The sequence below is a fragment of the Oncorhynchus mykiss genome, chromosome 12 (genome assembly GCF_057628025.1).
Source record: "Oncorhynchus mykiss isolate SJ-2025 chromosome 12, ASM5762802v1, whole genome shotgun sequence".
NCBI lineage: Eukaryota > Metazoa > Chordata > Actinopteri > Salmoniformes > Salmonidae > Oncorhynchus > Oncorhynchus mykiss.
In genome coordinates, this window is record NC_143033.1 from 80,429,596 (window position 1) to 80,717,953 (window position 288,358).

At 42.5% G+C, this 288,358-nt stretch overlaps 12 protein-coding genes and 2 long non-coding RNA genes across 35 annotated transcripts; 6 read left to right on the plus strand and 8 right to left on the minus strand.

Moving 5' to 3' along the window:
- Nucleotides 1-17,359: 17,359 nt before the first annotated feature.
- LOC110538295 (ral guanine nucleotide dissociation stimulator-like 1) lies at nt 17,360-33,014 on the minus strand. The gene is made up of 17 exons (XM_021625022.3): nt 32,675-33,014; nt 27,404-27,687; nt 26,707-26,751; nt 26,451-26,620; nt 26,185-26,342; nt 25,840-26,076; nt 25,568-25,671; nt 25,100-25,184; nt 24,143-24,214; nt 23,153-23,239; nt 22,964-22,996; nt 22,484-22,605; nt 21,988-22,077; nt 21,638-21,764; nt 20,908-21,168; nt 20,398-20,512; nt 17,360-20,205 (listed from the first exon to the last, which is right to left on the minus strand). The coding sequence occupies exons 1-17, from the start codon at nt 32,696-32,698 to the stop codon at nt 20,066-20,068; spliced, it is 2,154 nt and encodes a 717-aa protein (XP_021480697.3). The 5' UTR covers nt 32,699-33,014; the 3' UTR covers nt 17,360-20,065.
- A 13,030-nt stretch (nt 33,015-46,044) lies between these two features.
- Nucleotides 46,045-71,704, minus strand: LOC110538294 (choline transporter-like protein 2). 4 transcript variants are annotated; one of them, XM_021625020.3, is made up of 22 exons: nt 71,351-71,704; nt 53,820-53,868; nt 53,637-53,710; nt 53,369-53,453; nt 53,121-53,205; nt 52,899-53,009; nt 52,618-52,678; nt 52,298-52,424; nt 52,117-52,200; nt 51,880-51,992; nt 51,587-51,718; nt 51,219-51,318; nt 50,965-51,057; nt 50,746-50,830; nt 50,327-50,589; nt 50,094-50,188; nt 49,820-49,923; nt 49,568-49,641; nt 49,399-49,469; nt 49,159-49,247; nt 48,951-49,035; nt 46,045-47,004 (listed from the first exon to the last, which is right to left on the minus strand). In XM_021625020.3, exons 1-22 carry the CDS (start codon nt 71,382-71,384, stop codon nt 46,898-46,900), a joined length of 2,121 nt encoding a protein of 706 aa, XP_021480695.1. In that variant the 5' UTR covers nt 71,385-71,704; the 3' UTR covers nt 46,045-46,897. The 4 variants fall into 4 exon arrangements, with proteins under 4 accessions (XP_021480695.1, XP_021480693.1, XP_021480696.1 ...); XM_021625018.3 differs by having other exon boundaries at nt 46,045-48,292; nt 71,351-71,633; XM_021625021.3 differs by lacking the exon at nt 71,351-71,704 and adding an exon at nt 56,131-56,572.
- LOC110538293 (glutaryl-CoA dehydrogenase, mitochondrial) lies at nt 71,629-82,710 on the plus strand. Its single transcript, XM_021625017.3, has 12 exons — nt 71,629-74,190; nt 74,822-74,941; nt 75,070-75,105; nt 75,229-75,369; nt 75,544-75,606; nt 78,595-78,765; nt 78,870-78,999; nt 80,378-80,594; nt 80,714-80,817; nt 80,970-81,095; nt 81,255-81,415; nt 81,694-82,710. Exons 2-12 carry the CDS (start codon nt 74,839-74,841, stop codon nt 81,765-81,767), a joined length of 1,326 nt encoding a protein of 441 aa, XP_021480692.1. The 5' UTR covers nt 71,629-74,190; nt 74,822-74,838; the 3' UTR covers nt 81,768-82,710.
- A 736-nt stretch (nt 82,711-83,446) lies between these two features.
- syce2 (synaptonemal complex central element protein 2) lies at nt 83,447-84,376 on the minus strand. Of its 2 annotated transcripts, XM_021625015.3 has the most exons (3): nt 84,262-84,376; nt 83,967-84,183; nt 83,447-83,828 (listed from the first exon to the last, which is right to left on the minus strand). In XM_021625015.3, the coding sequence occupies exons 2-3, from the start codon at nt 84,012-84,014 to the stop codon at nt 83,634-83,636; spliced, it is 243 nt and encodes an 80-aa protein (XP_021480690.3). In that variant the 5' UTR covers nt 84,015-84,183; nt 84,262-84,376; the 3' UTR covers nt 83,447-83,633. The 2 variants fall into 2 exon arrangements, with proteins under 2 accessions (XP_021480690.3, XP_090049740.1); XM_090193614.1 differs by lacking the exon at nt 84,262-84,376 and having other exon boundaries at nt 83,967-84,227.
- A 4,489-nt stretch (nt 84,377-88,865) lies between these two features.
- On the plus strand, nt 88,866-92,272 carry LOC149979395 (uncharacterized). The gene is made up of 3 exons (XM_090193616.1): nt 88,866-89,113; nt 89,244-89,661; nt 89,904-92,272. Exons 2-3 carry the CDS (start codon nt 89,415-89,417, stop codon nt 90,200-90,202), a joined length of 546 nt encoding a protein of 181 aa, XP_090049742.1. The 5' UTR covers nt 88,866-89,113; nt 89,244-89,414; the 3' UTR covers nt 90,203-92,272.
- An 898-nt stretch (nt 92,273-93,170) lies between these two features.
- Nucleotides 93,171-104,202, minus strand: LOC110538291 (phenylalanine--tRNA ligase alpha subunit). 2 transcript variants are annotated; one of them, XR_016485318.1, is made up of 13 exons: nt 103,984-104,187; nt 100,118-100,255; nt 99,810-99,908; nt 99,588-99,706; nt 98,616-98,708; nt 97,911-98,039; nt 97,675-97,790; nt 97,377-97,461; nt 96,752-97,223; nt 96,439-96,607; nt 95,756-95,833; nt 95,482-95,596; nt 93,171-93,880 (listed from the first exon to the last, which is right to left on the minus strand). XR_016485318.1 is itself a non-coding variant. In XM_021625014.3 (13 exons), exons 1-13 carry the CDS (start codon nt 104,128-104,130, stop codon nt 93,775-93,777), a joined length of 1,494 nt encoding a protein of 497 aa, XP_021480689.3. In that variant the 5' UTR covers nt 104,131-104,202; the 3' UTR covers nt 93,171-93,774. The 2 variants fall into 2 exon arrangements, 1 of the variants encoding a protein (XP_021480689.3); XM_021625014.3 differs by having other exon boundaries at nt 96,752-96,851; nt 103,984-104,202.
- A 7,616-nt stretch (nt 104,203-111,818) lies between these two features.
- Nucleotides 111,819-131,271, minus strand: LOC110538289 (interleukin enhancer-binding factor 3 homolog). Of its 8 annotated transcripts, none has more exons than XR_016485320.1 (19): nt 130,857-131,264; nt 125,513-125,603; nt 124,769-124,989; nt 124,421-124,601; nt 124,016-124,163; nt 121,945-122,036; nt 119,445-119,540; nt 119,083-119,194; nt 118,871-118,968; nt 118,260-118,371; nt 118,064-118,177; nt 117,728-117,933; nt 117,423-117,593; nt 117,169-117,306; nt 116,517-116,657; nt 116,272-116,392; nt 114,763-114,813; nt 112,744-114,115; nt 111,819-112,651 (listed from the first exon to the last, which is right to left on the minus strand). XR_016485320.1 is itself a non-coding variant. In XM_021625013.3 (19 exons), exons 2-19 carry the CDS (start codon nt 125,513-125,515, stop codon nt 112,521-112,523), a joined length of 2,535 nt encoding a protein of 844 aa, XP_021480688.1. In that variant the 5' UTR covers nt 125,516-125,606; nt 130,857-131,271; the 3' UTR covers nt 111,819-112,520. The 8 variants fall into 8 exon arrangements, 4 of the variants coding, with proteins under 4 accessions (XP_021480688.1, XP_036794436.1, XP_090049743.1 ...); XR_016485319.1 differs by having other exon boundaries at nt 125,513-125,606; XM_021625013.3 differs by having other exon boundaries at nt 112,744-113,142; nt 125,513-125,606; nt 130,857-131,271.
- A 722-nt stretch (nt 131,272-131,993) lies between these two features.
- LOC149979396 (uncharacterized) lies at nt 131,994-136,777 on the plus strand. Its single transcript, XR_016485323.1, has 2 exons — nt 131,994-132,119; nt 135,416-136,777. It is a non-coding gene; the product is annotated as an uncharacterized LOC149979396 (long non-coding RNA).
- On the minus strand, nt 134,453-159,021 carry LOC110538288 (prostaglandin E2 receptor EP1 subtype). The gene is made up of 3 exons (XM_021625012.3): nt 158,571-159,021; nt 138,824-139,740; nt 134,453-135,656 (listed from the first exon to the last, which is right to left on the minus strand). Exons 2-3 carry the CDS (start codon nt 139,694-139,696, stop codon nt 135,384-135,386), a joined length of 1,146 nt encoding a protein of 381 aa, XP_021480687.1. The 5' UTR covers nt 139,697-139,740; nt 158,571-159,021; the 3' UTR covers nt 134,453-135,383.
- Nucleotides 159,022-166,535: 7,514 nt separating this feature from the next.
- Nucleotides 166,536-168,070, plus strand: LOC149979397 (uncharacterized). Its single transcript, XR_016485324.1, has 2 exons — nt 166,536-166,932; nt 167,130-168,070. It is a non-coding gene; the product is annotated as an uncharacterized LOC149979397 (long non-coding RNA).
- A 68,661-nt stretch (nt 168,071-236,731) lies between these two features.
- Nucleotides 236,732-255,795, minus strand: wizb (WIZ zinc finger b). 4 transcript variants are annotated; one of them, XM_036938547.2, is made up of 17 exons: nt 255,499-255,795; nt 254,717-254,914; nt 254,381-254,564; nt 253,972-254,047; nt 253,604-253,752; nt 251,889-253,505; nt 250,062-250,520; nt 249,517-249,879; nt 246,452-246,571; nt 243,996-244,502; nt 243,437-243,880; nt 242,807-243,298; nt 242,130-242,672; nt 241,701-241,915; nt 240,647-240,938; nt 240,390-240,555; nt 236,732-240,097 (listed from the first exon to the last, which is right to left on the minus strand). In XM_036938547.2, exons 2-17 carry the CDS (start codon nt 254,840-254,842, stop codon nt 239,722-239,724), a joined length of 6,129 nt encoding a protein of 2,042 aa, XP_036794442.2. In that variant the 5' UTR covers nt 254,843-254,914; nt 255,499-255,795; the 3' UTR covers nt 236,732-239,721. The 4 variants fall into 4 exon arrangements, with proteins under 4 accessions (XP_036794442.2, XP_036794440.2, XP_036794441.2 ...); XM_036938545.2 differs by having other exon boundaries at nt 249,505-249,879; XM_036938546.2 differs by having other exon boundaries at nt 249,505-249,879; nt 255,546-255,738.
- Nucleotides 255,796-256,568: 773 nt separating this feature from the next.
- Nucleotides 256,569-268,168, minus strand: pglyrp6 (peptidoglycan recognition protein 6). Of its 2 annotated transcripts, XM_021625007.3 has the most exons (6): nt 268,069-268,168; nt 263,770-263,904; nt 260,944-261,789; nt 260,508-260,718; nt 257,048-257,342; nt 256,569-256,650 (listed from the first exon to the last, which is right to left on the minus strand). In XM_021625007.3, the coding sequence occupies exons 2-6, from the start codon at nt 263,879-263,881 to the stop codon at nt 256,636-256,638; spliced, it is 1,479 nt and encodes a 492-aa protein (XP_021480682.2). In that variant the 5' UTR covers nt 263,882-263,904; nt 268,069-268,168; the 3' UTR covers nt 256,569-256,635. The 2 variants fall into 2 exon arrangements, with proteins under 2 accessions (XP_021480682.2, XP_090049748.1); XM_090193622.1 differs by lacking the exon at nt 268,069-268,168 and having other exon boundaries at nt 263,770-263,910.
- On the plus strand, nt 264,288-267,031 carry LOC110538287 (trafficking protein particle complex subunit 5). 5 transcript variants are annotated; one of them, XM_021625011.3, is made up of 4 exons: nt 264,523-264,605; nt 264,902-265,054; nt 265,530-265,802; nt 265,924-267,031. In XM_021625011.3, exons 3-4 carry the CDS (start codon nt 265,533-265,535, stop codon nt 266,218-266,220), a joined length of 567 nt encoding a protein of 188 aa, XP_021480686.1. In that variant the 5' UTR covers nt 264,523-264,605; nt 264,902-265,054; nt 265,530-265,532; the 3' UTR covers nt 266,221-267,031. The 5 variants fall into 5 exon arrangements, with proteins under 5 accessions (XP_021480684.1, XP_021480686.1, XP_021480683.1 ...); XM_090193623.1 differs by having other exon boundaries at nt 264,531-264,605; nt 265,515-265,802; XM_021625009.3 differs by lacking the exon at nt 264,902-265,054 and having other exon boundaries at nt 264,288-264,605.
- Nucleotides 267,413-281,627, plus strand: LOC110538285 (mucolipin-1). 2 transcript variants are annotated; one of them, XR_016485325.1, is made up of 14 exons: nt 267,413-267,533; nt 273,575-273,813; nt 273,911-274,072; nt 274,283-274,439; nt 275,464-275,545; nt 275,805-275,901; nt 276,449-276,548; nt 276,724-276,830; nt 278,547-278,696; nt 278,803-278,908; nt 279,039-279,161; nt 279,296-279,502; nt 279,732-279,870; nt 279,954-281,627. XR_016485325.1 is itself a non-coding variant. In XM_021625006.3 (14 exons), the coding sequence occupies exons 1-13, from the start codon at nt 267,419-267,421 to the stop codon at nt 279,861-279,863; spliced, it is 1,773 nt and encodes a 590-aa protein (XP_021480681.3). In that variant the 5' UTR covers nt 267,413-267,418; the 3' UTR covers nt 279,864-279,870; nt 279,954-281,627. The 2 variants fall into 2 exon arrangements, 1 of the variants encoding a protein (XP_021480681.3); XM_021625006.3 differs by having other exon boundaries at nt 278,803-278,904.
- Nucleotides 281,628-288,358: the final 6,731 nt, after the last annotated feature.

The window sequence follows — 288,358 nt, forward strand, 5'->3', positions numbered from 1 at the left end:
GGATGTCGATTGAGGCAGCACCCCCACCTCGCTGATTCAGTGGGGTTGGGTTAAATGCAGAAGACACATTTCAGTTGAATGTGTGCAGTTGTGCAACTGACTAGGTATCCCCTTTCCCAGTCTCCACACATGCCAACATTCCTGTGGTTCTATGCAGTAAACATTCTCTTCCATATAGAGAACCAGCCACACTATTCTGAGAAGAGAAAGCTTGGGGTTTTAGAGAATAGCCAGACATGCACTGACCCAAGCATGCATACATGAGCCTAACAGTTGGCTATAAACAAGTCAATGCTATGTAAGTCACAGAGAAGGTTTATTTTCAGGGGCCAAGAGAAAGGTAGAGGCACACTGCCGCACTCTCTGACAACCTCACGTCATGTGTTATAATTCCCTATCAAATAATCAGCCCTCTGTGGCTCCTCAAAAACCCAGGTAAGGCCCATGACTTAAAACCTCTTAAGTCTACAGAGCCTGATTTTGGGCACAAAAATTACTGACAATATGCTTACATTACTTATGTTATTAATTTCACACCGTTTTATAAGTCAGAACACAAAACACTAGACAGTTCTAGGACACTCAGGATTCTCTGTCGAATGAATGTGTCTCTGGCTCCATCTAGTGGTCGGCTAAATCTTTACAATGCATTTTGTCAGCTATTTTCCACGTCACGTCAAAGGGGCGATCCGGAGAAAAGCTGCTCTCCTGGTCGACACGCAAGCAAACTTGTGGCAGATCATCACTCGCGTACATAGTACATGAAAGTGTATAAGCCGCATCGTGTTTCTCCTCCAGATCTGCTGACCAGAGCAGTTCATTTAGCCGCTGCTTCCTTCCTCTACTTAACACCCCATAGTATAAAGTAGAGCCCTGAAGCCCACCCCAGCACTGTGACGATTTAACCAATTAATCTACCCAATATCACTCTGAGTTTGGGAGAGGACTCGATAACCATGGATTTTCCTTTTTTGTTTCCCTCAAGCTAAATCCTTCACTAGACAGTAATCCTTAACTAGACAGTCACCTGACAAAGTTCACCAACTACATACATACAGTATCAATGGAGTGTGTGTGTGCCAATGAGGGGATTATATTAATTCCCCAGATTAATTAACCCGGGTGAACAGGATTCGGTCGTGAGCTGAATCAAATCAAATGTTATTTGTCACATGCCCCCGAATACAACTGGTGTAGACTTTACCGTGAAATGCATGCGTACGAGCCCGTCCCAACGATATAGAGTTACAAATTATAATAAAAAGAAAAATAGTAACACAAGAGGAATAAAATACACAAGAATGGAGCTATATACAGGGAGTCCCAGTACCAGATCAATGTGCAGGGGTACAAGGTATTTGATGTAGATATGTACGTGCAGGGTAAAGTGACTAGACATCAGCATAGGTAATAAATAATACACTGCTCAAAAAAATAAAGAGAACACTTAAACAACACAATGTAACTCCAAGTCAATCACACTTCTGTGAAATCAAACTGTCCACTTAGGAAGCAACACTGATTGACAATAAATTTCACATGCTGTTGTGCAAATGGAATAGACAACAGGTGGAAATTATAGGCAATTAGCAAGACACGGAGTGGTTCTGCAGGTGGTGACCACAGACCACTTCTCAGTTCCTATGCTTCCTGGCTGATGTTTTGGTCACTTTTGAATGCTGGCGGTGCTTTCACTCTAGTGGTAGCATGAGACGGAGTCTACAACCCACACAAGTGGCTCAGGTAGTGCAGCTCATCTAGGATGGCACATCAATGCGAGCTGTGGCAAGAAGGTTTGCTGTGTCTGTCAGCGTAGTGTCCAGAGCATGGAGGCGCTACCAGGAGACAGGCCAGTACATCAGGAGACGTGGAGGAGGCCGTAGGAGGGCAACAACCCAGCAGCAGGACCGCTACCTCCGCCTTTGTGCAAGGAGGAGCAGGAGGAGCACTGCCAGAGCCCTGCAAAATGATCTCCAGCAGGCCACAAATGTGCATGTGTCTGCTCAAACGGTCAGTTTGGCATTTGCCAGAGAACACCAGATTGGCAAATTCGCCACTGGCGCCCTGTGCTCCTCACAGTTGAAAGCAGGTTCACACTGAGCACATGTGACAGACGTGACAGAGTCTGGAGAATCCGTGGAGAACGTTCTGCTGCCTGCAACATCCTCCAGCATGACCGGTTTGGCGGTGGGTCAGTCATGGTGTGGGGTGACCTCCATGTTTCTTTGGGGGGCCTCTATGTGCTCGCCAGAGGTAGCATGACTGCCATTAGGTACCGAGATGAGATCCTCAGACCCCTTGTGAGACCATATGCTGGTGCGGTTGGCCCTGGGTTCCTCCTAATGCAAGACAATGCTAGACCTCGTGTGGCTGGAGTGTGTCAGTAGTTCCTGCAAGAGGAAGGCATTGATGCTATGGACTGACCCGCCCGTTCCCCAGACCTGAATCCAACTGAGCACATCTGGGACATCATGTCTCGCTCCATCCACCAACGCCACGTTACACCACAGACTGTCCAGGAGTTGGCGGATGCTTTAGTCCAGGTCTGGGCGGAGATCCCTCAGGAGACCATCCGCCACCTCATCAGGAGCATGCCCAGGCGTTGTAGGGAGGTCATACAGGCACGTGGAGGCCACACACACTACTGAGCCTCATTTTGACTTGTTTTAAGGACATTACATCAAAGTTGGATCAGCCTGTAGTGTGGTTTTCCACTTTAATTTTGAGTGACTCCAAATCCAGAACTCCATGGGTTGATACATTTGATTTCCATTGATAATTTTTGTGTGATTTTGTTGTCAGCACATTCAACAATGTAAAGAAAAAGTATTTAATAAGAATATTTCATTCATTCAGATCTAGGATGTGTTATTTTAGTGTTCCCTTTATTTTTTTGAGCAGTGTATAAGAGTAAAATAAAGAACTGAGTAGCCTCGCTCTGTCGGCTCAAAACACAAGTGATGTAGGTTCAGCACGTGGAGTAATGAGTAGGATTCCGTGTTTTCACATGCGAAATTTGTTTTTTTTTAAATAAAAACGCTTAATCTGCATTCCCAATGAAAACAGGTTTTTAAAATTCAAATATATATTTTATAGAAATTGTTGCATTATTTACAATATGGCTGAGTGGCGCAGATTACCATTTAATTTAAGCAGGGCTCGCATCCCTCACCGGCTTTGCCTGGTCACGTGATGGGACATAGCCCGGTTCAACCCAGGGCACCTTAATCGAATCCCCTCCTTCACATGGCGAGTACTCAAACATCCTATCCAACAGAGAATGAGTCGCAGCACTCAGTGGCATCCTACTGCTTCCATGTAGTATATGGTTGTAAATGCACTTTTCCATTTGAATCAACAAGCTCCGGAGCATGCAATGAAGCACAAAGGTGTCAATTGCCCATCTACTGGCTCCATTTAGCAATGGTTTGCCTATGCATGAACAAATAGAAAGAATCAAGTCTAGATTCACCATGGCTCAAACTACATGTTCAAAGGACTAATAAACACTTTTCTATCTTGTCAAGTTGTATTGTTTTTTCTAAAATAATAAGAGTATTTATTATCCCCCGGGGCATTCATTAATGATAGGCCACCTTCTCTCATACTAAAACTAACTGAAGTGAAGAGACAGACTTCAGCAACTCTTGGAGGACAGTGGAAGTTGATAAAGTGATTATTTATTGTTAACAGTAAAACCAATGGGCTTATACCCTTCGTCAGGGTTTACAGAAGGATACTGTAATGGCTTCAAGTAATTCCTATCATCAACTTGAAATCGAAGATGTAGCAATTTGTTTGCTACATGGTGACATTCAACCACACGTTTCATACTAAAAGTAGAAGAGTTTTTACAATCAGATCTATTGTATCTCGATTGTAAAACCTCTTCTCTTTAAAGTCGTAGATATGGCTACTAAACAGCAAGCTTTAACGTTACAACCAGCCACCTAAAGCTAGGTTAACCAGCCAACATTAGCATGACTGGAGTTGGTTAGCTAGTTAGCCTGGCACCGGCTAACTTGTCACTATGCACCAGGCCTCCCGTTTGTAACTTTTTAGCAAATGTGTAACATCAGCAACTGTACATAGTTTTACTAGCTAGCTATGTAACATAATTGACATTGGTTATGATTATGACCATGGATACATTTAAAAATCGTAGGAATTTATTTCGATTTTTTTTATTTCGCCTTCGTTTAACCAGGTAGCCCAGTTGATAAGTTCTCATTTACAACTGTGACCTGGCCAAGATAAAACAAAGTAGTGCGACAAAAACAACAACTCAGAGTTACACATAAACAAACGTATAGGCAATAACACAATAGAAAAATCTATGTACAGTGTGTGCAAATATAGAAGAGCAGGGAGGTAGGCAATAAATAGGCCATAGAGGCAAAAAAATTACAATTTAGCATTAACACTGGAGTGATAGATGTGCAGATGATGATGTGCAAGTAGAGATACTGGAGTGCAAAAGAGCAAGAGGGTAAGTAACAATATGGGGATGAGGTAGTTGGGTGTGCTATTTACAGATTGGCTGTGTATAGGTAGAGTGATCGGTAAGCTGCTCTGACAGCTGATGCTTAAAGTTAGAGAGGGAGATATAAGACTCCAGCTTCAGGGATTTTTGCAATTCATTCCAGTCATTGGCAGCAGAGAACTGGAAGGAAAGGCGGCTAAAGGAAGTGTTGGCTTTGGGGATGACCAGTGAAATATGACCTGAAATATACCTGTAGCACGCACTATATATATAGTGCGTGCTACAGTGAGCTGAGATAAGGCTGGGCTTTACCTAGCAAAGACTTATTAATGACCTGGAGCCGGTGGGTTTGGTGACGAATATGTAGTTAGGGCCAGCCAACGAGAGCATACAGGTCGCAGTGGTCGGTAGTATATGGGGCTTTGGTGACAAAACAGATGGCACTGTGATAGACTACATCCAGTTTGCTGAGTAGAGGGTTGGAGGCTATTTTGTAAATTACATCGCAAAAGTCAAGGATCGGTAGGATGGTCAGGTTTACGAGGGTATGTTTGGCAGCATGAGTGAAGGAGGCTTTGTTGAGAAATAGGAAGCCGATTCTAGATTTAATTTTGGATTGGAGATGCTTAATCTGAGTCTGGAAGCAGAGTTTACAGTCTAACCAGACACCTCGGTATTTGTAGTTGTCCACATATTCTAAGTCAGAACTGTCCAGAGTGATGATGCTAGTCGGGAGGGAGGGTGCGGGCAGCAATCGGTTGAAGAGCATGCACTTAGTTTTACTAGCACTTAAAAGCAGTTGGAGGCCACGGAAGGAGTGTTGTATGGCGTTGAAGTTCGTTTGGAGGGTTGTTAGCACAGTGTCCAAAGAAGGGCCAGATGTATACAGAATTGTGTCGTCTGCATAGAGGTGGATCAAAGAATCATCAGCAGCAAGAGCGACATCATTGATATATACAGAGAAAAGAGTCGGTCCGAGACTTGAACCCTGTGGCACCCGCATAGAGACTGCCAGAGGTCCGGACAACAGGCCCTCGATTTGACACACTGAACTTTATTTGAGAAGTAGTTGGTGAACCAGGCGAGGAAGTCATTTGAGAAGCCAAGGCTATTGAGTCTGCCGATAAGAATGTGGTGATTAACAGAGTCGATAGCCTTGGCCAGGTCGATGAAGACTGCTGCACAGTACAGTCTTTTATCGATGGCGGTTACAATATCCTCTAGAACCTTGAGCGTGACTGAGGTGCACCCATGACCAGCTCGGAAACCAGATTGCATAGTGGAGAAGATACGGTGAGGTTCAAAATGGTCGGTGATCTGTTTGTTAACTTGGCTTTCGAAGATTGTAGAAAGGCGTGATGCTAGATAATATTCCAAACAGATGTAAATAACAATTATTGGCTATCCAGCAAGCTAAATTGACTAAGAGTGAGGAGAAACAATACAACCATTTAACTGTTGTAAATCTCTACAACTGATAAACTGGTTTTACTATAAAAAGTATTTGCCTAAGCATGCAGTTAGACATGGCTGTAGCTAGATACTGTCTGCCTACCTATGTACATTTGTACAGTCTGGTCACTGTGCAAATGTTGAGGGTTATGCCATATTTATATTAGGCTAGATATTGTTCTAAATGTAATCTATGTGCCTATGCACATGTACGCATGTTCAACTAGTCTGTCCTAATGGGGTTACGCTGACACAGTTCAACTGTCATTCAAACTGTGGAGTATAATTTATTATATATTTTTTGCCTTACAGATAACACTGTGTGGTGCCTGGGCTTCTTTCTGGATTGTATTCTTGGAGAGAGACAGAATTCCTTTGCCAGCGTGTGTCATTGTAGCAGAAGTGTATCCCGTGAACTGTATCCCTCTCGATGGATTGAACAAGCAGAAGATTACTCAAGAGGAGATGAATAGCAGTTGGAATGACAATTTCATCATGACCACCTCTCCCATCATCTGCTGATAACCAGTGCTCTTAGCTACAGATTTTTACACCACATAATGTAATTTATCCAAAGATTTTTGGTATCCATTACTGGGAGTTCCAGGAAAGGTACTGTTTGGTGTAGAACCGAATTTTCCACCAACCTTGGCGATGCTGTCATCCTCAATTTGTGGAAAAAGGAGTCTCATAAAATGTCTGTGTCCAGTTGCAAGGGGGTCTGTTTGAATTTAGAAAACACTCAGTTACTTTTTTTGCTCCATTAAGTAATCCAACAATTTGTACGCTGCCATCTTGTCTATTTCAAGTCTTCTCTCATTGATCAAGACAGGTGTCTGTCATCATGACATGTGGCATAGACACCTTTCAATGGTCTGACAAACACAGCTGTAGCTGGGCCACCTTCCACCACAGATGCGGAAGGCTAACATAGGCGGATGCGGTGGATTGAGACGCAGCCCGTGCAAAAAAACATCTCTAGTTTAAATTAAATGCACGAGTCAAGACTCTTAAAGTATTAAAAACAAAGTAGCCAAACACTTACAGGTTAATTTAGAATGTGCTCCAAAAAAGTTACTAACTTGTGGTAACACGATACAGCCCTGATTATGTACTGTAAGTCCAAACCTTCAAAAGCTAACATTACATGGAACCCAATTACATTGTGAATACATGGCATTCAATTACATCAGGTTCAGCAGCGGGACGATTTTTGTTGTTGAGTGGATGGTCAGGGGGCTGGAACATAATGACAAATCATTTGTAGTCTGCAAATTGACCGTAAACAGATACTATTTCACATAAACAATCATTTCAAACCTTGCTTACATTTGTATACGATCACAAACACTGAGTGTAGCTACAATACATTAGGAACACCTTCCTAATATTAAGTTGCATCCTCCTTTGCTGTCAGAACAGCCTCAATTCGTTGGGCTATACAAGATGTTGAAAGCTTTTCACAGGGATGCTGGCCCATGTTGACTCCAATGCTTCCCACAGTTGTGTCAAGTTGGCTGGATGTCTTTTGGGTGGTGGACCATTGTTGATACACACGGGAAACTGTTGAGCATGAAAAACTAGTGATGTTACGTTTAATGCCAGAGCTTCCGAGGCATGCATCGAAATTGCTAAGCAGTGTTCTTCGAAGCAGTGTGCCGATGCCTGTTTCGCTTTGTCCGAAACGCGTGATCTATGATATCCAAAGCTTTGTTTTCATTTAACAACCACCCGATTGATTTGTTTGGTAGAAGACAAAAAGGCTATGCTGCGCACATGCTACGGGGTGTGTAATTTTGCTGGTCTAAATTATTTTGACCAGCAGGTGCCACTAGTGTACACGGTGTTGATCAAAGCCTCAAATAATGAACCTATTTTCGACACAATTGGTTGGAAAATCTCAATATGTATATATTATCATTATTTTTTACTGTTGCATTCACTTCTCCCCCCTGCTGCTCCCCCTATGGAGATTCCCAAACAGACTTTTCTCCTACCCCCACCACCCAAATCAAATCAAACTTTGTCACATGCGGCAAATACAACAAGTGTAGACTTTACCGTGAAATGCTTACTTACAAGCCCTTAACCAACAGTGCAGTTCAAGAAGAAAAAAATATTTACCAAGTAGACTAAAATAAAATGTAATAATAAAAAGTAACACAATAAGAATAACAATAAGGAGGCTATATAAAGGGGGCACCAGTACAGAGTCAGTGTGCGTGGTACAGGCTAGTTGAGGTAATCTGTACATGTAGGTGGGGTCAAAGTGGCTATGCATAGGTAACAAACGAACAGTGAGTAGCAGTAGTGTATGTCGTGGAAATTTCCTGTATTACCAAATCATGAGAGAACAAACCACACACAAGTCAGAGTTATCATAAAGTCCATCTTTAATTATATGAGCTTCATCACAACCCTGTGACTCTCAGATCAATTCAGTGTCATAAATGAATTCTCTGAGAGTCCTTACAAACAGTCCTTAGTATCATTTATAGCCAAGACACACCCATCAAAAGTCACATGACGAATAACAGATCTTAGGAACATTATACAAATAACCTTTTACCAGAAAAAGGAGAATCCCATAATTTATAGCATTAGCTATAAATTATTGTTCAGTTTGGTCTCCTAAACCAAAGCTCTTATCTCGTTCTTGGTACCACTTAGGACCCAGAACATGACCTCATCCAATGGCATATCTCAAATACACACCCTCCTGGACAAGCTTACAGAGAGATGTGACTGGCACACAGACATTGTGGAGCCACCTAACTGGTTCCCCATTAATCACACCATCCCTTCACATGGTTTAGGAATAGTTTACAGGCACATTCACAGATAAGACTAACCCGACCTCTCCCCTCTCTGGGCCCAAGTATTTTTTACCCACATAAGCATGCTTATGAAAATTAATAAAACATATTTTTTATAAATGTTACCTAAAGAATTCTGATTCTGCCACGACATGTACAAAAGGGAGGGGGGGTCAATGTAAATTGTCCAGTGGCGATTATACTAATTGTTCAGCAGTCTTATGGCTTGGGGGTAGAAGCTGTTGGAGCCTTTTGGTCCTAGACTTGGTGCTCCGGTACCGCTTGCCTTGCAGGTAGCAGAGAAAACAGTCTATAACTTGGGTGACTGGAGTCTCTGACAATTTTATGGGCTTTCCTCGGAAAATGCCTATTACAGTTGAAGTCGGAAGTTTACATACACCTTAGCCAAATACATTTAGACTCAGTTTTTCACAATTCCTGACATTTGATCATAGTAAACATTTTGTGTCTTAGGTCAGTTAATTTTAAGAATGTGAAATGTCAGAATAATAGTTGAGAGTTGTTTATTTAATATTTTATTTATTCATCACATTCCCAGTGAGTCAGAAGTTTACATACACTCAATTAGTATTTGGTAGCATTGCCTTTCGATTGTTTAACTTGGATCAAACATTTTGGGTATCCTTCCACAAGCTTCCCACAATAAGTTGGGTGAATTTAGGCCCATTCCTCCTGACAGAGCTGGTGTAACTGAGTCAGGTTTGTAGGCATCCTTGCTCGCACACGCAAGGAGGTCAGGGCTTTGTGATGGCCACTTCAATACCTTGACTTTGTTGTCCTTAAGCCATTTCGCCACAACTTTGGAAGTATGCTTGGGGTCATTGTCCATTTGGAAGACCCATTTGCGACCAAGCTTTAACTTCCTGACTGATGTCTTGAGATGTTGCTTCATTATATCCAAATAAATTTCCTACCTCATGATACTATCTATTTTGTGAAGTGTACCAGTCCCTCCTGCAGCAAAGCACCCCCACAACATGATGCAGTCACTCCCGTGCTTCACGGTTGGGATGGTGTTCTTCGGCTTGCAAAAGCCTCCCCCTTTTTCCTCCAAACACAGCGATGGTCATTATGGCCAAACAGTTCTATTTTTGTTTCATCAGACCAGAGGACATTTGTCCAGAAAGTACGATCTTTGTCACCATGTGCAGTTGCAAACTGTAGTCTGGCTTTTTAATGGCGATTTTGGAGCAGGGGCTTCTTCCTTGCTGAGCGGCCTTTCAGGTTATGTCGATATAGGACTAGTTTTACTGTGGATATAGATACTTTTGTACCCGTTTCCCTCAGAAACTCGGTCTCAACCTTTAAGTCTTTACTGAAGACTCATCTCTTCAGTGGGTCATATGATTGAGTGTAGTCTGGCCCAGGAGTGTGAAGGTGAACGGAAAGGCTCTGGAGCAACGAACCGCCCTTGCTGTCTCTCCCTGGCCGGTTCCCCTCTTTCCACTGTGATTCTCTGCCTCTAACCCTATTGCAGGGGCTGAGTCACTGGCTTACTGGTGCTCTTTCATGCCGCCCCTAGGAGGGGTGCATCACTTGAGCGGGTTGAGTCACTGATGTGATCTTCCTGTCTTGGGCTGTGCCGTGGCGGAGATCTTTGTGGGCTATACTCGGCCTTGTCTCAGGATAGTAAGTTGGTGGTTGAAGATATCCCTCTCGTGGTGTGGGGGCTGTGCTTTGGCAAAGTGGGTGGGGTTATATCCTTCCTGTTTGGCCCTGTCTGGGGGTGTCATTGGATGGGGCCACAGTGTCTCCTGATCCCTCCTGTCTCAGCCTCCATTATTTATGCTGCAGTAGTTTGTGTCTGGGGGCTAGGTTCAGTTTGTTATATCTGGAGTACTTCTCCTGTCTTATCCGGTGTCCTGTGTGAATTTAAGTATGCTCTCTCTAATTCTCTCTTTCTCTCTTTCTTTCTCTCTCTCTTGGAGGACCTGAGCCCTAGGACCATGCCTCAGGACTACCTGGCCTGATGACTACTTGCTGTCCCCAGTCCACCTGGCCGTACTGCTGCTCCAGTTTCAACTGTTCTGCCTGTGATTATTACTATTTGACCATGCTGGTCATTTATGAACATTTGAACATCTTGGCCATGTTCTATTATAATCTCCGCCCGGCACAGCCAGAAGAGGACTGGCCACCCCTCATAGCCTGGTTCCTCTCTAGGTTTCTTCCTAGGTTTTGGCCTTTCTAGGGAGTTTTTCCTAGCCACCGTGCTTCTACACCTGCATTGCTTGCTGTTTGGGGTTTTAGGCTGGGTTTCTGTCCAGCACTTTGAGATATCAGCTGATGTACGAAGGGCTATATAAATACATTTGATTTGATATTAATTTCCACAAAGTTTGCTGCTTCAGTGTCTTTAGATATTTATGTCAGATGTTACTATGGAATACTGAATTATAAGTGTCAAAGGCTTTAATTGACAATTACATGAAGTTGATGCAAATAGTCAATATTTGCAGTGTTGACCCTTCTTTTTCAAGACCTCTGCAATCCGCCCTGGCTTGCTGTCAATTAACTTCTGGGCCACATCCTGACTGATGGCAGCCCATTATTGCATAATCAATGCTTGGAGTATGGCAGAATTTGTGGGTTTTTGTTTGTCCACCCACCTCTTGAGGATTGACTACAAGTTCTCAATGGGATTATGGTCTGGGAAGTTTCCTGGCCATGGACCCAAAATATTTATGTTTTGTTCCCCGAGCCACTCAGTTATCACTTTTGCCTTATGGCAAGGTGCTCCATCATGCTGGAAAAGGCATTGTTCGTCACCAAACTGTTCCTGGATGGTTGGGAGAAGTTGCTCTCGGAGGATGTGTTGGTACCATTCTTTATTCATACCTGTGTTCTTAGGCAAAATTGTGAGTGAGCCCACTCCCTTGGCTGAGAAGCAACCCCACACATGAATGGTTTCAGGATGCTTTAATGTTGGCATGACACAGGACTGATGGTAGCGCTCACCTTGTCTTCTCCGGACAATCTTTTTTCCGGATGCCCCAAACAATCGGAAAGGGGATTCATGAGAGTAAACGATTTTACCCCATACCTCAGCAGTCCAATCCCTGTACCTTTTGCGAAATGTCAGTCTGTCCCTGATGTTTTTCCTGGAGAGAAGTGGCTTCTTCTTGTGGCTGCCCTTCTTGACACCAGGCCATCCTCCAAAAGTCTTCGCCTCACTGTGCATGCAGATGCACTCACACCTGCCTGCTGCCATTCCTGAGTAAGCTCTGTACTGGTGGTGCCCCGATCCCGCAGCTGAATCAACTTTAGGAAACAGTCCTGACGCTTGCTAGACTTTGTTGGGCACTCTGAAGCATTCTTCACAACAATTGAACCGCTCTCCTTGAAGTTCTTGATGATCTGATAAATTATTGATTTAGGTGCAATCTTACTGGCAGCAATGTCCTTGCCTGTGAAGCCGTTTTTGTGCAAAGCAATGATGACGGCACGTGTTTCCTTGCAGGTAACCATGATTGACAGAGGAAGAACATTGATTCCAAGCACCACCCTCCTTTTGACGCTTCCAGTCTGTTATTCAAACTCAATCAGCATGACAGAGTGATCTCCAGCCTTGTCCTCATCAACACTCACACCTGTGTTAACGAGAGAATCACTGACATGATGTCAGCTGGTCCTTTTGTGGCAGGGCTGAAATGCAGTGGAAATGTTTTTTGGGATTCAGTTCATTTGCATGGCAAATTACTTTGGACTTTGCAATTCATCTGATCACTCTTTATAACATTCTGGAGTATATGCAAATTGCCATCATATAAAAACTGAGGCAGCAGACTTTGTGAAAATTAATATTTGTGTCATTCTCAAAACTTTTGGCCACGACTGTATACCTTCCTGGTGACAGTCCTTCTCATGGAGATAGTAAAGAAGAACTCCCTAAGTGAATAATTGAGCAGAGATCCTATGTTTGCAACTCCCTTCTTTGCCACCCTCTTTTCCCAAGACTGCTTCCTAGTTCTGTTGCTATGACTGCATTTCATCAACAACACTACTGCCATCCTAAATGACCCGTTATACAAAATAAGAAATGTCAACAGCTGGTAGTAAAGTGCCATGACAAACGAGACATCCATGTCCTCTCCACTGTCCATACAGCAACCATGTCGGCCACAGGGAAGGTGGACCACCTGACGGGAGAGAGAAACATCAAACCAGACTGCGTGCTTGACTATAACCTCAAAATGGGGGCAGTGGATAAGGCGGACATGATAAACAGCTTTGTGGAATGCACTCAGAAAACGACCAAGTGGTATAAGATATTTTTCAATTTTTCCAGGGTAGCTTCAAAATACAATAAGCCACTACTTCTGACGCAACTAGCATTGTTTTACAGAGCTAATATAAGAATGTAACTAGCTACATAAGCACGATTGAATATAACACCATAAAGGTTATGACATGAGTAACGTTATCTCGCGTGTCCGCGGTTATAAGGAATATACACAAATATATATATTTGCTCCATACACACAGTGAGCTACATTAGAAACGGTATAACATGACACAGAAACTATTATAATGGAATAAGGCACTTACTTTGATAGAAACGCATTCTGGATTTGAACATCGGTGTCTGTAGTGACACCTCTAGCACTGAGACGCTGTGCCACTTGGGAGTCATAAGGCCAGGGTAGCTTCAAAATACAACACATGCTAATACTTCTCTGACTCAATTAGCATTGTTTTCCAGGGCTAATAGAAGAATGTAGCTAGCTACCTAAGCATTGAGTATAACACCATAAAGGTTATGAAATGAGTAACGTTACATCGTGTGTCCATGGTTATAAGGAATATACACAAAAACATTATGCTACAGTAGAAACGACATAACGCGACATGCAGAAAGTATTACAACGTAATATGGCACTTACTTTGATAGAAACGCACACATTTCCAAAGTAATTATTTGTAACGAAAACAACTTTGATTGCGATGCAGGCAACAGACGGAAAATGTGAACACATGTATGCAGGACAGAAGATGAGCAAATGTCTGCAGACTTGAACTGTGTTTGGGGAATTCTGTCCGGGTCAGAAATGTCAACAAAAAGTAATTGGTCCGCAAAAGTAAAAATGACTACTTTTATGTGAATGAATGAGGCGGAACACACCTCAATTCAAACTGTTATTAGAAAATAAAAAACTTGTTAGAAAATAATTTAAAATTGAGCGTGGATTAAATGTACTGTTACGTAACAATCACATTCTGGAATGGAGAGAACGTTCTAACATCACGTGCATAAAAAAACTCACGCTGGGGCGACCGTTTGAGATATTTGGAACACATGAAAGGGTTAATCCTGTATTGACGCTTTGCTTGTTTGATGGTTCGTCTGAGTGCATAGTGGGATTTCTTGTCTGGATTAGTCTCCCACTCCTTGAAAGCGGCAGCTCTAGCCTTTAGCTCGATGTGGATGTTGCCTGTAATTCATGGCTTCTGGTTGAGATATATACGTACAGACACTGTGGGGACGACATCATCGATGCAATTATTGATGAAACAAATGACTGAGGTGGTGTATTCCTCAATGCCATTGGATGAATCGCGGAACATATTCCAGTCTGCGCTAGCAAAACAGTCCTGTAATGTAGCATCCCCGTTGTCTGACCACTTCCGTATTGAGAGAGTCACTGGGACTTCCTGCTTTAGTTTTTGCTTGTAAGCAGGAGCCAGGAGGATAGAATTATGGTCAGATTTGCCAAATGGAGGGCGGGGGAGAGCTTTGCATGCATCTCTGTGTGTGGAGTAAAGGTGGTCTAGGATTCCCCCCCCCCCTTGTTGCACATGTGACATGCTGGTAAAAATTTGGTAAAACTGGTTGAAGTTTGCCTGCATTAAAGTCCCCGGCAACTAGGAGAGCCGCTTCTGGGTGAGCATTTTCTTCTTTGCTTATGACCTTATAAAGTTGGTTGAGAATGGTCATCGTGCCAGCTTCGCTTTGTGGCGGTAAATAGACGGCTACGAATAATGCAGATGAGAACTCTCTTTGTAGATGGTGTGGTCTACAGCTTATCATAAGGTACTCTACCTCAAGCGAGCAATACCTTGACACTTCTTTAATATTAGACATCGCGCACCAGCTGTTATTAACAAAAAGACACACACCCCCAACCCCGCTCGTCCAGAGGTAGCGTGCGTCTCTGTTCTGCCGGTGCATGGAAAATCCCGCTAGCTCTATATTGTCCGCATCTTCGTTTAGCCACGTCTCGGTGAAACATAAGATGTTACCGTTTAATGTCCCGTTGGTATGATATTTATCCAGAGGTAATTTATCAGTGATACAGTTGTAAAAGTGTTCTATTGGTATTAATTATTATTATCCACATTTTGTCTCATTCACTTTTTACCTGCACTCTTGGATCCCGGAGCATAACATTTTCATTGTACCCTGCAATTACATCTGCTTCCTTGTACATGTGACATAACACAATCTAATCAAGAAGCTTTGTTTCCCTATCACTATGAAAAGGCTTAAAATCCTTCTTTAACCCATCTCCTCCCCTTCATCTATAATAACAGGTGACATCAATAAGGAATCATAGCTTTCACCTGGATTCACCTGGTCAGTCTATGTAATGGAAAGAGCAGGTGTTCCTAATGTTTTGAACAACCAGGTATATCACTATAATATGAGTGGGAATACTTTAGAACAGATTTCCCAAATTAAAATCACTAGGATCTGATTTGCTGGTGTTTGTAGTCTTTTATGTCCAACAACTAAAACAAATAAAAGTTTATTCTTGGCCCAGAAAACTTGGGGGGCCAAATAAAATCACCCGTGGGCCAAATTCATGGCACCAGTTGGGGAACACTGAATTACAGTGCCTTGCGAAAGTATTCGTCCCCCTTGAACTTTGCGACCTTTTGCCACATTTCAGGCTTCAAACATAAAGATATGAAACTGTATTTTTTTGTGAAGAATCAACAACAAGTGGGACACAATCATGAAGTGGAACGACATTTATTGGATATTTCAAACTTTTTTAACAAATCAAAAACTGAAAAATTGGGCGTGCAAAATTATTCAGCCCCTTTACTTTCAGTGCAGCAAACTCTCTCCAGAAGTTCAGTGAGGATCTCTGAATGATCCAATGTTGACCTAAATGACTAATGATGATAAATACAATCCACCTGTGTGTAATCAAGTCTCCGTATAAATGCACCTGCACTGTGATAGTCTCAGAGGTCCGTCAAAAGCGCAGAGAGCATCATGAAGAACAAGGAACACACCAGGCAGGTCCGAGATACTGTTGTGAACAAGTTTAAAGCCGGATATGGATACAAAAAGATTTCCCAAGCTTTAAACATCCCAAGGATCACTGTGCAAGCGATAATATTGAAATGGAAGGAGTATCAGACCACTGCAAATCTACCAAGACCTGGCCGTCCCTCTAAACTTTCAGCTCATACAAGGAGAAGACTGATCAGAGATGCAGCCAAGAGGCCCATGATCACTCTGGATGAACTGCAGAGATCTACAGCTGAGGTGGGAGACTCTGTCCATAGGACAACAATCAGTCATATATTGCACAAATCTGGCCTTTATGGAAGAGTGGCAAGAAGAAAGCCATTTCTTAAAGATATCCATAAAAAGTGTCGTTTAAAGTTTGCCACAAGCCACCTGGGAGACACACCAAACATGTGGAAGAAGGTGCTCTGGTCAGATGAAACCAAAATTGAACTTTTTGGCAACAATGCAAAACGTTATGTTTGGCGTAAAAGCAACACAGCTCATCACCCTGAACACACCATCACCACTGTCAAACATGGTGGTGGCAGCATCATGGTTTGGGCCTGCTTTTCTTCAACAGGGACAGGGAAGATGGCTAAAATTGATGGGAAGATGGATGGAGCCAAATACAGGACCATTCTGGAGGAAACCTGATGGAGTCTGCAAAAGACCTGAGACTGGGACGGAGATTTGTCTTCCAACAAGACAATGATCCAAAACATAAAGCAAAATCTACAATGGAATGGTTCAAAAATAAACATATCCAGGTGTTAGAATGGCCAAGTCAAAGTCCAGACCTGAATCCAATCGAGAATCTGTGGAAAGAACTGAAAACTGCTGTTCACAAATGCTCTCCGTCCAACCTCACTGAGCTCGAGCTGTTTTGCAAGGAGGAATGGGAAAAAATTTCAGTCTCTCGATGTGCAAAACTGATAGAGACATACCCCATGCGACTTACAGCTGTAATCGCAGCAAAAGGTGGCGCTACAAAGTATTAACTTAAGGGGGCTGAATAATTTTGCACACCCAATTTTTCAGTTTTTGATTTGTTAAAAAGTTTGAAATATCCAATAAATGTCGTTCCACTTCATGATTGTGTCCCACTTGTTGTTTATTCTTCACAAAAAAATACAGTTTTATATCTTTATGTTTGAAGCCTGAAATGTGGCAAAAGGTCGCAAAGTTCAAGGGGGCCGAATACTTTCGCAAGGCACTGTACATCATGAATATAAGTGCCAGTCCTACAGAATGGCATATGTTAGCCTATATATTCAGAGATATGGAAACCAATCATCTTAGAATGATAAAGGGAAATACAGTATAAGAAATGTTGACAAACACAGAGAAGGTGTAGAGAAACTTTATTTGGAGCACAGAGACAATGAAACTGGGCAGCTCAGTAAAAGTGCAGGCATTTCTGAGATGTCCTGTTGCTTGAATCAATCAGTTTTTTCATGTTTGCAGGATTTTCACATAGCATTGTACAAGCCATAGATATTTAACACAACGCTATTCATCTGAAAGAGACAACTAAGCAACCTCTGGGAATTCAGTTATGGCAGATTTGTAATATACATTGGATTTAAATCTGGGTTCAAATGACCCATTTGCAAGCCCTGGATGAAAGGGGTACGTCAATGCTCTGGCAGATGAAAGGCGCTATAAATAACTCGAGGTACTAAGTGTTTGAATTTCTTTTCACCTTTTTTCAGGATGTTGCATAACCAACTTGGTTCAATCATAGTGGAAAGTTTTAATATATCAAACACTTATTTGCATGATAGTCCTTCTAAACATCTAAATTAAGCTACTGTAGTGTCGTACACTGATATTTAAAAAAAACTATTTTGGAAATGCCTATCAATCGGTGATTCATCTGCAAGTTTTAAACAGTCAAGAAACCTGGAATGGTTTAGAATAAAAACCAAACAAAAATATAAATGCAACATGTAAAGTCTTGGTCCCATGATTTCATGAGCTGAAATAAAAGATCACAGAAATGTTTCCATATGCACAAAAAGCTTATTTCACTCAAATGTTGTGCACAAATTTGTTTACATCCCGGTTAGTGAGCATTTTTTCCTTTGCTAAGATAATCCATCCACCTGACAGGTGTGGCATATCAAGGAGCTGATTAAACAGCTTGATCATTACACAGGTACAGCTTGTGCTGCTGACAATAAAAGGCCAGTCTAAAATGTGCAGTTGTCACACAACACAATGCCACAGATGTTTTGAAGGAATGGGCAATTTGCATGCTGACTGCAGGAATGTCCACCAGAGCTGTTGCCAGAGAACTGCATGTTAATTTCTGTACCATAAGCCGTTGTTTTAGAGAATTTGACAGTACGGCCAACCGGCCTAAAGAACCGCAGACCACGTGTAACTATGCCAGTCCAGGACCTACACATCCAGCTTCTTCATCTGTGGGATCGTCTGATACCAGCCACCCCGACAGCTGATGAAACTGAGGAGTATTTCGGTCTGTAATAAAACCCTTTTGTGGGAAGAAAAACTCATTCTGATTGGCTGGGCCTTGCTCCCCAGTGTGTGGTCCTATGCCCTCCCAGGCCCACCGATGTCTGCGCCCCTGCCCAGTCATGTGAAATCCATAGATTAGGGCCTAATGTATTTATTTAATTTGACTGATTTCCTTACGTGAATTTTAACTGAGTAAAATTAGTGGAAATTGTTGCGCTTATATTTTCGTTCAGTATATTTTATATTCAATTGACAAGTGCACACAGCCTTGCCTGACGACTCAAACTGAATTCTTCCACTGCTCTATCTTTGGTAACAGACTTCAGTCTGAGAGTGTGATCATTGAAGTCGTTTGTGGCGACGTCATAATGAGGGGTGTTGTACAAAACAAGGCATCAGCGATTGATCATCTCTAACCCATCAGCATATCAAAGCCAATTACTAATTTTCAAAATGCCGATTTACCCATGTGTTCTGGCTCAACCCATTGGTTTCTGGAACCAATCAGACGGTCTAGATTGGATTTTCATTCTAGAAATCATCAGGGAGGTACTCAGATCCAGACTCATTGTGGAGTAGAAATTAATGTCCGTTGGCGTGGCATTCGGCCGGAACAAGGAGTTTGGGTAGCTAGGCAACACAGCCATAGAGGCCCACCTAATCATCAAGAGCATTATAGGAGAAAAATAGAAAACAATGTAAAAAAAAGTATTAACACTGAAATGCAACACAGAACCATTTCACACACACATTATCACCATCATTAAAACTTTGACAGTCTGAGTACATAAATGTTGTCAGTGTCCCCTCTACAGCAGCTGACTGTAGCGTATGTGGAATGCTATCCAGCCAGTGCAGCCCCTCCTTTCACACGCACAGCCCCAATCAGTATCGCCATGACGGCGGGCTGATACCCTGGGGAACATAGTGATCCGGGTGAGAACATTCCCATCCACTGCTCAGGTGGCAGGCCGTCTCCTGTGACCTCATTCCCTTAAGGCTCACAGGGTGTCTCTCCCTGTTGGGAAACGTCAGTCATGTCTCTCATTAAAACAAATAGGTGACTGGTTTTGCTCAGAGGAGAAGAGACAAGAGGAAACAACTATTACGTGTCTGTATATTGGTGTGTGACTGAGGGAGAGAGTCACTGCTGATGCTGTTCCAATGTGACTCCTTTCCACAAAGTAAAGCACCTCAGGGATGTCTAGGAGGAATGTTGAGTGTTGAATGGTGGAATTCATGTAGAGTTCGCTCCACCAATAAAAAAGGACATTCTGTTCAATGGGTTTCAAAATGTAGCCCCAAATCTGTTGTCTTCAGCCGTATATACACACAACACGTGTATTTTACATGACGTGCCATCATACTATCATCTTCCACTTGTTCCTCTCATGGCACCCACTTGACAACAAACCAAACAGGGGTCTGTCCATCATGGAACATTTAAACATGATTTTTGTCATAAAATAAAGTTATTAAAAACAAAACTACAACCAGGTAAATGTCTGTACAAAATCCTTTGAACTCAGTCCTGGTTTGCAGTTACTCATCATTGCCATAGAACGGTGTCTACTTTGAATAACGTCCAAGGCTGGAAGTAGCGCACAGAGGTTTCTTTTGACCCAGTGGACACTGGTGCAGAACAAAGTCAAAGTTCGCTGACGTGCACATGGCGTAGAAGACGTTAGCTTTGTCCGGAATGAGTAACTCTGAAAAACAGAAGATGATGGGGTTGGTATGAGAAAGGAGAATATTACATACAGTATACGTACAATATTTCTACTATAGGTAGGTGTAGTTAATGCCAAACTATAACAACTCTTTGCTTGGCCAACACTAATCTGCACAGTGATGTGGCATCTTTGAGTGGGCATATAAGAGCACTGATTGTTTTAGCTCACCTCTTTCCTGGGAGATCAACTGTGTGAGGGTGAAGTCTTGACAGGTCAGGTGCTCCAGGTTGTGTTTTTCCAGGGCCCTCTGGATCACCTGGGCAGTTTTGTCCTGACTAGTCAGCTGAGAAGGACAAGTCAAACAAGCAGTTCATATGCTGTAATGAGGTAGCGAAAGCTTTGGCTGCAAAACCTCCCTTCAACCAACCAGAGTATGTTAAATAACACCCACCCCCCGACTTCGCTGATAACTGCTTTGAGGAAAAATGTACATACTACGACTGTGATATGTGGTTGTCTTACCTAGCTATCTTAAGATCAACGCAATAACTAAGTCACTCTGGATAAGAGCGTCTGCCAAATAACTAAAATGTAAATGTAACCAACACAGCAGTTCTTATCTTAGATTTCATCATAACCAAATGTACAGAGCTAGATTACTACACACATGATCCCTTTTACATTTCCATAACAGGACCCCAAGATAATCCCTACCGCCAGATCCCAACCCAAGCTCACCAGGATGCTCTTGTACATGTTGCCGTTGCCAGCCTCCACACTGACCCTCACTATACAGGAGTCAGCCACCTGTCTGTTGTAGAGGGGGAGGGAGGTCATGGACACAGAGCGCTTGTGATGAGAGGCCAGCATGGGTTTAAGGTGGGCACCCACTGGAGCAGAGAGGTCAGGCTGAGAACTGGAGGAACAACTGGAGGGAGTGGAGCCATCCAGGGAGGAGGGTAAGGCCTCTGCCACATTTTGACAGGAGCTGGACAGAGACTGGGACAAGGTAGAGAGACCGAACATGCATGAGTGCCTATGGAAATAATGAATTAGTCTTTCAGTTTGTCTGTCTGAGACATTGACCTCAGCACATTAGTGGACAACTGAAGTATTGAGCCATGCTTCACCAGCGAGGCATGTGCTAAGCAAACACCACTCCTGCTTGGCTTCGAGGACCTGGTCAATTGACATTCCAGTTCTCAAGGACATCAGTTTCGATGAGATGTCAATGGGGATCACTGTTATGAATGAGAGGTTATATAAAAAGACACATAATGGCTTTCATTACTTTTGAATTGCTTCATGGTGTAACTACTGGTATTAGTAAAGTGTAACTACAGGATGTTTTGTAGTACAGTGTGTTCTATTAAAACATTTGAAACAGCTTTAACCAGGGTGTGCAATGACTGACAGAAAGAGAGAGACAGTCAGAGGCATGTCTAAAGGTGATCGGCGAGAGCTGTACCTGCAGTCGGAGTGTGGAGGGAGGGGTGGAGAGATCCTCCATCTCAGAGCCACTGGACCCTGAAGACGACACACTGATCTGGTCTGCATGGGTTTTCCTGCTGGATCCCTCACTCACTTTCAGGAGTCTGCAAATACACACAGTTAGAACTTTCCACTAAATTAACAAATGTGGTCAACGTTCACTAGTAAAACCTTAAATACTGCATTTTGTCATTGTTCTTTTACAGTTCTTGTTTATTTGCAACAATGTTACAATAGTTGTATATGTTAGAGATGGGGTGAATACTACTGTCTTGAGTAGAATTAACAAGATGGCAACTGCTGTTAAGAGAAGTGTTCAGTACTCACGAGGACAGTTTCTTGCTGAGCAAACGGTGGCCCCAGGCGCTTGGGGAGCAGAGGTCTATTGGAGGCTCCAGGTTTCTGGACAGTTCATAGCTGTGGCAGAACACATAGAAAACACTTATGAGCCCCGAAGTCAGGGCGGACTTGTCTAAATGTATACAGACTTTTGTTCCAGCCCTGCACTAACACATCTGATTCTAAAAGCCTGAACACACTGCAGCCCTGTGTCAACCCCAGCTCTAGATGGGTTTTCTATTCATTTTCCTTAACAGGCAAAACCAGGGTAGGGATTTAGGGAATTGTGTTTTACATGTCATTTGAGTAGTACATTTGGGTATACAGCATATTAGAAAGAGACAATTCAGGTTGTATAAAGGGTTTATTGGCTATAAGGGGCATAATTGTAAGACATTATTAGGCCCCATCAATCCTACAAAGCTCACCAGCTCTTTATCTCCTCACTGATCTACAATAAAACCAGTGGGGGACAGGTTCTCACCTCTCCTGGTCAGTGAGCAACTTCTGGCCCTGCAACCAGGCAGTGATCCTGGTGTGATGGGGCAGGTTGTACTGAGAGCAGGAGGCTTGGAGCTGCCGGATCTGAGAGAGAATCTCAAACTCCTGCAGAGAGAGAGGGAGATCATGAGCCCATGTCAGCTATGTGGTTGTTAAGTAACGTGTCCTGAACTAGTAACACCTGACAACACTTTTAACAGTCATGGGGCTCCAATAAAGGCTAGGAGATAGTAATTTAGAGCAGTAAGCAAACATCCTTAAGCATAAAGGTGTGCACTTTTCCCTTCGGCATGTGAAAGTACCACTAAAATGTGGTGGTGAGTGTACCACCAATTCAATGCATGTCATATAACAAGGGGGAAATATTTATTAGACATGTTCGTACTGCATCTTTTGTTTTCTTTACATAAAATCCTATTCCCTACAGGCTTAGAGATCGAAGACAAAAACAGCAACAACTTACCCTCCTCCTCTTTTCAAAGTTTATGAGGTCCCCCTGTCAAAAATAGCACAACATGCTATTATACTTGACAATATGGAAGATGTATTATCAATATTAAACATTAAGATAGCAATCCGCTAAAGTAAATATAGAGTTAACTTAAAGTAGCTGCCATAACTGAGACGTCTGTTTCAATGGCTGTTTGCTTACCTCCACAGTATCTGGTAGAGCAGTGTCCAGCATTGTGAGGATAGTCAGGTATGTGCCCAGGTAAGGAACCACCCCACTGGAGGTGCTCTGAGGAGACAACAGTACAGAGACAGCATGTCAGCAGAGGATTCTAGTAACACAGCTTTAGAGAATGTGCATATGATGCTAGAAAAGGTATTGGTCTATGATTACTGTCCTTTCATAGCCTAGTAATCTGTGGCCATTTGAAACATCCGTGGCTAAGGATAGGATGGCTTCCTCTTGCCACACATGACACTCTCGGTCTTTGAATAGATTTCTCCTAGATTTTTCCTCTTGTGGGTTAAAAGCTGATGGGGATAGGGGGCTACATGTGACTTCAAGAAGCAGAAACTGCCACCGCAAAATACTGAGTAGACAGTACTAGGATGCTTCCTCCCCTTTCCACCCCCCATAATAGCTTATAATAAATGTATATGTATCTTTTTTTTAACTTTCAGACACAGAATTCTGCTTTCATTTCTATTTTTCTGCTTTCATTCCTTTTTCGTGATATCCAATAGCGATCTTGTCTCATCGCTGCAACTCCCCAATGGGCTTGGGAGAGGCGAAGGTCGACTCATGCGTCCTCCAAAACATGACCGACCCCCCCCCCCCAAGCCGCGCTTCTTAACGCCTGCTCAACCCGGAAGCCAGCTGTTCCAATGTGTCGGAGGAAACACAGTTCAACTGACGACCAGAGTCCATTTGCAGTTGCCCAGCCCACCACAAGGAGTCGCTAGTGTGCGATGAGCCAAGTAAAGCCCCCCTCCAGCCAAACCCTCCCTTAGACCACGTCGCCATTTGGGAGGCCTCTGCTATCATTTCTGTCCATTTAATGTTGCATGGAAAGAAGTGAAAGCTAAACTCAAACTTATTGACCCCCACTATATATAGATAGATATATATCTCATGTCTACATATCATGTCTGCAATGTCTCTTACTCAATCGCTCTCTGAAGTATTGCTTACCATCTGTCTGGCAATAGGACATCGCTTGGATATCTTGGGAGAAATGTTATCCATGGCTGTTTGGCTTCCATCCTGAAACGGGGTCAGATAGAAGCTAAATTCAGTCTGCATTTATGGCCTTCCATTGTCAACCTGTCCACTCATCTGCAATGACCTACAGCATATGCAAAGAGTCAGTCAAATATGTTCTAGGTCAGAACTTACTTTACCAGCTTATAGGGTCAACACCACATTGGTTGTTCTTAGAATAGACCCTCACACGCACACATTATGTAAACAATATATTGAGCTATTAAAATCCATGCAAACATGTGAACAAAAGCAGTTTTGTGCTAAGGAGCATTTTGATAAGAACATGTGTCAAAAGCACAAATCCTGTGAGGCTGTTAATGCAGACACAGGGAGCAACTGAAACTATTTTTCTGGAACTGTTCAATTGAACAAGGGGTGGACCAATACAGTAAAATTAAATAAAGACATGAGGCAAATGAAGGTGTTTCTCAAGGAACTGCTGGGGAAATTGTCATTAGTGTAGTGTTTGTTGACAATGATGCTAATATTAGCATGTTATTTGGAAATTCTGGACAATATGTAGAATTTTACTTTAGAGCCCGCTCACTGTAACCAGACCTAGTGAAGATTTGAGACAAACACCCAGAGCCGACAGAAAAATAGAACACCCTCTCTTTTGCTTTGGGACAATGGCTTACTATTAACACACTGTTACGCAATTTCACTAAACATTAACTTGACAGAAAGATGGGTTTTAATAAGTCGTAAAAATAAAATATCAAGGTGCTTGACGATGTAAGTAAAGGTCAACTGCTCTCAAAACAATAAAACACTCCATATTGTAAGTATTTCAACAGTGTCATGTCGTCTGCATTACATTTGTGCAGAGACTCAAGTAAAGAAAAATGAAGTCAAATCAATTTCCTTAAGGTACTTGATTCTTACCCCCACAACGATCTCTCTGTTGCTCAACACACAGTTCTCATCAGGGAACGTTTCACAGAGGTTATCAAAGATGGCCACGCTGTCCCTGAAGAAGAACAAACCAATTAAATCAATCCAAAAATAACACTCAGACAAGACACCACTAGCAACTTCATTACAAAATATATCCTTGAAACTTCAAAAGGATTTAGAGTTTTTAAGGCATGGCATGTTGACCTAAAATTATTGTTCAACTATTCTTGACTGACTCAATAAAAATAGCTTATTGCATAGTTATGGCATGAAGTACAAACTAAGGTTAGTTGAATAATGTAGGTAAATTACTAGTAAATAATTTCCTTACTAAGCCTTACATTCTCAGAGGATAAGGACACCCTTGTTTTTTTTTTTGCCATATTCAGTCAATGTTATTGGCCCTCTAGCTTCATGACTCAACTAACCCTTCCAGTATGACCCGACAGACCGTACCTACACACAGCAGCCCACGTCTTCCTCAGCCTGTAGACAGCATTGGACTGAAGGGCAGACAGGATGGCCCTCAAAGAGGAGAAATTCTTCAGCTGCCGACACTCCTGTTTCAGAAAACAGTCACAAGTTAGAGACTGACTTAGAACTTCCTACTTACTAAACGCACTGAGAACCAGGATGCAGGTTCACATTGTGTAAGAATGTGTAAGAAGGATGCACTTGGATTTGAAATTGTATCCCTCAAATGGTCCAAGTCCCTAGATGTGTCTGACCTGTCCTACTCTGATCCACTTCTCAATGACGCAGGCCCTCTGAGCTGGGCTGGAGGCCCTGAGGACAGAAGTGGGGCTGGAGGTGGGCCGGCAGAGCAGGGAGGTGATGACTCGGTTGGTGACTGCATTAAACTGGGCAATGGTGGCGCTAACAGTAGCAGACAGGTTCTCCTTCTTGTCTCTCTGGGACCACACACAGCCCAGACACTGGTAGGGAACCACCTTCCTAAACAGCCCCTGAGAGATGCACAGATAAGGAAGGTAAAATGGAAAAAGAGTGTTAGTGATCCACTCCTGAGGACGCATATTAAGAGTCAGAAATTATCTGCCATGATTGACACTTACAGCGTCCAGTCGGGTGAGCTGTTCTGCGATGCCTGTGACTGAGAAGTCCATGATGTCACCCTGATCCAGTGGGCTGTCCCATTCTAGGCCTTCCTCCCCTGAGCTCTCGTCTTCCTGATTAACCTCAGCCTGGGCAGAATGGCCACCAGTATCCATTTCTATTAAAGGAGAGAGGAATGACAGAAGGGGGTCAACAATGGTATAAAAAAATCAAAGGCAATTCACAGAAACGGTTAGGAAAAACAAGTAAATTGAGAATCCTGTACCTTCTCTCTGGAACTTATTAAGCAGAGTTTCAGAGCGCTGGGACAGTGAACAGAAGGAGGATAGGCAGTGCAGGTGGTCCAACAGCAGCCTTAGGGAGGGGTGCTGAGGAGGATCCCGGAAGTCCTCACTGTACTCCTCCAACCAAGTCTGGATCAGGGGCAACAGACGCCTGAGGAGACAACATGATGAAACAATGTCTTCCCTGTTTCAGAGTCAAGGAAATAAATGTGATCAAGGGAAAAGCAGCCAGCTCACCTCCTGTGACATTCACTGTTGTACACATCTGAAGCCCCATTGTCCCTGTGAGAACAATTAGGAAGAGTGTCAGACTCATCTAAACCGGGACTGGACCACTGTCCTGTTGGTCACATTCTTCTTCAGACTGTTTTTCTTTGGTCTGTCTCTATGCTCTGTTGTTATCCTGACACTGACCTCACTCCAAACTCAGTGAATAAATGTTGTTGTTGTAAAACCTGTAATGGCTAACTACCTGCTGGGTGCTTATTATCATTACATCAAAGATGTTGAGATAGTTTTTTCTTTCTTGCTTCCCTCACAAAATGACTATCTGACGAAATTAAGTGACCATACACAGCGAGAGGTGTTGTTCAAAAACAGCCACTCTCGACATACCCTCTCATCTGTGTCCAACATAACATTCTGAATCCAATTTGGCTAATCTTATTTGTTACTGTGGTAACTCTGAATGTGTCAAAAGAGAGAAGAGAGAGGGAGACATTTTTAGGTCATTTCACCAAACATTCATTTGATAGAAGATGGTAAAAGTACACCGTCAAGGCGTTTTCAAACTACAGAGATCATACAACTTGCTCACATAATTTTATACTGTCTAATTTTAACAGTGAAACAGCTTCTGCATTATGCTCTGAGACAATGGTCAGGTGAAACATGATAGCAGTTATGAGTGCTGTAACTTAATGACATGGCCCACCTCTGGAAGAGCAGCTCAATGAGTGCACTGGTAGTGGTGAACGTCTGGTAGGTGGACAGAAAGATCCATCTGTAGTCAGGCTCCTGACAGTCCAGGAGGTGGCTCACTAGCCGGTTCAGGGTGGCTGCCTTCAGCCTGCGCACCTTGCAGGTCCGGTACTGGATGAAGGCAACGCATGGCCGGGCCTCGGTGGGGCTGGCTGGTATCTGGACGGGCTCCCGACGCAGGGTGATTCCATACAACGCCCCCTCCTCAAACTCCTCACCCCACTCCTGCACTGGGTTCTGGGTGGGAAGGAGGAACTCACACAATGAGATGGGGAGACATGTAGACCACTGACAGGACAGATCCTAAAGACCATAATGACCAACTGTGAGACCAGATTGATGTTTATGGTCCATTACAGTAAGCCTATTCAGAGGCATGCCCGCCTTGTGAGCAAAATGTAGACACTTCACCCGGGAGGTCTGTGATACAGGGAGCGCGTTGGGTTTATCAGTTATTCAGCTGGGAGGTCTGTGATACAGGGAGCGCGTTGGGTTTATCAGTTATTCACCTGGGAGGTCTGTGATACAGGGAGCGCTTTGGGTTTATCAGTTATTCAGCTGGGAGGTCTGATACAGGGAGCGCGTTGGGTTTATCAGTTATTCAGCTGGGAGGTCTGTGATACAGGGAGCGCTTTGGGTTTATCAGTTATTCAGCTGGGAGGTCTGTGATACAGGGAGCGCTTTGGGTTTATCAGTTATTCAGCTGGGAGGTCTGATACAGGGAGCGCGTTGGGTTTATCAGTTATTCAGCTGGGAGGTCTGTGATACAGGGAGCGCTTTGGGTTTATCAGTTATTCAGCTGGGAGGTCTGATACAGGGAGTGCTTTGGGTTTATCAGTTATTCAGCTGGGAGGTCTGTGATACAGGGAGCGCTTTGGGTTTATCAGTTATTCAGCTGGGAGGTCTGTTACAGGGAGCGCTTTGGGTTTATCAGTTATTCAGCAGAGGTGAAAAGGCAAACTCATGTTTACATCTGCACACACACCATCACAGATTTGTCTCAGGATATTCACACGTTGGTTTAGCAAAGCTAGATTTAGATGAGATTTCTTCACTTTAAAAGGTTTAATTCAAATCTCTTAGAAACACTGTACTGTTTACATTAGAGAAAACACTGAGCAGAAATGGAAATATGAATTCAATCACTTTGACAGCATCCCTTTTTCCCACATACATGTTTGCTGATGGAAGAAGTGCTCAGCAAGTGACTCTTTGGACATGAATGGCAAAACATTCAGGAGATAGAGGTGCTCAAAGTTTCCCCATTTTGCATTCCCCGCCATACCATCAGACATCCATGTCTTGATCATTGGAAAAGATACATGGTTAAACAGGATTGTCAAACTCATTTAGAATTTCTTGAATAAAAGTTGATTATTTTTTTAACCTTTAACATAAATGATCATCCACCCTGTATTTAAGAGCATGTTGTGTCTCGACTGATGGCGGACACAACACAACCTCAGATTATGTCAAATAGGGTCGAAGCTACAACGTGCCAATTAGAACAAATATATTATTTTATGTTTAAGGTTAAATATTTTCCTGTGATGAAAACATGGGTCTCATGGTATGGTATGCAAGATATGCCAACTTTAAGCACCTTTCTCTGTTTTGGCATTCAGGTCCAAAATGTCACTTTCTGTGCACTTCTACAATGGGCAAATATGTATGAAAGGTTTTGTTTAAATCAAAAGAGGTGCTGTCAAAAAGTGACTGAATTCAAATGGAATTACCTAATTACAACATTTCATACAATAGTCTGCATATTTAGCAGGACAAGGAACATAACTAATGTTTTCCAAAGAACAACATGAAAAAGGTACACAGCTTGCCTATTGAGGACAAGAGCAATGTGGTACAAAGAGACGGGCACCTGGGTCAAATAATTGAAACGACATGATCAAAGAAACTGTAAATAAATCAGCATAATCCCCTTTAAAATATGCAACCTATTAAATCTACAGTGGCAAGAAAAAGTACGTAAACCCTTTGGAATTACCTGGCTTACCTAAATTGGTTAACCAGACTGTCTATTGTTGTGACCTAGATGAAGATCAGATCAAACGTTATGACCAATTTATGCAGAAATCCAGGTATTTCCAAATAGTTCACATACTTTTTCTTGCCACTGTATCCCTCCACCCACTCCCCCAACTCAGTCCTCCATACAAGTCTGTCGCTAGCCCCCAATCAACCTCTCTGTTCTGATACACGCCCCTCATATCTGTCCACCGCTTCCTGATATAATTTAGGCTTTCCCCCCTATGTCCCTGTCAAAACTAAACAGTCTGGTTTTAACATTGGCACTTATATTATCCATGTATGATCAAAGCAAATCAGAGCATTTGAAGTCATATGCCATCTGACAGACATGCAGATGCGTATAGTGGGCAGAGCACTCAAGGCACATTATAATCATTACCCAGCTCCTAAATTACAGAGGGTTACTGAGGTTCAAGGCAGGCAGACGTGTGTCACAATCTAATTATACACACTTGATAAAAGACCAGGCCAAGAAAGAGAGACACTATTATCGGTGTCGTGAGGGGACCAATATCACACCATTGTCCTTTATGGAATACTGCATTACATTATCTGTAGGCCTACATGAGGCCAAGGCAAAGATATCCTAATTCTATGGGCAAGGATACAATACAGTAACATCTTTATCTTAGGTGTACCAAACTAAATTCAAAACAGACAAGAATTGTCCAATATTGAGACTAAACATAATGACACAAATGATATCAGGATAGCTCTCGAAAACACTTCTTCCCCATATGTGAACTACAATTTCAATGCTTTATTTTTTATGTTTAGAAACATAAATCATAGCTTTCAAACCGGTTTTTGAAACACATTCCGATATGCACTTTATCTTTCATATCAGCGAGAAAAAATGTTCAAATAAGATAACTTACTGTAGTAGCTTTGCACAAACTGTGTGCCTCCAGTGACGAACTACACTTCCTCCCCAGTTTGTCTTTTTTGAGAGAGATCAAATCTCTCTTCTTTTTTTTTTTATTAACAACAAATCAATACAGGAAATACATAGGGGAACACAAGTGTATATATAAATAATATACAAAGGACATTTAGGCTAGGGGGTACAATATCACATTACACAAGGACATTAAGGGACATACAGAACCTTATTATTCTAACAGCTTTTTTGTTAGTAGAGTATTTGTCTTAAAATAGTTAATTTTCTTTTTGTAAGGTAAGACAATGTGGTGTTTTGTTTATAAATTTACATTTGTGAATATGAAATTTGGCCAAAAGAATAATGAAATGAATTACATAAATGTTTCAAGCTTATTTCTATCGTAGGCAAAGAATCCAAGCAGTACATCTCTCCACAATAGTGTGAAATCTTCATAAATGTGTTCAATTATAAATCTACTGATGTCTTGACACAGTTTTCTTACATGCATACAATGCCAAAAAAGATGCAACACTGTTTGAGTGGTCATCACAAAAGGAGCAATTTGAGTTTGTTTTCCTTAAACTTCTTCATATAGTGGTTAGCAGGACAATATACACTTCCTCCCCAGTTATGCTTACACACAGGTTAACGCTAGATAGCAAATTAGCACAGGTGGCAGCCTATGTCTTCAGTAAACATGCGATGTAACGTGGAGATATAGCCGTGTAGGAACACTAACCTTAAAAGGTCGGTAGTAATTTAATTCTAGCCGATATGAAACATGATCATTGTTTCCAATACCATACCGCAAGCGATGCGTTTTAACGTTTAGAACGAGTGTCGGGGATCTTTAACAAAACTGCCCCGACCAGAAAATACTATTGTCAATAGTTGCTAAAGCAGTTAACATTATGATATCACCATGTATTGTTGGAAACCAGCTATAGGTCTAATACTCGTTTTTCCATTCAGGCAGTTTTATCTAATTAATAAATAGACCATGAGGCTAAAATATTGTAACGACCCTGGGTTTATAAGCGCGGATATCGACTCTGCCGCAGGAGCATGCTTTTGCGGAACAGTTGATAGCGCGTTGGACTAGGTGGGCTAGGTCAAGGGTTCGAGACCTGCTCCCTGCCTGTTTCATTACAATATGCACCATCAGTCGTCACAGGACAATGATGCAAATAAAAGTCTCACTTGCAGACATTCATACACTAAATACAAGGATACCCTGGACATCCATGCAAGATGCATGCATTGGCAATATGTTGCAGTCTTATTCATTAGCTGCACATTAGCTGCACATTAGCTTATTCATAGACGCCTTCTGGCCAGGGAAGTTTTGTTAAGAACCCAGACGTTCGCTCTAAATGTTAACACGAAGGATACATACGGACAAGTGGAGGCTGGTGGGAAGAGCTATAGGAGGACAGGCTCATTGTAATGGTTGGAATAGACTCAAATCGTGTGGTTTCCATATGTTTGATCCAATTCAATGAATTCCATTCCAGCCTTTACAATGAGCCAGTCCTCTTATTGCTCTTCCGATAAGGACCGTTGTCTTCTCGGGTATATATTTCATATCAGCAAGAAATACGTTTTTGTTGTTTTTAAAAATTATTATACTACTACCCACCTTTGTGGGGTTAGGGTTCCCACACAAACATATTTCCATGTTACAGCGGACAGACAGAAGACAAAGTCCACTGCCTATGCTAATTAACTGCTTCTCCAAACACCTGTGTGTAAACAGAAGACTGATGCCACAAAGTGCTGTCACTGAAAAATACTGTCTGCTGCAACTGTTTTAAAACCGGTTTGAACCGTGTACAGTAAGTGTAGCTATTATTTTGCACTTGTGGAATGATTTGGGATGTGACATGAAAGAGTGCTTTATGTTCCTAAAAAGCATACCGCAATTATGAATCGATTCACGTTTAGATGGAGTATTTGGCTGCCATAACCAATTCACCTCGAAATAGAACATCCAAGGTCCTTAGATTATACGGAGTAACGTTAGGCTTATTTAGTCCATTATTGGGCTATAGCTACACATGACTATAACCCTATGACAAGACAACACTGTCTGATTTATGACCAACAGGTGTAAAAAGATAAATTAGGCTATTAACCGCATTTGACTCCGTTCAAAACAGTGCATACCCTATAATTCAAAAAGCCTACATTACATTATAGTTCTGAAAATACAGTAAAACTAATAAGATAGTTATCATTTCTAAATGAAACACGTCGTACAAATACAAAATTATTATGCATATCATTGGGAATTACCATTGATATCTCCCATTTTCCCATCTCGTCAGTCACCGCAGAACTTTTATGGTGTGATAACTTCCATCTTGTTCAAACTAAGTGTTGAAGCTGAAAATACACATCCACTTCGAAGGAGTTGAAGTTTACGGCTGCATGGTGATATTAATAAATATTTTACGAAACGTATTTCTTTAAACTACATATTTAAAATATATATCATGTATATATTTTTTTATATATCTGCGTACTATTCGTCACATTTTGCGGCCGCATACAAGTAACACGCTATCACTTGTCAAGCGCTTCCCATAGCTACCCAATGCCTCTATCGCTAAATTCTTTAAAGCGAAGCTTGTCGTTCTTGCTTGAATCTCCCAGCTTTTATGCAGTGGGTGGCGGCTATGGGAAGAACAGGCTTTTCATTTGAGGGCGGTCTTGATGAAAGGAGTGTGCTCTCTGTAAGTATTTGCATATTTCCTACAAAAACTACATAGGGGATAATCATCTGATCGAAACTCGAGCTCATTGCTTCTGCAAGTTCATCTTCTGGTTAGTTTTTTGGGATTATAAAGAAAAAACCTGGATGCTGAAAGTAAAATCTGTTGTAGGCGTGTTGGCAGCTCCACAACCTATGTATTCTATGGTAAACAAGGGTGGCAGAATGAGCACAATGATAATTATAGGTGAGTGGGGTAAGTTGAGCCTCTCTTGTTTCTAGGAACCATAGACAGAATTGATCATTTGACCAAATATTTAGGAAGAGGTCATTTCATGGAGTCTGTGAAGAAAGAAACCACATGGAAAAATTGTAAGCAAGTTAGGTCCAAAAGATTTTCAGCAAGTCAAATGCATTTGTGTTAGAGGTTTCATAACGCTTGTATCGTAACCAAAGTAGATCATTTTAAGAGTGTTCTGTACATCAGTTGGGGTCTCTATAAGCTTCAATATGAGGTCCTAAACCTAGCATGAAAGTGCATCGTTGTAGCTGTGTGGGCTAATATAGTTCAAATACTTGCCTTTGGGTACGTTGAGCCAGTGGTCATGGTGTAAGTTGAACCAATGGCAAGATGAACAAATGTAAGTGTTTTCTTCCCATGTGTTATGCAAGGTATTATTGTTGGGATATGAGGTAAGAACAGGGCCTGGCCTACGATAAAGGTGTTCTAAAAAAGTACAACGTCTTTGTTAGATGTTAAGCCTATGTTAAAGGATGCTTAAAATGATTATAATTCAAAAGTGATTGTGTTGAATTGTGTTTGGGAAATAGATGGACATGGTTTTAAAAAGGTTGTGTATTTCATTCAGTACATACATTTGTAGGTGGCTTAACTCACCCATTCCTGGGGTAAGTTGTGCCAAGAGATACATTTGTTTTGGACAAGCTGTGTTTTCCAAACTAATGTTTACATGAATTCTGATTATTTCCACGGATACACATCATCCTGAAATATATGTAGATATAATTATTAGAAAGAATACTAATTTCCCTTGACGGAATGACGCTGAATGTAAACAAATGGCTAAACTTACCCCACTATCCCCTATTGCAAATAAGGACAGAACACAAAAATGTTTTATTTCTCTCCCTGAACACACCCACACGGGCCCAGAGTCTGCTTCCTCCATTGGCTAGTGCCCCTTTTTCATTCTTCACAGCGAGTTGACAGTCTGGAAGACAGATGGAGAGACAGAGAGCATTGATTTGGTTGATTTGATAAAGCATGTGTTGGAAACAAATCCTGATTTCAAATTTCCTGAAAGAAAGGTCTATTTTTTGTAAATCTCAAATTAGTGAATTCAACTATCTATTCTGCATCTTCTAAAACTCGTTTTTGATTTATACTAAACAAAAATTTAAACGCAAAATGTAAAGTCTTGATCCCATGTTTCATGAGCTGAACTAAAAGATCCTTAACATTTTCAAAACATACAAAAAGTTTATTTCTCTCAAAATTTGTGCACAAATTTGTTTACATCCCTGTTAGTGAGCATTTCTCTTTTGCCAAGATAATCCATTCACCTGACAGGTGTGGCATATCAAGAAGTAGATTTAACAGCATGATCCTTACACAGGTGAACCTTGTGCTGGGGGCAATAAAAGGCCACTCTAAAATGTGCAGTTTTGTTACACAACATAATGCCACAGATGTCTCAAGTTTTGAGGGAGGGTGCAATTGGCATGCTGACTACAAGAATGTCCACCAGAGCTGTTGCCAGAGAATGTATTAATTTCTCTACCATAAGCCTCCAGAACCGCAGACCACGTGTATGGTGTTGTGGTGGGGGGGGGGGGGGGGGGGGGGTTGCTGCCGTCAACATTGTGAACAGAGTGCCCCATAGTGGCGGTGCGGTTATGGTATGGGCAGGCGTAAGCTATGGACAATGAACACAATTGCATTTTATCAATAACAATTTGACTGCACAGAGATACCGTGACGTGATCCTGAGGCCCATTGTCGTGACATTCATCTGCCGCCATCACCTCATGTTTCAGCATGATAATGCAAGGATCTGTATACAATTCCAGGAAGCTGAAAATGTCCCAGTTCTTCCATGGCCTGCATACTCACTAGACATGTCACCCATTGAGCATGTTTGGGATGCTCTGGATCGACGTGTACGACATCGTGTTCCAGTTCCCGCCAATATCCAGTAATTTCACACAGCCATTAAGAGGAGTAGGACAACATTCCACAGGCCACAATCAACAGCCTGATCAACTTTATGCGAAGAAGATGTGTCACGCTGCATGAGGTAAATGGTGGTCACACCAGATACTGACTGGTTTTCTGATCCACACCATTATTTATTTTTTTAAGGTATCTGTGATCAACAGATGCATATCTGTATTCCAAGTCATTTGAAATCCATAGATTAGGGCCTAATGGATGTATTTCAGTTGACTGATTTCCTTGTATGAACTGTAACTCATATTTTTGTTCAGTATAGTTACTGTATGTGTAGCCAATCTGGGTAATTTGGCAGAATTATGACCTAAATTTAGCATCATCTTTGTTAAAGGTCCTGTGCAGCCAAAAATGTGTTTTCCTGGGTTTTCTATATATTTCCACACTATGAGGTTGGATTAGTACTGTGAAAATTATGATAATGCCCTTTTAGTGTTAGAGCTGTTTGAAATGACCGCCTGAAATTTCAACCTGTTTTGGTGGGATGGGGTTTTGACCTGTCTGGTGATGTCCCTATGTGGTAAATTAGTTAGACCAATAAGAAAGTATGCTCCAAACCTCTCTGCCAATAACAGCTAGTTTTCTGTTTTCCCCTCTCCACTCAGACCACTCCCAGACAATCCTAGCAAAATTCTTGCTTGAGAAATTTATTTTTGCTAAGAAGCTATTTTTGTGTCTTTTTCTAACCATTTTAATTGCAAACAATCACAGTAAGGTAGTTGTTATCCACTCATATTATTTTTCTATTATATCTATTTTTTCTCTGCATGGTTGGGAATGGCCCGTAAAGTAGGCATTTCACTGTTAGTCTACATCTTTTGTTTACGAAGCATGTGACAAGTACCATTTTATTTGAAGTAGTTCTTTTGCGATTTCTTCCTCGGTCTGGGTGATATCAGTTCAGTACTTTATCAGAATGTTTTCTTTACACTGTGCTTTTGTTATTTTGAGAAGGTTACAGAGACTACCTTGTATTGTTGTTTATCTCCCTAATACAACTTTATTTGACCTCATCTGTGTAATTTGAACTGTATTTCCACCAGGGTAGTCCATCCGTCTTTCTGGATATGTACCCTCCTGTAGGTCTGCTAATTTGTTGTGAAATCCGTCAGGAGCATAGATATCCAGGAAAAGAGAACAGTTTAGTAAATCATTCTAAAACCATTTCAAAATTACAATAATGATGCCTATATGCTAGACAAAGATTGCACAAATATTGTTTCCCACACAGACTTCCCTTATTTACATATGATTTATGTTTGGTTGTACTCGACCCTCTTTCAACAGCATTTCTGAGTACTCTGTAGGTTTTCACACTTTCCCGGGAACCACCAAGTCTGACATAAGGGAAAGCTCCTTCTCCGCTCAAAGGTGTGCTAACTGCATCCTGTGTTGCGTGGTGACATCTCCTCAAAGTTGTAGCAGCTCAGCCATTGTTGGTGGTGGCACTTCAGGGAGTATTGGTTCATCTGATCTAAGGATCATTCTCCTTATTAGCACCAATTGAGAGTCAAGTCTTCTCAACACTGCTCTCTGAAGTTCTGGGATGTAGGTGCAGTTTTCTAAGCATAGAGACTCCACTTTAGAGACTTGTTATTAGTCTCCTGTAGCTGAAAGATACAATAATATTTGGTGAGTATTTTGTCTACATAATTTAATTACTATCAGTGCAGAACTGTAGTGTTGACATCTGCTGAAAATATAACAGTAAATGTATTATATTTGTAGTTCTAATAATGGATTTTTGGGGGTTTTACATCATACAAATATTTTTCACAACCAGGAGGATGACTAACACTTAGATCTTGTTGCCTTCCACATTCTCCAAGTTTGGACGATGGTTATAATGGTTACAAGTGCTGCCAGTGGGGTTCCTGCCTCATAGACTGGAGTAGGGAAAGCAAACCACGTACATGAGTATGTACACCAGCTCACATGTAGACCAAGATCAGGGATGACCAACTCCCGTCCTCTGGGTTCTGATTGGTGTCACACTTTCTCCCAGAACTTTTGCTATCACGCTTGATTAAACTAATTGCAAGACCATGATTAGTTGATAATTGAAGTCAGGTGTGTCAGCTGGGGATGGGGCAAAATTGTGTTCCCAATCAAGCCCGAGGACTGGAGTTTCCCATCCCTGACTTAGATAGACAACAAATCAAACATGCTCAATCAATCCCAATCCTAATCTGGAATTCGATTTTACAATTTGACAGCAATGACAGAATTGCCTTTGATGACCATCAGTCTTATATTTCCAGGGTAGATACTTCCTTTTTTTATTTAACTAGGCAAGCCAGTTAAGAACAAATTCTTATTTACAATGACGACCTACCCTGGCCAAACACTAACCCGGACGACGCTGGGCTAATTGTGTGACGCCCTATGGGACTCCCAATCACGGCTGGTTGTGATACAGCCTGGAATCGAACCAGGGTCTGTAGTGATGCCTTTAGCACTGACATGCAGTAGACCGCTGTGCCACTCGGGAGCCCAAGACTGTACATTCAGTTTAGGATGAAGGGAGTTAGTCTTTTTTCTATAATTGTAGAAACTATTAGAAAGAATGAATTCTTCCAGTCATTCAATATAATGTCATGTTACAATCTTATATTCAGTACAATATAATCTTATATTCAGTACATGTGTAGCTTTTGGGATGGGACTGTTTACATCTCATCCAGACAGCTCAAATGGGGAATAACACAGTAATATACTGAGTGTACAAAACATTATGAACAACTGTTCTTTCCATGACATAGACTGACCAAGTGAATCCAGGTGAAAGCTATGATCCTTTGTTGATGTCACCTGTGTTTGTGAACGGGAGGAGACAGGTTAAAGTATTTTTAACCCTTGAGACAATTGAGACATGGATTGTGTATGTGTGCCATTCAGAGAGTGAATGAGAGAGGCAAAAGATTGAAGTGTTTTGAACAGGGCATGGTTGTAGGTGCTGGGTTTTTCACGCTCAACAGTTTCCTGTGTGTATCAAGAATGGAACACCACCCAAGGACTTCCAGCCAACTTGACCCAACTGCGGGAAGCATTAGAGTCAGCATGGGCCAACATCCCTGTGGAACATTTTCGACACGTTGTAGAGTCCATGTCTTAGCTAATTGAGGCTGTTCTGAGGGCAAAAGGGGGTGCAACTCAATATTAGAAAGGTGTTCCTAATGTTTTGTACACTCAGTGAATAACAGCAAAAACAGGTTCAGTGGACAACATTTCTTCTCCACTAAATGTTCAAGTAAATCTGTTGGGTCTCTTTTTCCAAGGCTGTCGTGTTTGTGAAGACCAGAAGAGGCTGGTGGGAAGAGAAATGGGAGGACGGGCTCATTGTAATGATACCAAACACATGGAAACAATGTGTTTGACTCCGTTCCAGCTATTCCTTTCACACACAAGATCAGACACTCATCTCAGGAGTGGAAGACGAATTAGATTGACCCAACTAGTTCCTTCAACGGGCCTTTGAAGTCTGACTTCCAGTCTGAGTCTCCCTCCATGGATAGAATTGCGATTACACTGCATAGACATGGCACGTCAAATTGACACATTTTCTTTCAATGCTCATAAGCTAAAGAGCTGGTCACCCCAGAAAGACTATGCCAACAAATCCAACAATGTAGGGCTACTAGTGTAACATGTGTGTCATGGAATGGAAAGAGAGTATTTCTCAGTGAGTTGCTATAACAGATATTTGCACAGATGCTCACCTTTCCAGAGAACTTTCACAAAAAAACTTGTTACCCACCCAATCCATATCTGCCAAATAATGCTTTAAAATCAATGACGTTTGTTGGAGGGGTATTACATCCATACTGTATCTGATTAACCATTTAATATGTCACCATAAATCAGCCTAGGGCTCTAAACCTGTACCTGTTGTCGTCAGGACCTTCCATTTATCTGTTATTAATGTGTCATCTACAAATTAGGTTATGGGAAGTTAAAGAAATTACAACATTGTTCTCGGTAGGTATGGTTCTGTAACCTATCAAATAACTGTTCTGTCTGGAACAGACATCTAATAGTTTGTTTTGAAGGAAAAGTAAGAGATTATTCCAACTGATTGTATGGTTATTACACAGTAATAATTATTACTGATTGGATGTTATTATACAGTAATTATTATAACTGATTGTATATTACACAGTAATTGTTATTACTGATTGTATAGGTCATTACACAGTATGATACTTTAGATGTTGAGGTTTAGAGGTTGTACTATTGCTGCTGCTAATGTTGATCATTAGTATTGTTTATATTTATATTGATGGCTGTCAGCCCATGACTGATGCACTTGCATTGTATGTATTACCTCTGGGACAAATAAAGTGGAAACCTGAACTTGATTCTTCTCCTATTAATATACAAGTGCCTCACTAAGCTGGTTGTGTAAGGGTTGGGTAGTACTTTCTAAATGTAATCGTTACAGTTACTAGTTACCTGTCCTAAATCAGTAACGTAACTTTTGGATTACCCAAACTCAGTAATGTAATCTGATTACTCTGATTACTTACTTTTGGATGACTTTCCCTTTAAAGGTCAACTGCCCCTTAGAACCAACTTCTCTGGTTTTAAACATTCTATATGGCATCTATATGAGTCAGAAACAGTAACTCTAGTGTCAAAATTGACTTTAAAGTGTAAATAGGATAATTTGGTCATAAAGTCAGTCTTGTTCAAAACAGAGTTTGGTAAATGACTGTGTCATGATTTACTTGAGGTTTTGGTTTGGATTACAATTATGTCAACAATTCATTCTCCCTTTTGCCTATTAACACGTGGTGGCACCATGTTCTCTGGGAAAAGACTGGAGGAGTTCACTTGCACGACCCGGTGCCCCAGGCTGCAGGAATCCTCTCTTAAGGAGGACCAATGGAATGGTCAAAAATGCCTAAACCCCACCCACCCGGGGCACCGGGTCACACAAAATGAACTCGCCCACTGGAACCTCTTCCCGAGACAAGACGTGTGGTTAGTACTGGAACCTCTTCCCCAGACAAGACGTGTGGTTATTTCTTGCCCTTGCTTGGGAAATAGCTACTCTAGAGAAAATGGGCTTCCATAAAGTTGTTCATGGAATGGCCTGGATATTGATTACATCCAACTAGTTTCTACTTGGGCTGTCAACCGTCAAACCTGAATCTGGTTTATTGTTGCTAAGTACCTAATTTGTCATTATGTGATAGCCTAGTATAATAGCGGCATAGCCCATGATACTGTGATGTAACTAGCTAAACATACAGCCTCTCCCTAACGTGTAATGTGAGAGGAAGATTTGCATAGCTAACGTTGCACCTGAAGACAGGTTTGATCCCTCCTTGCTAACATTAGCTAGCTAGCTCATAATCAAGAAAACCTGATGACATGTTTGATGCAAGTATGTTGCCAGCTTGCTTTCAATAATGTTTCAATTCGAACTGGCTAACTAATGTCCTTGTTTGTTGTGATTGAATGGCAAAGACACACCCAAGACAACTCTCATTTGCCTTTAGTCATGACCGCTAGCATTTCTTAATAATAACGAGACCAAATCAGGAAGTGCAGCAGCCCTTTAAGAGACATTAGAAGAAAACAAAAATGATCCATCAAACGTGTCATCATCGTGGTCTCTGATTTGTGGTCAGACTCACTCAGGTCGAACAAACTTAAACTTGTCATCAATGTCATTAAGAAAACAAAGGTGTCACTGCATTTTCTTCTGCCAATATCCTTTCTGAATTTAAAAGTAATCCAAGAAGTAATTATCTAGTTATTCAAAGGTATCTGTAATCTGATTACAATATTTTTTCTGGTAAGTGATTACAGGTCGTTTTATTTGTAACCAGATTACATGTACCTGATGTAATCAGATTATATGTAACTGATGTAATCACACAAACCTGTTTGTAAAACACTTCAGCTCTCAGATTGTTTTCAATCGTCTCTGTTCTGCTGTTGAAATTACGATTAAGGGTTGTACTATTCACAGTGATGCACGCAATGATTAAGCAGGGGCGGAGCATTGATTACATTAGCCACTCCTACATCAAATCAAATTTTATTTGCCATATGCACCAAATACAACAGGTATAGGACCTTACTGTGAAATGCTTACTTACATGCCCTTTACCAACAGTGCTGTTCAAGAATTAGAGCTAAGAAAATATTTACTAAATAAAATAACATTTAAATAAAAAGTAACACAATCAAATAACAAGGCTATATACAGGGGGTACCAGTACCGAGTCAATGTGCGGGGTACAGGTTAGTGGAGGTCATTTGTACATGTAGGTAAGGGTAAAGTGACTATGCATAGATAATGAACAGCGAGTAGCAGCAGTGTAAAAACAAAGGGGGGGGGGGGGGGGGGATTAGATGAATTGTTCAGCAGTCTTATGGCTTGGGTGTAGAAGCTGTTAAGGAGCCATTTTGGGCCTTTCTCTGATACCGCCTAGTATATGGATGGCAGGAAGCTTGACCCCAGTGATGTACTGGGCCATACGTACTACCCTCTGTAGCGCCTTATGGTCAGATGCCGAGCAGTTGCCCTACCAGGCGGTGATGCAACCCGTCAGGATGTTCTTGTTGGTGCTGCTGTAGAACTTTTTGAGGATCTGGGGACCCATGCCATATCTTTTCAGTCTCCCAAGGGAGACTGTCTTGGCTCCATTACAATGTCTTCCTCTAAACCTTATTTGCAGTTTTAGCAGTCAGATGTTCGATGGGCATCTGACATCAGATGACGTCAATGCATTTTCTTAGAATGTAGGATGGTGTTTGTAGAGGGCTATAGACATAATTTTGACATTTGAAGTTAAGTGGAATGTGGTTGAGCGTTAGGTGGAGTTTACAGTCCACATTCCTACCTGTGGAGAGAAAGTGCTGCCACAGCTGAGGCTCATGAGTTGTGACTGAGGGTTGACCATTGTGGTTGACCTGTGTGGCTGAGAACACATTGCCCCTGCATACAGGGTGGCAGGTAGCCTAGTGGTTAGAGCGTTGTACTTGTAACCGAAAGGTTGCAAGATTGAATCCCCAAGCCGACAAGGTAAAAATCTGTTGTTTGTTTTTACTTACATCATGTAACAATCCAAAACAGTACAATTAGTAAAAAGAGGAATTTTAGGATTGTTCACTCTCCCTAAAATCAAGAGGTTTCAGATCTCTAAAGTGATCTAATGTAGAGATGAGTCCTTAACCCATAGTGCAGATGAAGCTCTACACGTGACAATGACAGCAAGTTGAGCGTGTCTTAGATAAATTCTTGCTGAATGAGGTCAACTTTGTTTTGCATGTAAACAGTGGCATGCCTGCTGGAGTCACACTGCGTGCTGAAAACCGGTCTGAACATTCCTCATGATTACACAGAAGGTGAATCCTTTCTCTTCTCACTGTTGGCATAAATCTCTTAGCATTTTGTATAAGGAAGTGCTGGTCAACAGTGGTATGTTTGCATGTAATAATCCTTCATTTATAATCCTAAATAGCATCATCAAGTACTTGACATTTCTGAAGCAGCCAGACCATGATGCCACCACATTCAGTGCATGCCAGACTGTCTCAAGGCCTGTACCTCTAATGAGAATGACTTGGTAGCCCTCTATGTCCACTGGGACAAGAATGAGAGGAATCCATAATACTGTGATTGACTCAGACCTCTGCAATGATGATGAACATCGCCACCAAGCCACCAGCATCCCTTCGCCATTGTTACCCTGTTTGATTCCAAACAAGATACACACTTAGTTGTTACATAAAAGCCACTGTGGTATGATCATGTGGTCCTGCCAGCCAATATAAACTGGACAACTTGATTACGTTTTCGCTAAAGGGTTTGAGAAAAAGAGTAGCACCACTTATATTACAATGGAGTTTTGTCCCTATTAAGCTGAGTTGCCTCTGGGGGAAGTATCCTCCTCTTACGCACTAAACACCCCATTATTGTGCTGTAGGACTTGCATGACGTACCAGAGCACCAGAGGGAAACAAAGTCTTGTGATTGTCACTTGAGACATACTCTATTGAAAAGCCTTTGTTTCCATGGTCAAAGAGCACAATGCATTTTGTTGAACTGATATGCCTTTAGGTATGTAAAGACTCAATGTGGGACTAAAGGGACTGAAAAGGGATGACCTTTCATAGTAGGTTACAAAATATTGTTACACAAAGACCTTTTCATGAAAGACTTCAATAGACGGCACAATAAATGGCCAACCTATTAGATTCAATTTTGCATTATTCAGGCATTTATGAATGCATATTTTAGGCTACACGTTTAGGGGGGAAAAAGGTGGTATCCAGAACCTAAAAGGTTCTAGGTATAACCATTTTGGGTCCCATGTAGAACCCTTACTACAGATGGTTCTACATGGAACCAGAAAGGGTTCTCCTATGAAGACAGCAGAAGAACCCTTTTGGAACCCTTCTTTCTAGAGTGGATAGGATCAAGTTATTTCCTGAATTGAGTGAGCTGAGAAGGTGCATTGGCTCTGTCAGCACCTCACAGAATCGTATTTGACCCAGGGCACATCCACAGTTCAATCATAGAGTCCCGTGAAGGAACCACAGACCTCCATAGGTTATGACCTAAATAATCACAAGCCTATTTGAGGTCACTGAACATATGCCCGAAAGCCTGATCGAGTCATCTCTAATATGTTATACAATGACTCAATTGTAGTGACTGTGAAAAATGTAGTCTATGGTGCTGCCAGTTTACGTTTTATGTAAAGTCCTGTTGGGACAATGCCAAGACAAAGTCAGTCATGCTGGTGCCAAGGACGATGGATGCTTCTTGGATCATAATGGTTCCTAGCCAGATGAGTAGGTGAATAAGCACCTGACGCAGAGCCAGCATTGGGACTGGGAGAGGTATGGAGATGCCTTAGAACTCCATCACCTTCTGCAGAATGAGCTATGCTGAGCTGTTCTTTCAATGATATACAGTTGAAGTCGGAAGTTTACATGCACTAGGTTGGAGTCATTAAAACTCATTTTTCAACCTCTCCACAAATTTCTTGTTAACAAACTATAGTTTTGGCAAGTCGGTTATAACATCTACTTTGTGCATGACACAAGTAATATTTCCAACAATTGTTTACAGATTATTTCATTTATAATTCACTGTATCACAATTCCAGTGGGTGAGAAGTTTCATACACTAAGTTGACTGTGCCTTTAAACAGCTTGGAAAATAACAGAAAATTATGTCATGACTTTAATATCTTCTGATAGGCTAATTGACATCATTTGAGTCAATTGGAGGTGTACCCGTGGATGTATTTCAAGGCTTACCTTCAAACTCAGTGCCTCTTTGCTTGACATCATGGGAAAATCAAAAGAAATCAGCCAAGACCTCAAATTGTAGACCGCAAGTCTGGTCCATTCTTGGGAGCAATTTCCAAACGCCTGAAGGTACCATATTCATATGTACAAACAATAGTACACAAATATAAACACCATGGGACCACGCAGCCGTCATACCGCTCAGGAAGTGGACGCGTTCTGTCTCCTAGAGATTAACATACTTTGGTGCGAAAAGTGCAAATCAATCCCAGAACAACAGCAAAGGACCTTGTGAAGATGCTGGAGGAAACTGGTACAAAATAATCTATATCCACAGTAAAACGAGTCCCATAATCGACATAATCTGAAAGGCCGCTTAGCAAGGAAGACGCCACTGCTCTAAAACCGGCATAAAAAATCCAGACGACAGTTTGCAACTGCACATGGTGACAAAGATCATACTTTTTGGATTAATGTCCTCTGGTCTGATGAAACAAAAATAGAACTGTTTGGCCATCGTTATGTTTGGAGGGAAAAGGGAGGCTTGCAAGCCGAAGAACACCATCCCAACCTTGAAGCACGAGGTGACAGCATCATGTTGTGGGGGTGCTTTGCTGCAGGAGCGACTGGTGCGCTTCACAAAATAGATGGCATCATGAGGCTGGAAAATTATGTGGATATATTGAAGTAACATCTCAAGACGTCAGTCTTTAAGCTTGGTCGTAAATGGGTCTTCCAAATGGACAATGACCCCAAGCATACTTCCAAAGTTGTGGCAAAATGGCTTAAGGACAACAAAGTAAAGGTATTGGAGTGGCCATTACAAAGCCCTGACCTCAATCCTATAGAAAATTTGTGGGCAGAACTGAAAAAGTGTGTGCGAGCAAGGAGGCCTACAAACCTGACTCAGTTACAACAGCTCTGTCAGGAGGAATGGGCCAAAATTCACCCAACTTATTGTGGGAAGCTTGTGGAAGGCTACCCTAAACATTTGACCCAAGTTAAACAATTTAAAGGCAACGCTACCAAATACTAATTGAGTGTATGTAAGCTTCTGACCCACTGGGAATGTGATGAAAGAAAAAAGCTTAAATAAATCACTCTATTATTCTGACATTTCACATTCTTAAAATAAAGTGGTGAATCTGACGGCCATAAGACAGGGAATGTTTACAATGATTAAATGTCAGGAATTGTGAAAAACTGAGTTTAAATGTATTTGGCTAAGGTGTATGTAAACTTCCGACTTCAACTGTATAATTGTCTGTCTGAAGAACAGTTCATTCTGTTTATAGATGCTTAATTACGCCATTCAGAGAGCCGTGAGGATCCACAGTTAGTCAGTTAAACTGTTTTAAATGGTCATCTGCCCTGACAGGCAGTCACACACACACACACACACACACACACACACACACACAGGACTAAATGTACAAAAACAACTTTTATTTTAGTTTCAGAACTCCACAGGCACTTAAACAGATCCACATACACAACCCATATTTTCCCCTGCTTTCAGCCTCACACCATCTTAATACATTTCTTTACCACTCATTCCCTGGCAATTATAACAGAGAGCAAAGCATTGACGTTTAACAGCGGGTTAAAAAGGGGCTACAGTACTGTAGTAATGGCTTTGGTAATGACAAAGCAGAGAAAGTATTGCAACAAATATAAAGTAGTTACACAATTTCAATCAAGTATAAAATGTATGTCTTAGTACTGCATGTATTAAACTAATTGCATAGGTTACATATAAAAGTGCAGCTTTATGTAAATGTATAAAATACTTCACTAAATAGATCAGTTCTGTGCTCACCTTCATGTAACACACTCCAAGTAGTATTCATAACAAAGCATGCTCATAACATACTGGTGTACAGCTGGCCTAATTACAGTAACATACAGCTATATTCAATAAGAACCACATTTGGTTGCTGGTTTTTGAAAATGAGGTCATCAAAATATACTTAAACAGACAAAAACTATGATTTCATCCAAACCAAATAACTGAATGAAAATGGGGGAAAAAACATCCTTGTAAGAAGCACTCTGCATGCAGCATTAAAATTCCATTTAGGATTTATACGCCTCACTCGACCACAGAGGACGGCAGCGATTGTTTGGACTTATGACAACAGATTGCCACATAGGTACAGGATGAGTGACAGCATGAGATCTTTTGCCAACCCAGTCTTTAAAGCATACTCCACTATATACAATTACACACCTGTACACACCAGAGCTTTTGCCCTTCTCCACACCACATGGGAGAGCTCTACTCTGCTGGTTCAGGCTTGTTCTTCTTATTCAGGACTTTGAGGAGGCGGTCAGACATCAGGTAGGGTCTCTCCGCACTGCCATCATTCCTCTCCAGGTCCTCCACTGAAGAATCAAGGAAAACATCATGAGACAAAAATGTGAAATGATTTCAAAAGGAAAAACTTGAACATTGTTACATTTCTAAGCAGGGGCCAGAACAGAACCAACTTGTGATGGATTAGCAAAGCTTCAAGGTTACGCCAAGTTAAACAGAAGTGCTTTAAGTCATTTAACATGTCATCCTACAAAACATATAATTGGCCTGCTTCTGACAGAATTGGTAAAGCTTGCCTAGTCAAACCCAAAAGGAAGTTTGTTACCTTAGCTTGTTCCCCATCAACACAATGCAGAAAGAGAATGAGGAGGAAGACAAATAACAGAAAGACTGGCAGCTTTAATCACTAGCAGACATACTACCAACATGCACAATAGCACAAGAAAGAGAGAAACTGCATTCAGTTAATGCTCATAGATCCTAGGAGTCTCCAGGGCAGTGCATCAAACAGACCTTGCTGACAGGCAAATATTTCAAGGCAATGAGGGATCTGATTGCATTGCTATACAGAACAAAAAATGGAGTCACTTCCCTCACAAGCGGAACTAAGAAATACATTTCAGTATATATAAAACTACATATGGCTTTTATAGATCATTGAAAAGATCACATTTTAATAATGCACTGATAGCAGTAATACTAAAGATGGAAGCATTGCAGAGATCTTTTGAATGCTTTAACTGTAAACAAATGTGATATCTGTAGGAGGTTCAATACATCAGACCAAAATGGATAGTTAGTCAATTAGGCACATTGTTTCCTATGGCTGACAGTGTTTTCCTTCTAGCAACAATGTCAGAACTGCAACATGTTCACTAAAACATCAGTGGAATTCCTAGCATTGTTTATGGGTCAGTGTCTTTTTTCCCAAATCAATGAAACAACTATCATTGAGCACAAATATATATATATATATATATATACACACACACACACACACACGTTTCTATAGGGAGAAGACACTGGTCAAGCAGTTGACTTGTCCAAATTCAGGCCTTGATGTCAATCTACCAATCATGAACAGTAGCATGCCCATTTCTACAAGACAGATCTGCAGGTGGAGATCTCGTCCACAGTGTCTTTGCTATGACTACCCCTAAACGTCCTGGTCTTTCCCCTGCATCGGAGGCTGCTATTGTTTCAGCTGGACGTGTTGGTCATCTGGCTGATGTGGCGAGGACTGGGTTGGCTCCTCGGTCTCCTCCACAGCCTTGTTCTCCGACAGAATGTCATGGAGCGAAGCTGACATGTAATACGGTCTTGCCAGAGAGCCATCATTTCTCTCCAGGTCTTCGCCTATGTGTGTGTGTGTGTGTGTGTGTGTGTGTGTGTGTGTGTGTGTGTGTGTGTGTGTGTGTGTGTGTGTGTGTGTGTGTTAAATGGGGTCAAGGGATGGTTGATTGGAAAACAGGATGATGAAGGTGAAGGGTGGCATTAGTAAGGGAGATGGAGGAAAACAATATGAATTGAGAAGGGAGAGAAAGAGAAAGTCTGTCAAAATTCCCAGCAAAAGCACCCATTCGCATTTTAAATGAATAGATCAACACCCAAACTTCCCCATTGTCTGCAACCAGCAAGTTAACACTAGTCCTAGATAGCTGGGTTAGGATCAATAACTTAGCAATAAAGCATTATGAAGAACACCAGAATATCATCATGCAATTCATCATTAGTGGCAGCCCAACACCATTAGCAGTGAAAGAGGTCATGAAGAAAGGGAGAGGAGGTCACCGTTTCAGGACAACATGAACTCTAGACACATTGGGACATCTTTACTTCAAAACATGCCATTTAGTAAAGCTTTGAGATGTAAAAGAGTTGCCAACACGAGGCAGCCATTTCCTGAGTATACTGTGTACACCATAATCCTTTACCTTCTCACCACTGGTACCTTGTGTTTGTGGGGGAAAGACGATGCGTAAAACAAGAGGGGGATGGTTCTACTGTTACTCACAGAAGCAGAGGAAGAGTGTGTCCACACACATGGCGTACACACTGAAGAAGCCGTGGGCAATAAGGTAGGAACCAACCACCACTGTCTGAGGAGAGAAACACACTCCAACCATTACAATACATAACACCATAGGTTACACTCAGCTACATTTAAATCATAGATTAAACTACATAACCCACCAGACCCGGAGCATGGCTATGCTACTCACCAGGATGGGAACCCAGTAGTAGTGAAGGTTGGGCGCTGTGTTCTCAAAGGCCTTCACCCTCCCAGAGAAGAAGAAGAACGCAAAGATTCCTAGGAAACAGGACTGAAGAGTTGTCATCCAATAGCACAACTGGTTGTCAACAATGAAACGTAATAAAACTAAATACAATCATTAGAAGACTGGCCGTACGGAGAGTGTGTTATTGTTCATCATGTTTCCTGTAGAAACAGCCTCACTTACCCACAAGCCCCACAATGAGGAGTTTGCCCAGGAACAAGAGGAAGTCTGTCACCTTGTCCAGGACAGCTACCCTACAAGGTCAAACAGTGATACGTTGTGATGATCATAGTCCATTTTATAAAGTACAATTAAGTCAACACAAACATTAAGAGACAGCACACTCGCTCACCTGATCATGTTCCTCATAAGGAGGAAGAAGGCATCTTTGGCAGACGTGCAGAAGTTCTTGCCATATATCGCCACCTAGAGGCAGCAGACTCAAATTCATAATCAAGCATAAACCAAACGTTCTCCCACAGTTAACATTTACAGATGATCCAGGTGACAAAGCTCCTCTGAAATTAATTCTATCCAATATGACATGTATTTAACTGGGTGACATTGGGCATAGTAGGTGCACACAAACAGGTAGTACACAAACCATAATGTAGGCATTTCTGTTGATGAACTTGATGAATTTCTCCAGGCACCAGAAGCAGCACTTGAGACAGCACAGTAGGAACTTTGTGCACTTATTTTGGGTTCCTTTAGGGGAGAATAACAGACAGTAGGGCAGAACCAAATCAGAGCCAACACAAGTACTAAAAAACCCAACATTCATACACAGCTAGTGTAAAGTATGGTGAGGGTATACAGTGACAGCTGTGTTAATATCAACATACCGTAGTACTGCTAATACAGGATCTATGGCTCACCTTGTAGCTTGTGGTCGATGTACTCCAGCAGAACCCTGATGATCTGGATGATGGAGAGGATGAGCGAGCCAAACGCCAGGGAACCTGTGTGATACCTGAGCAGGGGAGTGAGGAGATGTCACTAACCAACCTTATTAAATGGCGCCAAGATATCCATATATGCAACAGAGCATCATGTACATATCTGAACACCCAACTTGGTTAGGAACAGGAACGTAAACAGTCACACACACCTGAGTGATCTGCCAAGGGATGAGAAGATGGGGAAGGCAGGCATGTCGTCAGGCTTGACCAAGGCCCAGTAGTAGGAGGCAAAGGCCCCAGCCAGGGTCATCTGACCCAGCGCTGTCACAAAGTTGGCACACCAGAAAAACAGGAAGACATTGTAGAACTGCAGGCCAATCAGGTACTTGTGGTAGACCGTCTCTCCACCGTAGAAGGCAAACAGACACTTGGAGTCTGGGCACTCCGCCTTCATACTGGAGGTGCTGAAGTTCTGGAGGAGACAGGTAGAGAAGAACCAACAGTTGACATTCTATACATTGTATACACTTTTATCATGGAGGTGACCAATGGTTCAATGTCTCTCCAATTAAGATCAGGCTGTTAGATGGTGACATATTGCATGGGCTAACATAAAAGCAGGACTCACAGCTGGCTCGCAGATTTTCCTGGAGTGATCACAGGCCGTCTCATTGAACACCTTATAGATGGGCTGATTGGAGGTGGACAGGAACCTGGCCAGAGGCTGTCAAGGACTAGAATATGACCCAGAGAACTACAAATCCCAGCAAATACACATCAATCGTTCAGAAGAGCATGTTGAGTTACTCAAGCCTATGAGTCATTTTTCTCCAAACATGAAGGATACACAGCGGTGACAGCCCAGTAGGCGATGACAATGGATAAGAGGGCAAAGGTGAACAAGGGGTAAAACAGGGCTGACATCACATACCCAATGGCCCTGTAAACAAAACATCACAGTTTAGCACTAGAAAGGTCTTAGCCACCATCTATGTATTACGCCCCCATTTAAACCACAATGATCTAGCATTCAATGATCCATTTCCCATCCAATCCCATTAGAAAAGGCTGTAAGTGCAGAGATAACTCCCGTTTCCTGACCTGCTGGCTTCTTTGATGAGAGCGATAGCGATGAGGATTCTATTCCTGAGGAAGATGAGCAGCAAAATGATGATGACCTCCACAATGGCCAGAATAATAACTAAAGAGAACGGGAGAGAGAAAAGGCATAAAAACCAAATGGAGAATTCAGTCACGGCCATTTATACAGGAATCCTAGTAGTCCTTAGTATCAGTTTATGCTTGCAATAACACCGCAATGCATTATATCTAAGGGTTTATAAAAGTTACCTGGCTAACATTGATCCTGCTTCATGATATACAGTAGAACTCTAATGTATTGGCCCAGGTGTATACCTCCTGAGCCACACTAGCAGTAAGGTTGAGAGGAGGTTAGTGGGGAGACTTACTGAAGGCCAGCCAGGTCTGTCTGATATGCAGGTACACAGAGAAGTCTGTCTGGAAGCCCAGGTCCTTTAGAGTGACATTAGAGCCTGCCTCTGACTTCAGGCTAACATACTCCATGGAGCAGTGGAAGATGCCTGTGGTGCGATACAGAGCATGGCCACAAGAGGGAAGTACAGCATTTAGATAGAGAGATGGGAAAGGGACACAGGAGATGGCTTTGTTGATTAGAGCGTTCATAGAGACATGAACATTAAGAAACAACTAAAAATGGGACTTCTGTTGAACTGGTCTTTACCGTATCCAATGACCAGAATCACCATGACGATCATGACCCAAACCATGATCCCGGCCAGAAAGCGCAAGAGGACGATGAAGAGGAGACTGATGAGCATGGCAATCACCAACCCTCTGAACCCCGACACAAAAACAGACGATAGTGCCTACATAACTCACTCTTTGCTGATCAAGTGCTTTGGAATTCAGTGTGAATGCATTACTGCACAATAGTGTCAAAGGGAAGATGCTGACTTACATTAGGATCCAGTACCAGGACTGGGTGTAATCCTCAAAGATCTTCATGGCCACTTGTCGAGCCTCAATGACCACTGTGGCATTCCTATAGAAGAAAATACAGTGACCAATGCAGATTGTAGATGTAGCCCTAGCAACCATCACAGGAAAACATCATGCAAATTCTGTTTCTGTGGACTCACTTGACCCCCGCCACCAGATCTTTGGCATCTCTAATGTTCCCCTCCCCGTCATCAAACTTAGAGTTATTTCCCACGGTGATCTCCCCTCCCTTCTTCTGGCCCAGGGCAGGGAAGCACCTGCGGGTGACTGTAAGAAGAGGAAGGGGGGTGAAGGAGAAGACACAGGACAATGAGGGAGAACAGTAAAACAATGTCTTTCACTTTTTTCCAATTCCGGAAATGGGGAGGATGGGCTGGCCAGATGGAGGGTTGGGGAGTTTGACTCAGAGGAGCGGAAGAAGGGCAGGTAGACAGGATAGGGGAGCTAGAGCCGTACTTACAGGGTTTACTTGGCGTCAGCATGGCAGGACACAGGCCAGAACTCAGGATCTGTGTTACAGTCTAAAACACACATGAACAATCAGCACTTAGTATCTCAAACATTGGTGCGGCAATGTATATTCAAAGTTTGAATTGCTCACACTAAATTGCCACTGGGCACACTTTTGTTCTTCAAAAATACACTGTCACATTCTTGACATTTTATTGACATTGTCATCCATGTTGATTTTGGAAAACTACTACGCCACCCATCTCAGAATCCTCTTCACATGCTACTCACCAGCCCCTCTAGACCCTCCTTGCAGAAGTTCTTATAATACTTAAAATCCTCTTTATTGGTGTAGGCCTTCAGGAGCGTCATGAACTTATCAGGGCATTTCTCCACACACATCTGATGGCAAAATAAATGTAAGGCATGAGCCAAGATAATACAAGTGCATAGGCATGCATAAATAACATGGCGTTCAAGAACGTATCAACTGAAAACAAAGGTTCAGGTCACCTGTGTGGTTGGGCACTGAAACTCCAGCAGCACCATGGGACTGGCACACTTCATGATGTTGAAGTAGAACAGCAGGGGCTTCGTCCTACAATACAAACACAACCAGTTGTTCAGAGAACAGGAGCAGGTTAAAGAGTGAATGCCCAGGGGGGGGGGGGGGGGAATGATGGAGACAACCAACACATGTGAGTGTTAGTGATTGTCCGTTATGTATTCCACCGTGTATGAATGGTGAGGGCAGAACTTACTCCAGAGGTGTGCCTGCCTGCCCACAGAACTGTCCTCTGCTGTCTGTGGGATATATCACCTTCCTGGGGTCTCCCTGGGACCAGGCTAGGGGAGAAGGGAACCATCAACAACAAAGAAACAATCAAATACCAGGCATCTTTAACACACAGACATGCTTTAGGTGAGCAGCACTCAGAGACATACCTAAGGGCATGACTCAGGGTATACCCAAGTCCTTAATATGGGGTCAGTTAAGCTTGTTTGTGCCTACAGGACACATTTACTTACCAAGAATTCCCACTGCAACATAGCCCAGTATGCAAATAATGAAGAGGATGCAGCATACAATGTCAGTGCAGCCCCTAGAGTAAAGAGAGAAGGAGACATGGAAACGTTATGGGAACAATCGTTTTTAGATGTGAATTATGTGCCTTCCTGACTACAGTGTGGATGAACTGGCAAACCTCTCACCTGTTATAGATGGGGCCTTTGAAGGTGGGGTCATACTTTTTTGGTTCACCTAGATGGAAAGAATGCAAGTATTGAAAAATACAGTAGGAATAACATTTCAGATGGTAAATGGCTTGCAGCGTAGAAGTTAAATGAAAGTGTACACACTGCAGGGCTGTCAGAAGGCATTTCATAACCAAGATGCAGTTTGACACTGTTCCATGTGGGGGCGTCTGCCTCCTAGTTATACATTTCATGGGGTAAACAGAGTGGACTGCCCACGCGTTGACATTCTGCTCCCTTTACTGTTGGTCAGATGACTTTTCCCTCGGCGCAGACACACCTGGCAACCCAACAAATTCCTCTGTAGTGACTAAGCAGCCCTTCTGCAACATGAGAACCTGCAGTACCACAACACAGTCACCAGAGGTCAGCGACTCTGTGTGAGCACAACCTATTCATCGAATCACATTTTTATTGTCACATGCTTCATAAACAACAGGTGTACACTAACAGTCAAAGGCTTACTTGGGGGTCCTTTTCCAACAATGCAGAGTTAAAATATAAAAATGGTGGCACAAGGAATAATACACAGTGAATACTGAATAACAATAACGAGTAAAAAGTAACATTGTTATATACAGGGAGTACCACTACCGAGTTGATGTGCAGGGGTACGAGGTCATTGAGGTAGCCATCTACATCACAGGTGGCACCTTAATTAGGGAGGACGGGCTGGAGAGGAATGGTATCAAATACATCAAACATGGTTTCCATGTGTTTGATGTCATTCCATTTGCTCCATTAGCATGAAACATCCTCCCCTCAGCAGCCTTCTGTGATCTACATATAGGTAGGGGTAAAGTGACCAGGCAACAGGATACATAAGACAGTAGCAGCAGCGTATGTGGGGAATGAACTCGTGTGATGTCTCCTTCAGCCGATGTTACATTTGATTGAAGGACATAAGACACACAAAATGACAGATTAACCTTTTCATCAGTATTGATTACTTCTTAAAAGGTAAATGTTGATTAATGCCATGAAAAAGGTATTTTTAAAAATCTGTTCTTGTTAATGTTTCTTGATTTTCTTAACTTGATAACATCCCCCAAATTAAACTAGGCTATAAACCAGTGCACAATATCCTCTCCCTTTCATACCCAATATAATGTGTAACCTGGATCTGAACCCTGGGGTTCCAACAGGGTGAGGAGGAGCAAAGAGACGAGACTCTCCACATCTGCCCACATAAATCAAAGTTACCTACAGTTACTGTACAATGAGGGAATGAATATGTCATGAGCAAAACAGCATTCACTCAATGCCAGTTCTAAATCCTCAGACGACCAAAAGGAGGCATTAATGTCAACTACATTTAGGCCTAGATGAGAAAAGGTACGGTTATAACGATCAGTCAGAAGTGCTCAAGTTGAGCCATAGTGAATCCCAACTTCACAGAACATCAATAATCACAGTCTTAAGGTGGTTGAACCACTGGGTCTAGACCAGATACTATAGAGTATGACGTTCAGCATGGCGGCCATTAATAATGCAGAGCAGTGGTCAGGGTGCTGTTGCAGCATGCATTACAGTGGGCCTGCCCTCAGAGAACATCCTTCCACAAGCACAGAGACACAGAGTCTGGATGTTAAAGTGTTACATGGGCATAATCAGCCTGAGATGCCCTTCAAAGACATGGTGGAAACAGCCTGCCGAGGGAGTGTAGGCTGGAGCAACATGCAGAAACATTTGCCCAAAACAACAGTGGCTGATGCATTTATATTTTATCAGGGCTGAAAACAAACAATGTTTCCTGCCAATTTTCCAGCCCAGTCCTTTTACACACACACACACACACACACACACACACACACACACACACACACACACACACACACACACACACACACACACACACACACACACACACACACACACACACACACACACACGCATTCGCATTCGATAGAGGAGAGAAAAGATTGACACAATGTTCACTTGCATTTCTCCACACACCTGTATAATCAGCAGGTTTAACCCACACCCATTCTCAGTCATGTTGTCATAATGCCGATACTAGAGGTCTAGTTTCACCCAGTGTCGCGCTTCTCTAGAGACAAATTACACCACCCATTAACAAGCTCCAACTGACAGATTCATTAAAACATTCAAGCAGTGAGAAAAGCTCTCTCTCACTTCAAGAACAAACTTAAGTTACAACCAAACCAGCCATCATAAAAGACACAAACAGCTTTTCATAAGGTTGAAAAAGGTAAAACCACATAAGCTCTAATGAAACTAAAATCAAGTAGGAGCAATTAGTAGTTACCATTCTTTCCGTAATAGGGTTGCTGCTCAGGCATCTTTAAATTCCTTTCTGGTAGTCAACTTATAAATGACCGGAAAACTCTCCCGCTTTTTCTTCAGCCCTTTTCTGCTTCCCTTCCTTTTCCTGCCAACTGGTGTGTTTAAGAAAGTGAGAGCGACAGGTATTGTGGGGAGAAACTTGTCCGACCTGTCTGCAACAGCTCTGAGCACACCCCTGTTCCTCAGAGTCCACCCACTGTCCCTCCCCCAACAGCTGCCTAACTCAAATCTCTGGTCCACCTGTTCCTTTCTCTTTCCCCTTTTCCCTCCACACATAGCTCTTTTTGTATGTGTTTCTCTCACTCTCTGCCTTTGTTCCTGGCTTTCTCTACCTCTTTCACACTCTCTCTCTCCCCAGAGTTTGGTCAGGTAGCTCACCTACAGGGAAGGGTGGGAGCACAACCAAGGCAAAATGGGTGGAGACAATTCCTCGTTTTTCACAACACTGACTCTCCCCTCCCCCTCTGTGAAAGAGCTGCTGGATATCCTTGTGGATCCCAAGCAAACTACACAGGAGTGATTAAAAGCATGTGTTTGGGGAAAAACAAAAATCTGTTGTGTGCACTGGAGACTGATGAGACTGGTGGGCTGGTTATAATACTGGATAGATGAGCGCTTTAATCAAGATCTCCAGCCCAGAAGCTAATTTGATTGTCAAATTAACACCAAGCTATATTTCGATAGCTCTAAAAGTTAAATAAGGTATCTTAAATGGCAATTCTGATATTTTTCCACTAATTGACCTTTTGGCGAATCAGATCAGCTCTGAAAAAGATCTGGGCCCATTGTTGGTTCTAACAAACTCAGCCTTAAGATGCTTTGGGAAACTGGGCCCTGATGTGAAAGATCTAATGTGGTTGTTCAAAAGACCAATTTGTGGAAATAATATCCGAATTGGACTGCCTGTGTAAACACAGCCTTTTTTAAACTTCATTCTAACGTCACTTCTACGTTTGAAAAATTGTCACCCCAGGGCTGCGTTCAGTATGTTTTTATGTTCTGGAACATTCAACTGAACGGCCAGGTTGGGGAATGCTGTATCATGGCCTCTGCCCTTTAAATACGTCACTCATTGCATCAAGGCATGACTCACCACACCCACCAAATGAGAGCAAATGTACCTCAAAGTCTGTTCAACGTACAAACCGTTTCTGCAACGTAGCAAACGTTCAAAGCAAACTGAGCGCACCTCTGCTGAATGGAGTATTCACAAGGTGCATTCAATTCAAAGCTGCTCATTAGGAAGTTCATTATAGGCTAAGATTGTCTATTATAGTGACAAGATAGACATGTGACTGCTCTAACAATGTAAATACATATCCTCAAAGATGGAAGACAGGCAGGAGGATGGACCATTCCAGCCAATGAGAGGGCAGATAAGCGTGTGAACAACTGGCCATAGAGCTAGATAGAGGACTCATCCTTGTATCTGTGCCATTATAGTATCTGTGACAGCATGGCATCTCCATTTTAAGGTAGTACATTTTCTTATTCTTCATTGGCTGATTGCTTCCAACTTATAGGAATCCCCACCCAGTTGACTACTTTAAAATGGTGGAAGTCCTCAATGGCTAAATCAATCAGGGCTTGACATTCACTTTTTTAGCCAAGTAGGAGAGATTTTTGTTAATTGTCCGAAAGCTCAAGTCACTTGTAACCCCCCCCCAACAAAAGCCAAAAAATATGACTGAAAATGTTTTGTATTATGCAAGTAACCACAAAATAATTAATTATTATCACTGGTATTGACAATGGAAGGCTGCTGTTCTGATCCCATGTATTATACAGTATCTCCTGCCATTGTGGCCTTGAGCAAGGCACTTAACCCCCACAAAGTAAAATACGCACCAGAGTCAGCTTATCAAGGTCCTGTTGAGCAGCTGATTTTTTGCAATGTGCTGTGTTCAAGCAAGGCTGGAGCAAAAGCCTGCACACCCAATAGCACTCCTGAAATCTCCTGGAGCATGATTGGCCTCCCTGCAACAATACAATTACAACCAAATATTTTTTATGTCTTTATAAAATAATTCCCTCATTCAGTGAACCAGGGATCAAATGGTTAAGGTAGCTAACTAAGATGTTTATCTATTTATAAGGTTCAAATATTCAGTGTTCAGGGGAGATCTTGACAGCATAAGAGTTACTTGTCAATAAGCCTAGTCTAGGAATATTCTTGTAACTTTGTCAGAATTACATGGGCACTATTGACATTTTGAGAGACGGTTTTACAACCGGAGTTTGCAGCATTGGTTTCATCAACTGTGTACCCTGCATGTCAACTGTGCACCCTGCATGTCAACTGTGCACCCTGCATGTCAACTGTGCACCCTGCATGTCAACTGTGCACCCTGCATGTCAACTGTGCACCCTGCATGTCAACTGTGCACCCTGCATGTCAACTGTGCACCCTGCATGTCAACTGTGTACCCTGCATGTCAACTGTGCACCCTGCATGTCAACTGTGCACCCTGCATGTCAACTGTGCACCCTGCATGTCAACTGTGCACCCTGCATATCAACTGTGTACCCTGCATGTCAACTGTGCACCCTGCATGTCAACTGTGCACCCTGCATGTCAACTGTGCACCCTGCATGTCAACTGTGCACCCTGCATGTCAACTGTGTACCCTGCATGTCAACTGTGCACCCTGCATGTCAACTGTGTACCCTGCATGTCAACTGTGCACCCTGCATGTCAACTGTGTACCCTGCATGTCAACTGTGTACCCTGCATGTCAACTGTGCCCCCTGCATGTCAACTATGCACCCTGCATGTCAACTGTGCACCCTGCATGTCAACTGTGCCCCTGCATGTCAACTGTGCACCCTGCATGTCAACTGTGCACCCTGCATGTCAACTGTGCCCCTGCATGTCAACTGTGCACCCTGCATGTCAACTGTGCACCCTGCATGTCAACTGTGCACCCTGCATGTCAACTGCATGTCAGCCATTTGCGATTATACACGAGTGCCGGTGGAAAGTTATTTTAGGACATTGGACATGACAATGACACTAATACATGCTAAAAGCTAGATAGTTAATGATTTATATGATTTATTTAAGTGTTATACACCTACCGGTGCCCAGCCCAACTAGCGGGTTAGCCAATTCAAAACATATTGTGTAGTTTGGCTGGTTATCCAGTTAGTCTGTTGTATATCATTATTTTACCTGCTGTGCAAATGTCTCTCTCTCCCTCCTCTGGTAATGGCCCACTGGAACGCAGGTGATACACACACCATGACTTTTACAGGATTTTCATTGCTGACCAGAATTTGCTATAACTGTGCAAATAACTCACTAACTAGTAATAAATATAAACAAATGTGCACATGCTGCTACTTTGATTTCAAAAACGCATCTGGCAACTGCAAGACGTAAAGACCTGTCAATGCAGGCCTACAATACTATACTCAGCAGCATACCACCCTGCATACCACTGCTGGCTTGCTTCTGAAGCTAAGCAGGGTTGGTCCTGGTCAATCCCTGGATGGGAGACCGGATGCTGCTGGAAGTGGTGTTGGAGGACCCGTAGGAGGCACTCTTTCCTCTGGTCTAAAAAAATATCCCAGGGCACTACACTGTCCTGTATAGGGTGCTGTCTTTCAGATGGAACATTAAATAGGTGTCCTGAGGTCATTAAAGATCCCATGGCACTTATTGTAAGAGAAGGGGTGTTAACCCCAGTGTCCTGGCTGAATTTCCAATCTGGCCCTCAAACCATGACTGTCACCTAATAATCCCCAGTTTACAATTGGCTCATTCATCCCCCTCCTCTACCCTGTAACTATTCCCCAGGTAGTTGCTGCAAATGAGAATGTGTTCTCAGTCAACTTACCTGGTAAAATAACAGATAAATAAGATGTGCTCTGCTGAGATTGGGAGGACAGTGTGCAACACATTGCACCTGGAGGAGACTGATTGGAGTAACCTAATGTTTGATATTGTGATTGTTTTTTACGTGTCCATCTGGACAACTTAAATCTATATTCTTGTCCGACAATTGTTTTACTTGTCCCGGGCAAGTGGACAAGTATTAATGTCGAGCCTTGTCCATGATGAGTCCTCAATCTATCTCTATGAGAACAGGTACAATGCCGATATAAAGTCGTTTTTTTTTTTTTTTAAGTTGCCGAAATGCCATTGTGTGCACATGCTGCACATGCTGCTACTTTGATTTCAAAAACGCATCTGGCAACTGCAAGACGTAAAGACCTGTCAATGCAGGCCTACAATACTATACTCAGCAGCATACCACCCTGCATACCACTGCTGGCTTGCTTCTGAAGCTAAGCAGGTTTGGTCCTGGTCAATCCCTGGATGGGAGACCGGATGCTGCTGGAAGTGGTGTTGGAGGACCCGTAGGAGGCTCTCTTTCCTCTTGTCTAAAAAAATATCCCAGGGCACTACACTGTCCTGTATAGGGTGTTGTCTTTCAGATGGAACATTAAATAGGTGTCCTGAGGTCATTAAAGATCCCATGGCACTTATTGTAAGAGAAGGGGTGTTAACCCCAGTGTCCTGGCTGAATTTCCAATCTGGCCCTCAAACCATGACTGTCACCTAATAATCCCCAGTTTACAATTGGCTCATTCATCCCCCTCCTCTACCCTGTAACTATTCCCCAGGTAGTTGCTGCAAATGAGAATGTGTTCTCAGTCAACTTACCTGGTAAAATAACAGATAAATAAGATGTGCTCTGCTGAGATTGGGAGGACAGTGTGCAACACATTGCACCTGGAGGAGACTGATTGGAGTAACCTAATGTTTGATATTGTGATTGTTTTTTACGTGTCCATCTGGACAACTTAAATCTATATTCTTGTCCGACAATTGTTTTACTTGTCCCGGGCAAGTGGACAAGTATTAATGTCGAGCCTTGTCCATGATGAGTCCTCAATCTATCTCTATGAGAACAGGTACAATGCCGATATAAAGTCGTTTTTTTTTTTTTTTAAAGTTGCCGAAATGCCATTTGCGTCCACTTATCAGTGCATTCGTAACAACCCAACCATTATGAAACTTCTATTCGATCAAATAAGCCTCACGTAGCAAATGAGCAATTTCATTTGGCCACACTTGATTGGATAGAGCATCTACAGACTGACTATCAAAATAGTCTAACCTTACATTTTTTTGTTGACCAAATTCAAAACTTTCATTGACCTCCATATGAAAATACCTCACTTCGTGAGCTTATTCTCATGGAAATATTTTGGGCTGAATAAAACCTCTCGCTTCACCTATTCCTCTTTGTTGTATCCAGGTGTGTCCTCTCAGAGCCATTGCATGTCATATTCATAGGTGTTTTCTACCCTCTTGTGGAAACATGACTGTATTACATTGGGTGGTTTCACCCAGCCTGGCTGGATATTCACATAACCATAACCACATCCTGTTGTGCCATTTCCTTTGCTTTCATTGGGTTTGCACTCTAGCGGGATATTAGACTACTTTTTATTAAAAAACATTTAGCAGTGAGCAATGAAAAGCAATATCTATACCAATTCAATTTAGATTGCCTTTGTCTGAACTAGAGGTCGACCGATTAATCGGAATGGCCGATTAATTAGGGCCGATTTCAAGTTTTCATAACAATCAGATATTTTTTTTTTTTACACCTTTATTTAATCTTTATTTAACGAGGCAAGTCAGTGAACACATTATTTTCAATGACGGCCTAGGAACGGTGGGTTAACTAGTCCAACGCTCTAACCACCTGCCTCTCACTGCACTCCACGAGGAGACTGCCTGTAAGCCAAGGTAAGTTGCTAGCTAGCATTAAACTTATCTTATAAAAAACAATCAGTCAATCATAATCACTAGTTAACTACACATGGTTGATGATATTACTAGTTTATTTAGCATGTCCTGCGTTGCATATAATCGATGGGGTGCGTATCGTTGCTCCAATGTGTACCTAACCATAAACATCAATGCCTTTCTTAAAATCAATACACAGAAGTATATATTTTTAAACCTGCATATTTAGCTAAAAGAAATCCAGGTTAGCAGGCAATATTAACCAGGTGAAATTGTGACACTTCTCTTGCGTTCATTGCACGCAGAGTCAGTGTATATGCAACAGTTTGGGCCGTCTAATTTGCCAGAATTTTACGTAATTATGACATAACATTGAAGGTTATATTAATGACATAAGCCATGTATTTTTGTGTGTTATTATGTTATAACTAAGTCTATGATTGATAGAGCAGTCTGACTGAGCGGTGGTAGGGACCAGCAGGCTCGTAAGCATTCATTCAAACAGCACTTTAGTGCGTTTTGCCAGCAGCTCTTCGTTGTGTGTCAAGTATTGCGCTGTTTATGACTTCAAGCCTATCAACTCCCGAGATTAGGCTGGTGTAACCGAAGTGAAATGGCTAGCTAGTTAGCGGGGTGCGCGCTAATAGCATTTCAAATGTCACTCGCTCTGAGACTTGGAGTGGTTGTTCCCCTTGCTCTGCATGGGTAACGCTGCTTTGAGGGTGGCTGTTGTCGTTGTGTTCCTGGTTCGAGCCCAGGGAGGAGTGTGACGACCCTCCCACTCTGTCTGCCGTATTCTCTCTTTGTTCTTGTTTCCTTATTAGGATGCCGGTGGGCGGAGTTGGGAGGGTCGTCAGCTACATGGGAAACACCTGGGCCCGGTGTCTCCCAGGATAAATACACCACTTCCCCATTCATGGAGGAGACTCTCTCCATGCAGACACCTTTATAGATTTTGTTGTGTTTCTTGGTGGTTTTTGGGTTGTTTGCTTTAGCATCTTTCAACACCCTGCATTATCACATTCATGCATGCAAAACACTCACTTACACTACTGATGACTGATTACACACACACCATTGTATATTATACTTAGTTACTTTATTTAATAAATATATATTTTGTTACTCCTTATCTCCACGTTGTCTCCCTTTTGTTACGGGCTTTGAGCCGGTTCATGACAGGAGCGAGGAGAGGGACGGAAGCTATACTGTTAAACTGGCAATACTAAAGTGCCTATAAGAACATCCAATAGTCAAAGGTTAATGAAATACAAATGGTATAGAGAGAAATAGTCCTATAATTCCTATAATAACTACAACCTAAAACTTCTTACCTGGGAATATTGAAGACTCATGTTAAAAGGAACCACCAGCTTTGATATGTTCTCATGTTCTGAGCAAGGAACTTAAACGTTAGCTTTCTTACATGGCACATATTGCACTTTTACTTTCTTCTCCAACACTTTGTTTTTGCATTATTTAAACCAAATTGAACATGTTTCATTATTTATTTGAGGCTAAATTGATTGTATTTATGTATTATATTAAGTTAAAATAAGTGTTGATTCAGTATTGTTGTAATTGTCATTATTACAAATACATTTTTAAAAAATGGCCGATTAATCGGTATTGGCTTTTTTTGGTCCTCCAATAATCGGTATCAGCATCCTCTAATCTGAACCCAACGGGATGCTGTGTATGCTGATAATGAAGACAGATTATGGAGTATGTTTCATGATGAGCTGTGTTTGGAAAATGGGTTTTGATGAGAAGCTTCTGTTGGAATCTCTCCATACTCTTTCCAGGCAGTGTAGTCACTTGTTTTGGCCAATGGGATAGTCTATGTCATTGTGGGAATGTCCAATTTTCCATTCATTACAAGTTAGTGAGAGAAAGCAAAGGCTCCCTCTGTCCTCATTTTCTGTAAGACCCTACTGGCCCCATTATCACAAGCACAGTAGCAGACTGTTTACAAGCTACCAGCACAAAATAGCAAATCAGCAACAGTCTCAACATCTCGATGGGCTATGCACAGGGAGGATATTTCACCCTGCAAGAGTTGGATCTCCACTGAATACATAATACAGGTATGACATGAATTCCCACATTTCAGTGTCACATTTTCTCTACAACTTCTCTATGGCTTGAGAAAGGTTTTTAAAAAGCTACAGCACATTAGGAACAAGAGCACAACATGGTATTCTGTTGGGGAAACATGGTGAGTGGGAGTGTGCTGTCAGGCCCTGCCAGCGTTATTCCATTTATGCATCCTTTCTTAAAGGGGTGCCTATGGCCTCAGCTTCACTACATTCACTATCAGGACAAATGTTATTTGCTACATCGGTTGTTGTAATAACTTTATTAGAGTACACTACCATACCTAGATGTTTCCCAAGAATCTGCACAAAGAAATATATATACACCACTGTTTCTCTTGTGGACAGAGAGCTCATTGTATAGTGTACTACACAAGGTCCAAGGCAGTTTTACTTCTGGTTTTCTTGAGCTTCAGGTATTTGCTTTGGAACTGTTCTAATGTTTCCTGAGTCGAGTTTCCCCTCAATATTATCCTTCCTCCCTACCCTCTCCTCCTCTCACAGTAAAAACGACCATAAATAAGGTCAACCTTCCATTAATTGTTTTCTGTCCACCATGCCTGAATATATTGTGACTGTCATTCTGAATGTGTGTATGCACATATCTTGAGAGAACAGAAATAATGTATTTTGTTTGGGACTGGTGAACAGCACTGCACTTAAACAGTATACACTCATCCAATGTGCACTTCTCCTGAGTCAACTATTGTACAGAGCATTCGGAAAGTATTCAGACCCCTTCACTTTTTCAACATTTTGTTATGTTACAGCCTTATTCTAAAATGGATTCAAATGTTATTTCCCCTCATCAATTTACACACAATACCCCATAATGACAAAGCAAAAACAGGTTTTTCAAAATGTTTGCAAAAAAACTGATATCACATTTACATTTTCATTTACATTTACATATTCAGACAGCTCTAGGAAGAGTCTTGGTGGTTCCAAACTTCTTCCATTTAAGAATGATGGAGGAAACTGTGTTCTTGGGGACCTTCAATGCTGCAGAAATGTTTTGGTACCCTTCCCCAGATCTGTGCCTCGACACAATCCTGTCTCGGAGCTCTACAGACAATTCCTTCGACCTCATGGCTTGGTTTTTGCTCTGACATGCACTGTCAACTGTGGGACCTTATATAGACAGGTGTGTGCCTTTCCAAATCATGTCCAATCAATTCAATTTACCATAGGTGGACTCCAATCAAGTTGTAGAAACATCTCTAGGATGATCAATGGAAACAGGATGCACCTGAGCTCAATTTCGAGTATCATAGCAAAGGGTATGAATACTTATGTAAATAAGGTATTTCTGTTTTAAGTTTTAATAAATTTGCCAAAAATTCTACAAACCTGTTTTCACTTTGTTATCATGGGGTATTGTGTGTATTGTTGTAGAACTTTTTTTTATTTAATCAATTTTAAAATAAGGCTGTAATGTAACAAAATGTGGAAAAGGGGAAGGGGTCTGAATACTTTCCCGATGGCACTGTATACCCCTGAGAAAAGAGAAGCATGTCATATCAACACAGTAGGCTATAATAGCAGCTTCCCCTCCTCAGTCTGTCTCTCATTACAGTAAGTGCAGTAGTAGTGTTGACTGAGTGCAGTATGTATGACCGTTTCCCTCATAGGGAGTTTTCAACATCAAAATAAGATTGACTTGACCAAGAGTGCTGACTGCAGCAGATAACATAACTACTTCAGAGATATCGAAACTAGATATGGAGCCTTGTTGGTGGTTAGGGTAGGGAAGTGTGCCCTATCTCCAAATATATCTGCTGGTAAAAACAGCATCCTCTTTATGGCCTGGACTAGATGTCTGTACACTTTGGATCAGGGTTCGAATTACAGAGCTACCAGGACACCCCCATAAATGTTACAAATATCAATGTTGGTCCAGTCCACTATTTTTAGAGTATCCCAAGAGACAATTCCCTCCATTCCATGTAATTCCATCCCTGCTCTAGACTTTAATCCTAAACAAAACTCTTCTGTAACAATGAATATCTCTGAATATAAGATGCTCCTGAGTCCTAACCATGTCCTCTTCTTTAGTTTCCACTTTCTGAAGCCTTCTGGATAAACAGGCCCATCTTCCTGAGGAGAGAGTGTCACCTCTACTGTCTGTCTCCCTAATTTACTCCAGTGAGAGACTCTCTCAGGGACAACAGACAGCCCTGCACTTCACTGAAACAGACGCCCATTCATGTCTTGTCTTTGTTGTTTTCTCCATTGTGCTCAGAGCAGAGATAGATAGGCCAGAGCCTCAGCACCAACCCATTAGACAACATCAATTAGGTTACTTGGCTATGTTTTGATAACATTGACAAAGAAACGCAATTACATTCTCTAAAAGTCTGCTAAATGAACCTAATTTCCAAAACCGTGCTCTATTTTTGTACCCCTTACTCATGGCTCTGATTCAGCTACGAAAATCTACAAAACAATGCAGAATTCCAAAGAATATAGTGGTTTTTCACCTTCCAAACATCCAGATGTGACAGACCAGACAGGCTGTGGGAGGGCAGCCAAGTCCAACAGTGATGACTACCAGGAGGAAGGGCATGGCATACCACACAAATAGACGGGGCTTCCTAATAACTCAACATCACTATTACAGGAATTGATCTCTGCCACTTCTCTTCTCCTCAGGCCCCATGACCCTTATAACTTTCCCTAATAACTTAATCTAACACAGGCTGTCTGCTGTCTGAATGGAAACAAAACGTAACTGCTGTTGGGTTAATAAGTCACATGAGTCTGTTTGGACCAGACTGTGATCAAGCAGATTAAACAATAATAATTGGGGCTGGCAAGGAACACTATTCTCCTTTCCTAGGGGCATGCCACTGGGCACAGATGTCAATTCAACGTCCATTCCACGTTGATTCAACGTAATTTCATTTAAATGTTGTGGAAACAACATTGATTCAACCAGAGTGTGCCCAGTGGGATGCCTGTTTATTCAATACAGTTGTTGAGTAAAGTGACACTGTGGGAAGTGATAACACGATGACAGCTGTTGTAATAGAAAACAGCTGGACTGGACTTCAAATGTAAATGTTCATGAATAGCAAAAACTACACTATTGCTACACTCTTAGAAAGAAAGGTGTTATCTAGAACCTAAAAGGGTTATTTGGCCATCCCCATACAGGAACGCTTTGAAGAATACTTTTTGGTCCTAGGAAGAACCCTTTTGGTTCCAGCCAGAACCTTTTTGAGTTCCATGTAGAACCCTTTACACAGAGGGTTCTACATGGAACCAAAAAAAGTTCTACCTGGAATCAAAAAGGGTTCTACCTGGAAACAGAAAGGGTTCTCCTACGGGGACAGCCAAAGAACCCTTTTGGAACTCTTTTTTCTAAGAGTGTAGCTGGACCTTGCCAGAGCTTGAAATAAAGATCAGAGAGACTCTGGATCAAGTTTCAAACCACTCTCCTAAATATGTCTTATAATTACACATAATCCAAGACTGCACAGGGCTGTAGGCTGTCTGATCCTGTCAGTTCCCCTGTTATTGAGGTTTCCTGATATGTGTTGGCCTGAAATTACTCCATGATGTGAAATGGGGATGACTATGTTAGATCACAGCCTAAACCCCGCTGTATTTCTGAGGCAGTCCTGTTATACCATGAAAACCTCAATTACAACCATATGAACGCATCTACAACATTAGCACATGGGAGAGTCAGGGTCAAAGAAATGTTGAGAAATGCTGGGGGAGATATTGAAAACCATTTCTTCATAAAAACAGATACAATCTAAAAACCAAGTGAGGGCTGTTCATTTCTGCATGGTGGTAGCCTGTGTCAAACTCCCCATAGTTATGTTTTTTGTACATTGCCTTCTTATGTGAAACCCTGACAGATTTCCATGGAATGCAGAAAGACTTCACACGACTGCAAAACAAACGCACAAGGAACAAACAATGAAGAAGAAAAAAGAAGGGCCTCGGTCTACCAATCATCACACTATTTATAACCACACAAACACATAATACCTGATAATCACTAAATATGCTTCCTACTGGTCAGATTCCAATATATCTGCACCTCAATCATTATTTTCATTTAAGAGTAGTACGCCGAATTTGACAGTCATTTGGGAGAGTCATTTGTGTCACAATATAGTGCTAGAGGCCTTTAACCCCAAAACTTTTCACAGAATGTCTTCAACTTTATTTCCTGCCAAGTCACAGCTTACTATTCCCACAATGCAGTTTGTTGTTCAACTGTCTTTTCTTCCCATCAAAATCTTGCTCTGGTGTTGACCTGACTGCTTGTTTGTATGAGGGTTATAACACATTCCTAAATCCTGTATAGAGGGAAGAGGCAAACAGTGCTATACACAAAATAGTAGCCTATACTGAGGTTGTAAAATCTATTGTGCCAGGAAGAGAGGAAAAAGTATTGGATAATGAAAGAGAGGGTTTTAAATAATAAATGAATCATCATAAGACAGGCAGAGGGAGGAAAAGGCTGTGTGCAGTGGAAAGAAGAAAAACAGCTTTCATATGGCTGGAGGGGGGGAGACAGCTAACAAGTCAACCATAAATCTCGCCTTATCCCTCCTCCATGTTGTTCACAGGGCCCTGCAAACCCCACACAAAACCAAAACACAAACAGTGAAAATGAGAAAATATGTCAGTGTTTCTACATCTTGTGGACAGTGTTGAAACTGAAAGCAATATTTTAGCTCACAACAAAGGGTTCCAGATGTCTGTGATGCTGCGAGAAAGTCTACATTTTGAGCGAATCTCATTATTTCTTTCTTCTACTGGTTTTCACCATGCTTTGCTGTACTAGAATTACAATGTTAGAACTGCAGGCAGCAGTAGCATACCCGCAAAATGACTGGGTGTGCCACTACTTACACATTTTGGGGGTATACAGTACCAGTCAAAAGATTGGACACACCTACTCATTGAAGGGTTTTTCTTTATTTTTACTATTTATACTATTTTCTACATTGTAGAATAATAGTGAAGACATCAAAACTATGAAATAACACATATGGAAGTAAACAAAAAAGTGTTAAGCAAATATATTTTATAGTTTAGATTCTTCAAAGTAGCCACCCTTTGCTTCAATGACAGCTTTGCACACTCTTGGCGTTCTCTCACATGCTTTTCCAACAGTCTTGAAGGAATTCCCACAAAAGCTGAGCACTTGTTGGCTGCTTTTCCTTCACTCTGTCATCCAACTCATCCTAAACTATCTCAATTGGGTTAGGTTGGGTGATTGTGGAGGCCAGGTCATCTGATGCAGCACTCCATCACTCTCCTTCTTGGTAAAATAGCCCTTACACAGCCTGGAGGTGTGTTAGGTCACTGTCCTGTTGAAAAACGAATGATAGTCCCACTAAGCGCAAACCAGATGGGATGGTGTATCACTGCAGAATGCTGTGGTAGCCATGCTGGTTAAGTGTGCCTTGAATTCTATATAAATCACTGACAGTGTCACCATCACACCTCCTTAATGCTTCACGGTCTTGCCCCAAGCAAGACTCTTCTTATTATTGCTGTCCTTCAGTAGTGGTTTCTTTGCAGCAATTCACCTTGAAGGCCTGATTCATGCAGTCTCCTCTGAACAGTTGATGTTGAGATGTGTATGTTACTTGAACTCTGTAAAGCATTTATTTGGGCTGCAATTTCTGAGGCTGGTAACTCAAACGAACTTATCCTCTGCAGCAGAAGTAACTCTGGTCTTCCTTTCTTGTGTCGGTCGTCATGAGAGACAGTTTCATCATAGCGCTTGATGGTTTTTGTGACTGCACTTGAAGAAACTTTCAAAGTCCTTGAAATTTTCCAGATTGACTGAAGTAATGATGGACTGTCATTTCTCTTTGCTTATTTGAGCTGTTGTTGCCATAATATGGACTTGGTATTTTACCAAATAGGGCTATCTTCTGTATACCACCCCTACCTTGTCACATCACAACTGATTGGCTCAAGCACATTAAGAAGGAAAGAAATTACATAAATTAACTTTTAACAAGGCACACCTGTTAATTGAAATGCATTTCAGGTGACTACCTCATGAAGCTGGTTGAGAGAATGCCAAGAGTGTGCAAAGCGTGTCATACTTTGAAGAATCTTATATTCTGATTTGTTTAACACTTTTTTGGTTACAACATGATTCCATATGTGTTATTTCATAGTTTGATGTCTTCACTATTATTCTACAATGTATAATTTTTTTTTTTTGTTTAAATAAAGAAAAACCCTGGAATGAGTAGGTGTGCCCAAGCTTTTGACTGGTACTGTATATTTAAAGTCCAAATTACAACCATGGAGTCAGACTTTATCATTTTGGCAGAGGTTTGTCTACTCCAGCAGAGATTCTTGCTCGTTTTAGGAAGCATAAATTAACTAATGTATTATGAGAACGTATCTTCAAGGAAAACCATTTCCCTTACATGAACAACAATTGTTTGGATCCATTAACCTACCAACACCTTTATATTGCAGGGAATAGCAGGTTTTTGCTGACAATAGCTGAAACAATACACACAGTATCTTCTCTAAATTCATATTCAGACCTACCATGAGGCATTTTTTTAATTAACTAATCTATATTTGGATGGTGTTCAAATTTCTGTCAGCACAAAGCTGGTGAGTTGTTCTCTAGTGTGCCATACCAGGCTGAGGAATGAAACAACTGGACATGCAAAGGCTGAGTAGGGACACTACAGCTTAACCCTAACAATCGTAAACTAGATGTTTACTACTGATTAACTGAAAATGTTAGAGAATTGAAAGAAACTTCAAAGCCCACAGCCTATTTGAGAATCATATTGTATGATCATTTCAGATAGGCTACAGTATTTGCATACAAGTGTGCATTTATTGTATGGAATATTGTAGGCCCTTATACCACTAATTGCTCAGCAGTCTCATTGTTTGGCACAGGGATGAGACCTGGGCGTGGGAATGTGAGAGAGGCAACAACAACATAGGCTAATCAAATGCAATCTGTAGGCTCGCCCAAAACAGAAGCATAGACTATTACGCATGGAAATTATGGCTCGATTTTGTGAGAGTCAATTTCCATTCGTCTATTCTCTGAAAATGAGACAGAGAAAAGTTGATTGAGTTAGGCTACGTCAATGGGGTAAATCAAATATATAATAGCCAAATGCTGAGTTAAATTGTTACATGCATCCAGCACACACCAATACAATGTTGCATTCCACACTCCAGTCTTCTTCATACATAAAAACGAAACTATATGGGGCTAGTCGGCTAGCTATCCCAGGACAGTGAAAGCGCTGTTAAAGATATACGGTACCCTATATAAACTAAAAAAGCTAACAACTTACCATACTTCGGTTTCTCACCCTCCAGTTCCATCATGAATTAGTGAGTCCACTTGTAAACTAAAATTGTAAGACTACATATATCATAATTCCCAGTCCAAATGGTAGCCTACCGATAAAGTTACTTCGCTGAAATCCACTACAAATCTGAACCAAACTTATAACATTTAGCGGGGCGTTACTTCTTGAAAAAGTTGACCAGTGAATGCCAACAAAACTTTGAATGACGGGCAAATATACGAATCACTGGACGTGGGTGTGAGCACGATGACACTGCGATTATAACGGTACGTCAATGTGACCATATAACATGCAGACAGTATAGCCTATCTATTTATCTTCATATGCAGAGCACATGGACATGTTTTTATACAGTATGATACAGTGTGTCAAGAAGAGACGTTGCAAGATTTCCTAAAATACTAAATCATCTATGTCAGGACTGGAGTGGAAGAACCGCTGTGAAAAGGGACTAGGAGTACGATACAGGTTAAGCCTACTTGCTCAGTAATTTGTTTTCTAGTTTATCAGATTAATTGAGCTACACAATAAATACGTAAGAACTGTGTTGGACGTGCAGTCAAGTAAAAATATTATTTCCAAAAGAAAGAAGAATACTGGAATTGGTGCCTATCTATCCAACTCAGATGACTGGCAAACAATTACATTACACTGGAAGGCATCATATTGGCACCATATCAACGTGGCTATTGTTGAAAATGTGTGACTGTCCTGGTAAAAAAAAAGTTACATAATTCAGCATAATACCTGGTGACTATACACCATGTCAGTTTGTTTCTGTCTCAGCATGGCTGGTACCTTGAAGGTCTTACCTAAATGGGCATCTATATCTCACTGCAGGATTCCTTAGGGCCTTTCAACAGCACACTGCTTCTGCCAAGTGTCACACAGGATTAAAGTGCTTTTTTCCCCAATTATTAATATATTTCATTCTCATTTAGACCTTTTTCTAAATGTGGGATGGGGAGTTGCATGTCTGGAATCAACATCTCTTTGCACATTTAATTAACAACAATCATAAACAAACCTTCAATGAGCTTTGTAGAGTTGTATAGCTCTATTATACTCTATCATATTAGTGCATGTTACATTGAGCTCATTACACAAATGCCAATGTGCTGCACTCTACTGGTAAAGTCGGGGCCTAACATCTTAGAATAATATGAAAATGATCCTCCTTTTATGATCCAGAGAGAGGGGCAAAGTCATGAAAGTGGTTGCTCAAGTAATCAGACTCTAGTGACTTAATGTTTAATTGTTATCTACAGGAAAAACGTTCCAAGTCATAGTCAAGTTAATGTATGGAATGATAAATTACAATCGTTTTTATCAGCTTGACAGGTCCATATGTAGTGATGTAAAGTACTTTGTAAACTGCTACTTAAGTAGTATCTGTACTTTACGTTACTATTTATATTTTTGACTAGTTTCACTTTTACTTTACATTCCTAAAGAAAATATTGTATTTTTTAATCCATACATAGGGCGGCGCACAATTGGCCCAGCTTCGTCCACGTTTGGCTGGTATAGGTTGTCATTGTAAATAAGAAGTTGTTCTTAACTGGCTAAAATGCAACAACAAAAAAAATCCCTGACACTCAAAAATACTCCTTATATTTTGAATGCTTGGCAGGACAAGATGTTCCAATTCACTCTGATCTGGAGAACTCACTAAACCCCAATGCTGGAGTGTGCCCCTGGCTAATCCACAAATAAAAAAATAAATTTAAAAAATGATGGCGTCTGGTTTGATTAATATAAGGATTTGGAAATTATTTATACTTTTACTTTTGATACTTTATATTTGTAGCTGTTGATACTGACAGTTGTGGCTGCTTTGCGTGATGTATTGTTCTCTACCTTCTCGCCCTTCGTGCTGTTGTCTATGCCCAATAATTTTTGTGCCCAATAATGTTTTGTGCTGCTACCATGCTGTGCTGCTGCCATGTTGTGTTGCTACCATGTTGTTATGTTGTGTTTTTACCATGCTGTGTTGCCATGTGTTGCTGCCATGCTATGTTCTTGTCTTAGGTCTCTCTTTATGTAGTGTTGTGTTGTCTCTCTTGTCGTGATGTGTGTTTTGGCCTATATTTTAATTCAATTGATTTTACATTTTAATCCCGGCCCCGTCCCGCAGGAGGCTTTTTGCCTTTTGGTAGGCCGTCATTGTAAATACGAATGTGTTCTTAACTGACTTGCATAGTTAAATACAAGTTAAATACATAAGTGTATTTAACACCAATTATTTTAAGTTGTATTTTACTAGGTGACTCTCCGTTTTACTTCAGTCATTTTCTATTAAGCTATCTTTACTTTTACTCAAGTATGACAATTGGGTATTTTTTCCACCACTGTCCCTACGTTCTGAAAATAGTTCTGAACATGAATGTATGTGGTCAATGCATGAAAAGAACCCTCTCATAGCCACGCCTTGAATCTGCACGCCCCCACCAATAAACCAATCAGAGCTTAATCAAAAACTACGCCACAGCATGGAGAGACACTAGAAAGCAGCCATAGGGAGTGGTGAAAAGAGAAAAAAAACGACCAATGCTTTGCACAAAAAAACATGTTTGAAGTTCATAATAATTTACTTCCCACTATCATTTACATTTGGTCCCAGACATACCATTAACATGTTATTTTATCATACTAAATGTGGATCAACGTCAATTTGCCACACTCAAAATGGCGACAGAACCTAACCATTCCTGACCTACGCAACGCAGGCGCCTGTGTTAACGTTTGTCCTCCTCTACCTTGTCAATTTGGAAAGGACTACGGAGGCCTGGGTCAACGATCTCCAGCACTGTAAATTGCAGGTAAGTCTATGTATTGAAGTTAGCTAATATATTTGGGACATTGATGAAACAGTAAGTTTGTGTTCGTGTCAAGTAAATAAACTCGATACTATGCGTTTACATCTTGACACTAGAGCAAGACTGACTTTCAAGCTAGTCTAGCTAACGTAAACTAACTAATCGTAATCATTTATCTGCATGCAGCATTTTGCTAAATAGCTAGCTCTTTTAGCTATCACAACTAAAATTTTAACATCAACTAACGTGGCCAACACACACAGTGAGGTGTGTTAATAGCTGCCAAGTTTCAGTTGCCTGCAGATCATCATTTATCTAGCCAGGTACTTTGTAAATAGTTGGGATAGCTACTAGCTAGTGCTAATGTTATCTTGCGTAACAACTTGTCTGCCAACCACCACATCTCTATTTCAACATTGTCGAAACTAATCACGACTTATTACTCCTCAAACTATCCTATGCAGCTACATGAGTTCAATTTTCTAGTTGCTTTCTCCACCTGCTCTCTCAAATTACATAATTGTTAAAAGTTATAACCCATTATGTCTTTGAAATGACAACTATTTGAGTTTGTTGCATTGATTTATGGATTATTTTCTTATAAAACGTTTTTCTCCTTGTTTTTCTCTCATAGAAATCTAGCTAACCATCATGGCACTGAGAAGCGCTGTGTGCCGTCTGCTGGTCAACCCCCAGAGATGTGCCATCATTTCAGCATCAAGATCTCAGGGATCAGCAGCACCTGCACAAAAGGGTATCACATTACTCAATAATGACCTTGCCATCATGAGAACACAATGGTAGCAGTTTTACAAAGCCATTCTTACAATCATCATGCCTCTATTTGTCAGGGGAAGTACTCAATCTGTGTCCTTTCCACAGATGCAGAGAAAGCTAGTGAGAAGAAGGCTAAAGCACGTATGTTGATATCAACTCCTTTCAGATCAATCATACATATATTGCCCTTCTATTATTTTGGGGGTCTGATGGCTATTCAATTGTGCTTCTCTGCTCTATGATCCTTCTCTACTGAACAACCAGCCAAGGTTCAGTTTAACTGGCGGGATGGCCTGGAGCTGGAGGGTCAGCTGACTGAGGACGAGATCATGATCCGAGACTCGTTCCGTGATTACTGTCAGGACAAACTCATGCCCCGCATTCTGATGGCCAACAGAAACGAAGGTGGGTCTGACTTTTGAGACACACCATCACCCAGCCCATTGAGCTATTTATGCCAATAACCTAGGAAGGAACCCTTAACAATCAGTTTTGCCCTTTAAGATGGAATGTCAATATTATGAATTTTGTCAGTTATGCAAACCATGTCAACATAACAAGCTGCCTGTTTTGTCTTAGTGTTCCATCGAGACATTGTGTCAGAGATGGGGGAGCTGGGTGTCCTGGGCCCAACTATTAAAGGTGAGTCAATAACTTTGATCTGGAGGGTGGCCTTGCCGATATCCTGGACAGTAATAGTTTGAGAACATTCCAAGATTTGAAATACATATACATTACCAGGTAAATCATTTTTTCTATATTTACAATTTAGATCAGCTATGCTGGCCTATGGAGTCCCTTGGGAAACCCAACTACTGAACCATCCAATGATGGGATTTATAAATAAATTATCTGGGCTCTTGAAAGGAGTGATCTCCATTAGAGTTTGACCGATTAATCGGCATGGCCGATTTAATTAGGGCCGATTTCAAGTTTTCATAACAATCAGTAACCTGTCTTTTTGGACGCCGATTACATTGCAATCATGAGGAAACTGCGTGGCAGGCTGACCACCTGTTATGCGAGTGCAGCGTCAAAAGGACCTTGTGGCTGCAATGAGCCAAGGTAAGATGCTAGCTAGTATTAAAATCATCTTATAAGAAAACAATCTTCACATAATCACTAGTTAACTACACATGGTTGATATTACTAGGTTAACTAGCTTGTCCTGCGTTGCATATAATCAATGCGGTGCCTGTTAATTTGTCATTGAATCACAGCCTAATTCAACTTCGCCATACAGGTGATGATTTAACAAAAGCGCTTTTGCGATAAAAGCACATTCGTTGCACAAATGTTCCTAACCATAAACATCATTGCCTTTTTTTAAAAATCAATACACAGAAGTATATTTTTTTAAACCTGCATATTTAGTTGAAATAAATGCATGTTAGCAGGCAATATTAACTAGGGAAATTGTGTCACTTCTCTTGCGTTCATTGCAAGCAGAGTCAGGGTATATGCAACAGTTTGGGCCGCCTGGTTCGTTGCAAAATGTGTTTCTTCCTAAAAAGAAACGTAGTTAATTTGCCAGAATTTGACATAATTATGACAACATTAAAGGTTGTGCAATGTAACAGCAATATTTAGACTTGTGGTTGCCACCCGTTTGACAAAATACGGAATGGTTCTGAAAGACTAAATGTTTTGTTTTCGAAATTATAGTTTCCGGATTTGACCATATTAATGACCAAAGGCTCGTATTTCTGTGTGTTTATTATAATTAAGTCTATGATTTGATATTTGATAGAGCAGTCTGAGTGAGTGGGGGTAGGCAGCAGCAGGCTCGTAAGCATTCATTCAAACCACACTTTACTGCGTTTGCGAGCAGCTCTTAGCAATGCTTGAAACACAGCGCTGTTTATGACTTCAAGCCTATCAACTCCCAGGATTAGGCTGGCAATACTAAAGTGCCTATAAGAACATCCAATAGTCAAAAAGGTATATGAAATACAAATGGTATAATAACTACAACCTTAAACTTCTTAACTGGGAATATTGAAGAACTGGGAAAATTGAACCACCAGCTTTCATATGTTCTGAGCAAGGAACTTAAGTGTTGAGGATCAGCGGGGTGGAGATGTTGTTACCTACCCCCAGGTGGTGAGGGTAGGTAACAACATCTCCACCCCTCCGATCCTCAACACTGGGGCCCCACAAGGGTGCGTTCTCAGCCCTCTCCTGTACTCCTGTACTCCCTGTTCACCCATGACTGCATGGCCATGCACGCCTCCAACTCAATCATCAAGTTTGCAGACGACATTACAGTGGTTGGCTTGATTACCAACAATGACGAGACAGGAGGTGAGGGTCCTCGGAGTGTGGTGTCAGGAAAATAACAGGGGGACGTGGAGCAGCCCCCTATCCACATCGACGGGACAGTAGTGGAGAAGGTGGAAAGTTTTAAGTTCCTCGGCGTACACATTACGGACAAACTGAAATGGTCCACCCACACAGACAGCGTGGTGAAGAAGGCGCAGCAGCGCCTCTTCAACCTCAGGAGGCTGAAGAAATTTGGCTTGTCTCCAAAAACACTCACAAACTCTTACAGATGCACAATCGAGAGCATCCTGTCAGGCTGTATCACTGCCTGGTACGGCAACTGCTCCACCCACAACCGTAAGGCTCTCCAGAGGGTAGTGAGGTCTGCACAACGCATCACCGGGGGCAAACTACTTGCCCTCCAGGACACCTACACCACCCGATGTCACTCATTCTGAGCTAGCTATTAAAAACGTTTGGTTCACAGATCTTGTTGAATCTGAATAACCCTTTAACTGGAACATAATATGGAAAAATAAGTCATCCTGTAATCCAAGCCATCAATTTATACATTATAAGTTTGTTCACAGACTGTATTTAACAACAAGAAAATATTTCATGATGAAATTGGCCCCAACGCCATATGCTGTGTGAGTGCCCTGCAGTTAAATGCTTCTGGGGCAAAGGTACAAGTGCGATGTGCATGAATGTAAATATTCAATGTTTGGCATATATTATGTTACCTAATGATGATAGCTCCTTGAATCTCTCAATCAATCAGAGATGATTGATGGCTCTTAGATGGCAATCACCTCACTCTCTCCAAGTTCGCCAGTGGATACAGTTACTGTTAGAAGTTATAATTATCGACAGCGAGAATGAATGGTGCTACTCAAGGAACAATTGAGGCTTGGACAAATATACTTGACTCTGTAAACTGGTGAGCGGGATGGGAATGGGTGGGAAACATGGTTGGCTGTTTTTTTTATCACTTAAACTCTGTATTTCTTACAGTTTTCTTTATTTTAATTTGAGTGACAGCCTACTGGTACATGTTTTATAAACTTATCATTTGAAATGGATAATGTACCCGTAAGCCCCCCTGGGGTTATATCATTCTCTGTAAGCTTTCAAAGAAGGATTTTGTTTTCTGTGAAATGGACTTTAGTCATTTTGATTACAAAATGTTAAAGGCTATTTGTTTTTGAGAATCAACTATATGTGTGATGCCAGAAGCATTCAAATATAGATAATGTAAATTAGATAATTAATTGTAGATTCACTGAATTCCCTTTTAATGTAGGCCTACTGTTTGTTTTGGAGGTTATTGCCTATGATGTGACCTCTCTCCCTCTACACTTTGACCAGGCTATGGCTGTGCTGGGACGAGTTATGTGGCCTACGGTTTGATCGCGAGGGAAGTGGAGAGGGTGGACAGCGGCTACCGCTCTGTCATGAGTGTGCAGTCCTCCTTGGTCATGCACCCTATCTACGCGTACGGTACCGAAGAGCAGAAGGAGAAGTGGCTGCCCAGGCTGGGTAAGGAGGAGGGGACATCCACATCCCTTAAGCCTCATCTTAAATGACGCAGCCCTGTTTGTATCTGGGTGTATTTGTCCTGTAATGCGTCCTCTACCTCCCAGCTCGTGGAGAGATCCTGGGCTGTTTTGGGTTGACTGAGCCCAACCACGGCAGTGACCCCGGTGGCATGGAGACCCGGGCTAAGTTCAACCCCTCCAGCCGCACCTTCACTCTCACTGGCTCCAAGACCTGGTGAGTAGAACTGGGAGACTGTACTTCACTACATAGTAGTGCTAAGGAGAAAAAATCAATACAGTTACATGTCGCAATATTATTTTTGACGATATTGTGTTATATATAATTTTTGCTAGATGGTGCTAGTTGTCTGTACCTGCACCAAAACTCTGGTATTTTTCATCTTATAGCTTGTTCTCCATCTTCTTTTTAAATAGTGAGCCACCATGTCTTCAGCACTTTAATTTCCTGACTGATCAAAACAAATTTTCTCGTGCGTTCTCATCTCTCTGCAGCAGACATATAGTGAGCAATATGTTTGAAACATAACCTTGCAATAAAATTGCAGTATTGAATCACAATACATGAGAATTGCAATACATATTGTATCGTCACCTAAGTATCGTGATAATAGCATAGCGGGAGGTCCCTTGTAATTCCCAGCCCTACTACATAGTGACGGAAACAGTTCATCACCCCATGAGGACTTCAGGACTGACTGGACAGAGATGTGTGTAGCTGGATAGCAGGCATTAGGATAACCTTGATGTTTAGATGTGATGTACTCAGTGTTTTGTGATGTACTCAGTGCAAAGAAATGTAGAATTGCTTCCTAATAAATAGCCAATGGATTATATAACAGAACAAACACCTACAGACCACAAACATTGATGAAGGCTACCTTTGTCTCAACACCTTGGAATGCATTCCTCTACTGATTGAAAAGACTACCTATTCATGAAACATCAAGAATAGGCCACTTCCAAAAATTCTGAAGAATAGGAATATATGCTTTCTATCATACAGAAATCTTCAGAGGTTTTGTATTCATTAGAGCAATTTTTAAAATATATTTTTTAATGTATTTTTAAAATAATAAACCCAAGATCAAGTGGTTTGGCTTTTATCTAAATTGTAAACATTTCACTCTGTAAACTAGTCCACAGGGTGGTGCTGTTCACAAATATATTAATGCTAGTTGCATGAATACTAGGTTCCCCTCAGTTCCCCTTTACTCGGGTAAACGAGAGACGTCAGCAGTGACTGAACTGGACTTTGTGGTTGTATACTTAACCATTGAGTGCATTGGCCCTCACATTGCGTAAGCTTAACACTGAATAAATACATGTTAATTGGTAACCTGGGCCTGTAGTTCATGTTTTATATATTTGATGTAACACTGTTTCCTCTGGGGAAATGCAGCTTAAACAACTTCAACAAAATGCTTAGTTTGACATTGAGTACGTGGTTCTGTTCAATTCTCCCATCACGTCTTGTGAAACTTATGCAAAACTGTCCTCATATAGCCCTAGAAACCAGGCTCACTCTAGCATACTGATAAAATAGCTCCTCCCTAAATTACAATGCCTTCCCTCATCTCCTTCACCGTCGTCAGGATCACCAACTCCCCTGTGGCGGACATCGCTGTGGTCTGGGCCAAGTGTGACGATGGGAAGGTGTGTGGCTTCATCCTGGAGCGCGGTATGAAGGGCTTCACCACACCCAAGATCGAGGGCAAGTTCTCTCTGAGGGCGTCTGCCACTGGAATGATCATCATGGACGAGGTGGAGGTTCCTGAGGAGAACCTGCTGCCCAAAGTCTCTGGCCTGGGGGTGAGTAGAGGCCAGGATACCACTCTCATGTACTGACTTTTATGTGGATGGCCAGACTTTCTTATAATGCTGTTTAACCTTGTTGGTATAAATGTTTTGTCTGTTCTCTTTGGCTCTAGGGTCCCTTTGGTTGCCTGAACAATGCCCGGTATGGCATCGCCTGGGGTTCACTAGGTGCTGCAGAGTTCTGCTTCCACGCGGCTCGTCAGTACACACTAGACAGGTGAGGATTCTGCGGCTACTATTGGTATAGGATGTTGTTTTGGATGAGCAGGACCGAGCAAAAGTCTGTAGCTCTTGAATCTTATTTTGTTTTCTCAGCTTTTCTGAGTGAACTTAAGATGTTCTGCTACTCATGATATTTGTTAATCTCAGAATCCAGTTTGGAGTACCCCTGGCCAGAAACCAGCTGATGCAGAAAAAGATGGCCGACATGTTGACAGAAATCACCATTGGTCTGCAGGCCTGTCTACAGCTGGGGAGACTCATCGACGCCAAAAAGTAAGAGGGAACTGGAAATGATGTGACGACATTGTCTTGTAGTGTGACACCACTTTTTAACAAATAACTAAACACCATAGGGGAAGTACAATTTCAGGTTGTTTCAGAGTGAATAGAACCGGAGGAGACTTATCTCATATGTCTTCTCTCCTCCCTCAGGGCAGCCCCTGAGATGATCTCTATGCTAAAGAGGAACAGCTGTGGGAAGTCCCTGGACATCGCCCGGCAGGCCAGAGATATGCTGGGAGGAAACGGCATCTCTGATGAGTACCACATCATCCGCCATGTTATGAACCTGGAGGCCGTCAACACATACGAAGGTGAGGAGAAAGAAGGCCATAACCAGGTCTAAGAGGATATGGATGTGTCATTGCTATGAATGTGGAAGCAAAACTTTTTTATCATGGTTTATTTCCTCACCAGTAGAGGTCAGTAATATGTCATTTACAATAAATAAATAGGTCATATGGGAAAACCATTAAACTTTCCACAATATTTTCAAATTAGAAAAAAAATGTCTCTCTCCCCTTATATAGTTGCTCAACTTCAGCATCAGCACTGTTCCACATGGTTCCTTATATTGTTTTTTGTCTTCCAGGTACCCATGACATCCATGCCCTGATTCTGGGCAGAGCCATCACTGGACTGCAGTCTTTCACTGTTAATAACTAACTGCCTGCTGCTAGTGCTCAAACAGACCACTATCAGAAACCTCAAGTCAATCTGTTCCTTAAAGGACAAGTAGTTCTACACTGCTTTGATGGCTTGTCTTCTACAGTAACACTAATGCTAATGTTTCCTCTCTCTTGAGTTTGTAGAATATGGGCTGGTTTTCTAGACACAGATTAAGCTTGGTCCTGGACTAAAAAGCATGCTCAATGGAGAATCTCGATTGAAATTGCTTTTTAGACCAGGACTAGGCTTAGTCTGTGTCCGGGAAACCAGTCCTAAATCTTTATTTTATGCGAAAGACCAGGTCGGGTTTTAAAGGCAAGTCTATCATCGATCTCATGGACAATTCATGGGTGTAATTATTTCAACTTGAAAAACAAAGCTATTTTTCTACTCTCATAAAACCCTAGTACATACTGGTTTGTTTGGACAATTTCTGTCTAGAATGTGTTTGAAATAGTTTACTATACGGTGGAAGTTGAAATGCTTGTTTCCTCACAGCATTTGTAGTAAAATGGTTGTTGGACAAACATTTTAAAATGAGGTCATGATCCATACGTATGTCCTGAGTTTTTAGAACTGTGATGGTACTAATGACCAGTTATTGGTAATTGAATGCCAAATAATTGATACTGCATGTACTGTTAGAGTTGGGGGGAAAAAAGTTAAATCAATTGAAGATAAATTAAGTAAATAAATTAAAGCAGTTTAAATAATCATGCCATTGCTTTTTTTGTAATTGAATAGTTGTATTTGTGACCATTTAGGCAGATCCGAGAAATTTGTATTTGGGGTATTCCATGAAGTGTATTTTGCGTCCCTTTGATATAGAAATTGTGCACCACTATTGAATTTTAAAAGCCTGTTACATTAAATGAAGTGCCCTTTAATATAGATTACACGGAGTATTCAATAAATCCGATTTCTATTATGACTCGCTAAATGTGCACTGTGACTTCTGGAAGATTTTAACGCACTTAAACTCAAAAGTTTTCCCCATCACTGAAGTTGTAGTTATTTTGTTGCTTTGACAAGGTCATTTGCAAATACTTATTTAATGTGATTAGTGATTTCTGTACATTTTAAGGTCAACACTTATGTGAACTGAACTTGTTTTATATATATTTTTCTAAACATTGAACATCTAATAGTCAAATCATAGTGTAAAAGTACTACTCTTTTTGGACATTTTCTGGTGTTTAGTGATGGAAAACTGAGTGGGTCGAGCATAACACGTCAACCCTGTTACCCATGGATAGACAGGCTAGAAATGTTTTAACAATTTTAATGTTGGGTGAAGCTTGCATTCAATTGCCACTGTTGCACACAAGCTTCCATTCCCCCTGTCACAAGGGATTTTTTTAGCTGCTTTAAGAAGTCATCAACCCTGTTACTTTATTTGGCACTTAATATACACTTACTATAGTAATTATTTTTATGACGTCTTTTGATAGAAACATTTATTTAATGAAGTTCTCTGCTCTTTATGACAGCATGTTAAAAAAAAAAAAAAAATTATACCAAGTTACACTTCTCCAAAGGCAGCGAATTGGTGGACCGACCCATAGGCATTAAGGTGAATGTTTTTGATTCTAAACTGGGCACAAACCTATATTCTGTCCCATTAAATATGTTCTATAATGCTATTTGGTCATGGGTATGAACAAAAATATCCACACTAGTTATGTAATAAATATTTTTTATAAACAAAAGCTTCCAACACCCACTCAGTTTACAACCACTGTTTTATGTTATATTTGACATATACCACAGTCTAACAAACAAGGCATTGCTTTAATTATTCAAGACCTCCCAGAAGTTGGGATGCTATAAGGCAGTTCAAATAAATTAATGGCTGGGTAGATGTCAGTTCTTAGCTGTCCGCTGCAGGCTGTTGTTAATGGCTGATAAGGTCTGACTGGCTCCCTGCAGCTCCATACTGAGCTGACTGCACCTCTCCAGAACCTCAGACAGCTCCTGCAGATTGGCCTCCATCCCACGGCCATGTTCCTCATAGCTGCTGAACATCTGCTCCTTCACCTGTTGGCACACCTCACTCACCTGGGGAGACACGCGCACTAGTCACAGTCACTCTCCTTCACATAAACATTAGGCTAGACTCGTAATCTAAATGCATTCTTTTTTAACTACCAAAAAATGTGACCATGTGCTTTTTACTCAACAGTAGGACAGTGATACCTTATTCATTAACTTGTTCTCGAAGGTGGTCATGATTTCCTGGTCCATGGCTCGGCTCTGGTTGATTCGCTCTATCAGATCCTGGGCCTTCTTCCCTATCTCCTCTATCGTTGAACTGAGAACAGTCGTAGCCTCCTCACCTGGGCGCTCGCTGGAGGTACTGTTGTGTACGTCACGTCTATTGGATATGTTTGAAATGTCGATGCCGGAGTCCTCACTTCCATTTAAAAAAAAAAAAGTTAAATACTTAACAGAACACATAATGAATAATACTTTAAACCCAGTAACGCCATACCTTTGCTGTCCATGGCTTTCGTCCAGTGTCACAAACGAAAATGTCTCATCAGGGATGTCCTGTTCTGGCCCATGTCCTTGTTCAGGGTCCTAAGAATACAGGGATAAATGTCAATCTAACCATAACATTTTCTGATCCCTGTAATATACATTGACAATGTGTACAGTTGTCAAAAAAAAGTAGCAAAGGATTCAACGGTGCAAGATCTCAGTCATTCAGAGTTGAGCTGGACAGTCATATTTTCCTTCATTTACCTTGGGTGATGAAGGAGGATGATGACAAAGTTTTGGTGTAGACTGAAAGGTAGGTGCTGGCTTTCCAAAGAGGAGCTGGGACATTTTCTTTGAGCAAAATGTGGCATAGGAAAAATAAATGCAACCGGTATGGAAGTTAGATCATTCTGTAACAACTCAACCAAACCACTTTCTCTAACCTTCTCTGACTCAACTACTTTAACGTTACATTGGGCTATGCTGGCCAGCTAGCCTAGCTAGGCCTAATGCTAACACTTCAGACTAATCTGATCATGACAAAACCAAATAGGTATCCTGTCTCGAGTTTTGTCAAGGGTAAATCATGTGGTGGTAACCAAAATATTAGGAATATTTAGCGAAACTCCATTGGAAACAACAAAATACTGTTGCTGGCTACTTACCAAAAATGTTTTATATTATTCAGTTGCACTGTGTCATAAAAGTTTTCGTCAGAACTGTCTGGCCACCTCGAAAATTGCGCGCGAAAAACGGGTTCTGGAGGACACGTGCTGTGAACTGGTTAGTTGTCAACGTAGATTCGAAGTCGGAAGTTTACATACACCTTACCTTAGCCAAATACATTTAAATTCAGTCTTTCACAATTCCTGACATTTCATCCTAGTAAAAATTCCCTGTCTTAGGTCAGTTAGGATCAACACTTTTTATTTTAAGAATGTGAAATGTCAGAATAATAGTAGAGAGTATGATTTATTTCAGTTTTTATCACATTCCCTGTGGGTCTGAAGTTTACATACACTCAATTAGTATTTGGTAGCATTGCCTTTAAATTGTTTAACTTGGGTCAAACGTTCAGGTATCCTTCCACAAGCTTCCCACAATAAGTTGGGTGAATTTTGGCCCATTCCTCCTGACAGAGCTGGTGTAACTGAGTCAGGTTTGTAGGCCTCCTTTCTCACACACTCTTTTTCAGTTCTGCCCACATATTTTCTATGGGATTGAGGTCAGGGCTTTGTGATGGCCACTCCAATACCTTGACTTTGTTGTCCTTAAGCCATTTTGCCACAACTTTGGAAGTATGCTTGGGGTCATTGTTCATTTGGAAGACCCATTTGCGACCAAGCTTTAACTTACTGACTGATGTCTTGAGATGTTGCTTCAATATATCCACCTAATTTTCCTCCCTCGTGATGCCATTGTAGGAGAGTTAAAAAGGTTTTTCCATCAAACTTCTAATTATTAGAAAAGTACACAACGCAGAACAGAACAACCAGATTGAGGGTCAGTGGCAAAAGCCTGTGAACAGGAATATTCCAAGTTCAGACAGAAGGGGGAAGTCAGATCGATATGATTGCCAGTTACTTTACTTTTGGTGTCTATTTTTAATTGTTGCGCTACTGGTGCTGCCTGTTGATGTTCGGTAGGCAGCTACTCAGTAGCTGAATAATGTTAACATCTTCGGGTTGTGTTTCATTAAATCTATTTTATTTCATCTGGGTGCTTGCGTCACCTACTAACACCCTGGTACCACCCGTAGCTCCCATTCTCCTCAGTCCAAGAAAACACAGAGAGTAAGAACAACTTGTCAGATGGTGCATTGGAGACTGATGTGTTCCTGTCCTGTCTTTTCACAATACTATTGCAGATCAACATAAAAGCCAAAAAGACAGCCATGGTGTCACTCTTCATTTCTTGGTTCTCCTGTGTGACATATAAGACCCGCTACACCATCTATTTTGTGAAGTGCACACGTCCCTCCTGCAGCAAAGCACCCCCACAACATGATGCTGCCACCCCCGTGCTTCACGGTTGGAATGGTGTTCTTCCGCTTGCAAGCCTCCCCCTTTTTCCTCCAAACATAACGATGGTCATTATGGACCAACAGTTATTTTTTTGTTTCATCAGACCAAACAACATTTCTCCAAAAAGTACAATCTTTGTCCCCATGTGCAGTTGCAAACCATAGTCTGGCTTTTTAATGGCGGTTTTGGAGCAGTGGTTTCTTTCTTGCCGAGCGGCCTTTCAGGTTCTGTCGATATAGGACTCGTTTTACTGTGGATATAGATACCTTTTTACCGGTTTCTTCCAGCTTCTTCACAAGGTCCTTTGCTGTCCTTCTGGGATTGATTTGCACTTTCCGCACCAAAGTACGTTCATCTCTAGGAGACAGAACGCGTCTCCTTCCTGAGCGGTATGACGGCTGCGTGGTCCCATGGTGTTTATACTTGCATACTATTGTTTGTACAGATGAATATGGTACCTTCAGGGAAATTGGTCCCAAGGATGAACCAGACTTGTAGAAGTCTACTATTTTTTTTTCTGAGGTCTTGGCTGATTTCTTTTGATTTTCCCATGATGTCAAGCAAAGAGGCACTGGGTTTGAAGGTAGGCCTTGAAATACATCCACAGGTACACCTCCAATTGACTCAAATGATGTCAATTAGCCTATCAGAAGCTTCTAAAGCCATGACATCATTTTCTGGAATTTTCCAAGCTGTTTAAAGGCACAGTCAACTTAGTGTATGAAACTTCTGACCCACTGGACTTGTGATACAGTGAATTTTAAGTGAACTAGTCTGTCTGTAAACAATTGTTGGAAAAATTACTTGTGTCATGCACAAAGTAGATGTCCTAACCGACTTACCAAAACTATAGTTTGTTGACAAGAAATTTGTGGAGTGGTTGAAAAATTAGTTTTAATGACTCCAACCTAAGTGTTTGTAAACTTCCGACTTCAACTGTAGCTAGAGCACCAGAGACAGGGTATTTTCAGGATGAACTTTGTGTGATCAAACAAACTTTAAAGTACATCCATCTGAGCTCAGCCATTGTGGAAATGTTTTGATATCTGGGGATTAAGCCTACTGAGGTAATGCCAGTGGGATTTAAACAGAAGTGATCAGCAAACTGAAAAAAAGAGAAAAGGAGAGGGGGAGACAGGAAGAGGTTAAAACAAAGTCAAACTAAGGGCTGAATTTCATGTTAGGCAGTTCCTAGGATAGACAAACACCTAACTTCAGAAGGGTGAACAGGAAGATGCAGAGGAGATGGTGTGACAGACAGGAAGATATAGACTCAATAGAACTATCATGCTGCACATGTGCAGTAGCTTAATCTGCTTTGGCGACTTTGACGCAATGTCTGGGTCAAACTGATTGATGAGCAGTGTTGTATTGCAATAATAAAAAAAAAAGTGTATTTGGCTGGGTCATCTACACAGTGATTTGTCCTGGCAGGTGCTCAGCGGTAATTTAACCCATGCAGTGTCCTTTCAGTTCCATTCCGAGTAAAGCAGATTCAATCCGGAGGAGGGGGGGGGGGGGGGGGGGGGGGGGTATTGGTCCGCTAAAACACGACTAGTAAAGGCCCAGTGCACTACTTCTGTGAAAAATAACGAAAGCAGGTGGCATGTGCATTCACATACACAGGTACATGAAGTATACACAACTTGAGAAGAGGTCTGCATTCTGTTGCAATATGTAGATATATTGGGCCAACAGAACAAAACGTTGTCAAAGTTCAGGAGATAATCTCTGGAGGTATTCCAGTGGCTCTAGCAGTTTAAATCCATCAGGAAATGAAGGACATGGGGTGGTCAGATAAAGGCTTGTCTCATAGAGGGAATAAAACCTCTAATCTCTTCAGATTCTGCTTCTTTGCATGTCTACTGCTGCTTTGAAATGGGGAATTATTAAACAGATAAATACCATACATGCCCAAGCCTGCTCTCTACCTAAGGAAATAGAAGTCAGTCACTGAACATGAACCAGTGTAGCTCCTATTTTGGTAGAAATGATTCGTAGCGTAATAATAATAATAATAATAATAATAATACATTTATTTGATAGGGACAGTCTATATTGACACATTGAGGCCATGAACTGTATGCTCATTTCCAGTTAGGATTTGGCTCATGAGGTTGCGTTTCAAAATCTGCTAACAATTAGCGCTTACAAATACAAATACAAATCTAGTCTATGGAGGGAAAGCATTAAAGGCCAAAAGGCTTTTTCATTTATGTGCCCTAAATTATTCCCGGCGGAGAAGTATATTCCCTCTAAAATAATCGAGTGGAGATGAACAACTACACGTTTTAAAGATGAAAGTAGGTTTATATTGAATAGGAAATGTCTACAATATTTCATAAACAACATAGATTAAACAAATTCGTCCACTACATGCGATCGTGTGTCGATTAACTAACTCCTGTAAAGGTTCTAATTGGCATGATCTTCACGCCATGAGTGCTTAGTACATTTAAGGTGACATCATTTCTTGGTAATGTAAATCCATCAACTATAGAATTAAGGGAACATTATCAACTACATCTAGCTGATACAGGTTGGCTGTTTAAGTGGAGGCTGGATAAAGTTGATCCCTTGAGTGATGAACAGTGGGCGGTCTAGGAATAGAACTGTTTACTACCGCGTGAAAATTGTTTGGGTTCATTACAGAACCAAGGACAGAGACAGAGGGATGACAAAGACGCGCGTCAAAGGAAAACTCCAGGGGGACTGTCTTATGAACATGGAAATTAATTTCAGATAGACATCCAAAAGTTCTCTCCCAATTAGGGACCTTTAAAAAAAAAAATCTAAGCAAAGCCAGTTTCATCAAAACAGCGGTCGTCCAAAACCAAGGTAAGCAGCTAACGGTTGTACTGTCAAAATGGTATTGAAATCGTTTTGAAGTAATATCTCCATAAATGAAACTATATTTGGTGGAGATATTAACATATATACATGTTTCATGCTTTTCAATCCCCTTTAGGATCATTCGAACTGAGACATCAAAGAAGTTGAGACTTGAGTGTTGCACGGATACAAGAATCACCACCAATCAAGTCCTTGTCTTGGTGTTGTGGGGGTGGGATTGCCTCATCTCCGGACATCAGCGCGTTTATCATCATTAGAGCTATATCGTTTAGGCCACTTTTCCATAATGAATGCCCTCAATTTCACCAGTTTTAATTTCAATGATGAGGCACATGCTTCCCCACTAGTCTACAAATTCGACGTACAAGTCGGGACGGAAGACCCGCTGTACAAGGAATATAAGCCGGCAGTCCGGGACCTCATTCCGTTGCCAAAGGCAGTTGTCTACCTGCTGATTGCAGCACTGGTAGTGGTAGGAGTCGCCTATGCTATAGTTGGACATCTGATCAAGGACCTGGCCCTTGATATAACAGGTATGAACTTAAAATGAACTTAAAACGAAAATCAGGTGGAAATATAACTAATCTATGTAGTTGTTAGGCTGATCCATCGCAATGTATAAGTGTACCAAATAACTTGTGTCAAATAGGCATAAGCCTAAGCTTTTCTATGCAAAATGGCAACATGACTAGCTAACACAGAGATGATCAGGGGCACTAGTCCTGAAGCAAATGTACTTATCTCCAGTGTCCCCTCTGTTTACCCCTTTCATCAGAATGTCTTCTTGGCCCCACTGAGGAGGACCTAGAGAAGAACAGAAATCCGGAGTGCTTCATTGCCAGACACCCCCCCATAGTCCTGACCCACAATGCTTTCCACGTGTGGGACACAGATGATGTGGGCTTCCCCATGCCCCTGGATGAGAGCCCCCCGGGCAGCCCTTTGCTGTTTCCTACAATCCCCTACATCCCCTTCTTCCCCACCCATGGCACCGGCAACAACAGCCCTGCTGCCCTGGCCATAGACAGCAGCCCCTGGCCTGGGTACTCTAACTCCCTCCCCAGCGAGATCTGAAAGGAGCCAGCACCAACTACCCTCCAGCCCTTTGGTCACTGGTTGATTCTGATTACACCAAGCTCGTCACAGGACTCAACAGACCTACTTAAGGTTATTAACAAGACAACTAAATGGGTTGAAATGTTAACATCACAAAGCAACCAAAGCTTGACAAAGGAGTTTTTGAAGACAACTTCCATGCTGGTGCTATACAGTATCATCCTGTACTGACACATTGAATTATCTACTGCAGGGTTTCTTAATTAAACTATGGGTTGGGACCAGACTTGTAGAAGTCTGCTATTTTTTTTCTGAGGTCTTGGCTGATTTCTTTTGATTTTCCCATGATGTCAAGCAAAGAGGCACTGGGTTTGAAGGTAGGCCTTGAAATACATCCACAGGTACACCTCCAATTGACTCAAATGATGTCAATTAGCCTATCAGAAGCTTCTAAAGCCATGACATTATTTTCTGGAATTTTCCAAGCTGTTTAAAGGCACAGTCAACTTAGTGTATGAAACTTCTGACCCACTGGACTTGTGATACAGTGAATTTTAAGTGAACTAGTCTGTCTGTAAACAATTGTTGGAAAAATTACTTGTGTCATGCACAAAGTAGATGTCCTAACCGACTTACCAAAACTATAGTTTGTTGACAAGAAATTTGTGGAGTGGTTGAAAAATTAGTTTTAATGACTCCAACCTAAGTGTTTGTAAACTTCCGACTTCAACTGTAGCTAGAGCACCAGAGACGGGGTATTTTCAGGATGAACTTTGTGTGATCAAGCCAACTTTAAAGTACATCTATGTGAAAGGAGGGTCACGAGTTACATCTACATAGATGTATCTATGAGGATACATCTACAATCACACACTATTTATTCTTAATTTGGGTCATGGGAGGACCGTCAATTTCTCATTTGTGTCTCGAGCTGAAAAAGTTTAAGAACCCCTGGTCTACTGAATGGACCCTGTGCAGGACAGGGGTTAATCAATGGCTATTGCCATGAGATGATGATTTAAAGATGTGAAACACATTCAAAATGATCCAGACTGATCCCATGGAAAAGGATTTGCCATGTTTCATCCCAAACCTATAACCATCAGCTGCCTACACTAGCCCCATTTCTTAAATAACATTTAAATACTGCTTCAGTATCCATCAAAACATGGAGACTTGGGAGCCTCTAAAAACTGCTATTCCTCTGTAATATAAATGTTGCTTAATTTCAAGATCAAAGTCAAATGATCAAAGGGAAATAATGAGACCTATAGGGTAAAGGCTAAACAAGGGAACTGATTATTGCTACATCTTAACTAAGCTACTTTAAATAAAACTTTCAGCAAGTCTCTCAGGCCTGGGTAGATCACGTTTTGATGAACTCCTAAATGTATTAATCATTGACTTGACGAAATGTCCGATTTTCTGATCAATGCAAAGCATTGCATTCATGGTGACATATGTGGAACTGTGTGCAAAATGACTCCCAGATGTGGCTTTGGAGTTGAAATGAGAGTATGAGGGTGAACACGATTAAGGACCAGCTAATAGGTTTGTCCACTGGTTGTGCCAACTGAGGAATTTGACATTACTGTCTGTATCTTCAGAACATGAAAAGGGACTACAACTATACAGGACCACATCAAAGCTGAGATGTTCAATGAAGTGGTAAATATGTGTACCGAGTTCAAACTAAATGGCTATTACATCGGTTGTTATTACTGATTTAGGTATGTAGTGTAACATGACATGATGCAGCGGAACACACAGGATAAAAATATATATTTCAATTTGCATATAAAACTGGATACAAATACCTATGAAGCATTTTTCTATCCCAGTGCTTGTGAAGATAGTTAGTACCTGGTAGGATAAAACTGCATCCAGAAGTATGTTCCAACTAGAATTAGAGGTTCTACAGAGAAACTTGGTTGATCTGTTCTGTCTATATATTGTTTTGTTCTGGGGAACCCTTAGCTTGGACTCCCAGACTCCGGTTTAAAATGTTATTTCCAGACGTTGAAGGATTAGCTGAACAGAAAGACTTAAGGAGTTCCTGCATTTGATTAAGTAAACAACCTTTAATCCTGTCTGTCCATTATTGCAGCAGACACAGGATTTCCTAGTATTGGCAGAGCACGCAACATCAGAACATCATTCTCTTTGTCACAAACTTTCAACAGCATCTATTATGGGCCCTCAAGTCAGCCTCAATAGCATGCAAGGTTTTTTAAAGACTCCCGAATTCAGAAATTCAGCTCCATGTAAGCGTCTAAAGACAGCACAGGATGCTCAGGCAGACTTGCATGTACCACGACGTCGCTGTGCCAGGTTCATTCAGGAGAAGCTATTCCAGTGAAGTGATTACACATGGCTGAAGTACAACTTCAATATTGCTCCTCAGCAGGATACTGATTTGCATTACAACGTACAGTCTCAGTGATTCAGACTACGGAAGACTTTACTAATACATAACAGAAGAGTGTAGAACATCTCTTTGCAACAGTAAATTTATTCAGAATCTTGCAGGGATTGGGGATGAACTAGGCTACCAGCAAAAAACATCCAATGTGCCGTTGCCTAAAACAAACTAACAGGAATAGACTTGACTCTTTATTTAGTACCTTTATTTAGGTTACACTTACAACCAAAGTGCTCTAATGTGTTAACCCAATTATCTCCTGTGCGCACACAGAGCTAAAAATCGACCCTGTGTACAATGACATGAGACTTAGAGGCGATGAAGGTGATTTGTAATTCCACCTTCACTGGAATGACACAAATAACTCCTAAATCCTCTGGGTTAAACCTTGGCACACATCATTCAACATGCCAATCCACGTTACGCACCAGCCACAACAAGATTGAGGAAAACAAGAATGTTCTTCTGACAGGTTTAAAACCAGACCTGGCACAGCCAGAGTAGAATAACAAAAACTCAGCATTACCAATGGGGATTACATTAGACTGACGACGTAAACCGTGCTCCTTTCAAACATCTTTATTTGACTATTTCTAATTTGTCTCATGAACTGAGTGGACACAGCACAGAGTTGGTTGGTTTTGTATGGAAGGCTAAAGGGCTTCAAGTTAGCATCTTTACTGTACAAGCATTTCATTACATAGGAGCTCAAAGGTAGCCGCTGTACAGCGTTCTAACGTTTCAATTAAAACAGACTCACTGGTGAAGTTCCTTATGCTCTGATGTAGTGCACACATCAGCAGAGAACACAGTACTAGCACTACCTACCCCTCAGCACATGCATAGATACTGATTAGGACCAATGATGAGTTATCACTGTTTCATAAATTAAGTTTAAAGTATAATATGTGTATCACTTTCTAAACAGCAGCAATAATCCAGCTAGAATCCCAGACAAGCTATAAGGACAAAAGTAAGTCCTCTTTCCCACCCTCTCAAACAGACAGATCTGTCTCTCTGGCAGTCTCTGGCCAGGGTAGATTAAGGGTTTGTGGGATTGTTCAGTGTTCATGTGGTTACTAATGAGCAAAGGGGTCCTGATGACACAGGCCTTGGATGGGATGTGTATGGTAATGTGAGCCTGTCCAAGTGGAGGCCTGAACAGAATCTAAGAGTCCAGTCGACACACAGGGCTGTCGTAGACCATCTGTAGGTTGACCTTGTGTCCCACCAGCTCACGGATGTTGTTGATGCCATACTTGATCATGGTGGGCCTGAAGGAGACAGAGAAGGGCAGAGGAAAGAGTGTCAGGAAGATGACATAGTACATTATAAGGAGAGTTGGAAGACAGCAAAGAGAGAGGACAAACAGGTGATAGAGACAAAGGTCTGTATTGACAGAGGGGATGGAGGAGAGCGATTACACAGAGTAGATGATATGGTCCTTCCCAGCTCACTGACTATAGCCATTAGCAGTGATTGTTCTCATAGATGCAAGTCCTCAGTGTCACCAGGGTTCAAGCACCCGCAGTAGAGCACAAATATATCTAAATGGTCAATTCTGCCCTGCATCTGAAGAAACCATTATTCTAGGCTCATTAGGCGATATGGTGTTTTATGCTCATTGCTCAGATATAACAATCCAGAAGTAAACATGTCGACATGTGGGCCAACAGACTGGTGTTGTGTGCTGGAAGCATGGCTGCACATCTGGGGACATGACCACACTACTGTCCACCTTTAATCCCTCTATGGGAAATCACACTGGGATTACAGGCATAACATTGTATATTTTCACATTATGGACACATTTTCCTATTGAAATCCCATGTCCCATTCAAGTACACTAACAGTTGAGACTGTGCATCTGGTTATGAGAGGGTTAAGGTCAGGGTAAGGGATATGGAGCTGATGTGAGTCAATTCCAGTGAGATAGCTGGCCCAAGAGTGGGTAGTGATGGGGGGGATAGATAGTTACATATTGCAATATTATTTTTGGATGGTATTATATTGATATCCAAGTTGATTTGTAATTAATAATAAATAAATGGTTTTGCTACTCTAGGTAGCGTTAGCTAGCACGAGTTGGCTGTACCTGCCTATAGCTTGTTTTCAATCTTCTTTTTAAAAACAGTGAGCAAACATTTGTTCAGCACTTATTTCCCTGACTGATCAAAACGTGTTTTCTCATGCTCTCGCTTGTCTCTCTGCAGCAGACATACACCGAGTATAACAAACATTAAGAACACCTTCCTAATATTGAGTTGTACCCCCCCCCCTTTTGCCATCAGAACAGCCTCAATTCTACAAGGTGTCGAAAGCATTCCACAGGGATGCTGGCCCAAGTTGACTTCAATGATTTCCACAGTTGAGTCAAGGTGGCTGGATGTCCTTTGGGTGGTGGACCATTCTTGATACACACAGGAAACTGTTGACCATGAGAAAAAACAGCAGCGTTGCTGTTCTTGACACACTCAAACCGGTGCGCCTGGCACCTATCACCATACCCCATTTAAGGCACTTCAATATTTTGACACAGTCCATGTCGCAATTGTCTCAACGTTTCAAAATCCTTTAACTTGTCTCCTTGAAGTGGATTTAACAAGTGACATAAATAAGGGATCATAGCTTTCACCTGGATTCACACAGTTTGCCTGTCATGGAAAGAGCAGGTGTTCCCAATGTTTTAGACTACATATCGTATCGGCACCTAAGTATGGTGATATCGTATCGTGAGGTCCCTGGCAATTACCAGGCAGAAGGGGTTGTGTATTGTAGATCTTGTATTAGACAAATGTTGGTCAGTCAATTCCATTACATCACCAGGATCAGTTCTAGTTGAAGAGGATAATGTGTTTCTTTGTCATTGACTCACCTCTCCAGAGACAGCCCCCAGGCGATGACCGTCACCCCCTCAGGGAGCCCCATAGGCAGCAGCATCTCTGGCCTGAACATCCCAGAGTTCCCCACCTCCACCCACTTCTTCAGCCCTGGAGAGAGCAGGAATGGACAATTTAAGATGGATTCCGTGTGGATAGCGTTGTCTATGGGCTTTTGGGTTTGAGTGAGACAAAAGCCCAAGGCCTATACACACATATCCCACAAACATGAGAAATTTCAGGGTTTGAGGATATTCACAATAACTGTACCTTCATGATAGCTGAACACTTCCATGCTCGGCTCGGTGTATGGATTGTAGGCCGGTTTAAAGCGTAATTTGGTGATTCCTGGAGAAAATTGAAAATATATTTACTTTCTCAGAAATACTATATCTGACAGATAGAGAAAAAAGCTCATGTTATACTACAGTCATTAAGATGCATTAGAAGCCACATCAGTACGGACAACTGAACCCACTGTAAACAAAAATAAGAAAAAACTAAGAAAAAAGAATGAGGTACTGGAAGCAGGGTGGGGGTCAATTCCTATTTCATTTGAAATTCCAATTCAATTCTTGAATTCCCTCATTCATGAGAATGTACGTTGAATTGTAAAAACATTTCATCTTTGGAATTGAATTGGAATTCAATATTTTTACATTACATTGGAATTAATGCATATAGTATAAAACATTTACTGTTGGATTTGTTTTTAATAATTTCAACCTGTATTCCGATATTTCCAGTATAGCTAGGCTGTCTGAACAGTGACATGATCAGCCTGAATGTCTGAAGAAATGTAATTTCTAATTGGACTTTGTGGAATTGTTGGGGATAATATTGAATTCTCTCTGAATTCAAAGACTGACCTTCGAATTTGAATTGAATTACATTTCATGGGAGATAATTGAATGAGTGGAATTGACCCCAACCCTGACTGGTAGAGCCCTCACCTAGTTTATTGAAAAACTGATGAAGGATGCCCATGAGGTCACCCAGGGTAAGGCCAAAGTCAGCCACCACTCCCTCAATCTGGTGAAACTCTGCCAAGTGGGTGGCATCCAGAGTTTCATTACGGAATACTCTGTCGATGGAGAAGTACTTGACAGGGGTGAACTTTTCCTGGTAGAAAGAAAATAACATTTGAAATGGTTACAGAGGAGTTCCTCAATTGCTGCACAGTTAGAATGTAACATCATGCAATTGATTTCTAATTAATTTGAGTAAATACTAAGACAGCATGAACCAATGTAGATAATGGGTTACCTGCTGAGCGAGTTTATACAGCATGCGAGCGCTGACTGCTGTGGTGTGAGTACGGAGGATGTTCTTCTGAGCCTCCTCAATCTTCCAGTCATACTTGTACCTGTCAAACACAGACATCGTTAAAAATAGAACATGTTGGGCCTCCCGAGTGGCGTAGTGGTCTAAGGCACTAGAGATCCTGGTTCGAGTCCAGGCTCTGTTGCAGCCGGCCACGACCGGGAGACCCATGGGGTGGCGCACAATTAGGATTAGATGAGGGTTTGGCCGGCAGGGATGTTCTTGTCCCATCACGCACTAGCGACTCCTGTGGCAGGCCGGGCACAATGCACGCTGACACGGTCGCCAGGTGTATGTTTCCTCCGACACATCGGTGCGGCTGTCTTCCGGATTAAGTGGGCATTGTGTCAAGAATCAGTGCAGCTTGGTTGTGTTTCGGAGGACCCATGGCTCTCGACCTACACCTCTCCTGAGTCTGTACGGGAGTTGCAGCGATGGGATACCACAGAATTGGGGAGAAAAAGGGGTTCATTTTTATTTTAATAAAAATAAAATAAAACATGGTTGTGGTCATGGTGAGTGTGTGTAAATCCATGCGTATGCATTTGTGTGGAAGATTAGCTCTCACCCCTGTGATCCAAAGCCTCCCTCTGAATGGACCTTCCTCACTCTCTCCAGGTAGTCCTGGGGAAACTCATGGGCCTGAGCTGGGTCTGAGACATATAATAATAGGAGGGGCCACAGTTACCAGTAAGTTCAATTGAAATAATACTGATGGTACATGATGAAAACAGATGAGTTATATCTAATGGAAATCTAGAGTCTGTTTTAGCTAGGGATTTCCCTTTCAGCGCATCATCAATAATGCACCATTTTATCTTATCTGGGCATCAAGTCCAGACACACAGAGACACCCAGTCGCTCACCAGACAGGAAGAAGGTGTCGTGTTGGTCCCTGGCTGGGTGCTGCTGGGGCTGAAACAGGGAGTCAAAGTTCCAGAAGGAGCTCTCAATGAAGTTGTTGGTGGGCATCTCAGTGAAGCTGAAGGAGACAGGAGGAGTGAGTACACACAGGTCTTAGAACTTAGTCTTACCATACATTAGTTATATAGGGTATACTGATGGTGTCCTGCAAGGGCAGAATAGAGGATAGGCGACTGACCCCATCTCCAGGAAGATCTGTCTGAACTGCGTGCGGACCTTCATGAGCGGATGCAGGTGGCCACAGTCTAGGGCCACACCCATGGCCTCAAAGTTATAAGGCTTGAACTTCTTCTCCTTCCAGCTCCCACTGTCACAGACCAGAGATAGGTCAGTTTGGAGGAGAACATATAATATGTTCTAGAGAACATCAAATTAATGAGTGTATATGGCCAAACACAAGCAAAGTCTGTGTGCAGATAAAACATGGAGGCAAATAAACAAAAACACTCATTTCATTTTTGGGACACCTGAATACAGTTCTGTGCCAAATCCCCTCATGTGATAATGCAGACCAAGTGCATTTTCATTCATCTATTTTGGACTACGAGAACCAACAAATTGTTTCAGACAATCACATGAAAACCAGGAATGGTCAAGAGATCACCTGCATTTTGAGAGAGACTGCAGTTTCCAGGTAAAGACAAAACTTATTGGATCATGCGCGGTACCTAATGAAAACACTGCCAATTTGACTACAACATTCAGTGATATGAATAGAAATGACACAGACATCACTGTGAGAGAATGAACCACTTAATACATTTGCCTTAGGACAGGGTCCTCAGCAGCAGCATGCAGGTTAGAGATACAGAATCCCTCATCCATCTTAGCAATCATAGAGCGACCATGTCAAAGTTGACAGTTAAAGCAGAGCAGGATTCACCTAGCGATCATCTCTGGGGTGAGCTCTGTCTCCTGCTTGGTGATGGTGGTGCTGAAACAGCTGCCCTTTGTGATCCAATAGGACTTGACCGTCCTAATATTCACAGAAATAAACACAATCATTCTCATTCAAACTGCATAAATGTGGTCATTTGAAAGTGTTATATCACATGAGTCACAAAGGCCACAAGAGGTGTCATCTTTGGGAACATTGGAGATTGGGAACATGTGGTGGTGAGTGCCTGGGACACTATTTAGCAAATAGGAAGTAGACAATTAACAATCTGTTGCTAAATGCGTCTAAACTCTGGACGCGTGGAACGTCGCAGGGTTGAGTTCTCATACTGCTGTTCATTTATGATATTAAAACCGAACAAAGCCTGGGGCTGGAAGCATGCCATTTACGGCAGACAGAGACAAACGAGAAACAGAGAGAGCTACCTGGGGGAACAATGGCCTGAGCTAGCGACGGAGCCAACAGTCTCACCAGGTACAGTATTAACCTCACCACTGGGATCCTGACTGACTGGACCCAGAAAAAGCTGGTGCATTCATTTAGTAATAACGTATATAAACACAATGTTAGGGTATTCATATCATTGGGTGAACGAGACATCTCGACTCAGACAAGGCGACAACATTGACTCACATCTGATCTGTGAATATTATGTAAATAGGATGTAACTATGATATGACATAATTTATATTCTAATCCAAACCTGCATTTCTCAGCTGTTATTCAACTAAAGACTTAAGGGTCAACAAGTCAGAGAACATCATCAGCATGAGACTATGCTGAGGCTAGTTGTGACTGGGGCATCCTGAACATGCCTGGATGCCAGATGATTGAACACTGTTGTACTGCTGAATGGCATCTATTGCCATCTACTGGTAGATATCAGTTAGGCATATACTTAACATTTCACAAGCATTTTCACAGTAGTCAAATATTATCAACCGGTCTGATTCTTACACTTCAGAGAGCAGTTTGCGTTTCTTCAGCTCATTCTTCTCCTTCTCCTCCAGTTGAGACGCCTGGCCTTTCTGTACCAGGAGCAACTTGTCCCTCACCAAGTCTTCTAAGCGCTCCACCTGGAAATTGATGCTTGTGTGTCATACTTATTTTCTCCATTATAAAAGCAACACTCACACTCAATCACAAAGCACACCAAGTCAGATGTGAAGATAAACTCACAGTCTTGAAGATCCTGGGGCCGCCCTCGTGGCCCTTGTCCAGACGGATCCACTTGTTGGACATGGCCTTGCTGAAACCCACCTTCCCAAAGGCTAGTTTCTACACAGAAATAGAGACAAAACTATCTGTAAACACTGCCCCAATGCTCCAAGTAGGGAGCATATACTGTATATTGCTATGACCCAAAATCACAATGTAAAGACCAACTTTAATTAAATGTTTTATTTTTCAGCCAGATGTTTTTCATCCAAATAAACATAACATTACGGTACATATTATTTGTCCAGGCACCCTGCAGGTCCTCTCACCATGAGCTGACTCTGAGGCATCCCTTCCTCTGGGATGGAGCTGACGACTCTGGCCTCATGGCTGCCCTGCTCGGCTATCTCACAGCCTTCCCCAGTCAGCTCCCAGTGCTTCGAGGAGCGCTGCTCAGCTGAGATCACCTGTGCAGGAAAACAAACAAACATGATCAGAATCATAATGGAGGCTTGAGGCAGAGGACCACCAATTTGGTTATCTTCTCAAGGTCTGATTGGTGTACACATCATGAATTAGCTATCACTGCACATTATACGTTTACCATGGGCTCATTTTTAGATCCAGTGACAATAACAGCTCCCAATTTATTGACTCGGTCTAATTTCTCAAAGTTGACATTATGGTATTTCGTATTTTATTAGGATCCCCGTTAGCTGTTGCAAAAGCAGCAGTTACTCTTCCTGGGGTCAACACAAAACATGAAACATAATACAGAATGACATTATACAGAACATCAATAGACAAGAAAAGAACTACATAAAAAAATGTAAAGGCACACGTAGCTTAGATATCAACGCATAAACACAAACTATCTAGGTCAAATAGGGGAGAGGCGTTGCTTTATCTGTTTTTTGAAACCAGGTTTGCTGTTTATTTGAGCAATGAGATGGAAGTTCCATGCAATAAGGGCTCTATATAATACTATACGCTTTCTTGAATTTGTTCTGGATTTGGGGACTGTGAAATGACCCCTGGTGGCAAGTCTGGTGATATAAGTGTGTGTGTCAGAGCTGTGTGTAAATTGCCTATGCAAACAATTTGGGATTTTCAACACATTCATGTTTTTTATAAAAAGAAGTGATGCAGTCAGTCTCTCCTCAACTCTTAGCCAAGAGAGACTGGCATGCATAGTATTTATATCAGCCCTCTGATTACAATTAAGAGCAAAACGTGCCGCTCTGTTCTGGGCCAAATGCAGCATAACTTGGCCTTTCCTTGCTGCATTGGACCACACAACTGGACAATAATCAAGATTAGACTAAACTAAAGCCTGCAGAACTTTCTTTTTGGAGTGTGGTGTCAAAAAAGCAGAGCATCTCTTTATTACGTCTAGACTTCTCCACATCTTTACAACCATTGAATCGACCGATTAATCGGAATGGCCGATTAATTAGGGCCGATTTCAAGTTTTCATAACAAATCGGAAATCGGTATTTTTGGACACAGATTTATTATTATTTATTTTTTTACACCTTTATTTAACTAGGCAAGTCAATTAACAACACATTCTTATTTTCAATGACGGCCTAGGAACAGTGGGTTAACTGCCTTGTTCAGGGGCAGAACGACAGATTTTTACCTTGTCACCTCGGGGATTCAATCTTGCAACCTTACGGTTAACTAGTCCAATGCTCTAACCACCTGCCTCATGAGGAGCCTGCCTGTTACGCGAATGCAGTAAGAAGCCAAGGTAAGTTGCTAGCTATCATTAAACTTATCTTATAAAAAACAATAAATCAACCAATCATAATCACTATTTATAACTACACATGGTTGATGATATTACTAGTTTATCTAGCATGTCCTGCGTTGCATATAATCGATGCGGTGCGCATTCGCAAAAAAGGACTGTCGTTGTACCTAACCATAAACATCAATACCTTTCTTAAAATCAATACACAGAAGTATATATTTTTAAACCTGCATATTTAATTAAAAGAAATCCAGGTTAGCAGGCAATATTAACCAGGTGAAATTGTGTCACTTCTCTTGCGTTCATTGCACGTAGAGTCAGGGTATATGCAACAGTCTGGGCCGCCTGGCTCTTTGCGAACTAATTTGCCAGATTTTTACGTAATTATGACATAACATTGAAGGTTGTGCAATGTAACAGGAATATTTAGACTTATGGATGCCACACGTTAGATAAAATACGGAACGGTTCCGTATTTCACTGAAAGAATAAACTTTTTGTTTTCGAGAAGATAGTTTACGGATTCGACCATATTAATGACCTAAGGCTCATATTTCTGTGTGTTATTATGTTATAATTAAGTCTATGACTTGATATAGCAGTTTGACTGAGCGATGGTAGGTACCAGCAGGCTCGTAAGGATTCATTCAAACAGCACTTTTGTGCGTTTTGCAAGCAGCTCTTTGCAATGCTTCAAGCATTGCGCTGTTTATGACTTCAAGCCTATCAACTCCCAAGATTATGCTGGTGTAACCGATGTGAAATGGCTAGCTAGTTAGCAGGGTGCGTTACTAATAGCGTTTCAAACGTCACTCGCTCTGAGACTTGGAGTAGTTGTTCCCCTTGCTCTGCATGGGTAACGCTGCTTCGAGGGTGGCTGTTGTCAATGTGTTCCTGGTTCGAGCCCAGGTAGAAGCGATGAGAGGGATGGAAGCTAATCTGTTACACTGGCAATAATAAAGTGCCTATAAGAACATCCAATAGTCAAAGGTATATGAAATACAAATGGTATAGAGAGAAATAGTCCTATAATTCCTAAAATAACTACAACCTAAAACTTCTTACCTGGGAATATTGAAGACTCATGTTAAAAGGAACCACCAGCTTTCATATGTTCTCATGTTCTGAGCAAGGAACTTAAACGTTAGCTTTCTTACATGGCACATATTGCACTTTTACTTTCTTCTCCAACACTTTGTTTTTGCACTATTTAAACCAAATTGAACATGTTTCATTATTTATTTGAAGCTAAATTGATTTTATTGATGTATTAAGTTAAAATAAGTGTTCATTCAGTATTGTTGTAATTGTCATTATTACAAATACATTTTTTAAATGTTTTTTTTTATTTTTTTAAATCGGCCGATTAATCGGTAGCAGCTTTTTTTGGTCCTCCAATAAATCGGTATCGGTGTTGAAAGATCATAATCGGTCGACCTCTAATTGAATCTATATGTTTTGACCATGCTAGTTCACAATCTAAGGTAACGCCAAGTAATTTAGTCTCCTTAACTTGTTCAAAAGCCACACCATTCATTACCAGATTCAGCTGAGGTCTAGCACTTAAGGAATGATTTGTACCAAATACAATGCTCTTAGTTTTAGAGATGTTCAGGACCAGTTTATTACTGGCCACCCATTCCAAAACAGACTGCAACTCTTTGTTAAGGGCTCCAGTGACTTCATTAGCTGTGGTTGCTGATGTGTATATGATTGAACCATCAGCATACATGGACACACATGCTTTGTTTAATGCCAGTGGCAGGTCATTGGCAAAAATAGAAAAGAGAGGGCCTGGAGAGCTGCCCTGCAGTACACCACACTTTACATGTTTGAGATTATAGAAGCTTCCATTAATGACCATCCTATACAAGTAGTAGCCCGCTAGGTGTATCAAACGTTGGTAGATTGCCTTAATGACGATTCAATAAAAGCTAATATTGAAAATGTCTCAGTTTTTAGTCAAGCTGAACATTCAGTCTGAACAGTCACCATTGCCTTGGATTGTAGTCCACATTGCATTGTTGGATTGTTATGTGTGTCTTGACAGGGATGCAAGTCTGTAATAGCATTGTCACTGTATTCAATAAGAGTAGCTAAATTATGTATTTGTTCATGGTCTACAATTATTTAGTCTTCACAATAGAAGGTTGCTAACTAGCTGGCTAACATGATCCCGTTTACGTCCCTATTGCATCACTTTCCTATCCAATCGCCCACCATCATAGAATGAACAGAAAAATGCTATAAGTACACGCTTGACGCCCAAAACGATATTTAATTACAGAATTTATTAAAATTAGCTTAGGGTTAAGGTAATGGTCAGTTTTAGGTTTTTCCTAGTCGGTTTAAGCATCAGCTGTGTCCTTAAGTTCTCCGCCGAATGAACAAAGTGGACGGTCGCTTAACTTCTGCTTCAACACTGGCAGGTAAACTCACATCACCAAGTGCCTGTAGGCTCTTCACAGCCCCGACGATAGCTTGGTGGTCCACACCAAGACTGGTTGCAACATCCTGACTGTCGAGACCACCGTCCACCTTTTCCACCCGCTGAAGAAGCGTTTCTACAAGACCAGTGTCAGCCATGCTTGTCACAGCGAAGCCGAAAAGAGACCGGTAGTGAGCTCAGTATTGGATATGTCGAAAGTACTGGAATACAAGAGCCCATATTTTTGAAATACCGTAAACTTCACAGAATAAGCGAAAATTAATACCTGAATTGACATCTTGAAGAATTTTTAAAAATCCACTACACACTTGATTTATCCCTTGCATTGCATGCAATGTACTGACAGTGACTGAATTGCGACTGATTATGAGAATGGATATAGTTGAATGACTGAACTGATATATCTTGGAAATATTGTGCTTGTTGTAGGTAGGTGACGTTTAAATGGATGTAAGATCAAAAAGTTGCAATTCTGTTTTTCTGAATGGCTCTCAACACCAGGATTGTCGCACGAAAGGGGGCTATGACGTGTTTGCCTATAACTGGAACGAATATTTCAATAGAAATATAATACAATTTTACTTTACACAAAAGCAAATTACTACACATATTCCTTGTTGAGAGATTCAAAAAGGACTAATGGAAACAGACACGGAAATCCAGATGGATAGCTGTACCAAATATAAAATAATGTAAATGTCAATTGTTGGTCCCGTGTTTCATGAGCTGAAATTCAAGTTCCCAGAAATGTTCCATACAGAGAAAAAGCTTATTTCGCTCAAATTTTGTACACAAACTTGTTTACATCCCTGTTAGTGAGCATTTTTCCTTTGCCAAGCTAATCCATTTACCTGACAGGTGTGGCATATCAAGAAGCTGATTAAAATGCATGATCATTACACAGGTGCACCTTGTGCTGGGACATTGATAGGCCACTCTAAGATGAGCAATTTTGTCACACAACATAATGCCACAGATGTCTCAACTTTTGAGGGACCGTGCAATTGGCTTGCCGAGAGCAGGAATGTCCACCAGAGCTGTTAACAGGATGTTCATTTCTCTACCATAAGCCGCCTCCGTCATTTTGGAAAATTTGGCAGTACGTCCAAACGGCCACACAACTGCAGCCCAACACCTCCGGCTTCTTCACTTGCGGGATTGTCTGAGACCAGCCACCCGGACAGCTGATGAAACTGTGGATTTGCGTGACTGATAAGGTAAGCTCATCTGCGTACTCATCATCCTCAACAGGGTCTTGACCTGACTGCAGTTTGGTGTCGTAACTGACTTCAGTGGGCAAATGCTGACCTTCGATGGCCAACTGGCTCTTCACGGATGAATCCCAGTTTCAACTGTACCGGGCAGATAGCAGATAGCGTCATGTGGGCGGGCAGTTTGCTGATGTCAACGTTGTGAACAGAGTGCCCCATGGTGGCGGTGGGGCTATAATATGGGCAGGCATAAGCTATGTACAATGATCCACACCCCTACTTTTTCTTTTGTTGGCATCTGTGACCAACAGATGCATATCTTTATTCTCAGTCATGTGAAATCCATAGATTTAGGGCCTAATAAATGTATTTCAATTGACTTATTTCCTTATATGAACTGTAACTCAGTAAAATCTTTGAAATGCTTGCATGTTGCGTTTATATTTTTGTTCAGTGTATATTTGGCTCAATTGCCTGTAATACACCTATGCAGAAAGAAAGCTGTGCGTTCATCACTCAAAGCAGTATATACAGTGCAGGTCCTGAGCCCTCTGGAGCAGGTTTTCATCAAAGCTCTCTCTGTACTTTGCTCCATTCATCTTTGCCTCGTTTCTAACTAGTCTCCCAGTCCCTGCCGTTGAAAAACATCCCCATAGCATTATTCTGCCACCACCATGCTTCACCGTAGGGATGGTGCCAGGTTTCCTCCAGACGTTACGCTTGGCATTCAGGCCAAATAGTTCAATCTTAGTTTTATCAGACCAGAGAATCTTGTTTCTCATGGTCAGAGTCTTTTAGGTGCCTTTTGGCAAACTGTCATGTTCCTTACTGTAAGGCAAACATCTAGCAAAACAAAGGTTCCAAATTAGAATCTTATCACAGAATAACTTTAGCATTTGAGCTACTTTGTAACTATTTAGCACGTTAGCTAACCCTTCAACAATAGAAAACATTTGCGAACGCTGTTAGCTTGATGTTGACTGTGAACGTTTGCTAACGTTAGCTAACAGTTTGAAAAGGTATTCTCACGGACTCATCTCCAAGCTCATCAAAAGCAACTGCTAGTAGGGGAAGCAGTGCTTCAATAAGATGGGGACCAAAATAAATGTGAAAAATCCACAATTGCTCTAGCTGCAGCAAGCACAGCTGCTCTTCTTGCCGCATCCATATCACTTTTTTCAATAACTAACAGAAATGGAACATTCAACCAACTCTGTTGAAAACAAACATCGTTAGCCGCGAGGGTTTGCAAACGGAAGCCTTGTTGAATGCACCTACAGCTGAGAAGATTGTCCAAAACATGCTCAGGAAGCTAGAGCACCTGTTTGGCACTACTAAACTCCTGACTGACAAACTAAGCACAGGTGACACACACCTGCTCAACACCATTACTGCTGAGATCACAGCTAAAGTTAAGAATGTATTTAAGGGTCCCAGCAATCTCAATGTAACAGTCAGCACTACCCTCAGACTCTTATCGGAGGCTACTAGGAATAGGACTCCAACAGAAGAGGACTTGCTGGTTCACTCAGACACTGTGAGGTGCAATGTCTATCTCTTGCACATTCAGATTTACAATGACACCCAAAAAAACTAAATCATAGACTTGCATGACTGGCAGCTCATTGATTGTGTTGTGAGCAAGATAGATTTATTTTAAGGAGTCACAGTGTTGAAAACGATGGCCAACCTCTGTCTTGAACCAAGGCAGGTTTTAGAATTTGTAACTTCTGTCCATAAGAGACTGTTGGTACACCGGGGAAACAGACTAGTCCTTCAAGATATGTTTTTAGTGAGTCCAGATATTGGTATTAACTACGAGTTTGTCTCCAAATACTTATTCTGCAGATTTGTAGGGTGGATCTACCCTGAAGCCAAGATCACAGACCAAAGCTTTTCACTCTGTAACAAGCTGTAGTTGAACACCTGCTTACCTTGGTTCTGGGCTTCGTGTCAAGAGCTCATATGAGCAGAGCATTTGTGAGATCTGACAAAACTGTATCACCAGATTCATTGCACAAATGACAAGAAGCCTGGCATGCTGTACGACGATTATACAAAGTTGTTTCGCCCAGAAAATAGCCCGAAAATCGAGACCTTCATAGCAGACATAGAACAGTGTTTGGTGGTGGCAGACATGATCACCCTGACAGTCCAGAATTTTGTCCAAGCTTCCTCTGACTCCATCGAAAGACATCAAGACTGAGCAGGTAATTCCTGATGTGGTGATGGTACCAGAGCCCGTCTCCACTCCACCATCTGTAGGTACAAACACCTAGCTGGCATCCCACCGTGGCTTCTCGAGACTGACAGTCAGTGCTGAAGCAGAAAGAGAGGGGCAGAGAGAGACATCCAGATCAGCTCAAATTGGGGTAAGCAGAGTATGCTGACCACAAATAGAAAGGCCTTTTGGTTAGGCTGTAAATGGTATTAATCAAATCAAACATTTTGACATGTAATGCCATTGTTTTCTGCTTTCAGTGGGCTGTGGCACAAACAAGTTCCACAGACAACTCTAACGAGGAATCAGTTGATAAACTATGTCTTTCCTTTTTGTATCGATACACATTTTAACACTTCAAGTACCCAATACATAGATTCATCCAATCTGTTTGACACTTAATGTAATGTCATTTGTAGGAGGAGTTGGTCACAAACCAAAAAGCTGGATCATATGCTGCTGTCCCAGCGCTGTAAGGGCAATGAGCTGTTGTTATCCCGGTTTCTGATGAAACTGTCAGAGCATCACAATTCACCACGTTCACCTCATTCAGGCGACATCTGAACAGGGTTGGGGAGTAACGGATTATATGTAATTCTTTATATGTAAGAGATTACAACAAAAACGGTAACTGTAATCCGTTACGTAACCAGCAAAAATATTAGAATTACAGATACTTTTTAAAAAATAGATGATTACTTCGAGGATTACTTTTAAATTCAGAAAGGATGTTTGCGGAAAAAAAATCTTTGACACTTCTCTGTTTTCTCAATGACATTTAAGTCAAATTTACATTTGTTTCACCTAAGCGAGCCTGACCACAAGTCAGAGAGGACTATGATGACACACTAAATGTGTTTAATGGATTGCGGGAAAAGAGCAGGAATTGGCTTTGTAGGCTACAGTCCAAGCTATGTCTTGTGTGTGTGACTGTGTGACTGCTGTCGGCATCCAAAGATTATCCAATTTGAATAAACGCTTGGAGGTAAGGATAACAGCAGTGGTGTAGTCTAAGGGGATACAGATATCTACATAGCTCATTAAATCTAGAATCGTCTTCCAAATCAAATCAAATTTTATTTGTCACATACACATGGTTAGCAGATGTTAATGCGAGTGTAGCGAAATGCTTGTGCTTCTAGTTCCGACAATGCAGTAATAACAAGTAATCTAACTAACAATTCCAAAACTACTGTCTTGTACACAGTGTAAGGGGATAAAGAATATGTACATAAGGATATATGAATGAGTGATGGTACAGAGCAGCATAGGCAAGATACAGTAGATGGTATCGGGTACAGTATGTACAAATGAGATGAGTATGTAAACAAAGTGGCATAGTATAGTATAAAGTGGCTAGTGATACATGTATTACATAAGGATACCGTCGATGATATAGAGTACAGTATATACGTATGCATATGAGATGAATAATGTAGGGTAAGTAACATTTATATAAGGTAGCATTGTTTAAAGTGGCTAGTGATATATTTACATCATTTCCCATCAATTCCCATTATTAAAGTGGCTGGAGTTGAGTCAGTGTCAGTGTGTTGGCAGCAGCCACTCAGTGTTAGTGGTGGCTGTTTAACAGTCTGATGGCCTTGAGATAGAAGCTGTTTTTCAGTCTCTCGGTCCCAGCTTTGATGCACCTGTACTGACCTCGCCTTCTGGATGATAGCGGGGTGAACAGGCAGTGGCTCGGGTGGTTGATGTCCTTGATGATCTTTATGGCCTTCCTGTGACATCGGGTGGTGTAGGTGTCCTGGAGGGCAGGTAGTTTGCCCCCGGTGATGCGTTGTGCAGACCTCACTACCCTCTGGAGAGCCTTACGGTTGAGGGCGGTGCAGTTGCCATACCAGGCGGTGATACAGCCCGCCAGGATGCTCTCGATTGTGCATCTGTAGAAGTTTGTGAGTGCTTTTGGTGACAAGCCGAATTTCTTCAGCCTCCTGAGGTTGAAGAGGCGCTGCTGCGCCTTCTTCACGATGCTGTCTGTGTGAGTGGACCAATTCAGTTTGTCTGTGATGTGTATGCCGAGGAACTTAAAACTTGCTACCCTCTCCACTACTGTTCCATCGATGTGGATAGGGGGGTGTTCCCTCTGCTGTTTCCTGAAGTCCACAATCATCTCCTTAGTTTTGTTGACGTTGAGTGTGAGGTTGTTTTCCTGACACCACACTCCGAGGGCCCTCACCTCCTCCCTGTAGGCCGTCTCATCGTTGTTGGTAATCAAGCCTACCACTGTTGTGTCGTCCGCAAACTTGATGATTGAGTTGGAGGCGTGCGTGGCCACGCAGTCGTGGGTGAACAGGGAGTACAGGAGAGGGCTCAGAACGCAACCTTGTGGGGCCCCAGTGTTGAGGATCAGCGGGGAGGAGATGTTGTTGCCTACCCTCACCACCTGGGGGCGGCCCGTCAGGAAGTCCAGTACCCAGTTGCACAGGGCGGGGTCGAGACCCAGGGTCTCGAGCTTGATGACGAGCTTGGAGGGTACTATGGTGTTGAATGCCGAGCTGTAGTCGATGAACAGCATTCTCACATAGGTATTCCTCTTGTCCAGATGGGTTAGGGCAGTGTGGTTGAGATTGCATCGTCTGTGGACCTATTTGGGCGGTAAGCAAATTGGAGTGGGTCTAGGGTGTCAGGTAGGGTGGAGGTGATATGGTCCTTGACTAGTCTCTCAAAGCACTTCATGATGACGGATGTGAGTGCTACGGGGCGGTAGTCATTTAGCTCAGGCCCTCGCTTCATACTCATCGCCAAACCCACTCGCTCCAGGTCATCAACAAATCTTTGCTAGGTAAAGCCCCGCCTTATCTCAGTTCACTGGTCACCATAGCAGCACATCTGTAGCACGCGCTCCAGCAGGTATATTTCACTGGTCACCCCCAAAGCCAATTCCTACTTTGGCCGCCTTTCCTTCCAGTTCTCTGCTGCCAATGACTGGAACGAACTGCAAAAATCACTGAAGCTGGAGACTCATATCTCCCTCACTAAGCACCAGCTGCCAGAGCATTGTACCTGTACATAGCCCATCTGTAAATAGCCCATCCCCATATTGTATTTATATATTTTGCTCCTTTGCACCCCATTATCTCTACTTGCACATTCATCTTCTGCACATCTATCACTCCAGTGTTTAATTGCTATATCATAATTACCTTGCCACTATGGCCTATTTTATTGCCTTATCTCCCTTATCTTACCTCATTTGCACACACTGTATTTATATCATTGATTCTTGAAGAATATAACTAAAGCCTCATGAGCCTAGTTCAACTGTCACACTCCATGAGAAACCAAAATATGCGCTTGTTTTTCTCCAGTTTGTAAACATTGTAAATCTGAACAAACACCGTATAGCCTCACATGGTTAAAACAATTTTGGTATCATGGATGGTCAGTCCTTGCATCAATAGCGGTCTATTAATCTCAGTGGTTACATTTCTCCAGGCCCATCCCTCAGCTTTTTTACCAAAACAGAGGCGGAGTCCGTATTGTTTTTATCAATGGATTTGCCCTTTAAACAGCTGCATATTATCAAGATAAAGTGTCACCAACAAAAAGGTAAACAATAGGCATATAGCAAATGCAGCATATGGCATTCATTTTTCACATGTAAATAGTACTTTTCAGTAGTGATCAATGCATGCCATTCCATGAGCTCACCATTTATTTTTCAACTCAAATCAATGAGCCCGAACAAAATCATAAACCGAGTAGGCCTGGCTAATAAATCCTTAGTTTTGGGTTATGCTCCGGTAAAACAATTTGGCTAATCTATACTTCCATATTTCCAAGTCCTATTTCTTGAAGATCAAGGGGTATGACCTTTATTAGAATAACTGGAATTCTGACTTTGGTTAATGGAAGGATATAATCCTATTATATGTAGTAGAAAGCGATGGGTTAGATTAGAAGAAGCGTACATAGCCCAACCCATAAAGTACAATTTAACATCCATATATGGCCAGCTATGTAAATGTGAACTAACATTGATGTGGTTCAAGATGTGGTTCAATTTGGAACATACATTTGTCTTCCAATACCTTTTATGGGGAAAGGAATCTAAGTACTGAATGTAATCAAAATAAATTAGTTTGGGTAATCCAAAAATTGTTACGGATTATAATTTTGGACAGGTAACTCATTTTGCTGTAGCTAGCATTTTCCTTGAGGAAAAATGTATTATGAAAGATGTGGTTGTCCCACCTAGCCATTTTAAGATGAATGTAGTAAATCACTCTGGATTGGAGCGTCTCCAAAAGGACAAATGTAACATTTCATTGCACAATATTGACTTCAAAATGTATTTTCTGATATCTGGGAGGGAACATAAGGTTAGTAGAGTGCCTCTTTCATGAAGTGAAATGCTTGGTCGACACACAAGTTGCTTTCCTCCAAAATAAAAGTCCTTTATTGATACAAACACCACACTTTCTTATACACGGTTCTGAGAAAAAAATAAAATCATCCCAACCACCAAATCTACTTTGACCAGAAATGTAATTGACATTTAAAAATGTCTTCCTAGTCATTTCCAAAATTATTTGTTGGAGTTAAAACTACAGAAATACGTCAACTAAAACATTGAAAAATAAATGTCTAAAATTACAAGCAAATACGTCAACAAGCAAGCAGTTCTCCAGGCCCATTGTATTGTAAAATGAAAATTTAAACAAATCCTCAGCCAAAAACAACTAGTGGTCAACATAGTTAACTGTGTATGGACAGAAATAAAATTATAGCTGGGGTAAAAAAATAAAAAAACAAGTGGTGTGTCATTCCCTCTTTTTGGGTGGTAGTGATATGGGGGAGGGGAAATTGGTGGAGTGCATACAAATAAAATACAAGCTTGAACACTGAACAAACTGATGAAATAGACCATTTGATACAGCCGTGGGGAGCTGCCAACTAATAAGTCCAGTTAATTACTTTAAATTAAAAAAATAATAATAACCAAATGCACGTAGACATGGAAAAACCATGGATCACAGGACAGCCACCATCGCTTCTTTGGAGAACGCTTGTGACAGGGTTGTGGGGTGGTACTGTGGGGCTCAGTTGGGGGTATGCAGAGGGCGGATTCAGTCTATCTGTACTGGTAGTTCACGGTGGGGTCTCCCCTGCCGTATCCTACTGGGTTGTGGTATGGCGCTGGATTTGCACCATAGCTCTGGTTGGCTCCTGCCTGTGCGTTGTAATTTGACTGATTTCCGTAACCTATGGAAGAGGAAGTTGATTAGTGAAACTCTTGATAAAACAGCTTAGGTTACGTTGAACTTGTGATCCCCTGTGCCGAAAGTCCATCTTACCGTCGTAACTGTAGTCTTGGCTGGCAACAGTGCTGCCCGTCACCTGGCTGGGGTAGGCAGTGCTGTAAGGATAAACTCCTGCTCCTGCCTGGTTTTGATTGAAGGTCTTATTGCCTTGCCCATAGCCCTGGCCGTACTGGTTATAGGCACTCTGGCCAGGGGTGGTCTGGTAGGCCCCTTGGGCCCCCCCACCAACGCCTGGCGGCCCAGGGAAGGTCGACTTGGCCTCCTTTTTGACAGGGGCTTTGGGAGCTGGAGATGGGGTGGAGTAGCCCCCATCATTCTGGTAGTATGAACCATAGGTTCCTGTAGCTGTCACGCCTGTAGTGCTGGCCGCAGCGACTTCAGTAACGGTGCCAGCAGCCGCAGCTCCACCATTTGCTCCACTATTGTAATAATCTAAAAGAAAGAGGCATGAAATTAAGAGGGGGTTTTGTAGAGTTCTACTGCTGTCACACCTATGCTTGTGAAGATTAATACATTGTATTTCAAGAAAGTGAAGCGTTTCACTAAAATTGTAGTACCACATTATTGTATGGGATATCACATTTATTTTTTAAAAACATACAAGACTATTTTTACTTCACAATCATAATGCAGAATGTCAAAATCAGTCTTGTGCAAGTATCAACGCTGTGGTTCTTTCATGCCTAAAGGTGCCTCACGTGTGAGGTAAATGAGGGGCATTGTGAACATTATCATTTTCAAAGTAAGACTAGCATGTAACCACCATCATGCATCAATAGCCACAATTTAGCAATTCTGACATTTTAATAAAAAACTGCAAATATTCAAAGCAGCCTTATGTTCTCATAACAAAATGCTAAATAAAATAAAAACACTGACAATGAGGTGATTGATAATACATTTTTCAGACAACAAAATGAAATAGGACCGTTCACATCATAAGAAATAACTTTTGTGTGTGTAGACATTCAAGACAGATGGCCACAGTGGGATCAATCTCCCCAGTCTGACCCACTCCAATGTGCATGTCATCACAGTGGGCCATTATCCATCAGCCAACCATAATGCTCTGGTCTCAATTCCACTAAGGAAGGCAGTCTATTGGGAAAGTGTGCCTGCGGCTTTTGGCATATCCAGGTGTCCAGGTACGTCCCAGGGTTGGCAGAGGGTATGGAAGGTGACCAAAGGCAACAAGCACTCACTGGCCTCCCATCTCTCTAGGCGTTGGGACATGAGTCGTAGCGGTTAAGCAAAGGGAGTTTTTTCCCCAGGGGAGTGATTGGAGTTCATGTTGCAGGAACACTATAGTTTGCTCCTCTTTCTCTACATTTTGTTTTGATTTAAAAGATTGGGATGATCTATGTCGCAAACTCGTGGTAGCCATAGCAGTCTGAGACAAAGTCACCTAAAGAATGAGACAGAGCAGAGAAGGAAAAATTGAATTAGATTGGTTTGTTTTTTTTGCCATAAAAAGTGGCATGTTTCAATGACTTGGTCAAATTGTTTTCAAAACTGCTTTTTTTGTTTGTTGGGACTTTTAGATTTCTCTGCTCCTGTCACGCTCAAGAAGGTGTTTCCTCAGAACAGGCTGCTGGTAGGAGGGGGGTCTCTCATATGGGGGGGGGGGGGGGTTGTCAAAGTGATATAGATTGAGTCCTGTGGCTTAACAAAGCAGAGAAATGTAAAATCATAATCGAACCAGGAATAAGAGCACTCAAGTTCCTTCTTTTTGATAGTTTGTTTAGATGACATTCATTGGCATACTCTCCAAAACAAAAATATACTTTGATTATAGATTTAAATAACATTTCCAGGTCTTGTATTGTTGGAAACCTCCAGATGTATGCCACTAACTCTCCACCAAGATGGCTGAGCATGTTGTGCTCTGATCAAACCACACTGAACTTCTGCTTATCTTACAATGCGAGTAGAGTGAGAAACCCTCTTGTAGTGTCCTCATGATAAAGGTGGACATATCAAATGAAAACCAGACTGAGTCGCAAGACTATTCCAGGGATTGGAAGATGAGGATAAGGGAAAATCAATACTCACTATAGCCGCCAGAGTTTCCATTGTTCCCATATCCATAACTTCCATAGCCACCTGAAGAGTTAAGCAAACCAACCATTACATTTCTCAGCTGACGTGAGATGTTGTCATCTACCATTTAATGTTGAAAAATAGTATTTACAGCATAAAGTCAATTAAGGGACAGAATACACAATAATTGCATGTAGTGCCTTCAGAAAGTACTCATACCCCATGACTTACTCCACATTTTATTGTATTAGAGCCCGAATGAAAAATTTGTTTTTCTGACCTGACAGTCTACACACAATCACCCATAATGACAAAGGAAAAACATGTTCATGGACCCCCCCAAAAAATAATTATATATATCACCTTTGGCAGCAATTACAGCTGAGAGTCTTTCTGGATAAGTCTAAGAGCTTTACACACCTGGATTGTACAATATTGGCACATTTAATAGTTTTTTTCTAGTCAAGCTCTGTCAAGTTTGTTGTTGGTCATTTGTTAGAAAGCAATTTTCAAATCTTGCCAAAGATTTACAAGCTGATTTAAGTCAAATCTGTAACTAGGCAACTCCGGAACATTCAATGTCTTCTTGATAAGCAACTCCTGTGCTTAACTGGCCTTGTGTGTTCGGTTATTGTCCTGCTATCACCTCCCACTGCCTGAGGGAAAGAAGTCAACCAGGTTTTTCTCTAGGATTCTGTCTGTGCTTAGCTCCACTCAGTTTCTTTTTTATCCTGAAAAACCCAGTTCTTAAAGATTACAAGAATATCCATAACATGATGCAGCCACCACTGCGCTTGAAAATATGGAGTGTTACTCTGTATTGGATTTACCCCAAACATAACACACTGTATTCAGGACAAAGAGTTAATTGCTTTGCCACATTATTTTGCAGTATTAGTTTAGTGCCTTGTTGCAAACAGGATGCATGTTTTGGAATATTTTTAAACTTTGTACAGGCTTCCTTTTCACTGTCAATTAGGTTAGTGTTGTGGAGTAACTACAATGTTGACCCATCCTCAGTTACTCCTATCACAGCCATTAAACTCTACCCATTTTAAAGTTACCATTGGCCTTGGTGAAATCTCTGAGCGGTTTCCCTCCTCTCTGGCAACTGAGTTGGGAAGAAACCCTGTATCTTGGTAGTGACTGGGTGTATTGATACACCATCCAAAGTGTAATTAACAACTTCACCATGCTCAAAGAGATATTCAGTGTCTGCTTTTTTAAAATCCATCTACCAATAGGTGCTCTTCTTTGCGAGTCATTGGAAAACCTCCCTGGTCTTTGTGGTTGAATCTGTGTTTGAAATTCACTGCTATACTTAGGAACCTAACAAATAATTGCATGTGCGGGGTACAGAGATGGGGTAGTAATTCATTTTTTTTTTATACATTAGGGCAATGTGTGTTGGCCAGTGACAAAAAATACATTTAATCAATTTTAAATTCAGGCTGTAACAAAACGTGGAGAAAGTAAAGGATACTTTGAGGGCACTGTAGGTAGCATATAGCTCTGTTTTACCTTGTCCATAGCTGCCACCATTATTGAACCCTCGGCCCCTCCCCCTGCCACGCCCTCTACCTCTGCCCCTGGGAGTGGCTGCCGGGTCACCAGTCGGGTCACCCATCATGCCAAACCCATGCTGTTGGAGAAAACACGAGAGGACTAAATTGACAGACAGGTCAGCAGCAACCATAATTACCCAGTTAATATATTTGACAAACAATAGCAAGCACATTTATACAGTAAGGCAGAAGGAATCTTACCATTGGGAGTTTCTTCTTCTTGGCTGCCTCAGTCACAGAGCCCTCTGGGAAGAGTTTGTCCAGGGCTGCCAAGGCAGCATAGGCCTTGGCCACCTTCTTATTGGAGCCAGTCCCTTGGAACTTCTGTTCGTCTATCTCCACCTGGAACAGGAGGAAAGACAGGTCAATACATACTCAGGCAAGAACAGAATTAAGCATGGGACCAAGAATTTGTGTCAAAGCCAAGCTCATGTTATTGTCAATGTTTAAAAAAGGTCAAGTTAACTTTATTTGAACAAAATTTGAGATTTAAATTGTATGTTGCTATAGAAGTGTCCAGACACTGTTTTGAGAAATGTACCTCACCAATATACTTCCTTGTTGCTCGTTCTGCAGTATGGGAGCCACAGATAAACAAAACTCCCAAAACACCCAAATGTAATGTTAGAAACGACAAAGCTCTCAGTATAGTGATTCAGGGGTAAATTCTCAAAACCAAGCAAAAAAAGAAAATAAAAAAAGACACCTAAAATTTACATGAAATTGAGATTTGGTGCAAATAAAGTAAACTCCTCCAATCATTGAAGCAGCTGGATATCTACTGTTTGATTCTAAAAGGCATCAGTCTGGTTGCAGGGTGGATGGGCACTTATTCCACTCCTGAGACACTAACCTCCATGACGAAGCGTTTGTCGTGGCTGCCTCCGGTCTCTGAGATGAGCTCATACTTGAGGCCGCGCCGCTTCTCGTTTAGCTCCATCACAGGGTTCTTCCCATGTTTGGTCAGGATTGGTCCCTGTTGACGAGCACTCTAAGACAAAGAAAAATACATTTCTCTGTAAACAAGACCAATACAACAAAACTGGAGTCAAAACCGAGCCCAGTGTCCAAAAACATTGTTTTGAGTTCTACTCCGAGGACCCATACCTCAGCACCGTCTGTGGCCTCCACGCTGTCCGCCCCTGTGGCTGCAGTGTCCATTGCGATGGGAGTGATGCAGGGTTTCACCTCCTCCACAATAGCCGTTGCCACCTCAGTCTTCACTGGCTCAGCAGTCTTCAGCTCCACACCTGTGGGGAGGCCCATATCCTGGAGGACCTATGATTGGGCCAGGCAAAAGATTGGCAAGGAAAATATGTGAAGCGCAGCAGACAATAGTTACAATCTTCTGATTTCACGACAACACCAAATGCTTAGAACATCTACACCATTTACCTCAAACACCCACTCACCTTGACAGCAACGTGAAGCTTGGCAGTGCGTTTGGATGGGCCTGAGGCTTCAAAGCTCTTGCCGTCCACTTCCACAGCCATGGTGAAGACTGGTACGTGCACCGGGCCAGTTTGGGAGAGGAGTTTATACTGCAGGCCAGGCTTCAGCTGGTTCAGCCTCATCAGAGCATTCATGGCCTGGGGAGGCTCCGACTTCTCATCTGGGGCTAGTGAAGATTAGGATTAAAACCACTGCCACTTAATAAATTGTTTTGGTCCAGCCAAGGGGGAAATTAAAAAGAGTAGCTGAATTTGCATGACAACACTGAAGAACAGGAAGAACTAAGCAACACCTACATTTCTTTTGCAGCTTCTTTTTTTTCTTGTTTGGACTTTTGTCCTCCCCTCCTTCCTCCTCCTCAATAGGCCTCTTCATTGGTGGGGCGTAGGTTGTACTGGGGGGGATTTGGACTGCAACAAAAACACAGGGACTGCTGAGCCTTTCCAAAATATGGACACTAAGTTGTATGCACACGTCTGTAGCCTGGCTTACCTGTATAGTCAATTGGGGTCTCGCTCCTGGGTTTCCGGGGCATTTTGGAAGGAAGGGGGTCCATCCCTAGCACTTTGTGAAGCTGTCCGAAGGCAGACAGCCTTAAGGCATGCTGAAAACAGATGAACAAGTGGTGATTTTTTCCATTCACTACAGCCACCATAATCATACCCGGTCGTTGGTGTAGAAAACACACAATTTTACCCCCTTTTCGTGGTATCAATTGGTAGTTAATCTTGTCTCATCCCTGCAACTCCCGGACGGACTCGTCCTCCGAAACGCGACCCAAACAAGCTGCACTGCTTCTTGACACAATGCTTGCTTAACCCGGAAGCAGTGTAGCAATGTGTCGGGGAAACACAGCACACCTGGCGATGTGCATGTGCACACCCGGTCTGCCACAGGAGTCGCTAAAGCGTGATGGGACAAGGACATCCCTGCCGGCCAAACCCTCCCCTAACCCGGATGACGCTGGGCCAATTGTGCGCAGCTGGGTCTCCCGGTCACCTGGACTCGAACCAGGATCTCTAGGGGTACAGCTAGCAACTGCGATGCAGTGCCTTAGACCACTGCCCCACTCGGTAGGCCCTGTTGGTGTAAATGTGACTCACCTGGGCACTCTGTGTGAGGTCCTCCCTCTGCTGGAGGTCCAGGTGGCCAATAGCATCTGTCAGCTCCTTCTCACATGGATCACAGATTCCAGCACCATCTAAAAACCAACAGGCAAATTATGACATCTTTTGGCTTGTGATGTGGAATTACTACTATATTAATTAAGCAGAGGTGGGAGGACATGTCCTCTCCGTTCTTTGAGACTACTCACCAGCCATGAGGATTCCAGAAGCCAGACACTCCAAAACTCTTCGCAGAGCCTCTCCTGCCCCCATTGGCCGGTTCCCTGTGCCAATTGCCTTCTCACACAGCAGCTCTATTGGCTAGCAGGGGTGAAGGGAAGAAATGTTAATGTTTGTATTTTGTCCAGATGTTTGGCAAATTAGATAAAAGGGCTGTAAATAAGTTTGTAATAATTGTTAAATAATTGTTGCAGATTGATGTACTAAGCCCCTTAAATAAATTACCATCTTACACATCAAACCTGACCACTGTAATTAGAATGACATTTCTCAAACCAAATGTCAGGAGTCAGACGAACCAGCAGGCAAGAAAATGCTGCTGGTGACTCACCCATCCATGCAGTGGGGCCCAAGTGGGGACGCGGGAGCACAGGTCCCTCAGGATACGGATGACGATGACGCAGGACCTCAGCCCGTTGGCCCTGGCCTGGAGACACAAGCAGGGAGGGGGAGGAGGGAGAGGGAGCCTTAGTCAAACAAGAACTCACAAAAACACGAAGCAGCAGCTACATCAAAAAGCCACACAGACAAACGGCTCTGCTTTGTCATTATTGTGGTACAGTATGGGAAAAGTGCAGCATGAATGTGATATTTGTTCTGTCTGCAGATGTGAATTTAATAGACAACTCCATTTGTGTGAAGTAAAAAGCAGATTTGATCAGTGGTGCTGTAATAGGTATGACAGGGTGGTGATTGTTGAGTAATTGTGCTTCTTGCAGCTCCGTATCAAATGTGTCAACTTGTGATTCTGTTAAATGATTAGAGGGAGAAGGGGAGTCAATGTAAAGCCAAATGCTGACATGGAAAAATGTAGGACAATGACAGTATTTATAATGTGCTTAGTTTAATGAGTGGTGATACCTTACAGTAGCTCTAAAGGTTATTGTATGGGGTATATACCAGGGGCCTCATTTATAACCATTGTGTGAATTTAACAGTAAATATTTGCACCATTTCTGAAAAGACTACGCACGGACAAAAATGGCTTTATATAAACTTTGCACATGTCAAACATATGCATTTTCCCCATTAGAAATCAGACCAGTCATAAAAATGTAAACAAGTGTGCACGTTAACGAGCAGGATAAGTCCACCTGAAAAACACCCATATTTCACATTTTATGGTGACAATAATGCCCTTATTTGCTGTATACTAGAATTGGAAATAGGCAAAGACAGTATCTAAATAGCAATAGCGAACTTGATCCGATGTCGTGTGTTGGCAGAATGTTTTCTTTTGCAGTATCTGAATGACAAAATCAATTGCAAATTGTGGACCTGTAAACAGATCGTTGAATGCAATAATGTTTCTCCCCACAAACCTAAATATGTAGTAATGTCCACAAGTTCTGAAACAATACCTACTCTAATAAAATTTTTAAAAATGACCGTAGGCCTACACATTTCAGTAGATCAACTGTCTGTTCATCTGTTAAATTCTCCTGTTGGATGCAGACTAAAAACATGACATTATAAATAGCACATCTAATTGGCCCAATTAAATGAGATGTGACATGGTAATTTGTTATATGGCTACTTCAGGAATATGAACTCAACCATCTTAACATGGCCAGAAATGTTGAGGAATGTATTATGCAATGGTTGTTGTATTTTGCTTCTAAATGAAATGTCTGAATACTGTAATGTCAAATTTCTCCAGTAGACATAGGCCTAGCCTACAAACGTCAATGAAAAGGTGATCAGTCCATTCTACTGTTAAACAGTGTTTTGGAATGGATCACACAGCAAAATACTTGAAATAGCTTATTTACTACTGTGACGTAAGTCAAATGAAATGAGCGATGGGAAGAATGGTAGCCTATAGTAACTTGTAGGCCTATAGACCATTTCGCAAGTAGCCTATGAAATCACGAGTCAGAAAAGGTGAAGAATTTACTCTGCAATGATCATGTAAGTGAAATAGGATTTTATTTTAGAATGCAAAGAAAATAAAAAAGATTTTGCTCTTCTCGCTAATGGCAGATTTTGGCATTATTTGTGAGTGAGTAAGAGTCATATTCCCCATTAGCACAAGGCTACCACTTTCACCTTGCAATGTAATACTTCAACCACAAGAAACTGTGCTTATGCATGGTCTGAAGTTTGTGGGAGGAGAGTATTTTTAATTAATGCCAACTTTGGTGCACACATGTTTTGGGTCATATTTTGTCATAAGCCAGGTTTATAAATGAGGCCCCAGAAGACGGAATAGTGAATGTGCATTTTCTAACTAAGGTGCAATATTCCTTTTTTGTGGCACACAGAAAGCTGAAACAGCCAGAGCATGGGGGATTGGAGCCTACACACTCTACAAGAACAGGCTGCAGAGATGGAGCGCTTACAGTTAAGAGCGAGAGATGACAGTTCACTATGATGACTAAGAATCAACATAGTCTACAATGAGGAATCAACCTCAACACAATATGATAGTACAGAAAAGGGTTGTCGATTGATAGATTGATAATATTTTAGAAATATTGCACCCGAGTGTAGCAAGTTAGTTCCACATCTCTGATCAAAATTAAGCAGTGGTTTAAGACAACGGTTGCTTTGAGGGGATTGTTGAACGTCCTTTCTAAAAGCAGCATTGAACATTTTCAATGACACTGCAATCAAACCTGTTAAGTCAGCAGAGCATCTCTACAAGGTAATGACAAAGGTTTCCTTGGAAACGCTATAAAACCACAGAGTAAGAAGTCTACTACAGGTGATAGATACACTTCGAAAGGACATTTAAAAATAAAAACAGAAAAAACGACCAAAGAAAGAAACTGCGTCAAATGTAGAAAAAAACTGAACTACTTTAAGACAAATAAAGACAAGATGCAAACCTGGAACCACTTGGCGTGGCGAAGAGACGCCAAGGCAGTAAGGCATTTCTGCCTGTCCAGAACATCCGGTGGATCGTTGACTGATAGCGTTTCTATTGGCGGGTGGAATAAGAAGACAAGGTACAGTTTGACCAAGGGGGGTTCTGTCACACGGCCAGGGGGAGTAGGCAGCTTTCCCAAACCACAGGCAGGACAGGGAAGGGGAGGGGGGACCCCCCCCCCACCTGGAGAACTTGATGGTCTGAACCTCTCAGTGAAACTGCAATTACACTAAAGATATATAACTTCAACCCACTTCAGAAACTGCTGTTAAGTAGGTGATTTCTTAAGATCACTCTAAGTAGGCCTATATGGAGAAAAATATGTATGATGTAAGATTACAGTGGGAGTGAATTATCAAAAGGGAAGTTGTCTCCATTATGTTAACTCAATGTCAACTCGTATGCCTCAGCCCAGTTCTGAAGTCTCAGTGCTTTGCTATAACAATGAGAGGTAGAGCCCCTCCCCTTCACCCCTATACTGGGTGTACTGCTTAGCCCCTTCCGAGACAGAGAGCGTCCAGTTGGTCAAAGGTCCAGCGTCCCTAAAAATTGACAAACTAGAAGGCTTGACAGAGAGAATCAGATGCACAAAATTATCAAAACAAGTCCACACTGCAGCAAAACTGATGGCCTTCAAGAGCCAAACCGGGCTTCAATGTTGACACAGTTATAGATAAGGCTAGGTTGATGCCTGGTGGGTACATCCAACTTCCTGTTCAGAACGTCTGAGGGAACATGGGCCGCCACCGACTAGTACCCTTTCTCATTATATACTATGCCCTCTGTAATTGGGAAAGTGAAGCATTTTGTCTTCTTTGGACTCTATACTCCAAACATTTGGATTTGAAATCCAACAATGACTACAAGGTTAAAGAGCAGACCATCAGCTTGTCTTTGAGGGTATCTATACCGGGTGAACCGTATAGAAATTACAGCACTTTTAGTACAAATTCATTTGTAGTTCAAAGTTTAGTATTTGGTCCCATACTCATAGCATGCAATGACTACATAAAGCTTGTGACTCGACATTTGTTGGATGCATTTTCTGTTAGTTTTGGTTGCGTTTCAGATTATTTTGTGCCCAATAGAAATTTATGGTAAATAATGTGTCATTTCGGAGTAAACTTTCTTATAAATAAGAATACATTTCTAAACACTTCTACATTAACATGGATGCTACCATAATTATGGATAATCCTGAATGAATAGTGAATGATGAGAGAAAGTTAAAACGCACAAATATCTCCCAAGATATGCAAACCCCACCCAATTACACTAACAGGGGAGGTTAGTATTTTGGAGTGGTATGATATGTGCATCTAACTTCCTCAAATAATTAGAGCCAAAATAAATTAAGAAAATGCTTCACTGTGCCAATAATTACAGAGGGCACTGTAGGTATTTCTTGTATTTATTATTGAACTTATGACTCCCTCTGCTTCGGACAAACCCCCATGGATTGGATTTACAAAGACTGATCACAATTGTCCCCTGATTTTGACTGTGACTGGGAGAAGTGACATTCAGCCATGCAGAGTCAAAGAGCCCCTGGCGTTATCTGTAACCCGTGTCCTCCCTGCTGATGAACATTAGTCAATAGCCCACTGCTGGGTCTAGTAACCAGAACACTTGACAACACTTTGCAACTCATTTTTGCTGCAATGCAAACCGTTCAGTGTTCAGTATAAAACATGCAAACAAAGTGGTGTTTGTTCTTTTTGTTATTCTCAGTAAGCCTTCATATAGTTAATGTCTGGACTCCATAGGGAATAGAAAACCCTTTTCAGTCAGTAACTAGCCTTTCTATACTGTGTATTGGGCCATCAAAAATGTACATCACATTACATGGAACTACGAGAGTCTAAAGAGCTATAAACATAGCACGGTTTCATTACATGACAGTTCCCACATATCCCCTAGCTCCATTGAAGGCCCAATAAACAATATCTGTCTAGACTGGCTGCCTGCCTGTTTAGTCTCCCTGCCTAAGGGGGCGCTAGTGAACCATCTGCCCCTGTGTGGCAGCCTACCTCCGGCAGCCTGTTTCTCCACCTCCTCGCGGACCAGGGGGGACGTCATGTTGATAGTCAGGGTCAGGGGAGGCTCCTTGGTGCTCTTGATTACGATGGTGGCTTCACGGATGACCTGAGTGACCTCATACTTGTCCTCTGTGATGGTCTGCCAGGTAGAACAGGAGGAATTGTTAATACAATAGCCATGTAGTGGCTATCCCACCAAGGAGTCAAGGTCATGTACCCCAAGCATAAAAAAAACTATTTGCTACTGAATTCAGTTGTGACCATTCCTCTCAAATGAACGCATCACCCCACAACTGAAATGATGCAGGAGAGTATATTCTCGAAAGAACAAATTCAACTTCACAAAGCCAACTGAATATGAAGACACAGAAAACACTAGAGGGTGAATGGACTCGCCTTGAGTTGCACAGCCAGGTTATCTGCCACGTTCTTCAGCAGGGTGATGGTGGGTTTGTCCTTACACAGAAGGACCAGCTCCAGGTCCAGGTCCCCCTTCAGCAGCAAGCCCTTGGCCACCAGGCCCACCCTCATCACCCCACGCAGGGACCGTGTGGCCTGTTCCGACACCTTGGGCTCACTGGCAGAGGAGACATGGGTACCCAGGTCAATTACCTTTGAAATTCAAAGCTGAAAGTGATGCTGCCTTCACCAACACTCCAGCCTTGATGGTGCAAAACGTATTTCTACGCAACTGACATTTTGTACCCCATGCACCCTTTTGAATACAATTTTCCACTCACTTACCTTTCTTTATCGGAATCGGTTCCGTCTGGTGCAGACTTGACCACCTTTTCCTGCTCGTCCAGCCAGTCAGAGACAGCCTTGAGGGCGCGCTCCGTGTGGGACACCATGTTCTGCACACCCTCCAGCTCCTCCTGTGTGGGGTACACAGCGGAGTGCTTGGCCATCACGTGGCGGTCATCGTTCATGAAGATACGCATGGAGCGGTGGCGCAGGGGAGGAGGCTGGACCAGAATAGAGGAGTTATTTTACGGAATTGACTTCAGCAGGTCACAATTGTAGTCAGTAAGTGGCTTTGATAGGAAGAAACAGTCATATTGTGATAACCTTCACCCCACTGTAATCCTCAAAATACAGTAATTTTACTTAGTCAGCTTTCACTGTCCTTACATAATCACCCATGGACTACTGCTGGGTGAGAGTCATGTACAATTAGAGGAGTGCAATCAAATGCAAGCAGGAGCATGTGTTTGAAATGCCCAGGGCAGTTTTGACTGGCAGCAACCTGAATTACAATGGACATTTGATGGAATATTGTTTTTTTAGGTCTACTTGTATGCCGCGTCCTTGTTAACTTACAAATAATCTTCTCAATCAATTATGTCAGGCAGTTGATTGCTTGCAGAGGCAAATTATTATAGTGGTGAGTGAGGCTAGTAAAATTAAAGTGCTCCATGTTCACTACTAAATAGAAAGTGTTTACACAAAATAGCCTTCCTAAAAATGAGTGTATAAGAAAAGCGGTACCATAGTTGCTTTAGAGTCTTCGATCCTGTGTATATGGCAGTGATACAAGAACAGGTCCTTCCTGAGAGAACACCAACACTGCTGCTTGGTTCTGCTGAGAACAAAAGGGACATGCTTAAAATGAGCAAAGCAATAAAAGGATGCCAGATTCCCCTAGAGTAGAAGATGTCTTTTTTTTTTTGCTAAAATAAAAACATGTTATTTAAGGGTAACAGAACATAGGGATTTATTTGAACAGACCTAAGAATGCACCTCCCTAAAGTGGAGGGCGGCTTTGCATGACAAGGGAAATTCCATGCTAAAGGAATTACACAAACTCCAATTTCACTTTAAAATGTATACCAAACAAACCATTGATTTCTAAGTTTAACAAACCAACAACTATGCACATTGACTGCTTTAAACAATTTACACAGGAGTTTCAGATACCACGGAATTACCCATAGGCTAAGTGTGCTGAAACAGCAGTAACAAGGGTGTTCCTACTGTAGCCTGTTGCAAACCTGGGTTGTGTTCAGTAGGCATGAAATGGGGGAGGGGAAAATAGGACACAATGAGCATCGTTATTGGACAAGGTTGCGCTAAAATGTTTCTCCTGTTTTGAGCTTCCCCGTATAAAACCCAGTGTGATATCACCATTGTTGATTTTTTTTAAATGGGCAGTGCCATCATTGTAGGCCTACAGATGAGCAGGACACCGGTCGCATTCTTCCTCCCAAAAATAAAAGATGGGAGAAGTTGGACCAGGGCTGAAGCAGTGCCAGGACACAACTGTAGCACAATCCCTGGGGGCACTATCAGCATCTACTTTCAAAACACTGATTCAATCAGTTTGATTATGAATCAGTCCTGCAGGAGCAGATGCCAGATATGCTAAAATGTAGCTCTACCAAGGAAGATAAATTGGGCTACTGCTCCTGTATACCAGTATGACTCCGAGAGCAATAATGACCTAAAAAAAACATGGTTCTTCAGTTTGAAATTAACATTCCAGAGCCAGTGTACATTTCAGAAAGATGAGGCAAAGGGTATCAGTTACCAGACAGACCTGCAGTACATGCACAGTCCTAAAGCCAAAATGTATTTAACACATGAGCACACTGCAGTTAAAATCTACAAACGGTTCATTGCAGTTGACATCAATTAGAAACTGGCAGTACCCCACATCTTGAGTCACTCAGTTCTGACAGTAAACCTGGCTGAGAAGTCATTCAAGGTACACAACCAAACTGATAATTTCTATCATGTGTCAAATCCCTCTATTCAGGAAACTAGCATTGTAATGGTGGCTATATGTGAATGCTTCCATACCTTAGCTAGTGTAAAATGGCAGGAGCAATTTTTCAACATGCCCAATTCACCAAAGTCTTCTCCAAACCCATCGCTACTTACGGAAGAAACATTTGAATTTAGAAAATTCATAAACATTCATTCAAACAGCACTTTCACGTGTTTTGCCAGCAGCTCTTCGTTGTGCGTCAAGCATTGCACCGTTTATAACTTCAAGCCTATCAACTCCCAAGATGAGGCTGGTGTAACCGAAGTGAAATGGCTAGCTAGTTAGCGAGCGCTAATAGCGTTTCAAACGTCACTCGCTCTGAGCCTTGGAGTAGTTGTTCCCCTTGCTCTGCATGGGTAACGCTGCTTCGAGGGTGGCTGTTGTCATTGTGTTCCTGGTTCGAGCGAGGAGAGGGACGGAAGCTACTGTTACACTGGCAATACTAAAGTGCCTATAAGAACATCCAATAGTCAAAGGTAAATGAAATACAAATGGTATAGAGGGAAATAGTCCTATAATACCTACAACCTAAAACTTCTTACCTGGGAATATTGAAGACTCATGTTAAAAGGAACCACCAGCTTTCATATGTTCTCATGTTCTGAGCAATGAACTTAAACCTTAGCACATTGTACTTTTACTTTCTTCAATACTTTTTTTTTGCATTATTTAAACCAAATTGAACACGTGTCATTATTTATGAGGCTAAATAGATTTTATTGATGCATTATATTAAGTTAAAATAAGTGTTCATTCACTATTGTTGTAATTGTCATTACAAATAAATAAAATTGGCCAATTAATCGGCATCGGCTTTTTTGGTCATCCAATAATCGGCATCGGCGTTGAAAAATCATAATCGGTCGACCTCTAGTAGACGACAACAATACTGAGAAGTGACTGGTTTGGATTTCTCCCTGACCAAAATGGCTGCCATTACCGGTACTATTCTGTCACTTTGAAGGTTTATGACATAGATACTATTACATTACTAGAGGGGCTATGGCAGAAAGAGACTGGCATCCAGGCCCGATAGCTAGCTAACTACATGACTAGCTGTGAAAAAAACATTGCCGTGGCTCTACCAACCCAGGGCCTAGCCAAGTACCATAACTTCATGAGGATGGAAAACAAGCCACACCTTTTCTGGGTTTTTTGTTTTTTTAAAGATCAGAATCAAAACAATATTCACACAAAAAGGGTGTTGATTGTTTTCCATCATCCCCTGATTCAGCATGTACCCTTTTCATGGCACGCTATCTATTGATGCAGTCAAATGAAAAAGGACTTAAGTACTTTTCCAAGCACTAATATTTATTTTCAATGACCATCGATTTGTAATAGTTCCTATTATGCAATCATTCTTCATCACCACCAGATAGCGGTGTATCGCCACAACCTCATGAAAAAAACAGCCGACTATTCATCACTACCTCACAAGTGCTACTGTGTTGTTTCACTACATACATGGTGGTAAGTGAGTACTGATGTAACTTGAGTAGTGACAGGGTTTGACATGCCTACTGACATAATTTACTCCACAATTCCAGCTTAATGACTATTATATTATTATTGGGCATCTACTTAATAGCTAAGGAAAAGTGTCTTGATTCTGACTGGCTGCTTTAGTGTCGCTATTTGGAATGGTTGTGTGAGGAAAACGGCATGTGAACGGCAGGAGCCTGTGAATGAGGCGATTGGCAACAAAGGTCTGGAGGTTGTTGCAGAGGAAAATGTCACAATGTTGAACTGCCGCCAGCGCAGGATGCAGCGCTTTGTCTTTCCCCCTTCATATAGCTCTTCAGGACTGATTCACAAATGCTCGCAATATCAGTCTAATGTATTTGTTGCACTTTACAGTGTGGGCTGGTTGGGTCCAGTGATGTGGATATAAAAACAAACAAAAAAAGTGGGTAATATATAATGACCAAAAATATAAAAATGCAACATGTAAATCGTGGGTCCCATGTTTCATGAGCTGAAATAAAAGACAGCAAAAAAATTCTGCTATGCACAATAGGCAGGATTAGATCTAAATTTGCCTGCCATTTGGCATTTCATAAACATATGAGCATTTTCTGTTCTCTCAATTTAATTAAAGTACTTTTACGAGTACCAACCTGAGAAAACATCTGATTTGGAAGGTATTCCAGTAGTTTTTCAGAGTACCAAATTCAAGTACTTTAAGGCACCTTGTGCTTGGTCAACTTCTTGGTGACAGGGTGGCAGTATTGAGTAGCTTGGATGAGTAGCTTGGATAAGGTGCCCAGAGTAAACTGCCTGCTACTCTGTCCCAGATGCTAATATATGCATATTATTAGTAGTATTGGATAGAAAACACTGAACTTCTAAAACTGTTTGAATGATGTCTGCGAGTATAACAGAACTCAGAAAACCCGAGAAAAATCCAACCAGGAAGTCGGAAATCTGAGGTTTGTAGATTTTCAACTCTTTGCCATTCCAATATACAGTATAAATGGGGTCATATTCCAGTTCATAAGGCTTCCACTAGATGTCAACAGTCTTTAGAACTTTGTTTGAGGCATCTACTGTGAAGTGGTGGCGAATGAGAGGGGATTGAGCCAGGTGTCTGGCAGAGTGCCACAGGTCACGCACGGTCACGAGAGAGTTAGCTCTCGTTCAATTGCTTTTCTACAGACATAAGTATTATCCGGTTGGAACATTTATGATAAAAAACATCCTAAAGATTGATTCTATACTTGGTTTGACAAGTTTCTACGAGCTGTAACGGAACTTTTTGTCTGACGTTCGGCTGGATCTGAACGCGCGTTTGGATTTGTTTACCAAACGCCCTAACAAAAGAAGCTATTTGGACATAAATGATTAACTTTATTAAACAAATCAAACATTTGTGGAACTGGGATTCCTGGGAGTGCATTCTGATGAAGATCAAAGGTAAGTGAATATTTATAATGCTATTTCTGACTAATGTTGACTACACAATGTGGCGGATATCTTATTGGCTGCTTTGTGGTCTGAACGCTGTACTCAGATTATTGCATGGTTTGCTTTTTCCGTAAAGTTTTTAAAAAATCTGACAGTGGTTGCATTAAACACACCTCAATCCTGGGATGATAACTGGTTGTACACCAAATTGTCCCATTATCCCAACTGTTACACCAAGAAGACTGAATGACTGCTTGATTTTAAGTAAACGGATGTTTGTCTTCATGCTAGTTAGCAGTAGCCATTATGGAATGGCATGTCACTTGAACGACAAAGGAGCCAATTGGCTCACACTGATATTCCAAAATGGCTGCTGTGGCTTATGCTTCCTGAGGAGGAAAAGGACAGTTTTCCTGAAAAACTACCAGTTGATCAATGTGACAATTCAGCATATAGAGCAATATTTGGCGCAGGCTCTGTGGTGTCTTTATCTACACAGGAACGCTGTCTGACCCTAGTCAGTGTTGCTGTAAGCAAGTGGGTAGGATCTGCTGGCTAAGAGAATCCTCCCAGACGCCATTTTAATTTCAAACTTTAATTCAGTGCGCCAGTCTGGAATATGCCCCCATGCACTAGTCACACCACGATTAGACTGCTAACTATGTGGGTATATATAGATAGTTAAATATAAAATGCCATATGTGATCGCCATGATATTGTGATAACATTTTATGAGCGTCTGTTAGCTAGCATGGCTAGCCCAAGATGGTCGTGTCCTCGCATTGTAGCCAACGTTGACTGGCCATAGCTATATAGGCAATCATACATAACGATGGACAAAATCCTGCATTTGCTTTCTATTCCTATTCGCGTAAATTATTTTTTTCTCCATAATATAACGTTAGGTAAGCTAGCATGGTGCCTTACGACGTGCTGCCTTTGCTTGTCGTTCGAGCTGAGAGAGCGTTCTGAACAAAGAGGGCTGCTGCTAGGCTAACGTTAGCTTGCGAGACGTAATTCGTACAACGGCAAATTAGTGTCACCGGTAATATAGTTGCTTAATTCATGTTCATATGGACGGTGGTGATCATTTAATCAATCTGAATATAATGTGCATCGTTGTAAAACACTCAAAATAAAACATCCTTCTAGACTTACCAATTCAGCGACGCTTCGCTCCAACTCTCCTCGCTGAGGAGCAGAAATGACTACACACACCTGAACAGCACTTTCTGAAAGCTAATTGGGCGAAAATAGCATGTGACCAAAGAAGTAGCCAATCCCGTTTCACCTTTCGATGTCTAGTCTGAAACGTAAAGTACTAGCTAGCTAGTTCACGAGTCAATACCGTACTGTGGGATAGATAATCACCAGCCAATTTCCCAAAATTACATAGCTACTATAAATCATTATTTAATTATTAACTCTATACACCATGCCCTGTTCATCCAGGATATAACATAGTTATAATTTGATATCTGGGGATTCCATTAAAGTATGTGACCAAACACACACATTTCAGGCAGAAGATGTGGTGTATTTAAACAATAAGGCCCGAGGAGGTGTGGCATGTGGCCAATATACCAAGGCTAAGGGCTGTGTCAGGCACTCCGCGATGAGTCGTAGTAAGATCAGCCCTTAGCTGTGGTATATTGGCCATATATCAAATCCCAGAGGTGCCTTATTGCTATTATAAACTGGTTACCAACGTAATTGGAGCAGTAAAAATAAATGTTTTGTCATACCCATGGTATACGGTCTGATATACAACGGCTGTCAGCCAATCAGCATTCAGGGCTCGAACCACCTAGTTTAAAATACCTGTTAAAAATATTAGGCAATGTTTATATAACCACCTTTCAAACGGACCTCTTATTTACCACCTTCTTGCAGGGCCCTTTATACATATCAGTGGGTAATTGGCAAATTTGGAGGGGAACCATGAGGACTGTTAGCATTTCAAATGAAAGAGGTGTTAAAAAAATCGAAGTGTTAATGAATTTCCCTGCACAAGAGCAGCAAATCATTCACTCAGACCCAGGGTCTGTGAAAATGCAGGAGTCATGACAAGATTTTTAGGTGTGTTTTAATTTACCATGTTTTAATCTGCACTCCATTAAGGTGACTCAAAGTTACCTGAACAAAAATATGAACGCAACATACAACAATTTAAAATATTGTACTGAGTTATAGTTCATATAAGGAAATCAGTCAATTTAAATAAATGAATAAGGCCCTAATCTATGGATTTCACATGACTGGGAAAACAAATAGGCATTTTTTTCTTTTTTTTCTTGTGGCCTGTGGAATGTTGTCCCTCTCCTCTTCAATGGCTGTGAGAAATTGCTGGATATTGTCGGGAACTGGAATACGCTGTAGTACACGTCAATCCAGAGCATCTGTTAACATGCTCAATGTCTGGTGTGTATGCAGGTCATGGAAGAACTGGGAAATTTGCAGCTTCCAGGAATTGTGTACAGATCCTTCCGACATCGGGCTGTGCATTATCTTGTTGAAACATGAGATGATGGCGGCGGACGAATGGCACAAAACTGCTTTAATGTTTACGTACTGCTTTACTCATTTCATATGTATATACTGTTTTCTATTCTAACGTATTTTAGGTAATACCACTCCGACATCGCTAGTCCTAATATTTATATATTTCTTAACTCCATTATTTTACTTTAGATTTGTGTGTATTGTTGTGAATTGTTAGCTATTACTGCACTGTTGGAGCTAGAAACACAAGCATTTCGCTACACCTGCAATAACATCTATTGGTCTGTATGTGACCAATGCAATTTGATTTGATGACTATGAACCTCAGGATCTTGTCACGGTATCTCTGTGCAAATTGCCATCGATAAAATGCAATTGTGTTGGTTGTCCGTAGCTTATGCCTGCCAATACTATAACGCCACCACCAACATGGGGCACTCAGTTCACAACATTGACTTTAGCAAACCGCTCGCCCACACGACGCCATACACGTGGCCTGCGGTTGTGAGGCCAGTTGGACATACTGCCAAATTCTCTAAAATGAAGTTGGAGGCGGCTGGCTATTGTGGATAAATAAACCTGACATTTTCTGGCAACAGTTCTGGTGGACTTTACTGCAGTCAGCATGCCAACTGCATGCTCCCTCAAAACTTGAGATATCTGTAGCATTGTGTTTTGTTACAAAACTGCACATTTTAGAGAAGCCTTTTATTGTCCCCAGCACAAGGTGCCCATGTGGAATGATCATGCTATTTAATCAGCTTCTTGATTTTCCAGACCTGTCAGGTGGATGTATTATCTTGGTGAAATAGAAAGACTCACTAACAGGCATGTAAACAAATTTGTGCACAAAATTTGAGAGAAATAAGCCTTTTGTGCATATGGAACATTTCTGTGATCTTTTATTTCCGCTTATGAAACATGGGACCAACATGTTACATGTTGCGTTTATATTTGTGTTCATTATATTTGTGTTTCTAAAATATTTACTGTTTATGTTTGAATGCAGTGACTACGTGTTCTATCTTTTTTTCATGAAGAAGCATTGTTTGTAATTGTTTTTTGTCCGTTTTTTGTAACTGTCGGCAACATATCTAATCCTGTGAAAGCACTGTTGCACTTTAGACATGAGCAAAGATCTAACACGGAACCCAAACCAGGCTGCGCATGTGCGCCATCATGCATAAATGTATTTTGTCCCCGTACACCAAACGCGATCACGACACGCAGGTTAAAATATCAAACAAACTCTGAACCAATGACATGAATTTGGGTACAGATCGAAAAGCATTAAACATTTATGGCAATTTAGCTTGCACTTGCTAGCTAATTTGTCCTATTTAGCTAACTTGCTGTTGCTAGCTAATTTGTCCTGGGATATAAACATTGAGTTGTTATTTTACCTGAAATGCACAAGGTCCTCTACTCTGACAATTAATCCACACATAAAAACGGTCAACCGAATCGTTTCTAATCATCTCTCCTCCTTCCAGGCTTTTTCATCGTTTAACTTATATAGTGATTGGCATCTAAACTTTCATAGTATTACCACGACAACCGGCAACAGTTCGTCTGTCAATCACCCACGTGGGTATAACCAATGAGGAGATGACACGCAGACGCTTGTGAGCAGTCTGGGTGCAATAATTGAATAACATAGATTCCTAAATGTATTTTGCAACGCAAGCGAGCGGTGTAGTCAGGGTATAAGACTCCATTTGTGTACTTGTGTCATTGTCTTTTGTACTGTTACCTACTACTATACAAGCAAACCTAAATTCATAGAATTCCATAAACTTCAGAGAAAATTTATGTAATTGTAAGGCGTTGTGTGTATTGCAGGAAATTATTTGTGGTAGTTCATCAATATGAGCCAATACAGACCACTTTACTCAGTAATAATTAACATTTGTTACAACCATTGCAATTGTTGGAGTAATGAAAACTTGTATCAATTCATACCTATACTGAGATAATTTCTGTTCTACTTCCCCTGTCAGAGAACATTTTCCACACCTCTGTTTTCTCCTGGGATGAGCACCATGGTGCTATGACCCTGAAAGGCCATTTTGTGGTTTATTTTATTTATTTTTTATTGAACCTTTATTTAACTATGCAAGTCAGTTAAGAACAAATTATTATTTACAATGACGGCCTATCGAAAGGCAAAATACCTCCTGCGGGGACGGGGGCTGGGATACATTTTCTTTTAAAGAAAAATAAAATTATATATGTTTTTCAGTAAAAAAGGATAACCGGCAACTTAAACTTTATTAGACAACATTAAATTCTATAGCTTTTGCAACACTTAGCTTCATTTAGGTCCCCAGACAATTGGGGAAACAATATAAGCAATAAATACACACACACACACAATTCACACGTCAATAGCATTACAAGTTTGACACATACTGTATGTCTTTCACATCTTCAAGCACAGGTAAAAGCACAGCCTTTACTTTGCTTTGGCATAGTGCCACTGACTTCATGATGTGTCAAAGTGCACTTTGACATTTCCACAAACAAACAAAGTATGAACTCCAAAAAAACACTGACAGTAACACACACAAACACGTATATATAATTTGAGATGTTTGTTGTTGATATCTTATAGGCAGCTTCATTTCATGTACAGTTATGTACACAGAGAAAGACTCATGTTGCGTGACCTACCAGACACTTTTACAACAAACCCTTCTCCTTGGGCAGATTTATCTGTGCTATGTCTCCAGTATCCAGGTGAGGCATACTGTCCTTACTTGGTCAGAATGTTTTGTTATAAATCCATTAATGACATTTAATTTGTTTGAGTATAGTCTGGCTTGGCTGTTTCCCATAAAATGATGAGACTTCTCCACACAACAGTCAAAGCAGGTCTTACTGGCCAATCAAATCAATCTGAAAGAGATCCAAGATCTGGAGGATGATGATTTCAATCCCAAACCCCATAGACTTTCACAGTCAGGCAGACCCACACAGTTCTCAATAAAGGAATATAGGTCTTATAGGCAATGGGTATTTCCTTTTGTGTGATACACCAACACTGCTGTTAGATCCTACTGCTGGATGTTCAGTCTTCTCCTCAATCCAGCATGTTGAGTTGAGTGGCAAATAAAGCACCGAGAACAACAAAGGACCATGATAAGATGCCAGTCTCTTTCTGTCTGTGTGTTTTCTTCTCCCTCAGATCCTGTTGACAGTGTTTATTTTCTCAGAGTTCTGGAAGGAGCTGATGTCCCAATGGCGGAAGGTGCTGTTCTTGAAGCTGGCCCGGCTCTTGGTGATGCGATAGATCTTCCTCAGCACGGCCCGGCGCAGCAAAATGTAGACCCAGGGGTCCAGGATCTGGTTCCAGGAGGCCAGCCGGACGCCCATCACCATCAACCTCCTGTATGTGTCCTGGTCATTGCCTATGGAACCGCTATAGGACCATGTGACTGACATCAGGCCAAAGATCTGCAAGTAACACAGATACCTGGGTTAGTTTTACAGTGGTTGTGCAGGATATAGATATGTTCAGCTGGTGTATATATATTTGCATCAATCTGCATACACTGCTAGTAATTTATATACATTACCCGACACTGTAGATTGCCACATGTTAACAAAAAAAATTAATAAAGGTAGCAGTCAAAATGCATCTTCACAACGTGTTCCTATGAATACTGATTTACTGATGTTAGAAATCACAGGCTCAAAATTGTAGCCTTATAAATCTTATTTACAATTTGTATAACAATTGGCCACAGCTTATTAAGAGATTTTAAGCACAAACAATGCCTCTGTAACGGTTATTACATCTTCCCAACAGTAAAACATTTATGCTAAGCTGTTCTTATTTAGTTCACACATCAGTAATTATATTTGGGCCCAACTTTTGTGCAGTATTGTGCAAATCAACAGGTCAACTACTGACATTAATGGGCGTAATGTCTTCCAGGTGAGAAATCCATTAATATACACTTTTAATGCACATAACATGCTTCTACACCTGCATTGCTTGCTGTTTGGGGTTTTAGGCTGGGTTTCTGTACAGCACTTTGAGATATCAGCTGATGTAAGAAGGGCTTTATAATTTTGATTTGACAATGTTCTAAATAAAGAACAATGCATACTTTTTGGGAGAGGGAACAAGAGGGGGGAGGGGGGGGGGTGCTCAAGGCTACTCTAAGTTTTAACAGACCCAGTGATGACAAGTAACAGGCTGCCATAATTTGAAGCATGGTTTATAGTCTGTCCTCTTTCACTTCTCACAGTTTATGTGTCAAAATAAATGGTTACTTTTAAATTGGACCTGAATGTAGATTGCTTTGTATGTTTCTATTGTTGTTTGGTCAGGGTGTGATTTGGGTGGGCATTCTATGTTTGTATGTCTAGGTTTTTGAATTTCCATGTTTCGGCCTGGTATGGTTCTCAATCAGGGACAGCTGTCTATCGTCTCTGATTGGGAATCATAGGTAGTTGTTTTTCTGTTTAGTGCTTGTCACCTTGCAGGACTGTTTCGGGTCTTCCTTTTGTTCTTTTTTGTATTCAGTGTTCAGTTCCTTAAAATAAAGATGAACACGTTTCCCACTGCATTTTGTTTCTGACGATTCCTCTTCTTCCGATGAAAGCCGTTACAACATATTAACAGTTTATACAAAATTCTTAGTATTGGAATTGTAAAAAAAAAATATCCTTGATTAAAAAATCATCAAACCATCACCATGTTTTTGTATTAAATTATTTTAGTTGGCTAATATTCCTCTTTCCCAGAAGACTGGAAAAGGAGAGAAGCTGTAACATTTTCAATGTCACCCAATCTGAAATCTGTTATTCAAGCCCTTCATAATGGCATTACCTTAAATAATTTATTCCATCTAGTCAATGCAAGGGCCCACCATGACTATTCATTTATACCCTTGGTGCAGTACACCATGTCTATCCATCTGTTTTAGGTGCACTATTCTGAATCATAGTGTTTATGACTGGGAACTGGAAAGTGTCTATTTCAGAAGGTGTACAAAAAGAGGATGAAATAGTACTGGATTGTTAGCAGAGATTTTCTATATTATTTCAGGCCTTTGAGTTTATGGGGCAGAATATCTTGGAGATTTACAGAGAGGATGAATTACTTTTGTTAGCTGAGCATTTTTACAATATTATTTTATGCTTTTACCACCCTGCATCTCACTACTGGTTTGTCTCTGAAGCTTAACAGGGTGGGTCGGTCCTGGTTGGCCCTGGATGGGCGACCAGATGCTGCTGGAAGTGATGTTGGACAGCCAGTAAGAGGCACTCTTTCCTCTAGTCAAAAACAAAAAGATCCCAGGGCAGTGATTGGGGACATTTCCCTGTGCAGGGTGCCGTCTTTTGGGTGAGACAGTAAACAGGTGTCCAGACTCTCTGTGGTCACTAAAGATCCCAATGCACTTATCTTAAGAGTTGGGGTGTTCTCAGTGTCCTGGCTTCATCTCCATTCTGGCCCTCATACCATTATGGCCAAGTAATCATCCCCAGCTTCCAATTGGCTCATTCATCCCCCCTCTTCTCCCCTGTAACTTTTCCCACAGGCTCTATTCAATCTGTATTGCTGAAGCGCAATAGAAATGTAAATGTAACCCACATGAAAAATTACTACAGTTTACTATAGTAAACTGTAGTATACTGTATAATACTATACTACACATGGTAGTATCCCTAAATCATGTGTAGTACTTACTATAGAATGTTGTAGTATACTGTAGAATACTACAGTTAATATTACAGTATGATCCGCAAAAGAACATCGTAGTAAATACTACAGTAATGTCTGCAAAAACACTACAGTCCGCACAAACACAAACCTTTTTTATTATAGTAAAGACGACAGTATTTAATTTGCATATACCCTGCCCATTCCCCTCCCCATATCCCAATTTGTGCCACCCATAAGTGAGAAACCTACATGCCAAGTATAGAAGATATTATGTAATAGAAAATAGCATAAGTGTTGAATTATTTGGTAAGATTTTAGGCTGGCTGATTGACTTACAGGTTATGGAATTTGTGCTCATTTAGTAGGTTTCATGAAGGAGAAAGCCTCTACTTCTATGTCAAAAATAATAAAACAAAAACACCATAGTAAGTACTACATTAATATATTGCAAAGCACTACAGTGAATACTACAGGGAAGTCGGCAAAAACACTACAGTGAATACTATAGTATTTAAACCAGGGCTCTCCAACCCTGCTCCTGGAGAGCAACACTCCCGTAGGTTTTCACTCCAACCCCAGTTGTAACTAACCTGATTCAGTTTATCAACCAGATACTTATTAGAATCAGGTGCGCTAGATTGGGATTTGAGCAAAAACCTACAAGAAGGCAGCTTTCCAGGAACAGCGTTGGAGAGCGCTGATTTATACCATAGTATACTAGTCTTTTTTTCATGTGGGATTTCCCGATTGAGCAGACATACGAAGTGTTCACCGTGGATGCAGTAGCAGCTAACGTGGGAGCATTGCCTTTCAATCATGCTGTAGCGCTGAATTTCCATGATAAGGACTGAAAAGAGACCTTAATTCCCAAATGGAACACAATAAAGATAGTTTTGACCCCTACCCTGATTCATGCAGAATTGTGAACTGAACTTTTCCAACTCACCAGCAGGGGGCTCCAGCAGATGCAAGAAGTGATCATAATGCCCACCAGCTGGGCCACCATCTCAATGTCATGGGACTTGGCTGAGCGACGGTAGCAGGTCTTACACTTCTTACGCAGTCTGGCAAGCACCAGCGTGACCCCACTGATGGTATTACACACCAGGGCCACAGTCAGAGAGGCCAGGCCCAGTCCAGAGAACAGCATGACAAAGGCCACGTCCGTCTCCTGAGTCTCTCCCAGGACACTGATGAAGCACCAGGTCCCGGGGTACTGGTAGGTGTAGGCCCCCAGCCTGAAGAAGGGCAGAAAGGCCACACACAGAGCCAGCAGCCAGATGAGAGCTAGTGCCATCTTGGTGCGAGCCGTGGTGACCAGTGAGGCATGGAGCAGGGGCTGTGTGACACCCAGGCAGCGCTCAGCAGCCATGGCACAGCCCAGGAACAATGGGCACAAGCCGAAGAACACCATGCTACCCCCTAGGAACTGGCAGGGGGCATCGGTGGCAGCGAGACCTAAGGGCCCAGTCGCAGCCCCAGCTGAGTACAGCCTCAACACCAGTGCACCGGGGATGATGTGGCCGGCAAAGTCTGTGGCTACCAGGGAACTGGCGAAGAGCAGGAAGGTGGCCTTGGAGCGGCGGCGCAGACGGGCATAGGCTTTCGCCAGGATGACCAGGGCCACGATGTTGGACAGGATGCCCAGGGTCATGGAGAGGCCAGCTGCAGTGGGGTTACTGGGGGGAGACATGGGCCTCTCTGTGGTGATGTTTGCCCTCCAGGCCATGGCTGGCACACCCTCCACCCCCCAGGTCTGGTTGGGGAGGAGATTGGGGGCAGCCAGGCCTGAGGAGTTGTAGTGCTGCATGGCCAACATCACTGGCCTCAGGTAGCCATCGGGGTCCTCAGAGTGAGAAGGCACTGAAAATAGGAAAGGTGTTATGATTAATATACTGACCAGTTGACCTGGAAGAACTCCTAACCTCACTAATATATAGTACTACCATAACCAAACTTAACCAATAGCCTATTATACATAGCATAAATAAAGTTTACTGGGGAAACGAAAACTCATTCAGTATTCTGTTATTACCTAACAACAATAAATATTATCCTGCATTATGTAAAGATTTTTTTCTGTCATAAACCAGGTCTCCATCCAACCTTATGCGAGAAAAGTACAGTGCATTCGGAAAATATTCAGACCCCTTTTTGTTACATTACAGCCTTATTCTAAAATTGATTAAATAAAACATTTTCCACATCAATCTATTAACAATACCTCATTGTTACGGTTTTCTGTATGGGAAAGAGAGTCGGACCAAAATGCGGCGTGGCTATTGCGATCCATGTTTATTTAATAATGATGAAACACGAACTGTACAAAACAATAAACGTAATGTGAAAACCGAAACAGCCTAAACTGGTGCAAACTAACACAGACAGGAAAAAGGACACTAAGGACAATCACCCACGAAACACCCAAAGAATATGGCTGTCTAAATATGGTTCCCAATCAGAGACAACGATAAACACCTGCCTCTGATTGAGAACCACTTCAGACAGCCATAGACTTCACTAGAACACCCCACTAAGCTACAAACCCAACACACCACATACAAAAACCCATGCCACACCCTGGCCTGACCAAATAAATTAAAATAAACACAAAATACTTCGACCAGGGCATGACACTCATAATGACAAAGCGATTTTTGCTAATTTATTAAAAACAAAAAACAGAAATACCTTATTTATGTAAGTATTCAGACCCTTTGCTATGAGACTCAAAATTGAGCTCAGGTGCACCCTGTTTTCATTAATCATCCTTGAGATGTTTCTACAACTTCATTGGACATGATTTGGAAACATCCCGTCAGAGAAAAAAACAAGCCATGAGGTCGAAGAAATTGTCCGTAGAGCTCTGAGACAGGATTGTGTCGAGGCACAGATCTGTCGGAAGGGTACCAAAAAATGTATGTCTGTATTATTGAAGGTCCCCAAGAATACAGTGGTGTCGTGTCTTTACTATCATTAAATTGAAGACTTAGTTTTTATCAAAGATTTTCTGTAATTAGTATTACGCGATCAAACTGATCAATCATGTAACTGTAATTAACTAGGAAGTCGGGGCACCAGGGAAAATATTCAGATTACAAAATTATAATTTCCCAATATAACCTTTAAGATATTTTCATATCTGAACAACAGTCTTCTGATTAATTAATTGTTTCCTTTACCTCACGTTAGTCTCATTCCAAACGTAGTAAATTGTTGGTTATCTGCACAAACCCAGTCTTCACTATGAGTCATCCATACATCAATTGTCTTAAATCATTTATTTATTACTAAGTAATTCACAGAAATGCATAAACAAACAGTAGATAGTTGTTGTTCAGAGTGACATTCATTCATTCGTTATAGAAGGGATGTTTCGGCGGTTGTCGTTCTTCGCGTTCAATGATACCGAATTCCTAGCTGCAGACTAGTAATTAATATCAAAGACTTGTTCTTATTCTGTCGGTATCGATAGTCTAAGAGTTTAACCACGTGGTATGGTTAAAAGATTCAGCAATGGTCTGCAACCTTTGTCCTCCCGTGATTGAGAGAAACATGGTCTACTTGAGGAATTCTCAAGATTGGGGTTTTATTCGGAATTGCAGAAAAGGGGCTGTCCCAGGATGCCTGACCCTAACTGGGCTCATGGGCGCTCCTCTGATTTAGTTCAACTCAAAAGAGAATTGGAGTTTCCTTCATTAAACATTCCAAAATCACATTACACAATTTTACAAACAGTATCATACTCACTCATTCATCTTATACAACAATTAGATGTAAACCTCATATCTGAGGCTATTATATAAACAGCGTTATGGTAATGTGGCCGCACCGTCTCCCATGAGCTTCCCCAAGTTGTAACAAACGGACCAGTTCGTAGCTGGATTCTTCACCGATATTTTATACCTTCTCCGGAACGTAAACGTTGTTCGAACCTCAAGTTCTGTGAGGTGGAAGAAATTCATTTGTTCTCTATGAAACTTCACTATCTCTATACTGTGTGGCCATGTGGCAGGGTCTTCCCTAGGAATATACGACCTCACTGACCACAGCAGCCTGGTTGAAGGAGCAGAGAGCGGGTGATGGTGCTCGCTGTACCCAAAGAGGGGCATCATTGTAAAATTAAAGAAGCTTGGAACCACCAAGACTATTCCTAGAGCTGGCGCCCAGCCAAACTGAGCAATAGAGGGAGAAGAGCTTGGTCAGGGAGGTGACCAAGAACTCAATGGTCATTCTGACAGAGCTCCAGAGTTCCTCTCTGGAGATGGGAGAACCTTCCAGAAGGATAACCATCACTGGAGCACTCCACCAATCTGTCCTTTATGGTAGAGTGGCCAGACGGAAGTCACTCCTGAGTAAAAGGCACATGACAGCCTGCTTGGAGACCATGATAAACAAGATTATCTGGTCTGGTGTAACCAAGATTGAACCCTTTGGCCTGAATACCAAGCGTCTGGAGGAAACCTGGCACCAGGCCTACAGAGAAGCATGGTGGTGGCAGCATCATGATGTGGGGATTCTTTTCAGTGGCAGGGACTGGGAGACTAGTCAGGATCAAGGTAAAGATGAACGGAGGAAAGTACAGAGAGATCCTTGATGAAAACCTGCTTCAGAGCGCTTAGGACCTCAGACTGGGGTGAAGGTTCACCTTCCAGCAGGACAATGACCCTAAGCACACAGCTAAGACAATGCAGAAGTGGCTTCGGGACAAGTCTCTGAATGTAATTGAGGGTCTTAACTAGAGGTCGACTGATTAATCGGAATAGCCGATTAATTAGGGCCGATTTCAACTTTTCATAACAATCGGAAATCTGTATTTTTGGGCGCCGATTTGCCAATTAATTTTTTTATGTTTAATTTTAATTAGATTTTTTTATACCTTTATTTAACTAGGCAAGTCCGTTAAGAACACATTCTTATTTTCAATGACGGCCTAGGAACGTTGGGTTAACTGCCTTGTTCAGGGGCAAAACGACAGATTTTCACTTTGTTAGCTTGGGGGATCCAATCTTGCAACCTTACAGTTAACTAGTCCAATGCAATAACGACCTGCCTCTCTCTCCCTCTCTCTCATTGCTCTCCACAAGGAGACTGCCTGTTACGCGAATGCAGTCAGCCAAGGTAAGTTGCTAGCTAGCATTAAACTTATCTTATAAAAAACAATCAATCATAATCACTAGTTAACTACACATGGTTGATGATATTACTAGATATTATCTAGCGTGTCCTGCATTGCATATAATCTGACTGAGCATACAAGCATACAAGTATCTAAGTATCTGACTGAGCGGTGGAAGGCAGAAGCAGGTGCGTAAACATTCATTCAAACAGCACTTTCGTGTGTTTTGCCTGCAGCTCTTCGTTGTGTGTCAAGCATTGCACTGTTTATGACTTCAAGCCTATCAACTCCCGAGATGAGGCTGGTGTAACCGAAGTGAAATGGTTATCTAGTTAGCGAGCGCTAATAGCGTTTCAAACATCACTCGCTCTGAGCCTTCTAGTAGTTGTTCCCCTTGCTCTGCATGGGTAACGCTGCTTCGATGGTGGCTGTTGTCGTTGTGTTGCTGGTTCGAGCCCAGGGAGGAGCGAGGAGAGGGACAGAAGCTATACTGTTACAATGGCAATACTGAAGTGCCAATAAGAACATCCAATAGTCAAAGGTTAATGAAATACAAATGGGTATAGAGGGAAATAGTCCTATAATTCCTATAATAACTACAACCTAAAACTTCTTACCTGGGAATATTGAAGACTCATGTTAAAAGGAACCACCAGCTTTCATATGTTCTCATGTTCTGAGCAAGGAACTGAAAGGTTTCTTACATAGCACATATTGCACTTTTACTTTCTTCTCCAACACTTTGTTTTTCCATTATTTAAACCAAATTGAACATGTTTCAATATTTACTTGAGGCTAAATTTATTTTATTTATGTATTATATTAAGTTAAAATAAGTGTTCATTCAGTATTGTTGTAATTGTCATTATTACAAATAATAGTTTTAAAAAAATCGGCCGATTAATCAGCATCGGCTTTTTTGGTCCTCCAATAATCGGTATCGGTATCGACATTAAAAAATCATTATCGGTCGACCTCTAGTCTTAACTTCTTCGGAATAGGAGGCAGCATTCGGAGGTGCCCAAAGTAAACTACCTGTTACTCAGGCCCAGAAGCTAGGAAATGCATATATTGCTAGTATTGGAAAGAAAACACTCTGAAGTTTCTTAAACTGTTACAATAATGTCTGTGAGTATTTTTTTTCACCTTTATTTAACCAGGTAAGCTAGTTGAGAACAAGTTCTCATTTGCAACTGCTTTCCTGGCCAAGATAAAGCATAGCTAGTTCGACACATACAACAACACAGAGTTACACATGGAAAGAACAAAACACAGCAAAAAAGACAAAGTCTATATACAGTGAGTGCAAATAAGTTCAAATAAGGGAGTTACGGCAATAAATAGGCCATGGTGGCGAAGTAATTACAATATGGCAATTAAACACAGGAATGGTAGATGTGCAAAAGATGGATGTGCAAGTAGAGATACTGTGGTGCAAAAGGTGCAAAATAAATAAATACAGTATGTGAATGAGGTAGATAGATGGGCTGTATACAGATGGGCTATGAACAGGTGCAGTGATCTGTGAGCTGCTCTGACAAATGGTTCTTAAAGCTAGTGAGGGAGATGGGAATCTCCAGCTTCAGTGATTTTTGCAGTTTGTTCCAGTCAGTGGCAGCAGAGAACTGGAAGGAAAGGCGACCAAAGGAGGAATTGGCTTTGGGGGTAACCAGTGAGATGTTGAATGGCATTGAAGCTCGTCTGGAGGTTAGTTAACACAGTGTCCAAAGAAGGGCCAGAAGTATACAGAATGGTGTCGTCTGCGTAGCGGTGGATTAGAGAATCACCAGCAGCAAGAGTGACATCATTGATGTATACAGAGAAGAGAGTTGACCCGAGAATTGAACCCTGTGGCACCCCCATGGAGACTGCCAGAGGTCCGGACAACAGGCCCTCCGATTTGACACACTGAGCTCTGTCAGAGAAGGAGTTGGTGAACCAGGTGAGGCAATCATTTGAGAAACCAAGGCTGTTGAGTCTGCCAATAAGAATGTGGTGATTGACAGAGTCGAAAGCCTTGGCCAGGTCGATGAATACAGCTGCACAGTAATGTCTCTTATTGATGGCGGTTATGATATCGTTAAGGACCTTGAGCGTGGCTGAGGTGCACCCATGACCAGCTCGGAAACCAGATTGCATAGCGGAGAAGGTATGATGGGATTGAAAATGGTCAGTAATCTGTTTGTTAACTTGGCTTTCGAAGACCTTAGAGATGCAGGTTAGTGTCAGGTGCGTGAATGAGGACCCAAAAGCGAATTAACAAACAGAGTTTCTTTAATGACGAAACACACGTAGGCTCAGATGGACAGGCAGATTCCGACAGGACAGGACAAGGTTAGATGAACAGGCAGATTCCGACAGGACAGGACAAGGTTGCAGCAAACACGACGATAGTCTGGTTCAGGCATGAGTAACACAAACGAGAATCCGACAAAGACAGAAGCAGAAACAGAGAGAGATATAGAGACCTAATCAGAGGGAAAAAGGGAACAGGTGGGAAAAGGGGTGAACGAGGTAGTTAGAGAAGACAAGGAACAGCTGGGGGAAAGAGGGGAAGAAAAGGTAACCTAATACGACCAGCAGAGGGAGACAGGGTGAAGAGAAAGAACAGGAACAGGACACAACATGACAATACATGACAGTACCCCCCCACTCACCGAGCGCCTCCTGGCGCACTCGAGGAGGAAACCTGGCGGCAACGGAGGAAATCATCGATCAGCGAACGGTCCAGCACGTCCCGAGAGGGAACCCAACTCCTCTCCTCAGGACCGTACCCCTCCCAATCCACTAGGTACTGGTGACCACGGCCCCGAGGACGCATGTCCAAAATCTTACGGACCCTGTAGATAGGTGCGCCCTCGACAAGGATGGGGGGGGGGGGAAGACGAGCGGGGGCGCGAAGAACGGGCTTAACACAGGAGACATGGAAGACCGGGTGGACGCGACGAAGATATCGCGGAAGAAGAAGTCGCACTGCGACAGGATTAATGATCTGAGAAATACGGAACGGACCAATGAACCGCGGGGTCAACTTGCGAGAAGCTGTCTTAAGGGGAAGGTTCTGAGTGGAGAGCCAAACTCTCTGACCGCGACAATATCTAGGACTCTTAGTTCTACGCTTATTAGCAGCTCTCACAGTCTGCGCCCTATAACGGCAAAGTGCAGACCTGACCCTCTTCCAGGTGCGCTCGCAACGTTGGACAAAAGCCTGAGCGGAGGGGACGCTGTACTCGGCGAACTGAGATGAGAACAGCGGAGGCTGGTACCCGAGGCTACTCTGAAAAGGAGATAGCCCGGTCGCAGACGAAGGAAGCGAGTTGTGGGCGTATTCTGCCCAGGGGAGCTGTTCTGACCAAGACGCAGGGTTGCGAAAAGAAAGACTGCGTAAGATGCGACCAATAGTCTGATTGGCCCGTTCTGCTTGACCGTTAGACTGGGGGTGAAAGCCGGAAGAGAGACTGACGGAAGCCCCAATCAAACGGCAAAACTCCCTCCAAAATTGAGACGTGAATTGCGGACCTCTGTCCGAAACGACGTCTGACGGAAGGCCATGAATTCTGAAAACATTCTCGATGATGATTTGTGCCGTCTCTTTAGCAGAAGGAAGCTTAGCAAGGGGAATAAAATGAGCCGCCTTAGAGAACCTATCGACAACCGTAAGAATAACAGTCTTCCCCGCTGACGAAGGCAGTCCGGTGACAAAATCTAAGGCGATGTGAGACCACGGTCGAGAGGGAATGGGAAGCGGCCTGAGACGGCCGGCAGGAGGGGAGTTACCGGACTTAGTCTGCGCGCAGACCGAACAAGCAGCCACGAAACGACGCGTGTCATGCTCCCGGGTGGGCCACCAAAAACGCTGGCGAATGGAAGCAAGCGTACCCCGAACGCCAGGGTGGCCGGCTAACTTGGCAGAGTGAGCCCACTGAAGAACGGCCAGACGAGTAGGAACGGGAACGAAAAGAAGGTTCCTAGGACAAGCGCGCGGCGACGGAGTGTGAGTGAGTGCTTGCTTTACCTGCCTCTCAATTCCCCAGACAGTCAACCCGACAACACGCCCCTCAGGGAGAATCCCCTCGGGGTCAGTGGAGGCTACTGAAGAACTGAAGAGACGAGATAAAGCATCAGGCTTGGTGTTCTTAGAGCCCGGACGATAAGAAATCACGAACTCGAAACGAGCGAAAAACAGTGCCCAGCGCGCCTGACGCGCATTAAGTCGTTTGGCAGAACGGATGTACTCAAGGTTCCTATGGTCAGTCCAAACGACAAAAGGAACGGTCGCCCCCTCCAACCACTGTCGCCATTCGCCTAGGGCTAAGCGGATGGCGAGCAGTTCGCGGTTTCCCACATCATAGTTACGTTCCGACGGCGACAGGCGATGAGAAAAATACGCGCAAGGGTGGACCTTGTCGTCAGAGAGGGAGCGCTGAGAAAGAATGGCTCCCACGCCCACCTCTGACGCGTCAACCTCGACAACGAACTGTCTAGAGACGTCAGGTGTAACAAGGATAGGAGCGGATGTAAAACGATTCTTGAGGAGATCAAAAGCTCCCTGGGCGGAAACGGACCACTTAAAGCACGTCTTGACAGAAGTAAGGGCTGTGAGAGGAGCTGCCACCTGACCGAAATTACGGATGAAACGACGATAGAAGTTTGCGAAGCCGAGAAAGCGCTGCAGCTCGACGCGTGACTTAGGGACGGGCCAATCAATGACAGCTTGGACCTTAGCGGGATCCATCTTAATGCCTTCAGCGGAAATAACAGAACCGAGAAATGTGACGGAGGAGGCATGAAAAGTGCACTTCTCAGCCTTCACAAAAAGACAATTCTCTAAAAGGCGCTGGAGGACACGTCGAACGTGCTGAACATGAATCTGGAGTGACGGTGAAAAAATCAGGATATCGTCAAGGTAAACGAAAACAAAGATGTTCAGCATGTCTCTCAGGACATCATTGACTAATGCCTGAAAGACCGCTGGAGCGTTAGCGAGGCCGAAAGGAAGAACCCGGTATTCAAAGTGCCCTAACGGAGTGTTAAACGCCGTCTTCCACTCGTCCCCCTCCCTGATGCGCACGAGATGGTAAGCGTTACGAAGGTCCAACTTAGTGAAAAACCTGGCTCCCTGCAGGATCTCGAAGGCTGAAGACATAAGAGGAAGCGGATAACGATTCTTCACTGTTATGTCATTCAGCCCTCGATAATCTATGCAGGGGCGCAGAGACCCGTCCTTCTTCTTGACAAAAAAAAACCCCGCTCCGGCGGGAGAGGAGGAGGGGACTATGGTACCGGCGTCAAGAGCTACAGACAAATAATCTTCGAGAGCCTTACGTTCGGGAGCCGACAGAGAGTATAGTCTACCCCGGGGGGGGGTGGTTCCCGGAAGGAGATCAATACTACAATCATACGACCGGTGTGGAGGAAGAGAGGTGGCCCTGGACCGACTGAACACCGTGCGCAGATCGTGATATTCCTCCGGCACCCCTGTCAAATCACCAGGCTCCTCCTGTGAAGAAGAGACAGAGGAAACAGGAGGGATAGCAGACATTAAACATTTCACATGACAAGAGACGTTCCAGGAGAGGATAGAATTACTAGACCAATTAATAGAAGGATTATGACAAACTAGCCAGGGATGGCCCAAAACAACAGGTGTAAAGGGTGAACGAAAAATTTAAAAAGAAATGGTTTCGCTATGATTACCAGAGACAGTGAGGGTTAAAGGTAGCGTCTCACGCTGAATCCTGGGGAGAGGACTACCATCCAAGGCGAACAAGGCCGTGGGCTCCCTTAACTGTCTGAGAGGAATGTCATGTTCCCGAGCCCAGGTCTCGTCCATAAAACAGCCCTCCGCCCCAGAGTCTATCAAGGCACTGCAGGAAGCTGACGAACCGGTCCAGCGTAGATGGACCGACAAGGTAGTGCAGGATCTTGAAGGAGAGACAGGAGTAGTAGCGCTCACCAGTAGCCCTCCGCTTACTGATGAGCTCTGGCTTTTACTGGACATGAAGTGACAAAATGACCAGCGGAACCGCAATAGAGACAGAGGCGGTTGGTGACTCTCCGTTCCCTCTCTTTAGTCGAGATGCGGATACCTCCCAGCTGCATAGGCTCAGCTCCCGAGCCGGCAGAGGAAGATGGTAGTGATGCGGAGAGGGGGGCAACGGAGAACGCGAGCTCCTTTCCACGAGCTCGGTGACGAAGATCAACCCGTCGCTCAATGCGAATAGCGAGTTCAATCAAGGAATCCACGCTGGAAGGAACCTCCCGGGAGAGAATCTCATCCTTTACCTCTGCGCGGAGACCCTCCAGAAAACGAGCGAGCAAAGCCGGCTCGTTCCAGCCACTGGAGGCAGCAAGAGTGCGAAACTCAATAGAGTAGTCTGTTATGGATCGATTACCTTGACATAGGGAAGACAGGACCCTGGAAGCCTCCTCCCCAAAAACAGATCGATCAAAAACCCGTATCATCTCCTCCTTAAAGTCCTGATACTGGTTAGTACACTCAGCTCTTGCCTCCCAGATTGCCGTGCCCCACTCACGAGCCCGTCCAGTAAGGAGAGATATGACGTAGGCGATACGAGCAGTGCTCCTGGAGTAAGTGTTGGGCTGGAGAGAAAACACAATATCACACTGGGTGAGGAACGAGCGGCATTCAGTGGGCTCCCCAGAGTAACACGGCGGGTTATTGATTCTGGGCTCCGGAGATTCGAAAGCCCTGGAAGTGGCCGGTGGATCGAGGCGGAAATGGTGAACCTGTTCTGTGAGGTTGGAGACTTGGGTGGCCAGGGTCTCAACGGCATGTCGAGCAGCAGACAATTCCTGCTCGTGTCTGCCTAGCATCGCTCCCTGGATCTCGACGGCTGAGTGGAGAGGATCCGAAGTCGCTGGGTCCATTCTTGGTCGGATTCTTCTGTCAGGTGCGTGAATGAGGACCCAAAAGCGAATTAACAAACAGAGTTTCTTTAATGACGAAACACACGTAGGCTCAGATGGACAGGCAGATTCCGACAGGACAGGACAAGGTTAGATGAACAGGCAGATTCCGACAGGACAGGACAAGGTTGCAGCAAACACGACGATAGTCTGGTTCAGGCATGAGTAACACAAACGAGAATCCGACAAAGACAGAAGCAGAAACAGAGAGAGATATAGAGACCTAATCAGAGGGAAAAAGGGAACAGGTGGGAAAAGGGGTGAACGAGGTAGTTAGAGAAGACAAGGAACAGCTGGGGGAAAGAGGGGAAGAAAAGGTAACCTAATACGACCAGCAGAGGGAGACAGGGTGAAGAGAAAGAACAGGAACAGGACACAACATGACAATACATGACAGTTAGGATAGATATAGGTTTGTAGCAGTTTGTGTCTAGAGTGTCTCCCCTTTGAAGAGGGGGATGACCGCGGCAGCTTTCCAATCTTTGGGAATCTCAGACGATTCAAAAGAGAGGTTGAACAGGCTAGTAACAGGGGTTGCAATAATTTAGGCAGATAATTTAGGAAAGAGAGGGTCCAGATTATCTAGCCCGGCTGATTTGTAGGGGTCCAAATTTTGCAGCTCTTTCAGAACATCAGCTATCTGGATATGGGTGAAGGAGAAATGGTGGGGGCTTGGGCGGGTTGCTGTGGAGGGTGCCGGGCAGTTGACCGGGTAGGGGTAGCCAGGTGGAAAGCATGGCCAGCCGTAGAGAAATGCTTATTGAAATTCTCAATTATAGTGGATTTGTCGGTTGTAACAGTTTTTCCTCAACTCAGAGCAGTGGGTAGCTGGGATGAGGTGCTCTTATTCTCCATAGACTTTACAGTGTCCCAGAACTTTTTTGAGTTTGTACTGAAGGATGCAAATTTCTGTTCAAAAAAGCTAGCCTTAGCTTTCCTAACTGCCTGTGTATTATGGTTCCTAACTTCCCTGAAAAGTTGCATATCACAGGGGCTATTCGGTGCTAATGCAGAACGCCACAGGATGTTTTTGTGCTGGTCAAGGGCAGACAGGTCTGGAGTGAACCAGGGGCTATATCTATTCCTGGTTCTACATTTTTTGAATGGGGCATGCCTATTTAAGATGGCGAGGAAGGCGCTTTTAAAGAATAACCAGGCATCCTCTACTGTCGGGGTGAGGTCAATGTCGTTCCAGGATACCCAGGCCAGGTCGATTAGAGAGGCCTGCTCGCAGAAGTGTTTTAGGGAGCGTTTGACAGTGATGAGGGGTGGTCGTTTGCTCGCAGACCCATTACGGATGCAGGCAATGAGGCAGTGATCGCTGAGATCTTGGTTAAAAACAGCAGAGGTGTATTTGGAGGCTGAGTTAGTTAGGATGATATCTATGAGGGTGTTTACGGATTTGGGGTTATATCTGGTAGGTTCATTGATAAATTGTGTGAGATTGAGGGCATCAAGCTTAGATTGTAGGATGGCCGGGGTGTTAAGCATGTCCCAGTTTAGGTCACCTAGCAGCACGAGCTCAGAAGATAGATGGGGGGCAATCAAATCACATATGGTGTCGAGGGCACAGCTGGGGGCAGAGGGTGGTCAATAGCAAACGGCAACGGTGAGAGACTTGTTTCTGGAAAGGTTCATTTTTAGAAGTAGAAGCTCAAATTGTTTCGGTACAGACCTGGATAGTAAGACAGAACTCTGCAGGTTATCTTTGCACTAAATTGCAACACCGGCCCCTTTGGCAGTTCTATCTTGTCGGAAAATGTTATAGTTAGGAATGGAAATTTCAAGGTTTTTGGTGGTCTTCCTAAACCAGGATTCAGACGCTGCTAGTACATCCGGATTGGTGGAGTGTGCTAGGGCAGTGAATAAAACAAACTTAGGGAGGAGGCTTCTAATGTTAACATGCATGAAACCAAGGCTTTTACGGTTGCAGAAGTCAACAAATGAGAGAGCCTGGGGGATGGGTGTGGAGGTAGACACTGCAGGGCCTGGATTAACCTCTACATCACCGGAGGAACAGAGGAGGAGTAGGATAAGGGTATGGCTAAAGGCTAACAGAACTGGACACCTAGTACGTTCAGAACAGAGAGTAAAAGGAGCACATTTCTGGGCACGGTAGAATATATTCAAGGCATAATGTACAGACAAAGGTATAGTAGGATGTGAATACAGTGGGGGTAAACCTGTGCATATAGTGATAATAAAAGAGATATTGTCTCTAGAAATAGCATTTAAACCAGGTGATGTCACTGCGTGTGTGGGGGGTGGAACTAAATTGTTAGCCGAGGCGTGTTGAGCAGTGCTAGAGGCTCTACAGTGAAATGAAACAATAGTTACAAACCAGAACAGCAATCGACACGGCATGGTGACGTTAGGGAAAGGCATGCGTAGCCGGGTGATCATACAAGTCCAGTGCGTGGCTTCAAGCAGCTAGCGGCACGGGGCTAGCAGGCTAACAGAAAGGCCTTAGAGGGATGACACGATGGAGGGAAGTCTGTTGTGCCCCCCTCGTGCAGTTACATCAGCGGACGGATCAGCAGGGCTCCGTGTGGTAAACCAGGCCAATTGGCAAAATATGTATAGTGGCTGAAGAAATATGTCCGAAGGGCCTCTTAAGTCAGCAGTCCAATGTGCTTAAGATAGCTAGCAGGCCGCAGATTAGAGGCTGTGCGTTCAGGGGTTGTTAGCTGCTATAATTCCAGGTGGAAAAATATATATATATAAAAAATAACATAATAAAAATGTTTAAAAATAAAATAAAATAAAAATAGGTTCAGATCTTGCGGTAGGAATCTGGAGATATCGAGAAGAATAAGTCCAACTAACTGGCGAGAGTTGTCCGGGATAAAGGTAGCTGATGACTGCTAGAAAAGGATAGCTGACTGCTAGCTAGCTAGTGGCTTCGGAATGTGTTCGATGGGCCTCGTAAGCCAACAGTCCGTTGTGCTCTAGACAGCTAGCATTCAGGGGACGTTAGCTGCGAAGGTCGGAAGGTGAGAGGGTTCAGAGCTTGCGATAGGAATCCGGGGATATGGAGAGAAATAAAATAGGTCCGGTATGCTCTGGTTGAATCGCGTTGTACAAACTGCCGAGAGCTTTCCGAGCTAAGGTTAGCTGATGACCGATTAGCTGGCTAGTTAGCTGGCTAGTTTATGTTGGAGAGGTTCCAGTAAGAGGCAAAGAAAAATATGTTAGAGAAAAAGCAGGTCCACACCACATTGGGTGACGCGGGTTGCAGGAGAGTATTTTGAAATAAGCGTTTAGAAAAATATAAAAAGATTTGCGAAGAAAAATATATAAAAATATATATACATGGGACACGACAAGGCGAAGGACAAGTACGCCTGACTGCTACGCCATCTTGGAAGCAGTATAACAGAACAGATATGGAAGGGGGAAATCAGCGGAGAATCCATACAGATTTTTCATTTTGTTGAGGTCACAGCCCATTCAAATCCTTGTTTATGGGAGATTCAAAGGAAGATTTAGATTTAGATCCACTAGATGTCATAAGTCTTTAGAAAGGGTTTCAGGCTTGTTTTTTGAAAAATTAGCTAGAATTTGTAGTTTTTCTAGGTGGCTCTCATGTTGACTGTAGTGTTCTGGCGCGCGCACTTCGTTATTTATCTCCGGTATTGACCACACTATTCTACGTCTTAAAATTTAGCGTTTATTTACATATTAGGATACCTGAGGATTGATTAGAAACATTGTTTGACTTGTTTGGACGAAGTTTATTGGTAACTTTTGGGATTCCTTTGTATGCATTTTGAACGAGGGGAACAGGTGGATTACTGAATCAAGCCCGCCAACTAAACTGACTTTTTTGGGATATAAAGGACTTTATCGAACAAAACAACCATTTGTTTTGTAGCTGGGACCCTAGGGATTGCAAACAGAGGAAGATCTTCAAAGGTAAATTATTTATTTTATTGCAATTTCTGACTTTCGTGACCCCTCTGCTGGTTTGGAAAATGTGTTCAATGCTTTTGTACACAGGGACTGTCCTCAGATAATCGCATGGTATGCTTTCGCCGTAAAGCCTTTTTGAAATCTGACAAAGAGGCTGGATTTACAAGAAGTTAAGCTTTTAAATTATGTATGATACTTGTATTTTCATGAATGTTATTACGGTTTTTGCATTTCGAATTTCGCGCTCTGCAATTTCAACGGATGTTGTCGCGGTGGGGAGCTACCGGCATGTCTAGCCCAAAGAGGTTTTAATACTTATGTAAATGTGATATTTCCCCTTTCGCATTTTTTTCTTCTTTTTTTATAAATTTGCAACAATTTCTAAAAACTTGTTTTTGCTTTGTCTCTATGTGGTATTGTGTCACGCCCTGACCTTAGTTTCTTTATTATTTTGGTTAGGTCAGGGTGTGACGAGGGTGGTATGTGTGTTTTTGTCCTGTCTATGGTTTTTTGTATATCTATGGGGTTTTGGTATGTCTAGGTAAATGTAGTTCTATGGTGGCCTGAATTGGTTCCCAATCAGAGGCAGCTGTTTATCGTTGTCTCTGATTGGGGATCCTATTTATGTTGCCATTTTCCATGTTGGTTTTGTTAGTTTGTTTAAGTGTTCTTCGTTAATTAAAGAGGAATGTGTTCATATCAAGCTGCGCATTGGTCTCATCGTTATGACGAACATGACAGAATAACCCACCAAACCAGGACCAAGCAGTGTGAAAAGGAGGAACAGCGCTTAATGGGGAAATGGACCTGGGAGGAGATATTAGATGGAGCAGGACCCTGGACACAGCCGGGGGATTATTCGCCATCCTAAGGAGGAGTTAGAGGCAGTGAAAGCCGAACAGCGATACTACGACGATAAATACCGGAGAATAGAGGAACAGTGACGATATGAAGGTGCACGGAAGCCCGAGAGGTAGCCCCAATAACTTTTTTGGGGGGTGGAACACAAGGAGATTGCATGAGTCAGGTCAGAGACCTGAGCCTACTCCTCGTGCTTACTGTGGGGAGTGTGTTACTGGTCAGGCACCGTGTTATGCGGTGGAGCGCACAGTGTCTCCAGTGCGCTATTCTAGCCCGGTGCACTCTATTCCAGCTCCTCGCATTGGCCAGGCTAGAATGGGCATCCAGCCAGGAAGGAGGGTGCCGGCTCAGCGCTCCTGGTCTCAGTATACCTCTTTGGACCAGGATATCCTGCGCCGGCTCTGCGTACTGTGTCTCCGGTGAGTCTGCACAGCCCAGTGCGTCCTGTGCCAGCGCCCTGCATTTGCAGCAGGCCTCCAGTGTGCCTCCAGGGTCCAGTACGTCCTGTTCCTGCTCCTCGCACTCGCCCTGAGGTGCGTGTCCCCAGCCCGGTACTACCAGTGGCGGCACCACACACCAGGCCTACAGTGCACCTCGGCAGTCCAGTACGCCCTGTTCCTGCTCCCCGCACTTGCCCTGAGGTGCGTGTCACCAGCCCGGTACCACCAGTGTCGGTACCACCAGTGCCGGCACCACGCACCAGGCCTCCAGTGCGCCTCCAGGGTCTAGTACACCCTGTTCCTACTCCCCGCACTCGCCCTAAGGTGCGTGTCCCCAGCCCGGTACCACCAGTGCCGGCACCACGCACCAGGCCTATAGTGAGCCTCGGCAGTCCAGAGCATCCGGCGACAGTAACCAGTCCAGAGCGTCCGGCGACAGTACCCAGTCCAGAGCGTCCGGCGACAGTTCACAGACCGGAACCTCCAGCCACGGGCCACAGTCCGGGGTCTCCAGCGACGGTCCCCAGCCCGGGGCCTACGGCGAGGATCCGCAGTCCAGAGCCTCCGACGATGATCCACGGGTCAGTGCTACAAGAGCGGACTCAGTGTAAAGAAGGGGGGCGGCGTCCAGAACCAGAGCCCCCACCGAGGTTAGATGCCCACCCAGACCCTCCCATATAGGTTTAAGTTTGCGGCCGGGAGTCCGCACCTTTGGGCGGGGGGGGGGGGGGGGGACTGTCACGCCCTGACCTTAGTTATCTTTGTTTTCTTTATTATTTTGGTTAGGTCAGGGTGTGACGAGGGTGGTATGTGTGTTTTTGACCTGTCTGGGATTTTTTTTGTATATCTATGGGGTTTTGGTATGTCTAGGTAAATGTAGGTATATGGTGGCCTGAATTGGTTCCCAATCAGAGGCAGCTGGTTTTTGTTGTCTCTGATTGGGGATCCTATTTAGGTTGCCATTTTTCCATGTTGGTTTTGTGGGTTATTGTCTATGTGTCGTTGCATGTCAGCACTCGGTTTAGCATAGCGGCACGTTCGTTTTGTTTAAGTGTTCTTCGTTAATTAAAGAGGAATGTGTTTATATCACGCTGCGCCTTGGTCTTATCGTTATGACGAACGTGACATATTGTGTGTAGATTGATGAGGGGGGAAAACGATTTATTCCATTTTAGAATAAGGCTGTAATGAAACAAAAATGTGAAAAAAGTCAAGGGGTCTGTCTGAATACTTTCCGAATGCACTGTATATGTTGGATAAAAAATGTAATGACAGGCCGGATGGTTTAAAATGTGTCATAAAATGTCCAAATGTGGACAAAACAAGCTAGATAAATTGATAACTTTTTGAGTTGGTGAAGTTAATTATGCAAGAAATGGCTGTGGAAACGCTTTTATGCGCAAATATTGATAAAATAACCATCATATCAAAACTCGGGAGTCATGCGATGATATGATATGGTGGGATGGGATCGGGTCGGGAAAGCATGCAGTTTATTAGGCTGCAGATGATGAACTTCACATGGTGGTAAAAGTGGAAGGTGATGAGCTTGATGTTCCTTTCCAATAAATATCGATAGTCTAATTCTACATGATGGTCGTGCTTGGCTATCATTTGACAAATAAAAATAATCTCGCTCTTCTCCATAAATAATTGCATCATGTAGGTAGTCTACCCGGACTATAGGCCTATCTGGGAGCTGTTCGCTAGAGCGCACATACCAAGACAAGAGTGAGCACATTCGCTCTTGGGGGGGGACAAAACCAAAATGCGATGGAAACCCATTTAGCTTGTATTTTTTATTTTGGTAAATGGGTGTTTAACCGCAAAAGTTGTTTTAATGTGCACTATGTCATCCCGCACAGCTTTTTTTTCGCAACAAATTAATTTTATGGAAACATCTCTGGTGGGAAAATGCACATAGGCTATTGTTTTTATTCGGATTTTAGAATATTCTGTTGCCAATTGTCGTGAACTGAATGGAAACCTAGCTAGTGTCCTTTAAAAAGCCCATTGTAGACAAATGCCACACACTTCCCCCTCATTGTCCTCCGCAACCTGAGAATGCGGAACAAGTCAAGACAGTTCTTGTGAAAGGTGCTCCTTCAAGTCTTGACCGTGTCTGACAGTGACATAGCACACGTTCTGTGAAAGGTGCTCTATCGTGATAGCAGACCCATAGGCGTAGTCTACACGATGCCAATCAAATCACCCTTTTCCTTCTTCTTCAAAACCTTCAATGCTGAATAACAGAACAGAGTCACAATACTTCTTCCAAAATTAGGTATACATAAAATCCTATACTGTGCCTAGTTTGTATAATATGTTTTCTCATGAGTTACTCGATCTAGCAATGATTTCGGATTGATTTGTAGCAGAGATACCTTACCATTGTTAATGAGAAACACACACACAAAGGGTATGCCCCTGCCTTGCCAAACATGACATAGGCTACTACAGTTTTGTAGGGTGCATTTGCAGTCCTTGTTCCGTTGGCTTTTCTAATCTAAAACAAAAATGTCTAACAAAGGGTGCGTTTGTAAATTCACTCTATCTACTCCGATTTCAGAGCCTTCTCGTCTGTGTGCCAGAGCACAGAATAACTGATTAATTTACAAACTTGCAACACCCGTTGAATATGACCGGTGTCAGTAAACGTAGGAGGAAAAAAATACGTTATTAAATGTTGCAAGCAGCACAGTTAGTCACTATCGCTCTAGATAACATGAAAACAGATTAATCAACTCCGCTAGGGCGAGTAAAATTGTCAGAGTGAGGTATTCTCTCATTTTGTCTGGAAGTAGCAAGTAAGCTAGCCAACTTTATCCAGTTAGCTTTGGTGCCTGACTGCTGTCGTGAGGTCAGAACGCTCGGATCAACCCTACTCCTCGGCCAGAGCGTCCAGTGTGCGCTCTGAACACTCCGAGAGCGAAGCCTCTGAATTTATGAACAGACAATCTGACAACGCTCTGAATTTACAATCGACACATAGCTACTGACACACTGGAGGCAATTTACGAACGCACCCAAAGACATTGATGAATGAGAGAGTTGAAAACAATTTCAGGTTTAAAATCGAAATGAAATCATACTAATTCAGCCCAATACATGTGCACTCATTATTGGTAAAACAAAAAACATGTATGGTTCTTCTAAAAAGCCTTAATAAGATGAGCAGTATATGTAACGACTAATTACATGGAGTGTAACGTTTGACCAGGCAAGAAATTATTTCCCCCTACTTTCACCCATTTTGTAAAAAAAATACTAATAGTTGTTCATTGTAAATTTCCTGAATGATTTACCATGTCCAAATTAAAAGGGATCTGTGTGCATTGTCAAAACGGTTATTATTTATGTGCATAGCTAATTCAGCATCATAGGCTACAAGAAGATAATTAATGGTGTGAAATAAGTAATAATGATATTACCTGACCAAACAGTGAATCCATAGAAACAAATGAAGATGTATTCCTTTGGTTTTCAGATGTTAAATCATTTCACCGTGAACCATGACATTCAAAAGTTCCTTAAACTCAGGGATTCGTGCACGAGAATGTTACTTATTATCAACAATGATAACCTGAGCTGATAGTGAAGTCATGTATCCCGAGGAGTGCCTCATTCTCCTAAAGAAAACAAAACGAGCAACCGCACGAGAAGTCCGTCACCAAGATCAAGACCCAGTCTCCAAAAGGTTGCACAGCCAACCATTTACTATTCAACGTTTGTTTCGTTGCTCAGCCCTCTTTATAGACTTGTACCGCGTCGACGCAGCCCCGGGGCGTCTTGAGTCCGCGAGAGGAATGCATGTATCCATATTACAGCAGTTCAGTGAAAGGGAACTGGGAGTGCTACCCAATAACTTATTGGAAACTAATTAGATATTCTATTAATGCAGCCATTTTTATTTAACAACCAACTTTACACGTTGACATGTAACTATAACATCCTAAGATCAAGTAATATAGCCTAATGTCAAAGTACAGTATCTTACAGTGTTCAAACAAAACAGATGGCAGGAGTTTGACAAATGTTTTGTTATAACAGCATTATTAAAGGGCAATTCCGCCACTTTTCAACCTTATATTCATAATCTCCAGCACCAAACCAGTGTCTACATATGTGAAAACAGTGGGTTTCTATGATCTGTGGTTAAAAAGATAGGAAGAAAACTCTTTAAAATGTTTTCTCTTTGACATCACAGGGTAGCATTAAAAGTAAAAAACTGTGAATTTCAAAACCTGCAACTAGTTTATGTTTTCTTGCTCCCCATGAAACAGATGTGAAATTGGCTAGCTAGTTAGCGGGGTGCACGCTAATAGCGTTTCAATTGGTGACGTGTCTCGCTCTGAGACCTTGAAGTAGTTGTTCCCCTTGATCTGCAAGGGCCGCAGCATTTGTGGAGCGATTGGTAACGATGCTTCAAGGGTGGCTGTTGTCAATGTGTGCAGACGGTCCCTGGTTCGAGCCCAGGTAGGGGCGAGGAGAGGGATGGAAGCAATACTGTTACACCCGCATCACTGCAGATCTCATAGTGTTTGAAAATCCCAGTTTTAAAATGTTCAAAGTTTTGATGATATCATTGGGCAGAATTAATCACATACACATACATACAAAAGTATGTGGGCACCCCTTCAAATTAGTGGATTCAGCTATTTCAACCACACCCGTTGCTGACAGCTGTATAAAATTGCACACAAAAGCCTAAGATCACCATCACAATGCTAAGTGTCGGCTGAAGTGGTGTAAAACTCGCCACCATTGGACTCTGGAGCAGTGGAAACGCGATCTCTGGAGTGATGAATCACACTTCACCATCTGGCAGACCGATGGACGAATCTCAGTTTGGCGGATGCCAGGAGAAAGCTACTTGTCTGAATGCATAGTGCCAACTGTAACGTTTGGTGGAAGAGGAATAATGGTCCCGGGCTGTTTTTCATGGTTCAGGCTAGAACCCCTTACGTCCAGGGAAGGGAAATCTTAACGCTGCACCATACAATGGCATTCTAGACTATTCTGTGCTTCCAACTTTTTTGCAACAGTTTGGGGAAGGCCCTTTCCTTTTTCAGCATGACAATGACCCTGTGCACAAAATTGTTTGTTGAGATCGGTGTGGAAGAACTTGACTGGCCTGCACAGAGCCCTGACCTCACGGCTTTCACAGCAGTGATAAATTCATGAACTTCTTTGAGGAAAAGATCATGATCATTAGAAAGCAAATTACGGACCCCTCTTTAAATCTGCATATTCCTCAAAAGCTCAGTTGTCCTGAGTCTACACAACTCTGCCAGGACCTAGGATCAAGGGAGACAGTCAAGTTTTTGAATTCTATATCTCTTGACACATTGATGAAAATAATCATGGCCTCTAAACCTTCAAGCTGCATACTGGACCCTATTCCAACTAAACTATTGAAAGAGCTGCTTCCTGTGCTTGGCCCTCCTATGTTGAACATAATAGACGGCTCTCTATCCACCGGATGTGCACCAAACTCACTAAAAGTGGCAGTAATAAAGCTTCTCTTGAAAAAGCCAAACCTTGACCCAGAAAATATAAAACATAGGCCTATATCAAATCTCCCATTCCTCTCAAACATTTTAGAAAAAGCTGTTGCGCAGCAACTCACTGCCTTCCTGAAGACAAACAATGTATACGAAACGCTTCAGTCTGGTTATAGACCCCATCATAGCACTGAGACTGCACTTGTGAAGGTGGTAAATTACCTTTTAATGGCGTCAGACCGAGGCTCTGCATCTGTCCTCATGCTCATAGACCTTAGCGCTGCTTTTGATACCATCGATCACCACATTCTTTTGGAGAGATTGGAAACCCAAATTGGTCTACACGGACAAGTTCTGGACTGGTTTAGATCTTATCTGTCTGAAAGATATCAGTTTGTCTTTGTGGATGGTTTGTCCTCTGACAAATCAACTGTAAATTTCGGTGTTCCTCAAGGTTCCGTTTTAGGACCACTATTGTTTTTAACTATATATTTTACCTCTTGGTGATGTCATTCGGAAACATAATGTTAACTTTCACTGCTATGCGGATGACACACAGCTGTACATTTCGATGAAACATGGTGAAGCTCCAAAATTGCCCTCGCTGGAAGCCTATGTTTCAGACATAAGGAAGTGGATGGCTGCAAATGTTCTACTTTTAAACTCAGACAAAACAGAGATGCTTGTTCTAGGTCCCAAGAAACAAACAGCTATTCTGTTGAATCTTACACTTAATCTTGATGCTTGTACAGTCGTCTCAAATAAAACTGTGAAGGACCTCAGCGTTACTCTGGACCCTGATCTCTCTTTTGACGAACATATCAAGACTGTTTCAAGGATAGCTTTTTTACATCTACGTAACATTGCAAAAAACAGAACGTTTCTGTCCAAAAATGATGCAGAAACATTAATCCATGCTTTTGTCACTTCTAGGTTAGACTACTGCAATGCTCTACTTTCCGGCTACAGAGCCTGGAGCACTAAATAAGCTCCAGTTAGTGCTAAACACGGCTGCTAGAATCTTGATTAGAACCAAAATATGTGATCTTATTATTCCAGTGCTAGCCTCTCTACACTGGCTTCCTGTTAAGGCAAGGGCTGATTTCAAGGTTGTACTGCTAACCTACAAAGCATTACATGGGCTTGCTCCTACCTATCTTTCCGATTTGGTCCTGCCATACACGTATGCTACGGTCACAAGATGGCAGACCTCCTTACTGTCCCTAGAATTTCTCAGCAAACAGCTGGAGGCAGGGCTTTCTCCTATAGAGCTCCATTTTTATGGAATGGTCTGCCTACCCATGTGAGAGACGTAGACTCGGTCTCAACCTTTATATCTTTATTGAAGATCTCTTCAGTAGGTCCTATGATTGAGTGTAGCTTGGCCCAGGTGTGTGAAGGTGAATGGAAAGGCACTGGAGCAACAAATTCCCTTGCTGTCTCTGCCTGGCCGGTTCCCCTCTCTCCACTGGGATTCTCTGTCTCTGGCTTACTGGTACTCTTCCATGCCGTCTCTAGGAGGGGTGCGTCACTTGAGTGGGTTGAGTCACTGACGTGATCTTCCTGTCCAGGTTGGCGCCCCCCCTTGGGTTGTGCCGTGGAGGAGATCTTTGTGGGCTATACTCGGCCTTGTCTCAGGATGGTAAGTTGATGGTTGAAGATATCCCTCTAGTGGTGTGGGGGTTGTGCTTTTGCAAAGTGGGTGGGGTTATATCCTGCCTGTTTGGCCCTGCCTGGGGGTATCGTCGGATGGGGCCACCATAATTTGCAAATAAATTCATTAAAAATCCTACAATGTGATTTTCTGGATTTTTTTTCTCATTTTGTCTGTCATAGTTGAAGTGTACCTATGATGAAAATTGCAGGCCTCTCTCATCTTTTTAAGTGGGAGAACTTGCACAATTGGTGGCTGACTAATTACCTTTTTGCCCCACTGTATGTAAACATTATATTAAGTAGCATTGTTTAAAGTGGCTAGTGATATATTTTATATCAATTTCCATCAATTTCCATTATTAAAGTGGCTGTAGTTGAGTCAGTGTGTTGGCAGCAGCCACTCAATGTTAGTGGTGGCTGTTTAACAGTCTGATGGCCTTGAGATAGAAGCTGTTTTTCAGTCTCTCGGTCCCCGCTTTGATGCACCTGTACTGACCTTGCCTTCTGGATGATAGCGGGGTGAACAGGCAGTGGCTCGGGTGGTTGTTGTCCTTGATGATCTTTATGGCCTTCCTGTGACATCGCGTGGTGTAGGTGTCCTGGATGGCAGGTAGTTTGCCCCCGGTGATGCGTTGTGCAGACCTCACTACCCTCTGGAGAGCCTGACGGTTGTGGGCGGAGCAGTTGCAGTACCAGGCGGTGATACAGCCCGACAGGATGCTCTCAATTGTGCATCTGTAGAAGTTTGTGAGTGCTTTTGGTGACAAATCAAATTTCTTCAGCCTCCTGAGGTTGAGGAGGCGCTGCTGCTCCTTCTTCACGACGCTGTCTGTGTGGGTGGACCAATTCAGTTTGTCCTTGATGTATGCCGAGGAACTTAAAACTTACTACCCTCTCCACTACTGTCCCGTCAACGTGGATAGGGGGGTGCTCCCTCTGCTGTTTCCTGAAGTCCACAATCATCTCCTTTGTTTTGCTGACATTGAGTGTGAGGTTATTTTCCTGACACCACACTCCGAGGGCCCTCACCTCCTCCCTGTAGGCCGTCTCGTCGTTGTTGGTAATCAAGCCTACCTGTAGTGTCGTCCGCAAAGTTGATGATTGAGTTGGAGGCGTGCATGGCCACACAGTCGTGGGTGAACATGGAGTACAGGAGAGGGCTCAGAACGCACTCTTGTGGGGCCCCAGTGTTGAGGATCAGCGGGGTGGAGATGTTGTTACCTACCCTCACCACCTGGGGGCGGCCCGTCAGGAAGTCCAGTACCCAGTTGCACAGGGCAGGGTCTAGACCCAGGGTCTCAAGCTTGATGACAAGTTTGGAGGGTTCTATGATGTGAAATGCTGAGCTGTAGTTGATGAACAGCATTCTCACATAGGTATTCCTCTTGTGCAGATGGGTTAGGGCAGTGTGCAGTGTGGTTGCGATTGAGTCGTCTGTGGACCTATTTGGGCGGGAAGCAAATTGGAGTGGGTCTAGGGTGTCAGGTAGGGTGGAGGTGATATGGTTCTTGACTAGTCTCTCAAAGCACTTCATGATGACGGAAGTGAGGGCTACGGGGTGGTAGTCGTTTAGCTCAGTTACCTTAGCTTTCTTGGGAACAGGAACAAGGGTGGCCCTCTTGAAGCATGTGGGAACAGCAGACTGGGATAAGGATTGATTGAATATGTCCGTAAACACACTAGCCAGCGGGTCTGCGCATGCTCTGAGGACGCGGCTGGGGATGCCTTCTGGTCCTGCAGCCTTGCGAGGGTTAACACGTTGAAATGTTTTAGTCACATCGGCTGCAGTGAAGGAGAGTCCGCAGGTTTTGTTTGCAGGCCGTGTCAGTGGCACTGTATTGTCCTCAAAGCCTGTGTGAGTTTGCCAGAGAGTCAATTCAGCCTTTGGCCTTGTAAACATTGGGCTAAAACACATTTTCTGGGAAAGACATTAAGCCTTGTCTTGGATTAAAAAGCATCTGCAATAAATATTCTACATTTCAATGTATCACACTTCCTTTTGAAGATGTTACTGTGTATAAGCAAGTAAGTACAATATATTTTTATAATGTGCCACGGGCTGACAGGGAACCTATAAGACCCTCAGACGTAGTCCTACACACAGTACTATGTGTGCTCTTTTTGAGTAGCAGGGGAATGCCTTAGATACCCCATGTCCCCTTCATCAACAATTAAGCATTCCCTTTCTACCAAATCAGAATTCCGCAGAAAAACGAGGGTTGGTTTCGATATGCTATCCTATGTCAAAACAGCAGAGGTCTATGGTATATAAGATATCTTAATCTACAGTATATTCTTTCAGCTACTACAAAATCAGACAGAGAAAGCATTGTCCTTGATTGACAGCCTAATGAAGCAAGCAATGGAATCCATCAGGTTGTGTGAGTCCGACAGCCAGCCAGCATCCTACACAGACCAACATCAGAGACAGGTGAAGCTATTTGCTTGGCTTAATCAGGCCCAGAAACTGACAGGTCAAATCAGTATGGAACCTGGAGGGCAGCTAAGATCAACACCTTATAGGCAGGGTATTAACTCTGTGGTCATAGAGGAAAGAGTAGTGAAAAGAGAGGGAGCAGAAATGTTATATCCAAAAATGTTATATTTACACAGCTAGAGCAACAGAATCACGACTTCCACAGCTGAGACTCCAAAGACAGGTGGGAAAAGGCTAACAGCTATTACCTTACTTTTCTTTAGGTGGTAGCCCAGATAAATCTGCTATGACAGGGCCTTGACTGCAACTGAGCAAATGCTCTGATACTGTATTATGTCCCAATGAATTTTCTTTGCATCAGCGAGGCTTTGATGAACTCGCTGGCACACATGCGAAGAAAGCATCTTGGGCACTGGTAGTGCTACACTTTGATTGGTAGGAGAGGATTCGTTTGGTGCAGGCCAGGATCTGATAGCGAAGGCAGAAATAGCATCACACATTTACCAGGACCATCACCACTGAGAGGTTACCCTCAGAACGGCACTGGGTGCTTTTGGTTGTTGACATTGGACCCTAAGGCGAGAACCCTCTGAAACATTGCAGGCTTCAATGTTTGTGGTCTTCAGCCACAAGCCCCCCACTTTTACCTACTAACTTTACTCCAGCAGTTTAGGATTTACTTAAGCTGGAGTCTGTATTACTTGGCCTCAGACAACATTTTCCACTGCCTTGTCTTGTAGTGGACGCCATTGTTCCATCTCTCACCATGATTAGTGATTGAAAAGATTGCCATTTGGCCCCAATAACCCCAGGGTTCTCCAACAGCACGTCTAAGCCTTGTAACCTAACTCCACTCACCCTGTCCCATTCACCAACCATTAATATGTGCAGTGCAACTCTCTTGTTTCTTTCAGGACCTCAACCTGTTAACATATAAGACGTATAAGAGAGGATGGTCAAAGTGATTCAGATTGTTCTTCAATGCTTTTGAAGTGGTTTCGAAATAAATTGGACGAAAAAACGTTCCCTTTGATTTTGGTCTTGCAGGCACAGATCCTAGATTGCTGTTTCACCATTGAGCAGGGCGGTCATTTTTTGTCATGAGGCTCAAATCCCTAATAGAGGCGGACTTGAGTTTTGCCTCTGTGATGTGTATGATGTGCAGGACCATAATGCTATCACAACATCAACTCTCTTGACACAGTTATTTTCATATGCCGTGCCAAAATCAGAGACAACTTATAAACTTGTAATGTAAGCTGTGTAACTCTCCACATTTGTAAGAGAAACACATTATAAACATGGCTGTGTTTTTAACATAATTACTTATTTTGTCTTCTAAAGCGCTGCCTTGTCCTCATTTCAAAACCTCAGACTGAGAGGCAGAAGGCCAATTCAGGGCCACATGTTTTAGATTTTGGAGCTGAATGACTCACCTGGTTGTTGGCGACAACGCAGTATGGCATCTCATCTCGTCTGCAGCAATCGTTAAACAGCAACCGAGCGGTGGAACACGTCCTATTGCTTAGTGAAACACCCAAGTGTCCAACAGTATCTCTGGCCCTGGGGATCCAACTGGTAGCGGAGCAGCATTGGAACTAAGCCACATGTTCTTGAAATAATTTTTATTCATGTGTTTCAATGTGCATGGGATTGAATATCAAATTTATCTCACACCCTTTACGTCTGTGTGTTCATATTCCATTTTTTGCACTGTCACAATTTTAACCAATAATATACTGTTGTGACAACACTTCCTGAGTGTCACAATGTCCACTTCCTGAGGGCAGAAGAAAGGCAGGCAGTTTGGTCGTCAAGTATGACACTGCAAGATGAGCCTCCGTGGTTGCAGTATCTCATGGTGTCTGTATCTCTTTATGGTGTCAGATAAAATATATGGTTAATCAACAGAAGTAATCATGACCCTTCAACTCCAGCCACTTTATAGCTGCATGTCTGGCTCCTGGACCTTCATGCCATTCATAATCACTCACTTTGGGGAATTTGGTCAATGCAATCTGGACCCGAACGGACACTGGATCGCCTTGATTTGGGATAAAAGGACAGGACCAAATATGATCTCTAGACATGACTGTGATTTCCTCTCACCTAATTTTCAACTATCTGATGAAGATACTGCTGTGCCTGATGAGTCTGCAGTTTAGTGGGCATCCACTGTGCCATTCAGGCCATGAGGTCTGTAGACTCTTCAACTTCTTGTGTGCATCTAAACGAGTGCATACTGTCATCTCACAGAACACATTTTTGACACAAATTATCCACTTGTACAGATTATCCACTTGTGATATAGGCTTGAGCAGGAGGTGCTGTAGGCATTTCTTGGAGACAGAGTTAACAGAAAGCTAAAATGACTGCTGTTCCTCCTCCCACAGATTCCTGACAGTTGCACTGAAGCTCCCCTAACCACCCGTCGGTTTACCACACGCAACAACAAAAACATTCCTTCCCATGCTGGGCCCAAGACAGGGAGCCAATGTGGGTGTGGGGTCTGAAAAAGAGGGGTGATAGAGGGAAGGGTTGGATGATCCTGGAGAACACTGTCTGGGTGGGATGCCAGGAGATGAGTGCTGTTTAGATCTGCAGAACTGGTCAGAAAGTCAGGGGTGACTAAAATATTTCTCTTGAAGTAATGGGAAGAAGTTGAAGTTCTATTGAAGTTCTATTCATAGAAAGATCCAGTGACTCTGTAGTTGTTGGAATGATAATTCAGCTCATAAATGCAATGTGCATCAGGGTGTCTATGTCTGTCACCAAGAAGCTAGCACACAGTCACAGAGAAAGATAAACAGAGTTAGAAGGGAGGACCTAAGGATAGGATGAATAATACAAGATGTACCAGGAAGTTTAGAAGTCACTGTTGAAGGGGTCATCAATTCCAACATAAGTGTCTTTCCTCCCTCCTCCCATCTCCCATATTGGAAGAAATAACAGCCTATGAAAACGGCAATCAGCAGCTGAGCGCTGAGTTTAGCCTTCTGATTTCCCCCACTTATCAACAGAAGCCCAGGAGTTAGGAGCATGTGCTTGTTTCTTCAGAAGCCAAATCCATTTCCCTGTACTTAGGGTTGCATAATTGCTTTGAAAAGTTACACGTCTTTTCTATCCAGCCAAACTAGTACATTGAAAAGAAACCTCTGTCCCTGAGGCTCTCGACTGAGCCCCGGAAGGCAGGAAGAGCATTTGGCCTAAATTAATTCCGTCTGTATGGAGTGATTGCCCAGGGAAGGTCAGGCCATTTTATAGAGCCTGTGCTTGCATAGGTCTTGGTGACCGTATGTTTAGGTGTAAAATCTAACATAAACTTAGTTACACTGCATGGACTTCTTTTTGGTTTTCTTTTTTTTCAATTTAAAGTTTTATTACGTTTTCTTGTTTTTCAATCAACCAACAAAACACATTCCACATTCACAGATGTGACAGATTAGAAAAAACAAGAAAAAAAACAATAATAATAATATAACTATAATAAACATAATAAAAAATAATTATTTAAAAAAGTATATATATATATATATTAAAACTTGCAGCAGCACTATGAAGGTTCTATGAAGGTTCTTATTCACTATTTCCAACCTTAGCTGAGATGATTAGCAAATAATTAGTTTTTACGGCACCTTACACAACATGTTCATTTCCCTAATCACCCCATTCACTCTGTCCAATTTGAAATATAATTGAGTAGTGGAGACCAGAGTCTCAAACTTGGGCTGTCTCTTGCGGAGGTCATAAGTGAGCTTTTCAAGAGGGAGAAAGCCAACAATCTGGTATTAGATGCCCACAATAGTTTTAGAGGCCCACAATAGAATAATATATTTCTTAGCAAAGTATGTAATAGTCATAAACACATTTTCTCTGTCAGGATCAATAACAAAGTCCTGCTGGGCATTAAGAAGATAGAGACACAGGGTCATATCAAACTGTACATCTAGTATTTTCTGTGCAGCAGTATGTATAGATTGCCAAAATCTGGAAATCTCTCTACAGCTCCAAAATAAATGCATATAGGTTCCACTTTAAGAGGTGCATATTTTACAGTTAGGAGAAATGTCTGTTTCCATTCTATGGAGTCTCATTGGAGTGAAATAAAATGTATACAACAATTTGTAATTAGTCTTTCATTTTTACATTAGTAGAGGAGCAGTATACTCTGTCGCAAACCTCCGCCCATAACTCATCACTGATAGTCAGACCAAGGTCCTTTTCCCAGATTATTTTCAAAGGAGCAAAGGAGGAGCCTCCTTTCTCAGAAAGGAGTCTATAGATATAGGAGATGTTGCCTTTAATGGATTGTGCTGTTGCAAGAAGGGTTTCAACTTCATTCAGCTGAGCTCTAAACCTCCTCTTGGAAGTAAATGAGGAAATGACATGTCTAATTTGAAGATATTTTAAAAAAATGGGATCTTGGCACATTGAATTCACTGCAGAGCTTTTGAAATGTAGTGTAGTGGTTTTCTGATGAAATAGGTCTGAAAAGGTCCTGATTCCTAGAGTATGCCAAATATTAAAGTTGGCATCACTCAGGGCTTTTGACAAGTCTGGGTTGCATACTATAGGTGAGTGAGAACATATTTGGGAGGAAATGCCCAGGTATTTCTTACAGTCCCTCCACGCTAGTAGGGTGCTGTAAATCACAAAGGTTTTGGCTATGTTGCCCACGTCACTAAAGTTATTAATTAATATAATTGAGCTTAGGGGCAATGAACCACAGGATTGGGCTTCTATCTGAATCCACGTTAACTCTTGTCTGTTTGTGATCCCATGTTAGCATGTTGCAGATTTAGACAGACCAGTAGTACAATTGAAGGGAGGGAAGGGCAAGACCACCCTTTGATTCAGGTTTTGATGAAGTGGAGAATTGATCCTAGGTCTTTTATATATACCCCATATACAGTGCCTTGCGAAAGTATTCGGCCCCCTTGAACTTTGCGACATTTTGCCACATTTCAGGCTTCAAACATAAAGATATAAAACTGTATTTTTTTGTGAAGAATCAACAACAAGTGGGACACAATCATGAAGTGGAACGACATTTATTGGATATTTCAAACTTTTTTAACAAATCAAAAACTGAAAAATTGGGCATGCAAAATTATTCAGCCCCCTTAAGTTAATACTTTGTAGCGCCACCTTTTGCTGCGATTACAGCTGTAAGTCGCTTGGGGTATGTCTCTATCAGTTTTGCACATCGAGAGACTGACATTTTTTCCCATTCCTCCTTGCAAAACAGCTCGAGCTCAGTGAGGTTGGATGGAGAGCATTTGTGAACAGCAGTTTTCAGTTCTTTCCACAGATTCTCGATTGGATTCAGGTCTGGACTTTGACTTGGCCATTCTAACACCTGGATATGTTTATTTTTGAACCATTCCATTGTAGATTTTGCTTTATGTTTTGGATCATTGTCTTGTTGGAAGACAAATCTCCGTCCCAGTCTCAGGTCTTTTGCAGACTCCATCAGGTTTTCTTCCAGAATGGTCCTGTATTTGGCTCCATCCATCTTCCCATCAATTTTAACCATCTTCCCTGTCCCTGCTGAAGAAAAGCAGGCCCAAACCATGATGCTGCCACCACCATGTTTGACAGTGGGTATGGTGTGTTCAGGGTGATGGCCTGTGTTGCTTTTACGCCAAACATAACGTTTTGCATTGTTGCCAAAAAGTTCAATTTTGGTTTCATCTGACCAGAGCACCTTCTTCCACATGTTTGGTGTGTCTCCCAGGTGGCTTGTGGCAAACTTTAAACAACACTTTTTATGGATATCTTTAAGAAATGGCTTTCTTCTTGCCACTCTTCCATAAAGGCCAGATTTGTGCAATATACGACTGATTGTTGTCCTATGGACAGAGTCTCCCACCTCAGCTGTAGATCTCTGCAGTTCATCCAGAGTGATCATGGGCCTCTTGGCTGCATCTCTGATCAGTCTTCTCCTTGTATGAGCTGAAAGTTTAGAGGGACGGCCAGGTCTTGGTAGATTTGCAGTGGTCTGATACTCCTTCCATTTCAATATTATCGCTTGCACAGTGCTCCTTGGGATGTTTAAAGCTTGGGAAATCTTTTTGTATCCAAATCCGGCTTTAAACTTCTTCACAACAGTATCTCGGACCTGCCTGGTGTGTTCCTTGTTCTTCATGATGCTCTCTGCGCTTTTAACGGACCTCTGAGACTATCACAGTGCAGGTGCATTTATACGGAGACTTGATTACACACAGGTGGATTGTATTTATCATCATTAGTCATTTAGGTCAACATTGGATCATTCAGAGATCCTCACTGAACTTCTGGAGAGAGTTTGCTGCACTGAAAGTAAAGGGGCTGAATAATTTTGCACGCCCAATTTTTCTGTTTTTGATTTGTTAAAAAAGTTTGAAATATCCAATAAATGTCGTTCCACTTCATGATTGTGTCCCACTTGTTGTTGATTCTTCACAAAAAAATACAGTTTTATATCTTTATGTTTGAAGCCTGAAATGTGGCAAAAGGTCGCAAAGTTCAAGGGGGCCGAATACTTTCGCAAGGCACTGTATATGTGTATGTATATGTATATATATATATATATATATATATATATATATATATATATGTGTATATGTATATATGTATATATATATATGTATTTATGTATATATATATATATATATATATATATATGTGTGTGTATTGTATGTATGTGTGTGTGTGTGTGTGTGTGTGTGTGTATGTATGTATGTGTATGTATCTATGTATCTATGTGTATATACATACCCCAAGCGACTTACAGCTGTAATCGCAGCAAAAGGTGGCGCTACAAACTATTAACTTAAGGGGGCTGAATAATTTTGCACGCCCAATTTTTCAGTTTTTGATTTGTTAAAAAAGTTTGAAATATCCAATAAATGTCGTTCCACTTCATGATTGTGTCCCACTTGTTGTTGATTCTTCACAAAAAAATACAGTTTTATATCTTTATGTTTGAAGCCTGAAATGTGGCAAAAGGTCGCAAAGTTCAAGGGGGCCGAATACTTTCGCAAGGCACTGTACATTTGGTGATGCTTTGGTTTGTTGTTTTGAAAAAGGAAACTGGGAGACAGCATCGGGAGCATCTGAAATAAATAGTTCAGTCTGGGGAGGATGTTCATACGGATGACATTAATTCTTCCGACTAAGCTAATTGGGAGGGAGATCCAGGTTTGGAGATCTTTCTTGATTTGATCCAGGAGTGGAAGATCATTTTAATTGAACAGGCTATTCAGATCTGGCGTTACGAAGATCTCATGGTATTGAAACCCCTGTATCTTCCATTGGAACGGACATAGTGCCTTCATAGAGCTGGTGAGTGTAAGATTGAGAGGGCAAACAGTGGATTTGTTAAAATGTACTTTATATCCTGAAATCTTGCCATACTGAGCAATTGTGTCTAAAATGGGAAGGATTTCTCAGGATTGGATATGTAGAACAAGACATCATCTGCGTAGAGCGAAATCTTGTGCTGCAGGCCGCCTGCAGAAACACCCATAATACTTGGATTGCTCCTTATCAACTCTGCCAGAGGCTCCGCCCCCAACAAGTAGAGCAGGGGGGACAGCGAGCACCCTTGTCTTGTGCCCCGTCCCAAAGGGAATCTGTCAGAGTTCAGTCCGTTAGTAGTCACCATGGCATTTGGATGAGAGTATAGGGACTTAATCCATTTAACAAAGTTTGGGCCCATATTGAACTTTTCTAAGACAGAACAGAAAGCTCCACTCCATCCTGTCGAACGCCTTCTCAGCATCCAGTGAAGCCAGCAGAACAGGGGTCTTCTGTGTGTTACTTGATCAATAATATCAAAAAGACGGCGAATGTTATCTGAAGAGTACCTGTCTCTAATAAATCCAGTTTGGTCCCTTTTTGGTTTTCTATTCTACAGCAATGTTCCGTAAATAATGGATCCCTTTCCTTTATCATGTCAATCATTATTCTGATCTATACCATGCTAAATTCCATCCTGTTCTCTGAAGCAGGACAGGACTCTTTTCAAGACATGCTCCAGGACTTTGGTGACTACTAAGTCTTTTTTGGGATGGATATGTCAATGTGTAGTTCATACATGCAGAATGGCTGTGCCATTTCCCCTAGATTTTCCCCAACATGGGCAATAATTACTGTCTAAAACAGGGATGGGCAACTGGCCCCCTTTTTGTAGGCCTGTGGACCAGTAATAGTTTTGGTGTGAGTACGCAGACCCACGAGCCACCGCGGCCCCTCATAATGAGTTCTGTTTTTCAATGGCACCCACCCCCATCAAAGGTCCCCATCCCTGGTCTAAAAAGTATACAAAAGTACCGGAGATCATCCACATGTATTGATCACATTTTTACTAACTCTGTAGAACTTTGTTCTAAAGCTATATCCAGGAAAGCCAAAGTTCCAACAGCTGAGCCTAAAATAGTGTATAAGAGATCATACAAAATATTTTGCTGTGACACGTGGATGATGTTAAAAATATTTGTTGGTCTGATGTGATTAATGAGGAGCATCCAGACGCTGCACTTGATGAATTTATGAAATTGCTTCTTCAAATTTTTGATAAACATACACCTGTTAAGAAACTGACTGTTAGAACTGTTAAGGCTCCTTGGATTGATGAGGAATTGAAAAACGTTATGGTTGAAAGAGATGGGGCAAAAGGAGTGGCTAATAAGTCTGTCTGGACATCGAACTGGCTTATTACTGCAATTTGATAAATTATGTGACTAATCTCAACAAAAAGAAGAAGAAACTTTATTATGAAGCCAAGATCAATGATATAAAGAATGATGGAAAAAAAACTTTGGAGTACTTTAAATGAAACTATGGGCAGAAAGTCAAATTCAACTCCATCTTTCATCGAATCAGATGGCTTATTCATCACAAAACCCCAAAAATGTATGTTGCCAATTCATTTAATGATTATTTCATTGGCAAAGTGGGCAAACGTAGGCAGGAAATGCCCACGACAAACAGTGAGCAATTATATTCATGCATAAAAAACAAATAATGAAAGAAAAGAAGTGCAAGTTTGAATTTTGTAAAGTTAGTGTGGGAGAGGTGGAAAAGGGATTATTAACGATCAATAATGACAAACCTCCTGGCATTGACAACTTAGATGGAAAGCTACTGAGGATGTTGGCTGTCTCTATAGCCACTCCTATCTGTCATATTTTTAATCTGAGCCTAGAGGAAAGTCTTTGTCTTCAGGCCTGGAGGGAAGCCCAAGTAATTCCGCTACCCAATAGTGGTAAAGCGGCCTTCACTGGTTCTAACAGCAGACCTATAAGCTTGCTGCCAGCTCTTAGCAAACTTTTGGAAAAAATTGGGTTTGACCAAATACAATTATATTTCTCTGTAAACAAATTAAAAACACACTTTCAGCATGCTTATAGAGAAGGGCACTCAACATGTACTGCACTGACACAAATGACTGATGATTGGTGGTTAGAGCATTGGGCCAGTAACCGAAAGGCTGCTAGATCGAATCCCCGAGCTGACAAGGTAAAAATCTGTCGTTCTGCCCCTGACAGCCTAGAAACCCACTGTTCCTATGCTGTCATTGTAAATAAGAATTTGTTCTTAACTGACTTGCCTAGCTAAATAAAGGTAAAATAAATTGATAACAAGAAGATTGTGGGAGCTGTACTGTTAGATTTCAGTGCAGCCTTTGATATTATTGACCATAATAAAACTTAAGCGCTATGGCTTTTCAACCTCTGCCATATCGTGGATTTAGAGCTATCTATCTAATAGAACTCAAAGGGTTTTCTTTAATTGAAGCGTCTCTAATGTCAAACATGTAAAGTGTGGTGTACCGCAGGGCAGCTCTCTACTTTTTTCTATTTTTACCAATGATCTGTCACTGGCATTAAACAAAGCATGTGTGTCTACGTATGCTGATGATTCAGCTATATACGCATCAGCAACCACAGCTAATGAAGTCACTGAAACCCTTAACAAAGAGTTGCAGTCTGTTTTGGAATGGGTGGCCAGTAATAAACTGGTCCTGAACATCTCTAAAACTAAGAGCATTGTATTTGGTACAAATCATTCCTTAAGTGCTAGACCTCAGCTGAATCTGGTAATGAATGGTGTGGCTTTTGAACACGTTGAGGAGACTAAATTACTTGGCATTACCTTAGATTGTAAACTGTCATGGTCAAACATGTACAGTCCAGTCGGGAGAACAAGTATTTGATACACTGCCGATTTTGCAGGTTTTCCTACTTACAAAGCATGTAAAGGTCTGTAATTTTTATCATAGGTACACTTCAACTGTGAGAGACGGAATCTAAAACAAAAATCCAGAAAATCACATTGTATGATTTTTAAGTAATTAATTAGCATTTTATTGCAAAGTCGGCAGTGTATCAAACACTCGTTCTCCCCACTGTAGATTCAATGGTTGCAAAGATGGGGAGAGGTCTAGAAGTAATAAAGAGATGTTCTGCTTTTTTGACACCACACTCCAAAAAGAAAGTTCTGCAGGCTTTAGTTTAGTCTAATCTTGATTATTGTCCAGTTGTGTGGTCCAGTGCAGCAAGGAAAGGCCAAGTTATGCTGCATTTGGCCCAGAACAGAGCGGCACGTTTTGCTCTTAATTGTAATCAGAGGGCTGATATAAATACTATGCATGCCAGTCTCTCTTGGCTAAGAGTTGAGGAGAGACTGACTGCATCACTTCTTCTTTTTATGAGAAACATGAATGTGTTGAAAATCCCAAATTGTTAACATAGTCAATTTACACACAGCTCTGACACACAAACTTATATCACCAGACGTGCCACCCGGGGTCTTTTCATAGTCCCCAAATCCAGAACAAATTCAAGAAAACGTACAGTATTATATAGAGCTCTTATTGCATGGAACTTCCTTCCATCTCATATTGCTCAAAATAAACAGCAAACCTGGTTTCAAAAAACAGATAAAGCAACGCCTCGCGGCACAACGCCTCTCCCCTATTTGACCTAGATAGTTTGTGTGTATGCATTGATATGTAGGCTACGTGTGCCTTTTAAAAAATGCATTTAGTTCTGTCCTTGAGCTGTTCTTGTCCAATGATGTTCTGCATTATGCCATTCTGTATTATGTTTCATGTTTTGTGTGGACCCCAGGAAAGGTAGCTGCTGCTTTTGCAACAGCTAAAGGGGGTCCTAATAAAATACCAAATACCAAATCTCTTTAATGTCGTAGCTAATGCATTGCATTATACATGATCAATGCTCAGTCAGGGAGTGCAGGCAGACTTATACTGTATATGATTTCCATAAAACACAGGGCTATAATACAGATTTGTGTTTTTCATGTTCTTTTATTAACCCCAAGATCAATTTGTCATCCATTTTTCATAGATAAATGTGCCCCGGTAAGCAGAAACTGCCTAATGTAATCTCTCTTTGAGGCTGTCCAGAAGACAGATAGCAGCTCTCAGATGTCAATACATATCCTCACATTTAAAACTCAACTCTCCAATATTAGTAATCTCAATGTGCATGGTTAGAACTGTTGTGTCTTTGGCTATGCCGGATTAAGTGATATGACATGCTATTCTATAAAATAATTTATCCGTAATTAATATCACCTGATTGAGCTAATCATGTAAATGTAATTAACTAGAGAGTCGGGCACCACTAAATAATATTTATAGAGCTGTTATCTTCCGAATAAACTCTTAAAGACCTAGTAATATTTTACATCAATAGCAGTCCATATCAATCGTCATCTTAATTCAGTCTCATCTGAAAGTTGTAAATTCTTATAACGGTTTTCTTCTGGTGAAAGAGAGGCGGACCAAAAAGCAGCATGGTTATAATTCATGGTTCTTTAATAAAGAAACTATACATGAATAAACTACAAAACAAGAAACGTGAAAACCCGAAACAGTCCCGTGTGGTACAAACACTGACACAGGAGACAACCACCCACAAAACCCAACACAAAACAGGCTACCTAAATATGGCTAACACCTGCCTCTGATTGAGAACCATATCAGGCCAAACACAGAAACAGACAAACTAGACACACAACATAGAATGCCCACCCAGCTCACGTCCTGACCAACACTAAAACAAGGAAAACACACAAGAATTATGGTCAGAACGTGACAATTCTTGGTTATCTGCACGAACCATGGCTAACAATTTGAATCAGCAATACAAAATTGGGTTTAATTATTTATTTACTAAATACCTAACTAATCACACAGAATCAACCATACACATAATTAAATCATAACTTGATTACAAATTACGTCATAAAGGAAAACGTCCCTGGCGGAACAGATATGACAGCTTGTTACACAAAAGAAAAGGGGGTGGGTTTAAGTGAAGGAGCGGGAAGACTGAGGAACAAAGGCGAAGCTGTGCTATCGTAAATTCAGTATCTTATGCATTCTAAATTACCACCCATTTGGAAAAGGAAAATGCAATAAATATTTACTCTGAGCTGTGCTTCGGTAGGTTGGTGGTAGATGGAAGGCCGTGTTGCCAAACCGAGTCCTTTGAAGAATGTCTCTGGTTGTCAATTGGATAAGTTGTAGTAACGTTGTTGGATGATAGACGGGATACTCTGTCTGTTCCTTCCTAACCCTCGTTGCATCTGCTGTTGCTAACTCAATGGCTAGGAGGCATCACTTCTGTAGTGAATAAGAGTTCAAAGTTCATACCATTCGCAACCAAAGCTCATGCTGATATTGGCTTCGTTCTGTAGTTATTATCTGAACCATTCCGACATCGGACCGTCGTCCTACATCCTCGGAACAGGAAGTTATATTGTCATCAAGGGCTTATATAGGAAGGGAGAGGAGGGCGTGTTTGAAAAGCTTTATAGCCCATGTCCCTTCACAGGTGCGGGCCACTGATTGAGCAGCCCTATTTTATGAAAACCCAAATTTCACATTTTAGAAGCTAAAATCACATTTCATCCCATCACAAATAATTTCATATTCAAACATTTACATTGAACAACAATTCCATGTGAATCCGATAACTCTGATGTGCAGACTTTCTATTGTAGAGTTTATGTCATCTTATTATTGATGAGAATGTCTCAGATGACAACCGAACTGACATCATATTCGTTAAGTACCACCGCATATGTTCAATTGTTCAGATTACCAAAATATAGTTCATTTCCCCCCACCTACTGATGTTCCCAGAATTTCTATGTTAACCAAGGGTTTTGCAAATGTAACCTCAGTAGGATAGAGAGAGGAAAAAGGGGGGAAGAGGTATTTATGACTGTCATAAACCCCCCCCCCCCCCCCCAGGCCAACATCATGACGGAACCAATATGAAAAGTCATGATACAGTGCCCTGCATATCAATTATTCTCCTCCTATCTCCTCCCTCCACTCTGTCCCTGTCCACCTTGCCTGCTTGGCATGTCGCCAATATAGTCTGAGGTGCCTGAATAAACCGCAGTTATTGAGATGACAACATTATCATTCCTGTCTTTCACCAAACCTGTCATGAACAACCCTCCACTGACTCACTGGAGTTTGAAATATCCGTAACGCAGAGCAAAGACCCTGCAATCATTAGGACATACAGTTGAAGTCGGAAGTTTACATACACCTTAGCCAAATACATTTAAACTAAATTTTTCACAATTCCTGACATTTAATCCTAGTAAAAATTCCCTATTTTAGTTTAGTTAGGATCACCACTTTATTTTAAGAATGTGAAATGTCAGAATAATAGTAGAGAGAATGATTTATTTCAGCTTTTATTTCTTTCATCACATTCCCAGTGGTTCAGACGTTTACATACACTCAATTCGTATTTGGTAGCATTGCCTTTAAATTGTTTAACTTGGGTCAAACGTATTGGGTAGCCTTCCACAAGCTTCCCACAATACGTTGGGTGATTTTTGGCCCATTCCTCCTGACAGAGCTGGTGTAACTGAGTCAGGTTTGTAGGCCTCCTTGCTCGCACACACTTTTTCAGTTCTGCCCACAAATATCTATAGGATTGAGGTCAGGGCTTTGTGATGGCCACTCCAATACCTTGACTTTGTTGTCCTTAAGCCATTTTGCCACAACGATGGAAGCATGCTTGGGGTCATTGTCTATTTGGAAGACCTGTTTGCGACCAAGCTTTAACTTCCTGATTGATGTCTTGAGATGTTGCTTCAATATATCCACATAATTTTCCCTGCCTCATGATGCCATCTATTTTGTGAAGTACACCAGTCCCTCCTGCAGCAAAGCATCCCCACAACATGACTCTGCCACCCCTGTGCTTCACAGTTGGGATGGTGTTCTTCGGCTTGCAAGCCTCACACTTTTTCCTCCAAACATAACGATGGTCATTATGGCCAAACAGTTCTATTTTTGTTTCATCAGACCAGAGGACATTGCTCCAAAAAGTACAATCTTTGTCCTCATGTGCAGTTGCAAACCGTAGTCTGGCTTTTTTATGGCAGTTTTGGAGCAGTGGCTTCTTCCTTGCTGAGCGGCCTTTCAGGTTATGTCGATATAGGACTCGTTTTACTGTTGATATAGATACTTTTGTATTGGTTTCCTCCAGCATCTTCACAAGGTCCTTTGCTGTTGTTCTGGGATTGATTTGCACTTTTCGCACCAAAGTACGTTCTTCTCTGGGAGACAGAATGCGTCTCCTTCCTGAGCGGTATGACGGCTGCGTGGTCCCATGGTGTTTATATTTGCCTACTATTGTTTGTACAGATGAACGTGGTACCTTCAGGTGCTTGGAAATGGCTCACAAGGATGAACCAGACTCATGGAGGTCTACAATTTGGCTGATTGGCTAATTTCTTTTGATTTTCCAATGATGTCAAGCAAAGAGGCACTGAGTTTGAAGGTAGGCCTTGAAATACATCCACAGGTACACCTCCAATTGACTCAAATGTTGTCAGAAGCTTCTAAAGCCATGACATCATTTTCTGGAATTTTCCAAACTGTTTAAAGGCACAGTCAATTTAGTGTATGAAACTTCTGACCCACTTGAATTGTGATATAGTGGATTATAAGTGAACTAATCTGTCTGTAAACAATTGTTGGAAAAATTACTTGTGTCATGCACAAAGTAGATGTTGTAACCGACTTGCCAAAACTAGTTTGTTAACAAAACATTTGTGGAGTGGTTGAAAAACGAGTTTTAACGACTGCAACCTAAGTGTATGTAAACTTCCGACTTCAACTGTAAATCAGCTGAAAATGTCATTAGCAGCGGATTTGAATGTGGATGAAAAGAAACTCTGAATAAGAGACTGGGAAACTGCTAAAGGTCAGCTAGAGAGAAGTGGCCTGTGGCATAAAGCTGTGATGAATTATAGTCCCTTCAGTCCCAGGCATCTCTCTGTAGTTGGGGCTCATCCTCGCTCTGGTAGCTACTCTGATAGAGTTGAGTAATAACATTGATTTATGGAACCAGCGATAGACAATCTCTCATAGTGTTTTATGACATCAACCACTCAGGACCTATAAGGTATCAAGGCCCATGGGAGAGATACAGTATGTACTGTATATGCCACGCATCCAAGGGCCTGCCTCAATGACGTATTTTTCATAATGTCAGAGATAATATAGTATATGTATTTATCGATCTCTCTAATCAATATTCCATAGTGGCATTCATCCCTAACCTTGTGTTGCAATGGTCTATTCATGCATTATCACTTGCTATAAGCATTCAAAAAAGATTGTGGCTACATAAAAATTCATAAACCCCTATGAATGCATTCATGATACATTGGAAATGGTTAGTTCCATTTTTTTTACCAACCTTAAATGGTGATATGGGGCCACACTACACCGCTTATATGAGGTCATTGCTAATGGAGAATTGGTGAGTATGTTAGGATTGCAAAGACTGTTAAGAAAGTACCCTTTGCCATGAACACAGCCCGGCTTGGGAACCAGCTGAAGAAAGATGAGGAATCAAAGTACCCCAAAAACATGAATGCTCATTGGTCATTTTTGTTTTCTCACACACCACCCCTTCCTTCTCTGCATTTCTTTTACCACAGAAAAACAGATTGACGGGAAGTTAGAGAGGGTGACTGGGGACCTTCATTCAACTTCATCAGTCAATGCTGACACGTGTGCAACTATGGGGCAAAACAGAGGCTTAGATTATTGACGACTTACAAAATTAACAAATGGCAGAAATCATCTTAATTGAGCATTAGATGATATTTGTTAATCACTATATTCATTTTTACTAAACAGTACGTTCTAAATACTATGTAACACGACTAGTACACAGTAGGCCCATGCAGTTTAAGTAAGTAGTAGACAAGCCAGATTTCAAACACAGCCATTTTCTGTTCTTATTTATGATAAAATTGACTCCAAAATGTCCCAATACATTATTTACCATTAATTTCTATTGGGCACAACATAACCCGAAACAAGCAAGCAAAAAACAAGCAAAATGAACTGCAAATGTGCATCCAACAAGTTTGTAAAGTCACAAGCTTGATGTAGTCATTGCGTACTAGGAATATGCAGTGGCGACCCGTCATTCAGGGCAGGTGGGGTTATCACGTTTCAGGTAAGACCCAAGTGCAGACTGCGTTGAAGTAACAATGTTTATTACAACAACAGGGGCAGGCAAACGACAAGTCATGGTAGGCAGGGGTCGGTAATTAAATCAAATCAAAGTTTATTTGTCACGTGAGCCGAATATAACTGGTGTAGACCTTACAGTGAAATGCTTACTTACAGGCTATAACCAATAGTGCAAAAAAAAAGTATTAGGTGAACAATAGGTAGGTAAAGAAATAAAACAACAGTAAAAAGAGAAGCTATACACAGTAGTGAGGCTATATACAGTAGCGAGGCTATAAAAGTAGCAAGGCTATAAAAGTAGCGAGGTTACATACAGACAACGGTTAGTCAGGCTAATTGAGGTAGTATGTATATGTAGATAAAGTTAATGTGACTATGCATATATGAGGAATAGAGAGTAGCAGTAGTGTAAAAGAGGGGTTGGCGGGTGGTGGGTGGTACACAATGCAGATAGCCCGGTTAGCCAATGTGCGGGAGCACTGGTTGGTTGGCTCAATTGAGGTAGTATGTACATGAATGTATAGTTAAAGTGACTATGCATATATGATAAACAGAGAGTAGCAGCAGCGTAAAAAGAGGGGTTGGGGGGGTGGCACACAATGCAAATAGTCCAGGTAGCCAGTTGATGACCTGTTCAGGAGTCTATGGCTTGGGGGTAAAAACTGTTGAGAAGCCTTTTTGTCCTAGACTTGGCACTCCGGTGCAAGTAGAGAGAACAGTCTATGCCTGGGGTGGCTGGGGTCTTTGACAATTTTAGGGCCTTCCTCTGACACCACCTGGTGTAGAGGTCCTGAATGGCAGGGTCGTGCCTGTGGCTGGTGTTGGAGTCGTGCCTGGCCATGCAGTCGTGGTTGAACAGGTAGTACAGGAGGGGACTGAGCACGCACCCCTGGGGAGCTCCAGTGTTGAGGATCAGCGTGGCAGATGTGCTGCTACCTGGGGGCAGCCCGTCAGGGAGTCCAGGATCCAGTTACAGAGGGAGGTGTTTAGTCCCAGGATCCTTAGCTTAGTGATGAGCTTTGAGGGTACTATGGTGTTGAATGCTGAGCTGTAGTCAATGAATAGCATTCTCACATACAGTAAGTGTTCCTTTTGTCCAGGTGGAAAAGAGCAGTGTGGAGTGCAATAGAGATTGCATCATCTGTGGATCTGTTTGGGCGGTATGCAAATTGGAGTGGGTCTAGGGTTTCTGGGATAATGGTGTTGATGTGAGCCATTAACAACCTTTTAAAGCACTTCATGGCTACGGACGTGAGTGCTACGGGTCTGTAGTCATTTAGGCATGTTGCCTTTGTGTTCTTTGGCACAGGGACTATGGTGGTCTGCTTGAAACATGTTGGTATTACAGGTATTACTCAATCAGGGACTTCCAGTTGGTCAGCACATGCCCGGAGTACATGTCCTGGTAATCTGTCTGGCCCTGCAGCCTTGTGTATGTTGACCTGTTTAAAGGTCTTACTCACGTCGGCTACAGAGAGTGTGATCACACAGTCATCCAGAACAGCTGATGCTCTCATGCATGCCTCAGTGTTGCTTGCCTCGAAGCGAGCATAGAAGTGATCTAGCTTGGCTGGTAGGCTCGTGTCACTGGGCAGCTTGCTGCTGCGCTTCCCTTTGTAGTCTTTATTAGTTTTCAAGCCCTGCCACATAAGACGAGCGTCGGAGCCGGTGTAGTATGATTCAATCTTTGCCCTGTATTGACGCTTTGCTTGTTTGATGGTTCGTCTATGGGCATAGCAGGAATTCTTGTAAGCTTCCAGATTAGAGTCCCGCAAATTGAAAGTGGCAGCGGTACCCTTTAGCTCAGTGCGAATGTTGCCTGTAATCCATGGCTTCTGGTTGGGTATGTACAGTGCCTTGCGAAAGTATTCGGCCCCCTTGAACTTTGCGACCTTTTGCCACATTTCAGGCTTCAAACATAAAGATATAAAACTGTATTTTTTTGTGAAGAATCAACAACAAGTGGGACACAATCATGAAGTGGAACGACATTTATTGGATATTTCAAACTTTTTTAACAAATCAAAAACTGAAAAATTGGGCGTGCAAAATTATTCAGCCCCCTTAAGTTAATACTTTGTAGCGCCACCTTTTGCTGCGATTACAGCTGTAAGTCGCTTGGGGTATGTCTCTATCAGTTTTGCACATCGAGAGACTGACATTTTTTCCCATTCCTCCTTGCAAAACAGCTCGAGCTCAGTGAGGTTGGATGGAGAGCATTTGTGAACAGCAGTTTTCAGTTCTTTCCACAGATTCTCGATTGGATTCAGGTCTGGACTTTGACTTGGCCATTCTAACACCTGGATATATTTATTTTTGAACCATTCCATTGTAGATTTTGCTTTTTGTTTTGGATCATTGTCTTGTTGGAAGACAAATCTCCATCCCAGTCTCAGGTCTTTTGCAGACTCCATCAGGTTTTCTTCCAGAATGGTCCTGTATTTGGCTCCATCCATCTTCCCATCAATTTTAACCATCTTCCCTGTCCCTGCTGAAGAAAAGCAGGCCCAAACCATGATGCTGCCACCACCATGTTTGACAGTGGGAATGGTGTGTTCAGCTGTGTTGCTTTTACGCCAAACATAACGTTTTGCATTGTTGCCAAAAAGTTCAATTTTGGTTTCATCTGACCAGAGCACCTTCTTCCACATGTTTGGTGTGTCTCCCAGGTGGCTTGTGGCAAACTTTAACCAACACTTTTTATGGATATCTTTAAGAAATGGCTTTCTTCTTGCCACTCTTCCATAAAGGCCAGATTTGTGCAATATACGACTGATTGTTGTCCTATGGACAGAGTCTCCAACCTCAGCTGTAGATCTCTGCAGTTCATCCAGAGTGATCATGGGCCTCTTGGCTGCATTTCTGATCAGTCTTCTCCTTGTATGAGCTGAACGTTTAGAGGGACGGCCAGGTCTTGGTAGATTTGCAGTGGTCTGATACTCCTTCCATTTCAATATTATCGCTTGCACAGTGCTCCTTGGGATGTTTAAAGCTTGGGAAATCTTTTTGTATCCAAATCCGGCTTTAAACTTCTTCACAACAGTATCTCGGACCTGCCTGGTGTGTTCCTTGTTCTTCATGATGCTCTCTGCGCTTTTAACGGACCTCTGAGACTATCACAGTGCAGGTGCATTTATACGGAGACTTGATTACACACAGGTGGATTGTATTTATAATCATTAGTCATTTAGGTCAACATTGGATCATTCAGAGATCCTCACTGAACTTCTGGAGAGAGTTTGCTGCACTGAAAGTAAAGGGGCTGAATAATTTTGCACGCCCAATTTTTCTGTTTTTGATTTGTTAAAAAAGTTTGAAATATCCAATAAATGTCGTTCCACTTCATGATTGTGTCCCACTTGTTGTTGATTCTTCACAAAAAATACAGTTTTATATCTTTATGTTTGAAGCCTGAAATGTGGCAAAAGGTCGCAAAGTTCAAGGGGGCCGAATACTTTCGCAAGGCACTGTACGTACAGTCCCTGTGGGGACGACGTCCTCGATGCACTTATTGATAAAGCCAGTGACTGATGTGGTGTACCATCGGAAGAATCACAGAACAAGTTCCAGTCTGTGATAGCAAAACAGTCCTGTAGTTTAGCATCTGCTTCATCTGACCACTTTTTTATAGACCGTGTCACTGGTGCTTCCTGCTTTAATTTTTTTTTCTAAGCAGGAATCAGGAGGATAGAGTTGTTGTCGGATTTACCAAATGGAGGGCAAGGGAGAGCTTTGTTCGCGTCTCTGTGTGTGGAGTACAGGTGATCTATAATGTTTTCCCTCTGGTTGCACATTTAACATGTCGATGGAAATTTGGTAGAACTGATTTAAGTTTCCCTGCATTAATGTCTCCGACCACTAGGAGCGTCGCCTCTGGGTGAGTGATTTCCTGTTTTCTTATTTCCTTATGCAGCTGACTGAGTGCGGTCTTAGTGCCAGCATCTGTTTGTGGTGGTAAATAAACAGCCACAAAAAGTATAGCTAAAAACTCTCTAGGCAAGTAGTGTGGCCTGCAATTTATCACAATATACTCTACTTCAGGCGAGCAAAATCTAGAGACTTCCTTAGATTTCATGCACCAGCTGTTGTTTAGAAATATGCACAGACCACCCTCCCTCGTCTTGTCGTGTGCTGTTCTATCTTGCCGGTGCAGCATGTATCCCGCTAGCTATTCATGTCGTCATTCAGCCACGATTCCGTGAAACATAGGATATTACAGTTTTTGATGTCCCATTGGTAGGATATTTGTGATCCTACCTCGTCTAGTTTATTGTCCAATGATTGCACGTTGGCGAGTAGTATTGACGGTAACGACAGCTTTCCCACTCGCCTTTTCCGGGTCCTGACCAGGCATCCGGCTCTTTGTCCTCTGTACCTGTGTCGCTTCCTCTTGCAAATAACGGGGAAGTCGGCCCTGTCGGGTGTTTGGAGAATGTCTTGCTTGTTGAAGAAAAAAATCTTTGTCTAATCCGAGGTGAGGGATCGCTGTCCTGATATCCAGAAGCTCTTTTTTGTCGTAAGATATGGTTGCAGAAACATTATGTACAAAATAAGTACGAAATAACTTGAAAAAACCCCACATAATAGCATAATTGGTTGGGCGTCCGTAAAACTGCTGCCATTGCAAAGGCACCAGACGGCAGGCTGGGTCAGGGGCAGGCAGAGTGGTCAGGCAGGCGGGCTCAGAGTCAGGACAGGAAATGGTCAAAACCATGAGGGCGAGAAAAGAGAGACTGGGGAAAAGCAGGAGCTGAGAAACAAAATGCTGGTTGACTTGACAAACAGACGAACCGGCAATAGACAAACAGAGAACACAGGTATAAGTACCCAGGGGATAATGGGGAAGATGGGCGACACCTGGAGGAGGTGGAGACAAGCATAAGGACAGGTGAAACAGATCATGACGTGACAGGGGTAGAGCACCTGTTTTGAGCCCCACTGTTACATTTAAAAATACAAATAATTGAGTTAATAAAGCCGCATAACAACGGTCTCTTTTTTGCTTTCTTGAATAAGGCAGCTCCAGAATGCAGGTGTCCAGTCTAGCTCAGTGCTTTCTGTGGTGGTGGGGCAGCCAGTGGGGAAATGCAGAGCGTAGGTGTTGGTAGTGTTCTCTAGTTGTGCCGTGATTGGCTTAGTGTTCTGTCACTCATGGGAACACTACGGCACCGCAAAAACTACAGAAAGAGCTCGAAAATTCAAGCCCCTTGGGTGCTGCCATAGATTTACATTAGAAGTGCCCATCCAAGAAGGCTCAACGTCATTGTGCACTGATAAAATGACGTCAAATCAAGTTATATCTACCGTAGCTTTGATTGATCATACTTTCAAAATCTTAGCTAGCAAGCTAGACAAGCAGCCATCATCATGAATAAAGCTGAAAATCCACTGGCAAATCCTTTTCTATCCTTGTCATATGAAGAGAAATTATAGATAAAATGTATCGGTGTTCATAAACATTACACAAGTTGGAAATTGCAAATTTAACAATGAGTGGTTTGGAAGGAATCAGTGGCTAACTGCAAGTGTTGCAAAGTAATCACTAGCCTGCTATTCAGTGGAGAAGGTGTGCGGTCCAAGTCTGGGTTTAAGTGTCTCTTTTCCAAGCTTAAAAGGATAAACATTCACATGCAACACCATGGGCCAGAAAAGGTTGAATAAATTGGCCATGCTATCAATCCAGCATTAATTTTGCTGCATACAAAACACCTGGAAACTCGGAACTGGGAAATCTCAGAATCTCAGTGAGTTCAAGACAACTGGGAACTCTAAAAGAAAATGACCTCCGACTGGGAAATCAAGTTTTGAACGGTCATCCAACTCGGAATTCCACGAAGGGAACTTAGGCCTCTTTCTAGAGCTCTGACCTGAAGATCACTGACGTCATGATCCAACCTTGTTTTTTTCAGTCCCCAGTTGTCTTAAAAGCATCATAAATCCAGATAATGCCAGACTTTGATGACAAAGTTTGATGACAAAATTTGCCCACAAGAAGGACCTTTTCAAGTGAGCACAGTACAACAAGATGAGTCCAGAAATGTCTTGTATGCTGCTGCATAAATTATGTAAAATACCAGGGAGATATGTATACTGTAGGTAAGAAGGTAATACTACGTGTATGTAGTGTAGTAAACTGTTAGTAGCCCATGTGCCTCACCCTAATAATTTGGTCCCTTTCCCCCTCATAATTTAGCCTACTGTTCTGACTTCGTGGTGCACATATACAGTGAGGGAAAAAAGTATTTGATCCCCTGCTGATTTTGTACATTTGCCCACTGACAAAGAAATGATCAGTCTCTAATTTTGATGGTAGGTTTATTTGAACAGTGAGAGACAGAATAACATAAACAAATCCAGAAAAACGCAGGTCAAAAATGTTATAAATTGATTTGCATTTTAATGAGGGAAGTAAGTATTTGACCCCCTCTCAATCAGAAAGATTTCTGGCTCCCAGATGTCTTTCATACAGGTAACGAGCTGAGATTAGGAGCACACTCTTAAAGGGAGTGCTCCTAATCTCAGTTTGTTACCTGTATAAAAGATACCTGTCCACAGAAGCAATCAATCAATCAGATTCCAAACTCTCCACCATGGCCAAGACCAAAGAGCTCTCCAAGGATGTCAGGGGCAATATTGTAGACCTACACAAGGCTGGAACTGGCTACAAGACCATCGCCAAGCAGCTTGGTGAGAAGGTAACAACAGTTGGTGCGATTATTCGCAAATGGAAGAAACACAAAAGAACTGTCAATCTCCCTCGGCCTGGGGCTCCATGCAAGATCTCACCTCGTGGAGTTGCAATGATCATGAGGACGGTGAGGAATCAGCCCAGAATTACACGGGAGGATCTTGTCAATGATCTCAAGGCAGCTGGGACCATAGTCACCAAGAAAACAATTGGTAACACACTACGCCGTGAAGGACTGAAATTCTGCAGCGCCCACAAGGTCCCCCTGCTCAAGAATGCACATATACATGCCCGTCTGAAGTTTGCCAATGAACATCTGAATGATTCAGAGGACAACTGGGTAAAAGTGTTGTGGTCAGATGACATCAAAATAGAGCTCTTTGGCATCAACTCAACTCACCGTGTTTGGAGGAGGAGGAATGCTGCCTATGACCCCAAGAACACTATCCCCACCGTCAAACATGGAGGTGGAAACATGCTTTGGGGGTGTTTTTCTGCTAAGGAGACAGGACAACTTCACCGCATCAAAGGGACAATGGACGGGGCCATGTACCATCAAATCTTGGGTGAGAACCTCCTTCCCTGGAGTAGCCTAGCCAGTCTCCAGACCTTAATCCCATAGAAAATCTGTGGAGGAGCTGAAGGTTCGAGTTGCCAAACATTAGCCTAGAAACCTTAATGACTTGGAGAAGATCTGCAAAGAGGAGTGGGACAAAATCCCTCCTGAGATGTGTGCAAACCTGGTGGCCAACTACAAGAAACGTCTGTCCTCTGTGATTACCAACAAGGGTTTTGCCACCAAGTACTAAGTCAAGTTTTGCAGAGGGGTCAAATACTTATTTCCCTCATTAAAATGCAAATAAATTTATAACATTTTTTAAATGCGTTTTTCTGGATTTTTTTGTTGTTATTCTGTCTCTCACTGTTCAAATAAACCTACCATTCAAATGATAGATGGATATTTCTTTGTCAGTGGACAAATGTACAAAATCAGCAGGGGATCAAATACTTTTTCCCCTCACTGTCGCCTAAAGCCTGTTTTAGAGAAATATCATCATTGAATAATGTAAGAGCTTTTATTGATTGCGTATATGCCCCTTTATTTATCCTACAGTTCTGACTTGTTGTACAGAGAGAATACTGTAAGAACGGCCCATGTTCTCAATTCTGTCGCTGTACATTTTAAAAGTGCTGAACAATTAGTTATATTGACTACGTCCTGTTTAGATCGCTCATTAGTGTCTTAATCAAAGTTACAGATTGTCTCTCATTGTTCCCTTATGCCATAGTTTGTCGATTTCAATTGTCATTAGAAACCACATTTGTTTAAGCAAGTCAGCCATATGAGCTATGTTTTTAAAAAGGCAGTAAATGAGGCTGAATGAACTGTTTTGCTGCCAGACAAGGCTCCGCCGATAGCCAGGTGTAGTGGTGGTAAGGATTCACTCCAGGGTGCTGAAAAGAAAGCTCTGCTGTTGGGACAGCTATATGTAAACCCTAACAGATTGTGTGCACCGTTTGTCACCGTTATAGTGCAATTCATGTATTGTTTAGCGTTGTGTTGTGTTTTTTAGTGGCTTTGCCCAACTAATTCTTGACTTTTGACTGTTTTAATACACCATAAGTGAATTTGTCCATATACTTATGACACCTTCAAATGGGGGGACAAGATACATAAAGTGCTTTAATTTTTAAACGGTAAAACAGATATGTATGATAATACCCTAAAAAAAAGGTGACGTTCTGTACTGTCGCCTCAAATAAAGTTGAGATAGCAAAGAATGTTTAGACAGTACTCTTTTGCATACCATGAACACAGCCCGACTTGGGAACCAGCCGAAGAAAGATGAGGAATCGAAATACTCCAAAAACATGAATGATCATTGGTTGTGTTTGTTTTCTCACACACCACCCCTTCCTTCCCCGCATTTTTTTCCCACAGAAAAACAGATTGACAGGAGTTAGAAAGGATGACTGGGGGCCTTCATTCAACATCATCTGTCAGTGCATCAAGCTGCTCCCATTTAAAAACATGGCCATCCACTTGCTTAATTTCTTTGTGTACAATTATAATATTTTTTGGGAGGGGACAATAGACAACAGATAGACAAAAGACAATAGACAATAGATAACTTAACATTTAACAGACACTACTTCCGGTGCCGACAGAGATTGCCGCCTCGCTTCGCGTTCCTTGGAAACTATGCAGTATTTAGTTTTTTATGTGTTATTTCTTACATTGTTACCCCAGGAAATCTTAAGTTTTATTACATACGGTCGGGAGGAACTATTGGATATAAGAGCAACGTCAACTCACCAACATTACGACCAAGAATACGACTTTCCCGAAGCGGATCCTCTGTTTGGTCCACCACCCAGGACAATGGATCGGATCCCAGCCGCGACCCAAAACAACGGCGCTGCAGAAGGGGGCAGACGGAGCATTCTTCTGGTCAGGCTCTGTAGACGGGCACATCGCACACTGCTCCCGAGCATACTACTCACCAATGTCCAGTCTCTTGACAGCAAGGTAGACGAAATCCGAGCAAGGGTTGCCTTCCAGAGAGACATCTGAGATTGTAACGTCCTTTGTTTCACAGATACATGGCTCACTCGGGATACGTCATCAGAGTCGGTACAGCCACCTGGTTTCTTCACGCATCGCGCCGACAGAAACAAACATCTCTCTGGTAAGAAGAAGGGTGGGGGTGTATGCCTAATGATTAACGAGACGTGGTGTGTTCATAACAACATACAGGAACTCAAGTAATTTTGTTCACCTGACCTAGAATTCCTTACAATCAAATGCCGACCGCATTATCTACCAAGAGAATTCTCTTCGATCATAATCACAGTCGTGTATATCCCCACCAAGCAGACACATCGACGGCCCTGAAAGAACTTCATTTGACTCTATGTAAACTGGAAACCACATATCCTGAGGCTGCATTTATTGTAGCTGGGGATTTTAACAAGGCTAATCTGAAAACAAGGCTCCCTAAATGTTATCAGCATTTCGAATGCGCAACCCGGGCTGGCAAAACTCTGGATCATTGTTATTCTAAATTCCGCGACGCATGCAAAGCCCTTCCCTGCCCTCCTTTCGGAAAATCTGACCACGACTCCATTTTGTCGCTCCCAGCCTATAGACAGAAACTGAAACAGGAAGCGCAGTGCTCAGGTCTGTTCAACACTGTTCCAAATAATCGGATTCCAAGATTGCTTCGATCATGTGGACTGGGATATGTTCCGCATAGTGTCGGACAATAACATTGATTAATACGCTGATTTGGTGAGCAAGTTTATTAGAAAGTGCATTGATGATGTTGTACCCACAGCGTCTTTTAAAACCTTCCACAACCAGAAACCGTGGATTGATGGCAGCATTCACGCAAAACTGAAAGTGCGACCCACTGCTTTTATTCAGGGAAAGGTGACTGGAAATATGATCGAATACAAACAATGTAGCTATTCCCTCCTCAAGGCAATCAAACAAGCTAAGCGTCAGTATAGAGACAAAGTAGAGTCGCAATTCAACGGCTCAGACACAAGAAGTATGTGTCAGGGTCTACAGTCAATCACGGACTACAAATGGAAAACCAGCCCCGTCGCGGACCACGATGTCTGGCTCCCAGACAAACTAAACAACTTCTTTGCTCGCTTGGAGGACAATACAGTGCCACTGACACGGCCCGCTACCAAAACCTGCTGGCTCTCCTTCACTGCAGCTAACGTGAGTAAAACATTTAAACGTGTTAACCCTTGCAAGGCTGCCGGCCCAGATGGCATCCCCAGCCACATCCTCAGAGCATGCGCAGACCAGCTGGCTGGTATGTTTACGGACATATTCAATCAATCCTTATCCCAGTCTGCTGTTCCCACATGCTTCAAGAGGGCCACCCTTGTTCCTGTTCCTAAGAAATCTAAGGTAACTGAGCTAAATGACTATCGCCCCGTAGCACTCACTTCCATCATCATGAAGTGCTTTGAGAGACTAGTCAAGGACCATATCACCTCCACCCTACCTGACACCCTAGACCCACTTCAATTTGCCTTCCGCACAATAGGTCCACAGACGACGCAATCGCAATCACACTGCACACTGCTCTAACCCATCTGGACAAGAGAAATACCTATGTAAGAATGCTGTTCATCGACTACAGCCATAGTGCCCTCCAAACTCGTCATTAAGCTCGAGAACCTGGATCTCGACCCCGCCCTGTGCAACTGGGTCCTGGAATTCCCGATGGGCCGCCCCCAGGGTAGGAAACAACATCTCCACCCCGCTGATCCTCAACACTGGGGCCCCACAAGGGTGTGTTCTCAGCCCTCTCCTGTACTTCCGGTTCACCCATGACTGTATGGCCATGCACACCTCCAACTCAATCATCAAGTTTGCAGACGACACTACAGTGATAGGCTTGATTACCAACAACGACGAGACGGTCTACAGGGTGGAGGTGAGGGCCCTCGGAGTGTGGTGTCAGGAAAATAACCTCACACTCAATGTCAACAAAACAAAGGAGATGATTGTGGACTTCTGGAAACAGCAGAGTAAGCAGCCCCCTATCCACATCGATGGGACAGTAGTGGAGAAGGTGGAAAGTTTTAAGTTCCTCGGCGTACACATCAAGGACAAACTGAAATGGTCCAGCCACACAGACAGCGTGGTGAAGAATGCGCAGCAGTGCCTCTTCAACCTCAGGAGGCTGAAGAAATTCGGCTTGTCACCAAAAACACTCACAAACTTTTACAGATGCACAATCGAGAGCATCCTGTCGGGCTGTATCACCGCCTGGTACGACAACTGCTCTTCTCACAACCGTAAGGCTCTCCAGAGGGTAGTAAGGTCTGCACAACGCATCACCGGGGGCAAACTACCTGACCTCCAGGACACCTACACCACCCGATGTCACAGGAAGGCCATAAAGATCATCAAGGACAACAACCACCCGAGCCACTGCCTGTTCACCACGCTATCATCCAGAAGGCGAGGTCAGTACAGGTGCATCAAAGCGGGGACCGAGAGACCAAAAAGGGTGAGGCTGCCTGCAGTAGTCATTGTCATTTCCGGTCACAACTTGCAGACTTGTTTGCGTGCTGCTGTGCGTTTTGTTGCTAACCTTACTTTGCTACCTGACAACTTTACAGTTTTTAATTTTTAATTACCGTTTATATTTTTAGTTTTTCCCTCACTCAACTTTTTTTCATTCATAATTTTCACTCCGGACGCTTTATCTGGACATGGTTCGTCAGGACCTCCAACAGCTGCAAGCCCAGCTTCAGACGCAATCGTTAGGCAAGGGTAATTTCAGTGTAGGAAAGGATGAAACAGCATCTGTGCCACCAGTAAGTACAGATAGTAGTATAAATCCCCTCGCACGGTCCCCGCAGCCGAACAACTTTCTCATGGCTTCTGGAGGGAAATGCTGTAGGAATGCTCAACCGGTGTCGCTCATTCAGCTGACAGAAACTTTCAACCGGTTCAGTCAGAGGCCGAGCCTTCTCTGGTCTCTACTCCTCCCGTTACGGGATCTGAGACGCCGATGCCTCCCACCATTAGCTTTGACAATTTGAAAATCCTAGTCATTGGCGACTCCATTACCCGCAGTATTAGACTTTAAAGGAATCATCCAGCGATCATACACTGTTTACCAGTGGGCAGGGCTACCGACGTTAAGGCTAATCTGAAGATGTTGCTGGCTAAAGCTGAAACTGGCGAGTGTAGAGTGTATAGAGATATTGTTATCCACGTCGGCACCAACGGTGTTAGGATGAAACAGTCAGAGGTCACCAAACGCAACATAGCTTCAGCGTGTAAATCAGATAGAAAGATGTGTCGGCATTGAGTAATTGTCTCTGGCCCCCTCCCAGTTAGGGGGAGTGATGAGCTCTACAGCAGAGTCTCACAACTCAATCGCTGGTTGAAAACTGTTTTCTGCCCCTCCCAAAAGATAGAATTTGTAGATAATTGGCCCTCTTTCTGGGACTCACCCACAAACAGGACCAAGCCTGGCCTGTTGAGGAGTGACGGACTCCATCCTAGCTGGAGGGGTGCTCTCATCTTATCTACGAACATAGACAGGGCTCTAACTCCCCTAGCTCCACAATGAAATAGGGTGCAGGCCAGGCAGCAGGCTGTTAGCCAGCCTGCCAGCTTAGTGGAGTCTGCCACTAGCACAGTCAGTGTAGTCAGCTCAGCTATCCCCATTGAGACCGTGTCTGTGCCTCGACCTAGGTTGGGCAAAACTAAACATGGCGGTGTTCGCCTTAGCAATCTCACTAGAATAAAGACCTCCTCCATTCCTGCCATTATTGAAAGATATCGTGATACCTCACAACTGAAAATAGGGCTACTTAATGTTAGATCCCTCACTTCCAAGGTAGTTATAGTCAATGAACTAGTCACTGATCATAATCTTGATGTGACTGGCCTGACTGAAACATGGCTTAAGCCTGATGAATTTACTGTGGTAAATTAGTGTCTCTTGACCCCTCCTGTCTCAGCCTCCAGTATTTATGCTGCGGTAGTTTATGTGTCGGGGGGCTAGGGTCAGTCTGTTATACCTGGAGTATTTATCCTGTCTTATCCGGTGTCCAGTGTGAATTTAAGTATGCTCTCTCTAATTCTTTCTTTCTTTCTTTCTTTCTTTCTTTCTTTCTTTCTTTCTTTCTTTCTTTCTTTCTTTCTTTCTTTCTTTCTTTGTCTCTCTCGGAGGACCTGAGCCCTAGGACCATGCATCAGGACTACCTGGCGTGATGACTCCTTGTTGTCCCTAGTCCACCTGGCCGTGCTGCTGCTCCAGTTTCAACTGTTCTGCCTGCGGCTATGGAACCCAGAACTGTTCACTGTGATTACTATTATTTGACCATGCTGGTCATTTATGAACATTTGAACATCTTGGCCATGTTCTGTTATAATCTCCACCCGGCACAGCCAGAAGAGGACTGCCCCCCCCCCTCATAGCCTGGTTCCTCTCTAGGTTTCTTTCTAGGTTTTGGCCTTTCTAGGGAGTTTTTCCTAGCCACTGTGCTTTCACACCTGCATTGCTTGCTGTTTGGGGTTTTAACACTTTGATGTATCAGCTGATGTAAGAAGGGCTATATAAATACATTTGATTTGATTTAGCTTGCCTATGCTGTTCGGCTATCGCTCATTCATTAATCTTTATGCACATATTCTTATTCATTCCTTTACACTTGTGTGTATAAGGTAGTCGTTGTGAAATTGTTAGATTACTTGTTAGATATTACTGCATGGTCGGAGCTAGAAGCACAAGCATTTCGCTACACTTGCATTAACATCTTCTAACCATGTGTATGTGACAAATACATTTTGATTTGATTTGATTTGACTAACCTAGACATTACGTTTCCCATAATTCTATGGGAAAGCCGTCAATACCTGGTGCTTCATTCTCTGCTGATAGTTGATTCAGGGTTGTTGAGTCTAAGAAGGCTGTAGAATCAGTCCAACTGTTTGATTCTGATTTATTTTCATAGACGCTTTTAAAATGGTAATTAATAGTGTTGTTGTTTCCATTTGTTTTATATACTCCATATTCCCATCTGTCTCTGCTCTGGGCGATCATATATCTACTCCCTCCTCACACATAACCAGCTTCTAATTGCAGAGAGGCTGACACAGAGGATCAAACAACCATGTCTGCGACCAGCCACACCAAAACCCACTTCCTCCACCCTGACCCCATTCCCATTAATCAGATAATGCCATTAATGCGGCGATGCTAGTAATATCAGCCCTCCCATTCTGATTGATCAATCTATAATTCTCCATTAAGATTAGTTAGGATTCAGCCCACAGTTCATACGCAGCACAGAAAACAATAATCAAGGCCTGTTTGTCATAGAAAAAGTACTGGTGACTGCTCCAGCATCCTGCTGGTATCCCCCTTCTCCCCCGGGGTTTACGGGAGTATGTTTGTTTTAGTATTATGTGCAGTAATAATAACATATACAAAAAGGAGCAATGTCAAAAATTGCACAATAGCTTGTGTCGTGACTTTATTTTCATTCATCTGATGACTGTTATTTATCTAATCAACTAACTATGTTTAATTGTTACCTGATTAAATGAATAACATAACAATTGACACATTAGGATTTGGAGCACCGGGAGCGTGGTTCTTCTGTTTATTTAACTGGGCAAGTCAGTTAAGAGACAAATTCTTGGATGAACATACACACTTAACACATTAGAAACGGGTCCCTAGCGGACTGATACAATATGGTGGCTCGTTACAAAAGACATGGAGAGGGCAAGAGAGAAGGGACAGAGACATAATACTTTGGTACATTTTAGAAACTACTCACTTGAATGTATTTACGTGTGAATGCCTTGGTTCTTTGTATATTTCCGTTGGAACCAAGCCTTCTTGGAAAGGATGTTGGGCCTTTTTGAGGCATGCTGGTGAGGCTCCGATTGTCCAAAAGGGGTCCCCACCCATCTTCTACTGTTGTTCTCCTATGCTGTCGTCTGGTATCCGGTGACATGTCATGTAGTCCTGAACAGAACTACAGAGTTTATTCTACTTCCATTCGCTCTGGAAAATGCTTCTTTGAAGATAGGCTTGCCAGGTTCCCAATGGGGTGATGAGAGTAGTAGAATACGATGGTTTGAAGAGAGTGGTCCCACTTAAATTCGCTTTTCTATATACTTTACTTATGACAGCTAATCAGCCGTACCAGTGATTGTACTGGAAGAAATTTTACCACTTTTACCACTTTACCACTTTAAATGTGAGCTACAGCTCAATGTCTTTCTGGTCTGATATGTTAATTCTTAACCCATTTTCCAGAGGGAGATAGTTGAATGTTCTGTCCTTGATTTACAAAAGGGCGTGAGCTGTCAACCCCCCACCTGTTCCCTTCTCCCCCCTTTGCGGGTGAGAGGGGGTCTGGTTGAAGTTATTTTTTGCAAAGCTGATCTGACCTATTTGGATCCTTACAGGACAGTCAGGACACTTGTCATGGAACAATCAGTAATCATAACTCTGCTACAGTTTAGTGCCAGATGTACCATATGTGGATGAGGCCCGTGGGAGGAATTACCCACACTTATATGTGATCAAATCAAATCAAATTGTATTTGTCACACGCACCGAATACAACAGGTGTAGACCTTAGAGCGAAATGATTACTTACAAGCCCTAAACCAACAATGCTTTAATGTTTTTAATCAAAAGTAGATAAGTAAAAAAAAAAATTGAAAGAGTAACAGATCATTTAACAGCAGCAGTAAAATAACAATAGTGATGCTATATACAGGGGGTACCGGTACAGAGTCAATGTGCGGGGTCACCGGTTAGTCGAGGTAATTGAGGTGATATGTACATGTAGGTAGAGTTAAAGTGACCATGCATAGATATTAAACAGAGTAGCAGCAGCGTAAAGAGGGGTCTGGGTAGCCCTTTGATGAATTGTTCAGCAGTCTTATGGCTTGGTAGTAGAAGCTGTTAAGAAGCCTTTTGGACCTAGACTTGGCGCTCTAGTACTGCTTGCCGTGCGGCATCAGAGAGAACAGTCTGTGTAATAGTAATATTTCTCTCTTCCACAATGAGCCGTCAGCAGTGAAGTGCCCTGTAGGCCAACGATCTGAGTGGATAACTCATAAAGGCGTTGAGTCACTATCCAAGGCTAATAATCCATACAAGCTTGGAACTTAATGACAGACAGTGCACACACTCAGCCAGATAGCCCAATATGCTGGCAGAGGCAGGGTAGTGCAGCGCTCCACAGGACTCATAAAGTCCCAATGCAGTAATGAGCCTGTGAGGAATCTCTGCAGTGACATGTTGACACACATAAGCCTGCATCTGTTTCCAATAGATAAGCCTGTAAATTGTGGGTACATAAATATATACCTTCACTTTGTAGGGCAAAAGAGACTGGGGTAGGAGGGGCCACCGCTGATACAGTTCCAGTTGTATCTATCTGAATATACACCATTTGCAAACATTTCAATGTTGGGGGAAATTAAGGATATTTGTATTTGAGATGCCTCATGCAATGGTATTAACTAGTGAGGTTTGACCAGAAATTTAACTTAGCAGTTGCTTGAGAGTGAGGTTTAGTTACAGGCCCATATGGTCCGCCAGGATATTTTGAATTCTGGAAAGTTTAGTTTAGAACACTGGCATCATGATGTAGTGTTACATTATTCCATGTCTCTAAACTGTGCCAGTAACAGAACTGGGGGAGGTCCGACTGTATGGGCTAGAAATGGTTGTTGTTCATACTGAACTTCGAGCCAGGAGATGGTGTGCATAATAGGGTTTTTCGAGAAGTAACGGATGGTTGAGAGAGGAGGGGTAAAATAAAAATAAATACAAACCTCAACTCAGACTGTACCAGTGAGGTAATAAACCCCTTTCCTGCATTTTAGTTCTGAAATATTTCTGGCCATTAATTTCTGGTGGAAACACACTGAGCTTGTGTACACCACCCAACCAATCAGTGGCTAGATCCCAGTTAGGAGAGGCACACAGATGCTGCTTGTTTAATTCCAAATCGTTTGCATGGTTCCATTGTTCCTGTCCATATTAACAGCTTATTAGTCATTATTTGATTTATTTTTATCAAATATACACACCCATGTGAGATCCTTACGAAACTGTACGTTTTCAAACTCTGTCCTCTAGTCCCTACCCCCTAAAACACTAAAACATACTGTGTCTCTAAAGCTGACTTACTTGCTTTTTTTGTGTCATTTTTTCCCAGAGACTACATACAGTTGAAGTCAGAAGTTTACATACAGCTTAGCCAAATATATTTAAACTCAGTTTTTCACAATTCCTGACATTTAATCCTAGTACAAATTCCCTGTCTTAGGTCAGTTAGGATCACCATTTTATTTTAAGAATGTGAAATGTCAGAATAATAGTATAGAGTATGATTTATTTCAGCTTTTATTTATTTCATCACATTCCCAGTGGGTCAGAAGTTTACTTACACTCAATTAGTATTTGGTAGCATTGCCTTTAAATTGCTTAACTTGGGTCAAACATTTCAGGTAGCCTTCCACAAGCTTGGGTTGTGGAAGGTTGTTGTCCTTAAGCCATTTTGCCACAACATTGGAAATATGTTTGAGGTCTTTGTCCATTTGGAAGACTCATTTGCGACCAAGCTTTAACTTCCTGACTGATGTCTTGAGATGTTGCTTCAATATATCCACATAATTTTCCCTGCCTCATGATGCCATCTATTTTGTGAAGTGCACCAGTCTCTCCTGCAGCAAAGCACCCCCACAACATGATTCTGCCGCCCCTGTGCTTCACAGTTGGGAAGGTGTTCTTCGGCTTGCAAGCCTCCCCATTTTTTCCTCCAAACATAACGATGGTCATTATGGCCAAACAGTTATATTTTTGTTTCATCAGACCAGAGGACATTTCTCTAAAAGTAGCATATTTGTCCCCATGTGCAGTTGCAAACCGTAGTCTGGCTTTTTTATGGCGGTTTTGGAGCAGTGGCTTCTTCCTTGCTGAGCAGCCTTTCAGGTTATGTCGATGTAGGACTCGTTTTACTGTGGATAGCATCTTCACAAGGTCCTTTGCTGTTGTTCTGGGATTGATTTGCACTTTTCGCACCAAAATATGTTCATCTCTAGGAGACGGAATGTGTCTCCTTCCTGAGCGGTATGACGGCTGCGTAGTCCCATGGTGTTTATACTTGCGTACTATTGTTTGTACAGATGAACGTGGTACCTTCAGGCCTTTGGAAATTGCTCCCAAGAATGACCCAGACTTGTGGAGGTCTACAATTTGTTTTGAGGTTTGGCTGATTTCTTTTGATTTCCCCATGATGTCAAGCAAAGAGGCACTGAGTTTGAAGGTAGGCCTTGAAATACATCTGCAGGTATACCTCCATTTGACTCAAATGATGTCAATGAGCCTATCAGAAGCTTCTAAAGCCATGACATAATTTTCTGGAATTTTCCAAGCTGTTTAAAGACATAGTCAACTTAGTGTATGCAAACTTCTGACCCACTGGAATTGTGATACAGTGAATTTTAAGTGAACTAATCTGTCTGTAAACAATTGTTGGAAAAATGTATTGTGTCATGCACAAAGTAGATGTCCTAACCGACTTGCCAAAACTGTAGTTTATTAACAAGACATTTGTGGAGTGGTTGAAAAACTAGTTTTAATGACTGCAGCCTAAGTGTATGTTAACTTCCGACTTCAACTGTAGTTTTATAAATACCTTCAGAGAACAACATTCCAACATGAAGGCATCTTGTGTCTGATTGATGGAAATGAGATTTGAATGGTCTTCATGCAAATACGGGACCAGAAGACGTGTCAGGATGGGTGCATTTTCCTCTGCGGTGTTCTGTAAACACTCTGTGTTTCAGCTTGTTGTAATGTGATCCATGTATCTCTCCACCTGTCTAACTTTCTCTTGATACTGTACAAATGGCCACATTGTGTGCTGTTCTTTTGATATATTAGTCAGCTTCAGAAGAGATAGGGACAGGAATTGCACTGCACATAAAATCCCAGGACGGATATTACAGAGGGGTATACTACAAAGCAGGATCAACGAGCTACCCAGCTGACTTAGATAAACAACCAGAAATAACTATAGATTTTCTGATTAATTAACAATGCTAAACTTAGATATGTGTTTTTGGTTGTTGAGTCACTTGTACCATGCCCATTTCAAACGTATCTTTCTTGAAAAATAACAAGTTATTTCAGGATATTTAGGAAAGTTAGCTGGCTAAATGTCAGGCTTCGAAGAGTGATGTGTGTGGAGTCAGGCGCAGAGAGCAGAGGATTCTGAAACACCATTTATTCCGGAACAATCACAGCGAACAAAAGAGGGTAACGCCGAACACAGGCGTCAAACACTCCAAAATGTACAACACCGGTACATGCGCTGTACAGCGGAAATAAATGACAGGACACTCCTGTACCAAAACAGCAAACAAGCCCGCACAAACACAGGCGGGCTAACTGAACTTAAATAACCCCAACCCAAAACCCCAAACAAGGAACAGGTGAAACCAATTAGACCAAACAAAACGAAAAGGGGAAAAGGGATCGGCAGCATCGAACAGGAAGGGGAGTCGTGACAAAGTCATTGATTCTGTTTTGTAATATACCTCTCAGGCCTTGACTAAAATAGTTTACTGTTATAAGGATGACTTTGTGCTGACACATTAAAGGGCATTGATTATAGAAATGAAAGTGCTGCTTCTCACTCAACTGTGTTATGATACATATCAAAGGAGGTGAAATATTTCAATAGAAGTGGTACTTCAGCCTCCCATGTTATGTTATAAGATCCTTTCTATCCATCTCTCCTGGAGGAGATGACATCTCACAGAGTTCACTTAGTCTGTGTGACTGGTCTGGGAGTTAGATGCACTCCTCTTCTGCCCTGGCACTCTGTTCCTCCTCTCCACCTCCCCAGAGTCCTCCCTAAAACCTTCTCCCTAGTTCTCTCGCTCTCTCTCTCGCTCTCATTCTCTCGCTCTCTCTTTCTCCATCAGATAGACGGGTCTCCATTCCACTCCATCCGCTGCTGGATAATTTGCTGTAAATGCCTGTGATATGAATCAGGGATTTACAATTTCTCAAAAAGGAGAAGTGCCAGGCCGTCATTGTGCATTCGTTCTTAATTGACTTGCCTGGATAAATACAAAAAAAATAAAAAATGAAGATTGAATACAAACTAAAATCTTTGCTGAAGTGAAAACAAACTTTGAATCAACAACTCCAGACTATCCACCTTTCCACAGTTTGTTTGTGCCAGATTCTTAGTGTCTGTGTATCTGAAAGCCAGATAATTGTGTTGGTCTGTGAATAAATGTGAATGAATAGCAGTTATGTTTCACATTAAAAAAACTGGAGCCAGAGAACTGTAGAAACAAAGTTGACTCTGGACACACTGTTATCGAATGAGATCTGTCAAACTCATTTTTTTCCCAAAAATGTCTCTGTTTGAACAGATTCCTTGCATAAAGTGCTCTCTTGCCGAGTTATTGGGATCTATTGATAATATTTTGATGTCATAGGAAGTTGTCCTATTGTTCCCATCTGGACTGTAACTATGCTCATTGTGTACAGTAGTTCACCAGGATTCTCAAGGGAACATAATCTGGTGTTCTGTGGTAACCCTGGGTCATCACAGAGCATTGGTCCCTGTGGTTTTATTTCACATGGATATTATGTGGTATTAGTGGTTCTGGTTAAATCATCTATTAGCACCAGTGGTGTAATGGAGTCGGAGCTACATAGAGTCAGGCTCCTGCACTTTGGGTCAAAAACAGAGTCAGGCGGACACCTTACGGGTCCAAAGAGGTACTAACCCAAAAGTACTAACCCTAATCTTAATCTTGGCATAACCCTAACCCTAACCGTATGTTCAACCCTGGCTCAACCCTAACCCTAACCGTATGTTCATCCTGGCTCAAACCTCACCCTAACCGTATGTTCAACCCTGGCTCAACCCTAACCCTAACCGTATGTTCAACCCTGGCTCAACCCTCACCCTAACCATATGTTCAACCCTGGCTCAACCCTAACCCTAACCGTATGTTCAACCCTGGCTCAACCCTCACCCTAACCGTATGTTCAACCCTGGCTCAACCCTCACCCTAACCGTATGTTCAACCCTGGCTCAACCCTAACCCTAACCGTATGTTCAACCCTGGCTCAACCCTCACCCTAACCGTATGTTCAACCCTGGCTCAACCCTACTCAACCCTACTAAAACCTACCAAGACATTCAAGTTAGGTATCTTACTAAAACCTACCAAGACATTCAAGTAAGGTATCTTACTAAAACCTACCAAGACATTCAAGTTAGGTATCTTACTAAAACCTACCAAGACATTCAAGTTAGGTATCTTACTAAAACCTACCAAGACATTCAAGTTAGGTATCTTACTAAAACCTACCAAGACATTCAAGTTAGGTATCTTACTAAAACCTACCAAGACATTCAAGTTAGGTATCTTACTAAAACCTACCAAGACATTCAAGTTAGGTATCTTACTAAAACCTACCAAGACATTCAAGTAAGGTATCTTACTAAAACCTACCAAGACATTCAAGTTAGGTATCTTACTAAAACCTACCAAGACATTCAAGTTAGGTATCTTACTAAAACCTACCAAGACATTCAAGTTAGGTATCTTACTAAAACCTACCAAGACATTCAAGTTAGGTATCTTACTAAAACCTACCAAGACATTCAAGTTAGGTATCTTACTAAAACATACCAAGACATTCAAGTTAGGTATCTTACTAAAACCTACCAAGACATTCAAGTTAGGTATCTTACTAAAACCTACCAAGACATTCAAGTTAGGTATCTTACTAAAACCTACCAAGACATTCAAGTTAGGTATCTTACTAAAACCTACCAAGACATTCAAGTTAGGTATCTTACTAAAACCTACCAAGACATTCAAGTTAAGTATCTTACTAAAAGAAACCAAGAAATTACTAATCTTACTAACAGAGACTGCAGCTGAGTATTTGATGATCCAGACATTTTCAGTTTCAGGTTCTAATAGACTCCAACTGCAGGAAAGATTACTCTAAAGTCTCTATTTTGACAGTATTTCCCAGCATGTCCTCTTGTGTGACACTGCATCCATACAGGATATTTAAAACCACAGGTGTGCACACAGTCCTGCTTGTTTGACGGACAATGCATCGCTCATGTAATTTCTTAGAATAATGCTCAACGCACTGTGTAGGGGGTCTTCGATAACCTCATGAGGCAAATACATTTGTCGAATCATAAGAGAATCTGGCTTTAGCATTGATTGATGAGTGAAGGGGAGTGAGGGTCAAGTGGTGTACTGGACTATTACCCGGACTGTGGATTCAGAACAACAAAAACACACTTAATAATATCGACAGAAAGGAGCACATTTACACATCACCACTCAATAGGCCATAATATCTCAATTCATCCTGTCTGTAGAATATACACTGCAGCCTACATTTCCCACTACCATCATTGGCCCTGTTGTTGGGAATGTAGCTTGCTTGAGTGTATATCACATGTACACTGAACAAAAGTATAAGTGTTGGTCCCATGTTGGTCCAACGCCCCTACCTTTTTTTAAAGGTAGCTGTGACCAACATATGCATATCTGTATTCCCAGTCGTGAAATCCATAGGTTAGGGCCTAATGAATTTATTTTAATTGACTGACTTCCTTATGTGAACTGTAAATCAGTAAAATCTATTAAATTGTTGCATGTTGCGTTTATATATCTGTGCATAGTAGAATGTATTTTTTGTACTGCGTGCATCATATGATGTATAGGGTATGTGTATGTGTGTGTCTGTGTGCACACTGCATACGTGTTAATGTGTGCTTATTTGTATATATCAGAGTGTGGCTTGAACTGGGTGTTTGTGCTGTGCTGAGTCCAAGCCTCCAATAATAGCCCCATTCATCAGGTGCCAGCCCTCTCCTGCCTGCAGGGTTCCTGGGACAGACTGAACTCAAACCAGATGCTCTGGCTCCTCCACTGCACTGTGCATCCATGTAAAACTTCCCCTGATCCACTCTCATCTACTCTGAAGTGTTTTCCACATGCCTGTTATTTTCCATTTATCCCTTGTGATTGGATCACTCCCTGCAGTACTTCACAATGAATTCAAATGCTGGGTCAACATCGAGGCTGCACCTGAGGGGTTTTTGGGGTTAGCCGAAACAATGCCCGAGAGATGTAATGGCAAAATTATCACTGTCTGGTTTTTACCATTCGATGACGTGTCCTGAGTGTTGCAGTCTATCAAAGTTGTGCCTGATTGTGGAGTGATTGAACATTGTGGACACGTAGATACTTCCTCAGTCTACTCCCTCAGTCCCCAGTGGAAAGCTGGGTCCTATAGCATTTCTAAATTATGTGTTCAATGATACATCAATGAATCAGCGATACATCTTCATGGTTATTCATTCCTGCTTTTAGTCCACACAAGTCATCATGTAACCAAATAAGTTGTCATACAGTATATGCCTAAGACATAATATTAGCATATGAAATTGTACTATGAAATTGGTCAGAGACAATTCTATGACTTCAAGGTTCAGATATAGTTGAGGTAATCAGGCTGTTTTCCTGGCTTGATTAGTGAAGTTACCCTCCTATCTGTATGGGCTATTTTTGGCTCAACCTCAGTGCTTGAAAAATGCCCGAAAAAAAGCATATCTAAATAATCAAGGGAAGGCTACAGTTCTCTTTCCTTGTAATGCCACTAAGTCTGATTAACAGTCACTCCCCATTGCTATGTAGTATCATCTTTCATTTGATCTAGCAGTGGCATTTATTCTCGATCCCCGGGGTCAATGGGCCGTCCCCATTGGGGATAAACAACTCATTCTGCGCCGCAATCATGGGATAATTTGGGAGCTTCCAGGACATCCTATTTGCATGGGTTTGTGTATCAAGGGACGCATGCTACATCTTTATTTATTCCAGTTGGCTAATGCTGTATCAAAACAAGAGCAGGGGGGAAGTAAATTATGCTGGCTGCAGTCTGCGGGCTACAGGACGCCTGTGAAGAGGTAACCAGCCCAAACAAACAGCAGCTCCTCTGATTGATTCACCGTCCCTGGGAATTTGCTGTGAACAAGGCTGTCAACAGCAGCCAAGGCTTGATTGATCAATCACAGTGTTCTGACACCCTCCACAAACTCTGTGGTACCTGGAGCTGGAGGACTCTTGGTAATCCAGTAATCAATTACTGGGTCCATTCAGAAACGCCTTGAAACACCAGAAACACCAATCAAATATGGTTTGTCTACAGCAGTGAAGGCCATCGTACTGAACATGTTGAACCCTGTTCTGCATCCGGTGCCCATCTCTTAAATACACTTAGGCTTCAGAGTGAGAGAGTGTTTGCGTTCAAGGCTCTTATCTAACTGAGTGACTGCAGATGTCAATACCACTTCAGAGGATTTTCACCCCTCGGCAATCAAACACCTCAAACTGAAAACACATAACTTATCAATGTCATTAGCATTGAGCATAATGTGTGAGCAGGTCATTTGGGGAAACATAGTCTGACAGACGAGGGCTCAGCGGGTCTGATACAGTCACAGTTCCTTGGTGTGTTGCTAACCATGATGGGATCTTTCTTAAGGCACTTTCTAAATATCGATAAAGCTCTCTAAGTTACCCCACTGACTTAACCCTTGTAAAACACCAATGACTCCAGAAGCTCATTTACCATCAGTCCCATCCCAAACCTTAGCTTACAGAGAACATCTGACAAATCTCTCCTATTGGAATGCGCTTCTGAGTACTTTTTTTTGCAAAAATACTGGTGGGGCGCACAGCCTTGCACTTTGAACCACACTTTTAACTAGGTCTGAGGAACACGTCATGGCGTGAGCCTATTTTTCCTATGGGGAACTGGCCATGCCTCCAGATGCCTTGGTATTTAGCGGCGATGCAGTAAATCACCTAACGGCTGAGAGACAATCAGAGTATGATGATGAGCTCATTATCCCTGTACCACTTGGGTGAGGTAACTAATGCTCCAATCTGCAACATGGTATCATGATGCTCTGTTGTCGGCATTGCTGCAGATGAAGAATTGGAAGAATAGGCCCAGGCGCAGCGTTCGAAGCAAAGCGGCACCAGAATAAATACTGTACCTATGAGATGATGGGCAAGCCGGCCAACAACTTGACAGGAGAGTTGAAAAGGTTTCTGGATGTGAAGTGAGACACTGGTTTCTTTGACAGTCTCCTGGCTTAAGTGTTTGGAGTTATTCACCCTGTGTCTCTAGACTTCAGTCTGTCTTGTGACCAGAGAGGACCCAGCAAACAAAGACATTATGCACTGTTCCCATTATGTCGTTTAAGAGTTTTGGGGAGACATCCTCCCTCTGACGTTCTGAGAATGTAACCTCTGGACCCTGAGACGACAGTCAGTACAGGTCCCCGTGTGGTTGCAGTATAACGTTATAATACGGTATTTTGATGTCCATTAGGGAATGTTCCGAAAAGTTTCCTATTTGGGTCTGATAGGACGTTATCCATGGGACATTTCATTATGGTCAAGGGGACATCACATGATGGTCCATGGGGAATTTTTGTTTAGTTCCCCCTGTAAGTTACCAGGTCATCATTGAGGACCATGTCAGGACCTTTTTAGGACATTATAGGGACTTTCATTTTACTAGTCTTCAGGATATCATGTGATGGTTCCAGGTGTCCCAAACCATTATAAATAAAGTAAGGAAATAGTATGGGGATTTTAAGGTAAGTGGTATAATGTTCAATTAAAATAGTGTGAAAAAGCTTTAATCAATGACAAAATAATTACATTTAACATGATCACTTAGTACTGACTTTTCAACAAAGCACCACAATGTCTGGAGTATTCCCAGAAGTCCCTTACATATTCATTACTAATAATACATCTCTGCACTTAGCAGGAGAGCGCTATCTGCACTGCTATTTTAGTTATCAGTTAATCAGACTATTCTCTCGTCATTGATTGAATTGACTTATTTCAGCAATTTGGGAGTTTCTGTATAGTTGTTTAGTATTGGTGAGGCATGTGATTTTGTTTTAATGTTACTCCTGAATCACTATGATAAATGTAATAGGCTTTCTTGAGTGTGTTTTTAACTGAGATGTACTATGAAGTGCAACATGCAGGAATACAGATGAACTCAGTGATTGAAACAGACATGATGGCGTAGCAGGAAGATCAGAATGCTGTGATCGTAGAGGTTGTGAGTTCAAATCCCAGGTTACGACATGTTAAATAATAGTTTGTGTATAAATTAACAATAACAATCATGTGTGTCAAATATGTATGTTAAAAGCAAAGTGTGTGTGTGGGGGCATGTCCCTAACATTGCCAACAGACAGAAAGCTGTGAATGGATCGGTGGTTCACCAGCAGGGCCTTGATGGGCTTGACAACAGTAACAGGGGTGATGTGTAATGAAACTAGTGTGTGTGTGCCCTGGTTGGAATGTTTTTTTATTGAGGGGGAGAACTTTTCTTTGCGACCATCAAGTGACATCCACGGAACGAGCCGGGAACTAGACAAAAACCATGACAGAGCGATCTAAGAGCGTCTTATTAACATTCTTGGGAACGTCCCTGGAACAAACCTGGTACTATGCAAAAACCTACACACGACCATGGCACAACATCCTGAGAACATTCTAAAATTATCTTTGGGGACGTCCCCGCAACAAATCAGGAACTAGACAAAACCTCCACAGGCCCATGAAACAACATCCTGACGACTTTAGGTGACCATTTCGTGTGGTTCCGGAGACATCCTAACAACAATTTTTGTTTGCAGGGCATGTAATAGGAGTGCAACCTGATGAAAGAGTACACTTCTTAATGAATCCTTAAATCACAGTCCAACTGACAACACAAACATCATATACTGTAACTAATGGAAGACACTGCTGAGGAAGTGGACCCCATAGATTTCATCCATCATTATGACATCAAGTAAACCAAACAAAGTCAAATAACAAACTATTTCCTGCAGGAATTGGCTCCTTTTTCTCAGCCAAAAGTCTGAGGGGTGGAATCATTTTATTTGTGCTCTGTTCTGCAGCCCATCCCCTTTGGCCAGACTGACTGTTCTCTAAGCTTCTGGACCAGACCCACATCTGTCCTTCCAGATCCCCTGATTTCAACAAACAGGCACACTCACAATAGAGCACAGGTGTGTCAGTCCATTAGATCTGTTATCAAAAACAAATTGTTTTGATTTAGGTCACAAAATCCAATGTGCAGATTGCTGAGTTCTGGTTAGTGTCACATGGTTTTAAACAGTGACACATGCACTTCCACTGAAACCAAAAGCCAGCTGATATGTAAAATTGGTCTTTAATGGGTTCAAACCAATCATGGAAAAAACAGTATCGATGATTATGTTGAAAAGACATGCAAACCGTTGACCATTCAACCATCATGATTCTCATCTCTCCCACCTGCATAGCTTTATGAATTAACATGTGACTTCACCCTGCAAAACCCAGTGACCCCATTAGTAAGCATAAGGCCTTATGGGAAACGGATAAGAGTGTGAAACAATAGACATATGAAGACAATATGCACTTAAGATACAGTATACACATAACTGCCTACTTTATCTCCTCATTCCGTTGTTTTCCTCTCACCCAAGTAACGTGATCACTCAGAAGCAATAACAGCACTGATTCTGGGAGCCTTGTTTAGAGATAAAGATGGAGATAAACAGAGCAGGGGTCTGTGCATTAGGCTACACTTCACTCAACAGCTCGAGCTGCGCCTCGAGTGGCACTGGATGAAGGCTAAATACTAAATGGAAACATGTTTTATTCCTTATTTTGAGTAAAGAGAACAAAGAGAGTAATGTTATTAACGGGGAGCACATTTCTGGTACAACAAAACATGATGGTAAATTGTTTTGCCTAGTTACTATAATGTGAATGTATCAGTTGTTGCCATTTGAAGTCCCAAAAATTAGTCGTTTTCAGCCGCAGAGCTGTGCACGTTAAAGCTGGGCACGTTCTGAATGGCGCACCTGCTGATCCTGGAATGGGGAGTCTGTGTAGAAGTGGAGTTTATGGAGGATATGGCTGGGAGTGAAAGTTGCAACTTCAAAGAAACCGTGAAGAAAGTTTTGTTCTAACCTGTTAAAAAGTCACCCTACCAACTCTTATGTCATGAAAATCTCAAATCTCAATTCCAAATAAAGAAATCATTTTGACACTTACATTATTGTTATTGAAGTCCGAAAAACATTTATGAAGCACAAGAAGCCCTTTGTATTATTTAAATCAAATTCTTTACGAGAATTTTCCATTTGAAAGACTTCTATTGAGGAGGACATGTTAAAAGCAATATTTCCCAATGACTTCATGTTTTCAATACTTTGGGATTTATGAGCGGTAGGCTTCCATCTGTCTGTTCAGGAGCTCAACGATTGGCTGTCCAAGTCCCTTGTAAATAGCATGGCATCATAAAGCTTTTCACTCAGTATTGCATGATACCAGATCACCCTGTCAAATTATTCAGTAGAGTATGTGCTCATCTGGAGTTCAGAGGCTACTACTGGGTCATAGTGAAATCGGCCAATAATTAATCTTTAGTCCGTTACCTCAGGCATACAGTAGCACTGAAACCAATTGAATCATAGCTTTGAAATAGATACACCTTCTAAAATAAACAAAAAATGAACAAAAAATGTATGTGGGAAAGCAAATAGACAGACTAATGTTTGCACAGAGGAGGGAAATAATACACAATATCTATACAGTACATAGTGTCTACAAAGTCTGACATAAAGATGGGCAACATTAGGAAGGTTTGGACGCCATCGGGATCTGGTGGTGCAATGCATCATTCTAGCCTTTCTGGAGATTGATGGGTTCATAGTGACCACCAATGCTCCTGGGTGTGTGTGTGTGTGTGTGTGTGTGTGTGTGTGTGTGTGTGTGTGTGTGTGTGTGTGTGTGTGTGTGTGTGTGTGTGTGTGTGTGTGTGTGTGTGTGTGTGTGTGTGTGTGTGTGTGTGTGTGTGTGTGTGTGTGTGTGTTAGTCGTGGATGGAGATAAGTCTTAAGTGAAAGGAGGCATGGGAAATCCCACACTGTTCTTGCTATCCTCCACGGGAGTCATTACATACAGTATATCCATATCTTTTGGATCTCCTGATATGAGTATAGACCAAAACAGACCACAGATAACACTCAAATCTGGCTCTAAATCTGCAATGATCAGCCTCTCTCATTCACTATGTTTTCCTCTTGTCCTTTTGTGGTCAGGCAGCGGTCAGAGACGCCCTACTAATCCACACAGCTGGGTAGTGTCATTCAGGCGGACTACTGTGCAACGGCACATGAAGGAAAAAAAGAGAGCCAAAGGCTAACACTGCATCCCACACAGTGTTCAGAGTCGGGGGAGGACTGACGAACAGAGACATTTAGAATCATACTTTTCCGGCGCAACCTTATATGGACTTCATTCATCAACAACCACGCATTGGCCAACATCTGGGTCATTTTGTAACTGAAGATTCAAGAGAATTCATGTGAAAACAATGACAAAATTAAGAGGAATTAAATACTCAATGGAAAAATGCTCACAGTGTGACAGAAAATCTAAATAGGACTAATCACAGGGGTTTGATTGAATGGTCTTTAAAGTTTGGCTGGCTATTCTGTCCACACGTGTTGTTCTCTATCTCTCACGTACAACCGATTTTCCTCTCCTCAGATCCATCAACTGCCAATGACTGCACCTAAATTACAACTGTCTGTCAGTAGTTAGCCAATAGACCAGGCTAAAGGTCTTATGCACAAAACAGTGAGTGACAGAACACTATCTTCTATCTCTCTGGGTGAATAAGCTGGCAGGTAGCGATTCAGTTTTAACATTACTTCTTACTTCAGAACCACTGAGTTCGTTTTTTGGCATTCCTCTATTTCAATGTGGGAGTTTATATTTAACCATGCATCAAGATACCTACAGTATCTACAGTATATCACAAAAGTGAGTAGACCCCTCACATTTTTGTAAATATTTGAGTATATCTTTTCATGTGACAACACTGAAGAAATGACACTTTACAATGTAAAGTAATGAATGTACAGCTTGTATAACAGTGTAAATTTGCTGTCCCCTCAAAATAACTCAACACACAGCCATTAATGTCTAAACGGCTGGCAACAGAAGTGAGTACACCCCTAAGTGAAAATATCCAAATTGGGCCCAATTAGCCATTTTCCCTCCCCGGTGTCATGTGACTCGTTAGTATTACAAGGTCTCAGGTGTGAATGGGGAGCAGGTGTGTTAAATTTGGTGTCATCGCTCTCCCACTCCCTCATACTGACTGATCACTGGAAGTTCGACATGGCACCTCATGGCAAAGAACTCTCTGAGGATCTGAAAAAAGAATAGTTGCTCTACATAAAGATGGTCTGGGCTATAAGAAGATTGCCAAGACCCTGAAAATGAGCTGCAGCACGGTGGCCAAGACATACAGCGGTTTAACTGGACAGGTTCCACTCAGAACAGGCCTCGCCACGGTCGACCAAAGAAGTTGAGTGCACGTGCTCAGCTTCATATCCAGAGGTTGTCTTTGGGAAATATACGTATGAGTGCTGCCAGCATTGCTGCAGAGGTTGAAGGGGTGGGGGGTCAGCCTGTCAGTAATTAGACCATACACTGCATCAAATTGGTCTGCATGGCTGTCGTTCCAGAAGGAAGCCTCTTCTAAAGATGATGCACAAGAAAGCCCGCAAACAGTTTGCTGAAGACAAGCAGACTAAGGACATAGATTACTGGAACCATGTCCTGTGGTCTGATGAGACCAAGATAAACTTATTTGGTTCAGATGGTGTCAAGCGTGTGTGGCGGCAACCAGGTGAGGAGTACAAAGACGTGTGTGTCTTGCATAAAGTCCAGCATGGTGGTGGGAGTGTCATAGTCTGGGGCTGCATGAGTGCTGCCGGCACTGGGGAGCTACAGTTCATTGAGAAACCATGAATGCCAACATGTACTGTGACATACTGAAGCAGAGCATGATCCCCTCCCTTCGGAGACTGGGCCGCAGGGCAGTATTCCAACATGATAACGACCCCAAACACACCTCCAAGACGACCACTGCCTTGCTAAAGAAGCTGAGGGTAAAGGTGATAGACTGGCCAAGCATGTCTCCAGACCTAAACCCTATTGAGCATCTGTGGGGCATCCTCAAACGGAATCTGTGATGATGATCCGTGATGTCGTCATGGAGGAGTGGAAGAGGACTCCAGTGGCAACCTGTGAAGCTCTGGTGAACTCCATGCCCAAGAGGGTTTTAAGGCAGTGCTGGAAAATGATGGTGGCCACACAAAATATTGACTTGGGCCCAATTTGGACATTTTCACTTAGGGGTGTACTCACTTTTGTTGCCAGTGGTTTAGACATTAATGGCTGTGTGTTGAGTTATTTTGAGGGGACAGCAAATGTACACTGTTATACAAGCTGTACACTCACTACTTTACATTGTAGCAAAGTGTCATTTCTTCAGTGTTGTCACATGAAAAGATATACTCAAATATTTACAAAAATGTGAGGGGTGTACTCACTTTTGTGATATACTGTATATAGGATGGAATAATGGCTACGCAATTCCCTGAATAGACTCTGCTATGGTAATAGAGTAGAGTGTAGGGACTGGGTGTTACATATCTGTGAGGAATGTTTCTGTGTTAACATAGAGTAAACACCCCAAAATTCTGCACTCTTACCAAGATTTTATCACCCCCTGTACTGGTTTTATTTTTACGCTCTGTGTTTAAAACTGTACTGTCCTGTTTAAAGTCTCAACCAAGGCACCCGCTATGTGTCACTGGGATGTAGCAGTAGTCCATTAGGGAATGATAAGGTTTACGTAGTCTGTTATTAGCAGAAGTTACATACATTCTCACTTTTATTCCTTCCTGAGGGAAAGATTTGGGTTCAACCAAGGATACAGTACATGGCAAAACTTTGCATACTGAGCCATTCCTGGTTTGATTTTGAAGATATTCAGTTATTTTCAATTATATTTTATATTTAATCATTACTTTAAACTAAATGCTTCTCTTAGTTCACTCTATTTAGTTGCATTTGACTGCCAGCTGCCTCAATGGCCCCACTATCCTCTGCAGGAGATGGTGAAAACTGCAGTTACTAGATGAAGACACGGCATGATCTGTCAATCAAACAAATTACATTAATCCAACATTAAATAAAATGTATGACTAAGTCAGTCAGTGAGAGCAGGAAACACCTCGACATATGACGTACCAGTAGTCAGAATGTTTTTATGACGGAAATCTGACAACTCTTCTCATTTGGCTCAGCAAAAGAAATAAGAGAATCACGCTCATGGAATACATGTTTGGCTCAATATCTTAAGCAACCTGTTTGGGCCTTGATGACTCCAATACATTTGAATGTAACGAGGCAGAGGAATTTCCCTGTGGGGGATTAAATAAATCAGGCGCATGAGAATAACCTTGTGGTGAGGCAATATGAGGGTCAAAGGTGGCTGGAAAGGGAAAGGCAAGTTAGGTTGAGAATTTAGTGGAATCATTAAATCTATCATAAATAAACCAACATGCTCTTTCAGTCAAATAGGAGACAATAAGCTAATCATAATCCTGGTGATTTAGTTTATATTGTTTTATTGGACAGTGACGAGAGAGACCATCACTATTAGAACAGTCCCAACTGAATCATGACGAACTGTGAGTGACCACAGGAATATTGATTGGAGATGAGCCTACCCACTGGGCAAAAACTGGTTGAATCAACATTGTTTCCTTGTCATTTCAACCCCAAAACTCTATTTGATGACATTGAATCAATGTGGAAAACTCATTGGATTTGCAAAAACTCATCAACATAAGGGCATTTCAAATTTATTTTCACCTAACTTTTAACCTAAATCCAATAACAGTGACAGTGATATCAGTAACAGTGATATTTTGTTGATTTCACGTTGAATTCACAGTGGTTGACAACTCAGTCAAACGGAAATCAGAAGTTGACATTGAACTAATGTCTGTGCCCAGTGGGTTGTGAAATGTCTCAAAACAAGTGCTTACAGCCAACAACATAGTCAGCCCCAATTTAAATTTGCTCACAGGCAAAACATAAGTACTGAAATGCAGCATTCAGCTAAATGTAGCTGCTAAATACGACACTATCAATTATGCATGTTGAGGTAATGAGACATGGACTCATGAGAGCAGCATCTAACTGGAACACTGATACTATATGATGTCTCAATAGGAGTTCATTAGACTGCAGCTTACCATGGGGCTCAACTACCTAATTGATTCCCATCACAGCCAGGAAGAAGCCCAGCCTATAAATAAAAGATGGTGTCCCGTGTTTACGAGCCCCAGACAGCAATTAAAACGGGATGGGGACGAGACCTGGAGGAAAAAGGCATGTCTTCACAATCAGGGCTTTCCCAGAATAGGCATCATGCAGGGTGGCGTTCTGAACATCTTGTCAATGGGGACATCTGAGCGTATTGGCTGCCATCCCTACAAGGGACATTGCAAATATCATTATCCCACATAGCACATGTACAGGACAGGTGTAGGATCTTAATTTGCTGCAGTTTGCTACAGCAGGAAAATAATCCTGCAGCAACAGGAAATGTGAATTATTATGTGGATTATAATTAATGGAAATGTTTGTCTGGGTTGATACATTTTTTGGGAAAATCGAATCTGAAATTTCAAAGTGGAAATTACAATCTACAGAAGCCTTTTTAAACCTAAAATAAGTTTTAAAAGTCCCTGCATTGCAGGAAGGTTCTCCTGCAACATGGTGATCAAATTAAGATCCTACATCTGTAGCTCTGATGCCCTGTGGCGCCGTCAACAACCCTTCCATCAGATTGCATGTATGAAATAAATGATACATATTATGGTTGATGTCGTCTTTAAGATCACAAAATGAGGCAAAGGGGTTAGGGAATTGGACTCTAGAGGAGAAAGGAGGTATAGCAATATGTAGAACTGTGATCCACATAAACATAGGAGGTAATCTGCTGAACTAACAGTTGATTGATGATGCTGTAAAAATAATTGATCAGGAGTGACGTGAGTCAGACTATCTATTGTGGCCTGAGACTAGGGTCTCTTTCTCTTCCTGTCCTTTCAACAGATCTTAGAGTGGATTTATGTTCTTAATGAAAACATGATTGTTTCTAAGCGACATATAAATGAATCATCAATACACTTAAAATCACATTACACTACAGTAGTGTTACACTATAGGGATGTACGTAGAACCATATAATTAGGAATTACAATTAGGATCTCCATGTGTAAAACCTTCTCTCTCCATTCCTGCTGTTAGGAATGGATGTTCAGCAAGTCTTCAATGAGAAACACATTAAAGAAGCTTTTAACCTCACAGACATGACGTTTAAATATTATCTGTGTTTTTTTAATTTTGTGTTTCAGGGAATATTATATCCCACACACTAGATTTACCACCAGGGGGTGTGAAGAAAAACAGAAGGGCAGAAACAGAAAAATGTGTGGAAATCTCCACTGTAAAAATGTCTTATGTTACCAGTTCAAATGGGATTTCATTGGGATACTCCCATCAAAGGCTTTCAGACGGTTACACATCTAATAATCAGAGATCATGTTCACAAGTGCTAGTAGAGAGGACTCATTACATTTATATTACATAGAAACATAAATGGAGCAAGTATGTATTAACTTGTTTATTAGCATAGCCTTTGGTTTAGAGGGCAACAGAGACTGATAATCTGCACCATGGTGGAATCGAGCCGTTTATAGTGAAAGTATAAAGCAGAGGAGAAGCAAACAGGCCGTATTAAGCCCTCTACTGAGTTCCTGTATTTTGACCAGCATTATTACGCAGCAACGTAACACTGTCTAGTCCATTCATTTTCTATTCATTTCCAGTCAGAAAAGACATGAGCTCTGTGCTGTAAAACAATTTCACAAATGATGCTTTCATGTTCTGTCCCGGAACAAGGCAGTTAACCCACTGTTCCTAGGCTGTCGTTGTAAATAATGAGTTGTTCTTAGCTGACTTGCCTCATTAAATAAAGGTTAAATAAAGAAGATATAAAGAAGATATATATAATAAATAGAATGTCGCCGGAGCAGAAGGCAGACGTTTTACATGCCCCCAACCGATTGTGTTTTTTTGTTGGTTTATCTGTGTTAACTTATTTTTTTTACTACTTTTGTAAACTTATTTCTTTACTATTTTTGTACATAATGTTGCCGCAACCGTCTCTTATTACCAAAAATAACTTCTAGACGTCAGGACTGCGATTACTCACCACGGACTAGCAGAATCCTTTTTCTTCTTTCACGACTCTGACGAGCCCGAGGCGGAGGATGTACGGCTCCCTCGGGAACAGGCCCCAACCCCCCGACCCAGAGAGGCCGGAGGGCGGGCTGCCTTCTGAGGAGTTGGAGGCGATCGAATAAACCCCCATTCCTCTCAATTCTGCTCGCAAACATGCAATCTTTGGACAATAAAATGGACGAGTTATTGGGAACATTAAACTATCAACGGCACATTAAAAACTGTACAATCTTATGCTTCACGGAGCCGTGGCTGAACAACGACAACATACAGCTGGCTGGTTATACGATGTACCGGCAGGATAGAACAGCGGCATCTGATAAGACAGGGGAGGCGATATCTAATGAAGACCCCAGCCATTGCTCGCATGAGGTAGAGTTTCTCATGATAAGCTGCAGACTACATTACCTACCAAGAGAGTTTTCATCTCTATTCTTTGTAGCTGTTAACATACCACCACAGTCAGAGCCTGGCACCAAGACATTTTGAATGAGCTGTACTCCGCCATAAGCAAACAAGAAAACACTCACCCAGAGGCGGCGCTCCTCGTAGCCGGGGACTTTAATGCAGGAAATCTTAAATCAGTTTTACCTAATTTCTATCAACATGTTAAATGTTGATAGAAATTATAGGGAAAAGAACTCTGGACCACCTATACTCCACACACAGAGATGCATACAAAGCTCTCCCTCGCACTCCATTTGGCAAATCTGACCCTCCTTTTATCCTCCTGATTCCTGCTTACCATCAAAAATTAAAGCAGGATGCACCAGTGACTAGATCAATAAAAAAGTGGTCAGATGAAGCAGATGCTAAGCTACAGGACTGTTTTGCTAGCACAGAGTGGAATATGTTCCGGGATTCCTCCAATGGCATTGAGGAGTTCACCACATCTGTCATTGGCTTCATCAATAAGTGCATCGATGATGTCGTCCCCACAGTAACCCAACCAGAAACCATGGATTTCAGACAGCATCTGCACTGACCTAAAGAATAGAGCTGCCGCTTTCAAGGAGTGGAACTCTAACCCGGAAGCTTATATGAAATCCCACTATGCCCTCAGACGAACCATCAAACAGGCAAAGCGTCAATGCAGAACTAAGAGCAAGTTGTACTACACCAGCTCTGACGCTCGTCGGATGTGGCGGGGCCTGCAAACCATTACAGACTACAAAGGGAAGCACAGCCGAGAGCTGCCCAGTGACACAAGCCTACCGGACGAGCTACACTGAAACATGCATGAGATCACCAGCTGTACCGGAAGACTGTGTGATCACGCTCTCCGCAGCCGATGTGAGTAAGACCTTTAGACAGGTCAACATTCACAAGGCCACAGGGCCAGGCGGATTACCAGGATGTGTACTGCGAGCATGCGCTGACCAACTAGCCAACGTCTTCACTGACATTTTCAACCTCTCCCTGTCCGAGTCTGTAATACCAACATGTTTTAAGCAGACCACCATAGTCCCTGTGCCCAAAAACACTAAGGTAACCTGCCTAAATGACTACCGACCCATAGCACTCACATCTGTAGCTATGAAGTGCTTTGAAAGGCTGGTCATGGCTCACATCAACACAATCATCCCAGAAACCGTAGACGCACTCCAATTTGCATACCGACCCAACAGATCCACAGATGATGCAGTCTCTATTAAACTCCACACTGCCCTTTCCCAACTGGACAAAAGGAACACCTATGTGAGAATGCTATTCATTGACTACAGCTCAGCGTTCAACACCGTAGTGCCCTCAAAGCTCACCAATAAGCTAAGGACCCTGGGACTAAACGCAACTGGATCCTGAACTTCCTGATGGGCCACACCCAGGTGGTAAGAGTAGGTAACAACACATCCGTCACACTGGTTCTCAACACAGGGATCCCTCAGGGGTACGTGCTCAGCCCGCCCTGTACTCCCTGTTCACTCATGACTGCACGGCCAGGTACGACTCCAACACCATCATTAAATTTGCAGATGACACAACAGTAGTAGGCCTGATCACCAACAACAACAAGACAGCCTATAGGGATGAGGTCAGAGACATGGCAGTGTGGTGCCAGGACAACAACCTCTCCCTCAACGTGATCAAGACAAAGGAGATGATTGTGTACTACATGAAAAAGAGGACCGAACACAACCCCATTCTCATCAACGGGGCTGCAGTGGAGCAGGTTGAGAGCTTCAAGTTCATTGGTGTCCACATCACCAACAAACTAACATGGTCCAAGCACACCATGACAGTCGTGAAGCATACACGACAAAACCTAGTAGACTGAAAAGATTTGGCATGGGTCCTCAGATCCTCAAAAGGATCTACAGCTGCACCATCGAGAGCATCCTGACAGATTGCATCACTGCCTGGTATAACAACTGTTCGGCCTCCGACCGCAAGGCACTACAGAGGGTAGTGCGAATGGCCCAGTACATCACTGGGGCCAAGCTTCCTGCCATCCAGGACCTCTATACCAGGCAGTGTCAGAGGAAGGCCCTGAAAATTGTCAAGACTCCAGCCACCCTATTCATAGACTGTTCTCTCTGCTACCACACGGCAAGCGGTACCGGAGTGCCAAGTCTAGGTCCAAGAGGCTTCTAAAACAGCTTCTACCCCCAAGCCATGAGACTCCTGAACATCTAGTCAAATGGCTACCCAGTCTATTCACATTGCCCCCACCTCCCCTCTCCACACCACTGCAACTCTCTGTTGTCATCTGTGCATAGTTACTTTAATTAACTCTACCTACATGTACATACGAACTCAACTAACCGCTGCCCCCACACATCGACTCTGTACCGGCACCCCCCAGTATATATTGTTATTTTATACTGCTCCTCTTTAATTACTTGTTACTTTTATATGTTATTCTTATCCATATTTTTTGAAACTGTGCTGTCATTTAGGGGCTCTTAAGTAAGCATTTCACTGTAAGGTCTACATCTGTTCTATTTGGCACATGTGACTAATAAAATTAGATTTAATTTGATTTTGATTTGATGTACTGCTAATGTACTCTATACTCATTGTTTGATGTGCAGAGAGGAGATATGAAAAAGTAGCATCTGTTGACCCAACTCTCCATCCCAACTGTGATGGATAAAGCAAAAGCACTTTCCATACATACACAGTCCATGTATATGTATGACCAGATGTATGTCTCTGAGTATGACATACAGTGGGGCAAAAAAGTATTTAGTCAGCAACCAATTGTGCAAGTTCTCCCACTTAAAAATATGAGAGGCCTGTAATTTTCATCATAGGTACACTTCAACTATGACAGACAAAATGAGAAAAAAAATTCAGAAGATCACATTGTAGGATTTTTAATGAATTTATTTGCAAATTACAGTGGAAAATAAGTATTTGGTCAATAACAAAAGTTTATCTCAATACTTTGTTATATACCCTTTGTTGGCAATGACAGAGGTCAAACGTTTTCTGTAAGTCTTCACAAGGTTTTCACACACTGTTGCTGGTATTTTGGCCCATTCCTCCATGCAGATCTCCTCTAGAGCAGTGATGTTTTGGGGCTGTTGCTGGGCAACAGACTTTCAACTCCCTCCAAAGATTTTCTATGGGGTTGAGATCTGGAGACTGGCTAGGCCACTCCAGGACCTTGAAATGCTTCTTACAAAGCCACTCCTTCGTTGCCCGGGCGGTGTGTTTAGGATCATTGTCATGCTGAAAGACCCAGCCACGTTTCATCTTCAATGCCCTTGCTGATGGAAGGAGGTTTTCACTCAAAATCTCATGATACATGGCCCCATTCATTCTTTCCTTTACACGGATCAGTCATCCTGGTCCCTTTGCAGAAAAACAGCCACAAAGCATGATGTTTCCACCCCTATGCTTCACAGTAGGTATGGTGTTCTTTGGATGCAACTCAGCATTCTTTGTCCTCCAAACACGACAAGTTGAGTTTTTACCAAAAAGTAATATTTTGGTTTCATCTGACCATATGACATTCTCCCAATCTTTTTCTGGATCATCCAAAGGCTCTCTAGCAAACTTCAGACGGGCCTGGACATGCACTGGCTTAAGCAGGGGGACAAGTCTGGCACTGCAGGATTTGAGTCCCTGGCGGCGTAGTGTGTTAGGGATGGTAGGCTTTGTTACTTTGGTCCCAGCTCTCTGCAGGTCATTCACTAGGTCCCCCCGTGTGGTTCTGGGATTTTTGCTGACCGTTCTTGTGATCATTTTGACCCCACGGGGTGAGATCTTGCGTGGAGCCCCAGATCAAGGGAGATTATCAGTGGTCTTGTATGTCTTCCATTTCCTAATAATTGCTCCCACAGTTGATTTCTTCAAACCAAGCTGCTTACCTATTGCAGATTCAGTCTTCCCAGCCTGGTGCAGGTCTACAATTTTGTTTCTGGTGTCCTTTGACAGCTCTTTGGTCTTGGCCATAGTGGAGTTTGGAGTGTGACTGTTTGACGTTGTGGACAGGTGTCTTTTATACTGATAACAAGTTCAAACAGGTGCCATTAACACAGGTAACGAGTGGAGGACAGAGGAGCCTCTTAAAGAAGAAGTTACAGGTCTGTGAGAGCCAGAAATCTTGCTTGTTTGTAGGTGACCAAATACTTATTTTCCACCATAATTTGCAAATAAATTCATAAAAAATCCTACAATGTGATTTTCAGATTTTTTTTTCTCATTTTGTCTGTCATAGTTGAAGTGTAACTATGATGAAAATTACAGGCCTCTCTCATCTTTTTAAGTGGGAGAACTTGCACAATTGGTGGCTGACTAAATACTTTTTTGCCACACTGTATGCCTTAATTTCCTCTACTATTCAAAACTATGGAGCAGAGAACATAATGATTTGAAGGCTTCCAGTCCTCTGTTCCAAAGGTTCTGGTCTGATATTATATGGAAAAGGATTATCAAAGAGGGATTCCTCTGACTCCTGTACAGAGAGCCAAGAGCATGAATCAGAGTTACCAGGAAGAGATCTGAACTCTGCTGCGCTTAACGGAACAAGTGACAATTACTGAACCATAAAACCACATTTCAGACATTAATGTGTTGCTCTAATGTTCTGCTCGAGTGATCACAGACTTGGCCCCAGAAAAAAAGCTGGTCTTTCGGGGTTTTCTCTCTCAACCAGATGTTTTAAACCCCTCTGCATCTTGGAAGAGGCCAGTTCATTTTGATAGTGGGAATACAAATCATTTGCTTCACTATTAGTCCCTTGGTTGCTGATCCTAATCAGAAGTCCCTTCCTACTGTCTTTCCCTAAAGGGTTTTATCTAGAAGAGGTCAATATTTTGAGGCAAAATTCACAATCAGTGAACTGCAATTCATGTGAAATTGATGGGTTCCTTCAACAAATGTTCAGTTACTTTTTAGGACGTTCTTTTCCATGAAACATAGTTTTTTTTATTTAAAGGACTACGCAATCATGTTTGGCCAACAAAAACATTTTCCAAAATCTATTTTAATTTCCATCAGAATAGAAAGCTCTCATACCTACACTAATGTCAGAGGATCTCTCTACCCCAAAAGCAGGAGATAATGTATACTATCACCTGATAAATGTAACAAAGTAAAGAAGCGATGAACGACAATTTACTGAGGTGGATGCTATTTCTCTGTCAGGTTTGTTTAGACACGAGACTATCCTATCCAAACAAATGTGCTCTCTTGAGACAAGAAAACTCCTCAGTGTGTTTTTCTCTAAACAGAATGTAGTGTTTTCAGCATAAGTCACAGGACCAGCTTGTGGCCAACATAAACACTTCTTCCTGAGCCAAACAGAGAGCGAGAGAGAGAGAGAGAGAGGGAGAGAGAGAGAGAGAGAGAAGAGGGGTGCAGCTAGGTCATGACTGCGACATTAGATCCCCTTCACCTTCCCTCCGCTTGGTGCCTGGCTGGGTGTTTTGGGGGAAAAGTTGAAGACAAGGCCTTACATCCTTGTGCCATGTCCCAGGGAGTGGACAGCCTGTTCCCATTTAATGGTGAGTTACCTTGCCAGTGAGCTTGCTGTCCTGAACTCCAGGCAAACGTGTTGATTTTGCGCGCCTTTCAGGCTGAATGGGTGTCTTGGCTCAAGCAGAGGAAAAGAGGTTGGAGGCACGGCACAAAAAATATTTGTTTTGTGTGTCCAATTAGACAACACACCAGAGATGTCAAGTACACCTTCAGTTGGAGAAGATGCTGAGGAGAATAAAACTAGACATCCTGAGAGAGAGAAACACATACAGGCTCAGGCTGACAGTGTGGAGGTTTAGCGTGTGACAAAGAGCAGGCCTTCCTCTTCTGGGACTGTCTGGAGGCGGACCGCATCAAAGAGACAAACAGATCCTGAAGGTTTCATCTTCACACTCTCTCTGTTTAGAAGCCTTGTCAGACAGCCCACTCACATAATCATGTCTGTTGAATGCTCTCACTGGGCCTCTGGAGGCACCACTGCCAAACTGGCTCACGGCTGAACTTCCTCACACCAACGCTACGCTGTAGGTCTCTGTCAACAGATTATTGAGATAAGTGTGGCAAGGCAAGGGGGACTGGTAGAGATTTTGAGTAGCAGAGTTTCTACATCTAAGATGAGGTTTCAACCACATCTCTGCAAATTGCTATTACAGAGTATTTCCTTGGACATATTTTCCAGACAGCATGTTTGATGCTTGTTGCTGATATGTGACAATATCTCAACCTATCCAAGCTGTACCAATGAACCATACATAATATCATGCTAAGTGAACGTTGGCTAAGATTTCTTGAAAATAATTTCACAATATTTATTCTATTATCATTAAATGCTTAGGTTTCATTAGCCGATATGAGCAACGGGGAAATTCTTTTGGACTCTCTCCCAAAATGTCGCCAAGAGAAGGACTGGAAATTCCTCATGCTTTTCCACAGCCTTCTAATCGCTTAATTAAAACCAACTCTCGGGACATCCTTCACATCTGCACACACACATGGTGAATAAATGACTTTTTCTCTTGAAAAATTGTGGTATTGGCACAAGGGTGTGTTCTGGTGCAAGTTTAAATCTTACGCTGACATAATATATTGAACAAAAATATAAATGCAACATGTAAAGTGTTGGTTGCATGTTTCATGAGAATTCATTTTCCATTCGCACAAAAAGCTTATTTTTTATATCCTTGTTAGTGAGCATTTCTCCTTTGCCAAGATAATCAATCCGCTTGAAGGTTGTGGCATATCAAGAAGTTGATTAAACAGCATGATCATTACACAGGAGCACCTTGTGCTGGGGACAATAAAAGGACACTCTAAAATGAGCAGTTTTGTCACACAACAGAATGCCACAGATGTCTCAAGTCTTGAGGGAGTGTGCAATTGGCATGTTGACTGCAGGAATGTCCACCAGAGCTGTTGCCAGATAATTGAATGTTAATTTCTCTACCATAAGAAGCCTCCAACGTTGTTTTAGAGAATTTGTCAGTACGTCCAACCGGCCTCACAACCGCAGACCACGTGTAACCACTACAGCCCAGGACCTCCACATCCAGCTTCTTTACCTGCAGGATTGTCTGAGACCAGCCACCCAGACAGCTGATGAAACTGAGAGCTATTTTTGTGTGGAAAAATGTATTCTGATTAGCTGGTCTCATCTATGCTATGTATTCTGATTGGCTGGTCTCATCCATCGCTGCGCCCCTGCCCAGTCATGTGAAATTCGTAGATCAGGGTCTAATTTATTAGGGTCCCAAGTAGGGTCTAATTTATTTATTTCAGTTGACTGATTTCCTTATATGAACTATAACTCAGTAAAATCTTTGAAATTGTTGCATGTTGTGTTTATATTTTTGTTCAGTATACAAGGGAGGCAACATCAATCATACTAAGTCTACTTGTAGAAGCATATGTTCACTCCACACTTTTGACCCTATTCATGCCATATTGTGGATGGTGTCCTCGGCCTTTGTTTTGATTATTTTTTGATAAAAACCTGATGAACAGACACAACAGACATAACATAACCTTGACCTGGCCCCGACTACACCCAGTCTTATATACCTGTGTAACACTCTTCAGGTAAAAATGTTTATGTTGGTGTCTGATTTGCTCATCCAAGAGAATTCAATTCATCATGCCTCCTCCGACATGCATCCATGTTCCTTGATTCAGCAGGAGTGCTGTGTGAAGGCTGTCTGGCATTTGGAACAGTCTGATATTCATAGTGGGGAAAAGGATGAAAGAGGAGAGGTACTGACAGGAATACGGGGATATTTGTCCATTATACATAAATAATTCACGAGCTGAGAGCTGTAAGAATAGTAAGAAAGCACAGACATGAAGGGAGAGCTAACATCAGTCCAGAACTTCAATCCATGTCAGATTCCTATCCTAGTGCTGACATGCATTGGTCTTGACCTCAAGAACAATGTGTCCTCGTTACTTTATGAGGTACCATATTGAGGAATCCCACTGAGCCGTTCCTTGGATGATTATCATTTTTAAGGTATGTTGTACATTCATAAGAGAAAACCTCAACTGCAGAAGAGAGAGGAATATAGAGAGTTATAGGACAGCCTGGATTTGGTTCTGTTGTCTCTTGTTTAAGTGACAGGTGTAATTATAAAGTATAGCTCAACATTAGTTGAGAATAATTAATTCCAAACTATGTCTCTTTGTAGATCACACATTTGACATCTTGTGAAATTCATCACTATACATTTTTTTCTCTATTGATGTGGAACCAGTGTTGTTAGTGTTTCTTTGTACCGTATGCCAGCCTCTCTCTGGTCATGGTACTCAACAATAGGTCCAGTTGGGAACCCAAGCAGTGCCCCAGGGGTCCTAAGATCTGTGATGTCCGGTCAAAGACACATGCGTTTCCTGTTTTTCTCTCACTCCTCTTGGTTGTTTTAAATTACCATGGAAAATCTTTGCTCTTCGGATTAGAAACAAATGTCTTTGTGAGGCTGAGGATCAAGGTAAGGAGGTCCCAAGGCACGAAGCGTGTCCTGAAACGGATTCATTTATCGAAACGTTTGGATTATCAGTATAGACATATAATCCCCTTGAACCTTGGTTTAACTGTTGCGTGCGAGAAAATGGGACCATGGCTGGAATTGTTAATACAAAACACAAAACAACTTGTTGAATAGCTAGAAAAATTGTTGTTTAATAATTTTGTGTTATTACAATGTCTTAACTTCCATTTTTAAGCAAAATATCTAGTCTCTGGCTAAAGCCAGTCAGAGGAAAATAGTTACGTTTAGAACTGTTTGGCCAGAGGTTAATTGAAGCCGTACTCTTTCTTCATCTACTGTCATTATTAGTAATTCCAATAATATTATAAGAAAGATTACACAAAAGCTAGGTAAGTCATCATATAAAATCGAGTAAACAACTGCATACTAGTCTGAGATTTGAATTCAGATAACTCAGAAACGTTTCATTGATGTAGATGTTCACGAAATCAATCCAAGTATTTTTATTAAACAACTCAATATCGATATAAAAACACTTGATAAAGTATTCCTTAAAGAAGAGGTCTATCTGTCAGCTATCTCAGAGGATCTTCAGTCATAGCAGAGAGAGCTGAAAATACACCTGCAGCCAAGTCATGAAACCAATAAATCACTGTGGATTAAAACATGTCTGGTATCAAATGTCTGATGGCTTGCATGTGAGAGAAGACACCAGAGACCAACTTATCCCAGGACATCCATCATACAACCCCAGATCCAGCTGAGACCCAGCAAATCATTTTTGTCTTCTCTAGTGGACATCAGTTCTTGGTCCGTATCTCGGAGGCCATACAAGCCACTGTGTTAAGTCCTGTTGTCCCTTTGAGAGGACTCTGGGATTCTGGGCTTTTCAATTATATCACATATGTGGGGGTGCGACCTTGACAACTGTATCTTGATGGTTCTTTAAAAAATGGCTGCAGTCAAAATGTTCACATTTTATGGACATTTTAAAAGAAGTGTGTCTAATTATTAATTATAATTTTTGTGAGTTTGACACTCAAACTGTTTCTAGTAAGTGAATATCTCAGGAATAGTTAAATGAGTTGTCAGGACTCTGTTATATTTTTTGTAACCTTAAATAAGAGCTTATCAAGAAATGTTCTCTGTAGTGGACACCTGGATGCTACAACTATGTATTTCACCTACTATACCCATTGACTGTAATGTAGATTTTTTTATATTTACGTTCTAATGACCACTACAGAAGACAATTTTGCATTTACAATAAAAGATAAATAACAATATTGTTTTGTTTTTTCTTTCTTGGTAAAAAAAAAAAATTCCCACCCCAAACACTTGTGTTATGTAATTTTTTTTACATTAAATATTTTAAAAACTCAAATTTTTTGGGGGTGGTCTCAGTGATCTGTTTCACCTTTTCCTGTGATTGTCTCCACCCCCTCCAGGTGTCACTTATTTTCCCCAGTGTATTTATCCCTGTGTTTCCTGTCTCACTGTGCCAGTTCATCTTGTATGTTTAGTCAAGTCAACCAGTGTGTTTTTCCCATACTACTTTAGCTTTTTCTAGTCCTCCTGGTTTTGACCCTTGCCTGTTTCTGGACTCTGTACCCGCCTGCATGACCTTTCTGCCTGCCTTGACCACAAGCCTGTCTGCCACTCTGTACCTTCTGGACTCTGATCTGGTTTTGACCTTTTTGCCTGTCCACGACCATTCTCTTGCCTACCCCTTTAGATTATTAAACATTGTAAGACTCCAACCATCTGCCTCCTGTATCTGCATACGGGTCTCGCCTTGTGTCTTGATACTCAGGAGGATATAATAACTACATAGTAAGATCTATTTTATCTAAACTCAGCAAAAAAGGAAACATCCCTTTTTCTGGACCCTGTCTTTCAAAGATAATTCGTAAAAATCCAAATAACTTCACAGATCTTCATTGTAAAGGGTTTAAACAATGTTTGTTCAATGAACCATAAACAAATTAATGAACATGCACCTGTAGAATGGATGCTAAGACACTAACAGCTTACAGACGGTAGGCAATTAAGGTCACAGTTATGAAAACTTAGGACACTGGAGAGGCCTTTCTACTGACTCTGAAAAACATAAAAAGATAGATGCCCAGGGTCCCTCCCTGCTCATCTGCGTGAACGTGCCTTGGGCGGCATGAGGACTGCAGATGTGGCCAGGGCAATAAATTGCAATGTCCGTACTGTGAGACACCTAAGACAGCGCTACAAGGAGACAGGATGGACAGCTGATCGTCCTCGCAGTGGCAGACCACGTGTAACAACACATGCACAGGATCGGTACATCCGAACATCACACCTGCGGGACAGATACAGGATGGCAACAACAACTGCCCGAGTTACACCCGGAACGCACGATCCCTCCATCAGCGCTCAGACTGTCTGCAATAGGCTGAGAGAGGCTGGACTGAGGGCTTGTAGGCCTGTTGTAAGGCAGGTCCTCACCAGACATCACTGGCAACAACGTCGCCTATGGTCCACTGTCGCTGGACCAGACAGGACTGGCAAAAAGTGCTTTTCTCTGACGAGTCGTGGTTTTCTCTCACCCGGGGTGATGGTCGGATTCGTGTTTATCATCGAAGGAATGAGCGTTACACCGAGGCCTGTACTCTGGAGTGGAATCGATTTGGAGGTGGAGGGTCCATCATGGTCTGGGGCAGTGTGTCACAGCATCATCAGACTGAGCTTGTTGTCATTGCAGGCAATCTCAACGCTGTGCGTTACAGGGAAGACATCCTCCTCCCTCATGTGGTACCCTTCCTTCAGGCTGATCCTGACATGACCCTCCAGCATGACAATGCCACCAGCCATACTGCTCATTCTGTGCGTGATTTCCTGCAAGACAGGAATGTCAGTGTTCTACCTTGGCCAGCGAAGAGCCCGGAGCACATCTGGGACCTGTTGGACCAGAGGGTGAGGGCTAGGGCCATTCCCCCCAGAAATATCCAGGAACTTGCAGGTGCCTTGGTGGAAGAGTGGGGTAACATCTCAAAGCAAGTACTGGCAAATCCGGTGCAGTCCATATGGAGGAGATGCACTGCAGTACTTCACACAGCTGGTGGCCACACCAGATACTGACTATTACTTTAGATTTTGACTCCCCCCCCCCCCCCCCCCCTTTGTACAGGGTCACATTATTCCATTTCTGTTAGTCACATGTCTGTGGAACTTGTTAAGTTTATGTCTGAGTTCTTGAATCTTGTTATGTTCATACAAATATTTACACTTTAAGTTTGCTGAAAATTAACACAGTTGAAAGTGAGAGGATGTTTATTTTTTTCTGAGTTTACATGGTTAGCTTAAAGTGGGAATTATAGGCCATATTTAATTAATTGTGTACATTTATATGTGTACTATCTCTGACATGTGCAAACAGATCAGAACCTCAGACAATCTGCTGTGCATTCAGTTCACTGATGGGGTTAGCTATTTTAACAAGGGACAAAGTAGAGTCAGAAGCAGACCTTGTGTAGGTATCAGGTAGCAGTCACGTGCCATGGCATAGGCTAGGCCTTTATAATTTCTGCTTCAAATGTACCTAGCAGATTGTCTTTTCTTTTGTTCTGCCTTTCAAATAATTCACATCTCTTATCGGAGTTTGAGATGGTATCAGTTTTCTGCAGTTCCTCCATTCACAGTAAACAGGCTGAAACATCTCAGATGTCCTCAAACATAATAGGGCTATATTCACATGGCTTGATTCAAGCATTGCTTTGTTCTGTCCAGTCAATGGGAAAGTACACACGAGGACAACCCAGCTGGCACATAACGTTCTGAGAACCATTTCTTAGAGCTTGGTGAGAGTGTGGTTGTCCTATCATTATTTTCCATACAACCTTGCCAGAACTTTCAGGTAATGGTGAAGGATAGTTGCTTGGCTTAGGAACAATCAAATCAAAATCAAATCAAATCAAATTTATTTATATAGCCCTTCGTACATCAGCTGATATCTCAAAGTGCTGTACAGAAACCCAGCCTAAAACCCCAAACAGCAAGCAATGCAGGTGTAGAAGCACGGTGGCTAGGAAAAACTCCCTAGAAAGGCCACAACCTAGGAAGAAACCTAGAGAGGAACCAGGCTATGTGGGGTGGCCAGTCCTCTTCTGGCTGTGCCGGGTGGAGATTATAACAAAACATGGTCAAGATGTTCAAATGTTCATAAATGACCAACATGGTCGAATAATAATAAGGCAGAATAGTTGAAACTGGAGCAGCAGCACAGTCAGGTGGACTGGGGACAGCAAGGAGTCATCATGTCAGGTATTCCTGGGGCATGGTCCTAGGGCTCAGGTCCTCCGAGAGAGAGAAAGAAAGAGAGAATTAGAGAGAGCATATGTGGGATGGCCAGTCCTCTTCTGGCTGTGCCGGGTGGAGATTATAACAGAACATGGCCAAGATGTTCAAATGTTCATAAATGACCAGCATGGTCGAATAATAATAAGGCAGAACAGTTGAAACTGGAGCAGCAGCACAGCCAGGTGGACTAGGGACAGCAAGGAGTCATCATGTCAGGTAGTCCTGGGGCATGGTCCTAGGGCTCAGGTCCTCCGAGAGAGAGAAAGAGAGAAGGAGAGAATTAGAGAACGCACACTTAGATTCACACAGGACACCAAATAGGACAGGAGAAGTACTCCAGATATAACAAACTGACCCTAGCCCCCCGACACATAAACTACTGCAGCATAAATACTGGAGGCTGAGACAGGAGGGGTCAGGAGACACTGTGGCCCACTCCGAGGACACCCCCGGACAGGGCCAAACAGGAAGGATATAACCCCACCCACTTTGCCAAAGCACAGCCCCCACACCACTAGAGGGATATCTTCAACCACCAACTTACCATCCTGAGACAAGGCTGAGTATAGCCCACAAAGACCTCCGCCACGGCACAACCCAAGGGGGGGGGGGGGGCAACCCAGACAGGATGACCACATCAGTGACTCAACCCACTCAGGTGACGCACCCCCTCCAGGGACGGCATGAGAGAGCCCCAGTAAAGCCAGTGACTCAGCCCCTGTAATAGGGTTAGAGGCAGAGAATCCCAGTGGAAAGAGGGGAACCGGCCAGGCAAAGACAGCAAGGGCGGTTCGTTGCTCCAGAGCCTTTCAGTTCACCCTCCCACTCCTGGGCCAGACTACACTCAATCATATGACCCACTGAAGAGATGAGTCTTCAGTAGAGACTTAAAGGTTGAGACCGAGTTTGCGTCTCTGACATGGGTAGGCAGACCGTTCCATAAAAATGGAGCTCTATAGGAGAAAGCCCTGCCTCCAGCTGTTTGCTTAGAAATTCTAGGGACAATTAGGAGGCCTGCGTCTTGTGACCGTAGCGTACGTGTAGGTATGTACGGCAGGACCAAATCAGAGAGATAGGTAGGAGCAAGCCCATGTAATGCTTTGTAGGTTAGCAGTAAAACCTTGAAATCAGCCCTTGCTTTGACAGGAAGCCAGTGTAGGGAGGCTAGCACTGGAGTAATATGATCAAATTTTTTGGTTCTAGTCAGGATTCTAGCAGCCGTATTTAGCACTAACTGAAGTTTATTTAGTGCTTTATCCGGGTAGCCGGAAAGTAGAGCATTGCAGTAGTCTAACCTAGAAGTGACAAAAGCATGGATTAATTTTTCTGCATCATTTTTGGACAGAAAGTTTCTGATTTTTGCAATGTTACGTAGATGGAAAAAAGCTGTCCTTGAAATGGTCTTGATATGTTCTTCAAAAGAGAGATCAGGGTCCAGAGTAACGCAGAGGTCCTTCACAGTTTTATTTGAGACGACTGGACAACCGTTAAGATTAATTGTCAGATTCAACAGAAGATCTCTTTGTTTCTTGGGACCTAGAACAAGCATCTCTGTTTTGTCCGAGTTTAAAAGTAGAAAGTTTGCAGCCATCCACTTCCAATCTCAGCACATTTAAGGAACTTGACAAAAACAAATGTAATCTTGGTTTTTCATTACTTTAACAGAACATTTCCAAAAATGTCAAACATTTTATTTCAATTTTGGTAAAGTTCCAGGAATGTTCTCTAACTGGTTTTCCATTGGGAATGTTCTCAAATAGTTTCATAGAATGTAAAGAAACAACATTCTTCTGTGGGAATTTCAATTCTTTAGCATAATGTTTCCTACAGGTTTCCTCATGGTTCTATTTAAAGTCATGTTCTCAAACTGTTCCGGGAATGTTAAGAAAACCTTCCATAAAAACTACAAGAAAACTTTAGAAACATTCAGAGAACGTTCTAAGAATGTTATTTAAAAACATATACATCCCATTCTCAGCATCAACAAAACTCTCTCTTTCCTCTAACTTGTTAAATCAAATAAAAATATTGAATTAAGTCAAATTAAATTGGTCACGTACATATATTTAGCAGATGTTATTGCGGGTGTAGCGAAATGCAATTGGCCACTAAATAGACAAAAATTAACAGCTTTTTATGCATAAAACAACATGACATGCTAGCTCCATGCTATTGGCCCAGAGGACTAAGTCCATGGATAGAAAACAGAAGATTATAGGTTTGAATTTCACCAATGCTGTCTCACAATAAAAAAATACACGTGTTTGAATGATTAATGTATAAGGAAATTAATATCTGTATGTCCTATCTGTGCTTGGAATTCAGAAAAGTTCATCCAAAATAAGCTAGCGGTGTTATTGAAAAAAAAACTCCAGTTAACCTATCATTTCCTTTCTGAAGAGCGTTAATAAAACCTCCCAGGAAAACTTTAAATGTTAACATTTTACATTTAGCAGACGCACTTATCCAAAGCGACTTACAGTAGTGAGAGCATACATTTTCAAGGAGCCAGAGTAAAACATTCTCAGAACCTCCCTGCAACCTAAAGAAACGTTCACAGAACAGACAAAATTGTAACTTCTGGTCTCAGAACATTTAAAAAAAAAACATTCTGATTTACAGGTCAGGGAACTTATGGCTTCATTTCCACAATCAATGTGAATCCAAAAATGTACGTTCCTACAACTTCCAAGGAACCAAATGTGCTAGCTGGGAATGCTGCCTTCTGAGGCAACACAAAATGCATTTGTAATTTTCTGGGAGATGCTCAAAGGAACATATGCAGGTATTAGTCTGATCACATGGGCTTCTCACACATCTGGCATGATTAATAATTCATTTTGTTGTTTATGGAGTATCATGCATACAAAAATATTCTTTAGTATGTGCCAACTCACAAATTACATCCTGTAATATATTTCTGTATATTTCAACATTTACAAAATGTTATTTAATTCCTTGTTTACAAAAATGCTGAATTTTTGATAAATACAATAGAAGACAGATTTATGAGTAAGGTGTGGCCTCAAATATAGAATAATCTGTCTGACAGATATAGTGACTTCATGTAGTCTATGGATATCAGTCAGATTGATTGATCAGGTTGGTACTGCATCTCCAACAATTCAAAGCAAGGCTCCTGACCTTAGTCACCATTGGTTTGTGCGGGTGGCTGGATAGCCCTGTTGTTTACCCATCCTGGATATGAAATGTATCCAGGAATTAATCTAAAATAAATCTGGTCACATGGGCTTTTTACGCATTTGACAAGTTGAAGGATTCATTGTGTTGTTTATGTATCATGTATACAAATGTTTTCTCTAGTATGTGTCAACTGACAAATTACATCCTGTAATATATTTATTAATATGTCAACATTTACAAAATGTTAGATAATTTCCTTGTTTACAAAAATGCAGAAATTTTCATAAAATTGAGTATAGAGTATATGGATTATAGCAACCTTTAAGAACACCGTAACATTGAATTGCACCCCCCCCCCCCCCCCCCCAATCAGATTGGTTGATTGGTCAGGTTGGTACTGCATCTCCCACAGTACAAAAGAAGGCCCCTGACCTTAGTGTCATCATCTGTTTGCGCGGGTGACTGAGTCCTGTTGTTTACCCATCCTGTCTCCACAGAACGTAGAACAATATTCCTGGTTGTTGTTACACCACCTCGCTGTTTTGGCTGCCTCTTTGTTTGGTTCAACCCATTCTATTCATTGCAGGGTTAGTGACCCTTTTATTTTCCTCTAAAACATCTTCAGTCCACATCCCATGGGTTCCATCTGTCAGAGTTTCACACTACATCTGGTGGAAAAACGCATCCCTCAACACAGAAATTTGAAAGGAAAGTTGACACGAGTGTCACCAAAAAATGGGAGCCTGAAGTAACAAAGCAATATTTAATGTAAACAAAAACCAAGTATGTATAAAAATGCTTTCAATCCTTACTAAATGTTTAGTTTTTCATGACTAAATTAATCTTGACAAAATAATAACTCTATTAAGATGTTGTTATAATAAACACGGAAAACCATATGCCAACAAACTATCTAAGAGACTGGGAGGGAAAGCAGAGGGTTGGGATTTAAGTTCTTGTTCACACACCACAAAACATGGCCAATAGTAACCAACCATGGACAGTAGCTACACGTTTGTGATGTCCACTACTCTCAGCACCACTTTCCACCTCTCTCCACAGTAACCTCAGCAGTTGATATCAAATCAAATCAAATTAAACTTGATTTCTAACATTTGCCATTACAGAAAGTGGTGCTGAAACATTTGTGTAGATAACAAATGTTTACTTACAAACCCTTAACCAACATTTACCAAGTAAACTAAAGTAAAAAAATCATAAAAAGTAACACAATAACGAGGCTATATACAGGGGGCACCGGTACCGAGTCAGTGTGTGGGGGTACAGGTTAGTTGAAGTAATTTGTACTTGTAGGTAGGGGTGAAGTAACTATGCATAGACAATAAACAGTGAGTAGCAACAGTGTACAATTTGCAAAACACATGGGGGGTCAATGTAATAGTCCGGTTGCCATTTGATTAATTGTTCAGCAGTCTTATGGCTTGGGGGTAGCAGCTGTTAAGGAGCCTTTCGGTCCTAGACTTGGCGCTATGGTACCATAGCGTACCATGCAGTGCAGTAGCAGAGAAAACAGTCTTTGACTTGGGTGACTGGAGTCTCTGACAATTTTATGGGCTTTCCTCTGACACGCCTATTATATAGGTCCTGGATGGCAGGAAGCTTGGCCCCAGTGATGTACTGAGCCGTACGCACTACCCTTTGTAACGCCTTATGTTAGATGCCGAGAGGTTGCCACACCAGGCAGTACAGGATGGGACTAAGTACACACCCCTGAGGGGCCCCAGTGTTGAGGATCAGCGTGGCAGATGTGTTGTTGCCTACTCTTACCACCTGGGGGCGGTCCGTCAGGAAGTCCAGGATCCAGTTGCAGAGGGAGGTGTTTAGTCCCAGGGTCCTTAGCTTATTGATGAACTTCATGGACACTGACGTGAGTGCTACGTTGCGGGAATCATTTAGGCAGGTTACCTTCACTTCCTTGGGCACAGGGACTATGATGGTCTGTTTGAAACATGTAGGTATTACAGACTCAGTCAGGGAGAGGTTGAAAATGTCAGTGAAGACACTTGCCAGTTGATCCGCGCATGCTTTCAGTACACGTCCTGGTAATCCATCTGGCCCCGCGGCTTTGTGAATGTTGACCAGTTTAAAGGTCTTGCTCACATCGGCTACCGAGAGCATTATCACACAGTCATCCAGAACAGCTGGTGCTCTCCTGTATGCTTCAGTGTTGCTTGCCTCGAAGCGAGCATAAAATACATTTAGCTCATAGCTCATCTGGTAGGCTCGCGTCACTGGTTAGCTCGCGTCTGGGTTTCCCTTTGTAGTCCATAATAGTTTTCAAGCCCTGCCTCATCTGACGAGCGTCAGAGCCGGTGTAATAGGATTCAATCTTAATCCTGTATTGACCCTTTGCTTTTTTGATGGTTCATCTGAGGGCATAGCAGGATCGCCACCGGAACCCTGCTCCCCGCTATCAGCTCGGGCAGAGGGTATGGCTTTCCACTTGGGACATGGCCCTCCGGGTGGTGTCCCGTAAACTTTCCCCCCACTTCATCGGTCCTTTCCGCATCTCTAAAATCCTTAGCCTCTCTGCTGTTCGTCTTCTGTTGCCCCGCACCCTCCGTATACATCCCACTTTTCATCCCACCTCTGTCTCACAGCCCTTTGTCTCCTGTTTCCTGTTTGTCTGTTGCCAGTTCGTCTTGTCCCGTCAAGTCCTACCAGCGTGTTCCTGTGTTTCCTGTGCTCTAGTTTTTGTTTTTCCTAGACTTCCCAGTTCTGACCTTTCTGCCTGTCCTGACCCTGATCCTGCCTGACCTTTTGCCTGCCCCTTGTACTATAATAAACTATGAGACTTGTACTATCCGCCTCCTGTGTCTGCATTTGGGTCTTAGCCTGAGCCATGCGGGTTTTTGGTTTCTACTTTCAACGTGTCGGATTAAGATGGATTTGCAGTCAAAGCAAATATCAGTGCTTACAACAATTGTACAGCCATTCTATTGTAACTCATTTACTCACCTCATTGATTAGCTAGCTATATTAGCTCATTGACTTGAAGACATTGGGTCACAATGTAGGTTAATAGGAATTAATCTAGGAAGTGGCGCCCTGGGTTTCAGGAAGCAATAATTAGTTCACTAATGTTTTGTTGTCTTTAAATAGTTAATTCCGCATAATTTCCCCCACGATTGATTATGACAGTTGGGCAGAATCTCAGCATAATAAATTGGGGTAGTCAAGCCTGATAAATGTGTCACAAATCATAGATAGCATTTTATTTCTTGACCTATCGTATATATTTTTTTTTCATAATTGGATGTTCTTTCTGTTCTCAGGACAGAATACTTGTTGATCTTGTATTGTAAAAGCAACTTCTTGATATTCAACATAGAGAGCCTCTCCAGGATGACTATGGAGTACATAACCTGTCTTCTAGCTCCTCCTGCTGGCCCAATACATGTTAGTAAAGTGTTATCCAACATTCATTCCCTTTGAAGCATTTCTGTAGGACAGACATTAAATTAACATGATCAAGCATTTAACAAGACTCAATTCAAAAGTGGCTGAGTTTGAAATCACATTTAATGTTTGTTCACGAGCTGATTCACATGAACCTCAACCCTTTGTGTACAGTACAATTCTTTAATATTTGTATTATCATCATCAGATCATGGTCTTAGCTCTCCACAGGCACTCACACACTCATTCACACACACACCAACCCTCTGCAGCCAGTCATACCAGCTGAGGGGTACACACAGGCAATCTTAAAGGGGACTTAGTTGTAACACCAGCGGAAACTCATCTTACACGGTAACACAGTCACAAACCTGCCAGAGGCTAACCCTATCACGATGTGAACACTCACTGGTGGAGAAAAATCTGAACGTGCAAAAGTGGTCCCCTTTAAAGACTGAAGTATTTAGAGTCCTCTGATCTTAGGACACAACAATCACTCATTTTCTCCTGTCTTCAGTCACTCCCCATCCCCACCATCCCATTCTCATGAGCACCAATGTTCAGCTTGGAGAAACTAGATAACAAAGAAAATAAAAAATACTCAAGGTTTCACCTCCTGGACTGCAAATACACAAATGCACAGAGCAATAAAAAGACATGTCATAGAAGGTTGAAACTAAATCACGATAAAAGGAATCAAGATCCATTTGTTTTGTAACTAGCTGTTAATAGAACTGTTAATAGCTCTAATAGCATCAACAGTTTCATAAGTACATGTAGTTATATATACGTATCTATATTCCACAAAAGGTATGGGGGATTGTTAGGGTCAAACAGTCATGTTTTCGACATAGTTTAATGCTTGGACAAACTTGAAAAGTTCATCTCTGTATGGACTCTTCAGTTATTGCGTCACTTTGCAGGCGATATAAACACTTACCTGAAGCAATGTGAAGACACGCTGGAGTGACAGCGTCACCCCAATTTAGAAGCTGTTCCACCAGAGGCCATACGTAATGCGTCTGGATTTAAGGGCACCAATACTTCACAGAGCTCTGACAGATAGCAACCTCTGTGGGCGTCCGTGTACTGGGTGCAACAATGCAGTAGTGTAACAGTTCCATGAAGCCAAGGCCGCTTATGTATGTCACTGCAACAGTCAGTCAACTCTGTGGTTCACATACTGGGAGTCACTGGATCCAGATGTACACCGATACATGTCCCTCGTCCAATGAGGAGCCTTGGTTGCTCCGTAGCTGTGCAGAGCTCCTCCCTATGAACAGGTCCCATGTAAACAGCTTACAGAGGCGAGACCAGGGAGTAAACACACTCTTTGGCACATCCTTAGGAGAATGGCGGATGCAGTCAAGTCCTGATCAGACTGAAAAATAGACCAGATCCCATGATTAGCTAGATTTTAGCTACGGAGAGGTCCTGTGTGTTAGCTACTGTTGACCTCTGTCTAGCATTTAAAAGTCATAGAAAGACATACACATGCACCTCTTGTGCAAAAAAAACACACACACAAACAAACAAACACACATAGCTTATGCACTTAGATAAAAGTGTCACTGGCCTAATTTCAAACATTCCAATGTTCTAATTGAGCCTAAAAACAACCTAGTTCACCACATTCAAATGTATAATAAATAACAACCAAGGTTTTGGGTTTCATTGACAAGGCAAGAAAGAAATGGCAACATTTGTATGTGTGTCCGCATTGAAACTTGAAATAGCGACCGTCAATACTTCTATGGACCCTTTCATCTAAAGAATAGAGGAGTTTCATCAAGAGCTTAAATGCAGTTAGCTAAACAGTGTTGGGGACATCAAACTATGGAATAACATGATGACCAGTCTAATTTAATATGGCACAGTCATCTCAAATGATAAGTGCATTAAAAGGGATAGTTCACCCAAATGACACATTGGTTTCCTTACCCTGTAAACAGTCTATAGATAAGGTATGACAGCAATCCATGCTTTGGTTTAGTTTCCCTGGCACTGTTTTCAAATGCTAATGTTTTAGCATTTGTGGCACAAATCCCATGGGACTGATATCAGCAATCATCTATAAGTGACTTTGTTGTGCTTTACAATCAATTGTAGACACTTTTGAATGTTTTGGGCACGATGTTTGAAAAATGCTAATATCTTATACCCATGACTTAAATGGGATTTGTGCCACAACATTTGGAAACGGTGCCAATGAAACTAAACCACAGCATGGACTGCTGTGATACCTTGTCCATAGACTGCTTGCAGGGTAAGGAAACCAATATGTAATTTGGGTGAACTATCCCTTTAACTACATTCAGAAAACATTAAGAGTTACTGTGTGACTGCACCTGTCAGCCTAACACTAAGGTGAATGGGACGTCCCTTCAAGGTGCTGCATCCTCTACACTCTACAGGGTCCTTCCTTTTCTCTCAAAGGGGCCTTTTCCTCATCATCACTGCCCTAATCAATGGGGCACTTATGTAAGTGCTCTGTGGCATTGTCTACGTTAAAATTGCCTTATCAAAAGAATGTGTAAATGGGCTTTTTAAGTCTGTACCATAGACTAAGCATGAATACAAAAACATTATTTAAACTCCTTTTAAAATGTTGTTGAGGTGAGTAAAGCAGGAGCCATGAGTGTGCTCCTCTTAATTAAGTGCTTCAAATATAAATGGGCGGAGCCTTTCAGGTCTTTATAAAGCACTGTTTAGAGCAAGGAGATAAGTCAAAGTTCAATATGGTTTAAGTTAACCTCTCGGTTAACCACTGAGCGGCAGGAAGTGTAACTGTCCACGTTACAAACTGAACATTCAGCTCAAATAAAGAAGAAACAGCAGACCCCGAAGCCCTAGACAGTTGCAATCACCCACTCTTGGGTTCCCATGGCAATGGGGCTTTGTAACCATCTGCAGAGCTTCCTAGGAGAGGCTGGGGGTTGAGAGAGCTCGTTGGGGGAAAGCTTCTCTTCAAAACACTTCAACAACAGGTCCCCTGTGTTGAGGCCGAAGGAACAAGTGGATGGAAAAAAGGCATGGCAAAGACGTGGCAGAACAAAATGGTTAGAAGAATGTGTGGATTGTTATGGACCTGGGGGTTACAAGGACAGGGTGGGGATCAGGATCGGGGTGAGGGTGGACTCTGCTGAGGCTGTTGCCATTGGAGTGGCAGTGACAATTGGATCAGACTCAGCCATTGGTGGAGGAGAGGGGCTGCAAAGAGGGGGAACAGTAGGAGCTGTGGTGTGGGTGTGGATGGAGGGTAGGGTTGAGGTGGGGGCAGGAGTTGTGGTGAAGCTGGAGGTAGTGGCTGGGACTGGGGTTGAGGTTGGGGTTGGGTTGTGGTCTTGGACTGGGGGGTCCGTGACAGAGGGAGCAGGCTTGTTGTAGTTGAGGTTGAGAATGTGCTGCTGGAGGTGGCGGATCCAGTCCTCCTGCACAGAGAGAGGACCCTGGAACTCCACCTCACAGAACCTGGCGGAGAGAGGCAGAGAGCACACTGTACTCACACAGAGTCATCATACAACCACAGGAGGTAGACAGGAACGGTACATGGATCATTTTAAAAATGTTGCTTTAATAAATCAACAGATTCTAATTATCGTGAATGTTTTTTTATGGCCCCTGGGCCATAAAGTGCCTCCCTATTCCCAAAATAGAGCACAACTTCTGACCAGGGCTATAAAGGAGTGCACTATATTGGGAATATGGCATACTTTGAGATTAACCGATGGGTTCAGTACTGCAGTTCCCCAGAGAAACTCACCGGCACCTGAGGGAGTAGATCTTTCCCACCACTTTGACCAGGGGGGTGGAAGGGGGTTTGGGCACCAGGGCAGGAATGGTGCCGGTGCGAGGGGGCTTGGGGGTGCCACTGTCCCTCTCTCCTCCCTCTGAGTGGGAGGGGTGTTTAAGAGGTCGTCGCTCAAAGCCTGGACATGAGGAGAGACACCAGGCTGAGCATGAGATGGACAGGTAGGTGTGTATGGCGAATAGTTGTGTGTGTTTGTGTGTCACACTCACCTCTGGGCAGGCGCACGTTGAGCTCGCTGCGGGCCACCTGTGTGTGGGGAGGAAGGGTGTTGGAGAGTCGGGTGGGGCTGGGACTGTGACTGCTGTGGCTGGGTCGGGAGGGGGGAGTGAGACCTGCATCACCCTCTGCTGCCCGGGGTGATGCCAGGGTGAGCTCCCGGCCTACCCGTCTGGCCTGGGCCAGCCCCAAAGCCGCCCACTGGGAGGAGGAGGAATGCTTCTGGGAGGGCATGGGGGGGAGGAGGTCAGAGTCGGATGATGGGGAGAGAGACAGGCTGCTTTTCTGCAACATAAAGAAGAGGGATGAGTGCTTCTCATTAAAATAGCTGTCTCAATGTACTCTAATAGAAGGACATGACAGAGTAATCTTCTTGTCTTTATGTGTGTCAACTCATCACAGAGGGAGTAACAGTGAAGCAAATACACAATGCTAAATCTGGAGGGACGGACAAGTCTATTTTCTAGAACATAATTCATCTGAAGATGAAGGATCTATGTCACCCAGTTCTCTGGTTACTATAGCAACTATTAAGTCAATACCTAAACCTGTTGTGTCCCCCACAGGGGAAATATTTTGATATGAGAATATTTGTGTTGGAGATACATGATAGCAGATCTGAGTGAGGCATTTAAATCACAAAATGTCTGGTGGTGGCTGAGGCCAATTCCATCTTTTAACCTTTAAAAGCCCATCTCCTGGCAGGTGTTGTTAGCTTGAGAGAGCTAAAGCATTATGGTAAACAATTCACCTGACCTTTAATGATATGGCTTGACATGTTAATGGTCTAAACAGCCCTAACAGTGTGCCGACAGACCTCATAGCGGTCCGAAACTCACAAAATGGACGGGGTCGGCACTAATAAAAAACCACTTAGCAATATTGCAGATTGATTGTGCATTGTGTGCACGATGTCACACGGTTCACTCTAAGTCAATAGAAATAATTGCTGCCTTCAGATGGACATTGGAAAAATATAACTTTTTCCTTTTACTATCATCTATCACCATTAGATTAAACTACTAAATAAATCAATTCCTCCCTGACCTTCTTGGAGGTGGAGCGGTTGGAGCCCTGCATGTAGCTGCGGTGCATCTCCACCACCTTGTGGGGCCGGCTGCGCATCCAGGCACTCAGCGTCTCGATGGGCGAACCGTTCACACACCACTCTGTCACGCCAAACTGCCGCAGGTGGGCCCGCGCGTGGCTAGCCAGCGCCTTGCGGTTCTCAAAGTAGAACCCACACAGCTCACAGCTGGCATCTGGGGAGGGGGTGAGAGAAGACAAAGGAGGGGTGTTGTCAGTCAGAGCCAAGATTAAGTTAGAGACTGATTCATGTTTCATAAAATTAAATGTATATAACAGAACATATGTGTCATTCGCTGCTAAATGCAATGAGTCTGTACTAAAAGACAGTCAGCAAGTTAAAGGATGACTGCAACTCTTCTGAGGATCTTTAGTAAGGTCATGGCTTACCCAGGTGCCCTCCCGCATTCTTGTCTGGAGAGGACTTCCCTTTGATGGAGAGGTCATGTGGCAGGGGCGAAAAGGACTGGGGGTGGGATGGTGACCTCTCAACTGGACGGCCCTCCTCCGTCAGGGGTCTCTTACCCAGCAGGGACACCGCAAAAAACTTCCCGGCGGGAGGGGTGGAGGAGAGGCCCACCGCCCCCAGGCCGTGCTTATGAAGCCGGGAGCCAGAGTGCAGCAGGTTGAGGGGGGATTTGCGGGAGAACTTGGGCGACTGGTAACCCAGGCCCCCCACCAGGCCTTCCCAGGTGGGGCTGGACCCCTGGCTGTTCTCCTTCTTCAGCCCCGGGGCTGGGGACGAGGTGCCCCCATTCTTGTGCATGAGTTCTCTCAGGGTGTCTATGGGGGAACCGTTGACTGTCCACTCTGTGATGCCCATCTGGCGCAGGTGGGAACGGGCGTGGCTGGAGAGACCTTTGCGGTTCTCAAAGTACTCCCCACAGAACTCACAGCGGATGTCCCGAGTGGGCTCTACTTCATGGGCTGTGACTGTGGGAGGAACAAAGGGAGGGGGGAGGAGACAGAGAGATAGAAAAAGAGACAGTAGAGAATAAAAACAAGGCATCACTTCAGTATGGATATTACCTCCATAATTACAAGATGGTCTTTCAACTTGGACTCACCCAAGTTAAGAGGGAGCATATTGTCAGAGCTGCTCCAGCTGCAATTCAGTGGCTCAGAGGAGTATCCCGCTGCTCCCCCCACTGCTCCTGGCATGGTGACTTCCAGCTGCATAGGCTCAGGCTTCAGCTTGACTATCAGGCTAGGGGAGGCCGGTGGAGCTGAGCCCATCTTACGCACTGTGGACTGGTGGCTGGGTGGGTGGGCGAAGGCAAAAGGGAGGCGACTCAGGAGGCTGGGCGAGGCAGGGGAGGACAAGGGGGAGCGAGGGGGTCCGGGGGATGGAGGGGGAGATTTTAGGGGCTTAAGGGGCAGGGCGCATGGTAGACCTCGACGTGTGATCAGCTCTCGCAGGGTGTCTATCGGGGAACCGTTGACTGTCCACTCTGTGATGCCCATCTGGCGCAGGTGGGAACGCGCGTGGCTGGAGAGGCCTTTACGGTTTTCAAAGTACTCCCCACAGAACTCACAGCCGATCTCCTTCACTGGTTCACCTGCAGGAGAGATGGAGAGTAGAGATGAAGATCAACTTAAAATAAGCACCTCAAGAAACTGTACCTCAACAAGTCACTGATGCTGTATTGCATTGAATGGTGAATGAGTTTAGTTTCCATCATATGACAAACACTCACTGTGTGGGATGGGCGTGAGTTCCCCGCCACTCAAACGGAAGACCTGTAATTTGGAGGACTTGGGACGTTTGGAGGGCGGGCCAAACATTGAGGAAGCTGAGGAAGAGGTAGCTTTGGACCCAGATCCGCCCCCCATCGTAGTGACCTTGTAGAGGAGAGGTGTGGAGGAGGTGGTGAGGAGGGAGCGTTTGGGGGAGGAGAGGCTGGCTGTGAGGCCCCTGAGCCCCTGGGGCCCCTCAGGCTGCAGGGCGCTGGCTCTGTGCTTGAAGTCATCAGTGTGAATGAGCTGGTTGAGGAGGTCTATGGGGGAACCTTTGGACTCCGAGTACTCTACCCCAAAGTGACGCAGGTGGGCTCGGGCATGGCTGGACAGGCCCTTCCGCGTCTCGAACCAGGCGCCACACAGCTGGCACACTATGTCCTTGTTGGGGTCTACCTCCAATGCTGCACAGATGAGGAAAAGGGGGTATGAGGAAATGTTTTACTTCAGACACCCTTACAACCTCCGCATTAATCAGTTGGGGTTGAAGGACAAGAGAGAGGGCACTGACACACTTACTGAGGTTGAGTGGGGCATCAGTCTCCTGTGGAGCCCAGAAGGGTTTGGCAGAGAGGTTAGAGTTGGTGCTCTTCACCCCTCCAGGCTTATGGTCCAGACAGCGCAGGGGGGAGGACACAGGCAGCAGGGAGGAGATGGGGGCCTTCCTCACCACAGGAGAAGGGGAGCAGGCCCTGATGAGTGAGGGGGGAGGGGAGGCCACAGGGGAGGGGATGGAGAGAGGGATGGGTTTCTCGTCCATGTCGGTGTCTTGATATCTCTCTTCTTTCCGTGGGGCTGGCAGGACGTGAAGGGGCTTCTTGGCGATGGGGGGGCGGGGGAGGGGAGGGGGGAAGTGCCCATCCAGACCACGCTCCTTGGTGATCTGGTAGAGGAGGTCGATGGGTGCCCCGCTACTCTCCGACATGCCGATGCCCAGCTGGCGCAGGTGGGAACGGGCGTGACTAGATAGGCCCCGCCTCGTCTCGAAGGGGGCACTGCACACCTCACACTTTAACAGGTTGGACACTACAATAGAGAGGACAACAGTGAGAGGGGAAGAGATGCATCTGACCAGCACACAGCAAAATACACAGAATATGGAAAAAGGTCCCTTTGCACATTCTTTTCAGTCATAGTTCAGCACTGGTGTATGTATTATTACATCATTTATAGCACTTCAATTAACGGACGGTGACAAAAAGAGCAGGAGGCTGTGTAGCTGAGAATTCTCAACTCCATGATACAATGGAGTTGAGTGGCAATGCGTTTGCTGCAATCCGTAGTTTTTGATACAAACAGCATTTTAAGTGACCTACATCGTTGTTTGCTAATGAAGAAGGAACAGCCCCGTCATTAAAGGACGATTATTTTTGTTTTGGCAGGAGATGCATAGAATGCAATTGTCACCAAAAACTACGGATACAACTCCCTCCGACAGCTGTATGACAATCTGGACAAGCACAGGTACACAGTAAGTGTTCATTAAAATTATATATGTTTTAAGTATCCAGTGGCAGTGCATGTTTGAAGTCACTAACTTCATACTCCATTGGAAACCAGTGAATTATGCAGCACAATTTGACAAAGGTCACATTATAGCCCTATTCAGACGGGACTAGTATTAGCAGAGACGCTGGTTATGTAATTAATACACCGGCATTTGAATTATTCCAGAGGACAATTTGCACGGTATAAGTTTCTACAAACTGACGCCTTTAATTCTTCATGTGTTTTCATTTAATTGACTCTTATGACGGAAGCCTGGAGGGTTTTATTCTAAGCGTGAAGATATGTCAACATCATGTCTAGACAATAAAGGCTACACCGATAACTCATGCTTGGCGGCCAAATGTGAAGGTGTCCCCAAAACGTTTAAATTGCAGAAGTGTGATCATAATCATTATGTTAGGGATTGACGGTATACTGTCCTAATGACAAGGCCTCCCATCCTGCTGATGTGAGCTGTTGAACAGTGCTCTTGCACTCTTGCAATTATGGATGAGAAAGTGAACTTGTCAATTCCAAAAAAGTTTAGCTCAGTGGGGAATCGGGGAAGCCCTGATTGCAATCTATTGCCTACATCAACAGCCACAGTTGAATTAAATAAGCCTAGGTACAATATTTTTTTATTGCACATTTAATTAAACTGACACATTTGGTGATGTTCAACTTTCAATTCATTGGCACAAAACGTAGCCTATAAACAAAAGTATTCACTGTGAAATCAATTTAAGCCATTCATATAAAATATATGCGTAGCACTTTGTTTAAGCATCAATTTATCAAATCAGTTCTTGTTTCCTTGATCAAACTGTGTGCAGCACCTGTCAAACTCGTGTAATGTCGCACCTGTCAAACTCGTGTAATGTCGCACCTGTCAAACTCGTGTAATGTCGCACCTGTCAAACTCTTGTAATGTCTCGAAAAACACAGGGACGTCGTTACGCACAGACTAGCATTATCAGAGGAACTTGGAGTTTGCCAAAAAACATTAGGTTATTCTGGCTGGAATTGTTACTCTCCTGCCAGGTAAAACTGACTGGCATGGCAAATTCGGACGGGACTAAAATGACAGAAATTGTGTTTTGTGTTCGTGCACATAATTACATTGCCCGACCTCCCCCAATAAAATTAATCCTGTCCGAATAAGGATATAGAATTAAGTTTTAATCATAAACTACGGAATTCAGCACCCAAATAAAAGATTGCCTTTACAAAGGACAAACATAGGTACAAGGTACGCATTAAAGAATGGCAATTTTTATTGTCTGATATCGACTCGATGTAGGTACACTCCGACAAAACGAATCATCACTCAACTCCATTGTGACGTGATGTACATATCGTGGAGTTGAGAATTCTTAGCTAGGGGCTGTGGTAACCTCAGCCACATCTATCTGCCACCTAACAAAGCCTCCAGATCCCAGGGGACCTTTATGTCTCATCTCATCTTGCCCCATGTTGTTCAGTCTCACCTTTGATGTCAGCTTCATCCCTCGGGGAGGGGCTCTCTGGGTCCAGGGAAAACAGACCCTTCCTCCCTGGGCTGGAGGTCAAGCTGTCCAGTGCTGGCATCTGCTCTTCCTCCTCCCCGCCTGAAACACATTACACAACCAAATGAATGAGTCATTCATTAAAGAGTCATTAACCTGGGAGGATGTGAATTAAACACGGAGCCTAATGTCACCAGGAAAATTACATAAGTATTCATTTTGGTAACTGGTAATGCATGAAAATACACAACATGACCAAAAGTATGTGGACACCTGCTTCCGACACTAGCTTCCGTCCCTCTCCTCGCCCCTACCTAGGCTCGAACCAGGGACCCTCTGCACACATCAACAACTGGCACCCACGAAGCATCGTTACCCATCGTTCCACAAAAGCTGCGGCCCTTGCAGAGCAAGAGGAACAACTACTTCAAGGTTTCAGAGCGAGTGACATCACCGATTGAAACGCTATTAGCGCGCACCCAGCTAACTAGCTAGCCAATTTCACATCGGTTACACTCGATGGAGTTGAGGTCAGGGCTCTGTGCAGGCCAGTCAAGTTCTTCCGACACCGATCTCGACAAACCATTTCTGTATGGACCTCGCTTTGTGCATGGGAGTAAATAAAGGTGAAATTGTCATGCTGAAACAGGAAGGGCCTTACCCAAACTGTTGCCACAAAGTTGGAAGCACAGAATCGTCTAGAATGTTATTGTATGGTGTAGCGTTAAGATTTACCTTTACTGGAACTAAGGGGCCTAGCACGAACCATGAAAAACAGCCCCAGCCCATTATTCCTCCTCCACCAAACTGTACAGTTGGCACTATGCACTGGGGCAGGTAGCTTTCTCCTGGCATCCGCCAAACCCAGATTGGTTCGTCGGACTGCCAGATGGTGAAGCGTGATTCATCACTCCAGAGAACGCGTTTCCACTGCTCCCGAGTCCAATGGCGGCGAGCTTTACACCACTCCAGCCAATGATTGACATTATACATTGTGATCTTAGGCTTGTGTGGCCTACCACTTCGCGGCTGAGCTGTTGTTGCTCCTAGACGTTTCCACTTCACAATAACAGCAGTTACAGTTGACCGGGGCAACTCTAGCAGGGCAGAAATTTGACGAACTGACTTGTTGGAAAGGTGGCATCCTATGACGGTGCCACATTGAAAGTCACTGCGCTCTTCAGTAAGGCCATTCTAATGCTAATGTTTGTAGGGGGATTGCATGGCTGTGTGCTCGGTTTTATACACCTGTCAGCAATGGGTGTGGCTGTAATAACCGAATCAGCAAATTAAATAGTTTTTAAATAATACAATGAATTATGTTTCTGTATGAATAACAAAAAAATACATCAAATCTTTACAATGGAGTAGCTAATAATAATAATAATAATACGATATTCATTCAAATAACTGCAATTTGCAGCGCTCTATTGGCGCTTCAGAAGTAGTCTGTCTAATAAATTACTTCTTTAAGTGTGTAGACCTATGGTAATGGCAAAACACTGTTCGTTTTCCTGCTGTTGTACATTTCGTAACAGACACATGCCTTTCATTGCGATTGTGTATTTCTGGGACAAAACTACCATTTTCTGCGACAAAACGGTAAATCATAAGCGACGTGAGTAGACAATGCTTTTTGTCTGGTGGGCGGCTCTGCGCTTGTCAGTTGATCTCGTCTCATGGTGCTCGCAGAGCAAATGACACCTTTGATTTTTCTCGCTTTATTTGCAGCATCAAAAATGTGATCACTGCAGCAAAATGATACCATGGTTTGATAAAACTATTAAAAGTAACAAAGTTACAAAATCCGGACTTTAGTTTTCATTATATAGCAGTAGTAGGCCTACAGTAACATCAAGTAACCTGACACTTAATAAAGTGACACTTAAACGTATTTTAAAATCTAAATAAGTTTTGATACGATTACAGATTTGTAGTCCGTTATTCCTGTATTATAAGCATGAGGCAATGCATTCATAAATAATGACACCAGAGCGACAACATTCAAGAAATCAAAGGAAAGTAAAATGGCGAGGATTTGGGAACTGTAGGTAATTTTAGAAATCCTGCAGTATTGGAAATATTGAACGTCATCCGAGACGCACAAAATATATCACACAGAAAATGACAGTCCGCATCAAATGTCGCAAAACACATTCCTGCGCGCGTAGCTACAGTGATACAAGCAACTCGAACAATGACAAGAATGACACATTTCTAGCCAATGCCTTGACTTTGTCTATCTCACCTTTGGTGCGCGACAGTGATTTTAAATGGTCTCATATGATTCGATTTTTTTGACGGCTAATCTGTCTAGAGACTATTTTGACGTACAGCAAACAATACGGGCTACGACGCGACGTGCAACAATGAAGCCGATTAATGTTTAAAGGGCACGGGCGTTACGGTGCGTGGTACTCACCGGTCAGTAGCTGTGGTGCATCGGACTCCCAGCAGCTAAAGCCAGACAGTTTTTCCGCTATTGTTTGTGTCTGCAGGGAGGTGGAAGCAGCCATTTTGCCCCCATACACATGCACCGCTAAACTAAGGCGTGACCAATCGAGCAGAGGCTGGGACAAACGCACTGAGCACCACATCAACCATGGGCATCTGAGTCTCTCTCTCTAATATGCTTGATTTACAGTAACACTTTGTCCCAAATACTGCAGTTCATCATAGACTTGAAATCTGCTACATCACACAAGTCTCACAACTAGGGACTGATGTTACAACACCAACAGGCAAAGTCCCACATCAGGAGAGTAGTTCTATAATACAAAATAGTTGCAAAACTATTGCACAGAATCGTTTTCATCATTCAATATCCCTTGTGCATTGCATTGCCACTGTAGTTACCATTGAGTTACCACATTCAGCACTGAGACATTTCTTTGGAAGTCTTATTCACGCTGATCAACCATCATGTAATCTACCAACAACCTATAACACAGTCCGACCACAGTGTGTTGTTTTCATAAACCACAACGCCAGCTCAAAAAGGCATCCTACAGTACACACACCAGGTACACACACACCTTCAGGCTCACCAACGCTGTGGTCTTTCTTCCAAGGCTGAGAAGGCGACGATGGCAGTAGGATGGAGACTGTAGCACCTGTTGCCTCTTCACTCCCCTCCCCTCCCCCTGGTTCTTCCTCCTCCGTCTCCAGGTCTTCCTCCTCCTCGTCTGAGGCTGGGCTGCGTGGGGGGGCTGTGGGGAGAACCAGGTCTGGGCGGCTGGAGAAGAGCTCCCGGAGGATATGGATGGGCGAGACAGTCACCTCCCAGTTAGTAATCCCAAAGTCCCGCAGGTGCGCCCTGGCGTGGCTGGACAGGCCAGCCCGGGTGTCAAAGCCAGCATTGCAGAACTCACAGCGCATCACACTGAACGTATCCGGGTCAAAGTTGGCAACTGGAGAGAGAGAAGGGCACATAAAACGTTAGCAGTTTACAGACTGACTTGGAAGTTGTACACATCCTCTACCCTGACTGATACTTTACTTTGTTCCTTTGTTACATTATAGTTTATCACAAATATACCACATCATACACCAGACAAGGTCCTAACAATGTAATAACAAAGATTCCAGATACCCTTTTTCTTCTTCTTCTGGTAGGAGAACTTCTTCTCAATGGCATTGACCTCCTCGGGGGATATGAAGTGGCGCACATTGTAGCTGACGCCAACTCGGTTGAGGTGGCCCCTGACGTGATTGGCCAGCCCGATGCCGTTGTGGAAGCGATCAGGGCAGTAGGGGCATTTCCTCTCCACGCTCTTCAGGGTCCCCGTCTCCTCATCAATCTCCTCATAATCCTCATCTGATATGCCCTCCGCTAGGAAACGCCGGATATTCTCCTCTTCCTCTTCTTCCTCATGATCATCGTTGTCCTCATCATCGTTGTCATCATCATCGTCATTTTCATCAGAAAAAACCTTGTTACTCTTCTTTTCAAAAGCAACCTTTGGCTCCCCGTCCACTTCCTCTTCCTTCATGGGCTTCCTTTCTGTAGAGCATGAGGCTGTGAGGCTCTGTTGTTTTAGAGAGGAGTCATCTAGCCCAGGAAGGAAAGGGATATAGTATGAGGCTGAGCTGAGACAGCCATTTAGTACACAGTATTATAATAGAGAAGTGTTCAATCCCAGTCCTGGAGAGCCAATGTGCCGCTGGGTTTTTGCTGTGTCAGTAACTACCTCAATCAATCTTCAACAGCGGATGAGATAACTTTATATCACATCAATTTACTACGTGCTATAGTGGCACATCAAGAATAGGCATCATATACAGAGACCCTTTAGGACAGCGATGGAACAAACACTACAGAGGCCATTCAAACAGACGCAACATGAAGAACACAGTGATAAGATGCAATGGGGTGAAATTAGAAACAGACATCTACTCACCTAGCAACTGAGCCTTTATATTGATTAGGGGAGAACGCAAGGAAGATAAGGCTGACTAAATTGTATTTGGTGAGGGGAGCCATGCATCACTGCATGCCAGGTGGCTACTTCACAACTCAGCCTGTCACTCACCCATCGCCTTGCCTCCCTCCCAACGGCCAAGGTAAGAGAGGAGAGTTTGGGGGTCAAAGCGGTTGGGATCATTGAGGACAAGGGACAGCGTGTGTCTTAGCTGGGCCTGCTGGCCCTCAGTCAGCCCCAGGCCCTCTGCTGCCCCCCGCAGGCTGGCTAAGAAAATGAGTTTCAGCTGCATGGCCGGGGCAGGCACCTCCACAGGGCATGGAGGGGAAGCAACGGGCAACCCAGGTTCAGTTATGGGCCAGGCAGGGACTGCTGGGCATTTTCAGTTACGGCCAACCCAGTGACTGATCTGCAGGCTTGTGATGTTATTTGATAACACTGTCCAAAAGTACACATGCATGAAGCACAAGTTATGCATTCTAGGTGAATATAATTTCAATATAGAAGGACAAATGTCACAGGTTACCTAATTGTGCATGTCCAAGATGAAAATAAAAAGAGAAATATTGAATTGGAATTCGGAGTAGCCTCAGGAGTCCAAAATATTCTGGACAGTAGAATATTTTTGCTTATGCATATACATATAGTGTGGCCATTCTCTAGTGCAGTGGTTCCCAACTCCAGTCCACAAGTACCCCGAACAGTATTGGAGCCCCAGACAAGCACACTTGATTCAATATGTCAACTAATCATCAGGCCCTTATAAGGTGTTTTTTGTTCGGGGCTACAACAAAAAAAGTGTACTGTTGGGGGTACACAAGGACTGGAGTTGGGAACCACTGCTCTAGTATATCAGACCATTAATGGTGAAAGGTTTGTTTTAGAATTAGCATGAGAGCAGTGCAATAGGTGAGACTCTAAAGAAAGTCTAAGGTATTGGCTCCTTTCATCTGTATTCGAGAAGGCTTGAGGGGATAGGTTCTGCAGCTTAGTCTCACCTCGGAGGGATCGAGCCCTGGTGAGCGGTTTGGATCCAACAAGTGATTCAGTCTCTTTTTGGTTCATATCGGTTGCCAGGTCAGGGCTCTGGCCCTGGCTTTGTGCATCATCGGTCTCAGGTGGCCCACTGTCCAGTCTGGGATTTGGCCAGAGGAGTTCTGTCCCCACCTTCCCTCTCCAATTTGCCCTCTTGTTCCCGATGGTCTTAAAAGCTAACTCTCTACGCTGGGGAGCTGTAGCAGTGTTTGATGGTTGGGGCAGTGTGTCACTGTCCTCCATAGCAGAGATCCAACTAGAGGAAGAAGACTTACTGGCTTTTGATTGGCTTTGGCCCTCTGGTGGAGAGACAGGCTTAGAAAGCGTATCAGAACATGGTGGAGAGGAAGCATCAATTCTGGACCCTGGACGGTTCATCTCTTCAGGCCCTTCCCCACAGATGGAGGTCTGCGCGGGGTGAGCCACGTGTTGGTGCTCCTTCAGGGCAGTTTGACTGGAGGCCTGGAAGGCACACTGATCACAAGTGAGAGAGATGGAGGTCAGGCCAGAGGCAGATCCAGGTGACACAGGCGGCTCCATAGAAGTGAGCTTTGGCTGAAAGCGTGGAGAGGCTCGCTGCAGACCAGTAGGTTTTCTGTTGTGGGTCTTGGCGTGGTTGGCCAATGCCTGTGAGGTGCGTGTACTGAAGTCACACTTGAGGCAGAGATAGCGACGATTGGCTGGGCCTTTGACCTTTGCTTTGACTGGAGTTTTGGCTCGAGCTTTGACTGGGGCCCGGACTGGAACTGGATCTGGCTCTGTGAATGGAGCTGGAGCTGGAGTCGTGACTAGAGCTACAAATGGTTCTAGGACTGGGCTTGCAGGTTTGGTCACCTTGCTCGGTTCACCTTGCGTAGTCTCTCCTTTCCCACTGTCACTCAGCTTCCCAATCTCCTTCAGGATCTTCTGACGAGACTCCTGGTGTCGTCTGTTGTGGTCCGCCAGAGCCAGCCTGTTTGACAGGTTCCATCCACACTCCACGCACCGAAATCGCGCGCCCTTCACTCCGCGCTCCCTCCTGCCAGCCCCCGGCCTGCTCTGACTGTGCTCTTGCATGTGATCCTGCAGGTAGACCTGCTTCTTGAAGTAAATGCTACATTCCACACAGGTGAAAATCTCTTCACTAAGCTCTCCCTCTCCTCCTTCTTCTTCACCACCCTTTTCCTCTTCTACCTTCTCCAGATCCTCTGTTGCCTTTTCCAAGTCCTCCTTAAAGTCATAGGCCCCTCCACTCACCTTCACTGGCACCAAGCTCTTTGCTCTTGAGGAAGCACCCCTTGCCTTCATCCCAGCTCCTGTTGATGTGCGTTCCCAGGAGCCCTGGCCAGAGAAGGGCCTGAGCAGGGCCCTCTTCTTCTTCCGACGCTGGATGAAGGTGCAGTGCGCCCAGGGTGCTGGTGGGGGGCTCTCTGTGTCTGAGTCCCCAGGAAAGGTGTACACATCCCGCTCAGGCTCCTTGTCCTTCCCTGTCAGGTCCTCTTCCTCTCCCTCTTCCTCAATTTTGCGCCCCTCCTTTGATGTGACTTTGGACTGAAACACTTCAGCTTTCTCCGATATATCCCAGACACTGTCATCTACCACTATGGATGGTCAAGAGACAAAAGGATATTAGAAAATAAGTTATTTAGAAAATAAACTGTTTTATTTTGTGTTTTCCCTTGCTCCCCATCATGCTTACATTCTTTGGAACTGGATTGGGCCTTCTTTGGCTCCTCTCTGTGTGTGTTAGGCTTGTCTTGGTCCCGCTCCTCCACGGGGCTGAGTAGGTTTGTCTCAGTGGGTAAGTGCGGCAGTTGTTCAGGTGCTTGGTCATCCTCACTGTCAGGTCTGGACAAAATTATACAGAGGAAGACAGTTGTATGAGTGGGTCAGAAAGAGCAATGAGTCCCTATCTGTCTATCTGACCATGTGTCCACCTAACCTGTTAGTGTGTCCGATTGTCACTTTATTTGACCGCTCTGCTTACTGTCTGTCTGCCTTGTGGTGTCGTGTCCTATCACACATAACTATCTTCCTGCTGGTTGCCCTTCTATTCCTCCATCTCACCTGTGTCCAGAGGAGAGGGATCCTGGGCTGTGAGCGGCCAGACCGTGAGGGTTAGAAAAATGCTGTAGCTCCTCCTCTGACAGACAGCGCAACCCACAAAACAGACAACAACAGGAACATCACTTCACATGTCGGCCACCCACAGGTAAATTCACAGGCAAAGATTTACAGTAGTCATTCCTAGTAAGAGAGACAGTTCTGACTACAAGCAGACGGAGGAACATTCAAACATTCTGGAAGTGACAACAAATATAGCTGAGGGTGATAGCAACAAGTTTAACTGATAGCATCACATTTAGGAAAGCCCATAACTGCACTACTGACATAGACGGAACACACTTAAAAATGAAATAGTATGATTCATATTGTGTTCATACAAGGCTCAGTAATAAACAAGTGTGATAGCTACCGTCTAGTGTCTCTTTCTCAGAGTCAGAGTCCCAGGTCAGGGAGGAGGGAAAGGCTGAGGGCCTGATGCTCCTCTGTGCACTCCTCCCTGATTCCACCTGGGATAGGGGGCCTCCGGTCCTCTCAAAGTCCCCATTGCCACCACTGGACCATGGGCTCCCACTGAAGATGAGCTCGTCTGAAACCTGTTGATGATATTGACACAATCTCACAGCAAGAGACAGCATTCTGAATGCAACTGACATTGATTCTGAAGTCTGTGATTTTCACTTATGTAAAAGCCTATGTTTCAGCAAATTCAGCATGTGGTGGTCAACCATGATAGGATTCTCTTTACCTGTAAGGTCTGATTTAGGAAGTTGTGGGTTACGGTGTCCTGTGCTGAGAATGAGGGTGGTGGCCCATAGCTGCTCACTGAGGTGAAGGAATCCCTGGGGGAAAGAGAATCCCCCTCTAGCTCCATGGTCCCCAGAGCACAGTATGGTGTTCCACTGCTGACCACTACAGTCTACATTGTGTGTGGTGTTCTCTTCCACTGTTTTTATATACACAAACAACACACACACATACACACAAAGGGGTACACTTCCGTAATTCTGTCATAACAGAGAGATAAGCAGCACTCCAGAAAATGTGTTCCGATGCACACAAAACAACCAATTTAAAGTCATTGGAAAATCATGCCACTCATTTGGGGGTCTGGGTTGGCCACTTGACTTTCTGCTTTAAATGCTGCATTGTCAGTGAGCCACAATATCACACCAAGACCTTGATGAATTCGACAAATCGTAAACGCAAGAGATAGTAACAAGCATAGCGCAGTGGCGTCACAGGTTCAGCCCACTGCAATTTTGGGAATGTCTGACCCATTTTCACAATGTCTGGTGATATTGTGAGGATATAACAGATTTCCCAAATGGCCACGTACAAAAGTATACTTTTATTCAGGCCCTGTCTCGCTTGTTAGCTAAAAAATTAACGCAAATGTAAGTAGCTAACACATCAAGATGGGAAAAATGATATCTACCTGCAAGGGCATTGTGGATGGATGTAGCAAGCATTATATAAATATGTGCAAAAATGTTTATAATGTTATAACGCCCGTTATTAAGTACTCACGGAAAACGGCCTGGCTTGTGGTCTGAGGAAAGGAGTTGTTTACGCACCGTTCTCCATGCTTTATATGGAACAAAGCTACGAATATCCTCGGTCCATGAATGCATGTAGAGTGTGTTGCTATATTTTTGTCACATCGGTGCTACATTTTTTCCATGAACCCGCTTGCAGAGACCACACACTCGACTCCATGTTATTTGCCTGCAGGCACGCCACAGTTACGTGAGTGACGTCGATTTAGAACTGAGGTCAGGCTATCCCTCTCAAATCCATGTTCCAATTTATATGCGCCACTACACTGACAATACGGTATAATGCAGATAGCTTGATCACGGATAGCTTGATGCAGTGATAGACAGCAGAAAAGAGTTTGGAGCAAACGTTCAAGTTCAACCTCTGCGGTCAAGTTCAAGTTGATTGCATTGCACTGGAAAAGTGGAATGGTAAAATGTGTGTGTGTGTGATTTTACACACTAGTATTTTTTAGCATTTATGATTCAACATGATAAACAGAACAATATCACAAATAGTGTACTAAAATGTGAAAAGCCTTGTTCATGTCTTTTACATTTTTTAAATATTTTTTTTACAGTAGGTGACACTAGTGAGCTGCCTGTGACCAACAATCAGATTTTGTACTAAACCTATAACTACGTAGATTTATGAAGACCTAGCTTTCAGCACATTTACTGAATTATAGAATTTCTCACATCACAAACTGCATCAAATTGTGTATTATGCCCAAAGGGGCAGGGTTAGAGCGTTGGTCCAGTAAGAGGTTGCTGGTTCAAATACCAGCACCGAAAGGTGAAATAATCTGTTGCTGTGCCCTTGAGCAAGGCACTTAATCCTAATTGCTCCAGGTGCGCTGTACAACTCCCTGCGGGTGTCTCACCAAGATGACCAGGTGTACGCAATGAAAAAGCAATAAAAGCTGTCAATTGATTGATTGGTGCCGACGTAAAACTGACAACATAATTTCCTGACCTATTCAGATCAGCTCTATCAGAGCAACTATCAGAAAATCATATATAACAGATGTTGATAAAAAAAAAAGGCAAACACTGGAGCCATTTTAGAAATTAAATATTTATTCTCTGATACTGGTCAAGATTAAACACTCCACTTTTCACATTATCTTCAGTTTTGAACCTCCTGGGGAAAATGGAAAGAATGAAAGTAAGTTTGTGGAGAGATAAGACCAGTAGACATGAAATAACAAAAACACATAGGCCTATTCATTGTTAATAACTGCCTAATATCACCCACATATACATGTACACACAGATGTAGGCTCTTAATTTGAGTCAGTTTGCTACAGCAGGAAAATAATCCAGCAGCAACAGGAAATTTCAATTATTATGTGGATTATAATTCATATAAATTATTTTAGAGGTTGATACATTTTTTGCAATGAAAAATCAAGTCTGAAATTTCAAAGTGGAAACTGCAAACTTCAGAAGCATTTTGAAACCTCAAATACACAGTTATCCTCCAACAGGGTGATCAAATTAAGATCCTACATCTGTACATACTGCACACACTCTCTTACCCCAAAGTGCTCCCAGCCTGTGATCTCTGAGTAGAAGGCGTCTCCAGGACAGGAAGTCTTAACCAGCTGTCTGTGGCCATACAGGGTGAAGTTGCCGACCAGTCGCCCGCCTCCCACAGCACAGGATGCCAGACGATCTCTCACCAGCTCCATGGTCTGCTCCGATGGCAAGCTGGAGGTGTAGTCACCGATGAATGACACCCCATAGCCCTTGGAGTTGTAGCCCTTAGTGTGGGCCCCTTGCCAGTTCCACCCACGCCCCTCATAGAGGTACCCGTCAGAGCCTGCCACAAAGCTGGAGGCAAACATCGGCAAGGGATGAGTCATTCATCATCAAGTCACATTTGGCTTGGTAAACAACAATTCCCAGAATTGGACAGCTAATTTCTAACCTCTAATTATGAGAGCGACACACACACACACACATACTGTATACTCAAACTTGACACATTACATAGGCATTGTGGTTTGCGAGGAGGCTGTGTTGTGTCCAACTGTACAGCTCCTTCAGAAAGTATTCACATCCCTTTACTTTTTCCACATTGTTGTGTTGCAGCCTGAATTTTACATTTATTAAATTTAGATTTTGTGTCACTGGTCAACACACTTAACCCTATAATGTCAAAGTGAAATTATGTTTTTAGACGTTCATTAATAATGAATGTCAAAATTCATTAATAATGAAAAGCTAATATGTCTTGAGTCAATAAGTATTAAACCCCTTTGTTATGGTAAGCCTAAATCAATTTAGGAGTAAAAATTTGCTTAACAAATCATATAATACGGTGCATGGACTCACTCCGTGTGCAATAATAGTGTTTAAACTCTGTAACTGTTTTAAAATCACCATTGGCCTCATGATTAAATCCCTGAATGGTTTCCTTCCTCTCTGGCAACTGAGTTAAGAAGGACGCCTGTATCTTTGTAATGACTGGGTGTATTGGCACACCATCTAAAGTGAAACTAATAACTTAACCATGCTCAAATGGATATTCAATGTCTGCTTTTTTGTTTAGTTTTATCCATCTACCAATAGGTGCCCTTCTTTGTGAGGCATTGGAAAACCTTCCTGGTCTTTGTGGTTGAATCTGTTTTTGACATTCACTGCTCGACTGAGGGACCTTATACAGTAGATAATTGTATGTGTGGGCCAGGTTACAGAGAGAGATGAGGTAGTCATTCAAAACTCATGTTAAAACTTCTTCGGGATCAGTGTCCTGTCCACGGGACGGTTGAGCTAACGTACAGTAGGCTAATGCGATTAGCATTTGGTTGTAAGTAACAAGAACATTTCCCAGGACATAGACATATCTGATATTTGCAGAAAGCTTAAATTCTTGTTGATCTAACTGCACTGTCCAATTTACAGTAGCTATTACAGTGAAAGAATACCATGCTATTGTTTGAGGAGAGTGCACAATTTTGAACATGAACAATTATTAATAAACAAATTAGGCACATTTGGGCAGTCTTGATACAACATTTTGAACATAAATACAATGGTTCATTGGATCAGTCTGAAACTTTGCATATACTCTGATGCCATCTAGTGGCCAAAATCTAAATTGCACATGGTCTGGAATAATACATTATGGCCTTTCTCTTGCATTTCAAAGATGATGTTACAAAAAAATACAAAAGAACGTTTGTTTTTTTCTTTGTATTATCTTTTACCACATCTATTGTGTTATATTCTCCTACATTCCTTTCACATTTCCACAAACTTCAAAGTCTTTCCTCTCAAATGATACAAAGAATATGCATAACCTTGCTTCAGGGCCTGAGGTACAGGCAGTTAGATTAGAATATGTCATTTTTGTCAAAAATTGAAAAAAAGGGGCGGATCCTTAAGAGGTTTAATGGCTGTGATAGGAGAAAACTGAGGATGGATCAACAACAATGTAGTTACTCCACAATACTAAAATAAATGAGAGAGTGAAAAGAAGGAAGCCTGTACAGAATAAAAAATATTAGAAAACATCCTTGTCACGACTTCCGCCGACGTTGGTCCCTAACCTTGTTCGGCTTTCTAGTCACCACCGATCCATGTTTCATTTTCGTTTTGTTTTGTGTTCATTATACACACCTGGTTTCCATTCCATAATCAATGTTCCTTATTTAACCCTCTGGCTTCCCTTTCTGTTTTGTGCGTGATTGTCATTGTCATGTGGTTTCGTTATTTTGTGCTCTGGATATTTGTGTTTTTCCTTGTTGGAACATTGCTTAATTTTTGAGTAAATTCTCTGATTATTACTCATACCTGTGTCCTGCGCCTGACTCCGCCTTATCCATTCACCTAATCGCTGACAATCCTGTTTGCAATAAGGCTGCCAAAAACGTGGGGAAGAAATTAACTTTATGTCCTGAAAACAAAGTGTTATGTTTGGGGCAAATCCAACTCAACACATTACTAAGTAACACTCTTCATATTTTCAAGCATGGTCGGTGGCTGCATCATGTTATGGGTATGCTTGTCATTGCCAAGGACTGAGGAGTTTTTTTTAGGATGAAAAATAATGGAATAGATCCTAGAAGAAAACCTGGTTCAGTCTCCTGAGAGACTACTGAGACACTGGGAGACAAATTCACCATTCAGCTGGACAATAACCTAAAACACAAGGCCAAATATAAACTCAAGTTGCTTACCAAGACGACACTGAATGGTCCTGAGTGACCTAGTTACAGTTTTGAGTTAAATTGGCTTGAAAATCTGTCATTACTTTAAAATGACTGTCTAGCAATGATCAACAACCAACTTGACAGAGCTTGAAGATAAAAACAATTTTTTTAAGTGCAAATATTGTACAATCCAGATGTGCTCTTAGTGTTACGCCTGCTCCCACTCCCTAGCGCTCAAAGGCACCAGGCTCCCCAGCATTATGCACTCCTGCCACCATCATTATGGACTCCTGTCTTCTCCCTGTCACGTGCATAAGCGATTATTGGACTCACCTGGACTCAATCACCTCTGTCATTACCTCCCCTATATCTGTCTGGTTCCCTGCTCTGTTCCCTGCTTCAGCATTAATTGTCATTTGTCGTTTTGTACCCGTGTGCTGACGCTGTTCTTGTCTTGGTCTTTGTCTGTTTCCTGATTAAATGTTGAATCCCTGTACCTGCTTCTCATCTCCGGAGTCGGTCCTTACACTTAGAGACTTACCCAGAAAGACTCACAGTTGTAATCACTGACAAAGGTGATTCTAACATGTATTGACTCAATGGTGTGAATACTTATGGAAATTAGATATATTTGTATTTAATTTTTTATACATTTGCAAACATTTCTATAAAAACATTTTCACTTTGTCATTATGGGGTATTGTGTGTAGATAGGTGAGATTGTTTTATTTATTTAATTCCTTTTGAATTCAGGCTGTAACACAACTAAATGTGTAATAAGTCAAGGGGTAAGAATACTTTCTGAAGGCACTATATCCTAAGACCTGTGTACTACACATACCTGTATCCAATATCGTCCCAGCCCCGGTCATCCTGGTGAAAGCGTTGCATGGACCTCATGTCTGCAGAACACTGCTGAAAGGTGAGACAAGGCTGGCCAGGCTGGTAGGTGTGGTGGATGTACATGAACGAGAGGGGGAGTGACAGGGGGGTGGGAGTGCCCCGATATGGTGCAGCCCCCCACTGACACCGTGGGATAATAGCTGGACAGTCTAGAGGTAGAGCAATCCAGAGAGAGATTGAGTTTTAACATGTTTATCCACTCCTTTTTTCAACAATAACACCATGTCTCAATTATTGTTACCATTTGTGCTTTCATGGATCAAAGTCAAAATTATTCCAATCAATATTTACCTGTCCTTTTTTAGCTTTCCCTGCACTACAGTAAGTAACCCTCTGTATCTCCACTGTCTCCCTCTGCAGTGGGGTTTACTTACCCATGTATCTGTGGACAAACTCCTTTATTCCTTCCCTCACCACCGCTGTCAGCTCTTCCTTTTCCTGTGACAACATCGTGGAGTGGTCGATCAGTCTCCTCTGAAGGACCAGGGATCTCACCACCTGCCTCTGCAGGAGGGGGGGCCTGGCCAGTTCTCTGAAGTTCTCCCTGCGTAGGTGGCTGATCAGACGAGGAGCAGCATCCAGTCCTTCCCCCTCAAGACGATGACAGTAGTACCTCCTCAGTAGGCTGCTCAGCTTGAGAGGACGCTGGGACTGAGCTGAGACCTCAATCCCCAGAATCACACCATCCATACCGCCGTTAACCAGGGCATCGGTAGCGAGGGAGGGCTTGTCGGAGAGGGTGAAGACCTGAGGCGAGGTCACGTCATCCCAGCAGCCATCAGGGCCCAGGCGTTGGGAAAGGAGAGAGCTGTGGAAGCGCTGGAAGGACAGACCCAAGTTCCTAGCCAAAGTGAGGGGGTACAGGCCACGGACCCGACACCTCGTCTTAGACACTAGCCCAGCTTCAATACCCAGGAGAACTGGGCTCATAGCAACCGTGGTACCATCAGCAGTAAGGACAACCCCTTCCTCTCTACCTCTCTCTGTCACCTTGTGGCGCATAGCCCTGACAATGAAATCTGAGAGATTGGAGTCCATGACTGGTGCCTCTGAGGTGCTGTCCTCCCTGATAGTGCCCAAGAAGTGCTGCATGAACTCATCTCTGAGACCGGCTGCCCTGCGCAGGCCTCTCAACACATTTACAGGCTCCAGTCCAGGGTTACTGTCTTCTACCTGCTCCAACACTCTGATGAAGTCGTCCATATGCTGGGAGGACGTGACTGAAATCAGAAAACACACTCGTTTACATTTGATAATATTCAGCATCGCTTTTCTATAAACAAAAACGACATACTGTTCTGTAATGCACCCTATATTGCATAAAATAGCATTTTCTTGCAACTTTATTTATTTATATTATTTATTTCACCTTTATTTAACCAGGTAGGCAAGTTGAGAACAAGTTCTCATTTACAATTGCGACCTGGCCAAGATAAAGCAAAGCAGTTCGACACATACAACAACACAGAGTTACACATGGAGTAAAACAAACATACAGTCAATAATACAGTCGAAAAATAAGTCTATATACAATGTGAGTAAATGAGGTGAGATATGGGAGGTAAAGGCAATAAATAGGCCATGGTGGTGAAGTAAATACAATATAGCAATTAAAACACTGGAATGGTAGATCTGCGGTGGAAGAATGTGCAAAGTAGAGATAGAAATAATGGGGTGCAAAGGAGCAAAATAAAAAAAATACAGTAGGGGGAGAGGTAGTTGTTTGGGCTAAATTATACATGGACTATGTACAGGTGCAGTAATCTGTGAGCTGCTCTGACAGCTGGTGCTTAAAGCTAGTGAGGGAGATAAATGTTTCCAGTTTCAGAGATTTTTGTAGTTCGTTCCAGTCATTGGCAGCAGCGAACTGGAAGGAGGAAGAATTGGTTTTGGGGTGAACAGAGAGATATACCTGCTGGAGCGCGTGCTACAGGTGGGTGTTGCTATGGTGACCAGCAAGCTGAGATAAGGGGGGACTTTACCTAGCAGGGTCTTGTAGATGACCTGGAGCCAGTGGTTTGGCGACGAGTATGAAGAGGGCCAGCCAACAATAGTGTCCAGGTCGCAGTGTTGGGTAGTATATGGGGCTTTGGTGACAAAACGGATGGCATTGTGATAGACTGCATCCAATTTATTGAGTAGGGTATTGGAAGCAATTTTGTAAATGACATCGCCGAAGTCAAGGATCGGTAGGATGGTCAGTTTTACAAGGGTATGTTTGGCAGCATGAGTGAAGGATGCTTTGTTGCGAAATAGGAAGCCAATTCTAGATTTAACTTTGGATTGGAGATGTTTGATGTGAGTCTGGAAGGAGAGTTTACAGTCTAACCAGACACCTAGGTATTTGTAGTTGTCTACATATTCTAGGTCAGAACCGTCCAGAGTAGTGATGTTGGACGGGCGGGCAGGTGCAGGCAGCGATCGGTTGAAGAACATGCATTTAGTTTTACTTGTATTTAAGAGCAATTGGAGGCCACGAAGGAGAGTTGTATGGCATTGAAGCTCGTCTGGAGGGTTATTAACACAGTGTCCAAAGAAGAGCCAGAAGTATACAGAATGGTGTCGTCTGTGTAGAGGTGGATCAGAGACTCACCAGCAGCAAGAGCGATATCATTGATGTATACAGAGAAGAGAGTCGGTCCAAGAAAGTCGAAAGCCTTGGCCAGGTCAATGAATACACCTGCACAGTATTGTTTCTTATCGATGGCATTTAAGATATTGTTTAGGATATTGAGCGTGGCTGAGGTGCACCCATGACCAGCTCTGAAACCAGATTGCATAGCGGAGAAGGTATGGTGAGATTCGCAATGGTCGGTGATCTGTTTGTTGACTTGGCTTTTGAAGAGCTTAGAACGGCAGGGTAGGATAGATATAGGTCTGTAGCAGTTTGGGTCTAGAGGCAGGGTAGGATAGATATAGGTCTGTAGCAGTTTGGGTCAAGAGTGTCCCCTTTGAAGAGGGGGATGACCGCAGCTGCTTTCCAATCTTTGGGAAACTCAGATGAGACAAAAGAGAGGTTGAACAGGCTAGTAATAGGGGTTGCAACAATTCCGGCAGATCATTTTAGAAAGAAAGGGTCTTCCTCTAAGTAGCTGTAATGCATTTCCATGCTGACTTTCTTGCTCTCTCTCGAAAAGAGTTTGACTGGTCACGACCTTTAAATAAATAGGAGAAAAGTGAACACAAACAGATTGAGTTACCTTTGGTATCCGTGTGAGCACTGACCAAGATTACAAGAAGGGTCAGACACCATTTCCAGTGCGGTTCCATTGGAGAAATCATTGAGTCTTCAACACCCTGTGCTCCTGACATGTATTATGCATGGCATCGCCTACCTTGAAACATTTATAGGAAGGAAAACACATCAAGTGGATTATGCAACCACTGTACAAACAGATACAGTGCTGATTAATTTGAGCCATTTATTGAGGGACATGGTGTGGGAAATTGGCAACTGTTAGGTAAGTGTGTTTGTCCTTCTGGCTCAAGGTCTTTCTGAATTTAAATGTTTAAATGTTTACCTTATTGCCTTACACCACTGTCACTATTACAACCTTTAGGGCGGCAATTTATTTGTCCCCCTTCTCCTCAAGTACTTTGCATAGACTGTTGTTTCATAATATCTCAATATTAAACAATATTCTGTTTAAAACTACTGTACAGCAGCATCACATTGTGTGTTGTGTTTAGGTAACAGTCTCTATTTAATCATTGAAAGGTCTGTGACGCATGAGAAGGCAAGCATGTTCTTGTTTCTTTTCCAAATGGCCCTGGAAATACTCAGCAAGAACTCAAAGGAAATTCACATGCATAATTTTACCGGAATATTTATTTAAACCATGCAATTGACATTAGGACATCTTGCATTTTTAAAAACTTTTTCAAGGCATGTAATTTAGATTACACATGTGGCAACCGCTAAATGTCAGATGAGCACATGCACTGCTGATGATAGATCAGTGCTTTACTAGAACAAGACACGTGACCAGAACAGGAAGTCACCAACACCGCAGCAGGCTGAAAACATTGAAAGACGGTACGGGGTTTTAGGTCCTTATATAAGAATAATTAAGTAACTAAATAAATATGTTTAGCTTGTTAACAGTGTGTTAACAGTGTTAACAGAACATAGTTCGCTAGCTTGCTTGCCAATTTTAGCTAGCTAAATTAGCACTAGCTAGCAGCTACATTAGCTGGCTAGTTATGCTAGCATTCAATATACTTTATCTTCCCCTTTCATCTGCGCTAGCAGCCACTGTTGTTTTTCCAATGCAGTTAGCTCCTCCTAATTCACGGAATCGTCGTTGACTAATTTCTGCATATGTACTGCAGGTAAAGATTTCCGCAGCCCGCGCATGCGCCGAAGCTGGCCCTCTTGAGGCGCGGCTACCTGAATCCCAAAACAACCCCCATAGGCCGTACTCCTTTCACCTGATTTATGCGCGAGGCACGTGACTACACAGCGAGCTGTGACGAATTCTAGAGGTGTGTGCCATACTTCCGCCCTAGGCACTTGTTAAGATCTAAAAAATAAATACTACTCAGATACTAACTTGTTAAGAAGGATAGGTAAGCATTGTGGTTGAAGATCCTGCCCTCTAGGCTAGTTGAAAGTGTTGCCAGTTATCTATCTATAGCTAATCCTCTCAGATCTTCGCCTGCCTGCCTAGGGTAGGGTGGGATTCAGGTAGCCGCGCCGCAAGAGGGCCAGCTTCGGCGCATGCGCGGGCTGCGGAAATCTTTACCTGCAGTACATATGCAGAAATTAGTCAACGACGATTCCGTGAATTAGGAGGAGCTAACTGCATTGGAAAAACAACAGTGGCTGCTAGCGCAGATGAAAGAGGAAGATAAAGTATATTGGATGCTAGCATAACTAGCCAGCTAATTGGAATTGAGAGGGCTAGCATATTATCACTTCAGGCTATTTTACTTCTATTTACAGATCATTCTCTTTCAGAAAATGGACACTCGGTTCACGAGAGGAAAGTCAAACATCCTGGAACGGCCTCTAACCCGTCCCAAGACTGAAGTCAGTGTGAGTGCCTTTGCACTGCTCTTCTCTGAGATGGTGCAGTATTGCCAGAGCCGCGTGTACTCTGTGTCCGAGCTCCAGCAACGCTTGGCAGACCTGGGTCAGAGCGTTGGCGCCAGTATGCTGGACGTGCTGGTGCTGAGGGAGAAGAATGGGAAGAGGGAGACCAAGGTGCTTAACATACTGCTCTTCGTCAAGGTACGTGCTTGCATGGGCTCAAGATAGATAAGTTCATATGTAACAGTCTGATAAGGTGTAACACTTGTCATTATGCCCATGCATAAGTACATGTCTATAATTTTCAATTTGCTTCATATAGGTGTCAGTATGGAAAGCCATGTTCGGTAAGGAGGCAGACAAGCTGGAGCAGGCCAACGATGACGACAAGACCTACTACATCATAGAGAAGGAGCCACTGATCAACGCTTACATCTCTGTGCCCAAGGAGAACAGCACACTAAACTGTGCTGCATTCACCGCTGGCATCGTAGAGGCCATTCTCACACACAGTGGCTTCCCTGCCAAGGTCACAGCCCACTGGCACAAGGGCACCACGCTCATGATCAAGTTTGATGAAGCTGTGATAGCCAGAGACAAGGCCCTGGATGGCAGATAGATGAGAGTGTTGGTGTATACATGCTAGAATAAGAGAATGATGAAGTTGATCATCATTCTCACTAGGTCTCAATATGCTCTGCCGTGTGAACGAGCCAGTAATGTGAGATATGGACTGAGTGAGTTAGTGGTCTGTCTGTAGACAAGTCTGCATAGGAGTAGTTGAGTTGTGAATATACAGTATATTGAGAAGTGAAACAGGATGTCTATATCACCACATGAGAGAGAGTAAATATGAATTCATGATTAGAATGTTAGTCCCAATTCTGAGCTATTATATTTATTTGGTCCAAGGAGAGTTCATATGAGACAACATTTATAAAGGTCAATGTTTCTTGTGAATCTCCTCAGTCAGTCAACCCTTATCTAATGACTCACTGACAGTGTATCTTAAACCATCTCTTATGACTGCATAGGACATCATCTCTTGTTTTTGATATCTCAAGACATTTCTGAATCACACAAAGGACCAACACATTGAAAATATGGACTGCAGTATAATACACCAATATGTGCAATGGTTTACCCTCCAACTGAGTTCAACGTGGTGAAATTAAAGACTGTCATTGTGTTCCCTAAACAAATGACATTTTAAGCTATTATTCAAAATGTGAAAGTTATCAGTGGTCCTTTCCACAGAACATTATGTTGGCAAAAATGTAATGACTCCACCTGGGTTTGTAGGTGTAGTTTTATTTTACACCTTTATTTTTTTATATCTAGACATGTTTGAAATACGTTTACTGTTTATCACCGTGTGTAAGCATTTGAGCAATTAACTGATATTAAAAGACTTGCTGAGTAATTCTAAAGATCCGGTGATCATATGAGGAAAATCGATGAATCCAGGGGTGTGTTCAATTTGTTTGAACGTTTGATACGTTCAACAATTTGTACTTAACATTTACATTTTAGTCATTTAGCAAACGCTTTCTCTAAATTTCTTGTACGTTTTTGAACATAGTGTGACGTACATTTGTGCCGGAGTGTAGCTTGAATAAATTAGTGACATTTAACTATCAATGCAATGGTTGGGGCTAATGGGGGTTGACAAACGCTATCACGAATTAGATATTTTGAGACCAATGACCATTTTCCAGACATGTCACATGGTGATTGTCATGTGAGCATTGGAAGCTGCGGCTTTGTGATTGTCAGGAGAGCGCAGCGTCCCTATTCTCTTGTAATTTGTTTCCTCAATGTTTAGCTTTCTGACAGTCCTAAAATATAATTTCTTAAATTGTATTATTCGTAGGAATTCATTAATGCCCTGCAAAGCATCAACGAACTGTAACTGCATCCAAGACGGTACAGGTTGGTCATGTACTTCAATGTATCAGTCTAAACCAATTTTTTAAAAGTTAACCAGCATATACCAAACTCGGTCCTCGGGACCACAAGGGGTGTACGTTTTGTTTTTTGCCCTAACACTACAAAATTATTAAAGCTTGATGTTTAATTATTGATGATTTGAATCAGCTGCACCCCTTGGGGTCCCGAGGACCGAGTTTGTTAAACCTAAAGGTGTATAAAATAACTATTTTCATAAGGATAATGCATTTGTTGTATAGTGTTAAATGAGAAGGCTGCATGTCATCTGTGAGTGCCCGGCATCGCAATATGATCACAATAGGCTAATTGTATATCAATAATGCTTCCATTGCTGTATCATACATAGCCCAAGAATATAACGTCACTAAATGTTATTTTCAGAGGAGAATTGAGTCTGACAGCCAAATAATCAATTTTAACGTGAATCGATCCTCAATTGCGATACGGTTCTAGAAACATTAAGCTTTCTACTTTCATATCACGAAAATAATTTCACAAATGCAAAATATACACTTACTGTACACTGTTTTAACAGTTTCAACCAGCAGTATTTTTCAGTTTCAACACGTTTGTGGCGTCCTTGTTCCCGCACAGGTGTTTAGGAGACGCAGATAGCTAATTAGCACAGGTAGTCGCCTCCGACTTCCGTAAACAAACCGAGGTCAAATTGGCATACTTTATAACATCTATAAAATTCCGTTTAAGCTAACGTTACATAAATCAATAACGTTTTCACTGATTATGACAATCATCAAACTAGGTATGATTTATTCTGTAAATGTCTAGTGTACATTTACAACCTTTGCTTTGAGTAGAAATTACAGTTTTGATTCGATAGAAATACATACATTCTCAAATATTGCATTTTAAAGATGAAGAAATCAATAACTAATTCAGTGATTGTCGCAGAAAAGTGAAAATATGCGTTTATTTGCAATAACTTTAAAGAAATGTTAATTTAAAGTGCAATTAGTTCTATATAAAGTTAGACAATGTTTACATAAAGTTGTACAATGTTTACGATGTTAAATTGTATGCCAAATCAATGTTTGTATTTTTAGTGCAACAGTTCCACATTTTAAAGTAGTTACAAGACACAACAGTCATTTATTTATACTCTCTAATTTAACAGCAAAGAGGCCCCTTCAATTATTTTCTATTTTGGCTTTGTTGAAGTCCTTCTTTGTCATCCCCAGACAAGCTGAATGGTACCATCTCCTGAGGTAATAGATTCAACTGTTCAACAGTTGAATCAAATGTTTAATACCCCAGGTATTCCCAGAACACATTCTGGAAAGTCTATAGATTCAGTGGTCACTTTATTAGGTACAACACCTTTTACATCAGGAACAGCGTGAATTTAAAACTGTTGATGAAACTGGGAAAGAAGATTTTTGCAACTATGCCTAGAAGGCCAGCATCCTGGAGTCACCTCTTCACTGTTTGTGGGTACTATTTAATGAAGCTGCCAGTTGAGGACTTGTGAGGCATCTGTTTCTCAAACTAGACACTCAAATGTACTTGTCCTCTTGCTCAGTTTTGCATCTGGGCCTCCCACTCCTCTTTCTATTCTGGTTAGGGCAAATTTGCGCTGTTCTGTGACGGAAGTAGTACACAGCGTTGTATGAGATCTCTAGTTTCTTGGCAATTTCTCGCATGGAATAGCCTTCATTTCTCAGACCAAGAATAGACTGATGAGTTTCAGAAGAAAGTTCTTTGTTTCTGGTCATTTTGAGCCTATAATCGAATCCACAAATGCTGATGCTCCAGATACTCAACTAGTCTAAAGAAGGCCAGTTTTGTTGCTTCTTTAACCAGAACAACATTTTTCAGCTGTGCTAACATAATTGCAAAAGGGTTTTCTAATGAACAATTAGCTAACACAACGTGCCATTGGAACACAGGAGTGATGGTTGCTGATAATTGGCCGCTGTATGCCTATGTAGATATTCCATTAACAATCAGCCGTTTCCAGCTACAATAGTAATTTACAACATTAACAATGTCTACATTGTATTTCTGATAAATTTTATGTTATTTTAATGGACAAAAATTAATTAGCTTTTCTTTCAAAAACAAGGAAATGTCTAAGTGACCCCAAAAATGTTAACGGTAGTGTATGTTATGGTTCACTCTTAGTCTTCCTTACAGTATCTCCACTGTGGAATGTCCATGTTGATCCTCTTGGTTGTCTTGGTCCTCTTGATCCATCCACCTGTCGTCTTTGTTAGTCAGGCCTGACCCCTTCATCCTGTAGTTTCTTACTGTAATTTAATTTAATATGACTGAAGATGCAGAATTTTATGCCAGGCCCCTTCTAATAGGGTATAATAGACTCGTTAGAACTTTGACCACATGCCCTATATATGGATTACATGCCATCTATCAAATCAAAACTGGAATTTTTACTCAAAACAGAAGTTGTAAAAGTATGCTAGACATTTATAGAATAAATCATACCTAGTTTGATGATTCTGTGACAATTGGTGAATTAGTTATTGATTTTTACCATTTTAAATGGCTTCTGTTGACTGTCCGCCGGCTATCCGCCGGCTGTCCGTCGGCTGTCTGAATATAAAATCAACTTTACCTCAGTCGAAAACAAGCCCTTTAACATGGAAATATGGCAGAGTGGGAACCCTATAAAGATGTATTAATTGAACTTTTTTGATTTTGGAAAATTATTTGTTGATATGGAAATTAAGTTCCATGTTTCCAAAACCCTGTCCCTTGCAAGCCCTGTTTGCTTTTAGAAAGAGCTTCAGGGCTCTGTCAGAGCCTTGGACCGCCCCAGCAAACAAACGTTCCCACAACTTTAGAGAAGTTAAGTCTCTTTAGTTCATGAACTAACTTTTCCATAGGAATGTTCCCGTGATGTGCAAGGAATGTTTCCAAGAGACCATCTCCCTTAATGTCAAATATAACTTGGTTGCCATGCTCTCCAGAATTTGAGATATTAATGTTCTCGAAACGTTCCATAAACATTGGGCTCCCGAGTGGCGCAGCATTCTAAGGCACTGCATCTCAGGGCTAGAGGCGTCACTACAGACCTTGGTTCGATCCAGGCCTGTATCACAACCGGCGGTGATCGGGAGTCCCATATGGCGGTGCACAATTGGCCCAGCGTCGTCCGTGTAGGCTGTCATTGTAAAATAAAAGTGTTCTTAACTGACTTGCCTAGTTAAACAAATGATTGTGTCCAGTTGTTTGAAGGTTAGGAGAATATTCCATCGATTTTTCTCCAAACATACACAGAACATGGTTGCCATGTTGTCAGAACATAAGTTAATGTTCTAGACGAGTGTCATGGGAACGTTTCAAGAACGTTTCTGTATCAGTTGTCAGGACATCGTCTGATAATTTACAGAGCTTTAATAGTGGTTTAATGTTGGTGGGGCATGTTAACCTGTTTTAATGATATTCCTGAATCACTATGATCAATAAAAAATAAAAAATATATTGTGTACTTTTTAACAGAGGTGATATTTACTTCAAATTGCAGCCCTATTGCTTAAGCCTATCAAATGAAGGAGGGGTTAGGAAGGAGGGGTTGAAGGAGGGGTTAGATGAAGGAGGGGTTAGGGTTTTTTCTGGACAGGGCCTATTGGCCTAACTATACTGGCCCATTAAGCACATGCCCAAGAGATATCATTATTGGGACAGTGGTTAGGGCATTCGTCATTGGTAATGGAGACCTGGGTTCCAGACCTGCTAGGAGAGTCACCCTACTTTCTAATTCTTAGCAATATACACTGAGTGTACAAAACATTAGGAACACTATGATATGATCCTCATATTCAGTTGCACCTGCTTCTGCCCTCGGAACAGTCTCAGTTCGTTTGGGCATGGACTCTACAGGGATGCTGGAACATTTTGACTCCAATGCTTCCCACAGTTGTGTCAAGGTGAGTGGATGTCCTTTGGGTGGTGGACCATTTTTGATGCACACGGGAAACTGTTGAGCGTGGAAAAACCCAGCAGCTTTGCAGTTCTTGACACTCAACCAGTGCACCTGGCATCTACTACCATACCCTGTTCAAAGGCACTTAAATCTTTTGTCTTGCACATGAATGTCACAAATAAAATCCATGTCTCAAGGCTTAAAAATCCTTCTTTAACCTGTATTTGGCACATGTGACAAATACAATTTGATTTGAGATGCAGGTGAGGAGACAACAGGTGTAGGCCTTTGAGTGAAATGCTTACTTACAAGCCCTTAACCAACAATGCTTTAAGAAGTTAAGAAAAAATAATAAGTGTTAAGTAAATTGAAAATAAAAGTAACATAGTTAAACAGCTGCAGTAAAATAACAAGTGTTGCTATATACAGGGGGTAACGGTACAGAGTCAATGTGCGGGGGCACCGGTTAGTTGGGCTAATTGAGGTAATATGTACATGCAGGTAGAGTTAAAGTGACTATGCATAGATTATAAACAGAGAGTAGCAGCAGCGTAAAAAGAGGGGTCTGGGTAGCCCATCTACACTGATTTGAAGTAGAGCTAACAGGTGACATCAATAATGGATTATAACTTTCACCTGGTCAGTCTGTCATGGAAAGAGCAGGTGTTCCTAATGTTTTTCATGCTCCGTGTATGGTAATGTCATTATTTGACAAGTTACAACACACCTACAGTATAGTTGGGCCCTTTCCTGTCTGGAAAAAACCCTACCCCCTCCTCCCTAGGCACTTGTGTAGATCTGAAACAACTTGATAGGTGTAAGGCTGGAAGTAATTGGGTGAATGCACTTTGAGGTATATCTCAGCTCTGTTAAAAGTACACTCAGGAATTTTTTTATTGATCATAGAGATTCAGGAAAACAGGTTAACATGCCTAACCAACATTAGGCAACTACACTGAAAACCCTTAAAATGCAGAAATAAGTAGCCCCAAATCAGTGATGAGACTAGTCAGATTAACCAATACAGGTATTTCAGTTTATAAAAAAAATGGATACCTTATTTAAATACAGTGCATTGCGAAAGTATTTGGCCCCCTTGAACTTTGCGACCTTTTGCCACATTTCAGGCTTCAAACATAAAGATATAAAACTGTATTTTTTTTGTGAAGAATCAACAACAAGTGGGACACAATCATGAAGTGGAACGACATTTATTGGATATTTCAAACTTTTTTAACAAATCAAAAACTGAAAAATTGGGCGTGCAAAATTATTCAGCCCCTTTACTTTCAGTGCAGCAAACTCTCTCCAGAAGTTCAGTGAGGATCTCTGAATGATCCAATACAGTTTTATATCTTTATGTTTGAAGCCTGAAATCTGGCAAAAGGTCGCAAAGTTCAAGGGGGCCGAATACTTTCGCAATGCACTGTAACTATTCAAACCCTTTGCTATGAGACTTGAAATTGAGCTCAGGTGCATCCTGTTTCCATTGATCATCCTTGAGATGTTTCTCCAACTTGATCGGAGTCCACCTATGGTAAATGAAATTGATTGGACATGATTTGACACACCAGTATATATACGGTCCCATAGTTGGCAGTTCATGTCAGAGCAAAAATCAAGCAATCAGGCTGAAGGAATCGTCCGTACAGCTCGCGACAGGTTTGTGTCGAGGCATAGATCTGGGGAAGGGTACCAAAACATTTCTGCAGCATTGAAGGTCCCCAAGAACACAGTAGCCTCCATCATTCTTAAATTGGAATACAGGAATACTTATGTAAATGGGATTTATTTTATACATTTACAAAATGTTTTTGCTTTGTCAATATGGGTTATTTTGGGTAGATTGAGGGGAAAAAAACAATTTAATCAATTTTAGAATAAGGCTAACATAACAATGTGGGAAAAGTCAAGGGGAAAAGTCAAGTTTCTTATTGAATGGGCTATATCATACCTACTGATCCAATGCATGCTTGAATTACATAATTATAGTAAAATTATACCACATCACTTTCCCGCTTCCTCTTTTTCAGCAGCAATATCAAGCTATGAGTGCTCTTTTCAAATATGCCTTCCCTATGTTGTATGTAGAAACTCATGTCTGTCATTGATTCTCTCTCAGAGAAGGATGAGCTGTTCTCGCCTGTGAGCAGCTACAGGTCTGATGACCTCAGTGGCAGGAACCCCCAGGTCACCGGTCTGGTAGGCTCAGAGCTCAGGCAACAGCAGCAGGAGGAGGAGGCACTGCGGAGGAAGCTCAAGTACTTTTTCATGAGCCCCTGTGACAAGTACCACGCCAAGGGCCGCAAGCCCTTTAAACTGGTCCTGCAGCTGCTCAAGATCCTCATTGTCACTGTACAGGTTAGCCTTTACTGAACTGAAGAATTGGTATTCATGATGGGGCTTCTGTTGATTTTCATTGTTTTAACTTTTAATCCCCTGTCACTCCCTTCTCTAGTTAGTCCTGTTTGGCTTGAGTAACCAGATGGTGGTGACATTCAAGGAAGAGAACACAGCATCCTTCAAACACCTTTTCCTTAAAGACTACCGGGATGGCTCTTCAATGGCAATCCACACACAGAGTGAACTCTATAGCCAAATTTATTATGCTGTAGATCAGGTACTAGTATCTCAGTACGCAACACTAAACAGAGACCTGCAGATGAGTGACTTCTCAACCCTCTCATTGTGTTCTATGTAAAGCCTTGTGTTATTGCTGTGTTTTTAAATTATCTTTTGTCTTCCTTGTCTGTCTATATGATGTCTTGCTATTAGTATAACTGTATGTTACCTATTCCATATATCATCCTTTCTATTTTCTTTTCCTCAGTTCCTGGCTCTACCACAGGCATCAGTGGGGCGGTATGCATATGTGTGGGGTGAGGGTGTGAATGGGAGTGCCCTCTCTCTGTGCCAGCGGTACTACAAGAGGGGCATCATTGACCCCATCAATGACACCTTTGACATCGACCCCGAAGTTATCACCGGTACCCTGGCTGCATTATCCTTTTTTCCCCTGTTCATTAATTTATCTATCAAATTCCCCCTCCAAGTATTTCACATCAATCTGTCGGTCTTGTTTTTTTTAATCCACTGCCAGTTGTCTTTGGCCCGTTAGGAAGTAACTGTTAGTGAGTCAAAGCTCCACATATGGCAAGATTTGCCCTCTAACCGTGCCCTACTTTCAGTGCTGAGAATAGATCCTGTCCATAAAAGCATTAACCATATAAGTGCTATTTCCACTAACATCAGCAAAATAATAGAGAGCTGGCCAAATGGACGTCTTCTATTCGATCCACCTGCTGATTTCACAAAGATAATTAGTTAGCACACCGTTTTTTATGTGTTTTGGCAACGGACCATTGTTTGAAATGTTATCAAAAGCGGTTGAGTCAAGGTTGGCAACTAAACAGAAGTAGTTAAGATAACCTTGTATTTCAAAATGTTGAAGTTGTGAAAGTATTTTCCATTGGCTTTGGAAATAAAGTGAATAGCAGAATATTTGCAAGTGTCAAATGTACACTGGGTGTAGAAAATATTAGGAAGACCAGCTCTTTCCATGACAGACAGACCGGGGGAATCCAGATGAAGCTATGATCTCTTATTGATGTTACTTGTTTAATCCACTTCAAGCAGTGTAGATGAAGGGGAGGATAAATGGATTGTGTATGTGTACCATTCAGAGGGTGAATGGGCAAGACAAAATATTGAAGTGCCTTTGAACGGGGTATGGTAGTAGATGCCAAGCACACCGGTTTGTGTCAAGAACTGCAACGCTGCTGGGTTTTTCCATGCTCAACAGTTTACCGTGTGTATCAAGAATGGTCCACCACCCAAAGGACATCCAGCCAACGTGACACAGCTGGGGGGGGGGCAACACAATATTAGGAAGTTGTTCCTAATGTTTGGTATACTCAGTGTATATTGTTCTGGAAATAAATCTTCTGGATTTCTGTTTTTGTTCCTACTCTCTCTCAACTTGCTTTTATTCCATCCTTCTGTCTTTTTCAGATTGCATTGGTGTAGACCCACTACCAGACCCCCCTCCTCCTGATTACAGTGACTACAATAACTTTATTCTCCAGTTTCACAAGTGAGACACACAATGGTCTCCCTTGCTCCCTCTCCCCCTTTTATTCTTGCATGCAATTTCTCATAGGGTTTTGAATCCCATTTTTGTAATTTTGTCAGTCCTTATGTTAATATATTGCTTATGGTAATGCTTATGTAACTCGAGTTGTTTCAGCATTACATATCAACATGGAACATTACTGGGTAATATCACTTCTCTATTGAGATTACATGCATTCCTCTTACTGGATCTTGTCTCTCGTCTTCTTCTTGGTCTCCAGACTGATCAATGTGACCATTCAGTTCCAGCTGAAGGCAATAAACATCCAGACCATCATCAACAATGAGATCCCTGACTGCTACACCTTTGCTATTATGGTGAAATGACGTACCAATTTCCCCTGAACAGCCCAGTTTCCCCTATATGCATTTCAATTGTGGCCGCCACACATGTTTTAAGTGTCAACATAAGCGTGTAAATACAGATATAATGTATGTAGAATATATATATATATATATATATATATATATATATATATATATATAATGGCACAATATATTTAAAAATAAGATCATCTTTGAAACTAGGCAGTCATGGCATGTGGCCCCCACTGATTTTGTTATAATTTGAGTCACTTCGATGGCATAAGAACACAGCATAAACCATGGCGAAATATGTAGAATTGGAGGAAATTGGCTTTAAAACAGCAAAATTGTCTCCGCAGCCAAGAGGAGGGCCTCTAAAACCACGCCATTGGCCATGCCCACTAGCACGCCACACCCCTTCGCCCAACTTTGCCACCTCTGCTGAAAAAAATCCTAGGGGAAGCACTGCTGCCCCATACAGCCCACTGTATCTTAGCTGTTATAAAGCCAGGGTTTGTGTTGTAGCTACGTTTAGTGTGTGTATTGTGGCTGCTGTCAGGTTGTCCTGGATAACAAGGCTCACAGCGGCAGAGTGAAGATCAGCCTGCTCAACCATGCCTCCAGCAAGAAGTGCAAAGACCCCAACGTGTGGGGACATGGTGAGAGAGCGTGGGATGGGGGGGTACTGGCATTTTTGATGGGCAGGTAAAGCTTGAGATTGATTCACTTCTTTCCTGCTGTTCCTTAGTGGCTGTTTGCCTCTTCCTTCCCTTCACTCCCTAGCTTAATTAATTCAAACACCTTATCTCTCTATCTCTCTTCTTCCTCCAATAGCGGAGAACTATGCACGAGAGGCTTTTGACTTGCTGGTGGCCATAGTGTGTCTGCTGTCCCTGCTGCTGTGTGGTCGCTCCATCCTCAGAGGAGTCATCCTACAACATGTAAGACCAAGGCTGAGCCCCAAAAGTCTAAAACGTTGTTACATTGTAATTATTTGAACAAAAATATAAATGCAACAATGGGATGGCACATCGCTGCAGAATGCTGTGGAGTCATGCTGGTTAAGTGTGCCTTGAATTCTAAATAAATCACAGACAGTGTCCCCAGCAAAGCACCCCCACACCACCACCTCCATGCTTCACGGTTGGAACCACACATGTGGAGATCATCCGATCACCTACTCTGCGTCTCACAAAGACACGGCTGGAACCAAAAATCTCAAATTTGTACTCCTCAGACCAAAGGACATATTTCCACCATTGCTTGTTTCTTGGCCCAAGCAAGTCGCTGCTTCTTTTTCATGTCCTTCAGTAGTGGTTTCTTTGCAGTAATTCGACCATGAAGGCCTGATTTCACGGAGTCACCTCAACATCAAATGTTCAGAGATGTCTCTTACTTTAATTCTGTGACGCATTTATTTGGGCTGCGATTTTTGAGGTGCAGTTAACTCAAATGAATTTATCCTCTGCAGCAGGGATAACTGTCTTTTCCTGTGGCTGTCCTCATGAGAGCCAGTTTCATCATAGTGCTTGATGGTTTTTGCGACTGCACTTGAAGAAACTTTCAAAGTTCTTGACGTTTTCCGCATTGACTGACCTTCATGTCTTAAAGTAATGATAGACTGTTTCTCTTTGTGTAGTTGAGCTGTTCTTGCCATAAATGGACTTGGTCTTTTACCAAATAGGGCTATCTTCTGTATACCACCCCTACCTTGTCAACACACAACTGATTGGCTCAAACACATTAAGAAGGAAAGAAATTCCACAAATGAACTTTTAACAATGCACACCTGTTCATTGAAATGCATTCCAGGTGACTACCTCATGAAGCTGCTTGAGAGAATGCCAAGAGTGTTCAAAACTGTCAAGGCAAAGGCTTGCTGCTTTGAAGAATTTCAAATATAAAATATATTCAGATTTGTCTAACACTTTAAAAAAAACATTTTTGGTTACTACATGATTCCATATGTGTTATTTCATAGTTTTTATGTCACTATTATTATACAATGTAGAAAATAGTAAAAATAAAGAAAAACCCTGGAATGAGTAGGTCAACTTGCGACCCCATTTTCATATCAATCAAATGTATTTATGAAGCCCTTTTTACATCAGCCGATGTCACAAAGTGCTATACACAAACCCAGCCTAAAATCACAAACAGCAAGCAATGCCGATGTAGAAGCACGGTGGCTAGGAAAAACTCCCAAGAAAGGCCGGAACCTAGGAAGAAACCTAGAGAGGAACCAGGCTCTGAGGGTTGGCCAGTCCTCTTCTGGCTGTGCCAGGTGGAGATTATAACAGTACATGGCCAAGTTGTTAAAATGTTCATAGATGACCAGCAGGGTCAAATAATAATCACAGTGGTTGTGCAACAGGTCAGCACCTCCGGAGTAAATGTCAGTTGGCTTTTCATAGCTGATCATTCTGAGTTAGAGACAGCAGGTGTGGTAGAGCGAGAGAGTCGAAAACAGCAGATCTGGAACAAGGTAGCACGTACGGTAAACAGGTCAAGGTTCCTTAGCCACAGGCAGAACAGTTGAAACTGGAGCACGACCAGGTGGACTGGGGACAGCAAGGCCATATCAGGCGACCTAGTTTGGGAACCGCTGGTATATTCTGTTCATTTGTCTGTCCCGTCTCTCTGTGTGTTTCTGACAGGAGTATGTCCAGTTCTTCAGACACAGACTGAATCACAGTGTGTGCTGGGCAGACAGGATGGAGTTCATTAATGGCTGGTTCATCCTGCTCATCATCAGTGACCTGCTCACCATCACCGGCAGCTTCATCAAGATTGGCATAGAATCCAAGGTAATACAGAACAATGCATTGCTTTTAGTTTCATATCTTTCCAGGCCTGCACCAGTCCCCCCACCGTTAGAATTAGACAAATAATATAATTGACTCTGTCCTTCAGAACATGTCGTTGTATGATGTGTGTGGGATTCTGCTCGGTACCTCCACTCTGCTGGTGTGGGTGGGAGTCCTCCGCTACCTCAGTTTCTTCCAGAAGTACAATGTGAGTGAGTCACACACAAATGCACACATTGACATTTAAGTGAATGGCTTTCTGAGAGATTTTGCATCACTTGCCACCTTTTTATTTTTCCATGTGTAAATCAGTCTTACGTTTTCTCTTTTCCTCATTCTCAGATCCTGATTGTGACGCTGCGGGGTGCCTTCCCTAATGTAATCCGCTTCTGCCTCTGTGTAGCTGCCATATACCTGGGTTATTGCTTCTGTGGCTGGATCGTGCTGGGTCCTTACCATACCAAGGTATTTGATCATGGACAGGACGCACACTCATGTATTTGTGTATTGTTAATGAATAATAAAAATATCATAAATTGCTGAAACTGTGAAAAATAAATGTGTTCTAATACACCAACTCATCCTCTCTGTCCCCACAGTTCCGCTCTCTGTCCATGGTGTCAGAGTGCCTGTTTTCTCTGATCAACGGGGACGATATGTTTGTGACGTTTGCAGAGATGCAGAAGAGTGGCACGCTCGTGTGGGTGTTCAGCCAGGTCTACCTCTATACCTTCATCTCCCTCTTCATCTACATGGTGCTCTCCCTCTTCATTGCTCTCATCACCGGAGCCTACGATGCCATCATGGTACTGTGGGAGGGGAGGGATGAAGGATGAGGGGACTGATAGAAGGGGAGGATGAGGGATGACAGGCGGAATGAGTGAATGGAGAAATGCAGGACAGATGATTTAGTAACACTAAAATAAAAGATGGAGTGTTGAGTGCAATATGGGGACAAAGGGTGCAATGTACAGGAAGTAGGATGGAAGAGGATTCTTTACAGTAGTTTTATCAAAGCACTCTGTCTCTCTACAGGCCCAAACCCAGGAGCCGATGCACATCACAGACCTGCATGCTTTCATAGCAGAGTGTACTGATACACCTTGCTCTGGAAAGTTCAGTGGCCCAGAGGCATCCTCCTGTTCATTCTTCTGCTGCTGTGACTGAAGAGAGAGTGAGTATGTTCGTGTGTGTGGGTCATTCAGGGTTTGATCATCTCAATTCCATTGACATGGATCGGTCATTTCTCCATTTCAGATCCACCTGTGGGAGGATGTCTTCTAGGTGATATGACCTTAGACTACACTGTCCTCTGTAGGATGTGCCACGTCGGTGCATTTAAATTCAGACTGTTACAGTATGTTACTAACTGCTGTAGATTGCACATTAATATTTAACAAGCCAGTTCATTGGGTTTTTATAGCTAACAAGTTACATTCATATGGCTAGCACATTCTGCTAGCTAATTCATGACTGTAATACAGCAATATAGCTAGCTGTCCTTTCAGAGAGAACTGATTTTGCACAACGTACTGTATATCTGAATGTTTTACTTAATAGGAGTTGTATTTATGCTGCAGTTTTGATTTATATTGTTGATAAGCCTTTGTTGAATTGGGTCTGCATGACCCTATGACTGAAGGACGGCAATGGTTTAATTGTGCTTTACTGTGCCTGGGGGACCCTGAACGTTAGGATTGTCCTTTGAATTATGTTTATGACAGAGACTCACACTAACAGACAGGCTGAAAAGTGCACGTTATGTACAGTATTTTTAGGGAAGGCTACTCACTCTTTGGTCCTTTATTCCCTTCTCCTCCTCTGGATGGGAGGACGACATGTTCAAGGACAGGACCTGCAGCCGTAGTTAGTCATCAATATGTATCAAGCCGTTGGTGTAAAGAGACAGGTGATGCTGACCCCAACACCAATGCACTGCAAGACAGCTATAGTGGGTTTTATAGTGCACCCTACAGAATCCATATTGCTGAGGAAAAGCCACATTTTATTTTTTATTTTTTTAACAATGCTAAATGTTTTAACCACCCTTATTAATTATTTTGTTGGATGACTGTTGCATCTGACTGAAATACAAGGGATTATTTTATGAGAGATGTCTGACATTGTTATATTGAATTCAGTGGTCATTTATTGAATCTCTCCGGTCAAATTCATTCTGCAAACCAGTATGTGGTTCAAATCATGATTCACTGAAGGAAAGGGACTGAATTATCATATTGTATCTGTTTTATTTGAAAAATCTTTTGAAGTGATGTAATTTCATTGTATGAAATGTTATGAAAGCTTATAGTGATGTTCATTAGGTGACAAAAGGACTCTAATTGCACAAGATTCGTAAGCGATCAAAAGGAAGGGAAGAGTTGGACAAATAGAGAAATCATTGATGCCTACCCAGAATGCACTGTTTCTGGTGAAGTTGTTCTTCCATTACATGTTTTCCAAAAATGATTTATTCAAGTATGTGTTGATGACCATTCTTTGAATGTTTTTACTTAGTACATTTTATCTTGCTTGAGATGATCAGGTATGCATATACGATGAGTTGTGATGACAGAACATGAAGCGGTGCTAAATGTCTCATGACATGCAGCACAGTGGCGCAGCAGATTACATGGAAGGGGAGTAGTACTGTATTTCTTAACTACATGTGCTTTATACTCTGCTAATATGATCATTTCTGATTGTTTTACTTTTTCTTTTAAAAATGTTGTGGTTAGTTCGACTGATACTAATAATTTTAGTATGGCCAAATTGCTCAACGTCTACATTTTGGATGAGCGTCTCGCTTGTGCATATTTTTTTGTTACTTTTTTTTAAAGCCGTTCTCGTTTCATGCACTTTTCATTCAGTACATTGCATTCCTCTGTCTATTGCCAGTAAACCACCTCCAATTAAAACTATTGAAAAGCATGCTCTTTTATTTCTACCAAGCTGAAGTCCTATTTTCTGGTGATGAGGTCCATGTTACTGTTTTTCTGCTCTCTCGTCGTCAAGGACATTTTACATTTAGTCCTCTTCATGGTCACTGAGGCAGAACAACCATTTTCTTTTGTTAATTATATCGGTTGAGTGCTCGACCTCAGTGCTCGACATATTCAATCAATCCCTATCCCAGTCTGCTGTGCCCACATGCTTCAAGAGGGCCACCATTGTTCCTGTTCCCAAGAAATCTAAGGTAACTGAGCTAAATGACTATCTGTCATCATGAAGTGCTTTGAGAGACGAGTCAAGGATCATATCACCTCCACCCTACTTGATACCCTAGACCCACTCCAATTTGCTTACCGCCCCAATAGGTCCACAGATGCTATGCAGTTTTTTGTTTTTTTACGTGTTATTTCTTACATTAGTACCCTAGGTCATCTTAGGTTTCATTACATACAGTCGAGAAGAACTACTGAATATAAGATCAGCATCAACTCACCATCAGTACGACCAAGAATATGTTTTTCGCGACGCGGATCCTGTGTTCTGCCTTACAAACAGGACAACGGAGTGGATCCTATGCAGCGACCCAAAAAAACGACTCCGAAAGAGAGGGAAACGAGGCGGTCTTCTGGTCAGACTCCGGAGACGGGCACAGCGCGCACCACTCCCTAGCATTCTTCTTGCCAATGTCCAGTCTCTTGACAACAAGGTTGATGAAATCCGAGCAAGGGTAGCATTCCAGAGGGACATCAGAGACTGTAACGTTCTTTGCTTCACGGAAACGTGGCTTACTGGAGAGACGCTATCCGAAGCGGTGCAGCCAACAGGTTTCTCCACGCATCGCGCAGACAGGAAAAAACATCTTTCTGGTAAAAAGAGGGGCGGGGGCGTATGCCTTATGACTAACGTGACATGGTGCGATGAAAGAAACATACAGGAACTCAAATCCTTCTGTTCACCTGATTTAGAATTCCTCACAATCAAATGTAGACCGCATTATCTACCAAGAGAATTCTCTTCGATTATAATCACAGCCGTATATATCCCCCCCCAAGCAGACACATCGATGGCTCTGAACAAACTTTATTTAACTCTCTGCAAACTGGAAACAATTTATCCGGAGGCTGCATTCATTGTAGCTGGGGATTTTAACAAGGCTAATCTGAAAACAAGACTCCCCAAATTTTATCAGCATATCGATTGCGCAACCAGGGGAGGAAAGACCTTGGACCATTGTTACTCTAACTTCCGCGACGCATATAAGGCCCTGCCCCGCCCCCCTTTCGGAAAAGCTGACCACGACTCCATTTTGTTGATCCCTGCCTACAGACAGAAACTAAAACAAGAGGCTCCCACGCTGAGGTCTGTCCAACGCTGGTCCGACCAAGCTGACTCCACACTCCAAGACTGCTTCCATCACGTGGACTGGGAGATGTTTCGTATTGCGTCAGATAACAACATTGACGAATACGCTGATTCGGTGTGCGAGTTCATTAGAACGTGCGTTGAAGATGTCGTTCCCATAGCAACGATTAAAACATTCCCTAACCAGAAACCGTGGATTGATGGCAGCATTCGTGTGAAACTGAAAGCGCGAACCACTGCTTTTAATCAGGGCAAGGTGTCTGGTAACATGACCGAATACAAACAGTGCAGCTATTCCCTCCGCAAGGCTATCAAACAAGCTAAGCGCCAGTACAGAGACAAAGTAGAATCTCAATTCAACGGCTCAGACACAAGAGGCATGTGGCAGGGTCTACAGTCAATCACGGACTACAGGAAGAAACCCAGCCCAGTCACGGACCAGGATGTCTTGCTCCCAGGCAGACTAAATAACTTTTTTGCCCGCTTTGAGGACAATACAGTGCCACTGACACGGCCTGCAACGAAAACATGCGGTCTCTCCTTCACTGCAGCCAAGGTGAGTAAGACATTTAAACGTGTTAACCCTCGCAAGGCTGCAGGCCCAGATGGCATCCCCAGCCGCGCCCTCAGAGCATGCGCAGACCAGCTGGCCGGTGTGTTTACGGACATATTCAATCAATCCCTATACCAGTCTGCTGTTCCCACATGCTTCAAGAGGGCCACCATTGTTCCTGTTCCCAAGAAAGCTAAGGTAACTGAGCTAAATGACTACCGCCCCGTAGCACTCACATCCGTCATCATGAAGTGCTTTGAGAGACTAGTCAAGGACCATATCATCTCCACCCTACCTGACACCCTAGACCCACTCCAATTTGCTTACCGCCCAAATAGGTCCACAGACGATGCAATCTCAACCACACTGCACACTGCCCTAACCCATCTGGACAAGAGGAATACCTATGTGAGAATGCTGTTCATCGACTACAGCTCGGCATTCAACACCATAGTACCCTCCAAGCTCGTCATCAAGCTCGAGACCCTGGGTCTCGACCCCGCCCTGTGCAACTGGGTACTGGACTTCCTGACGGGCCGCCCCCAGGTGGTGAGGGTAGGCAACAACATCTCCTCCCCGCTGATCCTCAACACTGGGGCCCCACAAGGTTGCGTTCTGAGCCCTCTCCTGCACTCCCTGTTCACCCACGACTGCGTGGCCACGCACGCCTCCAACTCAATCATCAAGTTTGCGGACGACACAACAGTGGTAGGCTTGATTACCAACAACGATGAGACGGCCTACAGGGAGGAGGTGAGGGCCCTCGGAGTGTGGTGTCAGGAAAACAACCTCACACTCAACGTCAACAAAACTAAGGAGATTATTGTGGACTTCAGGAAACAGCAGAGGGAACACCCCCCTATCCACATCGATGGAACAGTAGTGGAGAGGGTAGCAAGTTTTAAGTTCCTCGGCATACACATCACAGACAAACTGAATTGGTCCACTCACACAGACAGCATCGTGAAGAAGGCGCAGCAGCGCCTCTTCAACCTCAGGAGGCTGAAGAAATTCGGCTTGTCACCAAAAGCACTCACAAACTTCTACAGATGCACAATCGAGAGCATCCTGGCGGGCTGTATCACCGCCTGGTATGGCAACTGCACCGCCCTCAACCGTAAGGCTCTCCAGAGGGTAGTGAGGTCTGCACAACGCATCACCGGGGGCAAACTACCTGCCCTCCAGGACACCTACACCACCCGATGTCACAGGAAGGCCATAAAGATCATCAAGGACATCAACCACCCGAGCCACTGCCTGTTCACCCCGCTATCATCCAGAAGGCGAGGTCAGTACAGGTGCATCAAAGCTGGGACCGAGAGACTGAAAAACAGCTTCTATCTCAAGGCCATCAGACTGTTAAACAGCCACCACTAACACTGAGTGGCTGCTGCCAACACACTGACACTGACTCAACTCCAGCCACTTTAATAATGGGAATTGATGGGAAATGATGTAAATATATCACTAGCCACTTTAAACAATGCTACCTTATATAAATGTTACTTACCCTACATTATTCATCTCATATGCATACGTATATACTGTACTCTATATCATCGACGGTATCCTTATGTAATACATGTATCACTAGCCACTTTATACTATACTATGCCACTTTGTTTACATACTCATCTCATTTGTACATACTGTACCCGATACCATCTACTGTATCTTGCCTATGCTGCTCTGTACCATCACTCATTCATATATCCTTATGTACATATTCTTTATCCCCTTACACTGTGTACAAGACAGTAGTTTTGGAATTGTTAGTTAGATTACTTGTTATTACTGCATTGTCGGAACTAGAAGCACAAGCATTTCGCTACACTCGCATTAACATCTGCTAACCATGTGTATGTGACAAATAAAATTTGATTTGATTTGATTTGATTTGAGATGATGCAATCACACTGCACACTGCCCTAACCCATCTGGAAAAGAGGATGTTCATCGACTACTGCCCGGCATTTAACGCCATAGTACCCTCCAAACTCGTCATTAAGCTCGAGACACTGGGTCTTGACCCCGCCCTGTGCAACTGGGTCCTGGATTTCTTGACGGGCCGCCCCCAGGTGGTGAGGGTAGGAAACATCTCCACCCTTCTGATCCTCAACACTGGGGCCCCACAAGGGTGAGTTCTTAGCCCTCTTCTGTACTCCCTGTTCACCCATGACGCCTCCAACTCAATCATCAAGTTTGCAGATGACACTACAGTGATAGGCTTGATCGCCAGCAACGACGAGACTGCCTACAGCGAGAAGGTGAGGGCCCTCGGAGTGTGGTGTCAGGAAAATAACCTCACACTCAACGGCAACAAAACAAACGAGATGATTGTGGACTTCAGGAACCTGCATGTTTACCCCGCTATCATCCAGAAGGCGAGGTCAGTACAGGTGCATCAAAGCTGGGACCGAAAGACAGAAGCTGTTTTTTCAATCTCAAGGCCATCAGACTGTTAAACAGCCATCACTAACATTGAGTGGCTGTTGCCAACATACAGACTCAAATCTCTAATAATTGGATGTAATAAATGTATCACTAGTCACTTTAAACAATGCCACTGTAATAATGTTTACATACCCTACATTACTCATCTCATATGTATATACTGTACCCTGTACCATCTACTGCACCTTGCCTAAGCTGCACGGCCATCGCTCATCCATATATTTATATGTACATATGCTTATTCATCCCTTTACACTTGTGTGTGTATAAGATAGTTGTGAAATTGTTGGATTACTTGTTAGATATTACTGCACTGTCAGAACTAGAAGCACAAGCATTTCGCTACACTCACATTAACATCTGCTAACCATGCGTATGTGACCAATAAAATTTGATTTGGCCTGTTATGAAGTGTAATGTGACAAACGTGCTTTAAGACAGTTTTCTATGTATATTGATTCATGGTGAATTGTACTTGATCAGATCATCATTGCTTCTCATGCCACTGCCTGCCCAGTACGGTGCCCCTGTGACTGTGGTGGTATGATGGCACCACTAGAGGGAGAAACTAGCCTCTTGTCTGACTCTACATAACCTCTACCAGTCAGCCAGTCAAAGGAAATCAATAGCTGTCTTAGGCCATAAAGAAGGGAGAGAAAACAGAAACAAAGGGGATGAGAGGTAAATAGTTTAAAGTAGCTTGTTTTTAAGGGGCCAAAATGTACCACACGCCAGGACACTTGCACATCGCAAAACAAAAGATAAGTGAAAGGACGTAACATGGCAGACGTGAGTCTAGATAAATGCACATAATTAAAAAATACACGTCAAGATGGGGAGGGAAGATCAGTGCGGAGATCTGCACAGTCAGTGCTCTTAATGTAGCTTCGTCTGAGTGGTATAGAGGAGAGGGGTCGCTGGCTGATACCCTTAGTAGCAGCATGCATTATTAACAGCAGGATGCAGCCAGTAAAGGGCTGGAAAGCACTCCCACTAACCCATCAACCAGAAACTGGCCTGCCTGGACATCATCAGGTTTCAGGGTAACAATACCAATTAAACAAAAAGTCCTCTAATGCTAGCTGCATGAGACACGAGGCCTCCTCTATTTTAGTGTTTAGAGTGAAACTAGGTGATAACATGAGTTGTGGATTTTACTAGGCTGTGTGCATTATACAGTTGTATGATACAGCCATCTTTGTTGATCTGAAATGTTCTATTATGACATTTTGTTTTAACATAAACGTTTAAGTCAGCATGTCGCAGTGAGATTAGGTTATTATTGACTGTAGTCGTAAGTATATAGTCAGTGCTGATTTTGTGTTACATGTTCTTCAAGTGTGTTAGTACGCAGCATGTTAATGTAATGCTGTGTTGGCACATTCTGTTCTCCTGGGAGCCCATGCTCACACAGAACAGAAGCAGGTGCACTGCTGGCGTGTGCTAACTTGTGAACATGGTATTCAGAGGCATTTTCATGAATTTATTTTATTTCACTTTATTTAACCAGGTAGGCTAGTTGAGAACAAGTTCTCATTTGCAACTGCGACCTGGCCAAGATAAAGCATAGCAGTGTGAACAGACAACAACACAGAGTTACACATGGAGTAAACAATAAACAAGTCAATAACATAGTAGAAAAAAATTATCTATATACATTGTGTGCAAAAGGCATGAGGAGGTAGGCAATAAATAGGCCATAGGAGTGAATAATTACAATTTAGCAGATTAACACTGGAGTGATAAATGATCAGATGAACATGTGCAGGTAGAGATACTGGTGTGCAAAAGAGCAGAAAAGTAAATAAAAACAGTATGGGGATGAGGTAGGTAAATTGGGTGGGCTATAGGGAGGGAGATAAAAGTCTCCAACTTCAGAGATTTTTGCAATTCGTTCCAGTCGCAGGCAGCAGAGAACTGGAAGGAAAGGCGGCCAAATGAGGTTTTGGCTTTAGGGATGATCAGTGAGATACACCTGCTGGAGCGCGTTCTACGTCAATAGCATGTAGTGATGAACAGGCTACCATGTACTGTGTGCCGTGTTGTAATGTTTACGTCCTAGATATTCAAAGTCCATTTCTCGACCAAAAACACGTGTCTGTGAATTTCCTTTGAGGATATTGACTATGTCTGATAAGATGGGTGTCTCCCTTTTTTTTTTTTTTTTTTTGCACAATACCTGCTTCCTCCTTTGTGTGATTTGACTGATATGAGAACAGCCTGTATTACAGCACTCAAGCTTGTGTGTGTGTCTGTTCGCAGGTGTTAGTGTGTATTCCTTGTCAAAGTTAGCACAACAACATCCAGAGGCTTGGCTGAGTGTGCGCCAGTTCTTTTGTGC

Excerpts from the sequence above, each read along its gene's own strand:
- LOC110538293 (XM_021625017.3), top strand. The coding sequence starts at position 74,839 with ATGGCACTGAGAAGCGCTGTGTGCCGTCTGCTGGTCAACCCCCAGAGA. Across the intron at positions 78,766-78,869 it reads GAAGTGGCTGCCCAGGCTGG|CTCGTGGAGAGATCCTGGGC; the intron begins GTAAGGAGGAGG and ends TCTACCTCCCAG. Across the intron at positions 80,818-80,969 it reads CGTCAGTACACACTAGACAG|AATCCAGTTTGGAGTACCCC; the intron begins GTGAGGATTCTG and ends TGTTAATCTCAG.
- LOC110538294 (XM_021625018.3), bottom strand. The coding sequence starts at position 71,384 with ATGATGGAACTGGAGGGTGAGAAACCGAAGTATG. Across the intron at positions 53,454-53,636 it reads TGTTGCAGTGGGAATTCTTG|CCTGGTCCCAGGGAGACCCC; the intron begins GTAAGTAAATGT and ends CTTCTCCCCTAG. Across the intron at positions 49,642-49,819 it reads ACAGAAATGCCTACATTATG|GTGGCGATATATGGCAAGAA; the intron begins GTTTGTGTACTA and ends TGCTGCCTCTAG.
- LOC149979395 (XM_090193616.1), top strand. The coding sequence starts at position 89,415 with ATGAATGCCCTCAATTTCACCAGTTTTAATTTCAATGATGAGGCACAT. Across the intron at positions 89,662-89,903 it reads CCTGGCCCTTGATATAACAG|AATGTCTTCTTGGCCCCACT; the intron begins GTATGAACTTAA and ends CCCTTTCATCAG.
- LOC110538295 (XM_021625022.3), bottom strand. The coding sequence starts at position 32,698 with ATGGGAAAATGGGAGATATCAATG. Across the intron at positions 23,240-24,142 it reads GTCCTATTGCCAGACAGATG|AGCACCTCCAGTGGGGTGGT; the intron begins GTAAGCAATACT and ends TTGTCTCCTCAG. Across the intron at positions 22,606-22,963 it reads ACTTTGAAAAGAGGAGGAGG|GAGTTTGAGATTCTCTCTCA; the intron begins GTAAGTTGTTGC and ends CTCTCTCTGCAG.
- LOC110538285 (XM_021625006.3), top strand. The coding sequence starts at position 267,419 with ATGTTTAGCTTTCTGACAGTCCTAAAATATAATTTCTTAAATTGTATT. Across the intron at positions 273,814-273,910 it reads TCCTCATTGTCACTGTACAG|TTAGTCCTGTTTGGCTTGAG; the intron begins GTTAGCCTTTAC and ends TCCCTTCTCTAG. Across the intron at positions 274,073-274,282 it reads TTTATTATGCTGTAGATCAG|TTCCTGGCTCTACCACAGGC; the intron begins GTACTAGTATCT and ends TCTTTTCCTCAG.
- pglyrp6 (XM_021625007.3), bottom strand. The coding sequence starts at position 263,881 with ATGTCAGGAGCACAGGGTGTTGAAGACTCAATGATTTCTCCAATGGAA. Across the intron at positions 260,719-260,943 it reads GTTTGTCCACAGATACATGG|ACTGTCCAGCTATTATCCCA; the intron begins GTAAGTAAACCC and ends CTCTACCTCTAG. Across the intron at positions 257,343-260,507 it reads TGGGACGATATTGGATACAG|CTTTGTGGCAGGCTCTGACG; the intron begins GTATGTGTAGTA and ends GTTTGCCTCCAG.
- LOC110538288 (XM_021625012.3), bottom strand. The coding sequence starts at position 139,696 with ATGTTGGCCATGCAGCACTACAACTCCTCAGGCCTGGCTGCCCCCAAT. Across the intron at positions 135,657-138,823 it reads TCTGCTGGAGCCCCCTGCTG|ATCTTTGGCCTGATGTCAGT; the intron begins GTGAGTTGGAAA and ends TGTTACTTGCAG.
- LOC110538287 (XM_021625009.3), top strand. The coding sequence starts at position 265,533 with ATGGACACTCGGTTCACGAGAGGAAAGTCAAACATCCTGGAACGGCCT. Across the intron at positions 265,803-265,923 it reads ACATACTGCTCTTCGTCAAG|GTGTCAGTATGGAAAGCCAT; the intron begins GTACGTGCTTGC and ends TGCTTCATATAG.
- LOC110538289 (XM_021625013.3), bottom strand. Across the intron at positions 119,195-119,444 it reads GGGCCCCACTGCATGGATGG|CCAATAGAGCTGCTGTGTGA; the intron begins GTGAGTCACCAG and ends CACCCCTGCTAG. Across the intron at positions 118,178-118,259 it reads GACCCCAATTGACTATACAG|TCCAAATCCCCCCCAGTACA; the intron begins GTAAGCCAGGCT and ends TTTTTGTTGCAG.
- LOC110538291 (XM_021625014.3), bottom strand. The coding sequence starts at position 104,130 with ATGGCTGACACTGGTCTTGTAGAAACGCTTCTTCAGCGGGTGGAAAAG. Across the intron at positions 100,256-103,983 it reads GCCTACAGGCACTTGGTGAT|GTGATCTCAGCTGAGCAGCG; the intron begins GTGAGTTTACCT and ends TTTCCTGCACAG. Across the intron at positions 97,462-97,674 it reads CGACACCTTCTTCCTGTCTG|ACCCAGCTCAGGCCCATGAG; the intron begins GTGAGCGACTGG and ends TATATGTCTCAG.
- wizb (XM_036938545.2), bottom strand. The coding sequence starts at position 254,842 with ATGGAGCTAGAGGGGGATTCTCTTTCCCCCAGGGATTCCTTCACCTCA. Across the intron at positions 253,506-253,603 it reads CCAATCCAGTTCCAAAGAAT|TGGTAGATGACAGTGTCTGG; the intron begins GTAAGCATGATG and ends GACCATCCATAG. Across the intron at positions 240,098-240,389 it reads ATCTACTCCCTCAGGTGCCG|GTTCTGTGAGGTGGAGTTCC; the intron begins GTGAGTTTCTCT and ends TCTCTCCGCCAG.
- syce2 (XM_090193614.1), bottom strand. The coding sequence starts at position 84,227 with ATGTGTTCTGTTAAGTATTTAACTTTTTTTTTTTTAAATGGAAGTGAG. Across the intron at positions 83,829-83,966 it reads AGAACAAGTTAATGAATAAG|GTGAGTGAGGTGTGCCAACA; the intron begins GTATCACTGTCC and ends GTGTCTCCCCAG.